The 288,358-nt window shown below is 35.1% G+C and overlaps 8 protein-coding genes across 19 annotated transcripts in view; 2 read left to right on the top strand and 6 right to left on the bottom strand.

The window, feature by feature from the left end:
- The window catches only part of LOC138694637 (monocarboxylate transporter 14-like), an 18,599-nt gene extending 16,322 nt beyond the window's left edge, over nt 1-2,277 (bottom strand). Inside the window, exon 1 of the mRNA XM_069818561.1 lies at nt 637-2,277. Within this exon, the coding sequence (XP_069674662.1) occupies nt 637-738 (102 nt within the window). The 5' untranslated portion in view covers nt 739-2,277. The remainder of the gene's footprint in view (nt 1-636) is intronic.
- Nucleotides 2,278-17,827: 15,550 nt separating this feature from the next.
- On the bottom strand, nt 17,828-42,640 carry LOC138694638 (uncharacterized). The gene is made up of 6 exons (XM_069818563.1): nt 42,407-42,640; nt 32,928-33,054; nt 28,420-29,512; nt 24,342-24,652; nt 22,273-22,461; nt 17,828-19,995 (listed from the first exon to the last, which is right to left on the bottom strand). Exons 1-6 carry the CDS (start codon nt 42,473-42,475, stop codon nt 19,850-19,852), a joined length of 1,935 nt encoding a protein of 644 aa, XP_069674664.1. The 5' UTR covers nt 42,476-42,640; the 3' UTR covers nt 17,828-19,849.
- A 16,467-nt stretch (nt 42,641-59,107) lies between these two features.
- LOC138694639 (clumping factor A-like) lies at nt 59,108-83,271 on the top strand. Of its 4 annotated transcripts, none has more exons than XM_069818564.1 (4): nt 59,108-59,308; nt 60,739-60,924; nt 67,692-67,857; nt 69,004-83,271. In XM_069818564.1, the coding sequence occupies exon 4, from the start codon at nt 69,520-69,522 to the stop codon at nt 74,803-74,805; it is 5,286 nt and encodes a 1,761-aa protein (XP_069674665.1). In that variant the 5' UTR covers nt 59,108-59,308; nt 60,739-60,924; nt 67,692-67,857; nt 69,004-69,519; the 3' UTR covers nt 74,806-83,271. The 4 variants fall into 4 exon arrangements, with proteins under 4 accessions (XP_069674665.1, XP_069674667.1, XP_069674668.1 ...); XM_069818565.1 differs by lacking the exon at nt 59,108-59,308 and adding an exon at nt 59,714-59,808; XM_069818566.1 differs by lacking the exon at nt 67,692-67,857.
- A 21,807-nt stretch (nt 83,272-105,078) lies between these two features.
- LOC138694640 (tetratricopeptide repeat protein 29) lies at nt 105,079-117,889 on the bottom strand. Its single transcript, XM_069818568.1, has 6 exons — nt 117,419-117,889; nt 116,795-117,022; nt 112,944-113,121; nt 109,815-109,938; nt 109,198-109,327; nt 105,079-105,437 (listed from the first exon to the last, which is right to left on the bottom strand). The coding sequence occupies exons 1-6, from the start codon at nt 117,558-117,560 to the stop codon at nt 105,283-105,285; spliced, it is 957 nt and encodes a 318-aa protein (XP_069674669.1). The 5' UTR covers nt 117,561-117,889; the 3' UTR covers nt 105,079-105,282.
- A 10,112-nt stretch (nt 117,890-128,001) lies between these two features.
- On the top strand, nt 128,002-151,249 carry LOC138695192 (titin homolog). The gene is made up of 6 exons (XM_069819650.1): nt 128,002-128,039; nt 131,026-131,350; nt 137,331-137,539; nt 139,752-139,896; nt 143,761-143,893; nt 145,734-151,249. Exons 1-6 carry the CDS (start codon nt 128,029-128,031, stop codon nt 151,247-151,249), a joined length of 6,339 nt encoding a protein of 2,112 aa, XP_069675751.1. The 5' UTR covers nt 128,002-128,028.
- A 5,415-nt stretch (nt 151,250-156,664) lies between these two features.
- LOC138694641 (inactive pancreatic lipase-related protein 1-like) lies at nt 156,665-180,338 on the bottom strand. Of its 9 annotated transcripts, none has more exons than XM_069818569.1 (11): nt 180,018-180,335; nt 175,115-175,266; nt 173,578-173,709; nt 171,106-171,252; nt 170,653-170,761; nt 169,974-170,090; nt 166,824-167,077; nt 166,581-166,710; nt 163,986-164,109; nt 160,570-160,755; nt 156,671-157,458 (listed from the first exon to the last, which is right to left on the bottom strand). In XM_069818569.1, the coding sequence occupies exons 2-11, from the start codon at nt 175,139-175,141 to the stop codon at nt 157,308-157,310; spliced, it is 1,377 nt and encodes a 458-aa protein (XP_069674670.1). In that variant the 5' UTR covers nt 175,142-175,266; nt 180,018-180,335; the 3' UTR covers nt 156,671-157,307. The 9 variants fall into 9 exon arrangements, with proteins under 9 accessions (XP_069674679.1, XP_069674676.1, XP_069674678.1 ...); XM_069818573.1 differs by lacking the exon at nt 180,018-180,335 and adding an exon at nt 176,629-176,925 and having other exon boundaries at nt 175,120-175,266; XM_069818570.1 differs by lacking the exon at nt 180,018-180,335 and adding an exon at nt 176,629-176,925.
- Nucleotides 180,339-181,828: 1,490 nt separating this feature from the next.
- LOC138695305 (protein cortex-like) lies at nt 181,829-223,469 on the bottom strand. Its single transcript, XM_069819732.1, has 9 exons — nt 223,305-223,469; nt 213,075-213,236; nt 206,272-206,488; nt 203,800-203,987; nt 198,561-198,682; nt 194,286-194,505; nt 191,766-191,976; nt 187,328-187,465; nt 181,829-182,717 (listed from the first exon to the last, which is right to left on the bottom strand). The coding sequence occupies exons 2-9, from the start codon at nt 213,225-213,227 to the stop codon at nt 182,470-182,472; spliced, it is 1,497 nt and encodes a 498-aa protein (XP_069675833.1). The 5' UTR covers nt 213,228-213,236; nt 223,305-223,469; the 3' UTR covers nt 181,829-182,469.
- A 31,450-nt stretch (nt 223,470-254,919) lies between these two features.
- Nucleotides 254,920-288,358, bottom strand: part of LOC138695193 (uncharacterized) — a 156,177-nt gene continuing 122,738 nt past the window's right edge. The window contains exons 8-15 of the mRNA XM_069819651.1: nt 281,097-281,230; nt 278,100-278,247; nt 272,796-272,940; nt 268,820-268,968; nt 261,986-262,105; nt 261,603-261,717; nt 259,498-259,789; nt 254,920-256,998 (exon numbers count right to left, since the gene is read on the bottom strand). Of these exons, the coding sequence (XP_069675752.1) occupies nt 255,243-256,998; nt 259,498-259,789; nt 261,603-261,717; nt 261,986-262,105; nt 268,820-268,968; nt 272,796-272,940; nt 278,100-278,247; nt 281,097-281,230 (2,859 nt within the window). The 3' untranslated portion in view covers nt 254,920-255,242. The remainder of the gene's footprint in view (nt 256,999-259,497; nt 259,790-261,602; nt 261,718-261,985; nt 262,106-268,819; nt 268,969-272,795; nt 272,941-278,099; nt 278,248-281,096; nt 281,231-288,358) is intronic.

A 288,358-nucleotide genomic window follows, 5' to 3' on the forward strand; every position in this document is an offset into this window, starting at 1 on the left:
ACAATTGTCAGTTTTGGTTTAATTATGTGAATCCTACTTGTAATCTAATACTAATATGTATTCTAATGTGTTTGTTTTTACTTTTACTGTGTACATTTTTTATTGAATTATCGGCTTCTGTTTTTGTGTGATTCGTATTTGATTCTAACAACATTAATATGTATTCCACTATGTTTATTTTTTTATTTTATGAGGTAAATTTTTTGTAACTACCTCTTTTGATCTCATTATGTATCTAAATCGTATCAGTATGTAATTACTTAAATCCGATCCAGTTGTATGTTCAAGTATGTTTGCTTACATCCTTAATCCTGGTCGAGTGTAAAAGAAGGCCTTACGGCCTTAACTCTACCAGGTTAAATAAAGCTATTATTATTATTATTATTATTATTATTATTATTATTATTATTATTATTATATTATTATTATTATTATTATTATTATTATTATTATTAATTGTAGCAGTAGTGGTATACAGTAAATATTTAGTATTGCTATAATAGTAGTAGCAGTAGTTGCAGTAATTAGAATAGTGATTTTACAGTGATATTTTGCTATTTGTTGTGGTAGTTTTCGTAGTGTAACAACGGTGTCAGTTTCGTAATAGTACTATAACATCACCACCGTCATACTTACATACATTATAGCAACCGCGAGTGCAATCATCCATCCCCAGCCACCTTCCGGAGCCTCTGTTTCATAGTTAATATCTTGTTTAATATTGTTTTTCCGTTCCATTTGTTATATATTTACGTAATAGATGTACCTCAAGTGTTCTATCCTAACTTAAAATAAAAATATTTCCAACTTAAAAAATTAACGATTACGTAAATGAATAAATTCTCCTCAAATGAAGAAAAATACCAGCACTGCATAGAGTCTGTAGCACTATGGCAAGCGCGTAAATTTGTTTCCAAAGTCTTTTGTTCTTTTGTTTACTCTCGATTTCCTTATCTTGAATGCACTGCATTACAAATAATCACTGAACATGAAATATTGTTACGTCCTCTTTTATCTAGCAAGAAATGAATAAAAAAATAAAAATCTTCAGTATTGTACAAACATTAATTGAAGAGTAGCATTATTTCACAAATAAAGATCGGTACAGAGAGAAAATGCTGTAAGAAATATTGCATCAAAACATGGAAATACTTCTTTTTCAAAAACTTGGCACCTTCTTAGTAAAATCATGCACATTCTTTGCATCGAGTTCTCTTTATTTCTTCAAATTAGAGTGTAGCATAAATTGTGAATGCATGTGGGCCACTCATTGTATTGGGCAGAAAATGGACTGCAGATTTTTTCTGTGCACCTCTCATTCAGGGAATAGCTGCTTCTTTTTCTTCCTCTACTCAATATAGAAAAACTGTATATAAGGCTGCGGTCACATTGGAGGCATGCTTGGGCAAATAAAATGCAAGCGCCCGCTTGGCCAAGCGTGCTTGAAGACGTGCGCTGGACGTGTGGACACACTGGGTGTAAGCACTTCCAGTCTAGGGTGGACTTTATTTTTCCTAATAGTACTTCATTCAATACTGGGAAGCAAGAGGAATAGTTACTTCATTACTACATTACATTACATTACTTCATTACATTAAGGACATAGATATGCACGTGCCCAAGAGACGGATGCAGGTATCAGATAGACTATAGCTATACTGGTACAGAAAATATTTCGAAATTGCTTAAAGAATGCAAAGACTTTACCAGGAGCGGATATTAACTCAGATCATGTCCTGCTGATAGACAAAATAGATATTCGCCTGAAGAAGATAAGAAGACAGACGACGAAATTGAACATGGGAAAACTGAAGAACGAAGAGGAAAGAGGAAAGAAGAAAATTGGTTTCAAGAGAAAGCCACTGCATTGGAGTCCACACCTGAGAATAGTAAAGAGTACGGGAGTCATCTAGAAAGCTGTATACAGATAACAGAAGAAGAAACAATTGGATATAAAGAAGATGTGATAATTAAAAAACTTTGAGTCACTGGAAAAATGTTGGAGAAGATGAACACAGAAGAAGGTAGAAGAAACTACAGGAAACTAAACAATGAACTAAGAAGAGAACAAAGAAAGACTGAATGAAAAAGAAATGCAAATAAACAGAGGATCGTGAGAGAAAAAGAAGATATTATGATTTGATGAGTGAGATAATGATTGCAAGAATATCATACACGACAAAAATGAAACAAGGAGAAAATTTATCCAAACTAAAACTAGAGCAAGTCAGAATTTATATAAAACTAAACGGAAAAATATAGAGTGAAGAAGAAAGAATGGATTAATCAGAAATTATTAATGCTGGAAGAAAATTTTTAGAATGAATGATGTTAGAAAATGAAAAAAATGCTAAGAATTTCAATAATTATAAATCTACTCTGTTAATATGTAAAGACTCTGAAAGATTAATTCAATCTGAGACATCTAAAGTCTGAGACAGATGGAGAGAGAATTTTATTAATGTTTTAAAGCAAATCAAATTGAATATGCTAACCAGACAACACAACTACTAAATTAAAGCAAGTCTTCGGTTTTAGAAGTAGAAGTCTGTCAAATAATAAACAAGTTAAAAACAAATAAAGCACCTGGACCTATCAATATCTCGCTAGAATTAATTAAGTTTGGTGAAAGAACATTAAAGCAGCAACTCTGCATACTAATTAAAGGAATTTGGAAAGAAGAAAAATTTCACATCAATGGAGAGAATGATTGATATATCCCATTAATAAGAAAGATGATAAATTAATGTGTTGAAATTAAAGACCCATCAATGTTTTCAATATAGCCTATAAAATCTTTGCTATATTATTAAATAAATGCTTATCGACATAGGCTAATACAGGACAAATTTGAAGACTATCAAATGGGCTTTCATGAGAATAGATTATTATTATTATTATTATTATTATTATTATTATTATTATTATTATTATCCTTCTATTAATCAAATTAAAGATCTGTGAATAGTAAACAAATATATTGTCCAAGTCCACTTTGTATTCATTATTATTATTATTATTATTATTATTATTATTATTATTATTATTATTATTATTATCATTATCATGACACATTACATTACATTATATACATACATACATACATACATACAAATGTTAAATGTTATGTTTTATTTAATGACGCTCGCAACTGCCGAGGTTATATCAGCGTCGTCGATGTGCCGGAATTTTGTCCCGCAGGAGTTCTTTTATATGCCAGTAAATTACTGACATGAGCCTGTCGCATTTAAGCACACTTAAATTCCATCGATCTAGCCCGGGATCGAACCCGCAACCTCGGGCATAGAAGGCCAGCGCTATACCAACTGCGCCAACCAGGTCGTTTACATACATACATACATACATACATACATACATACATACATACATACATACATACATACATACGCTACATGCATCCTGCAATAACTCCTATGTGCAAAATATAAAAATTTTCAGTAGAAAGAAAAAAACACATTTATTCATCCTATGGCAGCCGTACATAGGAGACTGTGAATTCTTACATTTTCGAAACAAAGAAATATAATTACATATAGGAGATTTTATTGATTGCTGCATCATTATTTAAGTTATTTAATAGAGAAAAAATCTGAAAATCGATAAATATGTCACATAGGAGTTATTGCAGGAACAGCGATGATACATTCTTTATTGGTTTACTCACACTGATTTATCTTCGGGAATCTGGAATTGGTCTTCACGTCTTCTCTTAGAAGTCTTCCAACGTTTGAGGCTCGAAACTGAGTTGCTGTTTCCTACCCGTGAGTGCTCCGAGACTGCGAGTGTGTGATTATGAGCATAATTAATTTTCAATGTATCGTCACTTAACGTATCATGGCCTAGAGAATCATCTTGCCTTCTATAGGCCTACTCATCTTTATCAGGACAAATTTCGTCTTTTACGGTGAATGTGGATGCATTTCTTTCACTATCATTTACTGTTGAGATGGCGTTAATATCTTCTGTTGAACTAAAGAAATTGTGAGTCGTTTTGTCAAAATTAAACGATGCAGGCAATTGTGTTTGTATATCTGAAGTAGTGGCATTCTCAATTAACTCATTTCTAATGTAGCCATCAGTATTTTTAGATGAATTTTGGTCTATTTCACCACATTCTACGCAGGAATTCTGGAGGACGCCTTCAACCATCTTCACCTTCATTGAATTCAAATTCACATTTGGAATTTCTCAAATTTCTACCATTTCTGCGTTATGCAACTTCCGCTCACAATCAACAGAATTCTCTGAACCACATTTCGGCTGATCTGGCACACACGTGGCTGATACTGTCTTCTTTCGTTTCATATATTTTCCTACAGGTTGAAGAAGCACTGCACTCAATAATGAATGAAGACTAATAGCAGAAACGATAAGTTGTGTTCCTGTGAAGCCATACTCTTCTAGAATTATTTCAAGACCCAATGGTGCTATCATGCTAAGAACGCCAATGACCACCTGTGTTACACCCATGACGAAAGTTCTCCGATGAACAAAATAACGATTGAAACTCGTGAGTGAAGCTGGAATTACAAGACCCATTCCAATGCCCTGTAGCACGACGTAAGAGACAATAAGTACGAAAGTAGATCTGGCGAACGCCTATATGAATCCTCCCGGAAACAAGAACACAGCTCCAACTATTCCAACTTGCCGACAGGAGTACTTTGTCAACACGTAGTCTGTCAGCACACCTGAAAAATTAACATACAATATTAACAATTAATATTTGAGGAGAAAAATTCGCTCCGGCGCCGGGGATCGAACCCGGGTCCTTAGTTCTACGTACCAAGCGCTCTGACCATTGAGCTACGCCGAATTCAATCCACAGCACCGGACCGAATCCTCCTCCTTCACTATTTCCCTTTGTGGCCTGACTCCAAGTTATATGTTGACGTAGATGTCCAATGTCAACTGCCATTATATTAGGAGCGCACTCAGCTGAGTGACTTGTTTGGCCGGTATTCCGCAGTTCAAGTGCACAGTAATCTGTACAGACATATGCACTACAGCTATGATAATATTATATTATAGATTTATTAATTTGTCCTACAGAATAATATCTGTAATATTGACAATTAATATTTGAGGAGAAAAATTCGCTTAATATTTGAGGAGAAATTCGCGAATTTTTCTCCTCAAATATTAATTGTCAGTATTACAGATATTATTCTGTAGGACAAATTAATAAACCTGTAATATAATAATATAGAATATTAAGGTTGTACACCCAATTAGGCGCAGTTCAAATACGAGCAAGCACACCGTTCGACACGGAAATTGGTCGCTGTTCAGAGACTGAAGTCCCACCTCTGAATAGATTGGGAATCATCGTATGAGCTGTGCTTACACCAACGAGTTAGAAACAGTCTATAGAGAGGTTAGCTTGGCTTGTACGGCGCTTTTTATTATTATTATTATTATTATTATTATTATTATTATTATTATTATTATTATTATTATTATCAGGGAAAGGATTTATATGTAAATACATATTTACTTATAAAGCTAATATAATTTATATTTTGCATTATCTTTATGTTTCACAATGTGTAGGGTTGAAAAATCCTACTTTTATTTTCCATATTTTTCCATATTTTAGAGTTTAGTACATATTTTCGTTAATTTCCATATATTTTCCATATTTCATATAAAACAGTCCATATTATATTAGGTTTAACAATAAAACAAAACAAAATTCCATTAACTTTTAAAAATACATTTCAACAATAGAGATTTAAACACATGTTCAGTAATCCCTTTAACATCAGAGTTATTTGAAAATTAGCAGTCCTATCAACAATGGGAAAGTAAGTTACAAAACTGTATTAATTTAATTTAAAATTTTTAACAGACTTCAGTTGTGCAGCTCAACAGTTAAATGCCAGTCAGAGTACACATAGGTTCAGTTTTGTAAATCATACTATAAAGACGGTAAATATGCCAAAAGTACGTCATTCAGTCAATTTAAAATCAAAACTAACAAGTTACATTTCAGAATTTAAAGAAGATGGTTTATCAACTGACAATAAAATATTATTTTGTAATTTGTGTCAGTGTGCAGTATCATCTACACAAAAGTTCCTGGTGCAACAACACATTACAACTAGTAAACATCAGGCCAACAAACAACTAAATTCCAAGCAGAGACAATTGTTTTTAACACAACCAACAACATCGAATGTAAGATCTGAGTTTAACATCGACCTGTGCCGTTCTCTCATCTCTGCTGATATTCCTCTCTACAAACTAAAGAATAAGGTCTTCAGGGAATTCCTTGAAAAATATACTCAACATACAATCCCGGATGAGTCAACACTTAGGAAGACGTATGCTCCATCCATCTACGATGAGACAATACAGAAGATAAGAGATGAAATTAAAGATAGTTCAATTTGGGTTTCCATTGATGAGACTCCCGACAAAGAAGGTAGACTTGTTGGTAATGTAGTTATCGGTTTGTTAAGTGAACAATATTCTGAACGAATTCTTTTACATTGTGATGTTCTAGAAAAGTGCAATAACAAAACTATAGTTAAACTGTTCAACGAAGCTATGGGTATCCTGTGGCCAAAGGGTATTATGTACGATAATGTGTTATTCTTTATTAGCGATGCTGCCCCTTATATGGTCAAAGCTGGACAAGCATTATCTGTTGTATATCCTAAATTGACTCATTTTACTTGTGTGGCGCATGCATTTCATCGTGTGGCAGAAGTGGTCAGAGACAATTTCCCTAAAGTAGATTTGTTGATTTCATCAGTGAAAAAAGTATTTCTCAAAGCTCCCAGTAGAGTTAACGTGTTGAAAGAAATGTACCCTGAAATTCCATTGCCACCAAAGCCAATTTTAACTAGATGGGGTACATGGCTAGAAGCAGTTGAATATTATGCCGAACATATAGACTCTATTAACAATGTTCTCCTTGCATTGGACTCTGAAGATGCAGTCTCAATTGATACTGCGAAAACAGTTACCTGTGTGTGAAGAATGACTTAGCTCACATTCAGCATACATTTTCATGCATCATAAAAACGCTCAAAAGTCTCCAAAATAGGCACCTTTCACTATCTGAAAGTTTTGAAATTATAAATAGTACTGTGGAACAACTGAATCGTGGTAGAGGTAAAGTTGCAGATGCAGTAAGAGCTAAGGTGGACACTGTACTTTCAAAAAACCCTGGATATGAAGAACTACAAAAGGTTGTTGCTGTGATGAGTGGTGAATCAACAGTGAAGATTAACTTGGACTTATCCCCAGCAGACATTGTGAAATTGAATTATGTACCAGTTACTTCTTGTGACGTCGAACGCTCTTTTAGTCAGTATAAATCTATCCTCAGAGACAATAGAAGAAGATTCACTTTTCAGCACTTGAAAGAAATGTTTGTAACCTATTGTTATGGTAACAGACAATAAAAATTGTGTTTTGTTGAAACTACATTGGAGGATAAGGTACGTCCATTATATTTTTTGTTTAGTTTGATTAAAATGTACCAATATTTAACGTACATAGTCATTTTTTTATAATTTTAAGTCCATATTTAATTCCATATTTTAGTAAAAATCCATATTTAATTCCATATTTTGGTAAAAATAACTACATATATATTTACATATTTCATATATTTTTAGTCCATATAAATCCGTTCCCTGATTATTATTATTATTATTATTATTATTATTATTATTATTATTATTATTATTATTATTATTATTATTAAAGGGGACATTTGAATTAAAGTGAAAATTATAATGGCAAGCAGAGTAATTATCTCATGCCTCCATATTAATTATTGTATCAGTGCACTCCATTTAAACTCCATGTGGTGTATAAAACAACGTTGTCCTATCTCGATTTGATTGATAAAGACAAAAAAGGTTAGTAATGTTTATTTCAATTTTAATTAAACTGAAGTTAAATTTTTAGGCATATTTTCGACAATCATTTAAAATGGAACCAACACATTAATTACCTTTGTAATAAATTACGTAAACTAATATATTATTTTGTTTTATTGAGGAATTACTTGTCAATAAGTTTATTACGCACAATATACTAAACATTATTTTAATCTGTAATTATGTACGGAATTACAGGATGGGGTAGCTTATTTAAAACCAATTTTAATCCACTTTATTTATTACAGAAGAAAATAATTAAAACATATCTTCATAAACCTATTATTGATTTTCCCACTCAAAAACTGTTTTTAGACTTTAAGGTTCTTAAAATAAGACAAATTTATTATATTGTATTAATAAAATTCATACATAAAAATTATATAACTTTGAATTGTATTCTCATAGTTTTGAAACAAAAAGTTATGAATTCTTTAAGATTGTTTGAACCAAAATGCAACATTGCTACAGTATTTAATCATAATAGTAATTTAGACCCAAGAATATAAAACACATTTATATTTAAATATCCTAATCTTGTCAATTCTAATAGTTCTAGTATTAATTTTAAAAAGTTATGTATGAATTTTATAAATAATTAAACATTTTAAGTTTAAGTTTATATAACTTATTCTTATTGTGTAGTAGACATAAAACAAATTGTATTATACAGGATGATTCAAAACTTATGTTACAGAAGAATACAGTAGGCAGAGAATATTAAAACATTTTTCATTAAGCAACCGAACCAGAATGGCGGTAACGTGTGATTAACACGATGGTCCCTCCCAACCTTTACAGCTGACTTTCGTAACCAGATTTCTCTACTTATCGTAGCTCCCTAAGTGCATAAATATGCTGGATGGGCACCGGTCCCATACACTAGCCAAAATTTCATGATAAAATGTCTTCCCCAATGAGGACTCGGACCAGCGCGAGTCCTAGGTGTTTTTAGATTAGCTATGATTTTAAACAGACATAGTCCTAATCGGTTTTCCAGCCAGCACGTTGGATGCCATACTGTACAGTCGACACTGAACGATACCGAAGACAGCACGAAATAATTTTGCAGAAAATACTGAAGATTATGTTCATACTTTCTGCAAACGTATCTTAACATTGGAAATAAACTTTTTATAACACAGAATCACATTATGGTTAAATTATAAAAGTACACTTGTTTTTCTTTCCCTTCAGACCTGTTCTAACAAAGGGCTCGAAACAAATATATATAAAGGTTCGTGCGAGCCCGCTACGAAACCTTATCATACGAAACCTCAAAATCACAACTACAAAGAATGTAAACAAAACTTATTTCTTTCCGTAAATCTATCCCATTAAGTGAAAATATCATTCGAGAACCAATAGAACTATATATCCTACGTATATGTCTCTCATTCCGAATGCTCAAGTTTTCCTCTTTGTGTCAGACTTATGGTTATGTTTAAATTTGCGTTGTGTATGCAATCTAAAACTCTAGAAGACCTAATTTAAAGTAATCTAATTTAATAATGAAGTTCTGAGTCTTAGAAATAACATTTTCTTAATATTAGATCCTTGTAAATTCATAACAAGTTATTACTTTAATATGAAACTTTTACAATTTTAGTACTTAGGAAATACATTAATTTAAGCAATTTATGAATCAGACAAATGTGCCGCTCGAAATATATGGCGTGTTTGTAGTAAAGCTCTGAGAACATATGGATTACCCACCAAGGAGAAATGAGAAGCCGGAATTGACACTGATGATAAGAGCACAGTCTACTATATACAGTCACGAAGCTTGGGGTGATTTTTTGCAAATCTCGCGGTAGTTGCTAGCCGCTTGGAGCGCCGTTTGTACTAGGAACAATAGACTGTGCCACAGCCATCGTGATCTAATACAGGCCGTAAGGCAGACCGTGTAACTCGCTTAACCCGATCACGAAGAGCGGCGTTTCAACCATATAAATTAGTTGGAATGCATAAACAGTAACATATGTTTCTCTAAAATGTAGTGTAATTCCATTAATAAAATTTAAAACAATGATTATTAGACACTTCAGACATAATTTACTTGCGAGTTAAGATGTAATATTATTTAAGGTGTGAAAATTACGTTGTTCGTATGTGTAATACCTGCCTTTATTTCGAGTAAATATTGCGAAATTCTTGTACATTCATTTATGCATAATTCAATAATTTTCAATTGCACCGGACGGTTATTTAGATATGTTGAAATTAAAGGTTATGTTTACTGTACCAGTTGCCCCTTTCTGTCTAAATTTAGTGATCTCCAATGCCTTGCCATTCATATGAAAATTATAGATTATGTTTACTATATTTAACTTATATTCCTAAATTCGCAATCATACATTATAATTAAGCATAATGTCATGTATGATACTCCGGACATTCAATTTGTCTGTATTTTAATACTAAAATTGAGTACTGAATTATTGTATTTATCTACTATTTAAGAGACGAAGTACCGTAACACAATTGTATGTACTCTAATTTCATAGGAGTGGTATGGTAAATGTTTTGTCTAAAATTAAGGAAGGTAGATGTGCTAAATTGAAATCCCAATATAAATTCTTTTTTTATTAAACCTCAAAATAGCTTCCATTCTGAACTTGAAATGTTGATACGAACAGATTATGTTAACATGTAAAATTCTCTCCACATTAAAATAACACAGTTTTGTAATTATTTCTGTAACATACTATGCAACAAGAAGTAAACGGAACTTTTAACACATTACACTAAATAAAGCTTAGCAATGATAAGCAATAAAGTTATAATATTTCACTGAGCTCCATACACTGAAATAGAGAACCCGAACAAACATTACGGCCTGGTCTAGATCGAAAAAGCATTGACTGTGCGGTATTTCGCATTTTTGTGAAAAGTTCGTTATCGGTTGTAATAACTGTAAATGGCTAAAATGCAATAATTTGAATAATAATATGGAACAAGGAGACGTTTGTAGTAATAGAAATTGTAAGAAAAATAGGTTAGAGTTATCCTTCCGAAAGATCCAGGAAGGTGAGTTTATAGAATATAATATATATTTTATGAAAATAATATATAAACCTTATGTATTTCATATTTCAATAGTGGAAGGATGGTGTTAATTTTTTCAAAAGAACGCGATATCGAAAGTACAATACATTTTATGGTCTGCTAGGGAAAGAGTCTGTGTTGAGGCGATAGTAGCGATCCTGGTGGTGAGCAACTATCTATGGATGCATATTTCAACTGTTTACGTTTGCATATTTAGTAAGTATCAAGCTTCGTGACTGTATATACTAGACTGTGATAAGAGTAAGTATTTGAGTCCCTTCTCCAAGAGATTCAAGAAGACTGTCAAATAGCAATCCGAAGAAGGCTAAGGGACTGATGGTAACAGTCTGAAAGCAAACAAACGCAAATTAATATCATAGAGTATTCTTCAAGATATGCGAGATATAGGGTGAACCGTAAGGAATGTCATTAATTTTAGGGGGTTATTCTTTGAGATATTTGAAACGAAAAAGTTGAATACAATTTTGCTAGTTTTTGCTTCCTTTCCGAGATAAAATTTGTTTTAAATGAAACATTTCATAGCTTGTTTTGAGAAAGCCATTGACTTAATTTCTAATTGGTCAGTCAATTTAAGTGAGCAGCGTATTATGTTCACTATTACACTTTTACTAGATCATACTACTTTTGAGCAATGAAACGGTAGGGAACGACGTGTTTCAACCAATCATGGTTGCTTATCCTACAATTTTTATCACTTCCGTAGCATTTGTTTTTTATCACCTCCCTAACATTTGTTTCTTTGTTTGCCAACATTGTACTTTCAATAAATGTAGATACCTTTTAAAATTATTCATGTTTATGTCACCATACTTAATTAAAAACTTTTCTATCACTTACCTTGTTTATATTATTTAGGTTATGTTATAGTTCCTGCTTTATGAGATTATGCATAGTCACGTATCAGATATTGTTTAATTTTAATATATGTTGATAATAACTGAAATGGAATGAAACTGTTTTAATAAAAATGTAACTGAATTAACAAAGCCTTCTTCACCAGTAACCGTCCATAGAGTTCAATGAAAATTGTGTAGTTGGTCCAACTTGTAACAAGTAACATCTCATCATAACACACTACTGTCATCTAGCGGAATATTCGTAAAGATGATATGGTACAATAATACATTTTCAAGACAGTTTAGTATTTCAGTATGTAAATTAATATTTTATTGTATTAGAGTACTTCATTTCTTCTAATCTTTGTATTGTTTCTTCTAATCATGTAGTAGTCAATTAAATCCCTTTCGAGTTTTTATTTTCTCTAGATAAATCAAACCTCTAGTGAGATTACTGTAGATAAATGAATGAAAGAATTTAGTTTTTTCGTTTAAATATGCAGAAATTTGATCCGAACTAATGCAACTTTTCGTCCTGAGAAGGAATTTTAAAAGGTTACATTTATTCGGATCAAATTTCTGCACATTTAAAAGACAAAACTAATTTTTTTCAATAATTTATTATCAAGATACAATTCTCTCTTACACTGACTGAGTGTATTGGGAATTAAATCAATAGCTTTCCCAAAACACGCTATAAAATATTTCATATAAAAAAATTTTATCTCGAAAAGGAAGTAAAAACGGGAAAAATTGTATTAAACTGTTTTGTTTGAAATAGCTCAAAGAATAACACCCTGAAATTAATGACATTACTTACTGTTCATTCTGTAGTGTTCTAAAACTTCATATATCGGTTCAACATGTGTATATGGAGGACTTTTCAGCAACTGTTCCGAAATTTTGGCAAAATTCTTTCCATTTCGGTAAATAAATAATTCACTAGTTATCGCGAAAGGGCAGTTGCCACACTGTAGTGCCAGGAAACTGTAAGAATGTTATCCGCGAGAACAGGCGATTAGCATGCGAGACTGTAGAGAGATGGTAGGAGGACAGGTCCCTTAGGTTTGACTCTCTCTCTCTCTCTCTCTACTCTAGTAATGGATGTACGAGTAGTGATTTTTACAATAGCATTTTAAGTATCATTATTTAAATGCTGGAGTTTTTTAAGGAAACAGCAATTAAAGTTGTAGAATCGTAGATTTACTAGAAAGTATCAAGAATATTAGCATTGTAAAAAAATTTTAGTTTCAATCTTATACTCACATACAGTAATGCAAGTCCGAAAGCTATCATCCAACCCCAACCACCATCCGGAGCCTCTGCTTCATATTAATATCATGTTTAATATCTCTATTTCGTTCCATTTTTATGCGTTTACACAATAAGTGTCCCCGACTATTTCTTTCTTCATACAAATACAAATATTTCTAACCCACAAATTCACGATCGCGTTAGTACAGAATCTCCTCAAATCAAGCAAAAAGCAGAACTGTAAAAGGCGCATGATATTATGGCATGAAAGTGAATTAATTTATACAATGCTTTGTTCCTTTCTTGTTTACTCTGTCAATTTGTCTTATCTTGGATGCATCGTATTACACATACAGTAATCCTGCACTTATCTAATTAAAAATGCATTTTAATCAAACTCAAGACACGTGCTGTAGCGTCGCATCACGCCTAGGATTCGCTTCACGGATTCCGAGCTGGTTCGAGTCCGCATTGAAAAGAAAATTTCTCTCGATATTTCGGCCAATGTATAGGACCAGTGCCTATCCAGCATCGTGATGAATTTGAGGAGCTACAATAAGTAGTGAAATCTGGTCCCGCGAGCCAGCTATAACGGCTGGAGGATCATCATGCTAACCACATAATACCTGGACGTGAGGCCTACAGCCGATGGCATGCCACTATCCTTCATGGGTTGCACCTCGGATCCAACTATCCATCTACCTATACTACATACCCATCCTAACAACCTATCCCTTCCGCCTATCCCATCCTCCTGTCCCGCCTGCCCATCCCATCCGCCTAACCCCCTACCCATACAAATCGCCTATACCCCCTGCCCATCCTATTCGCCTGTCCAGCCTGCCTATCCCATCCCCCTGTCCCACCTGTTTATCCTATCCTCCTATCCCGTCTGCCTATTCCATCCTCCTGTCCCGTCTATCCATCCCATCCGCCTGTCCATACCATCCGCCTAACCCCCTGCCCATCCAAATCGCCTGTACCACCTGCCCATCCTATCCGCCTGTCCAGCCTGCCTATCCCATCCCCCCTGTCCCACCTGTTTATCCCATCCGCCTATCCCGCCTGCCATCCCATCCGCCTAACCCCCTGCCCATCCAAATCGCCTGTACCACCTGCCCATCCTATCCGCCTGTCCAGCCTGCCTATCCCATCCCCCCTGTCCCACTTGTTTATCCCATCCGCCTATCCCGCCTGCCCATCCTATCCGCCTAACCCCCTGCCCATCCAAATCGCCTGTACCACCTGCCCATCCTATCCGCCTGTCCAGCCTGCCTATCCCATCCCCCCTGTCCCACCTGTTTATCCCATCCGCCTATCCCGCCTGCCCATCCCATCCGCCTGCCCATCCCATCCTCCTAACTCCCTGGCCATCCTATCCGCCTGTCCAGCCTGCCTATCCCATCCCCCCTGTCCCACCTGTTTATCCTATCCGCCTATCCCGCCTGCCTATTCCATCCCCCTGTTTCGCCTGCCCATCCCATCCGTCTATCCCGCCTACCCATCCCATCCGCCTATCCCACCTGCCCATCCCATCCGTCTATCCCGCCTGCCCATCCAAATCGCCTATCCCTTCTGCCTTTCCCATTCGCCTGTCCATCCCATCCGCCTACCCCGCCTGCCTATTCCATCCTCCTGTTCCGCCTACCCATCCCATCCACCTATCCCGCCTGCCATCCCATCCGTCTATCCCGTTTGCCCATCCCATCCGCCTATCCACCTGCCCATCTCATCCGTCTATCCCGTTTGCCCATCCCATCCGCCTATCCACCTGCCCATCTCATCCGTCTATCCCGTTTGCCCATCCCATCCGCCTATCCACCTGCCCATCCCATCCGCCTATCCACCTGCCCATCTCATCCGTCTATCCACCTTCGCATCTCATCTGCCCATCCCATCCGCCTATCCACCTGCCCATCTCATCCGTCTATCCCGCCTGCCCATCCAAATCGCCTATCCCTTCTGCTTTTCCCATTCGCCTGTCCATCCTATCCGCCTATCCCGTTTGCTCATCCCATCCGCCTATCCCGCCTGCCTATTCCATCCTCCTGTTCCGCCTGCCCATCCCATCCGCCTATCCCGCCTGCCCATCTCATCCCTCTATCCCGCCTGCCCATCCAAATCGCCTATCCCTTCTGCCTTTCCCATTCGCCTGTCTATCCTATCCGCCTATCCCGCCTGCCTATTCCATCCTCCTGTTCCGCCTGTCCATCCCATCCGCCTATCCCGCCTGTCCATCTCATCCGTCTATCCCGCCTGCCCATCCCATCCGCCTATCCCGCCTGTACATCTCATCCGCCTATCCCTCCTGTCCATCTCATCCGTCTATCCCGCCTGCTCATCCCATCCGCAGTGAAGAGTTTATAGACGTATAACTGGTTTGCTAGCGATGACGTTTCAGTGCGAAATTGACGAACGAAAATTTATAATTTGTTTCGTTAACTGAGTGAGTGAAAAATAATAGTATGCTTAGAGATTAAAGACGGATATATGGTTTACAGCAGCGGTCATCAGCACAGTGCACCCTCGGGCTAGCGTCTCTTACCCGCGGATAAGAGGTACCACTAGCTGGTATGCATACTCCCCCTCTCTTCTACACGAAGGTGCATGTTGCGATACACTCTTTAAACTTTACCCATTTCAACGAGTGCTGACGACCACTGGTTTACAGAGAATACTTACAGACTGCAATTATTCTCTGGCCTGCTATTTTCTACGGCGTTCACGGGCTGTTCAGTCTCCATGGGCACCACTGGGATCTGGTGACCATCTTGCCACGTCTGGTGTTGTGCAGTACCCTGATTCATTGTTTGAGCTAATGTAGACGGATGTGGCGACACGTCTTGTTCTACAGCCATAGAGTCCACGTAGCTCGCGTGCGCCGCCGCTCTCTTGCGCTCTTGTACTCCGCAGAAGTCTTGGATTTCTTTTATTCCTCTTGAGATGTCCTTTTCTTCTGTTGTGCTCATCTCCAGTTTTTCATTCTCCCAACATTGAATTCTGGGTTATTTTAAAAGTTAGATACATGATAACTAGTTTACACTTCAACTAATCCCAGAACAAAACTTAGTTTCAAATTATATTATGGAAAGAATAAATATTGAATAGCTTTTCTTTAAATAAAGAGTTGCAACAGCGCTTGGTTTCTTGTCCATTTCCGGTCAGTAGGCCTATATCTCAATTTGATTAAATAAATTTATAGCCTATGTGTAGGAATTAATCAGCCTAGGTATATTATATTAGTATTCTATAATTTCGGAATATAAACTATATTTTTCATAAATTGTCCTACTTGATTCACGTACAATATTATTCTTCTCTATGTTAATATTATATTACGTAATTTCATTGTAGCTGTAATTTTACAATTTAGGCTTTTTTCCATTCTGATATACTATAAACATAGTTGAGTTATGAGCTAGCAGATGGTATCAAAAACAAAAAATAAATAAAAAGTGACTTTGCTTGTTCTTTCCGTGGACCCTGATGTTGGTGACAAAGTGAAACTGAAATAATAAAATACAAGACGAGATGTTTAGTCGTGCATAATGAGGTCATGTACAAGGAAAATATGCCCATCTCAAGAATTTCTTCTTATTCATTTAGTTCAATAATTTCTGTATAATTTTGTACTTTTACATTTAAAAGAATACAAGCTACCCAGTAATGCAAATTGCAATTTTCTTTAATCTAACATGTAAAGGACGAAACGGACGCAAAAAGTCTGGGAATCCCTGCCCTACACACTGCCAAGGAGTTAGTTGTCATCTGCTAATTTAATTTTCCTGTTTCCTGACAGTCTAGCACAGGATAGACTTCCTTTTCTTTCTTTATGCCGGGTGTTAACGTTCTTCAGTTTTATCCAAATGTCTCCTTGGAGGAACATGCCAAAATAAGCAGACTCTTTACCATAGAGGTTGCCCTTGATGCACTATGGAATGTAGTCTACAGCGCATCAGTATTATGATTAATAGCGAATGATGGAATGGCGGTAGGGGAAACGGGAGTAACTAACGAACACCTACCACAATTCCACTGGAATTCGAACTCGGGCTATAAGCGTGGAAAACCGATGCTGTAGCTGTTCCGCTAATGGTGCGCCAACGGCACCGATTCCCAATAAGCAGCCCGCGAGCTGTATGTGGCCCGTCACAGGTTTAGTTCTAGTCCGCAGGGCAAACATTATTGAACAGAAAAATAAGCTTAATCTGTATCATGATGTAGTTATGCGAAATAAAGTTGTTTCCAAAAAATACGAAATTAGGTGGAAATTTTCGATATTTTTCCAAATACATTTTAATGGCACAAGTGACCTAGCAGATATTTTAATGTTCTTACAGATAAATATTATTTCTGAAGAATATCAGTATCATTCAGATACACCAATGTAGCTTAAAATTTGATATATATGATATCCAGTGTTCAGAAGAACTTGAAACTACTACTTACATTGTATGCTTCCTCAATATTTTTATCAACCTACTGTTGTGTTTAGATAGTTTGGTAGGTGTTATGCGCTAATATTTGAGTAGGGATAATCTAGAGTAAGTCAGTTTCTCAGCATATGCAGTGATGCAGGAAGGGTAGGAAGAGAACTACATGCTGACTTAAGTTATAGCTATGTTGAAAAACATTTGTCACGTACCTGCACTCCATGGATGATGACAGTTTTTCCACTCATTGCTATCTAAACACTCATACTTAACACAACGCATTCTTCTTTTTTTTACTCTCCCACTCACAATAAAGTAAACTACAATGTTTTTATTGGTTCCGTTCCGTTACGGTACTAATGTTTTTTTTTTTATATTATATACTTCCACAAGGAAAAGAAGTGAACTGACAAGAGCTGTGAAACAACTAATCCTTACACCCCTTTATTAGTATCAACTTGACTTGCCTGGTTTACTGCGCAGAATGTTATGACCGGCCAAGCTATCTAAAGCGATTATTACACTAGCAAATTTCTGTGTCACAGAATATGATAAAATTTTTGATCGAATATATATGATCAAATGTAAGATTTTGACTATATTACACTACGTCAAAGCTTTTATCATATCTTTCATCACAGTTCTAATAATGGATCCACAACAGTTCTATGCTTGTTGTAACTGTAAAATATGCAGTAATGGTTATTGCATTAATACTAAAGAAGAAATCAAAGAAAAAATATATTTCGTCGGCTTAAAGTGTAAACCTGCTAACCCACAAAAAGGAAATTTTACAGGGGAACAAAAAACTGAGTAAAAATTAACTCAAACTTTAGGACCAAATCCAAAGTACAGGTGGTGAAGTTTCAGAGTTAATTTATACTCAGTTTTTTTGTTTCCCCTGTAAAATTTCCTTTTTGTTAGTTAGCAGGTTTACACTCTAAGCCGACGATTTGGGTTAGAGATTGGGGTAGGGAGAAAAGATACAAAAGGAATCCATCAAACTCTACTGAGAGAACTTCAGTATCAAGATATGAAATCCTATATGTATTAAGTATTTAATAACGGATGATGAAACATTTCATGGGACTCGTAATGTGATATTAAAAGTTTTGTGGTTTTCACAGACCATGTGTACAGTAGACTCTCCTAAGTTCGACAAAACAGAATTGAAACTTCAGTCCAATACGGATAGGGGTATGGCAGGTGAAATGAATACAAATTCTTGTTGGTTATCCATCAACGAATACAGTACTGTACTTGTATTTCTTGCCCGCCCCGAGACTTGTGTATGCGCTTCTAGTATCACAGTGGGTTTCGACAGTTCCGTCTCACAAACAGCACAATTCTCAAATAGAAAAAGAAGAATTCATTAATTTAAAATCAGTGATTAAATATGGATGTTTTAATCAATAAAATATTCTGTTTTCCTTTAACAAAAGTATCACTACAAGACACAGAACAAATTCCCATTCAAATGGCAAACCCATTTCTTAGTGCCCGTAAATGGCCGTGTCTAATTCTCCTACGTAAGCAGTCGAACTATAGGATGTAGAACTTGATTTCTGTCGAACTTAAGAGCTTCCACTGTACTTAATGTCCGCAATTTTCTTTCTTCACAGATTTTATCAAAGGTATGATGATGACCGTAACTTTTATCACAGAACTATGTCACAGTTAAATGTGATCAAAGATGTTATATTATATTGTAAAAGATTTTATCATATATATATATTTTTCACGCTTTTGTAACACAGAAATTTGATAGTGTAATATGGGCCTACGCATTATGTGAATCAAGCTCTCTGACGTGAAACATATAACAATTACAGAAATATATTGTCAGTCACTTTCAAGATGCTTTGAAGCCTCTTCCACCCACAACATAGATAAAATCTTCAATGAACATCGCACATGTTTCTTCCATTAAGACGTTCTGGATTCAATTCAATATAAATACTTTTAAAATTATTTTTGCTACAAAGTTATTAAAAATGTATTTTTCTATTAATAGATATTGGATACCATGCAAAAAAACTTCCAATACTGTAAATAACACAAAACAAAAAGTTTTTTTCTGCAAACATTTGTATATTAAGTACTCATTTGTGTTCACTGGTTCGCGTCAAAACACAAAAAAATAAAATAAAATAAGTGGGCCTTCCAGAAAAATAATTGGAAACCGGTGGCCTACGGAATAAATGTGATAGCGTACGAATGGATTATTTGTATCACCGCGTTCGACACAATACCACAGCATACAAATCCGAACGAATGCGCAGCCAAACGTTACCACAGTCTGCCACTTGGTGTTGAGGTAACAAGTATGTTTAACAAATCATGCAGCTTCTTTTGCTTTGGATGACGCTCGACATCTGAGAATGGCAAGCTCCAACACCCACGGCAAGATACAGGTTGTGAAATGAATAGCGTTGATTGTGTTGATACAGATAGGATAGCTATTCGTAACATCACGCACCTTGCCTGAAATAAACAATTCAAAAACAGGTGTCAACGGATGACATAAGTTATACTTTCTCATTACATTACTAGGTAATAGCCTAATCTATAAACTGTTGTTTCCTAGGTATTGTGTTTTTCTTCTTTAAAGTGGATTTTTTTATTGTACGTATTCTTCTGAATCTTTTATAGTTACCTGGTTTTAATTAATAAAGATTTTTCTCTCTGTCAAGTAAAGGTTTGTCAGTTTATAGTATTTAAACGTCACTCTTTGCTATAAATTCACCAAACTGTCACTATCGAAGTTCTCTACCCGAATTAACCCCTGCTGACTGCTCTCAAGGATTTTTGAGAAGATTCTAGGCATCAAACTGAAGGGCAGAATTAGGAACGAAAACTTTGGAGGATGATAGACGATCTTCAAATCGCTTTTCTTTTGTTAATGCTCTGAATTCAAAGCTATGGTAATTCATACTTATATTATCTGAATGAATGAAGAGTGCAACAAATTTATGAAAATAAATATAAAGTGTCCCATTTAAGAATACAACTTTGTGTTTAAAAATTTCTGTAAAACGCTATATAATTATAAACTACTACAAAAGATATGCTTTGGTCAACCCTATGATGTAAACACAACCAATTTTAGATACACTAAAATACGCTAGTTATGAGTGTGTCCCAAAGGTTTTGGAACCATGAGCAGTATTTATGTATAGACGAACATTCCCTGCGATGTAACAATTCCAGAAAAAAAATGTCCCGCTTAATTTCATAAGTTCCAGATACAAAGCATTGTGTATGTGCAGTAAAGAGCGCCTATATGTATTATACTTGTGGACAGTCTTCCGAAACTTGTTGCCTACATCTAGATGGCTCCCTTCAAGACTCGGGCCAGTTTTTTTTCTAGAACTGTACATACAATAGACAAATAACATAGAAAGAGCTCCAATTCAATGTACATTTTCGAGACGCTATTGAAGCGATGTTAAACCGAAGCCAATGCACTGCAATTGTGGCAAAAACTTGAACTACATTTCATGTTGCACATCCCGATCGGTATTACAGGTATCCATTATACAAACAGTATTGTACTAATATTATTCCAATTACTCCTAAAAGGAGCGTAATTGTTTATCAATTTAAATTGAATGTTTAAATATATATGATTTTTGGTTAGACATATGAATATAATGGTTGAATATTAAACTGAAAACCACTGACAACATATTCCCTCCCCTACTCTATCTGTGCACATCAATGTGCTGTCTTCAATATTCAAGCGTTAACATATTTGCCAATATCTAATCGCTGACAAACTGAACAAGTATAGCTAATATAGCTACAGAGGTGTGAAAATTATTAGAATAATCTTACTTTTAAAGGTTTTTTAATAGTTCCTTCACAAATATTCATTGAATTGATGAATATTGGTATATAATATTACTATAAATGTAGGATATATTTACTACTAACAATGCCGGAAAGCATTGTTGTACATTGGTATTTTTCTTATTTTACAATTGTTATGGGAATTCAGAAATTATTATATTATGTTGGCGGAATTGGAAACATAAAAAATTAATTAAGAAATGCTTTAAACAAATTGTTCTTTGCGTTTACATTGTTGTGAAGGTTCAAATGAACGTATACATCTGTTTTGTGCATATAATTTTTTATGTTTCCAATTCCGCCAACATAATATAATAATTTCTGAATTCCCATAACAATTGTAAAATAAGAAAAATACCAATGTACAACAATGCTTTCCGGCATTGTTAGTAGTAAATATATCCTACATCAGTATAGTAATATATACCAATATTCATCAATTCAATTAATATTTGTGAAGGAACTATTGAAAAACCTTTAAAATTAAGATTATTCTAATAATTTTCACACCTCTGTACTTTGTCTCCGACTGAAATCATAAATCAACTACACAAAGAGACAAGTTTATAGTTCAATAAAGATGTAATAATAATAAGATTATGAACCTGACAAATCCTGTAATTAATGGGTATTCGTAATAGGCCTATTTACAGTATTAAAAATTGTGAAATGCAAAACTTATAATCAATTTCTTCCAATAATCCCCATGGTACACAGCTGCCACTCTCTGAACCGATGCGGTAAACTAAGGAAATTTTATGAGGACACATCTTCCATCATAAGTGTTAAACCCCACTTGCACATACCAACAAATGACATAACATAAAAATCTTAGCTTTGATTATGGTCGTCAGGAGAAGATTTCTAAAGTGCGATTCAATGTTAAGAAACTAACAAAAAGTTACTCACCTATAATTGGTCCACCCACAAGGATGGTAATACCTCCCATTACTGAACTTAATCCAAAAGCTGCAGGAAATCTCTTCAAGTCATATTCTGCCATGACTAGAAGGAGAAGAACGCGAACGAAACTCCTGTTGAAGCCAATGAAAGTCATTATAACTGCTAGAACAGTGAAGTCTTGGAAGGAAACCAAAACTGGAAGAAAGAGAAAACAGACTGTAACGCCATCGTTGCTAAATTTGTTTCCATTCTGAGGTCAAACTACATTTCAAGGAATTATTTCAGTTTACAAGATGCATGGAATCATATTAAATTCGTATGTTGCGAAAAAGTTCATAAAACGTAGTTCGCACAAAGAGTAAGAACCGACTAATTGTGAATAAATTAATTTTTTTTTTCAAAATTGAAACTTGCAAAATCAAAACAAAGATAGCAGCTGAAAGATGTAAGTTTATTTGCTATCTTGAGATTGGCTACTTGTGACAAACTTAGAATTCTGTGGCACCTTGAAAGTTACGGTACAGTAAATATGAAGTTTGTGATGACTGCAAGCCACTGATGTCTGAGAGGGCCCTCAATCGCATCCACAACCATGCGACGTCATGTGTATTGCTGGTTGCATTGTCTGGTATCATCGTGAGTACAATTCTGCCTATGTCTGATATACATGTACGTTATATAATTTATGATATCTCCTTCTCCGGACACCATTTTCTGCCACTGGCCCAAAAATGTCTTAGGATCCCTCTTTAATTTATGCCAAGTTGCCTCTCATCAGATTTCGATAACGTCCAAGTCTCAGTGCATATATTAATACTGGTCTTATTAATACTTTATACATCATGAATTTAGTTTTCCTGAACAGCAATTTGGACTTCAGATGTTTTCTGAGGCTATGATAACACTTTTTAGCAGACATTATCCACTTTTGAATTTCAGAGCTAACATCGTTCTTGGTATTAACTTCTGATTCAAGGTAGGTAAAGCTACGTACAACTTCAGGATTTTTTATAAATGTGGACTCATTAGAATATTATTTCTTGGTTACATGCATGTACGCAGTTTTCCCCTCACTAATCTGTAAATTAATCTTTCTTGCTGTTCTTTTTTTTTTCAAAACTTGTGAAAGCTTCTTTCATTGCTCTTGATGTTCTGCAATATGTCAATATCATATGCATATACCAAAATCTGGATTGATTTATATAGGATGGTTTCCTTGTGTTGATGCTGGCATCTCTAATAACTTTCTCCAGTGCTATGTTAAACAAAAGGTAGGATGATGAATCTCCTTGTCTAACTCCATTCTTGGTAATTACAGTACTTGACTTGAGTGTTTTTCATGGTAGCTTCCACTAAGGCAATCAGTTTCTTGGGGATCTCCAATTCTTCCATTCCAATATAAAGATTACTTCTGTCAATACTATCATAAGCTGATCTAAAATCAATAAAAAGATGGTGTGTATTAATTCTCAATTTTTTTTTTTTTTTTTTTACATTTTTCAAGTATTTGGCGTATCGTGGAAGATCTGATCAACATTAGATCTTCTTTGACGAAACCCGCATTGATTGTCACCAACAGCACTTTCCACGTACGGTATAAGCCTATTAAAGGTGATGTTGGAAAATATTTTATATGTATAGTAGCCTAGTAATGGTAATCTAATATTTTATTTAATGACACTTTCAACTATAGCGGTTATTCAGCGTCGAAATACCCAATGAATTTTTCCCGAAACCTTCTCTGAAGGACATGTTTTTATACAAGCTGTAAATGTAGGATGTGGTCCTTCCAACTTCAGTTCTCTGCTGGTCGAAGCTATGCTGAAGATTGTGATTATACCGTCTTTTAAAATCTATCATCCTCGGCCGAGCTTGCCCATCCCCATATCTCGGCATTGTTTGAGCGTTCCATAATATGGTCTCAGTCTTACCACAATTCATCTTAAGTCGTAAGTTTTATGAGAAAGATAATCATCATAATCGGTTATTCCAAAAGCGTATCCTCTAAGTGTAAGTACGGTTACATCATTTAAATTGTGTAGGACAATGAAATCATATTAATGCGATATACTTACATATCCTACCAATGACGGAGCCGATTGATCCTGCAAGCAGGAGTGACCGGCTGGTGATCTGAGGACAAAGCGCCCCAATGACGGTGATACACAGACGACCAGCAATGTCGCCAGCGTTGAGGATGAAGATGGAGAGAGCGGCGTCAGCATTGGAGTACCCGAGTGAGAGAAATATCAACGGAAATAGGGTAGCACTTATCATATCAGCGAAGAAAGCTACGGATATTCCAATAGCGATGTTAACAAACACAGGTTCCAAGAGAAGAGAAAGGTCCAGAGCGTTCACTACAGCGGAGAGGAACCTGGAACATCTGAAGTACGGAATAAAACACTTTCTTGCAACTATACTAATACAATAATTTTAATTCCTTACTTAATCTACATTATGAAATGCAGATGAAGAAGTACAACGATGATGAAATAAGAATTGGAAGTAAGTCTTATTTAAGACATTGAAGATGATCGATGGATGGATGGACGATGGATGGATGGATGGATGGATGGATGGATGGATGGATGGATGAAAGGCAAATCCGCAGTGTTGCCAACAGTATACTTTCCAACTAAAAACGAAGTCAGTAACAACAAAAATCATGCGTTAAAGAACTAGAATTTTTTTCTCAATTACCATCAAAATATCATTTTATATATACAGTAGATATATATATAATATATATAATTACATGCTTATATATATATATTAAAATAATTAAAGATATATTCTTAGTTCATCTAAAAATCAACGGTTAGTTAGTCACCATCTAGATACATCCACCATCAGCTTGAGCAGACAGAACTGTAGAAGTTGAAGCTGCAGTACAAGTTAGAGTTGATTATACGAGTAATTTATATGCCGGGCAGTTATTTCCATCTTTTAATTGTTACTGCACTGATTTTTTCTGCGTGAACCAGCACAAATTTACAAAATTGCAATCACTCTGTCTTTATTCATACCGTTTCTAAATTTTGTTCTGACATGGTTAACAAACTAAAAATCCTTTCGACTTGCGAATTGGACCAAGGAAAAATCAATCTCAACATTACAAAGTCTACTTCTTTAAGTAGATGTCTGTCACTGACATCAGGATATTTAAATACTTCACATAAAAAACTGAGAGAATTGTTATTTGAAGATCAACACAAAAAAAACTAGAATATTTCAAGTTGATTGCATTGAAAAAAAAAAAAAACAGATTTTCCACTAGCAACTAAATGGCTATTTTTTCAACTAAACTGCCATTAAAAAATATATAGTCTGAAAACAATCACGTTGACAACACTGCAAATCCACAAGCACATAACCATTTAGCCAATAAATTGCTGCGGCACACTCATTTAAGTACAGGGGTTTTTTTTTCCAGCCCATAAAGCTACACCAAGGGCCTCCCCCTTTAACTTCGTTTCCTAAGGAATCCTATCTAAGACTCTTTTATTGTCCTAAAAATCGATAGCCTCCAGGGCCAGGTTACGAACTTCAAAACTTCGAATCTACAGTCCGGTCCCTCTTATTTCCGGCAGCCAATCACGTTGCAAGTCGGCTACATTTAAAAGCGTGCGTCTTGTCATTCGCGTTATGCACTTCCTAGGGCTCGATAAATACTTAATATAATCGCCCGACATTTTCGTTCTTTCGTTGGCGTTCGCAGAAAGCACACGAGGACGTTATTTGCCGCTTAATTATTTTCTCAATTATAGTGCATTTGATTTATTATCATAGGAGCTACGACATGATAATGTTTAACTGTGCGGCAAATAGATTCCTCGTCTGGTAGTTCGGCAACGAGAGAACAAAAATGGCGAACGATACTATCTACCTAGACTTTATAGATCCTTCACTTCCAAAGGAATAAGCAAAGAGCAAAGAGGAGGAGTCACACAGGAAATAACAGCGACGCGACTGTAGTGACATGCATGGTAACCACTTGATGACCGAAGAAGATAATTTTTACTGTAATTATCATGTTGTGAAAGTATTGGGTTTCTACACCCTGCAAATTTTTGTGGAAATATTCCAGCGTTTCTGAGTTATGTCATAGGACGAGCCTTCAACTTGAAGAGACGCTCATTTTTCATAGTTAATTAACTTGCTTTTCATAGTCAGTTATTAAATCACTCTTCTATTATTATTATTATTATTATTATTATTATTATTATTATTATTATGCAATGTGCTTGTGGATCATATGCGGAGACTAAGAGAAAGGCAGAAAATAGGAAAGATTGGAGAATGCTGGATTTGCAATGAAAGACCTTCCCATGGGCAGAACACTTATTTAATTTAAGGATTTTGGCCCCTGCAAAAAGTAAGCAGATATACTAAAAGCGAGTTACTTATCAGTACTGACGGGCTGGGTCACACAGGTCAGGCCACACAATCATAACACCTAACACTTCCTTCTTATATTGTCGCGGTACACACAGCCTTAAAACACAATATTCTTCCACACGTCCCATTACTAACCACTACGTCTGTTGACTAAACAATGTCATGATATGTATACAGTGCGTCTTCGCCATCACGCCCGCGACGTTCGACCGACCGGCCGTGTACCTAGTGGGGGGGCCGCACTTCTGCCACTGGCCGGTCGGTCGTCGCGACGTGATGGCGAAGATGCACTGTAGTAGTAGTAGTAGTAGTAGTAGTAGTAGTAGTAGTAGTAGTAGTAGTAGTAGTAGTAGTAGTAGTAGTAGTACAGTGTGATACAGTATTTGTCTCTCCGCACCAAAGCGATCAATAGATTCGATGATATTGGCGCTATTCGCCAATGTTCGCCAGAAAAATCGCTAAAAAGAAAAATTAGCTATGTAGACTGGCATGCCTGCATCATCTGCAAGAAACAACACGTTTATTACACTGTCACTATATCCCAGTGTATGCTCTGAAAATTAATCCAGTTAATCTGAGAGGGAATTATTGTTATTCTTTTCAGGAAGTAAAAGATAAAAATGAATTAAAAATAATTACAAGAATTTCATTAAGAAATTAGGGGAGTGAACGAGAATATTTTAAACAATATTCCACTTGTGTAGAACAAGAGAATCGACATTTCAGTATCTATTATAAGGTAAATGTGTTGTAGTTTAATAACGCTGTTTAAATATTAATTCTGGCGGCAGCAACCGCAGTTTTCGCCGAGGAACCGCTCGCCATTACATCGGTATATCAAACGGCTAACAACTTGCTAAATATATTCGTTGTATGTATAATAAGAAAGTAGGTTATGTGTTGATCTTTATTTTACTGATTTTCTAATATAAGCATGTAATGACATCTCATGTCTTCTAAGGACTTCACAAGTTTTAACTTCTGCAAATTTTATGACTATCTTATGGCAAAGCGACACAACCATAAAGAGGAACATATTTTGTTCACATTCGTTAATTTTTCAGCTGTAACACAATATTCCACTTGTGTGAAACAAGAGGATCGACATTTCAGCATCTATTACAAGGTAAATGTGTTGTATTTAATAGCGCTGTTAAGATACTAACTTGTCCACACCTGTGGAGTAACGGTCAGCGCGTCTGGCCGTGAAACTAGGTGGCTCGGGTTCGAATCCTGGTCGGGGCAAGTTACCTGGTTGAGATTTTTTCCGGGGTTTTCCCTCAACCCAATACGAGCAAATGCTGGGTAACTTTCGGTGCTGGACCCCGGACTCATTATCACCTTCATTTCATTCAGACGCTAAATAATCTAGATGTTGATACAGCGTCGTAAAATAACCCAATAAAAAAAAAGATACTAACTCTGGCTGCAGCAACCGCAGTCGTTGCCGAGAACCCGCGTGCCGTTACATTGGTAAACCAAACCGCTATCAACTTTATATATATATATATATATATATATATATATATATATATATATATATATATTCGTTTTACAATAAGAAAGCAGGTAATGTGTTCATCTTTATTATAATGATTTTCTAATATAAGCATATAATGACACCTCATATCTTCCAAGGAATTCGCAGGTTTTAACTTCTACAAATTTTACGACTATCTTATGTCAAAGCGACACAATGATAAAAGAGGAACATATTTTGTTCACATTCGTTAATTTTTCAGATGTACTTACTTTATAGGTGATCCAGGCTCATCGTCACGTATTGGATCAAGCATCTTTTCACTCTTAGTTCTTCCTCTCTCATAGCTGCTGGTCCAGCTTCCAAGACTTGTGACTGTAGCTCGAGAATCGCTTATGGAAACCGGATTTCCAGTCCTAAAAGATCCTAAATCCGTTGATGCACAATCAGGGGTATAACATACTTTCAGACCATCTTCTCTTAACAAATGTTCTTCTGCAGATTCATCCTCTTGAGAATATTGATAACTGTAAGCTATATGATCAGTTTCGCTGTCAGTCACAATGATATGGGATGGTTTATTAACATCACTATCAAACATTTTTGTCCCCTCAAAGTTCTCTACTGGAATTCTCAGATTAACTCCCCTTTTGTAACTTAAGGAACTTTGATGATTTGTTTCTAAGATATTAAAAACTACAAATTCATTTCCAATCCCTAGCTTATCAATCATAATTGCGTCTGTTTCTCTTACAACGTTGTCACTCACTGTATCTCCCTTGTCACTGAATTCTTCTTGGTCACAGGAAGAATTCTGATCGTTTAATCCACGCTTCTCTTGTTTATAAAATGAGTTATTAGTATCTGATTTTACATGCACTTGTTTCATATCAGAATCAAGTGATTGCTTTTCGTATAAATAATCTTCAACTGCGTTTAATTTCTGCTTATCTTCTATGTTCCCTTTTCGGTACGTGCAATGCTTCTCTACAGGGTGTTGAACAACAGCACTATATAACGTATGAAGACTAAATGCTGTAATAACAGCCTGAGTCCCTCTGAAACCATACTCTTCAAAGAGTATTTCAAAAAGTAATGGAACGACCATACTACCTATTCCAATTACCAGCTGAGTTATACCCATGGCAAATGTTCGTCGTATTATGAAATAACGGTTGAAGCTGGTCATAATTGCAGGATTTAGCAAACCCAGTCCAGTGCCTTGTAAGACGCCGTACGAAATAATCAACACTGTCGTGGAATTAGCAAATACTGTTATAAAATTTCCTAAGAAGACGAAGATAGCACCAACTACTGCAACTTGTCTGCATGTGTAGTTTGTGAGAGAAAAGTTCGTTACCACACCTGAAAGGAAATACAATTAATTACATCCTTTTATAAATGGTGTAAGATTGCAAGTTTTGTGATTTTAGTTACCTGTATTATAATATAGAGATAGCAAAAGTCAATAATACTATCAAAATTTAATGATACCAAGTTCAAAAATTCCTGGAGCGTGGACAAATGACAACTGCCCATCGCTATGCAGACACTCTCGAGCATTTTAGACAAAACATAAAAAATACATCCAAATATTTTGACAAGAGTGATTTTATTCCATGATAATGCTCGAGCTCAAACTGTCAGATCAGCAAGGGACGAACTACAAAGGTTTCGCTAAAAAGACACTACCATATCTCCTTACAGTCCAGATTTATCTTTATGCGATTTCCATTTTTTTTTTTTTTAATTTTGATCAAAAGCCTGAAGGGAAACACATTTCCATCGTACGAAGCGGTACGAAGTGCAGCTAAACACTGGTTCACTTCAATGTCACAGCCGGGTTACATTTATACAATCTAATATACAGGGTATTTAAAAAATACGGGGCATAATTTCAGGTATGTATTTCCCACATTATGGCCTTCACAACATTGAAATTCACCGGAACGTTTTTCTTTCCACAGGTCGTTGCCGTCAAAGGAGACATTAAGAGGGCACTCTGACAGTTCATTCCGAGGCGAAGGTTACATTCAGTGTTGTGTAGGCGTTAGACTGTGCGACATGTATTCAAATCAAGAGCTGGCAGAGATACACTTCATGTACGGTAAGGCGGACGGCAATGCTGCGCTGGCTCGTCGTCTTTACCAGGAGAGGTACCCACAGCGACAATGTCCAGATCGGAAGACATTTGTACGTCTCCATTACCGTCTGTGCAAGTATGGAAAATTTAACTCTCCTGGTTTGGGAAGGGGACGACCAAGATCTACAACTCCAGAAGTACAGGAGGAGATTCTGGAGGCTGTGAACATGACTCTTTCTATCAGCACACGAAGGGTAGCGTTGCAAGTCAATGTTCCTCATACGACTGTCTGGAGACTGTTGAAAGAGTATCAATTGTATCCTTATCATTTACAACGTGTACAGGCCCTGTCACCAGCAGATTACCCTGCACAAGTTAGGTTCTGTCAGTGGTTCTTGCAGCAGTGTGGTGTAAATCCGAACTTTCCTGCCTTAGACTGTTCCATCTCATCACCAGGTGCGGTTCTCCCTCAACATGTGGGCCGGTATCATTGGTGATCGATTAGTTGGACCCCATGTACTTGTAAACAGACTTACGGGGCAGGCGTACACAAACTTCCTGGAAAACACCATACCTCATGTTTTAGAAGACACTCCACTGATCAATCGTCAACACATTCACTTCTTGCATGATGGCGCTCCTGCACACTTCAGTCGTACGGCTCGCCGGTACTTGGATCGAAGGTTTCCTGATCGATGGATAGGTAGAGGTGGCCCAATTGCTTGGCCTCCACGCTCATCTGATCTGAACCCTCTCGATTTCTACTTGTGGGGCCATTTAAAATCATTGGTTTATTCGTCTCCGGTGCCTGATTTGGAATCCCTTCGGAATCGAATTGTGGCATGTTCTGAGGACATACGCAATACTCCTGGAGTTTGGGATCGTGTTCGCAGGTCAATGAGACATCGATGTGAGGTCTGTATTCAAGCAGGAGGTGCACATTTTGTACATCTTCTGTAATGACAACGACCTGCGGAAAGAAAAACATTCCGGTGAATTTCAATGTTGTGAAGGCCATAACTCGGAAATGAAGCATTTCCGGACACATGTTGTAATGAACTATTTTGATTGTCTACATGTGGGAAATACATACCTGAAATTATGCCCCGTATTTTTGAAACACCCTGTATAATTTTACTTTGTACATGACATAATAATTGCATAGCATAATAAAATTATAATAATTACAACTTTCTAAAATTTGATACAACTTGATAGTATGATTAAGGCTTGTATTAACCAAAGGTAGAAATTATTCGATCTCTACCTTGGTCTTTCTAAATTTCTCCTACCGTGTGTAGATTATAACGTGTCATGTGTACAACGTTGTTCAATGTCCTGTGGGATACACTATTGATTTCGTACAAGCTTAGGCCTACTTCGCTTCACCAGGCTTCTGGATATTTAACTCGTATACTATTTACTTGTTATTTTTTATTTATTCACTTGTTTATTTTCTTACGTGTTTATTCGCATATCTATTTACTACCATGTTTGTTTATTTATTTACTTCTTTATTTTTCGATTTACTTCTTTATTTTTCGATTTACTTATTTATTTATTTACTTATTTATTTATTTATTTATTTATTTTCTTATTTATTTATTTATTCATTTAATTTCTGTTTCATTATTTACTTACTAGTTTATTTACTTATTTGCTAACTTGCTCGTTTGCGTATTAATTGACTTGCTCGTTTGCACATGTATTACCTTGCTCGTTTGCGTATTTATTGACTTGCTCGTATGCATATTTATTGACTTGCTCGTTTGCATATTTATTGACTTGCTCGTTTGCATATTTATTGACTTGCTCTTTTGCGTATTAATCGATATGCTCGTTTACACATTTATTGCCTTGCTCGTTTGCGTATTTACTGCCTTGCTCGTTCGCTTATTTATCGACTTGCTCGTTTGCTCATTTACTGAACTCGTTTGCTGATTCATCGACTTGCTCATTTGTTTATTCATTGACTTGCTCATTTGCTTATTCATCGACTTTCTAATTTGATTATTCATCGACTTGCTCATTTCCTTATTCATTGACTTCCACATTTGCTATTCATCGACTTGTTCATTTGTTTATTCATTTTCTTAATTATAGACTTGAACATTTGCTTATTAATGGACATGCTCATTTGCTTATTCATTAACTTCCTTATTTGTATATTTATAGATTTCCTCATTTACTTATTTATTGACTTCTTTATTTGTTTATTAATTAACTTATTTACTCACTAACTTACTCGCTCACTTACTTAATCCCTTACTCGCTCATTTATTGTTCGTTTCTTTGTTTCTTTAGTTGTCTTTATTTAAGTACTTATTTAATTGTTTATTTTTCAATAATTTATTCATTTAATGCCGTAATATAATATGATAAATGGTATTATTTTCAAGCGTTTTCCTTTCTATCTGCAACTTTTCGGGTTGTAATCTGTTGTTATCCCAGGCACTCTGTTGTATCATATTACTTGCTACATTCGAGTTCGTGCATAAATCGTTCAACTCTTAATTTTTCTGAATTGTCTTTCTACTTCTAATATTTTGCCATAGTTGTTCCAACTCTTATAAATCTCAGAACTCATCCGATCCTGTTTGGTAAAAACATCTCGCCGATCTATCAAAGCCCAGAAAGATCATACTGAATATTAACCTCTGAAGATGTACGGAAAATATCGGACTGTGTGGTGCTTACCAAGTAATAGACTGAAGCTGGTGAAAACACTGCCTATCAAAGTTAGTGTTTGAGTTCCTTCTCCAAGAGACTCCAGTAAATCATTCAGTAACAATCCAACACATCCAAATGGACCATAGACCACAATCTGTAGACATGCAAGAAACAGGTAAATAATACATTATAATAACACAGTCTAGTATATACAGTCACGAAGCTCAATACGTAGGAAATATACATCCATAGATAGTTGCTAACCACTAGGATCGCTACTATCGCCTCATAACAGACAATGCGAAGTAGTACCGGCACAGTCTATTGTTCCTAGAACCCTCACAACTCAAGCTTCGTGACTGTATGTACTAGACTGTGATAATAAAATGCTGGTATAAATAATTATGCTCATCGGTGCGCGGCACATCTGCTGTTAAATATCACTTTTCTTCGAAGAAAACGTGGAAGATTCTCCCGTAGCTCAGTCATTCAGTTCCTGGTTTTTCAATAGAAGAGAAGTGCTCAATTCTTAATAAATCTGGGAAAGATAAAGTGACAATACGAAATAGTAGCAAGGAAGAGAAATATAGGCAAAAGAAACTCCGGCACGTCTCTGATGTGTCAACATCAAGATGTCGACGTGCATGTGCTTATTATGCATTTACAAAAAATTAAAGCAGTAATTCTGTAAATATGCTACAATTAATAAAGAATATGCAGGAAAAATTGTCCTATATTACTCCCATGGGAAACATAGGGCTAAACCACACTACATGAAATAAAACAGTATCTAGCCGATCGAAATTGACTAGCCCTTGATAAACAGGTTAGAGCCTGTCACATGAACACACTATGCAGACGAAACTTTGCTTGTTCGAAGCAGGTAGAGACAGCTGGGAGTTGTTTCACATCTACTAGTTTGCAGCAGTCAAAATTCAGAAACTTCTTTCCAGCTGACTGTGCGATTTTTTTTTTTTGCAGTGTATATTGAAGATGAGTGAAATACTCCGTAGCAAGGAATCAAAAGTTGAAGCAAATGTCTTTTGTGCGAGATCGTGCGTATTTGCTTGGTTTCCGCACAAAACCAATCCGCGGTAAGTCTAAAATTCCACATTCAGTATTTCCAACCTAACACACATAACAATTTCCCTCTTCTTACCGCTTAAGTGACATATTGATTTTACTGCTTTAGGCTTTTAACATAGGCCTATTATTTTTAGAGACGTTCAATATAGTAATAATTATAAATTGGAAACTTACCACTGCAATTTCACCTAAATTGCACTGTTAATTATTGTTTTTAAATATTTGCAAAAATTAAGTAAATTCTAAATCATTACATAACTTTACCGTTTGTTTTAAGTTCGCATTTATAGACTGGGGGGAAAAAAAAGACAGACATATATCACGGCCTGCTGGAGTATAGTAAACAGAGAAAACATTTTAAAGCAACAATGTTGAAGATAGATATTTTTGTTTTGCAAATTTGCCGTCATTAAATAGAAACCAAGATGGAGATTTCATTGCAAATAATTAGAAATTCCTCTTTCAGGTATGTAATAAAACGATCTTCACACAAAATAATGTACGATACACGAGCGGTATGTTTTCTTTCAGTTCTCGAAAATTAAAAAAGCTCAACTACGTTTCGCTTTTTCAAACTTTTCCTCGAACATGAAAACTTCAACATACCGCTCTTGTAACGCATATTACTATTCTATATCAATTTATCATTTTATCATCAATTATCGATTCGTTATTTACATTCTTACTACCAGTTACAATTGAGCACTATTTTAAGTATAGTATGATTCAAAACCTGACAAAAATAATTACAAAAACTGAGAAATATCCTCTTTAATATACAGTGAGCGTACAAAGTCTTCATACACCAAAATATATTAACTAAATAGACTTATATGCGGAATTTAAGTAAAACAATTACTCTTTCCTATACACCTAATAAGCCGGGTGCACACAGAATCAGACGCGGCGCGACATTTTGTCTAATGGTACTTGTCTCCCATTGATTTCTTATAATGTGATGCACACAGAATCAGACGTGGCGCGACGGTCGCGAACAGACACGAGGAGACACGGAGACACAACATGACTGCTTGAAGTTCGTCGCGAGGACAGTCTGATGCAGTGTACTGCGCATGCGTTAGTAGTGGCTATGATTGCACGTTTTCACTATCTACAAATACTATTCTATTATTTGTTTCAGTATAGGAAAGATACGTTATGTACAATTTAATAGTTTTTGGATTTTCTTCAAACATATACACGTCATCCGCATAGACAAGCTGCTGATGTAACCCGCTCAATTCCAAACCCTTCCTGCTTTCCTGAACTTTCCTAATGACATATTCTAGAGCAAAGTTAAAAAGTAAAGGTGATAGTGCATCTCCTTGCTTTAGCCCACAGTGAATTGGAAAAGCATCCGAGAGAAACTGACCTATACGGGCTCTGCTGTTCGTTTCACCGAGACACATTTTAATTAATCGAACTAATTTCTTGGGAATAACAAATTCAATAAAAATATCATATAAAACTTCTCTCTTAATCGAGTCATATGCCTTTTTGAAATCTATTGAGGTAATGCCTGTTTCCTTCTTTCTACTATTGTACCATGCAACAATAATCAAACCACGGTTTCTTTTTCTTAATTTCATAATAACCTATGTTCTGCTCAGCTGCAATTTTTATATTATCTCGGCTATTTTCCCACATGCTATTAACATCTAACTCTTCCTCAACTTCGTCGGAACTTGATAAAGCGGCAAATCTATTTGAATTTTCGATAATGTTTGTTAGTTTCCTCGTCCTTTAATTTCGGAATATTGAATATTCTAATATTAACTTGTTGCTCTACTCTCGTGGCTACTGATAGTCTCTCTCTTAGTTCTCCAATTACCAAATAATGGACAGAATTACAGTCTGACATCATCTTATAACCAGTGTTTCTCAATTCTGTAGTCGCCTCTAAGCAATAGTTTGGTATCCCAACTTCATTCCCTAGTAATGAACGCCTGTAGTTTTTAAATATTAGCATTTTTGTTTGCAAAGAGAAATGTAGCCTATATTAAGAAAAATTAATTTTCAGAAGGTCCAAAATCAAAATGACTGGCTACTCAGCTAAAGAAAAGTAGTGAACATACCGGAAACGTAAAGAAAATAAAGAAGGTAAAAGGGAAACCAGAGAAACCGAATAAAAAAAATATAAAAAAAATCGGCGCAGAAAGATCAAGCCAGACGCCTCAGCTAGCTGCCTATTGAAGTGGATACGATACAGCGCAACCGGCTCAAATTGATGAAAATACATTCCGATGTAAACCAGAGAAATGTTTTTCCATCAGTGATATAGTACTAGCCTATATCCTATGTTTAAAAAACCCTCGTTTACAGTAAACAACTCTATTTTTATTATAAGCCCTAACATCATCAGTGCTTGACACCGAGACTACGGAAGACACGTGCAGTGATATTACTCTCAAGGGGATGTCACTTCTTTCTGTCTTATTTGATCCTTTGCAACGCGCATAGAAGACAGACATTACAGTCACCCATAAGAAGTGGCAACATTGTATTATTTAGAAGACTTAACACCAAGAGAGAGTAGTATAGCAGAAAGAGGTGCAGGTGCAATTTGAACAGTATATCCACCACTATAAAAATATCAAGAGGTATTGCACATGCTGTAGCATCGGTTGTCAAGCCTTGAAGGTGAAATCGGATATTGTTATGGTTTCGTTAGGCTTATCTTAAGCACGTCCTCTGTTGTTAATATCTAGAATTGGTTATTATAGGGCAATGGCTTCTTAAACGTGGCACAAACTATACCCATGGTATCGGTGTCACTCACAATTTGTACACCATACATAGACTACATATCGGACACAGTGATCCCACCATACAAGCGTTATTCTACGTAAAAATTTGAGGTACCATGACTCAACGCACCTTTCACTCCTCCCTCCCAAAATAAATACGCGTACATGGTCCACCTGACAACACAAAACTCAATTTCAGAACACACACACACTCTTTGACTCCACTTTACACCACACGAACACACCCTCACAGGAAATAAAACAAGAGGCGCCAAGACCAGCAACGACCAGTTCTGAAGATGACCCATAAAAGGTCGAAACATGTAAAGAAGGTATGTTAGAATTTAACACAAGAAAGTCTTATCATACATATTCCGAAGTGATACAGTGTTAAAAGTTGTGTAATCAAGATGTATATTTTTAAATGTGTTTGCATGTTACATATTTAGTGAGTAGCCTACTGTGAATAACAGTACTAAGTAGAATCTCTGTCTAACCGGAAGACAACTTACACATTTAAAAAAGTGTGTTTGAAGGAAGAAAACGAGTTTAAAGTTTAGAAAGAAAAAATACACACTGCTAAATCCTCACCGTGGTACATTATCAGACAAGGTCACCAGTCCCTTGGGGCTTGCAAACATTTTCATCAAGTACGGAAGAACACTTGGTCTGATAAGAGGATTTACACTTGCGCATGCTCTAGTTAGGTTGATTTCATTATTTACCGACTACTTGTAATAGCGGTTCAAGGTTCAAGTCTTCATGAACTTGGATATTGCCAACACTGTAGTCAGCAGTCACCATTGTAAATAATGCGAGAAACTTTATTTTGAACCTAAGTTTGCTCATAATGGTGTCCCCTGCAGTGGCTGAAATCCATTATTATCTGTGCATTTCGAACTGGCGGCTCATGGTCAAGTAATGGACTGCATTTGCCATGTGTGCTTACGCCAATCCTAGACCTTTCTTCTCAACTAAAGTTAGCTGGGACAGCCGGAATTACCAGTGCTTCAATTCACAGTTTTCGGCAGGGCCGTAGCATGCATGGATGCGGGTAATATGTCGCATCCCCTTAACTTTTCTGAACAAAAAATATATTTATCGTTATTTACCGTTACTTTATTTTGTGTGTATCGTGTTATACCTGTTACACATAATAAGATTACTTTTAAATTTTAAATGTCCCTGCTGCAGCAATGGAAATACATTACACGAAGCGACAAAAGCGTGCGCCCGTGCCAGTTTATTAACGGCGAGTTCTTACTCCCAAGAAATGTGACTGTGTATGTCGCATCGGTAGGAGTACGAGTATATCAGAGCGAAGCAATAGAGAGCGAAGCAACCAGAGTGCTGCATTGGAGTTAAATCGCTCGCTTGAACTCGGTCGAGTGTCGCACCCTCGAGTGAGATACGATCGGTCGTGATACGCTCGTAATAAATAGAAGCACAGTACAAGGTCATCTCACCGACATGTCTTATCTTGTATGGAAGGCGACAGAGAAGATACACATACGTTTTGCTCACACGGTAAATACAGCTTTATTTTCTGCGTTTAATGGAACGTTTAATAGAAACGTTTAATGGAACGTACCAAAACAGGAACATGAAGTTATAAATAAAATAGTATGAAAAACTTCGATATACAGCTATTATTGCTAATTAATAATTATTCAATATTTGATTTACCACATATATAATATGACAGGTTCATACAGAGTGTTCCGCCTATATACTGCGACAATGTAGAAACATTTTACAAAATATTATTGATATAGCAGTAGATTAATAACAATATTAGTACAGAGATAACGTCACAGAAAATATAATAAAACGAATAATCATGCTGCACAACTGTTACAGACGCAAAGATTGATACACTAATTATTATAGATTATTATTATTATTATTATTATTATTATTATTATTATTATTATTATTATTATTATTATTATTATTATTATTACTAGAAAACTTAATACAGTTCTTGCATTATCGTGATTGTGTTCTCCGTTTATAATAATTACATTTACATCCAATTACACCTATCAGATATGGCAAAAACAAAATCACTCCTGTGTGGAAAAAAAAAAACATTTACCTACATCATTTATATTACATTTTAAAGCAAGTTTTGTAGTTGTACTATGGAGAGGTTAGTTAAATACTGCAAAGTTTTGAAATGATAAACATCTATGATGTTACTACACAGTTCATCACTGTAACAAGAACGAATGTCTAACGCTCGGCTTATACCGTTCGAGGATTTATCGCTCGTGACAATTTTACCCATCATGCATGTGCGCTACCTATCGGATTATGCTATGAACTACTTGGCGCTCGAGCGAAAACGTCCGATGCAGACCTCTGAAGCAACGTTCAACTGCTGAGTGGAAGAACGTCACTGTGCTGAGGATGCGATGTAGATTACGCATAACCGTCCTGCGCCTACGAATGGAAAAATGTGACAGTGTCCGTCACATCAGTGAGCAATATGAAAACAGGCGAATGCTGAGTGGAAGAACGTCACTTATACCGTTATCAAGGGATGTGATCTAGGTTTCGCATTTGGCGACGCGCGTGTGCTTATATTCAATTTTCCTGTGTGTTTTATAACTTTTCTGCATGTCATATTTTGTTATTACTAAAAATAATACTTTTAACAATTATTCGTGAGAGCTGTGCTTTATTTATAGTGGCTTTTAAGTTAACCTACAACATTCTGTATAACTGTAGGCCCTAAATATGTAATTTTGCAATAACTTTCAAGCGACAGAATAACGTATGTGATTTAAGAATCGCATCTGCAGGTAAGTTTGCCGAATCTGAAACTTCTGTGTTGTTAATGACGATAAAACTGGTTGTAGGCGTATAGGGATGAGTAAACTTTTTTGCGTCTTTGTTTATTATATTCTCGTGAAAAATCTATGTGGAACGATACAGATTATAGTGATTTAAATAATATTTACAGATCCAGGAAATGATACAAGGACTCTGCAAGTCACAACATGTGGAAAAATAACTGCATTTCTTTGACAAACCCCTAAGTATTGAATTTGTTTTAAGTGATCAGAATACGCTTTCTACTGAAAAGCATAGCGAACTCGTTCGACAGGACAGAACAGAACAATTATTGGCCATTCTATACGGGTTTTGGAAAATTAGGTCTTGCATTAGAGGGCATGACGAGAGTAAATCCTCAAAGAATAAAGGCAATTTTTTTAACGAGATTGCAAGGCACGACAGTTTACTGAAAACATACTTAGAATACTGCACTATGTTTCGTTTCATTTCATCTTCAATTCAGAAATTTCAGAGTGACTTGATTATATTCAGGGGCGAAGTCATGGATAATAAGATTAGGAAAGAGGATTGTAAAGCACCGTTCGTAGCTTTAATTCTGGATGAGAGCTCTGACATAGATGAAATCGCATTTATCTTCAATTCTGCGATATATAACAGAAGATGGCGACATTGAAGGAGTTTAAAAAGGAACAGACGTCAGCATGTATAGTCTGCTAATGTTCTCCTTGAACATGCTTTCAAAGTCATTAACGATTTTGATTGCAATGATAAAGTTATTGCTCAGACCTACGATGGAGCGGACGTGATGGCGGGAGAACATAATGATTTACATGCAAAATTTCGCAGCCACTGTAAGTCAGCGATTCTTGTTTACGCTACGCGTACAAATTTATTAAACCTCGTCTTAACTCAGTGTGCCAATTTTATGAAACAAGTAAAAGTGATCTTCACTAAAAAAATTATTAATTGCGAGGAGTACAAGCAAGGACTGAGAAATTACTTTCAGGAATTTTGGGAACGCATGGATGATTTTGCTGCTGAAAATTATCCTCAATCTGAAAGATCACGACTGGATGCAATCCCTGGAGAAGATAAGAAAATTGTGTATAGGCGATTGTTCAATGAAATCTTGCATATTATCACAATCGATATTATTCAAAAGTTTTCTGAAAATTCCAAATTGAAACTTTTGAGTTGCTTGATCATACACAATTTACCACCTTTGCACATTCGCCCCCTGAAGAAATACTGTTAAATCTAAAAGAAAACTATGAAGCTTATTTTTATTTACTGTATTATCAACAATATAGTCGGTCTCGTTCTATGCACTTTCGTCTTTCGTGTTTTATGTAAACACGGCCAGGCTTCGGCTCGGTAATTATCCTTACAACTTATGCTACAAGGAAGTTATAAAGAAAATTGGAAAATTCAACTTAAACATTGATCAATAAGCGTCTATTTCCAGGAACGCAACTCCCACATATAACGAAAGCAGACTACTGTATTTTAATCATTTAAAAAATCGCATCCCTATGTCAAAATGTCACGCGACGCCACTGGTTTTCAGTTAGATGATTGGTGCATGGTTTGTACTTTTGTATGTTTGTATGTGACCTTGAGTACCCAGTTTGAAATCCACAGATAATAGCCTAGAAATCCATCCTCGCAGCCTATACTGAACACACGTACCTCCCTTCATGGACCAGATCAGGCCTGTTCAAGAGAGCTGATCCTAACCGGTCCGGGTGCAGAAAACACGTACCCAATAGACGGAAGCTCGAGGTTGAGTGCAGTGGCGGACTCAGGCACAAATCGTGTTTTACTCAGTGGCGTGGCTTTTATTTATATTTTCAAATAAATGCTTCTCATATAACAATTGTCAGTTTAAGTGTATATACAAGAATTTTTCTAAACATTTATTTAATAGGACTACTAATATCATATCTGAAGAATATGTGTCCTTGCATGTACCAAAATAAACAAAATAATAAGATTAGTTTAATTCAGAGATTACAGTATACTTAAAACACATGAAGATCATTTCTCTTGACTACAAAAATTTCATGAGATTACACTACGTTTGAGTCTGCGCTATGAGACATGAAATATCTGGACATACAGACTTACAAAATAGATATTAAAAATTGCCGGCACGCCAACAATGTCAGCACGACATAGACAATATGAGTTGTCAGACTTGATATTAATAATAATAATAATTATTATTATTATAATTATATTAATGAAATAATACAACTATTATTATTATTATTGTCATCATTATTATCATTATCATTATACATACGGTAGTTACTGATGCAATAATAATAGTAATTAATTATGTAAATACTGAAGAAAGGAAAAACATGAGTTAATAATATAAAATAAAGTACCGTATGCAAACTGCAATAATTATAAACAAATCTAATAAAATAAATATGTCAGCATTTTTACATACGTAGTTAGTGGGATGCGTACTCCTGAGACAATTCCACGTACCCCTGGGGGTACCCGTACGATAGATTGAATACCACCAATACAACTCGAAAAAATAGACGCGATTTAACTAATGCCGAAGTGCAGTGTACAAATTGTATGTAAAATGTACTCAAACAGCTGAAAATGGAACCTATATACTTCAATACGGAGAGATTATAAAAGGAAACAATTGAAAAACACATTGAAATGTGTGTGCTTGAACTATCTAAACTAAATTTAACACACAATTTAATAGGACGTAAAAATGGAAGCGATTAAAATAGATGGCAGGACACCTTAGATTATGACGATAATGCATTATTGCCAATTATAATATCGTTGTGACATCAGTTGTCAAAAGTAAATGTCTTTCAACATTTTCATAAAACTTACGTATACTACTGCCAGGCCAGAAGCTACCATCCATCCCCAACCACCTTCTGGAGCTTCTACTTTTTGCATTTTTATTTCATGAAAAGTCCCTTCTAATAATATTTTCTTCCTTGTTGCTACAAATTATTCGTTTGCAGCTTACACTTTCACAAGCAGAATTTCAATTTTGAAACAAAAACAACTGTGTAAATGACGACAGTAAGCCTCTATATTCAATGCCAAGCTTCTACTAGATGTCTCGTGGCTTACTCTCCATTCTTTCCTCTATTTGCATTTATTGTTTCTTATCGCAATTCAAATAAGATTCAAGACAAAATGAAGTATATTAGAGACACAATCAAGGTTACATTACCTACATATCAAAATGTTAAGACAAAAACAGTTTCAACACGACATGAGAATAATTGTGTATGGTTTTAAGATGCGGAAAAGAGTTAATTTGCCAGATAATATTGCTGTCGGTCACGATGTATGTAACAAATAAGCTGCAATTTTAATTATTCTTGAAAGATATGAAAGATTTATACCCGATTTTGTTTCAATGTCTGCTGCTATTACGATCTCCTAGTTTTTCTTTTTCTTATATTTTCTTTGGAAATAAACCTAAGAGAGCATCTGATCGATATCCCCTTAGAATGGAATGGAATTTCGGAAGGTGGGCACTACGATCCAGCACTGCGACCTTTCAAGACCTATTGCGCTAACCCTCAAGCTAGTAGCATTCCCAAACTCATGCCGGCTGACTATACTTAGGTTCCCTGCGTTCTCAAGTTTCCAGCAGGCAACCCCACTCGTCCCTAGGCCAGCCTCCTCCGTGCGTCGCCAGCTGGCGTTCGAAAACTGCTACTTAAAGATGACGAAATCGAGAAATGTTGACGAAATGATGTAGATATCTGGTCTGATACAGGAAATGGGAGAGCCTCAAGAAAAATCCAAACTGCGAGCTTGCCGGCCACATGTGTCACTATGAATTTTTCGATGAAATGAATCTCCAAATTTTATTTCCGTACCTGTACATCCGCAACACAATCCTTTACTCAAATCTTCAGGTACCTTCAGTGGACATCATCTTGCATTCTAATTATTCACAACTTCACAGACCCTTCATCAGTCACCCCAATAAACTACTTATATTCCAGCTCAAATGCAACCGCAAATTCCACAACGTAGATTGAAAAGGAAACATCATACATATATTTTGCTCTAATGTGAAACTCAAATGAGAAATTCTACTGTTTACGAGGACTTATTGCAATCACAGTACATATTTCTGATATATTCTTTATGTATCGTGTTATGTTAAACTATTTTCAAAACTGTATAGGCCTATGTCCTAATGAAACGATAAAGTTTTATATAAAGAAAACCTATCTTTGGACAAACGAGATAAATCTATTGTGGCTGACGACGGCTCTCACGTCACGCAAACACAGGGGATGCCTTATTGGGTACAAAGATGATAATGAAAGGTGAATTATGAAGATGTTGGTTAAATTAAATAACAATGGAAAATGGAAGAGCGCCGAGAAAAACCTTCACAATCTTGACTTTGTCCATCACCCAGATTTGAACTTGGGTCTGCGGTTGTCGTTAGCCAGGCCTCTACCAAATGAGCTACCAAGGAGAACAATTATGTTCCAGACCATTTTCCGGAATCCGATACCCCTAATAGCTATTTTCCATTTCCCGAATCCTTTTCCCTCCCTGAGTCCAATTTACCGAATGCCCAACAACCCGAATGCATAGGTACTTTTCCTCAATTTTTCCGAAATAAGGATGCCAGAGTAAAAGCTGGGCAATAAGAAATAGTTATAAACAAGTTTTGTTATCATTGCTTGGTAAAAAAAAAAAAAGTTCGGTTATTTATATGATCGAAATTTACTAGACTGATACGATACCAGAAATTATTTCTGCTGGTACTGTACCAGATCATTAAAATGTCTTCTCAGTGGGTATAGTACGTACTACAAAAGTAAAAGCGAACCTAGAGAAGTAAGCTTTATTGGGATTGCTAAAGACTACAGCATTAGTAGGTGATAGTCACCACACACATGCACCAAACAGAGAAACAGCTCAAGCGAAGATCGTTAAAGCTAATTTTAGAGAAGCAGTTCGTTAATACCCAAGACTAAATCCGGGTCAGTTGCTTAGAAATAAGTTACACGAAGTTCAATCAGGCGTTCTGAATGTTTTGCCAGACAGAGAAAATTTAAAAAATGAAATTAAGAGAGAAGCAAATATTCTAAATATTTACTAGCGAAGCTACATTGAATATATCCAAAAATTGTAATGTTTCATATTCGGGAGTATTAACATTCTAGAAGCCACAAGCGTAGCTCCGGCGATAGCGAGCTTGCTGCTCATCCGGAACTGCGCTCGGACGTGGGTTCGATTCCCGCTTGGGTTGATTACCTGGTTGAGTTATTTCAGAGGTTTTCCCCCAACCGTAAGGCGAATGTCGGGTAATCTGTGTCTAATCCTCGGCCTCATCTCGCTATATACCATTTCGCTGTCAACAATTCCATCGACGCTAAATAACCTAGTAGTTGATACAGCATCGTTAAATAACCAAGTAAAGAAATGTAAAAAACATTCTAGACAGCAGTATTGGAGATATTGTACGAGGCGCATCCAGAAAGTAAGTTTCCCGATTTTTTCCCCTTGAAAGTAAACGTAATTAGCCGTATCAATCGCGCATGCGTAACAGATCTATGACGTATCAATCATATACTAGCCGGACAGGTCCCGCCTGGTGCCAGTAGCGTGGCAGCAGTGGCCCGAAAGGGAAGCTCTTATTCCTCCTCCCGCCGCCTGCGAGGTTCGGTCGGTGATAAAGTTCTTTAATGCACAAAGCATTGCGCCAATTGAAATTCTTCGGCAGCTCTGTCAGGTCTATGGGCCGAACATCATGAGTGGTGCGTCGCTAGTGTAGGCAGTTTTCCGAAGGTCTTCAAAGTGTCCATGATGAAGAGCGCAGTGGGTGACCGTTCCTCATCAATGATGATCGTGTTGAGCTGGTGCGGCAGTGTATCATGGAGAACCGTCGGTTCACGATTACGGAGCTGAGCAGCCATTTTCCGCAGATATCGCGATCCTTGTTGCATGAGATTGTCACTAAGCACCTGCTGTTCAAAAAAGTGTGTGCCAGGTGAGTGCCGAAAAACCTGACACCCGAACACAAAATGCAACGTTTAGGAGCAGCACTGACATTTCTGCAACGTTATCACGATGACGGCGACGAGTTCCTCGACAGGATCGGCGACACGGGCGATGAGACTTGGATTTCGCACTTCACGCCGGAAACCAAACAGCAGTCAATGCATTGGCGGCATAGTGGATCTCCGGTCAGGACGAAATTCAAACAGATGCTATCGGTACGGAAAGTGATGTGCACGGTGTTCTGGGACAGGGAGGGCATTCTGCTCATTGACTTCTTTCCAAGAGGTGAAACAGTGAACGCTGACCGTTACTGTGAAACACTGCGAAAATTGCGATATGCCATTCAAAATAAGAGGCGTGGAATGCTTACTGCAGGTGTTGTGCTCCTCCATGACAATGCTCGTCCACATACGGCTCGGCGCACAGCAGCTGTTTTGACGGAATTTGGCTGGGAGTTGTTTCATCAACCACCCTACAGTCCTGATCTTGCTCCCAGCGATTTTCACGTTTTCTTGCACCTCAAGAAATTCCTGTCCTCCGGTGAGCGTTTTGGCAACGACGAAGAGCTGAAGACGTCTGTCACACGCTGGTTTCATTCACAGGCGGCAGAGTTCTACGACAGAGGGATACAAAAGTTGATCCCACGATACAAGTGTCTCAATTCTGATAGTGGCTATGTTGAAAAATAGCTGAAACATTGCTGTACCTGTTGCCAATAAATATTAAATGTTATGTTTTACTTAACGACGCTCGCAACTGCAGAGGTTATATCAGCGTCGCCGGATGTGCCGGAATTTTGTCCCGCAGGAGTTCTTTTACATGCCTATCGCATTTAAGCACACTTAAATGCCATCGACCTGGCACAGGATCGAACCCGCAACCTTGGGCATAGAAGGCCAGAGCTATACCAACTTGCCAACCAGGTGACTGTTGTTGCCAATAAATGTTTTCCTGAAAGTGTGTGTTTTTTTTTAATAGGGAAACTTACTTTCTGGGATTCTTTACTTACGAGGAAATGGTCATTCAGGGTAATGGATTCGGAATTTTGTACGGAGTCGTGAAACAAGTGAACAGCTTCAAATACTTGGAATTCACTCTAAGGCAGGGGTCGTCAGCACAGAGCACGCTGGGGCTAGCCTCCCTTACCCGCGGAAAACGCAGTGCACTATAGTGCTATCGTAGCTGCTAGCGCGTATGCTCTCTATCTCTCCCTGTTGCACGACGGTGCACAAGGGCTTGCACCGCGTACCCATTGCACATTTCAGCGAGTGCTGACGACCACTGCTCTAAGTAGTAACATGAACTGCTGAAAGGAAGTCAAAAGGAGGATAGCAATGGCAAAGGAAGCTTTTAATAGAAACAGAAACGTCTTCTGTGGACCACTGGAAAAAGAACTAAGAAACAAACTAGTGAAGTGCTGTGTGTAGAGTGTGGCATTGTATGGGGGCAGAAACATATGCATTACATTTAACTAAAATTATTGAACAATAAAAAAAACAAGTGCTTGAACTGTTTTTAAAATTATAATCCATTTAAATTCTTATCCTTTATTTATTTTTTTGTCACTTTTACAATGTTATATTCTTAACTTAGTATGATTATTATGTATAGGTTATGTACTGTTTTTTTTTTTCTTATTCTTTTTAAATTTTATGTGTAATTACAGTTAACAATTTAATCACAGTTATGATGATGATTATTATTATTATTATTATTATTATTATTATTATTATTATTATTATTTTATTAATTTTTTTTTCTTCTACCCGGTTTTCATTATTGATCGCACCCGACCTCAAGCATTTTGCATTCTTCAGGTTTGACCCAGTTACATTGTACTGTATTTGTGCAATGGTTTTTAATATGTATTTGATTATGAGATTGGTAATCAATTTCGAATTTTGAAGAATATTCATATACAAATATTACAATAGTATTGTAAAATATTTGTTATTGTATGTAATTTTTGCTTGCAATAAAAGTCTTGTTGTTTGCTTGTAAAAAAAAAGTAGTTTGTTGTTGTACACCAAAACAAACAGTACATATTGAAATATCACATGTTGCTTGTTTTTAGATCCTTCTTCATTTTCCAAAGGTCTCACATATTAGTTAACACACTGTATAGCAAAGTATGTATTCGTGATCGACAACGCGTCTTGTAGCAGAACAAAATTTAAAATATTACCAAAATTTAATAAAAAGGATGATATTCAAAATTAACTTCTGAAGAAGAAGAAGAAGAAGAAGAAGAAGAAGAAGAAGAAGAAGAAGAAGAAGAAGAAGAAGAAGAAGAAGAAGGCCACCTTTGTGATTCGATGTTGGAAAAAGTTTTATGATCCTCTTAAGACAATACTGTATATAAACTAGCGCAGAAATTCTCGATCTATGGGTCCGACCCACTGGCGGACCCCAAGGGGGCGCATTCAGTGTGTCGCACAAGGGGTACACAAAAATGTGTATAATAAAAATTTATATAATACAAATCGGTTTCTTTTCGATAATTTGTTTAAATTTATTTCCTTACATTTCGAATAGACTATAACTTTCCATACTCATCTCGATTCTTCAACAATTAGTACACTAATTAATCAGGCATGAATAATTATAATTATTTCTTTCTTTCATTCATAGGTATCATTAAGAGGTGAATATTCCGAACTTTCGGATGCGGCATTAAAGTTGCTCATGCCACACTCCACATCATAACTTATTTGTGTGAAACGGGAGGATTTGCTTTCATTCAAAGTATTTTGCTTTTGATTGAAATGAAAAGCAAGTACAGAAATAGACTTGATGGGCGCTCAGAATTACGACTAAAGTTAACCGCCACTGAGCCCAACTTACTCCAACTTATGCAAAAACGGTGGTGCAACCATCACACTAGTTCGGTGAACATAGAAAGTTTTGTGTTAAAATTCAGCATCCCGTTCATTAGAATAATTTAGTTCTTTTTAATAGCACATTTGTTTTCAATATGTATTAATTTAACTTGTGGGTCCGGTGAAGTTTCATATCCTTCGAGGTGGTCCCGACCTAAGAAACTTGAGAACCACTGAACTAAATAAGTTTTACTAATGATGCAGACTCTGGCACACAGTACGACATTAGGTACTCATTTGCCATAACATTAAGGGAGTAGTAAAATCAGAAGGCGACTGAAAATTTCCTGTAGAAGATCGTGTTGCGTGGCGAGATTAATTTTAAGCATCTTGGCACTACTGTGACTATGCAGTGTGCATTGAAAGCAGCTGCACGGCTCTAGTCTTCTCTCGTGATAAGCTGCTACGGTTCCACTATTCGTATTGGCATAATACAGGCATATCATTCTGACCGATACAAAGAAATTGAACGGACACATGTTCTCATCAAAGAGTACATGAGGAACTAGGAAAGTGGCGGGACTTCAGCCGCACGCTATGTATACAGCTGCCACCCTGACGATCATGAGCGAGGGCGGAGCATGTCTACAGTTCCAACACGCACGTACTCGCGACGCGGTCCAAATCTATCTGCGTCCTGGGGCCTGTTTCACAATGTTTACAAGCTTTGTAAATTGTAAACTTTGCTTGTAAATTGTAAACTTCTGTTTCACAATCTTTGTTTGTAATGTTGAACTTTACAAAGGAAATCAAATCTTTACAAATTAAATTTTGCTCACTTTACAAGTATTCTGTTTCACAATGAAGGGTAATTTTACAAACGTGTAAACTTTACTTCTAAATTAGCACATTTTTTACAATACCTCTGAGATGTGTAAAGTTTGATATTGCAGCAAATTATGAATAAATACAATAAAGAAATACTTATTGAATTAATTTTTGAGTAACTGGATTATATTAAGAATTAAACTAACGCAGTTTTGATGTTATTAAGGAGTTCTAATGACTCAGACGAAGATATTGAATTTAGGCCTAATCAAACGAAGACTTATACGTAAAATTATCCGGCCAAGAATTAATAACACGTTCGTATCATTGTATGAATTTAATGAAATGTTCCCGCGCTAGACTTCAGAATACCGCGTAAGTATTTATATACGAAGACTGTAATCAATAAATAATCGCACTTAAAAAAGAAGTTCCTTGCACCAAAAATAAATTAATTCAATAATGCAATAACGACACTACTTACGCGGTATTCTGAAGTCGTTTCGAGTCCCGTTTCGCTGGAATCTCTCCTAAAATATGGGACATCATATCCAACATCCAAAAGAGAAAAGTGATGCCCTAACCTCAAAGGGAGAATTGTATGTTGCATTGGTTGCATTGCTGTCAGTTCTGTGCGTTAGCAGATAAGCAAGGAATTTCTAAGATATCAGTGTGCAAAAGTGTCCACAGGGTAGTTGATGTTGTTAAGAGTTAAATTCGGGGCAGGTTTTTGATCACCAAAATGTTATTTACTATAGCACAGAATTTTTATGGTGCTGCTAGGATCACTATTATTTGTAAGGTTACGGATGCAACATTAATAAATACTGATGGATCAACACAAAAAATGAACCTGATTTTGTAGTTAGATATCGTAATTATTTTATCAATTACATATTTGTACGTGGAATAAATCTGTTATTTACTTATTTGACTGAATTTGGTGCTAACTTTGGTCATTTAAATAATAGATGTATTGGTATACTCGACCAATCACATCACATGAAATTCCATTTTCGCCAATATATAAAAATCTAAATACTTTTAATTTTCTTTAACAATACTTTATATTTTCTATTGGTGAAATATGAATCAGCAAGCTTAGAATAATCTATTTTAGTAAAAATATAAACATATGTACCCTATCGATAGTAGTAAAAATACAGCGACTTTAGCTCAGCTCACTTAGCAATTGTTGTAAACAGTCGTTGGCGATACTGTGTAACCAATAATGCGTATTTGTAAATTTCTTTAGCTGATTTTGTAAAGTTCGTCAAACTTTACAAACTAATAAGATAGCATTGTGAAACACAATTTACAATCAGTTGTAATCATTTACTTATTATTTGTAAATTGTTAATTTGTAATTTGTAAGGATTGTGAAACGGGCCCCTGTTCACATGTGTTATTTTACTGTCCAACTGGAATCTGACTGCTTATGCTTAAATGTTTTACCTGACTTCTTCGATGCGCTTTCATGATTCCATGCGTTTTACAATGAATGAATGAATAATGAATTATATATATATATATATATATATATATATATATATATAAATAAATAAATAAATAAATACGCTAAACGAACAAACAAATAAGTGAAGGAATAAGTAAATAAATAATTAAATAAGCAGATAAATGTGTAAATACTCATGTAAATAAATAAGTAAATAACCATATAAATAAGTAAGCAAGTAAATAAATAACTAATCGAGTAAATAAGTGAGCAAGTAAACAAGTTCGTAAGTTAGTACTTAAGTAAATGCATAAATCAATAAATAAATCTATTTTTCTAAATCTTTAAAAAAAAAGTCTTACAGTATTAATCAAGATTATCAATACCCTGTTGAAAGTAGTGGTGGGGTGTGATTTGAAGACCTGTGATTTTGTCGCCGGTTCCGACTATGACTATCGTTCGAAAATCACAGCTCCTAGAAATCGCAGTCTCCATCCAATATGACTCATAGTTATGATGGCGACTGTGGTTATACGACTAAACGAGACTATTACAATCGCCAAAAACCAGTCGAACACAAAAATCACAATGTGACAAAATCGTCATTATCTCTCACAGCGAGAGAAATCGCCATCTCCGCCTAATACGTGAGTCATAGCGATGATGGGATGATGGTGACTGTGATTATACAGGGTGATTCATGAGGATTTACTGCCACTTACGGAGTTTATTTCCGAAGACATTCTGAGCAAAAATTGTAATATAAACATTTGTCCTAATCTCTTTATTTTCAGAGTTATACTAATTCGAAGCTGTTCCTAAAATACCATTATTCTTTAGTTTTAAGAGCAAAAGAATATTATAGATAAAGAATGAACTATTCAGAAGTATCATTTCTTCAATTAGCTAGTATTCTAAAGCTAAAAATGTATTGTGAATTCCATAGTTGTTCCGTACAGATATATATATTTTTTTCGATTTTTAACTACAAAATTACATTTTTCTTACGCATTTATCACAACAATTGTTACAAATCACGCCACTCTTGTGAATTCTTTAAGAGTGTGCATTAGGATGCATGATTAAACTGTAAAGAATCAAGTTCCTGAAGTCGTATTACAGTATTTGTAACAATTGTTGTAATAAGTGCGTAAGAATGATGTAGGCCTAATTTTTAGTTAAAAATTGAAAAACAAAATCTGTACAAAGCAATTAACAACACATTTTTAGCTTCAGAACATTAATCAATTAAAGAAATGATACTTCTGAATAATTGATTCTCTTTATAATATTATTTTACCCTTAAAACTAAATAGAAAAGAAATTTTTCCTAACAACTTCAAATTAGTGTAACTCAGAAAATTGAGATTAGGACATGTACTGTATATATGACATTTTTTGTTCTGAATGTCTTCGGAAATAAGCTCCGCAAGTGGCGGTAAATACTGGTGAATCACCCTGTATAACTATACGTAGGCCTAACAATAACAATCTCCAATCAGTCGAACACAAAAATCACACTATGACAAATTCGCCATTATCTGTCACAGCGATTTTTCCAGAGCTGTCATTTCGGAGCTGTAACGGCAAAACGCTGTCATACTACACCAATAATTGAGAAACTATCGCAGGATCTAGTTATGCCTTGACACACAGTAATAATTAGGGGGCGGATGTTGATGACCTAAAAATCTACTTAAAATGATCATTAAAATGCCCTTAAACTAATGGAAAAATGACATTTAAATATTGATATTGATATTGATATTATTTATTAATAGTTCAAAAGTACATAAACTTAATCTTAAAACTGATACATTCACAAATAATGATAATACACAATATTTACACACTTTAATAACAAATTTTCTATCATATAATTATTCAACTTATGTGGTTTAACTTACACTTACTTCTGGTTTTAGTGCAAGTTTTCACCATATCGCATTTATTTTTTACACATTCAAAACTTGACATTTAAATATTACTGACCGTTCTCGCACCACAACTTCTTAAAAATTAGTCACCTTGTTTCAATGACTGCCCTGCAAATCTCGGAGAGAGGAGGCAACTTCCTGGAATTTGGCTAAGATAAAGCAAAAGAACATGCAACAGAATGAAAGTTGTAAGGGAAAACTATAGATTTTAATGAGGATTTACAATGTGTTTCAGTCATGGGTGGTCCACATCAGTGCCTTCATTTTCCATCTCCTCCTCCTTCCATGCTTCACTTTTGTTACCATATCTTCCAGATGAGGGAGTGTGAATGACAAAACAAATTGTGGGCGCAGTGTGCATTCTTGCAATCTTTGTGTTAAAAATACTGTCTACTACAGTAGACATCTCTTCCGAACCACGTTGAGGACACAACGTCCTGTCCAGGACATGATGTAATGTTCCTCCCTTTCAAACATAAATTCCAAAGGCACCCCGTACCGACAAAAGAACAGTAGCAGTCAAAGTCCTCACTTAAATAAGCTGCTGTCAAGCATTTTATATTACTTCCGTTGTGTGAAGTGAAGCCTTCAGTGGAATGAAGAATGGACTTTAGAGTCTGTTCCAACTATAGAACTCAAACTTCACTGTTATTCACTTATTAAGTAGGTAATTGCTACTGACCTATTTGGTTAGAAAATTATTTAACAGACCTATCGGTAAAGAAGAAAGTAAAATGCATTTCGAATGATCTAAAAAGTTCTTCAATTTTATTTGCAGATGATACAAGTGTAATTATTTCAAGCAAACAATACGATCATTTTATAAACACTTCTAATACAGTGCTGAATCTAATGAATGAATGGTTCCATGCAAATAAACTAGCACTTAATGTTGATAAAACCAGTGCAGTCAAATTTAGTACACACAATAGTGCTCAGGTTTCCTACAGTATTCGATTAAAGGGAACTCATCTCAAAGAATCTATAAGCACAAAGTTTCTTGGATTAGAATTGGATAATCACTTGAACTGGAAAACGCATATAGAATGTATTACTCGTAAATTGAGCTCTGCCTGTTATGCATTAAGATCCTTATCTACTATTGGTGATATAAACTTACTTAAAATGTCATAGCCTACTTTGCATATTTTCACTCTGTAATGAAATATGGATTAATATTCTGGGGTAACTCGTCTGAAGCTAAACACGTTTTTGTTTTACAAAAGAAAGCTATAAGAATAATGGCCGGTGTGCATAAAAGGACCTCATGTAAAAATATTTTCCGAAACTTAGAAATCTTGACTTTACCTTGTGAATACATTCTTTCCCTAATGATGCTGTATATTAAGAACCAAGATAAATTCAGTACTAATCAAGACATTCATCATTTTAATACAAGACATAAATCAGATCTTCATCTACCCTCTGTTAGTCTAAGCTGTTTTAAAAAAGGAGTTCGCTATTAATTTATAACAGTCTTCAATGCACTGCCTAATTATCTTAAAGATTTGAAGAACAACGAGAAAAGGTTCAGAAAAGAATTAACCAAATTTCTACATACTCATACCTTCTACACAATTGATGAATTGTTTATGCTTGTGAATTGAATTATTCTACTTAAATGACATGTACAATTTTATATAGCTCAACTAAAATATGTTTTTATATTGACTTAATCTGTTTACTATGTATTGTATTTTTTGTTTAGCATAACTGATGAATTGTATGTACTGTAAATTGAATAGTATACTGTATAGGTCAACTGATGAATTGTTTAAGCTTATAAATTGAATTAATCTACTTCATATGAATTGTATAGCTTAACGAAAATAAGTTTGTAAATTGAACTAATTTGATTGTATATGTTTGTATAGTTTGGCTGATGAATTGTATATGTTCTTAAAATGATTACTAGTCTGTGTAGCTCTACTGATGTATTGTATATAGACCTACTGTAAATTGAATGGTAATATGTATAGCTCAACTGATGAATTGTTTATGATTATAAATTGAATTAATCTACTTGATATTAATTGCACAAATTTGTATAGCTTAATGAAAGTATGCTACTTTGTATTGTATATATTTGTATAGATTTGGCCGATGAATTGTATATGCTTTAAATTGAATAGTAATCTATATAGCTCTACTGATAAATTGTTTGTGTTTGTAATTTGAAGTAGTTTGCATGATATGTATTATCAATTTCTGTATATCACAACTGGTTGAATTGTTTATGCCTTAAATTTAATTAAATTGTTTTGTATTATAATATAGCTCAACTTATGAATGATCGTTTGCGTTTGTAAATTTAATAATCTGATTGGCTATGTATTGTATACTTTTAGTAGAGCCATCGATGTTGCTCAGTCGATAGACTCGCTGGGCTGCTGATCCGGAGCTGCATTCGGGCTTGGGTTGGATCCCCCTTTGGACTTTGGTTTCTTCGGAGGTTTTCCCCAGCCGTGGGACTGAAGCCGGATGGTCTATGGCGAGTCCTTGGCATCAACCCCTTTGATTTGATTACCTGGTTGGGTTTTTCCGAGGTTTCCCCCACCGAAAAGGCAAATGCCGGGTAATATTTTGGCGAATCCTCGGACCTCATCTCATCTCACTACATCTCGCCAAAATGTAAAAAAAAAATGTAAAAAAATTGTACAAAATTGTAAAAATTGTAGAAAATTACTAAATTGTAAAACTATAAAAATTTGTAAAAATTGTAATTGTAATATTGTAAAATGTTGACATGTTCCACATCTTAAAGCTTCATTGCTCATGTAAGATCTATGGAATAAAATAAATGAATGAATGAATGAATGAATCTTCAAAGTATTAAAAATGACCAAATAAGCCGAAAAAATATATAAACGACGTATTAGTTAAAAAAACGTCAAAAAATGCAAAAAATGCAATATAAGAAATTACTTTTTTACGTCGATATTAACACAGGAAGGATTTCTATATTAATAGGCATCGTCCTAATGTGAAAAATAAGAAAATGACTTTTCATCAACATCCACCCCCTAGTAATAATCTTCTCGATTTATCAGACTCGCTATGTCCGTTGTGGCCTATAAACATGAACTCTAGAATGGCCTATAAGGAAGTCCGGACGAGACCGACCTTAGTAACGCGTATTCATACCAGCATTCACTGGCCCCTGGTTCAGAAAGCCAATCTAGTTGGAAAAAAAAAATATATACACACACACACACACAGTATATTTCTTAGACAAACATTGGGATGCTTACAGTATTATTTGGAATAGTTGAGTGTGCAGAAAGATCTCATCACCATTACTGGTGCTAACAGCCTGTTGTAGGTCTTGGCCGGTCCTACAGTGCGCCTATATTCGTTCCTACCTTCTGTCTGTCTTTTCCATCATTGTACTCCCAATACTTTCAAATCTTGTTTAACATTTCCTATCCAACCATCCAATGTTAGGCCGTCCAATTCTTCTTTTGTCATCTATTTTTGTTAAAGCAACTTTACGACAGATAAGGATCCATTTTCTTTTCTTTGTAAAAATGTCTCAACCAACTAATCCTTGACGTTTTAATTATTCAATCATTATAACCGCATATAGTTACGGCATTCTCTTATTCTCTTATTTCAAATTCTGCGCACCACTACTCCAATCTATTTGGCTTCTCGTTTTCAAAATTTATCCGCATATCATCAGCTAAGTACCAGATCTCATCATAACAATTTACTCATTATACCCTACCACAAGACATCTTTATATTCTTCTTCTTATACAGTTTCAGTTGCTAGAAATTGGAACTCGCTTCCGAGTGATGTAAGGGGTTGTTGGACAATAACTTCATTTAGGTAAAAATTACATAAATTCTTACTTAACAGATTAATTACTGTTTAATATTTGTTACTTATAATGAAATTAACATCTGTCCATTCTTATTATTATCATTAATTTCTCTAAATAGAATACAAAACCTCTAATGACAAAATTTCGTTACATTAATATTCTCATTATATAAATATATTTTAGATTGATATTTTTTCTCCCTATAATATAGTTCTAGTAAACTTATATTAAATTAATTCTCATCATTTTACTAGCTATCTCAAATTAACTGTAATTGATTGAATTAAATTAGCCTATAAATTAAATCAATACTTTATCTTATAGGTTTCTCTAAATTTAAATATACATGTACCAGTCGTTAAAACTTAACTGAAGAATAAGTACTGCTGGAGAATCTTTTAAGTGTAGTGTAAATATTCGTATTGTATTGATTAAGGCTGGTTGAGTGGAAGAGAAGGCCTTACGGCCTTAACTCTGCCAGCGAAAATAAAACATTCTCTCTGTCTGTCTGCACCGGTTACCAGGTTTACATTACAACGCCAAAATTGTTCCTTAATATTTTTATTTCAAATATTAAATTTTAAGCTTTTTTCTTGTGTGTTTGTTAAAGTCCAGCTTTTACAGCCATTGGAGAGAAGTTATTAATTTTGTCTGAATTCACCCCTAGGAAATGGTAGTTTATCTCAATGAGATTCGAAGCTTTAAACAACCATTCATTCATTCATTCTCTTATATTTTAATATCTATAAAATCGTTCTTCTACATTTACTTCTATTGTATAACATTTCATGAAAATCTCTTAAAATGAGAGAACTCGTCCTCTAGGAAGGAATAGTTTATCTTATCCAAACGCAATCACAGTTTGTCAATATAAAGAAAATGCTACATGTGATTTCTGTATAAAATGTTATAAAAACTTGTTAAATAGGGGTGAAGTTATTAATTTTGAATAATTCCTCTATCTAGGACGGGGTAGTTTAACTTTTCCACACGTATCAAAGTTCATCAATATAAATAAAATGCTACCAGTGATTTCTGTATAAAATTTTATAAAAATCTATTAGAAAGAAAAGTTATTAATTTTGTCAAATTCATCCCTAGGAAAGTGCAGTTTATCTAAACAACACGTAACTAAATATTGCCAATATAAATAAAATTCTACCTGTAATTTCTTTATAAAATATTATACAAATATATTAGATAGGAGAGAAGTTATTAATTTTTTCTAAATCACCGCTAGGAAAGGGCAGTTTCTCTCATCAAAACGTAACTAGATATTGTCAATATAAAGAAAATGCTAGCTGTGATTTCTGTGCAATTATTTTATAAAAATCTATTAGATAGGAGAGAAGTTACTAATTTTGTCTAAATCATCTCCTAGGAAGGGGTGGTTTATCTTAAATGTTATGTTTTATTTAACGACGCTCGCAACTGCCGAGGTTATATCAGCGTCGCCAGTGTGCCGGAATTTTGTCCTACAGGAGTTCTTTTACATGCCAGTAAATCTGATATGAGCCTGTCGCATTTAAGCACACTAAAATGCCATCGATCTGACTCGGGATCGAACCCGCAACCTCGGGCATAGAAGGCCAGCGCTATACCAACTGAGCCAACCAGGCCGACTGGTTTATCTTATCCCATCATAATCAGAGACTGTTAATATAAAGAAAATTCCATCCGCGACGTATGTATAAAACTGTTTAATAACCCGTTAGATAGATCAATTTTTTTTTCAGCTATATTTGCGTTTTGGACCTATGTGCAGCGATTGCGTACACGGAGGCATAGCAATCTGCAATGTCCGTATTGGGGTCCCTTCTGAAATCATTTCAGAAGGGACCCCCCAGTGAAATGAATCATTTTTCAGGAATTCCCATTAGCTATGTAACATGAATTAAACCCATGTAACTATGTTGATATATTTTATTTTTAATAGCCAAAAGAGCAACTCCTTCTGCCCTTATGACATGGGATATCATGGGATATAATACAGGGCACACTTGAACAATAAGAATTAACAACAATACATTCACATGGATAGACGCGTTTAACATTAAGTTAATTTTGTATTATTATTAAGACTCCTGAATTTGGCATACAACTTTAAACCATAACTTTATGTAATACGTTGCACAGTGTCCCACTCACTACCCATGGGGGTCTTCTCGGAGTTCCGCTTCTCCATATTAGACACATCATTCCAACTCACTCAATTTCGTCATAATTCCATAGGATTCCCCGTAACCGGCTGGCTGACGAGACGTAGAGGGGGCTGGCATAGGACGAATGGGGTTCCCTGCTCGAAACCTGGGTACGCAACGAACTTTAGTGTAGTCAGCCTGTGTGGGTTTGGGAATGCGCTTAGTTTGAGGGTTAGCGCAATAATCATCACAGTGCCGGGTCCCATTCCATTTCAAGAACAGTCATTGAAGGAAGTAGGCATAATCACATTCATCATTCGTATTTTCACTCACTTTAATTATTTTGTTTTTAAAAACGTGTTATACGCATGTCATTGAACCAAAGCCATCTTCAGTTACTGAAGAAGGCTCTACATTGAACCCATCAACAATGCTTTCCCGAAATCAAAGGATATTTTCTTAAAGCTAGGGAAAATTAACCGAATTTTAGGAAATATGAAGTCTTTCCTATTGGCAACACTGCTTAGTTTATAAATTGAGGGAATAGAGAAGAAGGTTGTGTTTGGCGTTTTTGTGAAACATTTACCAGGCAATTATAATTCTGTCTTCGCTTGATCTAGTTTCGGTGTTAATGGTATCCGAATCTATTTTCATGAAATAAAAAACAAGTTGAGGTAGTTCTGCGACTTGGATTTTTCGTGTATCGTGAAGTTGAGCAAGAGATCAACTATATTAGGTTAGAATTACCAGTATATTATTATTTATATTATGTGGTTATAAAAATTGGGTCATTTAAACAAAGAAGAAGGCTACTATTTTAAAGCGATAGTGCTTCTTGATGGGATAAGTTTATTTGTATTATACTTCTTATGAAGAAGGAAAATCTAAAATATAACAAATGCACGTAGATTTGTTGGAATGTTACCAGATTTGTTTCCCACATTGTACATGTCCATTCGTTTTATATAATATTCCTAACGTGTTGGCTTACCTTTCCTTTATGACCAAATTTGTGTTTAAACTACTTAAGTATACTACCGCGTATCACTATAGTTGTTCCGTTGACTAGTTTTGAATCCATTGGAAGATTTAAGATTAATCAGCATAGAGGAAAAACTGCCAAGGTCATTTCTAGCCAAGTGATCCAGTGAAAATTCCTTTACTATTACTCTTTGTTGTGATTAAGTACATGTAATTAGATAATTAGAAAGTGGATATTAAAAAAACAAATTTGGGGTATGGACCCTACCAAAATATCATTTTCTCAAGCCATGTGATTGAGATAATTTGCTTAAGAATATCTTATTCAGAAGTTGCTAGGCCAGCCTGTGTCACATAAGAACCATGCCATTGTAACTGGTGTTACATTAACATACACAGCTTAAGTACATCTAATTGAAACCTTATTTGGTTAAACGAGCGTTGAGCGGATTCGCCGATTTTGGAATAGACACTGACGCGGTTAGGTTAGGTTAGTTTAGGCTTTTATTATCCCGTCAAGATGAAGGTGAAAGCGATTGAGTGTGATTTTTTTGTTTTCTATGTTGGCAGTTCAAGTACGTCGGTGTCTATTCCAAAATCGGCGGAATCCGCTCAACGCTCGTTTCACCCCATATTCTACAGAAGAATTATCAGTAGACCAAAAGAGGCACTATTTATTCCTTCAATATTTGCGTACAATGAATAGTACATACAGTAAGTGGTTTTATTTCTGGCACCCAAGCAGGCGGCCCGGGTTCCAGTCCCAGTCATGAAAAATCCAGTGACACTTGTGGCAGACAAGGTCGCAGTTGGAGTTTTTTCGGGGTTCTTCCGTTTTTCCCCATATTAGGCATTTACATAATTCCATCTCCATTTCGTCGTCATTCCATAGCGTTCCCGATTGTCGGCTGGCAGTGTATGGAGGGGGCTCGCCTAGGAACGAAGGGGGTTGCCTGCTCCAAACCTGGGTACGCAGCAAAAACCTTAGCGTAAGTCAGCCAGTCTGGGTTTGGGAATGCGCCTAGCTTGAGGGTTATCAGAGTAGATCGTAACAGGTCGCAGTACTGGGCCAAAGTGCCCCCCCTCCTCTCATGAATTTTATTCTAATTCCATTCCATTCTTGCACCCAATACTTTTACAGAATAACCTAAAACTATTTGCCTTAATTTCAGAATTTGATTCCAGGTGAACAGTTCGGCTTCAGAACACATCATAGTATATCTCATCAGTCAGCAGCTTTATCGTATATGCCAACAGATTAACACCATTATCAACCAAGAACAGCATACAATCTGCGCCTTTCTTTTTATTAACAAAGTGTTTGATGCAGTTTTGATATATGATCTGCTGATGAAATTAATCACAATGAAGGTAGTACTATCAGATTCTTACATCCATATTTTAAATAGCTTCCTAATTAACTAAACAGGAATTTGAGTAAAAAAATAATCATTCCTTTTCTGCCAAGTAGAAGTAAATAATGAGTTAATGACAATTTCATTGTAATGTTTATTTAGAAACAAATTTTTTTCGAGTTTTACTTTATGCAAATGTAAGATTATGTTCATAATTAGCCAAAAAAAAATCCCTTGACTTACTATTATTGTATTTCTTAAAATTTAGTGTAGTCTTTATACAGGATGATTCGGAAAGTTAGTTCCGGTCATTTTTTTTTTCAGATAGAACGTTATTGAGGGAGCTTATATTACGTGGAAGTGAAAATGCACCTTTTAATTACTTTCCAACATAATTTCCATTTACATTCAGACATTTGTCGTACCGCTTCACAAGCTTCGAAATTCCCACTGTGTAAAAATCAGCCACCTGTGATTCTCGCCACCCATCAACACTCTCCTTGAGCTTCTCAGCCGTTTGAAACCACTTGGATCCAAGTCATTCTTCCTGTTTGAAAACAGATGGTAGTCACTTGGAGCCAAGTCAGGACTATAGGCTATGGTGGATGATGAAACACCTCCCACTGGAACTGTTACAGCATGTTTGAGTGCGTGCAGCAGTATGCGGCTGAGCATTGTCGTGGAACAAAAAAACCCCATAACTCAACATGCCACGTCGTTAGTTCCGAATTGCTCATCTCAGTTTGGTTAGTGTCTGACAATACACGCCAGAGCTTACTGTTGTGCCTCATTCCATGAAATCCACCAGCATGACATCTTTCTTGTCCCAAAAGACAGTTGCCATGAGCTTGGTTGAAAATGTTTGGAGACATTTTTGTGGTTTCGTAGCGGAGTTGATGTGACACCACACCATTGACTTTAATTTTGTTTCGACGTTCATGTACCGAGCTCACGTCTCATCTCCCAAGACAATCTGGTCGAAAAACCCGTCACCTTCACTCTCATAGCGCTGAAGGAATGTCAGTGCTGCTCCCATCCTCGTGGTTTTTTGGGCTTCAGACAAAACTTTCGGTACCCACCGAGCACAAAACTTGCGATAGCCTTACCTTTGTGTCATCACTTCGTACAGAATAGTCAGACTGATTTACGGAAAAAGCTTAGAGAGTTTCGAAATTGTGAAACGACGAGTTTGTTTGACCACATCATCCACTTTTGCAACACTTTCATCATTCATAACAGAGGGTCGGCCACTTCGTTCTTCATCATGGATGTTATTGCATACATCTAGGAATTCACGACACCAACATCAAACAGTACTGTCACTCATGTTCCCGTACACTGCAGTAATCTCACGAATTACAACTGCCATTAATTGTTTTACCCACAGGAACCATATTACTTCATGTACCTCATACTTGGCGAGAGCTCTCAATTACTGCACACATTTTAAATGCTTGTCTTGGTGGGAGAAACAGTCGAATGCAATCTCACATTGACACTGCTGGGAGCATACTGAACAAAGCTACATAGTGGAACAAAGATATGCTGCTACTGCCACTTCTGTGCATGACAGACGAGACCGAATCACCCTTCTATGATTAAATTATATTTCACAGTTGCCATTTACTTCAAATATAAAGTAAAATTAGTACAATTTTTAAAGGCCTTATGTTTCTATTTTTATAAAGAACTTCACTCTTCATTTCCATAGCTGGAGTAGTTAACAATAACTTCATTCAGGTGTTTGATTCTTATGTTATTATTAGCTTAAACTAAATACTCTTATTTACAGCAGTCTTAACATATTACTTAAATTTCATTTCAACATCATAATATTTTCATCTTCCTTGGATTTGAGGTTCTATCTGATATGTACTTCTATTATCAGACAGTACATCTCACTTGACGATGTGTGTGAGAAAAAGAACAATTGAGGGGCGTTTTCACAAAATTCGTTATCTACATTTTTTTCGATTTTGAGGTTTTAAACACAAATAGGTTCCCCAGTTTTTTTTTTCTTAAAACTACATGTTAATTACACTGTATAAATGCTGGAATATCTATGAGGAGCAATCATACCAGGTATATAATAACGCTCATAAAAGGAAGACTCACAAATAGTATTCAGGTTGCCCAGAAAAGGAAAAAGAAAAAACTGCTTCTCGTTATAAGTAGGTTTTCTTTGTGTGATTCGACTTTCCTGCAGTATAAAAAAATGATTAGCGATTTACACCTTTCTAATGATGTACTGAAGATCTATACATACAGGGGCGATTTCTCAGGGCATGCTATGCTTGCTGCGCAAGCCCAATATTTCCGTAGAATGTGTATTTCTCAAAATGAGATTACGTACATTAAAATTTATTTTGATTTTTGGAATACTGTATAGGCATAATATCATCTGCAGGTTGCACACTGCAAGTACCGCAACGCTTGTTCGTTTCTCAGAGCTACAGGAAAGACGTAGAAATAGCAAGAATATGATGCCCTCCATAGTCCGTCCTAGGCGCACATGCTTCTGTTATGTGTTGTTTGAAGTTCTGGTCCAAGAGCTACATGAACAACCATTTAACGTTACACAGAGCAGTATTGGCAGCAGCTTTTACTAGTGAATGTGCTGTGATCTGTGAGTGCAATGTAATTGTATGAGCAGAATGCATATGTTAGCTGCTGCATGTATTATTAATTCTTAAACATTAATTTCAAGTGTTGCAGTGGGTTCGGAATTGTGTGTTATTGAAACCTTATTATTAAATCCATTTTCCCGAAGGACTATTCAAGAGAAGACAGACATTATAGAGAATATGTGCGCTCATTCAGTGCAGCTCAATACAACAATATGCATTGGTTGGCAGGGTCGAAAAAACTAAATAAACTGTTTTGTTGGACATGTTTGTTATTATAATATTATTATATTGAACTTCGACATCTGATAAGCGAATATGATTCATGACTCATGATTTCATAATTATAAAATAAATTATTTATGTGGGTCTGATTATTTTTATTAATTATGAATTATATCCTCCCATCTTCCCAAATGAATAAAAGAGCAAGCCTAACTTTCATGACTAGCATTCGCCCCTGTATATATACATTATAAGCAAGGAACGTGTATTGTTTTTTCTAATGATGTACTGAAGATCTATACATACAGGGGCGATTTCTCAGGGCATGCTATGCTTGCTGCGCAAGCCCAATATTTCCGTAGAATGTGTATTTCTCATGAAAGTGTTCACAATTGATACCTCCATCTTATTTATAATTCATTGAGTTTCTTGTGTAAAATGCATGGTAAAATGGTTGGTACCAATGAATGTTCTCCTATTGAAAAATTTCTACCAATGAATTTAGCAGAACAAACTTATTTTTCAGTTAATTTATCATGTGAATAGATTGTAGAGAAACTGTAATATGGTGACCCGACTTTCAGCTAAGTTGTTCCCAGAGTTTAGTTATGAAAAGTTTGGTATTCGTGATATAAACAACAATATTGATAATTCAACATACCACAAACTATTAATGTAAAATTGTTCATCCAGATTAAGGAATAAGATGCTAAAACTGTCTGCTTACTTTCAAAACTTTGTTTCAGAAGTGATACATCATCTGCTGCAGTTCCCATTGAGAAATAAAGACATTGTTTTCCCAGATGCTATTTTATATTTATTCCAGCTTATGAGATTAATTTTGTACATTTTTTTTTTTATTTTAAAGTTCTCCAGAGACAAAAGTCACAAGGGCTTAGTTGTGGGGATGGAGGAACAACACATTTCTGTTGATACTACGGTCTTTGAATACTCTATCAGCTTCACTATTGTCGACTAACCTACTGTATTATATGTACTGTCACAAAATTCTGTTGGGAAGAAGCAAATGCACATTCGCCTTTCAACAAGTCAATAAGATTTCATTAATATAGAGCGAATCCCAGTGAACATTCTCGGCATTTCTGTAAGCCAACCAATGCAGTGCTACTACCACTGCTTGCAACTGCAAACTCACAGCACTTTACTAGATTCAAACTTCGTACTATGTTATATTTAATAACAATCGGTACTCACCCTCCTCACAGTAGCTTCTGGAAGTGTTGCCCATCTTGTGTAATACATACTCTTGGTTTCACAAGTAAAGAACCTTCGTTGCAGGGTTGGGTTCAGGAAGCCATAAATCTGACTGACACGCTCCCCCAATTAGTGAAACTGTGGACAAAGATACCGCCAGGAGACCGCCGAGAATGCTGTGTTGTGAATTTTCCATTTTTGAAAGAATCCAACCAGTTGCAAAAGAAAATACATTTAAAGAGTCCAGCCAAGAGCAAACGTGGCAACAGCTTCCCCTAACTGGCCTGTCAATCACTGTCATCTGTGCAGAAGTGGTGTGAGGCCAGGGTTCTTTACTTGTGGAGCCGAGAGTAGTTCACATCTCATCATTCTAGAACCTGTTTCATTAAACCTATTCACTAAATTTAGTATTATTTTTCTGTACAGAAATTTATGTCTTAAGTTTTCTCTTGTTCTGACACATGATTTCTTTTTCTGTAGGCCTGTTTACATTTTCCAACTGTGTACACATTCATGCACTGAATATACAACCATTGCAAAACACAATGCAACGTAAGAGAATAAACTGCGCTTAATAATTAGCTGACTTACTTCAGTCTTTACTGCCACTTTTCAAGGACAGAATGGCAAGCTAACACATGGAGCAGTCAGTCTACTAATCTGCAGTTTGCCCCACAGAAAACTGTAGACGTATATTTCCTGGTGACCCAGTTCCATATAGAAAAACAATACTAAATTTAGTGAATAGGTTTAATAAAACAGGTTCTGTAAGTAATGTGATGTGAATTATATATCACACAAGATTGACAACACTTTCAGCAGCTACTGTGAAGAGGGTGAGTACCAAATGTTATATTGATATCATAGTATGTAAGTTTTAATCCAACAAAGCTTTAAAGTGTGATAAAATCCTTAACACGACTTTCTCCAGGAGGGTTAGATAAGCTGTGAGTCCCATGTCGTAGAATGTAAAAGAACTCAGTCTACAAAATTTGTCAGTCATTTTTCTCCCATATTTAATTCTCATATTGAAAAACCTCAGCAGTTGGAAGCGTAGTTAATAAAAAACTTCCACCACAACTTTTCAATACTAATGTAACACTCATTACACTTCTTTGTATTGAAAATTATATTTTCATGTCACGGCCATCACAGTTGTCTAATGGCTAGAGTGCTGGACTTATCCTTCTCCTGTCCCCGCTGAGAAGGACAGACCCCTCTATGATGACTAGTCTTACTGGGCACTGACAGTAAACAAAATCAGCAACTACTTAATACAGGATGATCACAGATCACGATTGTCTGGCCAAACATCTAAACAGACTCGACATCCTATCTCTCACCATCTTGTGTTCTGTGCAACAGTCAGGACGAAATGGATAATGAACACTTGATATCCTGCTCTGCTGTTGCTTCAGAAAGTAGCTTAGTTCTAAAATACTGGAAAGTTTATCTGCTAATGGCTTTATTGCTAAATGCAGTGCAGAAACCAACCAACCAATGTTACTTTTCAATTAATGTACAGGTTTGGCCTAAAGTAGTTTTTGGTCAAACTTTTGTTAAAATTTGATTACTTGATATTTGCAGCAGATTTCCTTTACCTGGACAGACAAATAATGATGCTGGAAGTGTTACTTCATTATTTTCATTATCAAAGTTTCTTGAGAGTACATTTTGTCAATGATCACATACAGAATGATTAAAATCTAAGTTACCGGTACTGGCATTCTTACCGAGCCACAAGGCTGCTTTTTGATGGGCTGTGCCCTAAATATTTAAACTCTTCAACATGTTGTTTTTAGTTGGTTATTTAACAACACTGTATCAACTGCTAGGTTATTTAGCATCGATAGGACTTGTGATAGCGAGATGAGGGTGAGGATTCACTATAGATTACCTGACATTCGCGTTACAGTTGGGGAAACCTCGGAAATAACCCAATCAGGTAATCAGTCCAAGTGGGGAATCGAACCAATGCCCAAGCATAACTCCAGATCGACTGTCAAGTACCTCAGCCAAGTGAGCTATGCCGGTGGCAATAACATGTTCTTTGCAAGTTTCCCCCCTTCCCCCCAAATATTTATTATTTTAAATCTTATATTTTGTGTGCTACAGTAAGTTTTTTGATTGACATAGCTAGAATCTGTCTGACTATATTGATATCTGTAATTAAAATTCCAGTAATTATTTTTCCACCTTGTGAGGTTGTAAGCCTCACACTGACTAAGTCTAAAGATCTTCTTTGAAAACCATTAAAAATAAAACATCACAGAATATATAAAAATGCAATAAATTTTATTTAATATGTGTAGTGAGATTTAATAGTCTACTAGTTCATTAAGTATACCAAATAGAATGGAATTTGGGGATAATACAATGTAATACATAATAAGAACAATGGTTCATCTGATGTAATATATCCATGGTTTTTATATCCTAGCAGATCTCTTATCAATTTTATTTCTATATTTTGTGATACATAAATATCTTTCAGTGCATATACCTGCTTAGAACAGATGTTCAAAATATTTTGGGACTGTGCTGTGGTTTGCTTAACATTGAAGATTGTGCATATCTCAGAGGTTTCAAATTTTCAGTTTATCTCTTTTATTGCATTTGATTTTTCCTGTTATTGAAGAGAAATCTCTTGTTATAAATTTAAATTAATTTTAAATTGTCTCAGATTTCATAGTTTATTACTTTTCTTTTATTAATTTAGCTCGATTTGCAATCTTCAGTAGTACACACCAACCTGGAGCACTAGGATTGAAGATTCATCTGGAGTTCCCGTCATACCTATGAAGTGTGATCTGTCATGTGGCAGCAGAGCATAGTCTCCACCCATGTCACAGTATAATCATAGATATCATGTGATGTATAGCGAGGTATATAACTTTAATACAGATTTTCATAGATGTTGCTCACAATGGTCTTTTGTTGTTGTGATATAAGTGAACAGACCTTACCCAAGGAACTCCTCATAAGTGAATAGACCTTACCCAACAGACTTTACCCTAGAAACCCCTCATGAGTGAACAGACTTTATCAAATAAACTTCTTGTAAATTAACAGACCTTACCCAAGAACCTCCTCATAAGTGAACAGACCTTGCCCAACAAACCCCTCATAAGTGAACAAAGCTTACTCAAGAACAGAAACAATGCTGTATAAACTATGCAGTTACCTAACATCAATGGAATTAGCGATAGCAAGGTAGTATTGTGATGAAGATGAATTCAGTTCAAGAATTAGCCATGGAATTATGTATCATTCGCCTTACAGTTTGGGAAAACCTGGAAAAAAACTCTAGCTGGTAATTTACCTTGCTGGGATTCGAACCCACACTCCAGCAAAGTATCAATCACGTGTCAAGCCTACTCCTTTGAGACTATACCACTAATTCTTTCTTGATGCGCACCAAGTCCTGTTGTATCATGGAAGCCAACTCATTTTAGAACATTTCCAATCGATATGTTCATGTGTTTGAGCTAATCAGTTTTAGTCACTTGTTAATTTCCGTGCTGCATAAATAATTAGTGAAAATATGTTTATGTTCTTATTTGTATTTATGGAATTATGAAAGTTTTAATAAAACAAAAATAACATTATAAACTATTACATTTTTCCATGGAAAGTTACTGGCATTACTTCATTCTAGTAATGCAGTAAATTCTGAATAAATTACATTAAGTCTCAGTGAACGTTCCTGGTGTTTTCTGTTGGCCAACCACTGGCAATTCCCTCCCCCCTTCCCCACCATCCCATTCCTGCTGCTGTTTGCATCTGCAAACTCAAGCTTGACGTGATTAAACCTTATGTACAGACTAGAGCTGTACTATTGGCATCCTACAGACACTACAGTAGGCTAAATTTCACCAGGTTTAGCATGTCTTTGTAATTTGCCCATTTGCTAGGAAACAGACCACACGTAACTGAAAACTGGAGTATAACTCTTCTGAGTGGACCATTAATAAACAAACTGCGTAATTAAAAAAAAATTACATTTTAATTAAGTTTTTTTATGATTTCAGGCTACAGCATACAAATTCTGAGAGACAGATGTGATGTCTAATGCAAGAAAACTCATCACACACAATTCAGGATGAATTGTGATTGAAGCTAGTGTCATCCGTGTTTGTGTAAAATGAATTTATTCTCTACTTTCGAAATACCTTATCTATATTCCACATTGTAGTACAATGTAATATATCTATTATTTTCCTTCATTTATTTATGTAATATTATAAATAAGGAATCTTCCAGCTCACTGCAAAATTTTATCAGGGTTCTACTGAAAAAAACTTGACAGTTAAATGAAGTTTGTATATTATGTCTATTTTTAGGGAAGTGTAATTATTTTCCACTTTAATTAAGTGGTGGTAATCTTTATTGAAACTGAATATATATTTTTTTATCTATTAAATTGAACAAGTCCTGTTAGAGATTATATGTACATCTTAGAATTCTTTAAGTTTTCACACTTGTGAAATTGTGGCAGTAATGTAGTTCAGGCTGCATTAGTTTCTTAGAAGTACCTGCCTCCAAAAATGAAAATAAATATGGTGGGAATTAATAGTGGCTGTGTTAAAGTTGACAAGCGTCAAAAAAGGCGCCAGTCAACCAAAGGAAGTGTCTCAGGGTTAAAAAGAGCTAATGAAAATATTTTAGCTTTGAAGAAATGTTTTATCAAGTTGATTGATGTTAGGAAAATGAAAAATTACGAGGATCTCATCAGTAAAAAGAAATTTGGTTTTGACAATGAGGAAAACAAAACTCAGACGAGAAAGAGAAAAAGAAGTGCAGAAAATGAGTTAAAGCCACCAAAGTACTTCATAGAACATTCGAAAAATTCACAAAGAGACATTAAGACCAGAAGGAAACTGAACAATTTCACACAAAATGACAGTACCTTTAAAAATGTAACATATTCTTCCACTAAGTCAAATATCTCTGAAATTCGATATATTGACTCACCTGTTTCAGGAAAAAAGAAGAAAGCTAAAGAAGATTCAAACTTAACAAGACTTGTTGATTGTCACAGTAATGAGAATGATAGTCATTTACAGGCCAGTGAGATAAGTAGTAGATTGAAAGTTGTTGACAGATTAAACTTTAGAGTTTTGAATGAAAATCAGTTAAACAGGGGCAAAAAAGTTTCCTTGACAAAGAGAAACTCAAGAGTTGAAAAAAGGTCGAAAGATATCAGGGTATCTCCAATCAAAAGGTTAACAGAAACTGAACACAAAGATATTTATGTGAAACAGAGAAAAAGGAAACACAGTCCCGAAAGTCCAAGTAGATATAGAAAGCGACAGAAATCAGATTCAAAACCAAGATCATACAATAAGAATGGTAATAATAATATCAAAAATATACGAAGTTCCCCCAGCACTCCCAGTAACTCTAAAAAACGAGACACTAAAACACCTGTTGAAGCTAGGTCGAAAACAACAACAAAGGGACAAAAATTAGATTCGAAAGGAAAATCATACAATAAGAATGGTAATAGTAACATTACAATTTTGCGAAGTTCCCCAAGCTCGCCCAGTAGCTCTAAAAAACTAGATCCTAAAATACCTGCTGGAGCTAGGTCGAGAACAATAACAAAGGGACAGAAATTAGATTCGAAACGAAGATCATACAATAATAATATTAACAGTAACATTACAATTTTGCGAAGTTCCCCCGGCTCTGCTGGTAGCTCTAAAAAACTAGATCATAAAATACCTGCTAGACCTAGGTCGAGAACAGAAACAAATTTAAATTTGTGGAATCCCATTAAACATCAAGTTAATAAGAATTGCAGAAATTTGCAAGGCAACTACAAAAATAGTGAATTGAAAGTTAATATCGAGAGACTGGACTTAAACCTTCTAAATGAAAATCAGTCTTGTAGTGTCAAAAATGTTTATTCAGTGAAGAAACATTCTAGAGTAAAGACAGGGGTAAAACACTTCAGTAAAAAAATGTCAGAAGATGTAAAGACAGTGTTGCCGACAAGAAAATCAATACAAAATAGACATTATTTGCAACAAAGAAAAAGAAGAACTCCAAAAAGTCCACATACAGCTAAGAAGTGGCAGAAACTAGATTCTAAACCAAAGATGACATACGCTAAGAAAAATACTAAGCAGCAAAAAATACGTCCAATAACAGGTTCGAAAATAAGAAAAACAAAACAGTCAGTACCCAAAAGACTGAAGTCCACGAAACCAAGATTGAAAACAAATCATGTTAGAAATAAGAAACAACACACAGCAATACCAAAAAAGAGGCTACAAAAGATGACTTCAGTTTCCAAAAGAAATCGTTCTAGAGGACGAAAATCAAAATGTGATCCATATATCTGCTCAATATGTTTGATTAAATTTCAACGACAGATAGATGGAAAAGTTCATGAACTAACTCATTCTAAGAGAGTCCCGGTCCTTGTTTTGGTGCATTGTAGAGAATCCTGTTTTGAAGACTCAAAACCTTTCAGCACTGAAGGCGTAATGAAGAACCAAAACTTATTAGCAGATGAAAACTTTAATCCCTTACAGGTTATGCAGCAGAACTTAATACATCAGAATGAACTTCATCCCATTAATGGGGCAAATGCTGGTATTGATTCCAAAATGTTTAATCCTAAAGACAATTCAAATGAAAGTGAAATACATTACTCTTCTGTGAGTATTAATGATCCTACCAAGTCAGGTAAAATTTCACAGACAGAAACAGGCTACGTAGAGAAAGATAATAGTAACCACTCCTCTGCCCAAAATGTAGCAGCAAATACTGAAAGATGTGAAAGGGGACATAAATTAATTGAAAACAAGAAAAATTATAATCATACAGGAAGCAGCTTCACTTCTGAAATTTTGGATGGTGACGAGCAAAAACAATTTGAGAATACTACAAACAATAAAAATTATACTAGTAATGGACAAGACATTCAGAATTCGAGTGCTGAAATTCAATCTGAAAGTCCAAATAATGAATATAAGAGTCAGACTACTCTGAAACCAGATCACCAAGTACAAAAAGAGATAGATACTAATGCAGATATTACAAATGATAGCCAAGAAGCTTTGTCAGAAGGTTATCATGTTCAGAAAGAAAATCAGATAACACACACAGTTACAGATACAAGGGAAAATAGTAAAGCTATATCAAATGATATTGCAGAAGAAAATAAAAAGAAGCAGAATAAATCAAATAGTGTCACCATTGAGAGTCAAAATCAACTAGTCATGCCAGACAGTGTTGTCAGTACAAGTGAAAATCTGAAAACTTCAGCAAAATGCATAACAGAGGAAAGTGAACTTAAAGCTGTGTTGGGAAGCACTGAAGATGAACATGCAAAATCAAGAACAACAAATAGTACTGTAGTTGAGAATTACGGTAAGGAATCTACTCAGGGAGATATAAATGAAAACAAAGAATGGGAAAAACTGAAAAGTTTTACTAATGAAAGAAATCAAGGGTCTGTGTTTGATAATAATGCTGACACCAAATTGCAGAAAAATTCTCGGGAAGATGAACTAGATGAAGCTGTGAAATCTATACAACAAAATGTCATAGAACTAAATGCTTTAACAGAATGTTCTGCGGATAATACTGAAGAATGCAAGATCATGAATGAAAACTCTGTAGATAATATTGAAACTCAGATAAGAGCAGAAAAAAGAGACGAATGTATTGAAAATGAAGAGCTTATAATAAACAGAGCCAGTAGTGAAAGTAAAGATCAATGTATTATGAAAGCAGCAGAAATAGATGTTGCCTATAAAAATTCAGACAAAATTTTGCCAGAAAATGAAGATGCATATGCCAACCACAAAGATTTTGCAGAAAATAGAGATCAAGGAACAAAAATAGACAGTAATGAAACTAGAGATCAGGAGAATGTTTCCAAATGTACTGTGAGAGAAACAAAACATGAAGACATTAGTGTCAAGCACAAAGATTTCGTCGAAAATAAATATCAAGGAACAAAATTAGGCACTAATGACCAGGAAGGTGTTTCCAAATATGCAGAAGCAGAAAGTGAAGATGTACATATCAACCACAAAGATATTGCTGAAAATGACGATAAAGGAACAAAAATAGACAGTAATATAAATAAAGACCAGGAGTATGTTCCCAAACTTATTGAGACAGAAATTGTAGGCATCTGTGTCAACCATAAAGAGTTTACCGAAAATAAAAATACAGGAACAGAAATAGATACTAATCGTCAGGTGAATGTTTGTGAATGTGCTGCAACAAAAGTGGATAGTGAAGACATCTTTGCTGACCACAAAAATATAGCTGCAAATGATAAAGAAACAAAAATTAACATTGTTGAAAGTAAAGATCAGGAGGATGTTTCGAAATGTACTGCAACAGAAGCAGAAAGTGAAAACATCAGTGCTGACCAAAAAGATTTAGCTGAGAACGAAGATCAAGAAACAGACATGGATATTGATGAAAGTAAAGATCAGGAGGATGTTTCGAAATGTACTGCAACAGAAGCAGAAAGTGAAAACATCAGTGCTGATCAAAAAGATTTAGCTGAGAACGAAGATCAAGAAACAGACATGGATATTGATGAAAGTAAAGATCAGGAGGATGTTTCGAAATGTACTGCAACAGAAGCAGAAAGTGAAAACATCAGTGCTGACCAAAAAGATTTAGCTGAGAACGAAAATCAAGAAACGGACATTGATATTGATGAAAGTAAAGATCAGGAGGATGTTTCGAAATGTACTACAACAGAAGCAGAAAGTGAAAACATCGGTGCTGACCAAAAAGATTTAGCTGAGAACAAAGATCAAGAAACAGACATTGATATTGATGAAAGTAAAGATCAGAAGGATGTTTCCAAATGTACTGCAACAGAAGCAGAAAGTGAAAACATCTCTGCCAACCATAAAGATTTAGCTAAAAATGAAGATCAAGGGACAGAAGTTGATACTGATGAAAGCAAAGATCAGGGGGATGTGTCTAAATGCACTGCAACAGAAGCAGAAAGTGAAGACATCTGTGGCGACCACAAAAATTTAGCTGAAAATGAAAATCAAGAAACAAAAATCTATAATGATAAAAGTAAAAATCAGAGAGGTGTGTCCATGTGTACTACAGCAGAAGTAGAAATTGAAGGCATCTATGGTGACCACAAAGATTTAGCTGAAAATGATCAAGAAACAGAAGTTGACATTCATGAAAGTAAAGATCAAGGAGGTGTTTCCGAATGTACTTCAACAGAAGCAGAAAGTGGAGACATCTGTTGCGACCACAAAGATTTAGCTAAAAATGAAGATCAGGGAGATGTTTCCAAATGTACTGTAACAGAAGAAAAAGATATCTGTGCTGACCATGAAGACTTAGCTAAAAATGAAAATCAAGGAACACAAATTGACACTAATGAAAGTAAAGATCATGGGGATGTTTCCGTATGTACTTCAACAGAAGCAGAAAGTGAAGACATCTGTGGCAAATACAGAGATTTTGTTGAAAATGAAGATCAAGGAACAGAAGTTGACATTAATGAAAGTAGACATCAGGAGTATGTACCCAAACATAATGATACAGAAAGTGAAGACATATGTGTTGACCACAAAGATTCTGCCGAAAATAAAGATAAAACAACAGAAGTAGACAATGAATATCAGGAGGCTGTTTCCAAATGTACTGCAATTAATCATAATACTGATTGTGAATGTTTTGAAATTAAAGCTTCACAAACTACTTCAGCTAGTGTGAGTGGAGATTGCAAAACTTCAGAGAATAAAAACAATATAAAAAATTCGAACGAAGATTGTGTTGTAAACGAATGTGAAATTCAAATTGAAGGTCCAGATATTTTGTAAATATTTTTCAAAACAATTAAGATACCCCAATGACTACAGTCATTATAAATAGGATATATCGTCATCGTTCTGGCAGAAATCACCAAGTCCAAAATTGTTGTTTTGAGTTACAGCGATTTAAAAATTTAATTAAATTTTAAAAATCTGTTTTGCAATAATTTAACATATTTTTTCTTCTGATTACATCTGCTAGTTAATTTTATTGGCATAAATGTGAAGTTGTTGCCATGTAGGTACACATTATTTCTTAAAATATCCAAAATAATGGACTTAGTGACTTCTGCCTGAACGATGACGATATTAAAATTGAAGTTCAGATATCAAACCAAAATGGTGTTGACTAAATACTTTCCAGGTGCAAGGAAGGATAAAATATGAAGTATGTATTGAGCTTATGAAGGGGAAGTTATTGATGTAAGATACAAATTCTCTAAAAAAGTTCACATAGCAGTTGAAAATAACTTTCGTTATTCATTTAAAGGCCCCAGTAAATGACAGACTCAGTCAGAAGGGACATTTTTGAGATAAAGATTAAAACAAGGGTGGGATGGTGGTACTTGGCGATATTAGAGTGCTATAACTTTTCTTAAATCAGTTTCATAAGTAAGACCCTTATTATGCCCGTGAAATTTTTCTTCTTTATATATTTTTGTTTATATAACCACAAGTCTTCAAAATAATAATTTTGAGTTGCAAAATGAAACAGACTAGTACTCGAAAGATTAGAGAACCTTTTGTTTATTTCTTTAAAGATTCAGTACAGTATAATCAGATAACTTTTGTTGCATATTGTTAGGTTTATTATTTACAATTGCATATTGTAATGAGAAATATTCTTTAGTATTGATATTGTATTTCCATTTTTATTGTTAATATCAAGAAGTGCCTTTATCATTCCAACCCTGGTTAAAACTTAGTGAAAAAGTTTGTTACCTGTCGTGTTTGAAATAATGAAATACTTTTTCTTTAATTATAAATTAACTTGTATAAGTGACATTCAGATTGTTGAAGGCCAGAAACTTGTTGAAGTAATAGATTAATATACTGTCTTCTGTGAGAAACTTGTTTTGTGGAATGAATGGTTCTTTTCTAGTTTATACAATTAATGGTGTATTGCAATCTCAGTTCCTCAACTTTTGAAAATTGTTAATAAAAGGTATGTGTGAAAGAAAGGTATTTTTTCTTCCATATTTTGTATATAACAATACCTAATGTAGTCTAATACTGTTAAACATACTAGTGTGCATTCCATGCCAATAGCAAGAAATACACACAGAATGATACATAGTTTTGAAGTACAAAATACTTATATCCTTAATACAGAACTTCTGTAACAAGAAATATCTTCGAAATTTATATTTTCAATAGGATGAACATACGTAATTTAACCCTCTTAATCTGATGTCAGCTAAATATACACAAAAAAATATATCTATAAAAATTATTAAATAGTAGTAGTTGTAGTTTAATGCACAGACACTTAATGTTATTCATTGTTGGGCTTCCCAATATGATGCTCTTGTATCTGTTGTGATAGATGTCGTTTTTAACAATTCCTTGCACTAGAGAAGATATTCCTTGTTCATAATAATGTATAAATTATTACGTTAGATGTAATAGAGAGAATTTAATAATGAAAGTTTATATATATGCACTGCTTAGCAGTCTTAAAAATTTGTTACGGTATCCTTGATTCTTCTGGAATTATATTGGTATTTGTATGGGAATTTTCCCAATACTTTATTTTAATACTAATGCGAAAATGTTCTCTTATAGCTGCTTTCATTTTTATCTAGTGTGTAAATTACTGAATATGATTTCTAAATAAGATTTTTACAATTACCTCCTTAGAAAGGAAATGCAATTTAGAATAGAAGGATTAAGTTTGATTGTTGATTATAATGTAAGCAAAAAGTCTCTCTTTACTTTAATTATGTTGAATTGTTGCATCGTACTTATGCTATTAACTTCGACCCTCATTTTCTAAATTTATAATATGCTCACTATATTTCTTTTAAATGAAAAAATTAACCCATTGCCTGAAAGAACACACAAGTTTCTTCGTACTTACTGCAAGGGCAAAGGATATTTAAACACAAAGCATAAAAATGCATCACATTTCTAAAAGGATCAAATGCAGTAAAACTTCCTTTTGTGTTTTTCACACATTCGATTTTTTTTCTGAGGTCCCAGCAAAATTCCTATACTTTTCATGTTAATTTATTTATGATATACACTTTTCATTTATTCGTTTTTTTTTTTACACCTATATGATGGTATTTTAAACCCCAGAAAACGTGAAACGTCATTTATACATTCTAAATCAATTTGCTTATTATTAGGTTTGCCGTGAAAGTGTAGGAACACAAACCGGTATTACAATTTGAGGGCCTGGTTTATTCATTAGGACAGTGGTCATCAGCACTCGCTGAAATGGATTACAGGTAAGCAGTGCATGGTGATATGCACTTTAGTGCAGGAGGAAGCATACCCACTAGCAGCCACGAATGCACACTGGTGTTGTAAGAGACCTTCGGGTAAGAGACGCTAGCCCGAGAGTGCAGTGTTCTGATAACCGCTGCATTAGGAGAAAAAAAAAGCATGCAGTTCAAAATAACTTACTTTTCTATAAACTAATTGCATATTAAATGAAGGTCACACAAGACAAACAATATATGTACTATTTATGCCAATTTCGTAAAATTTTCAGGATTGGGATTTCAATTTGTAATTTATTGGTCAGCTTTAGCTCTAAGCATCTAAAGGTATGGTCACACATTGCTACTTTTGCAGTGATGCAGTACAAAAAAAACTGCGCAACTCTCGTACTGCGACGTGTGAACAATGGTGCAACCCGAAAAGTAGCAGCTGCCGAACCTCCTGCTCGCTACTTTTCCATGCTGCGTGCAGCTTAAAGGTAGCGACGTGTGAACAGGGTTCTCAGGGTTGCAGCCGCTGCATTTTTGATATCGGTTTTGTTGAAACTTTTGCTGCGGTTGCGACCAGTGTTGCCACCCAAATGTGCCAATGATACTTTTATTGTTTGGATGTATTTTAATGTTAGATGTGATGAAAATAAATTATTTGTAACAGTTATTAAATGCACAACACAGTTTGAGCATATTTGCTGACGATATAATTCACTTTTTTAATTTTCTATAGCGTAGTTTCAAACAGGAGGGTTGCCAACATTGATTAAGTAAATATGCTGTTGGTTATCATTTAAGTATATAGGCGTTTTTAAAAGCTTTAAAGTAAAAACAATGCCAATTTCTGAATACTAGTTAGGGCAGAAAAGCAAATAATAGATAAGTAAGCTTTCACATGAGTTTATTAATAATGCGAACATAACCACAAAAGTATATTAGAAGTCAACATGGAGATGGAAACCTGCAGCATGACTGCGGCTGCAAAAGTAGCGCCTGGTATGTGAACAGACTCGCAACCTCCAGATGCAACTTTTGCTGCACTGGGTTGCGCAGCACAAAAAGTAGCATGCAGCACGCTACTTTTGGCTTACATGTGAACACGACACGCAACTTTTGCAGCTGCAGTACAAAAGTTGCGCAACAAAAGTAGCGACGTGTGACCATACCGTACCTTAAGGTTTTCTACAAATCTTACATTTTTAAAGAACATGTGTTATGAATTTGAATATTGTATTGTTGTTGTCTGCCCGAAGACAAGTCTGAACCTCACAAGTAATACCACTTATGAGGCAACCAGGCCAGGAGATAATAGGGTAGGGTGGCCAGTTCCTTTCTCCTTCATTACAAACATTGCTGACTAGCTACATATTATACTAGTCAGACTTCAGATGCATACAAACAATTGTTCTTCCTCCGACACCTATGTACTGCCTGATAATAGATTTACGTATCAGCCAGAACCTCAACCAGAGGTGTACTTTTGTTTAAAACATTTTTTTCTATACCGAAATTCTGAAATGGTACAGGGTGTTTGAAACAAGACATATCCGATACAGATAAATAAATGCTAACTTTACATAATTTCATTAATTGCTCAAAATAACCCCAATAAATATCCAAACACATAGTAAATCTTTTCTAAAAATTTTCAGTTTCATTTATTTCAGTATTATGATTTCAAAGCCATCTCAACTCTCAAAATATAATATGTTGTTGTTGTTTGGTCAACTATCCGAAGACAGGTCTGAACCTCTCAAGTGATACCAAGAAGGCACCACTTATGAAGCAACTAAGCTAGGAGATTATGGGGTAGGAATATTATATTATAAACTAAAAAAAAAAAGTTGTAATTTTATTGTCTTTTGTGAAAATTTTACTAAATTGATTTAACTTGTTCTTTCTGTATAGTCTTCAAATTTCAAATGTTATTAAATGCCATTTCAGTTATATGTTTTTCCCCACTTACGTGTATTTTTTCTTCAGACCCCCATAAAAACAAGTGAAAAGAAGTTTTGCTGTACCTGCATCACTTAATATTTATTAAATCTTTTGCATAATAATAGTACACTACATACAATATTATTAGGGAATGTATATTAAAAAATGTATGTTTGTGTAATAAGACCCGAAACCATGTTCTACATCATAGATTTAAAACAAAAACACCAGTTCTGATGTCACTAAAATTGTTACGGCTTTGGTAAGACAAGACATTTCTTCAACATTCAGCACCTTTCTTCATTTAACTAACTAGCTCGCTGGCAAGATTTCATTGAGTAGATACATTCCATATCCATTCAGTCTATTCCTACACTAATTGAAAGCTTACAGTTCATCCTTCATAATCACTAGGAAGCCTGTAGTAAAGCAGTATAAATACCATTCTGTCAACGTGGGCATTGAGGAACATGCACATTTATACACACCTAAAAATATATCAGAAAAACATTTCATGCATGTAAAAGTATTCTGGGAGGAGGGGATACCACGGAAAAAACACCTCTTGCTAAGGGCACACCAACGTATCAAAGCTGCTTTTGTCGAATAGAAATTTGCAATACATTACTTTATCTAAAGGCAAAAATATTTCTTCTTATTGCAAGTTAGTCATACCAATGGTAAGGAAGATGAGAGATGTTGCATTGCTATTGTGCTACTGTTCAAAGAAATAATATATACATAAAGGAAATAGGAGTCTTTTGATGCAGCCATTTAATGGAAAAAGGAATTTTGTCCAGGAATTGAGAGAAGATAAAAAAAAAATTATAAAGATCGTTTATGACATTGTCACTCACTGGTATAAGAGGTTCTGCAATTGAGAGTTTGATGAATGAAAGATTGATTTCAAGTTCTGTTGCACTGTCTAGCATCTTGACAATATCACCTGTCCACCTGTTTGGCAAGGTCTTCCCATCAAGTGTCTCAGAAGTAATTCAACACTTGCTGGGTAGTTTCGGACATCCTTACCACTCCGTTCTCTTATAGTAGCCCATATCTCGAATATTTCGCAGAGTTTGGAATTTAGAGGGCAATAACACTTTACCACTTCCAAGTAGACTGCTCTCGTGTGTAAATGTCCACAGTTTGTTCTTTTTCTAGATGCCATTGTAGCACTTATCTCTGATTGAGGCTCTGGCTGATAATGTACATCTATTATCAGGCAGTACATCTCACTTGACGATATGTGTCAGAGGAAGAACAATTGTTTGTATGCATCTGAAGTCTGACTAGTGGAATATGTAGCTAATCGGCGATGTATGCAATGAAGGGGGAAAGGAACTGGCCACCCTACCCCATTATCACCTTGCCTAGTTGCCTCATAAGTAGTGCCTTGTTGGTATCACTTAATGAGGTTCAGACCTGTCTTTGGACAGTTGACTAAACAACAATTGTAGCACTGCCAGAAGTAATTTTTTTAAAATTATGGAAATTATTAAACATAAAATAAAATAAGAAAAATTGTATTATAAAACAAACTAGTACTTCGCAGTCAGCTTTATTGACTTTTAGGTAATTTCATTTTCTTTTTCGTAAGTTTTAAATAACAGTAAATCTAAATTATAAATGTTACGAAAAAAAAACTATTTTTCATGTAGTTATTTACCAAGCATGACCATATATATTGAAAAAGCCAAAAGAACAACTTTTTAGCACCCCACATTTTTAGAATTTGTAAGTTGAAAAAAATCGTCATGTCTCAGCAGGAAGAACATCATTGCTGCAACTGAGCACATTGGTTTAGACAGTAACATTTGAGATTCGCATTTGGGAGGTCCCGGGTTCAAACCCCATGGCTGACCAATCTGGGTTTTTTATGGTTTCACTCAGTCACAAAGGAGATTGAAAATTTACATTAATCACGAGCTCAATCACAAGCATCATAAACATTAATCAAAATCTGAAATCACTTACATGAGCACACAACAGAAACAGGAACTCAACAATAGTAACAGCGCCCTACTGATATACCCAAAGATTCTAAACACACAATATGACCACAGGTGTTAAAGTATGTATATAAACTTGACAAAAAAAAATAGAGATGTTTTCTAAGGTATCTGCCTAGGACTCGCGTTACGGAATGCACGCTAGTTCGAGTCTTCATGGGGGAAGAAATTTTCTCATGAAATTTCGGCCAGTGTATGGGACTGGTGCCCACTCAGCATCGTGATGCACTTGGGGAGCTACAATAGGTAGCAAAATCCGGTTGCGAATGCCAGCTATAACGGCTGGGGGGATCATCATACTAACCACATGATACCTCCAGTGTGGTTGTATGATCGTTCAACTCTGCTTCAGCATGTGGGCATGAGGCCAGCAGCAGGCTGGTCGGTCTAGGCCCTTTACGGGCTGTAGCGCCACGGATTATTATTATTTCTTTCTTATGGGGGATTGCAGGGCCCCTGTCCATGGGAGGCCTCAGGGCATTTGCTCTCCTCCCCCATTTAAATCCGACCCTGTGCATATGCAAATTATAAATTATAAAAGTCTGGATAATACCATCATAGTTGGACTAATAATGCGAAGAAAGAATTATTATGCAGATCATTTAAATTTCTAATGTCATTGAACAATCAACCACTGTTAATTTAGTATCTGTCATACATGTATATATGTTTCATTAAAGTAAATTACAGTTGTTTTCACTGTTCTGTATTGACAGATTTCTCTAAGTTTCTAAGATATCTCGCATATCAGCTAAAGTACTATTTCTAGCTCCTTCATCGAAAGTTTTCCTTTTCATTTCAAACCAATTTCTGACTAATTTCCTTAGAAACTTTATACTACACACAATCTAGAATTTCATTTTTGTGTAAAGCCACATTAAACTTCCCATTTGTGGGAAATTTTAAAAGCATAAAAGTAGTTGTTTTCCCTCTCACTTCATTCTCAATTTTGTGTGTACTAGCTCTAGATTTTCTGGAGTTGGAAAGCATATCCGTTCACTTTTGATCATAGACTCCTCGTCTATTCGCACAGTGATTTTCAATAAACCCTCTGAACTCCAGTTGCTTCACTGCCAGACTGTTATATCATATTGTAGGTTAAATGCTTCTATTTTGTATTTAAAATATTTTGCAATATAACCGTATCTTAAGCTTGTTTCCGCAATGGACAGACAGAAACATTCACAATTCATTTCCTCATGTCTAAACTGTACTTGTACATATGGTCTTTACAGTGTTACTACAGTGAAACTGATTCCCTCCATTATCTGTCTGCAGTTCAGAAATAGACGTTTGATTTTGCGCGGAGTAGAAAAAAAATTTTTTCTTTGTTTTTATTATTGATATTTCCCCTGTACTCGTCTACAACTGTTCATTTATAGAATGTTAATCTCAAAGTAATTTTAGTGTGAGTACGCACATTGTCCTGCCATTCAGTTAAATAAAAATGAAATTAACAACGATTTATAGATATGCCACAGTTCATGATCGCTATTAGGTCTATTTAGGTATACTATGTTGAATTTCATACAGCCATTTCTTCCAGGCATTTGCATATTTTTTTTGTTCTTAATATGTAACTCATACATTTGTGGCCTTCAAATCACTTTAAGTAGTGTTATATTTTGCATCATTTCCTGTTCATATTATTAACTTCACTGTGTATCTATTCTTGATAATAGTTTGTATAAAGAATAAACTTTCATCCTGTACTTTATATAAAGAGTAATCTTTACTTTTATTTCATGAAACATATTGAGTTTAAATACATGTGCAGTAAAAGTTGTCAAGACTCTATAGTGACAAATATTTAATGTTATGTATTTAAATTTTGTGTATCTGTGCATCTGTGACATGACTTATTTTGGGTCAAAATAATATGTACGAAACTTTTTTTTATTTGTATATAGATTTAATTAAATTATAACGACACTTACAGTACTTATTCTTGGAATCATTTTCATTAAACAGTTAATGTGAACATGGGCCCAATTTTAAGTAAGTAAGTTACTATAATAATTTGTATCTTAAAAAGTAGTAGTCATTATGTTTAACCTGAAATAAAAAAAAATACAAAATACCAAAGCAAACATACTATTTTATTACTTCAAATACCCAGCCTACATCCAAAATTATAAAAGAAGCTAGGGAAATACTAAAGCTCCTTAACAGACAAGGAAAATTGATAACGTTTCAATGGATTCCATCACATGTTGACATTTCCAGGAATGAAACAGCAGACCTACTTCAACCTCACTAGACACAAAAACAGTGAGAAGGCTAGTAACAAACCGAACCCATGACCTATTTCACGTAGAAGCATCGAAATTATCCCATGACAAAATTTGGAGAAATATTAAAGAAACATTGGCAGGTGAACAAAACCAAACCTAGAAAAGAAGCAACAACCTTCCAACTGAACACTGACAAGTGAGCATGACTGTCTAGCATCACATCTATATACAACATGAAAATTTATAACTCTGAACACTGCACCATCTGCAAGGACCAAAGCACTAAAATGAATGGAGAACATCTACTTCATTATATATTATTTTAATGTACCGAAGTACATATCGTCGTGTGAATGCAAAAACTAGGTAACTCGAAATTTGCGTTTTTTAGTTACCTCTTTTATAGCATAGCAAAAAATCGCACAAAATGTAATGCAAGAACTTGGTAACTGATCGAACGATACCAGCGACATCTGTTTTCCAATATAACAAATAGGTAAATGAAAACGAGATATATTCCTTAGTGCAATAATAAGTAAATAGGCAATGTCACAAAATACGAAAAATCAAGTTACCTAGTTCTTGCATTCACACGACGATATGATATTTCCATGCAGATATTCTAGGTCATTGTAAGATGAAAAATGAGTGGAACGGAGAAAAATTCTCTCTGGCACTGGGATTTGAACCCAGGTTTTCAGCTCTACATGCTAATCTTTATCCACTAAGCCACACCGGATTCCCATCCTGGTGTCGGATCGAATCCTCTCAGTTTAAGTTCCACCACGGCCGACTTGATGTCCCTTCGCTTTTTTGTATACGGCCTTGACAATAGTAATGTTTTCTTGAAATTGGATAATTTCTCAATTCCACCACGAGGCGCAGTCTGCCAAGCTCTGGTGTCCACAGAAGAAATACTGAATATGAATTAAAATAAATGATTAAAGAGTAATAATAACACTTATAAATAATAAATAAGAAAATAATAAGTGTTATTATGTTTAGTTCTGTTAATTATGGTAAAAGCGTGAGTTTAAAAGCAGGGAAGATAACACATAGTACCCTTTTCAGTTTAAGTAACATGATGACAGAGATGTAATTTTGTAGTTCATTCGCTGAGTAGCACCCCTAGCCTAAACTGCGATGTTTCTAAATAATCACTTAGGGTAAATATTTACCATAACTTGTACTAAGTTTTATAATTTCACTCACTGCACTGGTACATTCCACTTGATATTGCAGATTCAAGAATCATAGTTTCAAGATTTTGCGACTCAGTGGATTATAAGCCACATTCTTCGAAGGAACAAGCTTTTCAGTTAAAGCTGCTGCAATGTTATCTAGAAGTGGCCTAACAAATTTCACAGTAATGATATTAGCAAGTCATTTTTGGCCGTCTTCGTCACAAATTGGGCATTGCAAGACAGGGCATCTACACAGTAACGGCTCAATTTCCGAACACAAATTTTCTAATATATTCTTGTTTGGTATGAATGGTACTGCCCGTTCAACAAAATGATGAATGATTGATAACACTGAAACAAAGGAAGGTTTCGGATATCGCAGAGCTCCTAAATCTTGATTTGCAATAAGAATCATCAATGGAGAGCTATTAGTGTTTTCAGCTATACAATCTAAGCATGCCATGCAGGAGACCCTTTCTTCCACTATTCGTACTATATAGCCACCAATGTATGTCAAACTTGCTGTTTTCATTGTTGGTAATGGTATGTCTGTAAAAAAAATCCATTCCTGGTTTACAAAAAAATTGCAATAATAAATAATAAAAACCACAGAAAATTTTAATGAAACACTGTAACAATTACTAGTAAATCAAATGACTAATTGTCATTGAATATGCCTATAGCTTATCTGATTGGTTTAGTAGCTATTGCAGGATGTTTAAAACTGACTCAGGAATACTATATGGTGCAGCAGCGGTATCTGGCATATCTACTTCTTGAATAGGTCGTCCATCTGTGATGTCAGATGCATGGTACTCTACACTGCTAAAGTTTGACATGCACAAAATACCCGTTTTCAATATCTTTTGTAAACTGAAGTTCACTGCCCTTGCATCCAACATGTCATTTGATCCGGACATACGGCGCAATGTACTAAAGAGCGACTCAACAGGATCACTTGAAAATGCTCTAGTAAGAACATAATGGTACCCATTTTCTAAAAGATATTTAATGCAGAGAACAGTTGATTTTGTTGTCAACGTGATAGCTTCATATGTCTCATTAGTTAGGAAATCTTTTTCACGTGTGCTACTTGCACACTTCGTTGTATGGAGATAAGAAAGGAAATAATTTTCTAACCAGTCCAGATGATAATCATCCAAAGAGAAGAACTGTTGCTTATCATGATTTCTACTTTCCACATGATAATGTGTGTTGCTAATATCATGCATTGCGAACCACTTGATGATATTTTCCATAAAAGTCAATGTCGCATCAGAATCTTTGAATTTGTGGGCTTCAGGGTGTGAGCTTGCATTTTCTTTCAATGTTCTGATAGCAGCAATTACACATGGAGAAAATATCTCTTTTGCCCTTCGAACGTTCATTTTTTCAAATACAGTAGGCTCAACGTGTTTTTTCGTGAGATATCTGACAGGTTTCACTGTCTCATCTTTTTGGAGTTTGTGTAAAAATTTCACATATTTCCCTGAGATTGTTCCAGTACCATCAGACATTTCACGTTCCAGGAATTGGGTTCTGACATTTTTCAATATGTGGCACTGGTCAAAACTTAGAAATAACTTTCTGTTTCCATCACAAGGGTGTGTGGTCACGGATTTCAATAAACCACCTGAAAGATGCTTCATCATTGTAGTATTGCTTTTATGGTTGTCAGAAACAATTCTAATAACTATAAAACCACATTTCTCGACTTCACTAATCACTTGCGATGTTAATATATGTAACTCTTGCCCTGATAATTGTTTTGTGAAGAAAAATGCACATGGTATACGGTAGCTGGTTGAGAGCCCCCTTAAAACAAAACACAAGACTCGATTAGCCACTACTTCTTTCTTGGGAATATCAAGTATTTCATCCTCATTTCTTTGTGCTTCTGTTGTTTGCTTATAGCCAAAAAAAGTATCAAGCTTGCGATCGTATATTATCTTGGGGTTGATTGCAGCCTCGTCTACAATGAGTGATGAAAGCCACTCAACTACAGTGAGGTTTTTTGCCTCTAAGACCAACCTTTCTTTAATCAAAGGAGTGACACCAGACGAACAATCAGTAGGTCCAGAATATCTCGTGAGTGTTCTCTTAGAAGGCAGTTTAAAAAAACCTCTTGATCGTGTATGGGAATAAACTTTAGGAGATATGTATTGCAGTATTATGCATTCTCTGATTGTCTCACTATTCCACCTTGGTATTCTCTTTCGATGATTAAGCAGCTGATCTAGAATAAATTTTGCATGAATACTGCCTTCATCCGCCTCTTTCTTTACATTTTCCAGTTCCTTATGTAACGGATCTCTTTCAATTAGTTGGAGTTTTTCGGTTGTTTTCGTTATCTCATCTTGCTTCTCTTGTAACACCCGATTAAGTCGTGTAATTTTCACACGCAATCTGTTAATATTTCGTTTTAGCTCGTCAATGTTGACAGCGTCTGTTTGCGTGGCTTTATGGTCATTTTCAACTGGCAAGAAGGAAATGTCATTAACTGATGTTGAGCCACTCGGGACATCTTGTTCAAATAGTGAAAAACCAATATTACTAAAAGATTTGCGTTTATTTGGTGGAGGGAGATCAGTTTTAGTAATCGTTCATCTTGATCTTTTGATATTTGTCACTTTATACCTAGGATAATGATGGAATATTGTTGGCACAGCATTTGGTTTTAATAGTCTAAATTTTCCATTATTAGAATAATCTTCTTCCTTGAAATGTAAACTACAAACGACTGAAGATGGGGAGTTGCTGTTTGGAACGAAGTCTTGGCGTGAAATCACTTTAAGCCATTTTTCGCATCTTTCTCTATCACTCGGAAATTCGTGGAATGATATTGTTATTCGAAGTACACAATGGTACACAACAATTCGTCATTTTGAATCACATCACAATAAACTCACTTACCAGTAGAAAGAAGCACAATATTTTAGTATAATCGCACAAGAAACCATACACATATTCCTCAGCAAACCTTGGCAGCTAATGCCATCTGGCGGAAATTTCACATTTTCTCGATTACAGCTTTAACACAGGGATCAACATGAATTGTCAAGGCTGGTAAGGAAGGAGCAAAGCGAGCATCAAGTCGGCCGTGGTTCCACCTCTTGGGTTCCCTCTAGTGGCCGCCCTCTGCACAAAGTTATAGATGTAGCCTATGAACTTCATTGCCAAAAACTGGGTCCTAACCTCCAGAAGACGAAGAACCTCTCAAAACTGTACTGGAATGCCAGAAGGCTCATGGTTTGAATCCTATGTCTCGCCATTAGATAACAACAACAACAATATATTATTTTAAATCACAAGTATATGCTTACAATAGATCACATTGATGTTTCCTGTCCTCTTCCCTCTTTCTTTTTTTTTTCCTTTTCTTTCTGGTCGTACAGGATATAAATACCTACAAAGGAATTTTGATATTAATCGAGAAAAAATCGAATTTAAGATTTTCACAGAAACATAATTCCATCTATAAAATTCAATATTCAAGCAAACAAACATCTTCAACTCTATTAGACAATGCAGTTTTCAACATTCCTAATATGAAAAAACTGGTTTTGAGCATGCTTTTTGTCTGTGTACAGCAATTTCCCATGTACTATTGGACGTGTTTTGTTCATATTTTGTTTCTGCTGCAGTAGAGCATCGATTATCCGAAACAATTGGGGATAACTGATTTTTCAGATAACCGATCATTTACGAAAACAAATTGTACTGGTGTCATATGAGCAGTATGAAACAAACACTGATATTAAACACAAAACTGTACATACAGTATATATTTTGTATCACACGTCTTACAAATAACGCAGAGAACCGACTAGCTTAGTTTGACAATATATTATTTTAATGTACCGAAGTACCTATGATATTTCCATGCAGATATTCTGCGTCATCATACGATGAAAGAGTAATGGAATGGAGAAAAATTCTCTCCGGCGCCGAGATTTGAACCCGGGTTTTCAGCTCAATGTGCTGATGCTTTATTCACTAAGCCACACCGGATACCACCCCGGCGTCGGACAGAATCGTCTCAGATACTCTTTCATCGTATGATGACGTAGAATATCTGCATGAAAATATCATACGAGGTCTGTCTAAAAAGTATCCAACCTTTAATTTTCCCGAGCAAAGTAGTGATTCTAAGGCGGCGCCACTGTGCATGGAGGAAGGAGGAACCGTAATGTGCATGCTTGAATTTTTTCACCGCATTCGCTTGTGCCAGTCACTGGCTGGTGGTCGCCAAGTAAGGTGCTGTTCTAAGTGTTTGTCGGATTTAGTTTTCTCGCAAGATGACTGAATGAATTGAGCAAAGATACTGCATCAAATTTTGTCAAAAGCTCGGTGATTCTCAAAGTTAAACAATTCGTAAGATTCAGCAGGTGTTTGGGGAAGATGCGATGGGTGTAACACAAATTAAGGAGTGGTTCAACCAATTCAAAGATGGCCGCACATCAGCGGAGAGTGAGCAGCGTTCTGGCAGGCCCCAAACTGCTCGGAGTGCAGCTGTTGTTGAGAGGGTGCGAAATTTGGTGATGGTAGATCGTCGTTTGACCGTGCGGGAGATTGCCGAAGAGGTTGGAGTGAGTAAAGATTCTGCACATGCAATTTTGCGTGATGATTTGAACATGAACCGAGTGGCTGCGAAATTCGTGCCCAAGTTGTTGTCCCCGGAACAAAAAGACCTCCATCGTGACGTTGCACAGGACCTTCTGGACACCGCCTACACTGATCCTGGGTTTCTGAACACCGTGATAACTGGAGATGAGTCATGGGTGTACGGGTACGACCCAGAAACAAAAAGACAGTCGTCGCAATGGAAGCATCCCGAGTCTCCAAGGCCGAAGAAAGCGTGGCAGGTGCGAAGCAAAATCAAGGTGATGCTGACTGTTTTCTTTGATGTCCGTGGAATTGTGCATCACGAATACGCACCGGAAGGACAAACGGTGACAAAGGAGTACTATCACGATGTTCTCTGGCGACTCCGTGATGCAGTTCGGCGCAAAAGACCAGACATGTGGACAGCGAACAACTGGCACTTGCATCACGACAACGACCTCGCACATTCATCCCAATTGATCCACACTTCCTTGGCCAAACATGGAATTACAACCGTTCGCCAACCTCCCTACGCTCCAGACTTGGCTCCTTGCAACTTCTGGTTGTTTCCAAAATTGAAGACACCACTGAAAGGATCCCGTTTTGAGAGTAGAGAAGAGATAATGCGGAACGCGACGACGGAGCTGAACACCATTCCAAAAGAAGACTTCCATAGGTGTCTCCGGCAGTGGAGGGATCGGTGGGCTAAGTGTGTGCAAGCACAAGGGGCCTACTTTGAAGGGGATTAGGGTCCCAACCCCGTCAGGTATTTGAAATATTTTTTCTGGCTAAAGGTCGGATACTTTTTAGACAGGCCTCGTATGTACTTCGGTACATTAAAATAATATATATGATGTGCGTAAATCACTTCGTGATTTAATACGGCACTTGTTCCGTCGGATCCCGGCCAACTAGTCACTCATAATGAGTGCACCTCAGCACATGTGTGGGCTTCAGTCCTACGTTCATAGACTCTATGACGTAGTGCAGAGTGCGGCCACTAGAGGGAACCCAAGAGTTGGAACTTAAACTGAGACGATTGTGAGAATTATGAGACTGAGAATGTGAGAATTACTCTGCTATAAGAATTGAACATCTCTGTCAACACTTCATTCTTTTATCACAGCCTCAAGCCTGATGAAGATTAAGTAGGGACTAAAACCAGTGGCGGCTCCTGCATATTTCTTAAGAGGAGGAAAGAAGTTAACAGCGCAAAATGACACCTTCTTGAGAGAAACATGCTACAAATTAGCCTACATGCATACATGTAACACCAGGTAGTGTTAGGATTAGCCTTCTCTTTCGTATAGCAATTATCTGTTCTTGTAAACTGAGTTTCCTAAATTGTCCAAATATGTTTTCACTTCCATTCATTGGTGGATAATTGCACAAATTAACAATTACAAGGAAATTCACAAACTTGCAGCATTTTTAGCGCACACCACATCATCACACGTGTTGGTAGAGACTAGCTACTAACATATAACCAGAACCGTTTAACGGAAATGGGAATGAGAAATCTGTTAGGAAAGCGAGAATACTGCACCCACTCACATGGTCTGTGTTGCCACATGTACATTTTACAAGTTCAGTACTGTATCACATGCTTTTGAAGAATGTCAGTTCTTGTAAAGTCATACTACCATTATTGCTCAAAGCTGCAGGTGCCGATTAATTTTATTGTATTAAAAATAATGTAGTTTGGAGTACTTTCAATTTCAAATATATTTGTACAAAACTGATAACTTGGCTGTTGTCCTATCTAGTAGACAATGAATGGAAGTGAATTTCAGGGGTCAAAAAGATCTGCGATACTAACGTAGAACTACTTCTTCTTTGTTTTATATAAATCTAACTTCAACTTTCAGATATCCTCGAAAGTTTCAAACCGTGAGTAGTAGCTTATATAAAATGCAATGAATAATATATTTTGATTTATGATTTTAAAAAATGTTATATGGTGTCATAGCTTTGCGTTAAAACTGTTTTTATTGTGCCTCCTCCTAGATGTGTTGTAGTCTGGTTGAATGCAGCATCGTTAGATGGCAGCGATAGCGAGTTTGCGGTTTGCTGCAAGACCAGTTGGTTTCTATTTCCCACCCATGCACTGATTCAGAGGAGGATCTCCTCCCTAACTGTTCATGCGCTTGCTTTAAAACTCTGCTTCTTTCTCTGGCCGCTAGTGCGCTGTTGTCTATGTGTGTTAACTGCAGGAAAGGAGGAAAGGATTTGCTTTCCTCCACACAAACAATCTCGCATCATTCTCACAGTTTTCTAGAGGCACATGAGCGCGCGTCGTTTAAAACTTGATCAACCAATGTTTTCTTATAGCTGTGAACTTAAAAATTATCTAATCTTCTTCGAATTTCAAGGCATATATTTCATTTGATATTTACTTTCAAAAGAAGAAAAATGTGAGGAGGACGTTCCTCCCTTCCCTCCCCCGAGAAACCGCCACTGACTAAAACACATTGTCTTTTGACGCATAAATGAGTAGTTAACAGTGAGTTATAACAGAGACAATTTAGTATGGTATTCTCGTATGGATGTTTCCTCCTCAGACTGAATAAAATGAAATTTGAAAAATTGACACTTGGCACATTTAGAATGTTAAGTCTTCATTTCTGCAGAGCTCATATCTGAAAGTCACTACTTTACTGTATAACTCTATATAAAAATAGTTTTATTCATGCTGATCTTCTTAAGTATAATAGCCTACCAAATTATCTTAAAGAAATATCTGCACATCAAAAATTTAAGAAAGGTCTTTACAAAATTGTAATCAAAAACTGCTTTTACAATATGAACGAATTTATTGAAAATTGCATAACTCAATAGAAAAAGAACGCCTTACTTCAAAAATTTTACTTCCTCTTTTCCAGAGACTGACTTCGAGAATGGATGTCTTCTCATGAAGGACGCATTGACTCGAGATTATTGAATGAAGTGTGATTTGTCTTGTAAAGTATTACATTTGTTCTTGTGGTTGTTATTTGTTAAAGTTGAAGTTATTTATAATACTTACTTACAAATGGCTTTTAAGGAACCCGAAGGTTATTTATAATTAATGTTGAAATTTTGTATGTTGTATTTTAATTAATGTACTATGTTGTATCTTAGTAATTATGTGTTACTTTTGACATGTTCCATATCATGTAGGCCTATGTGATTAGTTGGACGCAATAAATAATATGAAATCTTTGGAAGATTATGCTGCTGATAATCAAGATTATAAAGATAGATCTAATATGCATAACCTATACAGTTACATGAAAAATGAGAAAGTTTGTCAGCATTCCCCAACATGGAAATTACTATGACAATTTTTCTGAGATTGTTTGTGACCAATACATCTGGGGAACTTTCATTTTCGAAGATAACATTAATAAAATATGAATTTAAAAATCGCATGGCACGACCACGTTTAAATAATTTAAGTTTGATGAGTATTGAACACGAAATGTTGGCGTAGATTGATTTTGAAGACACAATTCACAATTTTGCCTCATCAGAGTGCCAAAAAGTTCCTCTCTAGAGACTAACATTTAAGGGAACAGTGTTAATAAAGTGCCACTGTAATTGAAGTTCGTCCCTGTATTCCAACATCAAAGAGGTAAGTTGTTACCGGTAGTTGTTATTTATTAGTATCATTATCATTATTATTATTTTCGTTTTATTATTATTTTTATTATTTGCTTTTTACTCTTGGGACTAAACTATCTCTTTTTCCAGGGGCCCATACCATTTTTGATTCATCCCTGAAGCCAACAATAACCGATTATTTTACAATGATAGACATGCATAAATTCCAAGTGGAGCAAATAATATTGTGACAATCTGACTGAATCAGTAAAGTTCTGACACAACGATATTCGTCAGCGCTTGTTTCATAATCACTATTAATGTTATGGCAAAACAAATGTGAAATGGCATTGTTCTGGAGTAAGTATTGCAACAGCCATCAAAGGTTAGATGACTTTCTGTAGACGCTGAGTACATGGGTGCTCCGAGGCTTAAGCACCCAACAGATATACGAAAGGCATTCCATATTGAATTACACTTTATTTCTTTTTACAATCACCCAGAACTTCTATGCCTCGGCAGATACATCCACTTTCTCAATATAGACTCCATTAAGCTGTGCACACTTGCATGACCGATGTGACAACTTCTCTTAACCCTCTTGGAACCACGTTTTCGGAGTTTGTCGCACCCACATCAGGACAGCTGCTTTTACTTCCTGGAAGTCGGCGAAATGAAATCCGAGCAGAGGTTTCTTCAAAGCCCCGAATAGGTGGTAATCAGAAGGGACCAAGTCACGAGAATACGGTGGATGTGGTAGCACCTGGAACCCCATCTCAGCGATGGCAGTAGTGGTTGCCCAACTCGTGTGGGGATGAGCATTGTCATGTTGCAGGAACATACCTTTCGCCCATTTTCCTGGCAGTTTATTTTGAATTGCACGGCGCAAGCTCCGAAGGGTTGCCACGTACGCCATGGTGTTAATGATGGTCCCTGGTTCGAGCCAGTCAATGAGGATGATTCCATCATTGTCCCAAAAGACTGTGGCCACGCGTTTACCTACTGATGGTGCTGTTCTGAACTTCTTCGGCTTGGGGCTGCCTTTATGCTTCCACTGCATTGACTGAGCTTTAGTCTCTGGCTCATGGTAATGGAGCAAAGCCTCATCGCCAGTCACGAGTTTTGACATGAAGCCTTCTGGATTCTGACAGTTGAACTTTAGTTGCTAGCCACTAGGATCGCTACTATCGCCTCATCACAGACAATGCGAAATAGTATCTGCATAGTCTATTGTTCCCAGTGAGCTCAGAGCTCACTGATTGTTCCTAGTACTCTTAAATGCTAACCACTAGGAGCGCTGTATCGCGAGAAATGCAAAAAATCACTCAAGCTGCGTCACTGTATGATATTAGACTGTGGTCTTTCTACCACGTGCTTATTTTATGTGTTAGTGTTATAAAGTTATACATAAATTTGTAGCGCTGCTGTGAAATGTCGCAAAAGAAACTGACAACTTACGTGGTGACAATCCTTTGCGAAATTGGTGCGAACGATTCATCAGTTTTACGAGCAGGAGAAGAAATTTGTCCGTATATAAATGGGCGTCACTCCATTCCTGCAGGTAATGTAATGTAGTGGACATCAAAAACTTCAGGCCTTTCTAAGAGGGTAGTAATAAAGAACGGAGTTACATAATAATTACCATTTGAATTAACAGTACAGAATAGTAAACTCAGCCACCGGCGTAGTTCAGTCAGCTAAGGCGCTTGCCCGTCGATCCAGGGTTGCGCGCGAGCGCGGGTTCGATTCCCGCTTGGGCTGATTACCTAGTTTGGTTTTTTACGAGGTTTTCTCCAACCGTAAGGCAAATGTCAGGTAATCTATGGCGAATCCTCGGCCTCATCTCGCTATCACTAATTCCATCGACGCTAAATAATCCCGCAGTTGATACATCGTCGTTAAATAACCAAGTAAAAAAAAAACTTGTAAACTCTGCATAAATTAAGACAGCTGTTGTGTAGTGATCATAACGACAGCATCGCATCTCTCGCTACCAACATTACGCAAACCTGTCAGGTGCGAGGTTACAACGGCCTAGGTATAGTCAAAATATTTATCAATACGTAACTTACGGTATATGTTTGAATATTCAAAAAATCTCGCTTCGGATCATTTCGATGTAAATATTAATCTAAAATATTACGGTTTCAGGATTAACTTGTTTTTCCGCTATGAAGTAGAGGTGCAGTTATAGTGTTACCACTGTTATACTGTGACGTCATCTTACTACCCAAGGCTCTATTACTACCTCAAACCCCTGACCTTTCTTTCTCGTTGTATAACGGAAAATCATTCGCTCCTTCCCCAATCCCACCGAAACTGACTGAACATTCGTCTTTCGTATCCCCACCAAATCCAATACCTACTCTAGAGTCAAAAATATTTCTCTCTATTCTTACAAACTTACTGGAAGTTCCTCATATCTCAAGAATGTATTAAATTGGCCTAATAATATGGCACATTTTTGCAGAAAAAAAAACGAATATGAAAAGTTTATTCGCATCCCACGTGCTTCAGTTGAGTAAATTAATCACAAAATACACGCAACATTAGAATTTCTACCTGTATATATTTTCTTATCTGCTCTAATCTTTTATCCCGGAGTCATCAAGTCTGTCTCTACTTTCATTAGATCTAGAAGATATTTGAAATGAGGGGTGAGCATCTGGGACTTGAACCGGAGTCTGCAGTCATCGTTAAGCCAGCGTTCTGCCAAATGAGCTATTAATTTTGTCTAAGTGCACTCCCTATAATGGGGGGGGTGGCGGGGGTGAAGTCTCCTCTTACACGAAAGTAATCATTAGAGAGCGGAATTTAGGCAAAAACCTATTTTCTTCCTTGATACATACAGGCTTGAGATTTAATATTTACATTTTTCATGGAAATATGGGTATAAATAAAGGGGTTTTATAGTGCCTAAAAATGCCTATTTCGACGTTAGTGCCTATTTTTAAGTTTTTTTTTTTATTTTTGCATCATTTTTAGTAACTGTTTTTCTTAACATTCTGTACCGTTTACATTTCAAGACGGATAACAACAACTCCTTCCTAGCAGTGAATAACACAATAGACAAGTACATCTGGGCCACCTCTTCTCATTCTTACAATCTTTCAATCCTAAAATTCCATCTTTCAGTCGGCCTGGGTAGTGTAGTCGGTATAGCGCTGGCTTTCTGCGCTCGAGGTTGCGGGTTCGATCCCGGCCTAGGTCAATGGCATTTAAGTGTGCTTAAATGCGACAGATTCATGTCAGCAGATTTACTGACATGTAAAAGAAGAACTGCGGGATTATTATTATTATTATTATTATTATTATTATTATTATTATTATTATATCTTCCTCTGTCAGCAATTTAACACAAACTCGCCGGGGTTGTACCCGAATAAACATTCTCTTACATTCCAAACAGATAACAACCCCTTCCTTTTTTTCTCACCATTTGTAAGTACAGCAGTGAGCGACACAATAGCCACAATAGGTGCTGATCATCTACTGTGAAGCGAACTATAGAAATGTGATTGGTGAATGAAAAACACTCTTATATTAGTAACATTCTTTAACAAAAAAAAAACCTTTTTATTTTATAGAGCCTAAATAAAGGAGTTTAAGAACCTATTTTAGGTGCCTAAAATGCCACTTTCTAGGGCCTAAAATTCCGCTCTCTAGTAATCATTTTGTTTACAAAACAAACATGCTACGTGTATGGAATGGAATTTATGGGAGAGGGGCACTGTGACCCAGCACTGCGATCTGTTACGATCTATTGCACTAACCCTCAAGCTAGGCGCATTCCCAAACCCACACCCACACCAGCTGATTACAATAAGATTCGCTGCGTACCCAGGTTTCGAGCAGGCAACCCTTCTCGACCGTAAGCATGCTTCGTTTAACTGCCGTAAAAAATTTCATAAAAATCTGTTAGATAGGGAAAATGTTACCGGTATTAATTTTGTTTAAATGCACCCTCTATAATGGGATAGTTCTTCTTACACAAACGTAATTAAAGTTTGTAAACGAAATAAATATGCTACGTGTAACTACCGTATAAAGTTTAATAAAAATCTATTACGAGACATGTTATTAATTTTGTTTAAATACAACCCCTATAATGGGGTAGTTTCTCTTACACAAACGTAGGCTATAATCAAAGTTTGTATACAAAACAAATATGCTACCGGTACCTTTTATTACTGTACAAAGCTTAATTAAAATCTGTTAAATAGGAGAATGCTATTAACTTTGTCCAGAAACATTTGCGTACTGAACCACTGAGCGAATGTTACATCGTCTCTTTCGTGGGAATGTTGGATCAACACAAGACATAGAGGTAAGGTAAAATATTATATTATATCATATCAAATAGACAACAGAGGAAATTTAATTACTTACCTTACCTAGTCCAGAATCATTCCATTTTCCTCGGCGTGATGCGCGATGATACATCTTGACTGAAGATAAGCTTCTTTTTCATTTTCTACAATGAATTATTTTCGTCCTTAGAATACACGCACAAAGAAAATTCCGCACAAAATTGCAAGACATTAAAAAGTTACAATCCATATTTGAACTTCTAAGAAAGCGAATTCTGTATTAATACTCGCATTTCACCCTAACGAATACCGGACTGTCAGTGTTCACGTACGATTACTGTATGCGCTGCGTTTCATTCAACTGTTATACAAGGATGGATGATACTGGAACAGGAATAGACAACCAACAGTGGCCAGCTGATCATTCAGGTACATTTCGTCTGTCTAAAACGGCCCACAGGCGGAGCGACATGTTGTAGGATACTTATCAACTTAAAAAAAACATAATTTGAGACACGGCCTTAGCACTTTTAATGTCGGAATTTAGCATTTTTGGATGGAATATTTTTAATGGAAGGTTTGATAGTAGAAACTCAGTGTCATCCTTGTATTAACAGGTACAATTTCTAGATTTTCTAGTTTAAATGCTTGAAAACAATAAATACATAAAGGAACATAAAAAAAGTACAGTGAAATTGTGAACATTAAGAGTGTTTTTATCTTCTTCAATATCGGGTTCGATCTAAGAATAACAAAATAAAATATTTAAAACCTCAGTATAATTAGGTACGGAGGAAATAAATATTAAGTACCTACGCAGCATATTATTCTATTCTACACCATACTAACACAAGTTAGTGATACTGCATTTCCATAGGGAGAACTATGTCATTATAAAAGTAAAAAAAAAAAAAAGTAAATCCATGGCGCTACAGCCCATGAAGGGCCAAGACCGACCAGCCGGCTGCTGGACTCACGTCCACATGCCGAAGCAGAGGAGGACGATCATCCAACCAGTATGGAGGTATCGTGTGGTTAGCACGATGATCCCCCCCAGCCGTTATAGCTGGTTTGCGAAACCTGATTTTCGCTACCTATCATAGCTCCCCAAGTGCATCACGATGCTGGGTGGGCACCGGTCCCATACACTGGCCGAAATTTCATGAGGACTCGAACTAGCACGCATTCCGTAACGCGAGTCCTAGGCAATGCCTTAGACCGCGACACCACGGCGGGGGACTAAATAACGAAATATTTACATTAAAATATTACAACCTTACATTTACTCTCAACTCAGAGTCCTTGGCAGTTTAGGCCTACGTATTGTGGCGCATGGTGGGAGTCACAGTGGCGTTTCCAACTGCTCTTCTTGCATACGAGGTGTTTCCATAGCCTAGAGTTAGTATAATACTTAATCTATGGATGTTTCTTACAAACTAAACAACGTGCATCACCTCCATGTTCCTGAGTGAGAAACATTAAAGCCCATTCCCCCTTAAATTTGGTATATGATTAATTGTATGCTCGAAAAGCAATTTCTCTATAACTCAGTCTGTATACCAGGGCTGGGCATCGGGAGCAGAACTAGACTCTAAATGGGGATGCTCAATATTCATCCGTCACTGAATGAACGCTGTGCAGTGTTCGGCGGGGAAGAAAGGGGATGAAGAGAAATCATATGGCTCCCCGTGAGAGAGTAGAATCCGCTCTTGCTGCCCAGCCCTGCTGTATACCAACGAGTTATAAATATACAGTGGCGGCTCGTGGCTTTCTTGGATGGATGTTCACAAAAAAAAAAAGAGTAATGAACACACTGATATAGTCTATTCTCTTATAGCTGAGTCACACGTCAGAGATAAACCAGTTCTAATATGCATGTACCAAATCTACGCATATAAATCTAAATCAAAATTGAAACCATTAAACAAGAGTAGAGTAAAATTAATTCATAGGACTCACCTTCACTGCTGTTGTAGATAGTGTTGAAGATCTAGATTTATTTGTAGAGAAACTCCATGCGTCTAGTTTTGAGAGATCCAAACTTATCAATAACTTTATTATTGAAGTCTCTAATGTCATTAACAAGTTTTTTTCCACTGCCAACATAGCCAATGTACTTAATCAGTCTTCTGTCATGGTGCGGAGGAATGTTTTAATCCTCTTTTAATTTAACACATAATTTCACACACGTCCGTCTCCAAACTTCAAGTGTTACTGTTTCAACTTTCAATAAGCACCATTGCAGTTTGTCTTTTCCTTACTTTGCTGAACAAATGACGACAAAATCAGCACCTGCGCGTAACTGTATTTTGAAAAGAAAGAGTAAAGAGAGAAAACGAGGAAAGAGGGAGAAAGGAACACGATGCCAGGCCCAAGAGAGATGGAGTATCTCTGTTTCTGTGTCACTAGCACGTTAAGGCCTGTGTGAGCAGAGCTATTGTAACCATTGTACCAAACCAGAAAATATTCTCGCCTCAGGCTATTTCACCTTGCTAGAGAAAAATTGTGCGAGCTGCTGTCAACCTGTCCAATGGAGATTTAAAGACACACGACACACGAACGGGACATTCTCTCGAGATTAAAAATGTAGGAATGTCATTGCACATTGGAAAGTAATAGATGTTATAATATTAATACAGTAATATGTATTATTATTATTATTATTATTATTATTATTATTATTATTATTATTGGTTTTTAAGGTGTTCATGTGCTCCTGTGCTCATATAGAGGAACCGCCGCTGCTCACCGCCTGCCAATAGGTAGAGTTTGGAGAGGGACTGACCTGCATAGGCTCTCTCTACTTTAGAACTCACTAAATAATTTCGCCAAGATGCATTTTAAATAATGGTACATGTAACAACTTTTTAAAATTATGACAAGACTTCAATGTGTGCTAGCAAGAACAGAGGAAAAAAAAAAACTTTTAACCACACCTATGAATATGTAGCCAATCTCAAGTCTGTTGAATGGGAGAGGAAGTTTCATTTTTATTGTTTACTTTCGATTAAACAGTACCGGTAGTGTAAAATTATGATTTTGTTCTAGGTTAGGTACGGTAATGCAAGTAGTTTAAATAGCAGGGCAACTGGTCCTATTGGAAGTAACAGAAATGGCACCACCATAAACAGACAATATTGGAAATGACTACGTTTAATGTTGTTATTTTCTAATGCCAGGCATTTGACAATAAAGGCATTTGACCTCTTGCACTCCAATATTTTTCAAAGATATTGTCATAGTCAGCCACTGAAGCATAGATTTTGAGGTGTTCTGAATCCATTTCTTGGTTCGAGTTACACAATGGGCAGTTAGGGGACTGATATATTCCAATTCTATGCAGGTGTTTGGCCAAACAGTCATGTCCTATTGCCAATCTAAATGCAGCTACAGACGATTTGCGTGGTAAATCGGAAATTAACTATGGATTATGATGCAGAGTGTTCCATTTTTTCCCTTGAGAATGTGTTATCAAATTTTGTTTGTTGAAGTCTAAGTATGTAGATTTAATAAATCTTTTCACAGAGTAATACTAGATTTAGTAATGTAACAGATCTGTAAGTAGCAATGCTACCCTTCTTTAATGTAATGGTGGAAATGTATTGGAATTAACATATCTGCAGTGTCTGGGAAAAGTGGCATAAGTCAGTTTCCACAAACCTTTTTTGATAATTTATTGACAACTTACGGAACATCTGCTCACTTGGGAAAAGAGACATAGTACTTCTCCTATTACAATAATTCATACAGAAAAAAATCAAATCGACATAAACCAGTGTAAGATGTCAATAAATTATCAAAAAAGGTTTGTGGAAACTGACTTATGTCATTTTTCCTAGGCACTGCAGATATATTCCTCAATTTTAAATTCTAATCTTTAATTCTTTCCTTTTCTTAAATTTTTGTTGTTTCATTTTTTATTGTTCAGACATATTGATAGTATTTTGTTAGTTTAATTTTCTCTATTTATTGCCTAATTCAGGCAGGACCAACGAGGGTACAGAAGACTAGTACTGCAAGTCCCTAATAGGCTTATTGTGCCTTACCTCTCTTCCGCAGGAATGATGTCAAAGGCCAAACAGTCACATTCCCGTAGATACCATGATTAGACTAAGTGGTGCCATATGTAGATTCAGCTTGCACGTCTTTACAATTCTGATGGAATCCCACTTCAGTTCCTCCATCTCCCAAAAACGTACTACTCCTCTGACAGTTGCTATTTGTGCGTCAGTTATGGCACTACATCACACCTGCACAGTTTTGGTTAATGCTATTGTAATTAAGATAATAAATAGAGAGAGCGAAATGATGGAGAGAAATGGGTGAACCCCAAGAAAAATCCTCAGGAACTTCGGCTTTCTTCAACACGAATATGAGTCTGCTACCATAGGGATTCGAACTTAGGTCCACCAGTCATCATAAGCTCATTGAGCTACCAAGATGGCTTACGAGATCTATAGTTACTGTTAATAGATGGATGGATGGATGGATGGATGGATGGATGGATGGATGGATGGATGGATGGATGGATGGATGGATGGATGGATGGATGGATGGATGGATGGATGGATGGATGGATGGATGGATGGATGGATGGATGGATGGATAGATAGATAGATAGATAGATAGATAGATAGATAGATAGACAGACAGACAGACAGACAGACAGACAGACAGACAGATATTTATTAGCCTTAGGAAATACAATGATTTCATGGCATCGTCAGAGTGAATACATAATAAATATGCGGTTACATACATGTTATTCCGACATACAAGATGTCTACAATAATATACAAATAATATACAATCAACACATTCAGTAATGAAGTCAATTCTCCACAGTTTTCTTCAGACCATTACTTGTACAAGGTTCTTGGTTTCCTTACCTTCTTGGGCAGTCTCACCCCAGACATGAATCAGATAGAAAAGAAGAGCAGTAAACACAAAAGGAGATACTAACTACTGTAAGCTAAATTTGGAGTGCTAAACTAAGATACTCATTGACAGTAAAAGGCATGTGGAAAAGTAAAATATGTTTCACTGACTTTTTAAATCTAGCATAGTTAAGGGCTTTAGTTTCAACAGGGAGTTTGTTGTAAAGTCTTATCCCTGTATGTGATAAGCTATTGAGACTTTTGGATAACCTATGATGATTAAAATGTAAATTATTGCATGTTCTTGTGCTGTAGTTGTGATAATCAGAGTTTATTTTAAAACTATCATAATTTTGGTGGATGAAACAGACTGTTTCAAGAATGTAAATACAAGGTAGGGGCAAAATATCAAACTCTTTGAATATTTTTTTACTATCCGAGCGAATAGGTACTTTCTTTATAATTTTCAATATTCTCTTTTGCAGTCTAAACATTTGTGCAAGTTTTGATGACGACCCCCAGTTAATTATCCCATATGATAATACAGAGTGAACATAGCCAAAGTAAACCACTCTAAGTAGTTCCTTGGGAGTTATATTGGTTAGGACACGGAAAGCATAACACAAACGACTTAGTTTATCAGTTACGAACTGAATATGACTTTCCCACGTGAGGTTGGAATCAATCCATATCCCTAAAAATTTTGTACAATCGACGTCCTTTATTCCAGTATTATTAAGTAGTATTTCAATGGAGTCATGTAGTTGTTTCTGACTGAAATACATACAAACGGTTTTACTGACATTCAGTTTTAGTCTATTGCTAGCTTGAGGTTTCATTTATTTTCTCCTGTAAATTATTTTTATCAAGAGTATTGAAAACAATATTGGTGTCATCTGCAAAGAGAACGGTTTTAGCTTGTGTTATCCTTGAGGGAAGGTCGTTTATATACAAGAGAAATAGGATTGGGCCAAGTATGGAACCCTGGGGCACCCCGCTTTTCATGATAGTGGGATATGATTTCATTGAGCCTATTTCAACAAATTGTTGCCTTGCACTTAGGTAAGAAACAAACCAACTTTTAGCTAACCCCCTTATGCCAAACCATTGTAGTTTCTGGATCAGTATCATGTGGTCAACTGTGTCAAATGCTTTGCTCAGGTCCAGGAATAGCCCAACTGTTTGATTCTTGTTGTCTTTTGAATTTAGAATAAATTCCGTGAAAGTGAATATGGCGTTATTAATTCCTTTGCCTTTTTGAAATCCAAATTGAGCATTAGATAGTGCACCATTGCAATCTAAAAACCGAACTAATCTATTATACATAACTTTTTCAAGGATTTTGGAGAATGTAGATAATAGAGATATCGGCCTATAGTTGTTAATATTTTGTTTATCTCCCTTCTTAAATATAGGACATACTTTTGCGAGTTTGAATTGTTCGGGAAATTTACCACTAATTAAAGATGAATTGCAGATGTTTACTAGTGGAGCTACTAGTAGTACGGCACATTTCTTTACAATACCATCCGGAATGTCATCAGGTCCACAGGAAAGATTATTTTTTAGTTTTTTTATTATATCGAGAATTTCATCTGCAGTCACGGGAGATAGAAATATGGTGTTTACATTTCCTGTTCCATGTAAGGTTGTTTCCTGACTACCTGTTACCTGGTTATTAGGATTGTCTGCTACATTTGCAAAAAATTTATTAACAATTTCAGCTATTTCGAAGGAATTTTGAATTGTTTGACCATTATGTATTATTGAAAAGTCTTGATTTGAGACTTTGGTATTTTTACAAGTTTCTTTCTTTGCAACTTCCCATATAGCTTTACCTCTGTTCTGTGCTTTCATAATGAATTCTCCATTGAATTTCAGTTTAGCTGCATGTATAACTTTCTTTAATATGCTGGTATATCGTTTATAATGTAATTCAAGATCTGGGCTATTTGTAATTTGGCACAATTTACATAACTCCTTTTTCCTCCTACAAGAAGTTACAATCCCCTTCGTTATCCAATTTTTTGAATTGCTGAACTGCTTATTTGTAAGTGTACATTTTTTTAGTGGAAAAGCAACATCAAAATAATGACTTATTGAGTTTATAAATTCGTTTGTTTTCGCATCCACATCTGTTAAGTTGGTTACTTCAATCCAATTTTCTTTGCTTAGCAAACGTTTAAAATATTCAACGTTTTCATCATTAAAAGATCTTTTATACCTAATTGGCTTAATGCTATTTGGTTTAGGGTTTTCAAATGCATAAATATTTAAGAATACAGCATTGTGGTCTGCGATACCCATATCAATATTTCCTACTGAGAATGGATAAGAATCATGGTCAATAATTATTTGGTCTAGGCATGTTTTAGAATTAGAGGCTATTCTAGTTGGAGTGTCTATTGTTTCTATCAGATTATATGATCGAATTAGCGATCTGAATTCTGTTATGGTAGCATCACTATTTAAAAAATCTATGTTGAAGTCACCGCACAAAATTAATTGTTTCTTTTTGCTTTTTAGGTGATTTAAAAGAAGTTCAAACTTTTCTAAAAAGGTTTTTATACAGCCATCTGGGGACCTATAGACACATACTACAGTTAAATTATAATCCTGACCGCTAATTTCAGTCACAGCATGTTCGAATACTTTGTCTTGGTTTAGATAATACGTATTCTTTTTTTCTATATGTGATAAATGTTGTCTCACAAAAATAGCTGTTCCTCCATTTTTGTAAGTGTCCCGACAGAAGTAACTTGAAAGGTTGAAATCTGGAATATGACAGTATGTTATTTCCTTTGTGTTTAGCCAGTGCTCTGTACAGCATAAGATATCTAACTTCTTTAAATCATGGTTTATGATTATTTCTAATTGATACAGCTTATTTCTAATGCACTGAAAATTTTGATGCATTAATGTGACAGAGGCCATTTTGTTAGCATTATAAGAAGTCTTTTTATCAGCAAATGAGAAAGAGCTAAGTTTACATGCACTATTTAGGTCTGTGGTTCCAATCTCCGTGAGTGGCCCTGGTATAAAAAATCACGTAGATGGGCAGGCATCTTCACAAGTCGAGCCGAGGATCTAATACTGTATGAGTTTTAGTACACATACATTAAAAGTCAATTTATTTTAAAAGTTACAGAATAGTTTACAGTACATAATTTATAGGTCTGACATCATGAACAAAACAAAATTAATAAACGTAACTAATAGTATGCAGCCATAATATATTATCATAACGCTCTCTTTTCCAAGGCTCAAATGCAAGCTGGGTCTTGCATCTGGTTCGTCATGTAAGAAGGATTACGTTTCAAGTTCAGCAGATTTCTCTTCATCTTCGAACGAACTATCCTCAGACAACTGCCAGAAAGGTGTGTGGGCCATTTTCCAGCGTAAAATTTTTTTCTGTGCAAATTCACTGTATTCATATCCACACATCAGTATGTGATCAGCCAGCACTACAAACAGAAAAGAAATTGCATCCAAATATCTTGGATAATTCAGTTATCAAAAAGAAAAAATAATATTATATGCAGTACTTACTTACTGGCTTTTAAGGAACCCGGATGTTCATTGCTGCCCTCACATAAGCCCGCCATTGGTCCCTATCCTGAGCAAGATTAATCCATTCTCTATCATCATATCCCACCTCCCTCAAATCCATTTTAATATTATCTTCCCATCTACATCTCGGCCTCCCTAAAGGTCTTTTTCCCTCCGGCCTCCCAACTAACACTCTATATGCATTTCTGGATTCGCCCATACGTGCTACATGCCCTGCCCATCTCAAACGTCTGGATTTAATGTTCCTTATTATGTTGTTGTTTTCTAATGCCAGGCGTTTGACAATAAAGTCATTTGACCTCTTGCACTCCAATATTTTTCAAAGATATTATCATGACCAGCCACTGAAGCACAGATTTTGAGGTGTTCCGAATCCATTTCTTGGTTTAAGTTGCACAATGGACAGTTAGGGGACTGATATATTCCAATTCTATGCAGGTGTTTGGCCAAACAATCATGGCCTGTTGCCAATCTAAATGCAGCTACAGACGATTTTCGTGGTAAATCGGGAATTAACTGTGGATTTTGATGCAGAGAGTTCCATTTTTTCCAATGGGATTGTGTTATCAAATTTTGTTTGTTGAAGTCTAAGTATGTAGATTTAATAAATCTTTTCATAGAGTAATACGTAGATTTAATAACAGGTCTGTAAGTAGCAGTGCTGCCCTTCTTTGATAAAGCATCCGCATTCTCGTTTCCCAGGATTCCACAATGGGATGGTATCCATTGGAATACAATTCTTTTATTGAGTGATATTAATTGAGAGAGCATTTTAGTTATTTCTGCTGTTTGAGATGAAGGTGTGTGTTTAGAGATTATTGGTGGAATAGCTGCTTTGGAGTCTGACAATATAACTGCATTTTTAAATTTACTGATGTGGCATAGAAGATTCCTGAGACTTTCACTTATTGCAATGATTTCTCCATCAAAACTTGTTGTTCCATACCCAAGAGATCTATAAAGTGAGAAGAGACAGCACGTAACACCTGCACCGGCACCTTGTTCTCTGGAGATCAAGGATCCGTCAGTGTATAAATGAAGCCAGTTTTGTGGAGGGTATCTAATATTAATTGTCTCTAAAGACAATTGTTTTAGTATTTCAGTGTTTACTTCTGATTTCAGTATTTCTTCTGTTAAATTTAGATTATATTCCATATTTAATAGAGTTAAAGGGTTTGGTTTAATTTGTAGGTTTTCTTTTAAATTCGGGATATTGATTTTCTGTTTTAATTCTTGAACAATGGATATAAAACTTTTTTGAGTTTTCAATCTACAGAGAGGACTGTATGAATGCCAATTGTTTCCTGGTAATCTAATAAGTTTTTCATATTGAATCAGTGCTTTTTCTTCTATTGTCATTTTGATGCTGTTAATATTAGTGAGGAATCTCATAGAATCTATTGGAGTTGTTTTGATTCCACCAGTAATGAGTCTGAGAGCTTGGTTTTGAACATATTCTATTTCGTTTATGAAAGGTGAAGTAATTAAAATTTCTCCGCAGTATGTCAGCACTGGCTGTATAAACATTTTGTATGTAGTGTTCGAAGTATTCCTAGAGCATCCCCATTTCTTTCCTGCTAGTCTTTTTAGAAGGGAGAATCTTTTACGAGCTTTTTCAGAAATGTATTTCAAATGGTTGCTCCATGTTAACTTACTGTCGAAAATAACTCCAAGATATTTGGATTCATAAGTCCTAGGAAGGTGTTGGCCATTGTATTGGATATTGAATTCTCTTTCTTTTTTACCAAGTGAAAATATTTGGTAGTTACTTTTGCTTAAATTGAGTGTCATCAAATTTGATGTATTCCATTCATGTAGTTGATTTAGAGCATTAAGAGCAGAATTTTGAATTTTGTCTCTATGTCTGTAAGATCCGGAAGTCCACAAAACTATATCATCTGCAAATAGTGCTGTTTTCATGTTTGATTCCTCTAATAGGGAGGGTAAGTCATTTATATAAATATTGAATAAAGTTGTGCTGAGGACAGCGCCCTGAGGTAGACCTCGATATGTTTGTCTGTAACTAGAAAGTGAGTTATTGAATTTAGTGGCAATGAATTGTTGACTAAGGAATTCTGATATCTATCTGAACATATTGCTGGAGATACCTAATTTCTGGAGTTTTAGTAATAATTTATTTCTCCAAACAGAGTCATATGCTAGCTGAAAATCAATAAATATTGCCAAGGTATCTTCTTTCTTGTTAAAACTGTCTTTTATTTCTTGGCCGAGGCGTATGACTTGTTCATTGGTAGAGTGTAGTTGTCGAAAGCCGGCTTGTCTTGGTGTCTTCCTTATTATGTCAGGTGAAGAATACAAGGCGTGTAGTTCTGTGTTGTGTAACTTTCTCCATTCTCCTGTAACTTCATCCCTCTTAGCCCCAAATATTTTCCTAAGCGCCTTATTCTCAAACACCCTTAACTTATGTTCCTCTCTCAAAGTGAGAGTCCAAGTTTCACAACCATAAAGAACAACCGGTAATATAACTGTTTTATAAATTCTAACTTTCAGATTTTTTGACAGCAGACTGGATGATAAAAGCTTCTCAGCCGAATAATAACAGGCATTTCCCATATTTATTCTGTGTTTAATTTCCTCCTGAGTATCATTTATATTTGTTACTGTTGCTCCAAGATATTTGAAATAAATATTATATATTCAGGTGATATCACATTATGAACTTCCCATTCTGATATGCCAATCTACTGCTAGCAGTTGGTAAAATACACTGTGTCCACAAATTATTTGACGATTATATAATCCTGTATTTTTATTAATATTAAATAGACAAACGTGATATTTGAAAAGGGATATTTCAAGTTTCGTACTGCCAACTGAGTTTCGTTTGTTATTAAATTTAGTAGGAAATGTGTACATCAATGTTGGAGAAAATGGTTGCCCTGCTAATAGATCATAGATGGTATGTGCTCGAATATGCGCGATATAACATTGCTGTCACAGTTTGCCACGTGTTCCAATAGCAATTTGGACATCCTGGTTCTTCCGCATCAACAATCCGAAGGTAATATGAGCAATTTCGCGAGAGACAATGCATCTGTCTTCAAAGAAAAGGACGAGAGGAGGTCAAGTGTTACTGAAGAGATGATCATTAGAATACGTGAAAATTTGGAAGTGGGGAGGGGGGGGGGGCGTAAATATTGTCTTTAATGAAACCCCACAGGAAAAAATCACACATTATAAGTTCTGGTAAATGGAGTGCCATGTTGTCTGTTATAGACTGGCTCTCTTTACTGATTTCTGAGGGCTCTTCTGAAACTTGAAAAATTCTGGGGGTAGTGGCAGATACTTTTCTATATATTAATTTGGGGATAATGTTGGAACTACGATTACTAGGTGTACTCTTTCACTTGGATGTATCCATTTTTTTCAGACCTGAAAAATTGTCCAAACGAGTTTTTTTTTTATTAAAATGAAAAAATTTCTTTGAAAAACTTCTTTGACACTTCGTAATAAAATCCTATTCCTATTTGACAGAACATTTATTCAATGGTCTGTCTGATTATGAAGCACAAAATCTCAAGTGTCTACAATCTAACTGAGAAATTCAAAGAAATTAATTTAAAAACTAAAAAAAGTCTTACAAATCTTGAATACATCAATAACACTGATACCGGTACGCATTTTAAAACTTACCTGGCATAAATGTTTGTCCCATTGCAATTGCTGCCAAGACTCTTGTCAGTTCCATTTCATCCAATGTACCCATTTGATGAAATATGGAAAAGGAAGAGAGAAGATGATTTAGTGCTTCATCTGGAAGCTCCTATGTGACATGAAGTATCAGTATCAGTAATATTACTGAAACATTCTATTCTCTTAAAAGAAGGATAGATTTTAAAAATAATTTTTCACGACAAAGAAATGCTAATGCTAATGATTATGTTACAGCACAGAAAATGTTGACGTAATATTTAGTAAGATCAGGAACATATGAAGATCTGACAAGTGTGTGAGTTGCCCTTCTCCTATAAGGTGCATTCGGCTACCAAATCATTCACAGAATAGGAGTGGTGAGCACAATAAGCCTCGGGTCCCTCTGTAAGAGAGAGAGAGGGAGGGAGGGAGGGGGGAGGGAAAGGGAGAGGGGGTGGTTTGTGTGTGCGTGTGCGTGCGCGTGCGAGTAGAAAAAAGATTAGGTGTTGATACAAGAAACAGAAGAAGAATATAGAAGAATTAGTAGTTATAAATGGAATATAATTTTTACACCTACATTACTAATACGCAAATAAGCAAAAAAACTAATAACTCACCATAGTGAGATAATATTCTCCAAGATATCGTTCAGCTGCTCCTAGTTCATTTCTCAGACTGTTCAATTCCGCAACATCTTTAAAATTCTCCAGATGTTGTAAAGTTAAATCCGTATCTCCAAGTCTATGAAAGAAATAATAAAATACTCTTTCAAAATCAAAGACTGTAATGGATACCATTAACAAATTTGATTATAGTTTAATATAGAAGCTTCACTTTTGTTTCCTAAAATACACATGGAACAATACTAAAATTATTAAATCATAGTTTTATTTTTTTTTTATTATTATTTCAAACCAATCCGATACAGATTCCAAGGCGATCCAATATCAGGTTAGGTACTGGTACAGTAAATCAAATGGAAACCTCTTTAAGACAGAACAAACAAAATGACCTAACATTAATGAAGAAGAAAAAGAAGAAGAAACAATCTGTATATAGGAGTACTATTTAACTACTCAACATACCACTCAATAAACATACTATAATTTCAGCCAGTATAAACAAAAAAGAAGAAAAAATAACCTCAGAGTAATATTTTATCACTGTTGATAAAGTAATAATAAAGAAATTAATTTATGGTCTCACCGACTTGATAATCGAGAATTCATTTCCCAGTCAGTGAATTTCTATTAACATATGATGATGATCATCTCTTGTCCAATACCAGTATTGTTGAAAATGTAGAATATTTTGATTAACAGACATTAAAAGTAATGCAATATTTTCCTTCCTGCAATTAAATACTGTACATATTTGGATGAAAACCCCTTCGTGGTGACAGAAAGTGGTTTACCAGTCAAAGTAAAAGGGAGTTATGTAAATCTGGCTTTCAGTATAGCTCCTTGTGAAGCTGACTTGAATAATTTCAAGAAAAAAAAAATTGTTCTGGGGCCTAGTATCGAACGTGACTGTTCGTTAACAGAAAACCACAATTCAAGTCACACAGAGTTTGTGTGCACTCATGTTGGGCTTTGACATCTTGTCAAGCCCACTTGAGGTACAGGTAGATTTAAAGATATAAAGGGAAAAATTGAGCCGGGGTCTGGTACAGTTCCTGGGTAGCTCAGAACTGCAGTCTGCTCTCTCACCACAAGTGATAAGAGCTGTCATCACTAAAAAATTGTACTGTAACTAACACACATAAACATTGATGTATAATTTAGGAGTACCCCATAAGTTATAATGCTGATTTGGGAAGCAATTATAATTTCATAAACATCAGCTGCCTCTGTTTTCGTTTCCAATCATAAACATGTCTCTAGGGAGTGCATATTGTTTCTCAATGGCCAGGGTGCTCTTTTTCCCTTCAGAGTATAAGCACAGTCTACTATATACAGTCACGAAGCTTGGGATGATTTTTTGCCAACGAGTTGCATTTCTCGCGATAGTTGCTAGCCGCTTGGAGCGCTGTGAGTACTAGGAACAATAGACTGTGTCACTGCCATCGTGATCTAATACAGACCGTAAGGCAGACCATGTAACTCACTTAACCCAATCACGAAGGGCGGCATTTCAACCATATAAATTAATTGGAATGCATAAACAGTAACATATATTTCTCTAAAATGTAGTGTAATTGCATTAATAAACAATGATTAGGGAACACTTCAGACATAATTCCTTGCGAGTTAGGTGGAATATTATTTTTGGTGAGAAAATTACGTTGTTCATATCTGTAATACCTGCCTTTATTTCGATTAAATATTGCGAAATTCTTGTACATTCATTTATGCACGATTCAATAATTTTCAATTGCACCGCACGGATATTTAGATATGTTGAAATTATAGGTTATGTTTACTGTACCAGTTGCCCTTTCTGTCTAAATTTATTCATCTCCAATGCCTTGCCATTCATATGAAAATTATAGGTTATGTTTACTATATTTAACTTATATTCCTAAATTCCCAATCATACATTATAATTAAGCATAATGTCAGGTATGATACCCCAGACATTCAATTTGTCTGTATTTTAAAACTACAATTGTGTACTGAATTATTGTATTTATCTACTACCGGTACTTAAGAGACGAAGTAACACAATTGTACGTACACTAATTTCATAGGAGTGGTATGGTAAACGTTTTGTCTAAAATTAAGGAAGGTAGATGTGCTAAATTGAAATCACAATATAAATTCTTTTTTATTAAACCTCAAAATAGCTTCCATTCTAAACTTGAAATGTTGACGCGAACAGATTATGTTAACATGTAAAATTCTCTTCACATTAAAATAACACAGTTTTGTAATTATTTCTGCAACATATTATGCAACAAGAAGTAAACGGAACTTATGGACAAATTACACTAAATAAATCTTAGCAATGATACCGATAAGCAATAAAGTTATAATATTTCACTGAGCTCCACACACTGAAAAAGAAAACACGAACAAATATTACGGCCTGGTCTAGATCGAAAAAGCATTGACTGTGCCGTATTTCGCATTTTTGTGAAAAGCTATGTAAACTGTGAAATGTTCGTACATATTTTATGAAAAAAATATATAAACCTTATGTATTTCATATTTCAATAGTGGAAGGAAGGTGTTAATTTTTTCAAAAGATTACGATATCGAAAGTACAATACAATTTTTGGTCTGCTAGGGAAAAAGTCTGTGATGAGGCGATAGTAGCGATCCTGGTGGTGAGCAACTATCTATGGATGCATATTTCAACTGTCTGTTTGCATATTTAGTAAGTATTAAGCTTCGTGACTGGTGTAAGGCAGTGTTCCATGATAATCGTCAGTCATTTGTGATGGGCAATTTGAGGATGAATCTCATTGTGTATTGTAATTCTTTAGCAGTTGGTGAGACAGCATAATTTATACTGGTGATCACTACATATTGTTTACATTCACATAAAATAATTGAAACATAATTAATATGTTTCCTTTTTTTTTTTTTGTCACATATTTTCCCGATTTTTAGCACATAAAAAAATAAATATTTTCCCTATTGGTAATTACCAGTTTACATTTTGTTGTCGGCCATTAGATCTTCATTCTCTGATCCTATAAATAGGTGCATAAATGGCTTTATGAAAATGTATTTGTCAGTTATATTTCTCTTAACATTATTAATTGAATATTAATAAGGAGTATTAAAAATGCCGAGTCTTACGCCCTATAGCAGAAGGCCAACTCCAAGTGGGCATAGCACACATTTGTCATATCTTCACATGTCCCTGATCTTTCTAAATACTGCGTCAACGTCTCAACTGCTGTCACATAATCATTAGCATCAGCTTGGCAGCTACCAAGTTCAAGAAGGGCAGCCAATTCCAGCTCTGGGTGTCCAGCTGTTCGTAATATGCGAAGAAAACAAGTTTCATTAAGTTAAATGACACATACTTTCTCAGATTAAAATATCTATTACAATAAGTGAAGATTTATGAAATCATCCACGATCAAATTCCTACTCATACATATCACTTTCTTTTCCAATGTCACAAAATTTCCACTGTCTACAGTGGCGGCTGGTGAGGCATTCTGGTGGTGGTGCCAAAAATGAAAAAAGGTTGTACGCAAATTACCCTAGTGAAATTGATAATCGCAGTTCACGTTTGCATTATGTTAAATAAAACACATTAATTAAACCAGCTATTTTACCAGGTGTACAGATAATAATGCATCTAGTAACAGTTACAATAACATTTCCGAAACTAATAACGAAATTTACAGATACAGATAATCAAAACTTTCACAGTATTGTTAGTCAAATACAAATAACTTTTATCTCTAGTAAAATTACTGGCAAAAACACACGAGATAAACAGTGATATAGATAATAAACAAACACGTTTGCGCTGTATTTAACAGGCCGATGAATCCAATGCAGCGGCCTGAATAACACATGTTCATGTCCTGCACAGATCTCATGTATCTTTAACAGAAGCATCAATACTATAGCAACAGTGTAGCGATATTTAGTTGCCGCAAAATAAAACAAATATTACACAACATTAACAAACAGTTTTACATAATATGAAAAAATATTTATCTTTTTAAAATGAACAATGACTATCTCTGTGTTCAATATAGTTAAATGGATAATAATTTACACATTCAAATCCAAGTTATGTGCATTAGTTTTGAATTGGCAACATTATATTAACATTTGGCGCCGAACTTTAACTTGTGTTTTCGTGCAAGTCTGCAGTTGATGGTTCCCTTCCTAACGTCTCCAACAACCCTGCCATCTAGCAAAACTTCTGCATTACTGTACTCTAGCGGGTGGAATATTAACTACTGAGTCAAATTGAATTCGGCTCAAAGTCTGCCATAAGAAACGCATATAAACTAGAATCAGTAGCCTTTTGTACAGTGTTATATGGACAGTGTTATAGGCAGTGCCACACCGAAGTGGCTCCAACGTTCGGAAAAATGCTGCAAGAGTGCGTCCGGATCTGTGTGCGCGCTCGTTCAAATGAAATACGAATAAAATGTGTAGAAATAAACTATTACAACTGCTTTCTAGGATATTATTTTTTGTTTCTTTCATTGGTGGTGCCATGGCACACTGGCACTACCCCAAAAGCCACCCCTGACTGTCTAAGTTCTTTAACTTACTGTAATCTCCTGTTCAGGAATTTGTAACGCATAATAATAAAGAAGAGTTCTCCTACCCCAATCTCAAGCGCCATGCAAACTCTTAACCATAAGTTTACTGATGGAGCTCGCAAATGAAAATAATAATAAAAAATCGCTTTTCTGTAAATTGACTTACTGGTGCTATAAATATTATATCAACAATACTGATTAGTGGGGCAGTATAGGGTGTACCTTGAGTAAGAGTTCAGTGGGACGATATGTACGATAATAGATCCCAGTTATCTTGTAGTATGAATCTTCTAATTTGAAACTGTCTTCATACGAAAGCTGTTTGAAAAGTTCATAGCCTGATATAGAAATTAAATTAGGGTTATTCTGAAACAATCTTCATTTTTCAACATAATCCCCACTGAAATTCACACACTTGGTGCACAGGTGCTGCATTGCTGATGTATTGTATCCTCCTTATAAACATATTTCTCGAGGTCTGCAGAAAAGCCTTCTGCTGCTGTGATAACCTCTTCATTTGACGAAAATTTCTTCCCAGCCAAATGAATTTGAGCTTTGAGAAAAGCTAGAAGTCTGAGGATGCGACATCTGGTGAGTAGGGAGGTACGGCAAAAATTCGAACGGTAGTTTGTATAGTTTAGCAACAGTGATTGCAGATGTGTGAGCAGCTGCATTGTCGTGATGAAACAGCACTTTCTTTTTGGCCATATTCGGCATCTTCCCCGAATTTTCCCTTTCAATTGCTGAAGAAAATTTGAATAATATTCTCCGGTTATTTTTGTCCCCTTTGCCAGACAGTCAATCATGATTATCCTCTTAGAATCCCAGAACACGGAGCCATGACTTTCCCAGCCAACTGAACAGCTTTTGCTTTCTTTGGAGGAGGAGAATCACTGTGTTTCCATTGTTTTGACTGCTGTTTTGTCTCTGGTATATAGTAGTGGATGCTGGTTTCATCAGTGGTCACAAACCACCTCAAAAAATTGGACATATTTTTTTCGAATCGAGCCAGACAATCCCTCGAATTGACATCAGACGTGCTTTTGTTTCGGTGTTAACAAACATGGAACCCACCTTGCGGAGATCTTAGATATGCTCAAGACATTGATTAAGATGTGGCGCACTCGTTCAGTTGAGATATGCATAACCTCGCTAATTTTCCACAATTTCAGTCAAGTCATTCAACACCATATCGTGGACATTTCTACGATTTCTTCACTTGTTGAAATTTAGAAATCTTCTCACCATTCAGGAGATGCCACAAGGGACAAAAGTACTTAAGCATATAAATGTTTACAAGTTTATTGAACCACTGATTTTGTTTTGACAAGATAAGTATTATGAAAAAGTAAAGAGTGCCAATGAACTTAATTTCATTTCGAGTGTAGGTAATGCTTTAGCAGAGCAATTGATCCTTTCAATGCAGCTAAAGTTACAATCTGAATAATAGATGTAGGTATTTCAAGCCTCTTAAACACGTCTTTCATGAAGACAGTAGTGGTACCTCTTGTTCCAACCGGCGATTACTTCAAGCTGTTTTAGCCGATAGTTTTAGAGGTAATAGGGAATGATGAGATTGTAGATATTCTTTTTTTCCTTATCCACTTCTGCCAGGTGTTCCTATTCGTTTCGAAACGCACAGTGAGGTCAATTATAAAACCAGATTGCTCTCGACCATATTTAAACAGTACCGTCCATTTTTTCACAGTCGAAAACGCTGGAGCAGATTCCCCCAGTGTAGCATCCATGTCTGCTTTAATTTCTGTTGGACTCATTCCCTTTTTTACGAAATATTTAATGACAGCACGAAGCTCGATATTTTCCATTTTTTCCAATCTGTTTGGCGTACTAACTTCAATATTAAACTACAAAAAATGTAGTTAAAAAAAAATTATGATTTTTCGTGAACTAATGTAAAATGGTCACTAATAATGGCGGCATTGTTGACACTTATTCAATGTCATCTATTTGTCAGGCCTCGAACTTTTCAAACGCACCTCGTATGGTCACATAATTACAGTCGATGTCAGTTGCCATCATCACTATGAGACATATAGTGAATGGAGATTTCTAGGAGCTGTGATTTTCGAACTACAGTTGGAGCGAACAACAAATGTCACAGAGACAAAAATGACAGGTCTTCAAATCGCATCCCAGCATTGAGGCACCATAGCTAGCTTACAAAACCGGATTTCACTACTCACAGTATCTCCCCAAATTCACCACGATGCTTGGTGAACACCAGTCCTATACACTAGTTTAGATTTCATGAGAATTTCTTCTCCAATAAGGGTAGAGAAATAATACTGGTAGTAACTCACTTCTACTTTGGCATGCTTAAAATACAAATATATACTAATATATAAAGGTTTGCTATAAATTCTATTAGGAAAACCTTAATAGGTTCTTTACCTTCAACAGCTCGCCGTACTGCTAAATTGCAATACCGAATTGCTTGTTCTGGGAACTCTGAGCGTATTTCCTGTGATAAACTTAACAGTGTACTACTTAATAGGCAGCAAGTCTCTACGTATAAAGATTCCATGGGACGGCCCAATTCTTTCTCAGCATTCCACACATGGCCTCTAGATAACTCTCGTGCTTCTTGAAGTAATTCATATGCTTCCTTAGGTCTGTCCACTGTATAATTAAAAACAATATGAAGTCACATATTTTTTAATTTATGTCTGTGATTCGAGGAATGAAGTGAATAATTCTAAATGCTTATTATAACAGCAATAATGATTATGATTATGATGATGATAAGAAGAACATTAATAATAATAATAATAATAATAATAATAATAATAATAATAATAATAATAGCAGAATACATACAAAAGATATGAAAAGTACATCTCAGCTGGGAGAGATGGATGTGTAGGCCTACTAAGTGACACTATTATGATGTATAAAATTATTAACTTCACTATATGTTCTGTTGCAATAGCTCTTTTTCTAATTATTTTAATTCTGATGCAATCTTTACAATTTTGTGACATGTGCATTTAAAAAATATGAATTTAAAATACTCACACTGTTCAAGAAGCATCAGACCATAACAATATCTTATGATAGCTTCACGCCTTCCACCATCTGCACGATACCTGTGTCCAACTTCAACACATTTCAGGAACAGCTGTTCTGCTATCCACCACCAGTCTTCACTCCGGGTCATGAAGAAGATTGCCAGCTGAAGAAGTGCGTGGCTCTCAGCATCTAAATTTCCTGAAGTATTAGTAGAATTCGTTATTTATATAAAGAAATCTGTAGTCTGAATTTTTATTACACTGTCTACAATAAAACAATAACATGAACTCTGAACAAACCAGTGGTCTAATCCATGAGTTACCAAAGGTCTTCAATTGGATCGTGATATCTTGATTTGAAAATATATATAAAGAGTGAACGAAACGAAATGCCACCACAATTCAAGTATACCAAACGGATGCGAGCCCCTACATACTCTTGGATTTTTACGGCTCTGTTTACCCTCGCAATGCATTTTTTTTTACAATCCTTTCACGAAAAAAAAAACTTTGTTGAGAAAATGTATCCGAAAATTCAGTCGTCTATTTCCCGATTTTCTTGTACCAGATAAGATACCGGTAACAATATACACTCATAAAAAAAATTAACGAAACAGAATCGGTTCAAAATAAGAAGCCTTGATAGAATAAACGGGTCTTAAGAGGGAAAAAATTAGACGAAAAGCTTTCTGATTAGAACAAAGCCTTCGAAAATCTTTGTGCTGATTAACTCAGTAGGTAAGGGTGTCTAAAACCTCAGTTCAACACGTCACTAAATTGTTGAAGTTAGAACCATACAAATCCTGTGTCGTGCTTTTGTTCTATATACTTAAATGTCAGACATGAGTTGTTATTGTTAAAGTATAAGTCTACAAGTTACAAAAGAACTCTGGAAGTTTGCAATACCTATGTGGCATTAGGAGGTGGGGTGGCATCAGCAGGTAGAAGGTCGGGCTACACTACATTCACTTAGAGCTCATGTGGGATGCGGTATCAGTAGCCGTTCATTTGTAGTATGTAGTTCTGTTGTCGATTGAATAATGTTTCTTGCAAATATTTTGCAACATTATGAATTTAATGAATGCCCAAGCATCACTAACTTTTCAATGGTATGCCAGCAACACTGGGCTTATTAATCATTCTTACACCTGAACCAGTAGTGGCTCATGGCTTTTAGTCTTGGGTGCGCAGTGAACATTCTATCGCTTCGCATTCTTGAGTTACACTGCCTCGGCCACTGCAATGCCCGCCAATCTGTGCCTCAATTTCCCCTCCTCCCGGATATCACTAGATGACGTCAGCCACTCCAAATCAAGATTACATTGGATATATTGATCCTTCTGTCGATCGCCATTTACTTCATTGGGATATATCGTGTAGTTTAGAAATTATAGGTGTGACAAAACTCGCCTGGAAATTTGTTTTAAAACTTTACAAGGTACCGTACTTAATATAGGCTATAAATTTATATCTCTTGATCCCATTGTCATCCCAAACTCAAATTTGGAACATAGTTAATAAATTAAATGCTACAACAGAAAATTTGAAAGAAAATGAAGAGTATCATTTTCTCTATTCATTTTCAAAATTATGTTGCATGACCTTGAAAGGTTAAACCCATTTTTCAGGTCATGTCAGACATCGTTTCATAAGCTTTCCACATATCGGATTTATAAAATAAAATCATCTGCTCTTCAATAAGAATGACCACAAGGATCCAGAAAACAAATACATACATATATATATATATATATATATATATATATATATTGTAAACTTATATATATATATATATATATATATATATATATATATATATATATATATATATATATAAAAGTTTACAATGAAACAATGAAAATAGATACAATAAATTTCAAAAGAAAATTAAAGTGAAGGTGAAATCATATTATTTGAAATAGTGATGAAATTCTAAAGTTTGAATTGAGTCCTTTAGAATTTCTCAACATTGTAAAGTGTGAATCCCATTGATTTGAAAAGGTTATAGGTGTATTTGGAAGTGGTATGACGAACTCCAAAAAGAAGTCCGTGTACTGACCAACGATTAGTCATGATGTTATACTGTTTGCTAAAATAAGAATGCAAGGTTCATAGATGATTCCCTTTTCATCATCAGTAAATTTTGGCTCTTGCGCATCTCTTTCAAACCTGACAGTCGAGTCTGCTATTGTTCCTGTGTTCTTTTTTCTATCAACTGCATCTTTAATGGTTCTGAAAATGTAACACTTTTAAAACTAGTCAATGCATCAAATTTTGACATACCGGTACCAAAATTTCAAAGAATTATATCTTGAAAACCAGTCACTAAAAAAAATTTAAAACGACTACTTTCTATACACAATTACATCCTCTAAATGTGGAATCAGTTTTCTTAAAATCAAAGATACAAAAGTTGAGAATTGCATTTTTTTTGTAATGATTTGATGTGGAATGGTCCTTAATTGAAATTTAGGATAATTGTTATTTGTTTATAATGTAATGTAATAATATAATGTAACGTTGATAACAAGACCCAAGATCAGTGCAAATAATAATAATAATAATAATAATAATAATAATAATAATAATAATAATAATAATAATAATAATAACAGCAATTTATTTATTTTAAATACTAGCTTTCTTGTTTTGCTTTCTCTGCTGCTCCCAGGCCAATACGAATTTCTTCAAGATAAAAGAATTGATTCTTAAGGCGTGGTCTATTCCAAATATTTGTTTCGGGTCCTGCAGTTTCTCTTATGGAGTCATCCAAATCGAATAGTTTCTTAATGTAGTCTGCTGATTTAATGAGACCTTCTTCTTCCATTTCAATGGTTATTACTTCATGAAATGGCAGACGGTACCTTGAAAAGAGAGAAATGAAATGGATATAAGTATACCTGGTAAGCGTGAATTGTTACTTACTTACGGATTTTAAGGAACCTGGAGGTTCATTGTCACCCTCACATAAACCTGCCATCAGTCCTTATCCTGAGCAAGATTAATCCAGTCTCTACAATCAATAAATTATTATTATTGATTTATTATTATTTTACAAAAAATCTAAAACTTCTTTAATAGGAAAATTGATGCTGCAAATGAATCGATAATATAATCAGATTAAAATCTGTTTCACGAGCTGTCTCGTTTTCAGACTCAAAATAGGAAAGCTTCAAATACTTGGGATGTACTATAAGCAGTAACATTAACTGCTGCCAGGAAGTCAAAAGGAGAATAGCAATGGCAAAAGAAGCTTTTAATAGAAAAAGGAGCATCTCCTGCGGACCTCTGGAAAAAGAAATAAGGAAGAGACTAGTGAAGTGCTTTGTGTGGAGTGTGACACTGTATGGGGTAGAAACATGGACATTACGATGAAGTGAAGAGAAGCGAATAGAAACATTCGAAAAGTTATAGTAAAGAACGGAACATGTGAAGTGGACAGACAAGAAATGAAGCTGTATTGGAAAGAGTGGGCGAAGAAAGAATGATTCTGAAACTGATCAAAAAAAGGAAAAGGAATTGGTTGGGTCACTGGCTGAGAAGAAACTGTCTACTGAAGGATGCACTGGCAGGAATGGTGAACGAGAGAAGAGTTCGAGGCAAAAGAAGATATCAGATGATAGACGACATTAAGATATGTGGATCATATGCGGAGACAAAGAGGAAGGCAGAAAATAGGAAAGACAGGCGAATGCTGGGTTTGCAGTGAAAAACCTGTCCTTAGGTAGAACACTATGAAAGAATGAATATAGGGGTGTCATTTGACATTTCAAAGAGAGTGGGGGTGAGGGGGTGAAAACTAAAATACAACTAACACTGGTTTTAAGCTTCCTCCTCAATATCTAAATTGAGGTGTTTTTTTGTTCAAATTAAATTTAACTGAAATAAATAGTTATTTAGATTGAAAAGTTTTGTAAAGAAAGCCCGTTATGTGATTAGTATGCATAATTTATTATAGGACTTAAAATGATATTTGATACAGATTACATTCTCACCTTCGTATTTCTTTCCATGTCAGCACTGGAAGACCAGCTCTGATAGTTTTTTGATATAAGGAAATTTCTTTCTTTGTCGTTCCAGCTAATGGACGTCGTACTTGTTTACGACTCCATAATATATTATTCTGATTTGATGTTCCTGTATTACATGCTAATGCCATCTTCACGTTTTTTCACATCTAAGAAAGAAAGAAGAATCACATAAATAAGTGTAACTGATAGCTGTATAAACACAATTTGAAAGTTTATAACAAGTAATTTATTGTTGACATAAACCATTAATCCTCCTGCTTCCCAGTATAAGCCTACTGGATCCCGTGTCCTTTGCTTCTCTGAATTAATCTTTCTAAATTTGAAGATGTAATATTTGGGTTGTTTTATAGATGGTGCATGTTTTTAGTACTGTTGTTCCCAGTCTTTTAAAGTATCCCTTTAGACAGACGTGGCTTATGAGAAGTGTGAATGATTGTGTTTTCTCAGGACATGTTCGTGTATAGTGTTATATGTTTTCATATCTTTCTAGAAACAAAACATCTTCATTATGATTTTGAACCCATGTATTGTGGGTCCCTATCACCACAGCATGGTGCATCCTCAGGTTGTGGATAGAGGAGACGGCCTCCAGATATGGAGGGCAGCTGCGAATATAATGAATAAGCAGTCGTGGACAGCCGATAAGGGGTGGTCCTCCAGCTTGGGGGTTGGGCGAAGGGCTAACAACCCATCACAGTAAAAAACAGCTTGTTACGAAACCTTACAATCAGAAGGGAGAAGTATTATATAACATTCTTATTCAATTTCGTATTCCCAAGAAACTAGTTCGATTAATTAAAATGTGTCTCAATGAAACTTACAGCAGAGTCTGTATAGGCCAGCTTCTGTCTGATGCTTTTCCAATTAACTGCGGACTAAAGCAAGGAAATGCACTATCACCTTTACTTTTTAATTTCGCTCTAGAATATGTCATTAGGAAAGTCCAGGATAACACAGAGGGTTTGGAATTGAACGAGTTACATCAGCTGCTTGTCTATGTGGATGACATGAATATAATAGGAGAAAATCCACAAACGATTAGGGAAAATACGGAAATTAACCTTGAAGCAAGTAAAGCGATAGGTTTGGAAGTAAGTCCCGTAAAGACTAAGAATATGATTATATCTCATGACCAGAATATTCTACGAAATGGAAATATAAAAACTGGAGATTTAGGCTATCTTTCGAAGAGATGGAAAAATTCAAATGTCTTGGAGCAACAGTAACAAATATAAATGACACTCGGGAGGAAATTAAACGCAGAATAAATATGGGAAATACCTGTTATTATTCGGTTGAGAAGCTTTTGTCATCTAGCCTGCTGTCAAAAAATGTGAAAGTTAGAATTTATAAAACAGTTATATTACCGGTTGTTCTGTATGGTTGTGAAACTTGGACTCCCACTTTGAGAGAGGAACAGAGATTAAGGGTGTTTGAGAATAAAGCTCTTAGGAAAATATTTGGGGCTAAAAGGGATGAAGTTACAGGAGAATGGAGAAAGTTACACAACACAGAACTGCACGCATTGTATTCTTCACCTAACATAATTAGGAACTTAAAATCCAGACGTTTGAGATGAGCAGGGCATATAGCACGTAGGCTATGGGCGAATCCAAAAATGCATATAGAGTGTTAGTTGGGAGGCCGGAGGGAAAAATATCTTTGGGGAGGCCAAGACGTAGATGGGAGGATAATATTAAAATGGATTTGAGGGAGGTGGGATATGATGATAGAGACTGGATTAATCTTGCATAGGATAAGGACTGATGGCGGGCTTATGTGAGGGCGGCAATGAACCTGCGGGTTCCTTAAAAGCCATTTGTAAGTAAGTAATGATTTTGAACTTTTTCTTTCTTTCTTCCTTCAGATCTTTCAGTCTTCTGTCTATTACTGTATACTGCTACAGTATGTCAAATACTGTGATACTGTGCCGACTATAGTACCATACCTTTCTTGACTAGAAAGTAAGTTTTTTCTTTTCCTCATAGACCAATATTATGATTGAAACAATTATGACCAATTAACAACAGCAAAGAGCAATGATGGCTGAATACTCCATGAATGTCATTACATAGGAAGGTTTAATAAAATTTTGTATTCTATACTTTGTGTGGTCTAGTGGCTAGAGCACTGGATTTACAATCCTATGGATCTGGGTTCGATCTTCTGCATATGCTCAATTTATAACTTGTGTTGGACAAGCCTGTAATCCAGGTAATAAAGGGGTTTCCTCTGGAAGCTCTGGTTCTTCTGTGGCATCCCAACCTATCACCATCATCTCATCACGGGTGTAGCGTAGAACAGCCTCCTATGGCACACACTGAGCAACAACTCTGTCGGTAAATTGGTCTACATATTGGCTTCATATGGGTGAATGACGAACAGTCAAATACCCGCCATTAGCAAAAAAAAAAAAAAAAAAAAATACTTCGAACACTTTGAAATTAAATCCTTTTGTAGGCAATATTTAGTTATAGGATAAATCTTTACACAACCTTTGCTACCCGCAGCTTGCCATTATTGAAAAAAAAAATGTATTGCAGTCAAAATATTTACTAATGGCTTGAGCAGAGAATTTTGCATTTACTTTCTTGCACTGGTTCATTCATTCATTTATTCAGAGTTTTCTGCCGAGGGCAGGTGTTCCACTGAAAAACCCAGCATCCTCCAGTCTTTTCTATTTTCTGTCTTCCTCTTAGTCTTCGCATAATATGATCCATATATCTTAATGTCGTCTATCATCTGACATCTTCTTTTGCCCAGAATTCTTCTCCCGTTTCAGTGCATCCTTCAGAAGACAGTTTCTTCTCAACCAGTGACTCAGCCAATTTCTTTTCCTCTTCCTGATCAGTTTCAGCACAATTCTTTCTTCACAGCTTCATTTCTTATTCTGTCTGTCCATTTTACATGCTCCATCCTTCTTTATATCCATCCACATTTCAAATGCTTCTAGTCGTTTCTCTTCACTTCGTCGTAATGTCCATATTTCTTGCACTGGTTATGATATTCATATTATGATCTTCAAGATCATTGTATTATGATTTTGCTAAGATAATTTTCATCAAGCGGTGACCTAAGATTACTTGAAGTCACACAACTATCAATCACTTTAACGTTCCACGCAATCATAGAGATTCTACGAATCCCCTTCCATTTTTTTAACATACGAGTTCTGGAAGGAGAAGGAGAATTTTCGTGGAGCTTAAACCATTACGTAAATTAAAATTCTACAATGGCATACCAGTAGATTAACATCATGTAAGAGGTACAGTATGCTGTATTTTTAATTTAATATAAGTGTAAGCAGCGCATAGTAAACTTACCCCCGGTTCACACGAGCGGAATATCTGCGGAATGGCAGCCGCGCGGCGGCTGCACCATTTTCTATGGCACACTAATTTAAATGTAGCAGTTCACACAGGACGGACAGTATGCGGCAGCGGAACGTCTCCGCATGCCAGTTGCATCGCCCATAGCAGAACAGATGCCGCACGGTGGCCGCAAGTTTGCTATGGGCTATTGAATTATATTGTATCAATCACACGAGCAGAAGCGGCTGTTTGGCGACGAGTGTCCAGACGACATATCTTGGCTTTTATGAGAGCAGGACTCGGTACTTTAGGCATGCTTTGGCCCTTTGTGTGTCTATAGGCCTATATGCGACGATTGTCCAAATCTGACAGGTGACCTGAGTGACATTCGTGAATCTGATGCTGACAGGTGGGCCATCCTGTCCCTAATAGAGCTAGGTCACATTTCACGGACAAGTAGTCTGGTAAGTCTCAGGGGCCGGAGTCCCAAGCCCTTCCTGTCATCGTCGGCTGACAGATAGGGTCCTATCTGAGCCCCAAACCCTTCCTATATCAGCATCGGAAATCCGTAAGCCCTTTTACTATTGCAGATGATAGATGAGGGGAAAGTGGAGAGTGTTGGTGGAATGATAGAGGGAAACGGGAATATCCCGAGAAAAACCCACTGTAACGTCTGCTTGAGCCACAGTCGACATATCACACGTGTATTGTAGTACTTGTTGTTGCAATTTTTTTAAACTTGTAGTGGTGCATTGCACATTGTGATTGTATTTGATGAGTGATAAAGATGTAGAGAAAGTTGACGTTGAGGTGATCGAGAATGAGAAAAGGCTATATATATATATATATATATATATATATATATATATATATATATATATTAATTTTATTGGGTTATTTTACGACGCTGTATCAACATCTAGGTTGCTATATATTTAGGATATTCAAAATGAAGAGTACAAGGACACAAACAAAAAATGCTCAGCATGGTATGAAATTTGTTGTGTACTTTATCTCACTTTCATGTAGCATTCTGACGCAGAAAGGAAATGTATTAATATATAGTCCTTGTCAAATATTTCTCGCATAAGCCTATACAATAATACATAAATTATTTTAATTTATGACATTTACCTTTTACTTCATTAATTTCTCTATGTACTTTTTAATAAAAAGTGATAACACTGATAACATTTCAGTTTCTGAAAATGAAAAAAAAAAACAAAAAAAAAAACGGTAACCTTAACATATTTCACTCCAGTAAACTCTATTTATTATTGATAATTCCTTCTAATCCCCTTCTACTAAAGTACCGGTAATATACGTAAAGATATATTTTTTCTCCAAAGTGAATACGAAATTAAATACACTTATTACTTATTCATTTCAACAATTAAATGCATACAACTATTGGCATTAATTTGTCATAAATGTTATAGAAAGCATTCTATTGGAGGTACAGCCAGTCTTACGTTAATATATTCTTTCTGAAGGCATTTTTCAGAGTATGATACAATAAAATTCATCGAAGCTGGGAAATGTCATTTTGAAGTTAATTAAAATAAACTAATTCCTCCTTACGCAACTAGTTAAACAACACATGAAAAAGTTCCTTGTAATAAAGGACTGTTGACTATTGGATGTACTCAATGTCATCTTTACTTTTCTTATCCATAATTGTATTTCGAAGTACATTTGTAGGCCTACTGCACGGTGATGAACATCTATGGCGACTGTCCACCTCAAATCCTTCCGTCCGTCTTTTATCCGCTCGTGTGGCCTCAGAATGGTGCGGCCGCCGCGCGACTGCCGTTCCGCAGACATTCCGCTCGTGTGAAAGTCTTTGAATCTCTCTTCCGCAAGAGAAAGAGAGAAAAAATCGGGATAGGCTGTAGATATCGGAGAGACACCCGCAAGTTTTATTCGTGACTACGTCGCTCATAGAATTTCTGTTAAGGTATACATCAGTGACAACGCCTTTTAACGTCGATATCAGGCACAACAGACGCAGAAAGATTGTACCGTACTCGCTCGCGCATGCATGTCTTGTCCGTTCTGGCTCTCGGCTTTAAGACGTGACCTTTACTCTCTGCAACGTTGAGCATTACTTTTAGGCACACCAATCGATTCGTCTCGATGTCCTGTATCATCCTGATGTTTTTTCATCGATTTCGTCTTGGCTTTTTGAGCCACATTCTTCGACATTTTGAAATTCTGTCGCCAAATTTCACTTTACACCGTACCATTCGCTTGTTTTAAGTAAATATCACTGTACAACAATTTGTTATGCCTTAAAGAACCCTTCATTCCCTTTCAAATAACACCTCGATCATCGAAATAGGCTTACCTCCACTCAGTCTGAAATCACAGCGAAATTAAAAACAGCGCTGCAATCGGCGCCATTTTGTTTTCCTTTGCTGCGTTGTGATGACGTCATGCCAATGTGATTGTAATGTTATCTCGTGTAATTATAATGTCCTCTCTACACGATTGCATATAAATATGTCACTTATCTCTAGCTTGAGAAATAAGCGTAAGTTAAATCGCGGAGTAGCCTATCGAAAAGTGTCGCGTGTCGTTTTCATACTTCGGACCAAAAGAATACGCGTAGACTATTCATATAAAAAACTATCAACATTTTCAGAGAAAAGTGTTAATATTGTCGCACACGTTTACTACCACATTAGAAAATAGATTAAGAAAATCGGATGATCTGAGAATTTGATTAATTAATTAGGAAACTTACAATAACCGTGCAAATTTTAGCAATACAAGATTGGTAGCCTACAAATTATGATAGGCCTACAATAAGCTACAAAAAGATTATTCTCAACAACATTGTAGTGGAATGTATAAACTAATAAAAGCAACCAATCAAAGGAATTTTTACAATAGACATACAAAATTAGCCTAAAGGTTGGGACTTTTTTTTTCCATAATCCACAACCCGAATTTTAAAATACCGGTAGCAAAAATCTTTAAGAAACATAATCTCCAAATGTAAAATGGAACTATACTCTAAACCAAAACAGAAACACAGATTCGTAATATAAATCACCTTTTATTAATTACATATTCACAAACCTGACGTTAAAGTTAGTGCTAATTGATCAATATGACGTACAAAAATAAACGGAGAAGAAGAAGATTATTAATTAATGTGAAATAACATGAGTTAATGAGTTATACTTTAGGAGGCCATGAGTTCCCATCGTTACTGTTTACTGCACAATGTTTTTAAGTGACCTTATCCGCCATGGAACAACAACACTGAGATGAGCAAACGGTATGCATTAATATTCTGTAATTGATATAAATCTATTAGTTATTTTTATTTGATTTTATAGTATATACAATTCTAACGAGGTTTTATAAAATTTCCGTGCATAATTACATTTTTCTAAGTGCATAAAATTAATTTATTTGAAATACAAATAGATACAATCTTAATAATTATTTCAGAAAGCGTATGACGTTCTAAATTCTGTGCCTTGTTCAAGTTATAGAGATGTGATATGCAATTACAAAAGGAATATGACGAAAGTAAAGCATAGGCCTAAATATTTTGATTTCAATATGAATGAGTATTAAATATTTAGGATACCAGTGCGATCTAAATCTAGATTAGCTTATCTGTCTGACACAGAGCTGCATTTAACTGTAGGCCTTTAGTCTACAGAATTAAAGTGATAACTTCTACTCTGTATCCTGTACTCTGTCTAAAGAAGTTTCATTTTAGTTAGTTAGTAGGCCTAGTAGTAGTAATAGTCAGAAATTAATAATAAAATAATAATAATATATATAGCCTATATATTATTATTATTATTATTATTATTATTATTATTATTAGCAGTAATAAGTTATCATTTAAAAATCTATCGCATAATCTTATGTGAGAAAGAAAGAAAGAAAGACTGATTTAATTAAATCGTCGTTTTGCGTTTTTTTTTTTCAAATAATAAACCAATGAATATGCCTACAGCATAATTTTTTTATTGTAAAATGTTTATATGTCGTGTGCATTATTCGGGAATAAATCGATTCATAGAAACCGAATATGAGGAAAATAATGTCTAATAGATGAGTAGAAGTCTACACACAAAAACATCATCAGAAAAAAGCACTTTTCCGGTACTAGGGATGTTGGAAATTTTATATCTGTAAAAATATCTAAATCTGCTCGATATCCTACCACACTAGAGACGGGAGAATAAACGTACTTAAATCAATGAAAATTTTAACATACTCCTCTAGAGACACGATGTGATCACTGCGAAAGATATATGGGCCTACTTATTAGGTAACAGTTCCGTAAAATAGGCTATATAACCAGGGGCGGCCCGTCCATATGTGCTACAGTGCTACAGCACAATGATAATTTTGGCTCAAATAATGTATTTGTAATACCACCATAGTATTTGATCTGTCATTTGACAATTTCCCGTGGTTATGTTAATGACGCGTTATAAAGTGTTTAGTCTTCGTGCCTTCTTTGGTGCCTCAGGGGGTTCGTTGTGCTACTCAAAGCTCCGCATGAAAAATGTAGACAGTTATGCGCATGTGCGAAGCTGAAATCACTGCTCTGATTGGCTATTTTTACGCGGGAAAGTGCTGTAGTCAGCTTCAGCACAACACAGCTTGGAGATTGCAAAAGTAAAGCGTAACGAAAGAATGCTTGTTTGTGGAAGAATTCGGAACTATGTACAATGTGTATATTATATATATATATATATATATATATATATATATATATATATATATATATATATTAGACTGTGGCTATACTATACTGAACAAAAGAGTGTTCCAGATACAAGTTGGATTTCTATACGGAAAACTTGACTTCCGAAATATAGATGGCTGTTCAATTGTCACAATACATAGTATCCAACAATTTACAGGATCCATTCTATGAAGTATCGAAGTTGTTAAATATTTCGGTTACAACACCAATGACCACTGCTGAGCCAGAAATATGTTTTTCTTCCTTGAAACGCGTAAAAACGTTTTTAAGGAACACTATGTCCCAGGATCGTCTCACTGCTCTTGCAATACTGTCAATAGAAAAGAGTATGATGTCCAAGATGGAGGGGTTTAACACCAAATGACAAGTTCTGCAGTACGAAAGAACGTCGTATGGACTTCATATTTCATCACTAGACGAGACTCCAAATTAAGATAAATACATAAGTGTAGGCCTCTACAGTAGGCCGATATAGAGATTGTAGCACACTCATTATTTTGACCACCAGCCGCTACTGTATATAACACTCCATATTGGATTTAGCAACGCAACATATTCAGCATGACCTCTACCTTCACCCCTCTGAGCGCGAGTCCGTAAGTACTCGGTCAGTTTTGGCCTACTCTTATAGCCTAAATAAAAGCAATTAACGATGGGTATCTCAGTCATAACCTCATAAATTACCAGATGAAACTATGAAGTACAGTAATTAAATACCTAATGAAAATACGATTATGGTGCAGACAGCATCTGTTTTTTTTTAATAATAATTCATTTCTTTTAATGTTTTCCTAGTTGCAGTTGTATTTAAATAATTAAAATATGTTCTTTTTTTTGTCCAAGGAGCATACATTTTGATGCAAGGATAATTCCTTTTACATGTTTCATAATTAGCCTCCTATTGTAGCCCAATAATTAAAATTCGATCATTTTGTCCAGGGAGCACCCATTTTTGGTGCAAGGATTATTCGTTTAACACGTTTCTAAATTAGTCTTGAAAACATTCTTTAATGAATCACTCCAAACCAATGTGAATATACAATATGGCGTGGATTGTGTACGAAGATAATCTTTTGTGCTGGCCACACTGTGCATCACTGTTTACCGAAATAGAAACAAATGAAAATTAACATGGCACAAACATTATTTTAAGAAATACAGGAAACAAATGTGTAAGCAGTTCTAAGTGAGCAATAAAGATGTGACCTTACGAAATAATTAATAGGCCTACTTCATATGTGCCACATGTTTATTTGTAAAGTTATTCCATATTTCTCTTTCATTTGATCTGAAATAACGCAATGAAAATCAGACATCAGTCCCGTTTGTGATGTGAGAGGATATCAAAATTTCAATCTGTTTTTGCAACATCCCATTGTTTTATCTTTATTAATTCTTCGTGTAATCATAAGAACTTAAAAAGTGACACTAATTTAAATTACCCGTGCTTTTTGTTGTCTTTAACAAATGGTTAATATTCATTTTTTTGAAAAGCAACTAATGGTTTGTTTATTTTTCGCAAAAATAGTAAAGATGGACGAAAAACAGGGCGAAACATCTTCCTGTTTAATGCGTCCTCATGCCGATCTCAAGAAGACAAACAACCCAACACTTCTAACACATCCAGTAACACTTCAAGTACTACCAGCTCAGGTACTAGCAGTGGGTCGACGAAATCGAGACTGTGGCGTTGCTTGGGATTATGCTTCGGTTCTCACAAGAGCTCCACTGGATTTGACGTTACAGTTAAGGAAGATAAATTGAAAAAACATAACAATATTCTGACACGTACCAGGCAATCTAGTAAAAAATCCAGAAGTGGTAAAGAGAAAATAGCCTGGGTAAAAAAGAAGGTAGGTATCTCTTCTACCGTACTTGATTTTTATTTGATAGTGTTAGGCCTAGATGTAGCTATTAACAATATTAACATGCCTGATTTATGCATGTCTTGTGTTATTTGGAATGGTTCTACACAAAAGAGGGCTACCGTTCGGTATTTAGAAGATCCTGCCAGATTTCAGTGACCACCACCACCACCACCACCACCACCACCTTCGAGGTTGAGCCATTTTGGTCCGTTCTGCCTCCAAGTTGCAGTTATTATTGGTCACTCCATCTCATCTTAGGTTGTCCTACATTTCTGCATCAAAGTGGAGTATATTGTAGTACACGATGCTGTTGTTGCCTTTAGTTACCGTGTACAAACGAATACATTTTTGACCAACTGACAGCGTCGTGTAGGAAGATCTGAAATGTACGCTCTATGGAAATGTAAGCCTACCTAAAGTGTTGTGCGTTTCTCATTGATAGATTTCGGTACGTTTTCATTATTGCATAAAACTCTACCTGAGTGCGCTCTCAATGCTCTCTCGGTCACCAGAGTTTGTCGTAGAGATCCTGAAACACCCTGTATAATTATTAGGAATAATTAAGACTGTTAATATCTATATTTAATAATACAGGATATATGAGAATGAACGGTGGAGTTTATATGAAGTACTCGTATATATTAGGCCTATGCTTAACGGATTGAAAATGCCTTTATTTAGTTTAGTAACTCAAAAATATTACGTTCATGTGTCGTTGTCATTAATAAAGTTACGTTGTTAAAATTTATAGGTATGTCGAAATAAGTGTATTTAAAAATCCGTTGAATGAATGCGACAGTCCTGTGATGGATTGAATCCTCAGAAGCAGTGACGTCGCCAGGATCAGAGCAAGGGGGGTGCGGATGGGGTGCGAGATTTAAAAATGGGGTGCGAGCTGTAAAAATGTGGTACATAAAAGATCCAAAATGTTCTCTCATGCACTTGCGCGCATACTATACATCTGTTTATCAATATTATTATTATTATTATTATTATTATTATTATTATTATTATTATTATTATTATTGTTCATCACATCCATAACGATACACTAAGGGACGTAGTTTTTTCACATCCAAGAAATTGTTTGTTTGTTTTTGTTCTTCAAAATAGCTTATGCCTAGTATTTTTTTAATAAATTGCCCTTTGGGGTGCGGAAAGGGGTGCTCCGATTTTTTACGGGGTGTTTGCGCACCCTTTGGCACCCCCCTAGCGACGTCCCTGCTCAGAAGTCCATTGCACTCGTCAGTCAACAATAAAATTAGATCTCCCAAAATCGACTGTGTGTTCGGAAGAGATTGAAGTTACTTCCCAATAAAATTCAACTGTTGCATTCAATCAAACCACAAAAAGTGCTTAGAAATATTTTCGCTCTTATATTATAAAGAATGATGAATCAGGATTTCTAGAAAACATCCTCTTCTCAGATGAGGCAACATTCCATATCGGTGGTTGTGTAAATAGACATAATTGCCGCATTTAGAACCCTCAAAATTCACACGTCACACGAACACACACATTCGAGATTTTCCTAAGGTCAACTTTTGGTTCGGATTAATGTACAATAAGATGTTGGGTCCTTTTTCTTCGTTGAAACCAACATCAATCACACTGCGTTTATGGACATGCTAAAGAACTTGGTTTCTTCACTCCAGCAAATGGAAGACGCTGGATTGCAGATCATCTTTCAACAAGACAAGAACCGCTTCATTTGTTTAATAACGTGCAATAAATAATGTTGAATGAGCGATATCCAGAGCCGTGGACTGGCAGAAATGCGCTCATCTCGTGGCCCGCAAGAAGTCCTGATCTTACCTCAGTAGCAAAATTCTGACTGCTTACGGATATTTGGCCAAACACTTGAATAAAATAGGAATTTACACGAATCCAAATTGTCCTCTATGCAACAAAGAAGAAGAAATGACTGAAGATCATCTATAAACCTGTGAAGTTCTACCTGATGGATCCAGAGGCGGCTCCTCAGGGCAGGCAGGGTAGGCTAAGCCTACCCCAACACATTTGGAAAACCTTATATAATTATATACTCTTGTCTGGCTTCTTAGAAATTCTTCAATTAAATATGAACGGGATTTTTCGAGGGTTAGTTGGACGTTGCTTACTACTAGCAGTTCGATTTATCCCACTGGCAGATCACAATGCGTCTGAAGGTAGGCAGTAGCGAAGTTAGCCGACCTTCCACGTAACTTCAAATCTGGGCATGAAGTAAGCATTAAAAGAGATCGCTATTCTAAATGCTTTCTTAGCGCATGCGTTCAATGCTTAAGCCAGAGCGCTTGAATTCTGCCTACCCTAACGAGAACCCACGAGCATTATCGAACACCTACGATTTGCGAAATTTCTGTTTGAAAGTTTCACAAGTTGGAACGTAGTCTGTTACGAGTACAATAACAGTTTTTAAACAATGTGTTTTAAAATATGTGTTTTTTTAAACAGTGTATTTTAGAAAATGTGATTTTTGCAAGTACGTACTATATATTAATGTTCTGTATATTTAGTGATTTATAGTTAATGTAAGTGATAACAATAATATTATATTATAATGACTGATATAATAAGTGAACTGTTACATTGTCCATTTTCGCGTCGTAATGACATTGAAAAGAGAAGTATTTTGGACCCACTCCTGCATTAAGCTCTATTGTTCATAAAGTCAGAAAATTTAATCCTTCATGGTATGAAACACTCTATGAAATGGAAATATAAAAATTGGAGATTTATCCTTCGAAGAGGTGGAAAAATTCAAATATCTTGGAGCAACAGTAACAAATATAAACGATAATCGGGAGAAAATTAAACGTAGAATAAATATGGGAAATGCGTGTTATTATTCAGTTGAGAAGCTTTTGTCATCTAGTCTGCTGTCAAAAAATCTGAAAGTTAGAATTTATAAAACAGTTATATTACCGGTTGTTCTGCATGGTTGTGAAACTTGGACTCTTACTTTGAGAGAGGAACATAGGTTAAGGTGTTTGAGAATAAGGTTCTTAGGAAAATATTTGGGGCTAAGAAGGATGAAGTTACAGGAGAATGGAGAAAGTTATACAACACAGAACTGCATGCATTGTATTCTTCACCTCACATAATTAGGAGCATTAGATTCAAACGTTTGAAATGGGCAGGGCATGTAGCACGTATGGGCAAATCCAGAAATGCATATAGAGTGTTAGTTGGGAGGCCGGAGGGAAAAAGACCTTTGGGAAGGCAGAGACGTAGATGGGAGGATAATATTAAAATGGATTTGAGAGAGGTGGGATATGATGATAGAGACTGGATTAATCTTGCTCAGGATAGGGACCGATGGCGGGCGGCAATGAACTTGCGGGTTCCTTATAAGCCATTTGTAAGTAAGTATGGTATAAAACACAAATGGCTAAGAGGAAGTGAAGTTGAAGCTAAGCTGTACTGTTGGCCATGTTTGTTATTGTCATCTAAAGAAGGTACTTGGAATCAGATAATATCTGTAACTCGGTAAATCTAAAGAGACTTCAAAAGAATTTGAATCCAATTTCGGAAATTTTGTCTGAACAACAAGGGTTGCAAGACAACAGTATAACAATAAACTAGAAAAAACCGACAAATTATGAGACGGTTGACTGATGTAACAGTATTGTTATGTAAGCAACAGTCAAGTTTTCGGGGTGCATGATAAAAGCGAGCTTTCACTGAATCGCGGGAATTACATAGAAATGCTCTGTAAATTTTGCCTGCCCTGGACATTTGACTACGAGCCGCCACTGGATGGATCCACCACAGAGAAATATTGGAGAGCAAGAGCGGTAATGGCTTCGTTGCCAAATCCCAGCATTAGATAACAATAACAACAATAACGACGACCACAACAACAACAGGTTTCCTTCTCGGGGTTTATGTCAGAAATGAGGTTTACAGTGAAAACATTCTTAATCGGAAAGAATCAATCAATTGCAAGTGTTTTACTCCGGACGTTCTTGGCAGGCAGTGGACTAAAATTAAATCTTTTTGAGTTATCGAATTAAATTAAATACTTTCCACCCGTTGAGTCTAAGGTCTACATATAAGAGGCCTACATATCAAGAGGAGTAGAATTTCTACTCCTCTTGCTACATATGTACTACACAATAAGCGTATGACTCCCCACCATTCAATCTCGAATAATGTAAAGCTGAGATGAGTTGTTATGGCACCAACCTGCGCGAAGTTTTAAATTCCCGGCCAGCAGGGTAGAGGAGTGGGGGTTGTTTGGGTTACGGTTCTCAAGTTCAGAGCGGCAGGCATATCTGTTTCATCTCTTTCTAAAAACATTCGTCTTACCTTAGTGTCACCACTTCCCTACTCAAAAGTCCGAAGGTGCCTAATGGAATTACGCCCGCTATTCCATCTTTATATTTTTATTCTCCGTCCGAATCAGACGACTGATCTGTGCTGGAATCAGATGTCCCTAAGTTTATGGAAATGTTCTCCAAAATACTGTCCATCACGTGCTCACTTTCAATGTAATTGTTCTCTACTTTCTTTACATGATCATATACTGATATCCATTCTTGGAAGAAGCGATTACAGAGTCGGCCTCTGCTTATGCGTAGCCTAGAAATCATAGATGAGTCTTCTTATGACTTGCTCATCAAAACTGTCTACAGCTGCAACAATCCTCTTCTTCGGCTGTGATTTTTCCGGACTGGAGAAAGAATCAGCTGTTCCTGCCTCAATATTTTTCCCTTCTTTCCTGATTCTTGAGAAGGTTCGCTTTGAAATACCAGTAGCAGCCAGTACTCTTGCACACACGCTTTTCAATGGAATTAGTATTCCATTTACAGCCTCTTCTGATATGAATTTCCATACAGTTTATGCTATTTCATGTCCTTGACTATGAACTACTCTATGATTTCACACCTTAGATAATGCCATAATGACGACGCTCAGAAGGACAATGTTTTCAGTATTAGCAATAGCTGTAGTAGCAGAACGATCTGAACACTCGGAATGCTAGTAACCAACTAACCCTACACCCCTCCAGTTGAGTGTGAGGGCGAGTCCAAGCAAACGAACTAAAATGCGTCCCTCGCGCTGGTGCCATAACTTCTCGTCCAGGCTCTACTATTAATTATTTAAATTATTAGAAATTCACTGCCTGTGGTGCACTCTGGACAATCCCTGAAGAACTAAGAAGTGATCTACGCTTGTTGCCACTAGTGACATCTATGAGCCACACTCTCAGAATAGAGGTTGAATAACGGCAAGTTGAGAGTCTTGCCATTGCATAAAAATAAAAGTTAGAAAATTACGTTTAAGAACTTCACAAATTCATGTATTAAATACACGAACGCAGCAGCATCTAGTTATAGGGCAGAATGATATAGACACTTCACAAAGGCCGTAATAAGCAGCTATCAAACAAGGATTGTTTATGGCGACGTCACCACTGAAAACACGTAATCCAAACACACAGATGGGAAAGGAGGTAGGTGAATCAGTTTGTTATTGTTTTTTTCCTTGGACTGTACGTATTAGAATATGGCATCGGTGTCGTTCTGTGTTAAATTCCGTGTTGTTAACGTCCTGCAACATGAAACCCTTTAGAAACTGTCTAGCTGACGCGGACTCTTCTTAATGTAAGTACATTGTTGTAAAAATCTCGCATGCATTCGATGATTTCTGTTATGTTGTTGATTTAAAATAATTATCTGCTATGTCACGTCATGACACTGATCCACAAGTGTCAATGCACGCCTCATTTTCTAACTCAAACATAGAACTAATTAGCAATTGAGGCGCGCAAGTACATATGTTGTGTTATGTTTGTTGACGTACGGAGTCTTCTTGTATGGAATGAGGATTAATTTATGAATGAAAAATTGTATAGAGTAGATGCTATATTATTGTTGACACTGCCAACAAAATTATAATAATATTTTCCCACTGGTACATTAAAGTTTTGCTGTACGAACATTACCATTTCTTTTGACAGAAAATGGTTGCAGAAAAGTGGAGCGCAGATCTATCAGTGACAGACCTTGCTGTGGACATAGACTTGCCGATATATACCAACTATCCAGATAGTGTGACCACCGTTTGGAAATCAGATTCTTGGGAAAGTGACGAGAAGCTTCCATTGTTGACAAGTACTGGTAACGCATCTTCATGGCAGCCAAAAGTGAAGATTACGCACACAACAAGGTAATCTAGACATACTTTGAAATTACATTTACAGATGACCCAAGTTCTCGAAAAATCGATTTAAAATATTCGGTGGTAGGCCTACTAACATAATTCTCAACTGCGATAAAGTGATGGTAGTGATGTTTAGTAGGCGCATCAGATCTTTGACTATTTGCGTCCTTAAGTAAAAAGTTCTTTAAAATGAAACACACTTTTAACAATAGTTTAAGTAAAATATGAACACAAGGTAGAAAGGTTGTCAAATTAAAATGGGGTAAACGAGGATGAAAGATAAAATCAGTAACGACTGACGGGAATGCCGAGTTATAAAAAAATAAAAACGTTAAAACGATAACATTTTAGATTGAAAATCATGTCTTTAATGGAAACGCGTGCTTAACCTATGGTACTTGAAATGACACTTCATGAAGCATCTGAAATTATTTCTACAGGGCCTATGACATCTCAGACATCCCTTCTGGTAACCACTACTGAAGAGGTCTCAGTAATATAAATAAATTAATTTTTTTAAACACTGTTTTACTTAAAAAAATCCTACTCATGTTTGTGTTCGAAATATGATTGCAATGTTCTACTTTGTGTTGTAACAAACTTCGTATTACTAATTTTTTTAACATCATACAATATTGCAAATGAATTCAGCGATAACTTCAAATAGAATTCGTTCCTATTAGATAAATCAGAAAAGGATTACATTCTAAACATATTACATATATTTTTTCCACACTATGTTCTACTCAAAGACGTTCTAGTTATATCGCGGGTGCTCGTGTAAAGGGGGTTAAGTTGATTTGGCTAAACTGGAATAAGTACAGATTTGAACTATCCACAATTACTTTTCTCTTGTGTTAAAGGGGTTAAGTAATTCTTCCATCTATGTTGCAGTTACAGTGCTCCATATTTTGTGACAGAAGGGTTTTGTTCAGTACCAAAGGAGAGAAGTTTACATACCTTGCAATTTGACTTAACCCCCTTTACATGAGCACCCGCGATATATCGTTCTACTATCACTAATTCGGTATTATCACTAGCCTTACAAGTCATGAAGATTTCTCGCTACTGCGAAAATAATATTCAGCCTATACCGATCTTTACTAAAGTCCTTTTTGTCATCTATGCCTAGCAGTTTTACATCTTTTCATTTTTCAGTGTATCTCACTAGGATTCTTCCTTTCTGTATTTTCTTTCTGAGACTTTCTTCTTCATTTCTTGTTCGGGCGATTCAAGTGTCCGATCCATTTGATTCTTCCTTATTTATTTTAGACGCCATATCTAACTGTTTATATAATTCTGATAATTACCAATTTCCTGCTAAAAAGAGTCCTTTCTGGGCCCAAATTCTTTTTAACTTTTTCATTTCAAGTACCGGTATCTCCCATTTTGCAAAGGTTTCGTATATACATACCAAACATATACATTCTTTTTAAATAATTCATTAATCGACCAAAGCATTTAGCGCTATATAGAGACCATTTATAAATAAAAAGGTACATTGAGATAAATTTAAAATAAAGTTACTTTAATCCTCAACACAGCAACAAAAAGAAATCACGGACTTGTAAATAACTTACAAGTTCTAAAAATAATACATTAATCCTCCCTACCCCGAGAATAAACATTTTATCATAGAATTCCTGAATGTTTCACTGTCTGCTGTCCACACCTGTGGAGTAACGGTCAGCGCGTCTGGCTGCGAAACCAGGTGGCCCGGGTTCGAATCCCGGTTGGGGCAAGTTACATGGTTGAGGTTTTTTCCGGGGTTTTTCCTCAACCCAATACGAGCAAATGCTGAGCAACTTTCGGACTCATTTCACCGGCATTATCACCTTCATTTCATTCAGACGCTAAATAACCTAGATGTTGATACAGCGTCGTAAAATAACCCAATAAAATAAGAATAAAATTCACTGTCTGCTATTAGTAAGTTACATGTAATTACCATACATAACATTGTAATAATATATTACGTAGAAAGTTAGCTTTTTTGCTTTACTCCCACTCAAAAGTATGGGTACCGATACCATACTCATTTAAAAAACAACTCCCTTTGGCTCTTCTGCAAATTATGATAAAGAACTAAATGGTTTTTGTCTACCGAAGTGGAACACAAGCCCTTTCAACTCGCCGCCAGATGCCACATTGGTAGTACATACTCATACGTATTAAATAAATAACTTTGTTTATTGATTTTTTTTTTAATTTCTCACAGCAAACACTCAAATTTAATGGAACAAAGTGTGTGTGAAAAGACGGATTCGATGACAGTACTTACTGGAGGAGTAAATATCCCAACTGTCAGAGGCCTGGTACTTACAAATTCAATACATAACTACGCTGAAGAAAGCAAGGAAAAGGTAAGTACGCATATGTTGGCAGTCTTATACACTATAACTTTAAATTAATATATAACGTTGCAATAGTTTCGAATAATTTAGTATTTTCTTCCCGTAAGGTGAGATGAAAATGCTCGTCCTTAGCACTTTTACTTAAATCGCTTTGCTGTGCTACTATGTTATAAAAGTTGGAATTTATGATAGCAAACTTGAACTTGACAAGATGAATCATAAAATTGGCCATGAGATAATCTGGTATCTTCCTAATAGTTGGAAAAACCTCGGAAAAAACCAACCAGGTAATCAGCCCAAGTGGGAATCAAACACACGCACGAGTGCAACCTCAGTTCACGATTCAAACTTACCGTCTGAGCTACGAGTATAAAATTGGTTGTTTGGTTAGGTATTGTTTGTTGTTAACTTATTTCATAATAATTAAACCAGTGTTTCTCAATCTTTTTCATGACAGGTTCCTCTTTTCCTCATATTGCACTAGCCAGAGTAGCCCCTTGGCCTAAATAGTTTGTTAGAATGTAGAATCAATAATTCTGAACCATCTAAACTAATGTTTGTGGAAATTGCAACACCAAGAAGGATACATGTGACTGAAATGAAATTGATACCACAGATTAGGTACATGACAATACACAAATAATTGCAATTACAGAACTGTACCTGGTCTGTGACTGTGAGATTTCAGTATGGTGTGAAGCCTCCATGGACACCAATCAGAGCCTCTAAGCACCGTGGCATGGGAACAAGGAGAGCCTGGATATGTTCCCGGAGAATCTTCGTCCATGCAGTTTGTATGCGAGTCCACAAAGCATCAAGAGTGGGTGCTGGAGGACCATGACGAATAAGTTCCCGACCAACTATATCCCAGACATGTTCGATGGGCGACGTGTCTGGCGAACGTGCAGGCCAGGGAAGCAGTGATACCCGTCGTTCTTCGAAGAAGGCTTGCAAAATCCTCGCCACATGTGGCCGGGCATTGTCCTGCTCAAATATGGTATGTGGAGTAAGCTGAAGGAGAAGCAGTTCCTCGAGCTCTAAAACCTCCCTAATGTAATGGTTCAGATTGCTCTGAATACGTAGGAGGCGAGATCGCATATTGTATCCAAGGCGCCTCAAACCATCACACTAGGCATCTGTCTGCTATGCTGTTCAACAATGCAGGCTCTCGGATTGCGTTCACCAAGGTAGCGCCCAACACGTATGCGGCCATCATTTTAGGACAAGTTGAAGAGGGACTCGTCCGAAAACACTACATTTTGCCACTTAGCACGCCAGTGACGGCGTTCACGTGCTCATTGCAGTCTGAGGCGTTGGTGGTTTCTGGACAATGGAAGCCGATGAAATGGCATGTGAGCCACTAGTCCAGTCCTCAAAAGACAGTGACGAACCATTGACGCAGGCAAGTCCACACCCGTTACAGTACTCCAACGTCGACTCAACACTGTAGATGAAGCTGTACGGTCCGTCACAGTCATGCAAACAAGATGGCGGTCATCCCATACTGTTGTCACATTACGTGGTCCAGTACCCACTCGTCTCTGCATATGACCCTCTTCTATCCACTGGTTCCACACACGCAACACTGTCGTAGCAGCATGCCCTATATGAGCCGAAATGTCACGAATGACAAACCTGCTTCCTGGAGACCACCATTCTGCCCCGTTCGAACTCACTCACATGCTGATATTGCTCCCTTCCACGTGAACGAGGCATACCTGCACTAGCTTTCACGTTTCCATTTCGTTTGGAAGCTCTGCACTGACTGAGCAAGACATAACACTGATCTTACTGGTGACACAAGAGATGTCACTGTTGGACCTATGTGTACGCCATCTCCCTGGAAACATACCGTAATCAATTTTATTGATGGTACACAGTTCTACATATCTCTCGAGTTTGGAATCGTTCGAGCCATTCTTTCTGGGTGTTACGCTTTTCACAAACAGTAGTGTAGATAGCTGGAATGCACATGCGCTCACACACTCACTCCCTCTGCATCTCCCCCCACTCTCTCTCTCTAGGCTCAACAGATGTAGAACGTGGACTCACAATAAATTTTCCTAATTTCAGAATATTTTTAAATTTTTATGGCATAGTACACTACATGTTACTGCACTGAAAGATGGTTCTATTCTAATATCATACACATTTTGAGCATAACCTAAATGTAATTTAATGGGACTTGTACGTGACACATAGAAAAATCATTATAAATTATAAATAAATTTTACATAAATAAATATAACACACTGAATATAAATTTTAATAATACCACCACATTTTTAAGTTTTTCTTTGCCAGTCAAGTCAATAACAGGAAACCATCTTTCAGCAATGGACATACTAGGTCTATTCATAACTTTTTCCTGAAAATGTGTACTTTTATCATGACGTTAATTTCTTTAATTGTGAATATTTTTGAATACATATCATCAATACATATGTTATCAACAAGAGAAAGTGATCTAGCTAAATTTAAGAAAATTAAAAAATCAGGTGAATTTCTCAGGTACCATATCACTTTAGAGAGAACATTTTCATTGGTAAAATCAAGCTACTTATTTATGTAACTTGCATAAGCTTTGTACATGTAATATTTTGCAGACATAATATTATTGGCACTTGCATTACATACTGGTAGCCTATTTCAGTGCTGGAGCACTTGGTATCCAAAAAAATAATTAGTCATTCTTTGTTGAAGACGACCTTTCATATTCTTCATTACTTAATAAATGATACTTTTTAAATAAATTTTGTTCTAAAGAACTGTTTTTTTAAACATGTACATTAAATATTGATAAAAGACTTATATAGTTAGCATAGATACATATTGTGGGTCCCTATCACCACGGCATGGTGCATCCTCAGGTTGTGGAAAGAGGAGACGGCCTCCAGATATGGAGGGTAGCTGTGAATATATTGAATAAGCAGTCACGGACAGCCGATAAGGGATGGTCCTCCATCTTGGAGGTTGGGAGAAGGGCTAACAACCCATCACTGTAAAAAACAGCTCAAAATAAGCCTCAGAATGGGAAAGATTCTCTGGCATGATCACAGCAAAGAAATAAGGTTACCTATGAGATTTGGTACTTCACTGCAGGCTAAAGCAAGGAGATGCACTATCACCTTTACTTTTTAACTTTGCTCTAGAATATGCCAGTTAGGAAAGTCCATGATAACAGAGAGGGTTTGCAATTGAATGGGTTACATCAGCTCCTTGTTTATGTGGATAACGTAACTACATTAGGAGAAAATCCTCAAACTATTAGGGAAAATACAGGAATTTTACTTGAAGCAAGTAAAGAGGTGAGGTTACGAAGATAACTCTCCAGTGTCAAAAGTTTTAATTGCTAAGTTGCTAAGATCTCCGAAAGGAAAGAAAGGAAAGTTTGTCTTTGATGAAGATTTTTGTAAGCAAGAGGTGGTTTTCTTATGTCTCATTTCATATCTACTTTAATATATATTTGGACAGCTGTCAAAAAAAAAGTGACCGCACTCGTGAACAGCGAATAACACTGTAATTATAACTATAGACATCAGGAAACGTGGTCCAACAACATGTAACATAGCAGTCTCGAATTGTAGCTGAGATACCCGAAGGGAACTTAGTTTGTAGAGAGTGGCCACTTTTTCTTTTGACAGCTGTACATAAATATTACTCGTACTAGTACTTATGTATTTGTTTTGACGTGTCCTATATCATTGTATATGATCTACTGGACGAATAAATCCATCTACCCACCCATCGAGCCATTCATCCATCCATCCATCCATCCATGTCTGCAACTTTTTATGCATTTGCAGTTGAACTATGATTTTTTATAAGAATTCTAATAATTGTTTCTATCATATATGTATCTCTTATTAATAGGAAGAATTACAAGGGAGCTCACCATATCAAAATAAACTTTCCATTGAAGATAATCAACCGGATACTAAGAAACTTCCGAAGTCAGTATTACTGAAGAATAGTGAGCTGTTGGTGCAAGCTGTAGAGGTAGCAGGTGAGACCTGCTGCTTGTCCATCGACAGAATCATCGGGAATGTTCACTGGAACTCAATGTATTTTTACGTAGCATAATGAGTTTTCTATTGTAAACATTGCATTAAGGGCAAAATTATTATATAATCGCATAATAATACATTTGACAACACTGGTTACATTTAACTTAAGATTACCAGACGTCACCATTTCCCAGGGACAGTCCCCGAATTTTACTTTTTGTCGCCGAACAAAATTCATGTCTGGAATGTTCCCGAATTTAATAATTTATACCTAGATATCCCCGGAGTTTAAGTGTTAATTATTATAATTTTATGAAAATGCTGTTAAATGTTGCTGTGCCTTTACTATTCATTCATACCTGTGGAATGTATATTGCTGAGATATCTTTCAGAAGGAGAAAAATTTGAAGAGAAATTTCATTATTTTTCCTCCAATGTAGATATAGTTGGCCTGGGTGAAATAATTTATTTTATGGAATTTCTTGCTTGAAGAAATATGTGACTTCAGAGAAAATAACAAAGTGGAATGAAAAAATGCTACTTTTACTCAAAATGGAGTAAAATTTTTTAAGTTTTTTCCGAGAAAATTATTTTGTATGTGCAAATTCAGAAGTTTATCGAAGCATCTCTCCATCTTTCTGGAAATAATGTTCAGTGAAGACAATTTTTCTTCTATGAAAATTTTATGGAGATCCAAAAAATCCAGAATAAGTTTAGAAACTGTTCGAGCCATGCTTGCTATTTTAATCAACTTCAATATAACCTGTCATGAATTTGATGCAAAACTGGGATCTAGAGAAGACCAGCTTAAAAAAATTCACTCTGCTGAAAATACTAGCAGTTTAAGTAGTAGTTAAGTAGAATGAACATTTTTTATTTATAAACGGAATGGATATTTTAATTCTTCAAAGGTGTGTAAAAACAATAGGCATATAAGTGAATGGCAAACTAACAGCAATATTAAAGTACGGTAGTTTTTTTTTCATGTATCGATATTTGTCCCTTATTTCTCATGAAAAACAAAAAACTGAATAGAGTACAGTGGACTATAGTGGACTTTATGTTGTCAGCAAACAGCTGGATACATTAAGGAGATTGATTGATATCTGTCCCTGGAAATTGTGAAAAGAATCTGGTAACCTTAACCTAATTCATGCTTAACACTTCATCCCATTCACTCAGTTCTGCGAAGTGTAAGTCCAACATAGTCCTAATGCGCAATGGCTGCCCATAAAGAGCACAGACACCACTCGAGTGGGGAGGCCGAATTCTGTTAAATGATATATATATTATTTAGACAGTAATATTTTCAACAAGTTTCAAGAAGTAGGCTACTGTTGGAGAATTAAGACAGAAATAGAGCTGCTATAAATATGTTTCAGTTAGAATAGTACTATACAACAATTAATTATGCTATACTCCTACACTAACTTAGTTTATATCTGCATATATTTTTTTAAAATATATTTTTAATATTTTCACACAAGTATGTCTGCATTTATTTTTAAAATTACATTTTTTTACCGATTGCAATACCGTTTATTATTAAACATATTTATAAATAGTGTTTTCTTTTCATGCTCAATTTCAGTAACAAACAAGACTGTCAGATTTGTAATAAAATCTCCTTTGCTTGTTCTCTTAATAGGCCTACTGTATTTAAATTATATAATTTCAACATTTATTATTTCATTAAAATATTTACGAGGGAGGAAGGCCCAGAGAAATGTTTGTGGGCGTTTCACAATTCCTATGGGTGGCCTCGTAGTGTGTTACCATTTTGTGCATGAACATTGTTACTTCTCTAGTAGGTATCATGTTCTAATATTCGATTTCTAGATATAACTGATGCTCTCAGAGGAACAGCTGAGCAGCGGCAGCAGCAAGATGTCAGTGAAACGCAAGTTGCACAACAGAGAGCTGACGAACAAAACTATCAGAGTAAAGGAGAAATGTCATTTCTCCAAGAAGCAGGAAGAATGGATATAACTTTGCTACAACTTCCGGAAAAATTAAATGACACTGAAGAAAAACAACAAGATTCAAATGGATTTAACAAATGTGATAAAATTTCATCTGGGTATGTATTTGTAGTAGATAATTCAGGTATTATATTAAAGAAAAAAAGTGACTGGAAAGTGTCAATGAATGATGCTAACCAATACAATTGGAACAATGTGCAAGAAGTGCAGAACACAGAAAAATTAAATGACACTGAAGAAAAACAACAAGGTTCAAATGGAATTAACAAATATGATAAAATTGCATCTGGGTATATATTTGTAGTAGATAATTCAGGTATTATATTAAAGAAAAAAATTGACTGGAAAGTGTCAATGAATGATGCTAACCAATACGATTGGAACAAAGTGCAAGAAGTGCAGCACACAGAAAAATTAAATGACACTGAAGAAAAACAACAAGATTCAAATGGAATTAACAAATATGATAAAATTGCATCTGGGTATGTATTTGTAGTAGATAAGTCAGGTATTATATTAAAGAAAAAAAGTGACTGGAAAGTGTCAATGAATGATGCTAACCAATACAATTGGAACAAAGTGCAAGAAGTGCAGCACACAGAAAAATTAAATGACACTGAAGAAAAACAACATGATTCAAATGGAATCAACAAATGTGATAAAATTGCATCTGGGTATATATTTGTAGCAGATAATTCAGGTATTATATTAAAGAAAAAAATTGACTGGAAAGTGTCAATGCATGATGCTAATCAATACAGTCGGAACAAAGTGCAACAAGTGCAGCAGACACAACATTTTTTCCAAACTATTCAGACAGATATTAAAAAGGAAAAAGGACCTAAAGGAAGTAATGGAAGTAAAAAACACGGTTCTACTGAATGTTCGCCAGTGGGTAATGTACACTCAGCTACGATTGCTGAAGTCCAGGAAAAAGATACAGAAGTCATAGAGATTAGGGAAAAAAATTATAAGGGTAAAAAATGCCCACAGTCCCTGGAAACATTTACACCTCCAGGAAAACGAGAATATAAGCACAAAGAAAGGAAAAAGTTAGAAGAAATTCGAGATTATGATCTTACAAAAGTAAAATTTATTTTTGAGAAATCAAAAAAATGTAATGAATTTTTAAGTTTGGAACAAGTTTTAATAAAAGATAAGTTTGCCTCAGATAGCTCCAAACATCCACGCAGTACTTCAGACTGCACAGCTTCACCAGACGACACAAGAACAGATGAACAGCAAAAACATGTACAAGGGATTTTATATTTTGCAAATGAACAAGCTGAAAGTGTAAAGTTATCACCAACTGAAAAATTAGACCTGCATAGTCTTGTTAAAAATATGGAAAATAATGAAGATATAAAGTGTGGTATAGCAGAAATCGAGAAAACGAGAGCTCAGACTTATGTTGAAGAATTAAAACTGCCAAATTCGCCAACATTTTCTAAAGTGACAAATTTGAGTAGCACTTCCAAATTAAATTTACAAGATAAAATAAATGTTCCTTCTGTGTCATGTCAAAAAGATGAAACAGAAATCTCAAATAATATTTGTCAAGCTATTTCATCTCAAACTAATACTACCAGGGATGAATTTGGTAAAATAATACCCACACATCAACGAGTAGAAAGTAAAAATGGAGAGTTAAGAAACCAGGAACAAGATTTAGAAAATGTGGAAGACCTTTTGAAAGAAAAAGGAGAAAAAGATAGCTTAGAAGATAAGACAGTGTCAGTAATACATGCTAATGCACAACTGAGTAAATTATCCAAAGCTCTATCCATAATTCAACAAGTAATATCTGTAAATAGTCCAATATTTTGCAAACCTCATCAACTTATTACGCAAGCATTTAAAAATGAAAAGAAAAGTAACAAAGACGAAAACTATATTCCTTTCCCTAAATCTACTGGTACTAGTACCGAATCTACACAATCTAATACACTACAGCTAAGAGCACCATCTCATACGAAAGGTATAAAAGTTAATAGCAAAGAGCATAAAACAGACACTAATACAAAAGTAAAGAAACCTGCACCACAAATTACTTCAAATACAGAAGAGGTATATCCGCTTAATGAAGACAAAGATAATGAGAAAGCAACTGTTAGCAAAACTGAGCCTCAGATTAAAAATATAGATCAAGTTTCGAAGACAGAGGCACCATTGCCTAAAGCTGTTAGTGGCACACATAAAAGAAACCTTTCATCAAGAGAGTCACATTTAATTGCAGTTGAAGACGAACATAGTGTGAGCAACACGAAATCTCATATTAAAGACAAAAATATAATTATTGCGAAGGAAGGAGTATCTACCGATATATCTGTCTGTGTAAGGAATGCATATGACAGAAAACTTACGCCGAAAATGTCGCATTCCAGTAAGGTTAAAGACGACATAAATAAAGTAATTGTCAACAGAACTGAGTTACGTGTTAAAGGCAAAGATGTAGGTGAGAAAGCAGGAGCAGTAGGCATACCTATTTCTAAATCAATTAAAGAATTTCACGGAAGTGCTTCCAGGAAGGTGAAAAATGCTGAACACAAAGTAATCAAGAATAAAACTTTGTCTAATATTAAGGATGAAGATCTCATTAAGAAAACTGGGGTATCTGTGTTTAAATCCCTTAAAGAAACTCGGTACAATATTAAGGACATACAGGCAGACCTATTTAAGGAGGCTGGAGTGGCTTTATCTAAATCCATTAAAAAAGAAATTTATGATAGTAAACTTTTACCAAAGGCATCACATCACAGAATGGTTAAAGCTGGTGGAAAGAAAGTAAATGTCGACAAGACAGAGTTTACTATTAAAGACTTAGATAGCATTAAGAAGTCATTAACTCTAAAAGTGCCGGAACAAATGAACTTGCAAACAGAATCAAGTACTACTAACTCAGAAATTAAGTTGACATCTTCAAGATATGCTGCTAGGAAAAAAGTACTTGATAAGGAAAAGCAAGGTATTTCGAAACAAAAATTTAAAGAGTTGGAGAAAAAAACAGGAGCTCCGATAGAAAGACTAAACAGAAACTTACTTCCTATATTTGATGTGGATGGACAGAAAAATGGCAGTCAACAGAGAGAAGTTACAATGCAAAGAGATGGCTCATCACAAAAACTTTCTGTAATTCCTGAAATAGAAACGCTGGATTTCAGTGACATCAAAATTATGAATCTTCAAATGAGTGTTCCGAAAAATAATATTATACCTAAAGAGAATATAAGTGCTTTGAAAAGCAAAGAAACTAGTGAACAAAATTTTAATAATTTATACGAAGCACTTTTAATGGAAGTAAATCAGAGGGACATTAAGGATGCTGAAACGAAGGGTGAAATTCCTTCAATTAAAACATGGCGATTAGAACTAAGTGATAAACTTCTGAAGAATAAACAGACGCAAGACACTGAAACTACAATATCATCCAATGAAGATATAAAATGTGGCTCCGTACTTGCTCAAATACCATACACAACAATGGTCACTTTCAAAGAAACAGACCCGAGCTTTCATGGAATAGAAACAAAAGCTACAAGCAGTCACTTACCTTATATAATCCCAAATTTCATTACCGAAGGAAACAAAACAATTCCTAAAACTCAATCAATTTACAACAAAGAACTCCAGGGACACACTCACAGGTACGAAAACGAAGACGAAAATATATCTGAAGATCAAAGTGCCAGAGTACAATTAGAAAATAAAAACTTCATTCAACTGGACAAAATAATTAAACAAAAAGAAATTAGAAAGATTCAAAATGGTAGCCGAGGTAAGTTCAATGTTGAGGAAATTAAATCTTCCATTGATTATGCTGAAAACAATACTAATTCTGAAAATACTGAACATTTGATACCACAGACCATTGAAAAGGAAACAATCTCTGGAATTCCAAGTTTAAAAGCACAAGATAAAGCTGATGAACAAGTCTTGCGATTAAAAGAGATGTCTGTTGTATATAATGTTACAGTTTCCGAACCTGTAAATAAAAAGGAGATTCGAGAGATTAAACAGAAAAATGTAGAAGGTATGGGTACTCGAAAGAGCAGTGATACAAAAACTGAAGCAGAAAATAATCAGCAATTTGCTGAGGATTATGGCGACAAATCACAGAAACCTATGAAGCTATCACCATCCCTGAATTTGAATGATATGTCACAGGTACTCCATGTTAACATAAGTAGCAATAAAAAGACAGTATCTCCATTTTTCTCGAAAACTTACATTGTTCACAGTGCTGCTTTTACAGAAAATATGTTGCAAATAGAAGAAAAATATTCACAAAATGAAGTGCTTGAACAAACAAAAGACATGGGAAACAAACAAATAGAAGTCGATTCTCCAGGTAATGAAGATCAATACGAGAATCAACAAAGTGTCAATGGTAAGAAAGAAGAGAAAGAGCAAGGAGAATTTATGAATAACGAATCTGCAGATCAAAAGGAAGAAGATCCACAAGATGACGAAAATGAAGAAGATCAAAATGAGAATCAGCACAGTGACAGTGCTAATCAAGAAGAGAATAATGAAGGTGAAGTTGAGAATAATGATTCCTCAGATAAAAAGCAAGATGATCCACCAGATGACGGAAATGAACAAGATCAAAATGAGAATCAGCAAAATGACAGTGGTAATCAAGAAGAGAATAATGAAGAAGGAGAAGCTGGGAATTACGATTCTGCAGATCAAAAGAAAGATGATCCATCAGGTGATGAAAATGAACAATCACCTTCAGACGAGTCTGGCGGTGGTAGTAATGAGCAAGAAGAAGATGGAGCTGGCAATAATGATGAACAAAGAGGGGAAGCAGGAAAAGAAGACAGTGGAGGGGAGAATGAGGAAGGTGATAAGCCGAATGATGATGAAGGAGAAGGAACAGGTGGTGATGAAAAAGAAGATGAACAGAAAGAAGAGGAACCAAAGGCCGAAGAAGAAGAGAAAGAGGAAATTGAAGAGAAAGACGAAGAAAGTAAAGAAGGTGGTGATGAAGAAAAAGATAAGAAAGAAGAGGAACCAAAGGCCGAAGCACAAAAGGGAGAGGAAACTGGAGAGAAAGACGAAGAGAGTGAAGGTTATTGTAAAACATTCAGCTTCCCTATTTTCTTACTCTTATTAGGTCCAACTATTGATGATGTTATACTCGATACTGTAAACTTAGTTGCCAATATAATACAAGGAAGTGAACTCCAAAATGATAATGGCGGGCAAGAAAATCAACAACAGCCCACAAAAGAAGGTGATGGTCCTAATGATAGTCCTAATAATGATGTCAAGGACAGTCCTAATGATGATGCCGAGGACAGTCCTAATGATGATGCCAAGGACAATCCTAATGATGATCCTCATGAAATGGAAGAAGAAAAATCATGACACCAAACCTGCAAGCATAGATAACTGATATAGATCTTTAATCGAGTCATGTGAAAGGAGACTACGACAACATCATATTATAAGGCATACCACTATAATGACATATATACCACGGAGGATATTTTTTAAGGTCATTTACTGTTATAAACATATTCCACATACATGCCAATTAATCTCTCAGTATATTTTATAATAATTTTTTTAAAATAATTATGATATTCAAATTAAATTTTATTATTTATTGATTAAAATTGTGAAAATATACTATTTATAATGAAATAAAAAATATTATTTTAATAGTGGTATCATTCTATTCATTCATTCTATACTCGGGAGGAAATTAAACACAGAATAAATATGGGAAATGCCTGTTATTATTCGGTTGAGAAACTTTTATCATCCAGTCTGCTGTCGAAAAATCTGAAAGTTAGAATTTATAAAACAGTTATATTACTGGTTGTTCTGTATGGTTGTGAAACTTGGACTCTCACTTTGAGAGAGGAACACAGACTATGGGTGTTTGAGAATAAGATTCTTAGGAAAATATTTGGGGCTAAGAAGGATGAAGTTACAGGAGAATGGAAAAAGTTACACAACACAGAACTGCACGCATTGTATTCTTCACCTGACATAATTAGGAACATTAAATCCAGACGTTTGAGATGGGCAGGGCATTTAGCACGTATGGGCGAATCCAGAAATGCATATAGAGTGTTAGTTGGAAGGCCGGAGGGAAAAAGACCTTTAGGGAGGCCGAGACGTAGATGGGAAGATAATATTAAAATGGATTTGAGGGAGGTGGGATATAATGATAGAGAATGGATTAATTTTGCTCAGGATAGGGACCGATGGCGGGCTTATGTGAGGGTGGCAATGAACCTCTGGGTTCCTTAAAAGCCAGTAAATAAGTATCATTCTATTCAATTATCTGTGTTATAAGTCAGAGCTGTCCAAATTTTGCGCGCCTGGCATACAGCCTTTGCGAAGCTGAGCACCGGCAGGCACAGTAGTGTGCCGTTCTGTCACAAAGTGACGACTCATACAGTGTCTCTCTTGTAGTGGAAATGGGAGACAGTCTTCCAATGTTTGTGGGTGCTCTTTTGTGATGCAATCTAGATGTTGATACAAATAAAAATGGAGAGGAGGAAATCAAGTCTCGAATATAAGTATAAAAAAAATAACAAAGTGTTGTAGAGCTGTTTATTTGAAACAAGATAATACATTACCGGGCACTTAGAATGTTTTTGTTCTGCCCGTGGTTTGCAAAGGAAAGAGTCCTGTGAGTCGTTTGTTGAAGATTTGAAAGAATAGTTGGAATTGCTGACTGGGAAGAATCATGAACGAATTGTTAGAATCGATTCGTAATGTCTGATTGAATTATTGGAATCGACTTCTGAAAAAGAATCATGTTGCCCGACTCTATGCCACACAGACCAAGGCACGAGGCTGGACAATGCTATAGTATAACAGGACCCAGTGTTTGAGGTGAAGCGGTACAACCTTATTTCAAATAATGCGCACACCCCAATATTTCTTCGCTAAATTCAGGAAAAAATATGCGCTGAGGGTTCGTCGCGTATATACGGCATTTAAATTAATCACACCACTAAATGACACATCAATAACATATTCCCAAAGTATTCAGGCCACATTTCCCCTACATTATAAAATAATGCGTGTAAGTGTAGCCAATACCTGAAAACACACTTATTGTACAATGAAGTTACAGTGACTGTATGAATAATAATAATAATAATAATAATAATAATAATAATAATAATAATAATAGTAATGACAATAAAAATGTAATCATGATGAATGTGAAATTTACCTGCTGAAGTCTTCACGAATGGCACGTATTGCTGACACATACCCTTGAAACCATGCACCATCTTGTACAGATTCTGACCAACCAAAGCAAATTGTCTTTGAAGTATGTTCAACATTGATTCCTGAATATTGTAAAACCAGAAATAAAGTGCATTAAGGGTACGTGATAGAATATATTTCAGAAGAAAGATAAGAATTCTTTTTTAAGTGAAGCATCTATTTCCTTTCCCAGTGCTCAGACATTGGGATGTATTAAATGTGAATAAATTACATTTACCTAAATCTTACAGGTAGAACGTGTGTCGCGTTCTACTTGCCACAGGTACAACCTTATCCCCACTTGTGCTTGGATTGAGGTTCTGTGAGTGCACTATGCACTCCACAGCGACACAGCCGATGGCACACATGCATTGTGCAGTGTTTAGCAGTCCTTCCTTAAATGTTTCTTAATTATTATAAAAATGTAATGAATGAAATAAATTATTACATAACTCACCATCACTGTCGACATTCACTGTATCTCCCTCCAGTTTCCAACCAGTTTCCATATAGGCATTCAGGCACCTGAAGGAATTTTGTCACACATACTGCAATACGTCTGCATGGACCAAAGATATTTCTTGAAGAGTGTTTTCTTTCAGCTTACCAGGAGTAGAAAATTGTTGCTGTAAAACTATTGTTTTAGATTCTACCACAAGAAGAAATCACAAAGACTTCTATCCAGATAGTTTGGAGACAGACCACACAATCAATGATTAATTACTGTTCTCAAAAGAACTCCCGAACTTATTTGTCGATAAGTTTTCAGTATGAGATATCATTTTGCATAAAATATGCATGTAATTTATGTGACTGATTGGACAGAACAAGTAGGCCTACATTATTAAGAAGTAAAATTTGGATTGACAATAATTCAATTCGTGTGGAATGTCATAGGATATGTTAGAAATACATGTTTATCCGTGAAAATATCAGTTCATGTAAGAAATACGAGATTTATAAATTCTATATTTACGATCTCTCTAATATAAAAAGAGACCCGACTCGAAAACTACAAAACTAACGTACTTGCTCAGTGGTGATTGCTAGAGAGGGGTTTCGAAATGTTGCCTTCCTTGTGAAATAGTTCAAACATTTCTTTTGTCTTCGTTTTGTCGATGATTTACTTCAGTTGCATTTATTGGCATTCTAAATTTTTTATTTGTAGTTTCTATTTTTCGTAACTGGGTTCTTCCTCACAAACAGCCACTATCATTTTTGATATATGGAAGCAAGGAAGATAGCATTAGATAATTCGATCAACAAAGACTGACAGCAGCAGAGCTGAGGTACACGGCAGATACATTAAAATATAATTTATACAGTACCTATTATTCACTTCTAAACCATGCATGGAAATGTTATGAATGCAACAAACTGTAAAATTCATTAACAATTAGAGATTGAAATCGAAGTAGGCTACCAATATTAAGAATAGTTTAGAAAGATCCAAGAAATGACAGAGAGAGACTACAACATCATATGATAATATGATATCTAAGAGGGCCATTTATATGGGGGAACAAACACCACTTGAGTGGCCCAGATGCCAGAGAAGCCCGGAAAGGTTTTTAGATTTTTTGGAGGTAGGGGGAGGAAGACAAATAATCACATAACTTTTCTTTTACATGAAAGAAGAATTCTATTAAATCATATATTATTGAACAAGTTTTAAAAAGTAAGCTACTATTGAAAATAGCCTACTTCTATGGAGCTTCTATGAAAGTGATGTTTGAGTTAGGATACTAATGTGCAACAATTAATTAGGGTACATTACACTGACTTAATTATATCTGCATATTAAGTTTTCTTAAATATATTTTTAATATTTTCACTGAAGTAGGTACGACTGTACAGTAACAAATATAAATGATGCTCGGGAGGAAATTAAACACAGAATAAATATGGGAAATGCCTGTTATTATTCGGTTGAGAAGCTTTCATCATCCAGTCTGCTGTCAAAAAATCTGAAAGTTAGAATTTATAAAACAGTTATATTACCGCTTGTTCTGTATGGTTGTGAAACTTGGACTCTCACTTTGAGAGAGGAAGAGAGATTAAGTGTGTTTGAGAATAAGGTTCTTAGGAAAATATTTGGGGCTATGAGGGATGAAGTTACAGGAGAATGGAGAAAGTTACACAACACAGAACTGCACATACTGAATTCTTCACCTGACATAATTAGGAACATCAAATCCAGATGTTTGAGATGGGCAGGGCATGTAGCACGTATGGGCGAATCCAAATGCATATAGAGTGTTAGTTGGGAGACCGGAGGGAAAAAGACCTTTAGGGAGGCCGAGACGTAGATGGGAGGATAATATTAAAATGGATTTGAGGGGGGTGGGATATGATGATAGAGACTGGATTAATCTTTCTCAGGATAGGAATCAGTGGCAGGCTTATGTGAGGGCGGCAGTGAACCTCCAGGCTCCTTAAAAGCCAGTAGGTACGACTGTAATTCTTACATCTCATTTTGTTACTGATTTAAAACTGATTTTTAAACATGTTTATAAATTGAGAGTTTTTTAAATTCTCTTTCCCAGATAATATTTCAATTTCATGAATATGAAAGTTACCAAACATTGGAATAAAATTGCCTTAGTTTGTTGTCTTAGTACTGTATTTAAATTATAGAATTTCAGCATTCATTAAAATATTGGCGAGGAAGGAGGACCACAACTCCTATGGGCGGTCCTGTATCTAAGATATGGGTGTGATTATGGTGGTGATGTATAACGAAGTTGTTCTGAAATCTTGAGGTTAAAATGTGATTCACTAATCTTTTGCTTTAAATTCTTTATCTGAATGTACAAACTGAAGTATTTGATCAATGCTGTATAAGACGTACCAGTATATAGCGAAATATACATTTTACTTTCACTTACGTGTATATAATATTTTTATTTTGCGTTAATTTCAATACATAGGAAAATATCTTGTATATTCAGTTCTCTTCCAATTGACAGACTTTCGTCGAATCTTGACAAATAGTTACCGGTATAATAAACATACAATATATATAAAACACAGTTGTATGAACACTTTACACTGTGTGTTCATACAACTGTGTTTTATATATATTGTATGTTTATTATCTAACCCATGAACACTGTTTAATTGACCTTACATGTGTGAGTTAAAGTTACCGGTATATTATAAGAGTACTGTAAAGCATGAAGGCACTTGGGCGGACTTGGAGGTAGAGTACCATGTTTTCTTGACCTCGTCACTAGAATGAGGTGATGTAGTCGGCACCATGCGCTGGCTGCCTTTTTGCCCCCAGGAAAGACCTGATATAGTACTGGTACTCAATTTGGTAGCAGGCTAAGTGAAGTTTGACAACAAGAAAATCTCTTCATCACCTGGAATCAAACCCAGGACCTTGCAGCCCGTAGCCAGTTGCTCTACCAACTGAGCTACAACAAGATTACTGTATATCGATTAAATCAAGTATTATTAAAATCAAATAATTATTTCATTTTTTTTATATTTTGTAAATATTACCGGTATGTAATTTAAATAAATCCTAGTTATGAATAATAATAATAATAATAATAATAATAATAATAATAATAATAATAATAATAATACTAATAATAATAATAATCATCATCCGTGGTGCTACAGCCCATGAAGGGCCTAGACCGACCAGCCGGCTGCTGGCCTCACGTCCACATGCTGAAGCAGAGGTGGACGATCATCCAACCAGAATGAAGGTATCGTGTGGTTAGCACGATGATCCCCCTAGCCGTTATAGCTGGTATTTGCAACTGGATTTCGCTACCTATCTTAGCTCCCCAAGTGCATCACGATGCTGAGTGGGCACTGGTCCCATACACTGGTCGAAATTTCATGAGAAAATTTCTTCCCCCATGAGGAATCGAACCAGCGCGCATTCTATAATGCGAGTCCTAGGCGGGATGCCTTAGACTGCGACACCACGGCGCAGGACAGTTATGAATTAATGATCGGATATTACGAAAGTAGTGCAGACAGAGAAATTAATAAGAATAAATCATATCGTAATGTTGCTAATATTAAATTAATCAAAATATAAATCTAATTGAACTAGACAACATACTGTATAGGCCTAAATATGTTTATTAAACACGTAACTATTACAAAAATCTAAAGATTATTCAAACACTTTCCTATTTGGAATGGTAATAGATTGATTATACGTTGTCTAACTTGAAGTGGTGTTCTCTGTGGGCATAGAATGTAAGCTAAGATCTGTCATTGATTGTGGACCACAGTTTACAAACACTTGCGGCTGGCCTGATCTGACTTGAACGAAAGGTCGACCATCACAGCTGCAAAATCTGAAGGTGTCATTCCTGAAAAAAAGAAAATATTATTACCGGTATATAATTGTGCGAAATAAAATATATTATTATTATTATTATTATTATTATTATTATTATTATTATTATTATTATTATTATTATTCAAACTGCAGACAAACAACAAAGTTATTAACCTAATCTACTTCTAACTTCCCACTGATGGCTACGTAAGAGTCTTTTTTTTTTTTTAATGGTGGTTCTTGTTCATAAATTCCTGTTGATCACAAAGTGTACATACAGGGCTTGGTTTGATGCTGATGCGAAGGAGATGGTAAGCCAGACAGTCGTGATCTGTTGTTAAGCGGAATACTGCAACAGCTACACTTCTCAGAGAATCTGGGGTATTTCTAATGGCTTCTTTTCACTCTTTACCTAAAGTCCTTTCTAGAAGTTTTCAGAGATGTTTGTGATGATCTTATGGATGAACCTCTTTGCTTTTAAAATGATACTGGTTTGTTGTTTAGCTGCACAATTTTGGAACCCTTCTTGGCTAGAAAATCTGAGTTCTCACCTCCTTTTATTCAATAGGTCTAGGGATTCGCTTTACAATAATTAACTTTTTTTTGGCAAGCATTTAAGTCTCAGGCTGCAGTGCAAGCCTTCGGGTCCCTCCTCCATACAAGAGAAAAAAATCCACCACAACTTTCTTAGATCAATGCCAGTCACCACCAAAATGCACGCAAGGAAAGCAGAAGAAATAATTTATAATATCACATCCATAAATCTATTTGCTTTTTGCATAAACTTTCGACGTTGACACATTTTAGCACCTTTATGATGAAGAAAGTGGATTTTGTATGAAGTGCTTATCTTATTCATAATTGTTTCTTATACCAAATGACCTGGAAATGTACAAAAACTTGCCCAGACATGTTCAAACATTTTTAACAAGAGCCAGAACAGGTCACATTGTCACTCAATTGTACCTACACCGATTTCACATTTCTGATAATCCTACTTGTCTGTGGTGTAATAATCATGATGAAGATCTGGAACACATTCTTATATACTGTTCACCCATAAACTACAAAAGAAGTAAATTAAAATCATCAGTACCAGTTGCGGAAGACACAGCCCTGCAGTATATATTGACTACACCCCAACTCTGGCTACTAGCAACAGGCATCTATAATGAACACCGATCAAAATACCCCTCATTTCTCGTGAAAAACAACGACTGAATAGACTACAGTGGACTATAGTGGACTTTATGTTGTCAGCAAACAGCTGGATACATTAAGAAGATTGATTGATTGGTAATTGTTTCTTATCAACACAGCAGAATTACATGCGTATGATGCTAGATACCGTTGTGTTTTGCTTACTCTCTTTTGAATAATGTATTTTCAGGCAAGAAAGTTGTAATTATTTTTTGTCCTGGCATGAAAGATATATTATCTATTGAGTGCTGCTATCTTGAATCGAGTTGTCAACTGAATGGTATGGATAAGCCCTTTCCCCTTGCCCCTTTGCACCCCCATGAAGCACCATGAAGTGGCTTACAAAACACTTCTGCGCATGCTCTTACAGAGTCGGCTGGCAGCTGGCTCGAATGACAAAGATTATAATGTTCAGCTATACATCACTGTATGAGTGGTCGAATGGCATTGTTCTCTCTGATCCGGCGCTGTACTTCAAATTGGTACGTTGTACTTAAATCACTCTATGGAAAAGCCGTATTTTTATAAAATTTGTGCTCTAGCACTGTGAATGTACAGTTAAAAAAAATGTAAGTTACCGGTAATTACATTAAATTTTATTTAGGCAGTGCCATGGCACGAGGGCACTATCCCTAAAGCCTCCTCTGCTTAAGACATATCAGTATGATTGTACATCACTTGGCGTAATACAGTATAATAATATAATAAGCAAGCATCTGTGCAAAATTTGAATCAAGTTGGACTTGTAGTAACAAATTTCACGAAAACTCTTGTACGTTTGGAAGAATTCAGGTACTGGTACCGACTAACATTTCCAAACACACAAATTTCTGAAAACACTTCCCTCTCGCACTACTTTAATTATAAGTTATAACCAGTGGCGGCTTGTGAACTTGGGATTGGGGGGCGTTGCAGTAGATTTTGGTATATACAAATTTCACTTCAATCTTCTCCGCAAGGGAAAGTTGAGAAAAATTAATATTCTGTAATTCACACACACTCATGCTTGCACATTTGCACTGGTTAAGTTACGGTACTAAGATGTCACACCAAAGCAACACTCGGATATACTGATCGTCAACAATTTTCTAAAACTGGAAAGAGGTCTCTTTCGTATTTTACATGCTATATCAAAAGGATTCTACTCGCGCAAACATTTTGAGTTAAGGAGACTGGATATATAATAATAAGGCAAAAGAGGATATTAATTTCGTTATATTTACTCGATAAGATTCTGCAACAATAAATATGTGAAGAGAAAATAAAAATGTTGTCATTAAGTTCCAAGGGAATAGAGAATCCATTTGACGTAGCATTACAATAGCTGTGTGGGAGGGGAGGAAAAATCTTCCCTTGTAGCCTGGCTCTGCAAGCCACTGCAGCGAAATATGGGTTTTAAACAGCGGCAGTTTCCCTCTGCTTCCCTTCACCTCTCTACCCCCTGACCATGCAAGAGACACACTCTATGAGCTGTCCCACCCTGCAGATCCCAGGACGACTTTGAATGCAGTGTCAATTCCAATACAGTCGATGCGCAAAAATATTATGCATCAGATAATAGTACATATTTCTGGCCAGATGAAATATAAAGCAATTTACTTAAGAAAAGCTATAAAAAATTATTCTACAAATTAAAATTAAAATTATTTTTATTTTCTTGACAAAGCAGGAAGTACTGCAGCTCCGCAGCTCTTATGGGCGAGCCGCCCCTGGTTATAACTATTTGCTCTTGAAACAACAGACACAACATTTGTGTTTCAACATTCTATCAAATTCATTGTTTCATCTTGTAGCTCATAGATTGTTTGTAAACCGATGATGATGATGATGAAACTCAAATACAAACATAAATGACAACTACTTTTCAAATGGGCACTCTTCTTATAAGATCATTAAAAACAAATTTATCAGTTTGTTAAGCGATGTCAATTTTAAACCTTACGTTATTGGATAATCTCCAAGACTTGTTACGTAGATACTCGAGACGTTAATGTTTGGAATAACGTTCTGAACCACGCCTTTATCTACTGCGTCCCATGTAACTTCACAGCTGTCAATCCATGTAATTTTGGGCGCCGAATGATATGCTAGGAAATGCTTCAGTTTTCCTTGTTCAAACTTCTGTGGCCTTCAATAAAATAGAAATAAAATTAAATTACTCTTCCATATTGTTTCTATACAGAATGATTCATAAATACATCCAATAGTCTCAAAGTTACTCACTAAGAATTTAGGAATATTAAACTTGGAGTCACCTAGGGATTAATTTTAGTCCATTATTGTTTCTGATTTATGTTAACGCTTAGCGTCAATCATAAATAATTTATCCAAAGTAATTTTATTTGTAGATGATACAAGTGTGATTATCTCAAGTAGGCCTAAACAATATGACACTATAAACATTTCTAACACAATATTAAGTACAAGGATCATACTGAAAGTCATGAGCAACCCATTGCTATAATTCCAATTCTAACATTGTAACAAAAACGACTGCATGATCGTAATCTACAGACTTTACACTATGTATTGACATAGCTTCTATCACGTGAGCACAGACAATGTTTGCAAAATAGGCGACAACGATGTCTTGTTTCGATAGCGTGTTGTCATTGAATTCCTTGTTAAAGAGGAAAAATCTGCTGCTGAAATTCACCTCAGATTTCAGCGTGCATACGGAGATGTGTGCATGGGCGCCAGCTTGTTAGGAGATGGGTGAAACATTTCAAAGAGGGGAACATGAGCATCCAAGATAAGCCTCGTAGCGGTCGCTTTCGAACTGTGTTCGCTGAACACAACAAGGAAAGAGTTGATGACTTCTGGATGAATTTCTTGAACCTGGACAGATCATTAATACTGTCTGCTGTATCCAGACACTTCTGAAGCACCGTCTTGTATTGTGCGAGAAACGATCTGGGAATAGGATCATCTGTAGCATGTTGGCTCTCATTGCTCGTGTCACCATGGAGAAAATCAGTACATTTAGGTGAGAAACCCTTTCGCGTTCTCTCTACAGTCCGACTTGGCAACCTCCGGCTACCATCTTTTCGGTTTTGTAAAGGAACAGCTGCAAGGCCAACACTACGAGATGCTGAAGGACATCCAGAAAGCATTGCATCATTGTCTTTGGGAAGCTGGAATGGGCTTCTCCCGCAAGGAATTTTTCAAACTTACAGAACGGTGGGAAAAATGTGTGCAAATAAATGGGGACTATGTTGAAAAGTGACAGAAAAGTCTGTAGGTTTGTCTAAAAAATAAAAATTAAGATTTATAACATTGGGCTGCTCATGACTTTCAGTACGACCCTCGTATAATTAAATATTGATTTAATGCAAATAAACTAGCACTTAAATACTATTAAGTTATTTAGATTAAATAAATAGCTTCTGAATTCAGAAGATGTTGGAAATAACATCGAAACTAGTAAATCAGATAAAATAACGCCATAATTTAAATATTAACACAGTGAAGAATCAAGACGATTTCACTTGATGTTGATAAAACCAGTGTAATCAAATTTAGTACATGTAATACTGTACCAGTCAGTTTTCGTACAATATTAGATTAAATTGAATTGGTATCAAAGAATCTGTCAGCACAGAGTTTCTTGGTTTGGAATTTTATTGATTAACAACTTGGAATGTTAAAAACACATAACAAAATTCTTTCATACCCATCCTTCTAATCAAATAATGAACTGTTTATACTTGTCAATTAACTAATCTACTTTGTACCGGTATTAATAATTACAAACAAGTGTTACATCATTTTTGTATAATTTTCTACTTATTCCACATCTCATGCTACAATGCTGATATAAGATCTATGAAGTACAATAAATGAACTAGAAATATATCTTTTAGAGCAAATGAATACTATCGAAGTTATTTAATATAGCGAGACAGGTATCCAGCTTCAATTAGACTCATTGGGAAGTAGTGTATCATGTACAGGAGAAAGATACTGATATAAAATTAAACAAATTACAGTAGATGTATAGACCTAGTATAATAAGACAAATTTCCGAAACTAAATAAGACGAAATATTAAAAGATGTATAAAATAATTAACACTTCAATTTTTACATTCAAAGTAACAACTGAATGTCGAAAATAAAACTGCTAAATTTAGACAGCAAGGAAAGATTCCTATAGGTACTTTCTTAGTTCTTACTTGTCATGCCTTAGAGACTGAGTGAAAAGTGAAAAAATGAATAAACTATTGAAATATTGAACCTGGCAGAAAAAAATGAAACATAAAAATATTCAAATACAGAGCATTCGCTTACATAATGTAAATCGACCGGGCAACATGCAACTGGAATAAGACCTTGCAACACATGTTTAACTATCTCCCACACACTGGGCGTTTTATTATTACTGAGCTTACCTTGATTGTAAGAGATATTGGAAATGATGTCCTTTTGCTGCTACGTATCTTTCACTCTCTTAAGGATTTAAGAATTTTAGTGGCTTCATATGCTGTGGCTTTAGACCAGTTTCTTGCGAGCTGGAGAAATTTCTGTGAGGTGTGTACGAATTTTTCCCCTATTTCATTCAGTTTTTCCTCAGTAAGTACACGGCATGGTCTTTTGCTACATTTGTTCAATATTGAATCCGTTTCTCTAATTTTTTTTAACAAGGTTGCATATGGTGTTGCTACATGGAATGGTAACAATAGGAATTTTTTTTTTCAAATCGTCTTTTTACCTTTACACAATCATTCTTTCTCAGATAAGTCTCTACCATGAAAATCCTTTGGTCTAATGTAAATTTCTGTGGCACCTTGTGAGCAAGCTAATCTAAACATTTCACTACCATAATCAGAAGAATAACACGCAATCTAACATAAACACAACCACTCCTAAATCTAAACAGTTGTCTAAAACAATCAAAAGAATAACACACAATCTATATAGTCAACACAACCACTCCTAAATCTAAACATTTCACTAATACAATCAGAAGAATAATACGCAATCTAATGTCAACACAACCACTTCTACAGATAGATGTATAACTGGACTGGTGAGTGTGCGAGAGGTGGTTTGCCATATGTTGAATGATCTTTGTGTCAGTTGACCTACCAGTACATTATGTAAGTGATTGCTCTGTAGTATGAATACATTTTAAGAACAGAAGAACAACGTCTACCAAAACAGCTGATACCAGGTTCACTGTAAATATGGAGGTCACAGGGGAGTAAGATAATTTTCTCTGATATGAAAACAGGATAAGAGACCTAATTCATATCGAAGAAGAAGACCAATTTGACTGTTAAATATGAATTTAAAGGTGCATTATGAATCGTGACCAATGATAGATTAAAAATGTAAAGTAGAGTTAAAAATATATTTACCATGGAACAATGAAGTTTAAATCAATACGCCTCTCTGCTTCCTCTAGCAACATTCTAATGCTACCCATTATTTCTTCGCTATGGGTTTCATTTGTTAACTCCATTATTATATTGTATGGATACACTGTTAGAGAAAAAGGTAACAATATTAAATCAGCTGTAATGAGAAGGTTGGTTAGAAATTAAAGTTTAAATACAGTGCATTAAACGAAATTAAACGGGCTATAGTAACTGAAACAGAGTAGACTGATTTCATTTAAATGTGATTAGATTTTAACTCAAGTCAAAAATTAAATTTAGAGTACAGCAAATCTATTAGGATACCTAAAGATCATCTCACTGAACAGCTGGAAACATTTGTCCGCAGTTGTTCTTGAGTCCTAGCCAATGTTCCCAATATTTCTGTTGACGGATCAGCAGCAAGGGTCTCCCCCCACCCCTCCGCTACTGCCAATGTTTTCATCTGCGAGCTCGTGGCACTTTGCATTATATTAACAACATTCAATATTCTCCCTCCTCACAGTAGCTGCTGGAAGTGTTGTCCCCTTGCGTGATACATTATTTTTTTTTAATTTAGGCCTATAAACTATTTATTTATTTTTTCTTTACTTTTTTTAAATAACATATCAAACATAAAATGATACATGAAAGTACCCGAAAGAACAAAGCTCGTGTTTGGGGACAGTTCTGCTTTGATAAAATAACACGAGTATTACTGTACACAAAAGACAATAGGCTTCATTTTGCCAGATTTCGCAGGTAGCCTATGCACTATATTTAGGACAACGACAAGCTCTGGTTCTCCAATAACTTCCGAAATATTTTCAACAATCTTAGGAACAGATTCCGGAATCTCTGGAACACTAGCAGATTGTCCCTATTCGTATACTGTTGTAGTTCATTTATTTGTTTCCATAAATGTTCGTTCTTATTGTTTAGATCTCGCACCTTACTCTGTTATTTTCAAATCATCTTTTGCCTTAGTTAGATTTTTTTATTTTAGTAGGTTATTTTACGATGCTTTATTAACAGCTTAGGTTATTTAGCATCTGAATGAGATGAAGATGATAATGCCGGTGAAATGAGTCCGGGGTCCAACACCGAAAGTTACCCAGCATTTGCTCATATTGGGTTGAGGGAAAATCCCGGAAAAAACCTCAAGCAGGTAACTTGCCCCGATCGGGAATCGAACCCAGGCCACCTGGTTTCGCGGCTAGACGCGCTAACTGTTACTCCACAGGTGTGGACTCTTAGATAGATCTTCATAGAATGTGTCAAAACTTGTTTGACATGAACAGGACTGATTGTTGTAATTTCTGATTTTATAGAAGATTTGAACTCACCAAACATTTGTTTTAGAGTACAGATTACTTTGCTGTTCTCTCTCAGTTCATTTCCACTTTCACTTCCCAATTTACAGTTGCCAGTATTTCTTGTTCTGCCCATTGTAAAAGATTTTACTGGTATACTAGGAGCAGCACAAGAAAACACATCCACACTCAACTGAATTTACATTAGGGCCTACTTCATTTACAGAACATGTTTCATTAAACCTACTAACTAAATTTAGTATTGTTTTTCTACACGGAACTGAGCACTCAGGAAACTTACGTCTAAAATTTTCTCTTGTTCTACCACGCGACTTCTTTATCCTTATGTACGTTTTAAAAATGTCTACACGTTCACGCTCTGAATATGTAACTATTCCAAAACACAACACAAGGTAAGAAACTGAACATTTTCTGTCAAGGACTACAGAATGGCAAGCTAATTTCGGGAGATGAAAATTCACCAATTATGCAGCTTTTACATGGTTATCTGTCTCTCTTTCCCTCGTTCCGTCTCTCTTGGCACGTAGATAAAAAAAAAGAGTTAATGCCTGAAGGATAACATAAATACCAGCTATAGTGATGAAACAAACTAAACATTAGGGGATTCATCAGCCATGCAGATAAGGAGAGACGAACTCATGAGAATAGTCGAATCAGCTTATTCAGTGGTTAATCATAAAATAGGGATGTCCAATTTGAAAACGTAACAGGAAAAATAAATTGTGTGGCAGAACAAGGTAAAACTTTAAATGTAGGCTACAGTAAATTTCCTGGCCACCCAGTTCCATGTAGAAAAACAATACTAAATTTAGTGAATAGGTTTACCATAATGGAATAGGTTCTGTAAATGCAGTGATGTGAATTATATATCATACAAGATGGGTAACACTTTCAGTAGCTCCTGTAAGGAGGATGAGTACCGAATGTTATTAATGTAAGAGAGTGCGTAAGTTTTAATCCAGTGAAGCGCCATTAATTCACAGAAGCAACCAAAGGCAGTAGTGAGGGAGCGGGGACCTATATCTGGTCAGCCAACAAAAATACCAGGAACATTTGCTGAAATTCACTGTATTATGCAACAAATTAAAATACAATTACCGGTATTTAATTTTTAAGGAATATTTACTTTAAAATTAACTTTAACAATAAGAGATAATCATTGTTGAAATTATGAATAAAATAATCGTTAAATCAATTATCACTTAATCTTCATTCCAAAATATAGGCCTATGCTACAGTTTCAGAATTGTTACTGTTCACTTACAGCAAAATGGAGATGAAGAGTTAGTCTTAAAAAACAATTTTATTCCATGTTCAGTTTTTGGATATAGCTTGTTATTGATATCCATTGGTACGCAGTCGACTGAATTGGGTCCACATGTTGTGCATTCTCCCTGAAGAAAGGTAAGACATTTGTTAGAATTCAATTTCCAGAGTAAGGAGGATGATAATGATGACGATGATGGTGATGATGATGCTAATGATAAGTAAGAAAAATTTTACCAACATTTACGAAAGCTTCTTTAGAAGGGCAGCGAATACCAAGAAATTGGCAGTCTTTGAATTTCATGGCATCCACAATATACTTGATTGCTCTTCTATGGCTGCATCCTGGAAGGATCTGACCCGGAGGTAAGGAATCTGCTGTTAATTGCAAGAAATGAGGATAATATGTTGACTCTTCACAGCCAGGTTGTGAATATCCTTCATTAGGGTAGAAGTTAAAATGGCCAATGGGGTCAGATATACCTTGTCCAGTTTCTGAAATCACAAAATATTTCACAGAAAAGAAACATAAAAAATCTGAAGTTGTTATAATCTTGAAAATGAAGCGTAATTTTATATAACAATATTTCTGCTGACAAATCATTATTTTATGAAAACTGCTCACTAGTTTGGAAGAACATATTTTAATGCTAGTTGACATCAAGTTCATTCACTAAATTAGGCAACATACGAAAGTTACTGAATGCTACACAAGTATTATCTTTGAGCTCCACAAAAAATCATTGAAAAATTTTATTGAGAGCAGTCTTTTGTCATTCAGCTACTACAAATGTAGTAGTAGCAGTAGTATTAGCGGTACTATTTCAGAACACATACTCCACTTACTGTAGAGTCAATGAGACCAATTACATATTCACTTACTGCCATAAATTAAAAATCTCTCTCTACTTACTACAGTCACAGAAGAAAGAACTGGCTGATGAGCAGCAAAACTCGTAATGTTACTTATGCCAGTTTTATTGTGATTATCATAGTACAGAGTTTCTGATAGGGACACTATTGACTTCCCCTTCTAGCTGTTGTGCTACGAGAGACTGGCTTTCGGAATGGTTTTCTTTACATTCTACAGTAAGTTATACTGTATGTGTATAATTGCAACGTTTGTTGTGTTTTAATCGACATACAAAAAGTTATTTTGCCATTTATTATTTGCAATTGCGGGTACGAGGAATGTTGTTAATGTTATTTTCATCCCTCTGTTCATCTCTCTCCATTCTACAGACATGTTATGTTTATGATTTATGACTACTGTATATTTCGTGTTTTTTCTAGAGTCCTAGACACGTTACCCTTTCCATCCCCAACAGAGTTTGTCTATAAATAGCCACAACCACTTTGAAAATCATCATTAGTATTTCAGTTCGATAGCTATGGACGTCAAAGCCAAAGTAATTGCATTGATTGAGGAAGGCAGATTTAACACAGTGCAAGCTGGAGAACGCTATGGAGTTGCAACTAACACAGCATCCAGGTAATGGACGGAGTAGCCTATTAAGAGTGAGAATACATAACTCGTAAACCTGGTAGCAGAAGACTCAAGGCACTTCATTTTACACTTCTAAAATGCTTGTGGCCGACAAGGGATTTCCTGCTTCCAACAGAATGGCTCGTAAAGGACTCAATAGTGCCAATATTGTGCCGAGAAGAGCAGCAGTGAAGGAAGTTCTGACTGAAGACCATCGAATTGATCGTGTCGCATTTTGCCAAATGCATTACAACTATCCTTGGCAAGAGGTCATCTTTTTGGATGAGAAGGTGTTTATGAACCACAGCACAGGGCCAGTGCAAGTATATCGATCGAAACAATCCAAGAGATCTGACCCTGAATATGTGGTCCAGAGGCAATGCAATGGTTGTCCATGTTGGTGTGAGGATGGATTTCTCGTTATGATTGCAGTGCGCTATGGAGGATTCATGGGTATATGAATGGGCATTAGTACACCAAAATACTGAAAATGTATTGTTACCTAATGTTCGTATGTTTCAGCCCGAAAACAAAATAAAATTCCAACATGGCTTGTCTTTGGTACACACATGTGTCGCTGTGCAGTGGTGGTTCAACATTCACAGGGATGATGTCGAAGAGGTTCCATAGGTGCCAAGAAGTTCTGACTTAAATCCCATAGAAAATGTGTGGGCAGAAGTGCAACTCAGTGTTAATGAGCAACTACAGAGTCGGCATCGTAGGAATGCAGATGAATTGTGGGATCTCGTTGCAGATGCTTGGAATGATGTTGCATCGTCAGATATATCCACAGCCTTCTTAATTCTTTAAGTAGAAGAATGGATGCAGTGATCAATGCCAATGGTTTCTGGACAGGCTATTAAGTCCAGAAGGAAATGGTTGTATATTGCTAGAGCTACATAGGAAGAAGAGCATTTTAATTTATGATAACAAGAACATTCAGTATTAATTATTTTACTTTAGGAATGCATATTTTCCTTTATTTTCAGAACAAAGTAAATACTGTAGGTATAAAAATAGAATAAATAAGTTCTAGTAAACCACTAGAACCATTTATATAATCAAATGTTTTCCTAAACAAAAAATATTTCTAACTAACAAATCTATTTTTGTTTCTCTTCCCTCATTATTATTAATTGTTTATCTAAATTAATTTTTATTTATTTTTTTTATTTAAATTTATCTGAATGTTCACTTATATAATTTGTATTGAATTACCTTAATCAATTTATATTTATTCTACTTTATATGACTGTTCACTTCTATGCCATCTTAGAAATAAGTTCCTATGTATTGCATCTATTTCAATTTTGTTTACTCTTCGTCATATTGGCAGTCTGTTTTGTCAAGGAGATATTAAAATAAAAATAAACCATAAATAAACGAAGTATGTCTATAGAGTAAAGAGAGACTAACAGAGGAGATGATAATGAAATCAGTAACATTTCTTATACCTGCAATGGTAAAAACAATGAAATAACAAATTTCTGTATGCCGACAAGAACACAGAGTTTCAACCTTATAGAATGTGACAGAAACAGTCCGAAAGCCTCTCCCTCCAAACCCAGCAACTTCGAGAGAAAGTAAACAGTATCCCTCTTAGACACTCTGTAATCACAACACAACCGCCATAAGTAACATTACGAGTTTCACTGCTCATCGGCCAGTTTTTTTTTCCCCCGTGACTATACATCTCTTTCTGCTCTTAACTTCATTGCTGAGACGTACATTAAAGTATGATTGTGAAAGATTTTCCTTGTGTTATTCTAATATTTGTGTTTTCATGACAGAGTTGATGTCAGAATGGTTACTTGCTGATAAATATTTAAGACATTTAGGAAGAAAATTCGTAGGTGTTGTTGTAGCATATTATTTTAAATATCCCGAAATTAAATTATTACTTACCACCTATTGTTTCGACAGTATCAGTATGAATAACTTCTACGATGTTTGCATCGCTAGCATCCAATCTTGCACATGGTGGCATACCCTTATAATATGGGCCGTTTGGATCCAATGCTGCTAGTATGCCAAGAAAAATAATTTAAAAATTTATATTAGAATGTAAAAGATATAATATTGTGTCTTATATCTTATACTCTGTTCACTATTCCTTTTTATTATTTTTGTCTTATATTTAAATCTCTTGGTAAGTCTTACAAGAATCACTTGAATAGAATGCAAATATTATTAAATATCCGTACTGGTAATACAATCGATCAAGTTTGAGAAATGTTCCTGAAGATCCGCAAATATGAAATTATTTTCACTCTGGATCCATGAACATAATACAGGGAGTACTGTAGCATTCCACTAGCAGTAGCTATTCAAATATTGCAATGATCAAGAAATGTTTGACTTTTCTTTTTTGTATGGTTAGAAACGATTTTTATTTAATTAATACGAATAATTTCGTTTGGTTTCTTCGAGTCATCTTAATTTTTAAATATAAAAAATAGACATCAAAATTTGAAAAACATTTTGTTACATTGGTTGCTTGTTCACCAATTACATAAAATGAAGTACCGGTAGAAACAGAGTTTCAGATATATTAAAAAATATCTTAATTGTCATTATTGCATACCTGTGATCTTCCCAATGCCAGGTATACAACCTCCAACATAGCCAGCAATATGTGCACCCATTCCATGTCCTATTAGATGTATGTCATTTACATCAACTGAATAATTTCGCTGAAATAAATACAATGACAAGAGATTAATATATTTAATGCAAATTGAGTGGATTTTCTCACCAAAGAAATGAGTTTCAATCCAAACAATGTCGACGAGTCAGTTCAAAAGGGAAACAAATCAAAATTTAAAGTTTAAGGAACCTGCACTTTAAACCTTCATGTTGCTGTGAAAAATCGAAGGATCACTGAAATTACTTCAAATTCTGTTAATGATATTCATGTACCGGTATACTATAAATTTCAAATTAGAGTGCGTTAGTTAGAAAAAATCTTGTGAACTATAAATATGTAACTAGTTAAACTGTTTATTGCTTGAAATACCAGTACTTATTTATAACTCACTTGTAGAATTTTAATGACACGCACTATTTCTAATGCCACTACTCGGGCATTAGAAGCGGCCTGTGGGTAAGGAGGTCTAGCTCCAGCCTCCCAATCTACTGCAAAAATATTCCAGTCACCATCGATCAACAATCTTGTTACCATTTGCTGGAGTAAGGAAAGAAATGAAATTTAATATTACTTATATTTTGATTGTCTTATTTTATTATTTTATTTATTGCAATTATTTTTGCTAATATATGACAAGAACATACAATAGTTAATAGTTTACATTTCAGTCATTAAGCAATTACAAAAATTGCAATGAATAGACACTGTCCTATATATAGGCCTACAATAAATAAAACATATACATTATATTATAAAAAAAATAGATTAAAACTTTACTATTTTGAATTTAAAATATTAATTTATGTTATAAAATGGATGAGCAATTAGGTAATTATGCAACTTACACTTAAAAATAATCATATTTAATCTTTTTGCACTATAGTCGACGTTATTAAATAATTTTAATTCAATTACATTAGAAGTATTTTGAGATTTGCTTAACCTAAAATATGATAGGCTTAATTGTATCAAGCAATGATTGACTTCTGGTGTTATATGTATGAATTTTATTTCTAACCATATGGTTACTGTCATGATTCATTATATTTAATAGGCACTAAAAATATACATAGATTAATTACTACTCTTAGAATCTTATATTTAATAAAAATTGGTTTTCAATGTGCTTTAAAAGGTGATTTGGATATTACCAGTACCTATTATTCTAATAGCTTTTTTTTTTGTAACAACAAAACATCATTAATATTGCTACTGTTACCCCATAATAAGCACATAGGACATAGGTAATAAACAGGTACAGCACGTTTTAGATTCTTAAGCGAATACAGTATATAACTCTAAACAATATAATGCACACATCAATTATACAGTGATACTGTTTTGTTTAGCCACGCAGTTTTCATTTCCCCATCGCCAACCGCTAAGAGCTTATCTGTGGCCAAGCAGCCACCTGGTACTGAAACATTTATTATAGGAATTTGTACTTACCCAGCTCAAAGTAGGTGTTGAAAATGTTCCACACCAACTGCTACACACTGTTGACACCTTCTTATGAAATTGTTAATTACCGGTACCTTAAGAAGTTCTGCTTCACTGATTGATTCCATTTCAGCTCTTATATAGTCTTTAAGCTCATTTATTGTATGCGGGTTTTTCGCATAAACCTTATTTTTAAGTGTCCCCTATAGATAGAAATCGCATAGTGTTAAATCTGGACTTCGTGGGCCCATAAATTTTTACTGATAATTCTCCCTCCGAAAATTCGACGCAATTCTCTCATGGATTCTTCGGCAGTATGAGCAGTGGCGGAGTCTTGTTGGAAATATACTGAGGAACGTTCTCCATAAGTCAGTTCACCTACAATAGGTCAAGGATCTCATTCACGTAACGCTCACTGGTAATTGTGCCCTGAGTGAAAATAGGCCCAATAATTCTGTATCTGTTCATTGCATACCACACGCCTATTTTTTCACCATACAAATGTGTTTCGAGTACAAGATTGGGTTTCTACTTACTAAGACCGATGATTTTGTGAGGATACGTCTCCATTTAAATGAAAATAGGCTTCATCAGAATAGCTATATACTTGTAAAAGCTGAAATCGAGTCAATCAGTGAAGCAGAACTTCTTAAAGTAATTAACAATTTCATAAGAAGATGTCAGCAGTGTGTAGCAGTTAGTTGAGGACGTTTTCAATATCTACTTTGAGCTGGGTAAGTACAAATTCTTATACTAAATGTTTCAGTGCCAGCAGACTGGGTGAGCGCTTGCCTGCAGATAAGCTTCTAGTGGCTGGTGATGGGAAAATGAAAACTGTGAGGCTAAACAAAACAGTGTCACTGTATGTGGGGTCAAGGTCAATTTTTTATTCATCTTTATACCTAACACTGATTTCATTAACATTAATTTATTAAATTTTACATGACCATTCTCATAATTCAACTTACAGTTACTGGTATATGTTTTTTTCTAATGCCACCAGGTTGTCTTTCGACATTTCTGGCCTTCTCTCCTGGCAGTGGCTTAGGTGTAACCCACTTTTGAGGTTGGGGTGTCTAAAAGGCGGAGTAACATTACCCCAATGATATGTTAGGACAATCATGGTTAGGATTATCTAAACTTAACCTAAATTCCACACCATGGACGAATAATTTCCTTTAAGAAAAAATTCCTGTGCTATAACCGGAAATCGAACTTGGGAACTCATGAACTGTAACCAGAAACTCTGACCAGTAGACCATGAGGCTGGCCATACTGTATGTAACTGAAAGTTACTGATAGCCAATACAAGTTGAAATATGAAAATGAAAGTAAATTTAACAAACTATAGTAGGCCTACCATACTGGCGTATTCTATTTAAACTAATTAACATCAGGTTTTCCTGATGATACAATAAATACCTTGATCCAGCCTGCATACCCACTGCTAGTGAAATCGTGAATTATGAATTTTGTGTTGTGTTCACAAGAGAAACCAAATTGCTCAATAAGTTTTATATTAGAAGGTATTACAACTCCTTCTGGAATTTCTTCCTACAAGAAAACAGAATGTAAGTAGTCATTAGAAAAAATTAGAAAATCAATTACTATTTTTATGTTCAAAACATAATTACTTTAATGCTTTAGTTACCGGTACTGTATATAAGGTTGTCATTTCTCCGAGTAATATTTTACATATTTAGCATTAACTGTATAGGCAGCACAATTTTATTAGAAGAACTTTCAGATGAAAGTGCAAGGAAATATAAAAAATTCTTGGGTTATGTAAATTTAATTACTATTTCTGTAGTGTTTAGAACAGGATTTATGACAATGTATGCAATTAACGTAGGTACTGGTACAAGATATTACCAGTATGGTATTATAAATTGGTTACATTAACTTTTGAATTTATCCCAAAATCGAGATATTGTCTTAATGGTCTTGAACTGAATGTTAATTTGTTATCTTCATTTTACGATGTTTGGTGACGTATACACGTCCGTTGATGTGACATATTAATGAATTTAAATACTATTATAGTCACAATCATGCCTTGGTATGAAAGAAAAATTTCACAACCCCGAGCGGGAATCGAACCTGCGACTTCCTGTACTCCGGTCAGGCACTCTACCACTGAGCTATCGAGTTCGTCTCACGTGAAATTTTTCTTTCATACCATGGCATGATTGTGACTATAACAGTATTTAAATTCGTTAATTTGTTATTGAGAAGGCAGAAAATTGTTGAAAGGGTTGTAAATGTACACTTTATCCAAACTAATTTTAGAGAATATTACTGGGTAACGTCTACAAAAACCATGATGATCGCTACATGAATATGTAAATCTTGTACCTACCAGTACAGATTATATACAAACCCTTTAACTGAAGAATTTGATGTTAAATAATCACTACTATAGGGGCTAAAACAAAACGTAGAAACGTTCAATGTTTTATATTTTTCTGAACCTAATGTCTAACATAATTAGAGACATTAAATCCAGATGTTTGAGATGAGCAGGGCATGTAGCATAACATGTATGGGTGACTCTAGGAGTGTTAGTTGGAAGACCTGAGGAAAAAAGACCTTTGGGGAGGCCAAGACGTAAATGGGAGGATAACATTAAAATAGAGTTGAGGGCAGTGGAATATGGTGGTAGGGACTGGATTAATCTTGTTCAGAATAGGGACCAATGTCGGGTTATGTGAGCGCGGCAATGAATCTCCAGGTTCCTTAAAAGCCATTTATAAGTAAGTAAACCTGTGATGTAGTAAATATTTTAGATACCTACTAAGTTATTGTAAAAATGCCATAATTTCAAATAAAGAAGTATCTATCTGGTTGTGTGAAAGGTAAAAAAAAAAAAAAACAGAAGAGAGAAAAAAAATGTAAGATGCATTTATGATACAAAATTCTAGTAACCTTGAAACAACTACAGGTATTGGTTTATAGGTACCTTACTTGTTCTATTTCCAGCATACATTATGAACTGAGTCTTCACTGTATGTCTAACTGAAGGTTTAGGATTTGTTGGTCTATTTACAGTATCGTACCAATCTTTAGTTGTTTTCAAACATCCGAGTTCACCATAACAAGTTACGGTATCATCTGTAAAAAATGAACAAGTTAAAACACACAAGGTAAATTACTGTTTACTGCTACAGCAATGGTGAATTTAGCTCCTGAGAGCCTCGACTGAATTCCATTCTATTTTCTCGTCAGCATAACACCTACTCTTTCATATGACAAAATAATAGAAAGGACAAACATGCATGCATCCATTACCATGTGTAATATGATGTTGAAACTTTGTCTTGTTCTTTATACACTATGATCAGTTGATGACTAAATCAAAATATTATAAAAATGTTACATGTATATTTAAAATGTGAAATAATGTCGGCAAATGTAGGATCTTTGCACTGAAAAAGAAAAACATCTATCACCTCCATTAAATTATATTTTCTATAAAGAATGGATTTTAATTTCATCACCATCATTCGTGTTGTGACTAATAAGAAATCTATGCGTCTGATATTGAGTTCATAATGTATGTTTGAGAAGAAATTGCCTACTGAAGGATGCACTGGAAGGAATGGTGAATAGGAGAAGAGTTCGGGGCAGAAGAAGATATCAGATGATAGATGACATTAAGATATGTGGATCATATGCGGAGACTAAGAGAAAACCAGAAAATAGAAAAGATTGAAGAATGCTGGGTTTGTAGTGAAAGAGCTGCCCATGGGCAGAACACTTATGTATGTGTGTAATGTATGGTATTACTAAACAATTCCGTCTTCACAAACTGTTTTGCAGTTATTAATTTGGAAAACACTGAAATCAGCTTTCAAAGCATCTTTATTTCTTCACCAAAATCTACTCAAAAGTTTCCTCAACTTGTCTGATTCTGGTAACATGGTCAGTTCATTTGAATTATCGTAGTACTTAAATTTTGGCTTAACTTTAACACATCGTGACACAATAATATGTTATGAATATTTTGATGCTGTTGATATGAATGTCATACAAAACAATCATAATCATACTTGAAATTTCATATCTTCGTTTCCTGTACGTCAATCCTTTGGCTAAAAATAACAATGTCACAGTTAGGACTACAGCACATCTTAAATACATATTACATAGTCTATTATAAGATTAGACACAGTACGTTTTTGAAATAAAACTTCAGATAGAATTAAAACTCTTTGACGTATCCTTGGTTATTTATTATATAGTTACGAGATATTTCATTGTTTAACTAAACACAATGTATTATTTGCCAAAATAAGTAGCCTATGTTTAACTTAAATACATCACCTTTTTTTAAAAATTGTAACACTTTTAACGTCTGAACTAGAAATTTTTATACCTTAAATAATAATCTGCAACATTTTTCAATCGCAATTATTTTGACATACAATTAAAATTATGCATCTCTACTGAATTCAATTAATTGCTATGACAGACCTTGAAATGACAATAGTAGGTCTACTCGTTATGAACTTCATAGAACACGTAGAGGACAATATAGGCCTAACAGTGTGATGTGTTTAATAAATCAGTAAATAGTTCTGAATCATTGGTAAATTTCCATCTTAACCAGTATGCACATAATCGTATGTGCACATCCAGTAAAATAAATGGAACGCCTTTTCTTTATTTTCAACATTCTTTCAATAACGTATGCTTTATTCTGCTCCAACTTTGATTTCCATGAAGTGTAGTTTACTGCAACCATCTTTGCTTTTAAAGAACTACAATCATATCCTCGCATACGAGTATGCAATTCGATTGTAACCTTGAAGGTTGAACACAGATTGGTGCCTTTGGCAGTGCAGGAGGGAGCAGGTGTGCGACGAATAATGTCCCAGAAACGTATCGTCGTTACTCTGCGATTGGCAAGGGCAAGATTTAAGTCAATGACCTAAAAACAATTTAGCATACATCATCGGAAATAATTATTTAAATTAATAGCAATAAATTATATTTATGAATGGTAGGTAAATAATAACTACAGGATATAATTTAAGTAACTTTAGTGTTATTTCTGTATTTATTTTCGACACATAACTTACCAGTATGCGTTCAGTATTTTTTTACTGGGTTATTTTATGACGCTGTATCAACATCTAGGTTATTTAGCGTCTGAATGATATGAAGGTGATAATGCCAGTGAAATGAGTCCGGGGTCCAGCACCGAAAGTTATCTCCTATTGGGTTGAGGAAAAACCCCGGAAAAAACCTCAACCAGGTAACTTGACCCGACCGGGATTCGAACCTGGGCCACCTGGTTTCGCAGCCAGACGCGCTGACCGTTACTCCACAGGTGTGGACGCGTTCAGTATTAAAACCGATTTATAACATCTAAGCAACCATACCAAGCTGACATAAACTGCTGTATTTCGAAAGTCCACTTTTTATTATACCTAATAAAAATTCAAATAAGTAGTTTAAAAAGCACAACAATTAATCCATTAAATTTTGGTAAATGGGACATAAATATATCTTATAAGACTTCTTATGAACAATTCTTATGTTTTACAAATTTTGTGGCATAGCCTATAGTTAAATATCTGAAATTGCAACTAATGTGGCCGTATTTCCCGAATTCAGTGGGATTAAGTCAAAAATGTCTAGCTTGTCCCAATGTGCAGTCCTTACATCGGAATGCCTTTCTTCTCCAAGCTGTAGACATTTGTTTTAAAATGATCAGAAACAAGAAATTACTGTGAAATGGAACCTATTTTGTTATCGGTAGTTACATCAATGTTTTACATTCTACTTTTTTTAACAATATGCTACCCTCATATGGAATGGCACGTCAGAGTATTAAACCACAGTCCCAGCAAGGTAGACCTACGGGATTTCAATAATAAAATGTGAACATGAATTATGTGCATGAAATGTTTCTCACTGTGATATACAGGGTGAAAGTGAAATAACCTTGCAGATTGAAAAGGACTATAGGGTACATACACTGAAATGAATAAAAAAACCTATATTATGTGTGTGATTAATACACAATTAAAAAATTAAGTCTGGCAACATCGCCGCGAACACACGCTTCTCGTGATACAGATGTAAGAGGTCAACGAACTCGGTGTGTCTCGCTAGATGAGCTGTTCTCTGACGCTGTGTTGCAACCAACTCGCATCGTGCAGAGACTTTAATTTAGAGGTTTTTAAATTAAAGTTACGTGAAAACTGGCTACAATATTAAATACGCCAGAAGGATAAATTATTCTTTATTAGTTTTCCTATCGATATGGAAAAAAATCACGATCCTACTCGCAATAGTTACCGAATAAGAGGTTGTTAAACATTTGAGAAAAAAAAACTTTTTTTCGCCAGTATGATATTATAGTTTTTTGTTACATACAACATGAGCCATTCGCTCTGAAAATCTGCAAGGCTGTTTCACTTCCATCCTGTTTAAATTATGAATTAGCCGTTTGTCAATTCAAAATATGAATATCTAGACATCTATTTATATAGGCTACATACTAAAGTTCTCAACTATTGTATTAGCGAATGCATATTGTATAACACTAGTATTTATGCTACGGATAGAAAGATTTTCATGTTCCACATTAAGTAGATCTGGTTAAAAATGGTGTTGCAGTAAATCAGTACTTAAGCAAATAGCTTCGTTTGTTTTAAATTTGTGGTAAAAAGTTATAGCTCACTTTTTTAAAACTGCATCCGTGTAATATCACGTCGTCTGTATTCTTCCGTAATAGTTTTAAGAACGTTTTCTTTCTCAAGTTGTGATTTACGCCTATTAATTCTTCTTGCCGTTCAGTTTGATATACTGTACATGTTATTTTGAATACTACTCGTAATTAAAACATCAATAAAATTAAAAATATTGGAATGAGCGGAGTAGAACTTTGAATTCAACTTTGAATGGAAAGATTCACAGCAGTTAGTCGTACCGCAAATAGAATCCGAAAATTCAGCCCAAAATTTTAGGTGGAAAACTCGAGGACGATGATATATAAGTCTCCAACACATAATCATAAAAATCATCAACTTGTGGGAGCCTCTTCGGGCGCGAATTTCTTATCTTTGCAGGTAACATCCGAAAATATTTGGGAGCCAATTCGGATGACTTATTTTTATCTGAGAACCAATTCGGAAATACCAACACGAACATTTACATATATTCATCCTAGTACACGACATAACTCTCCGCATAGACATCATGTACAACGTGGACCGCCGAAGTGGTGTGCAACTAGAAAAATGAATCACAGTTCCGCCATCTATCCACAATATGCGGAACCTGAATCACGTAAAGTGAAATGGTTAGGCATTGCTACATACATATTTTATCGGCGTTGTCATAACGGGTAACATAATTACCAAAGGGGAATAGGCCTAATGGCTAATCAAATTCTAGTTTCATAAAGTTCCATTTCATTTTCAGGATAGTAGTGGAAGAGTTACAATATATATATATCTTCCGATCGGGAAGTGAGGATTTGCAGAAGATGAAGTATCACGAACAAATTGTTAAAGAAACTCTTAGGCTGTACCCTAGTGTCTCAGGCTTTTTATTCGTCCACCTTCCCCTTGTTCACGCAATAACTAGACGTGGATACGGAAATAAGTAAGATAAATGTAGTTATTGTATTAAAATTAAGTTCTTATTGTTGTGAAATTAACGGTAAAGTTGTAACATAATATTTTTCCGATTTTGATGTTTGAAGAGTTAGAATTTAAAGCTCGCTATCCTATTGGAATGAATGGAATATTACAGACTCGCATATTGATCTTCCACAGATGTCAAGTTGGCATTTCAAACAAATCATGACCTATAGAAACAGATTACAGCTATAGATATGCAAATCTTACCTTTTACTCGCTTTTCGTATTCGTCCACCTTCCCCTTGTTCACGCAATAACTTAAAAGGACTGTGTTCGTTTCTCCGCTTCAGCCAGACAGCAAACTCATGCTTGTACCCACGCTGTGGAACTGACGTATTCGCAGACCCAGGCATAGCCGTGTTCGTTTATACCGTGTTTGAGAAAGTTTGTTTACCTCTCGAGCGCTTCGACTGTGTTCATATATGTAGGCCTATATCTATTCACTTCGTTTCTTGGAGTTGAGGCAGGGCTATGCTGTGCCCGCTACTGTCCGATTTGACTTCTTATACTGTTCTCCAACCAGGAGATCAACCGTGAAAGGAATGTGCTTACTATTGCGTCATCCAGCTGCTACAAATTTCAGAAGAAATCCACTTTACTCCACCCCAAATGATCCTGGAACTCTATCCTGTCTACTGGGTGTTCAGTTCAAAATGTGTCTTGGCTCGCTGTATGCCGTCATGTGGCTAGTCGATGAGCCTAGAGAATTAAATCTTCCTACACTTCCGCAGCTCAGGTGTATAACCTAAGAGTCAGAGAAGATGGCTAGCAAGTACGGCGTTCATTCTGAAGAGTACGTACCGATAAGTACGGTAACGCCGGTAGTGGCAGGAATGTGAACTGTTTGGAAATACGTACTGTCGGGATATGGGGAGAGGGTTAAGACGATTACTTACGTATTTGTTGACATTAACTTCGACGGTCAACATGGACACGGAGCATTTGATTTGTGTTGTGGAATGTTGCCGTACGCAACCGATGATAAATACCCTGCGTACGACTTGCCGGCGCAAAACACAGTTCGAAAGAGGTTATGGTAGCACACAGACCGTACAGACCGCCATCTGTTGTTACGACGTTCAAGTTATACCGTACACGTTCTCAAGTTCAGATTGAAGAACGCCTTAAATAATAGACAACTTCTCTAACATATCAGCTGAAACTCGCTTCAAATCGGTGACCCAACAACAGTGACGTCATGACACACTTTGAAATGAACACTCAGTACAACTTTGCACAGGGATTCCAAGCTCCCTGATGGATTAACCTTGGTCCCATGAAGCAGAGAAAAATCGCTAATGTGTGATAAGACATGCATGGATATCTTAGCTCCATCTCACTTGCCAACTTCTAAAATCGCAAGCTCTGCAGGAGAATCTGCCGTACGCAGTAGGCTAAACGTCATAAATACGTACATCTAGTAGACAATTACATCTTCATTGTCTTTGCTGTCGAAACAATAGGCTCATGGTGTAAAGAAGCAAAAGATCTGGTTTCCGAAATTGGTAGAAGTTTGGTGACTGTTACTGGAGACCCTCGCTGCACCAATTATCTACGGCAAAAAAAAAAAAAAAAAAAAAAAAAAATAGGAATAGCCATCCAACGTGGAAACGCAGCCAGCATTTTGGGAACCTTGCCAGATTACAATTTTCTGGATGAATTTTTTTTTTTATTTGAATATCTGCTGTGATTGCAGTTTTCTTTTCCTAACATACTCGTAATTAAAGAAAATTAGGAGTCGCAATGATATTTTGTATTTACACACATTTAAACTGAAATTATACATCTATTCAGGGACTTGGATGCCAATCAGACATTTTCAGAAAATATAGTGAACTTACCAAGAGCCAATTGCAATTTAATTTTCATCAGTTAGTTGATCTCGAGTATCTGGCTCAAATTCATTGCGCCAGTGAAAGGGAAGAGAAACAGTAGATCCAATAAATAATGAGTACTTTTATATGGAAAAATAAGAAGACACAGAAGTACCAAATTATTTAACAACGTTTTATGTGATATAAAACAAGCTTTATTTTAGTATTTCATCATTATTATTGCACAAAATTTTTAACATCAATATAAAATTAATTTGGAATTGTTTCTATTGATATTCAATAATCTCATTTCTCACAGATTATACTTGTCCTTATTTCAGTTAGGTATTCATGCTTATGAAGAGTAATATAAAACAAAGAGTGGACTAGTTGTCATAATATGCTGCATTATTTCTGGCACAAAACTACTAATAAAATATTTGTTTTTACATTAAACAGTCAACAAACACTATCTGCCAGAAATAATTAATTTAAATAGAATTAAGACATTACTTACCACATAGTTACTTCAAGACCACAACAATTCAAAACAATTGATATTAAAAAGTATCTCAATCAATTTTTAACAGCGCTTCGGCTCAAATTTAAACATTTCAGTTGACCCCAAAGTAAGGAGCCATGTTTTATTAAATTAATTTAAAACAAGTCACTGTTCCCAGCAAAGTTAATGTTAAAACATGATTCATATTATTATAATTACGCACGTGTGAACATGTGCTCAAATTTGAATACTTAATGATAGAAAATATATTATATATTCACATTTTTACATATTAATTTAACATATCCAAAGAATAAAAACGTTATTGTAAATGTTTCTACTTCTACCGAATAATACAACCAAAAGTGTTATGTATATTGTAAAACTGATTTTTCATGTATGGGCACTTAACTTTGTCACTGTGCTTTATCTTCTTTGATGCATTACATTCACTCTCTTCAGTCTTCCTTTTATTCATTATGAAACTGAAAGGATCCATTGGCTTAAGAAGTTTCGAAATATCTTCCTCTTTTGCTGAAGATGGTCCAAGAAAATAGTAGATTCTAAGCGTCTCATCAGAACCAGCTACAGCTGTGTATAATATTAAATCAGTAATTATACTTCAATTTCCGGCGTTTGAATAATTTGATTATTCATGTTCTATTAACTAAGCTCCATCATTCGTCTAACATTCACGTGTGACGTTCTTACACTCAGTCACTCATGCTAAACTATTAGATTACTTTGGGTTAGGTTTTTTTACTTTGTTATTTAACGACGCTGTATTATTATTATTATTATTATTATTATTATTATTATTATTATTATTATTATTATAGCGTAGGGTTATTTAGCGTCGATGGAATTTATGATAGCGAGATGGTATTTGACGAAATGAGGCCGAGAATTCGCTATACATTACCCGACATTCGTCTTACGGTTGGGGAAAACCTCGGAAAAAGTCCAACCAGGTAATCAGCCCAAGCGGGAATAAAAGCCACGCCCGAGCGCAACTTCGGATCAGCAGGCAAACGCACTATCGCCTGAGCTACGTCGGTGGCATTAGGTTTATTTATATGTGTAGATAATAGGGTACGGAGCGTACGGGATTGGCAACACAAGAATGTGGGCTGCTTCGCGCATAAAATTTAAAGTGAAAATGAGGCACTGCCTCGATCTTTTGAACTAGGTCAATATTATACAGAGAACATCTTAACTGTCCCGGAGAGTTGGAATTTCCCAGTAGCGGCCACAGATTGACTGCCTGCCGCTATGCATGCACCCTCTTTTAGCCTGGCGGGCAAGCAATATACAGTTATTTGTACTTACCTACTTCATATTTTATGCTCAAAATGTCCCCCGTTGACTGCTACACATTGCTGACACCTTCCTATAAAATTATTATCAACTTTCACAAGTTCAGCAGCACTGATTGACTCCACTTCAGCTCTTCTGTAGTCTTTTACGATCATTTATTGAATCTGTTTCTTTGAATTTTTTAGCTAGGGGTTTTTTTATGGTTTCCACACAAGGTACGGGTCTGTTTGGAAATTTCTGTCGGAACTTGCGTCACATTTTTGCACAAGATTTTCTGTATTATAAATATATACACGCTCACGTAATGAAAATGGCATTAGAACTAACACTTCATATACTAATCACTAACGTCACACAAATAATTAAGCACAGCTCAGAAACTAAAGAGCATTGGACTCATTCATCCACCCCGTATGGCAGCCAACTGAGATCGTCAACCGGGAACTGCGTTACAAGGTCATCTGAGACAGAGTCCGTGACATCCACGGACTCTGGTCTGAGAGCGGGAAGCGAAAACTCTCCGGGACAGTTAAAAGATATTCCCTATACCTGTAGATTATTATTTAGCACGAAAAAAAGAGTATTACATATACAATAGATTATACACTAAACATATGATATGTGGTCTATAGTTTATAATTATAGTCTTCCCTTTATTATCCTGTCTATTATTTCAGCTACACGAATGCCTTCATTGTCTAATATTTACTCCAAAATATACCTACACATTCTTCGCATCCAAATATTTCCTAATCCATAATTTAATATTAAATCCTCATTTTTCTCGTTAATTGCCAAATATTTAGTTTTGCTTCAATTACACTGAAAACCAATTTAGCATATTCTGGAATCTTGACTCCATTTTCTAGTCAAATATTCCTGACCATTATAATTTACTGTCATCAGCAGTTGATCATCTGCAAATTGTAAGACATATGAGGTACAGTACTACCAATATCAATTTTTGCTCACTTAAAAAATAAAATAAAATATAATAATAATAATAATAATAATAATAATAATAATAATAATAATAATAATAATAATAATAAAACTGGATCTGCTATGTTCAACATTGAACTTTACGGGTCAACTCTTAAAACACACGAATGATAGTACATACATCTGTTAGTGCAATAGAATACCAAAACTAAGTTATTTCAGACGTGACAAGCAAATATGAATACAAACACAGGAAACTCATAACTTTCACAAGTTCTCTACGCGCATCATTTTCAAGTCTTGATTGTCGCAATGCTTTGAGTTTTGACGAACGCGCAAACCATCAACATGCAGCATACCGAATATAAATTTCCTGTCAAACTAATTTTCTGATAATACTCCTAACATAAATAATAATAATCGGTACACATTGTGACGAGATTAGTGAGAGTTAGATGAGGGAATAGCAAAATGACAATCTTGTCACAGTCCTCGGCTATCCTTCCTCTAACTCACACAACCTTATTACAGCCCTTGGCCTCCTTCCAATTAGCTCTCTCCTCATCTAACTCACTCTAACCTTGTCACATTCCTTCGCTTCCTGTCGCATTTCTAGCCCCACATTTAACTCTCAAACCTCGTCACAGTTCTCGACCTTCTGCAACTTAGCTATCCCCTCATTTAACCCACTTTAATCTTGTCACAATCCTCGACCTCCCGTCACTCGGGTATCTAATATAACCAAGGCTAACATTGTCGAAGTCCTCGGTCCCCTGTTACAGTCCTTTGCCTCATTTTATTTAACTAGCCCCTCACTTAATCCACTATAACCCTGTCGCAGTCCTCGGCCTTCTGTCATTCAGCTATCTCCTCTTCTAATCCACTCTAACCTTGGCACAGTCCTCGGCCTCCTGTCATTCAGCTATCTCCTCTTCTAATCCACTCTAACCTTGGCACAGTCCTCGGCCTCCTGTCATTCAGCTATCTCCTCTTCTAATCCACTCTAACCTTGACACAGTCCTCGGCCTCCTGTCATTCAGCTATCTCCTCTTCTAATCCACTCTAACCTTGGCACAGTCCTCGGCCTCCTGTCATTCAGCTATCTCCTCTTCTAATCCACTCTAACCTTGGCACAGTCCTCGGCCTCCTGTCATTCAGCTATCTCCTCTTCTAATCCACTCTAACCTTGGCACAGTCCTCGGCCTCCTGTCATTCAGCTATCTCCTCTTCTAATCCACTCTAACCTTGGCACAGTCCTCGGCCTCCTGTCATTCAGCTATCTCCTCTTCTAATCCACTCTAACCTTGGCACAGTCCTCGGCCTCCTGTCATTCAGCTATCTCCTCTTCTAATCCACTCTAACCTTGGCACAGTCCTCGGCCTCCTGTCATTCAGCTATCTCCTCTTCTAATCCACTCTAACCTTGGCACAGTCCTCGGCCTCCTGTCATTCAGCTATCTCCTCTTCTAATCCACTCTAACCTTGGCACAGTCCTCGGCATCCTGTCATTCAGCTATCTCCTCTTCTAATCCACTCTAACCTTGGCACAGTCCTCGGCCTCCTGTCATTCAGCTATCTCCTCTTCTAATCCACCCTAACCTTGGCACAGTCCTCGGACTTCTGTTATTTAGCTATCTCCTCTTCTAATCCACTGTAACCTTGGCACAGTCCTCGGACTTCTGTTATTTAGCTATCTCCTCTCCTGATCCACTAACCTCGGCACAGTCCTCGGCCTTCTGTCATTTAGCTATCTCCTCTTCTAATCCACTCTAACCTTGACACAGTCCTCGGCCTCCTGTCATTTAGCTATCTCCTCTTCTAATCCACTCTAACCTTGACACAGTCCTCGGCCTCCTGTCATTTAGCTATCTCCTCTTCTAATCCACTCTAACCTTGGCACAGTCCTCGGCCTTCTGTCATTTAGCTATCTTCTCTTCTAATCCACTCTAACCTTGGCACAGTCCTAGGCCTCCTGTCATTTAGCTATCTCCTCTTCTAATCCATCCTAACCTTGGCACAGTCCTCGGCCTCCTGTCATTTAGCTATCTCCTCTTCTAATCCACTCTAACCTTGGCACAGTCCTCGGACTTCTGTTATTTAGCTATCTCCTCTCCTGATCCACTAACCTCGGCACAGTCCTCGGCCTTCTGTCATTTAGCTATCTCCTCTTCTAATTCACTTCAATCTTGGCACAGTCCTAAGATTGTGGAGGTCTAAGCCTCTTGCCAAATACCTATCTCCTCATCAATCCCTCTGACCTTGTCACAGTTCTTGGCCTCCTGTCACATAGCTATCCCCTCATTTACTGCATTCTAATATTGTCACAGTCCTCGGTCTCCTAGCAATTTATTCATCGAACTCACTGTAACCTTGTCACAGTCCTAACTGTTGTATTGTTTACTCTAAATGTATGTTTACTCAGTAACCATAAGAGCAGATTTAATTCACTTGGTAGTTTAATATTAATAATATTTTGATTTATTGTAAGCGGTATTGTGAAACTAATTTATAAATACTGCACATATGAAGTAACGTCTGTAATTTATCAGAAGTGTCCATCGGGAGAAAGACCAGTGGGGGCAACTGCTCTTATTGGGAAATCAGTTTTGTTTACTTTTTAATATATTATACAGATTTTTTTAAACTTTGTTTCGCGACTATAAACTGTACAATGTACCTTTTCTATGTGCGTTGGGCTCATTGCAACATATCGACGTACACATAATATAGGAGGTTATTCTTAAATATGAATTTAGGTATCGAGGAAATACTTTTTATCTTTACTGAGAAGAAAATCTGCGGGCCCTTCTGGAAAGGACACACATGAAAATTCTCATCAGAATCTCAATTTTTATCTGTAACAGGAGCTAGAAAACAACTCTTCCGTAAAGGCAAACTTTATGCAACAAAATATCGTTCTCAAATTCTATAAGAATTTCTTACCAAATTCCTTGCCGTCTTTACTCCACACCAAATGGTACAAAGCGCCACCTTGGAATTCTATCCTGTCTACAACTTTGACCAGGGATTCCAACACCAAAATCACAGACAGTCCATGCACTTCTGAATCATTGTGTGAAGCTGAAACACAGATATAAAACAAAATCTTCTATTCCATTAGTGCAACTAAATTAATTTATTGTGATTTTAATGCATTTAACATTGAACAAATTTATAAATATATTCTGTTAAAATTTTATCACAACAATCGTAATAAGTTTATATTACAGGCACACAATCATGACAAGAGGAAATAATAATTCAATATTAATAGAATTTAAATGTTTCACATCTGCTGGTCTAAAGTATAGCATTAATTTTGGTCCTCGGTTGTGTAATTCTGTAGTTAAATTGCACCCAGAACTTCTAAAATGTAGACTAACCCACTAAAATATAACAAGAAAATTAAAAATGTGTTTAATATCTTCAATTTGATTAAATAAATTTGTAGCCTATGTGTATGAATTAATCAGTCTATATTATATTTGTGTTCTATGATTTCGGAATACAAGTTTTTCATAAATTGTCCTACTTGATTCACGTACTATATTATTCTTCTCCATGTTAATATTATGTAATTTCATTGTAGCTTTAATTTTACTTTTAATTCCTATTTTATTTTATTTATACAGGGTGAGTCGTAATTATATACCATAAAGTAGTGGAGAGTGTCATATACATCAAAACACATTTTGTCATATAAACGTATAGGCGATTGTTATCAAGATATGGCAACATTGAGTTATTTCAAAACTAGTCTACCAATTACCCGTGGATAAAATCGGAACTAACAGTCGGTATTGTTTTGTACGGAACGCAGAATGTTTTCTTCAGCAGCAGCAGTTCTGCGACTTCGCGGTCTACCGGCATTGTTCATCACAGGTGCAAAGCGACCGGTTTCCCTCAGGCGACGTTCCACTACTGCAAATGTTTTTGGAGTTGGGTGTCGTTGGGTAGGAAAACGTTCAGCGTAGATGCGAGCAGCAGCAGCGGCAGAATTATTTCTTATTTCATCGTAAATCAAGATCATATAGATCATTTCACTGTTTGTGTATGGTTCCCCCATTCTGTTTCCAAATTGAGAGACCTTTGTTTACTTTAATAGACATTAAGTTGTTTCTGTATCAGTTAGATATGCTGTTGATAATTTTTACTCTAGACTTTCTATGTTGACCAGCAATCTCGCTGAGAGGATTTTTACATGCTTTCAAGCCTCAAAATCGAAATCGCCGGACTGATGTAAACAATGACGACCCTCGCATGTTACGGAATGTAAATAAAATATTGAAGACCGAAAATATACTAAAATACGCAACATGAAATGTCCAAGACATAACTTACAAAGATAAATCAATTAGATCAGCGTCCGTCATTACGAAACGGAATGACGTCAGGGCAATCATTGACTATGCGGACATCGTGGGCAGTGCAGCGAGCCATCGGTAGATACTGTAGCGGTGGGGATTCAATTGCAGTTATGAAAATAAGTAAATTTCGTCACAGATGTAATTCATCTGACTACAATCTACAAAGTTTCCCTAGTTCATGAACTGTCCAGCTCATAGTGTATAATATTGTGCGATTAGTATGCAAGAAAGGAGAAAACAATCCGTAAAATATCATTACAGAAGATCAGTAAATATTTTCATTAATGCTTAATTAATTAAAGTCTGTTTCATTTCAAGTAACTTACTGCGTTAATATAATTTAATGAAAGACGGAGTAGAATTGAAGGGTTCAGAGCCATAGTGAGCCAAGCGCCATTTATTAAAAACGGAGAAAGCAAGGGTTAAAGTTACTTGAATACCATAGTTTAATGAAGATTAACATATTATTTAGTTTTAATGTGTATACTTTATGTTACTTGATATATGTTTCCATTGAATTATGGTAGTAACTTCATTTTAACCCTTGTTTTCTATGGTTTTAGTAAATGGCGCTTGGCCCACTATGGTTCTGAACTCTTCAATTCACTATAACAGAGTTCAATAATATCGGTAGAGGGATGGGCTTTCAAGTGTCATGTTTGAAACTTATTCTGTTACATATTTTGCAACGAAGCACACATGTATAAATGCATTACTAACTAAAGTTTTGTTATACTATATTTTATAACACAACAAAATTAAAGGGAAAAGTAGAAATCTGAAATTCAGTATTTAGTTAGCTTTCATCTCATCTCAACCTATCAATTAATTTGTATCATACACGAAAATACCAGTATTAGGCATTCACATTACTGTACAGACGTGGACAAATTATTAACAAAATTGGCGATTTTTATGATAATTCTGTTTACAAAATTTGATTTTTCAATTTAGATTACAGTTGACAATTTTGCATATTTCTATCATTACAATAGACAGAAATATGCAAAAATGTCAACTGTAGTTTAAATTGGAGAGTTAAATTTTGTAAAAATATATAATAAAATAAAAATCTACAATTTTCTTAATAATTTGTAAATTAGCAAAAATGTCAACTGGAGTCTAAATTGAAGAGTCAAATTTTGTAAAACTATAAAATAAAAATCTTTAGTTTTGCTAATAATTTGGAAATATCCAAAATGTCAACTGTATTCCAAATTGAAGAATCGAATTTTGTAAAAATATATAATAAAAACCTTCAGTTTTGCTTATAATTTGTAAATATGCAAAAATATCAAATGTAGTCCAAATTGAAGAGTTAAATTTTCTAAAAATATACAATACAAATCTTAAATTTTGCTAATAATTTGGAAATACGCAAAAATGTCAACTGTAGTCTAAATTGAAGAATCATATTTTGTAAAAATATATAATAAAAATCTTCAATTTTGCTAATAATTTGTCCACGTCTGTAAGTTCAATTTGATCAATATGAGAAAGAATTATTATAAAAAGGAACTGCCACTGCAAACCTCCGACAGTCTTTTCGTCATAGCTCTGCCCCCTAAAGCGAAACAAGAGTGCAGCGGGCGGCAGGGCAAGCTGAGGTGACGTCACAGGGCATCAAGTTGTTGATCACTGAATTAGATATTTTGTAAAAAAAAAAAAAATAGCAGCCGCAGCAATTTCTTAAACTAATATCAATAACAATAAGAATAACAGTAATAATAACAATAGCAATACTAATAATGATATTCATTTACTTGAACAACGCAGAGATATTATCACAGTCCAGTATATACAGTCGCGAAGCTCCACAGCCGTGGGACTGAAGCCGGATGGTTTATGGCGAGTCCTTGGCATCAACCCCCTTTGATTAGATTACCCCCCTTTGATTTGATTACCTGGTTGGGTTTTTCCGAGGTTTTCCCCAACCAAAATGCAAATGCCGGGTAATATTTTGGCGAATCCTCGGACCTCACCTCATCTCACTACATCTCGCCAAAATATTGTAAAAATTGCACAAAATTGTAAAAATTTTAGAAAATTACTAAATTGTAAAACTATAAAAATTTGTAAAAATTGTAATTGTAATATTGTAAAATTTTGACTTGTTCCACAGCTTAAAGCTTCATTGCTCATGTAAGTTCTATGGAATGAATGAATGAATGAATGAATGAATGAATGAATGAATGAATGAATGAATGAATGAATGAATGAATGAATGAATGAATGAATTAATGAATGAATACGTAGTAAATATACAAACATTAGATAGTTGCTCGCCACTAGGATCGCTAATATCGCCTCATTACAGGCAATGCAAAATAGTACCGTCAAGTCTATTGTTTCTAGCACCCTCAAAACTCAAGCTTCGTGACTGTATATAGTAGACTGTGATATTATCAAAATCGAATAAAAAGCACTGGTCAAAATATTATCCTGTCTTCTACCGTAAGCACAAAGAGGACTACAATGCAGACAGGCTACATTACAAAATTTACGTAAAGTAGCAGATAACTTGTCAAAGAAATCGTAGCGTTGTTTCTGATGTATATTCGTCACCTCTTTCGTCACCATCATCATTAATTTCGACGGCGATGACAAAATAGCATTTTAAAGCGATTAATTGCTGAAGAATTAGGTTATAAAACTTCAATACTTGGTTCAACAATATTAATTAGGTAACAGTAAAGGCTGATTCACAAACCGGGAACGGAAACGATAACTAGAACGAGAACGGAAATAATGTTAAAATAAATGTATTTAAATGTGAGCATTCACAATAGTTAATTGTGAATCCTCACATTTAAATACATTTATTTTAACATTATTTCCGTTCTCGTTCTCAATAGTTAATTGTGAATGCTCACATTTAAATACATTTATTTTAACATTATTTCCGTTCTCGTTCTCTCTGTCGTTTCCGTTCCCTGTTTATTGTGAACCAGCCTTAACCAAGGAAAAGTTTGATCTCTTAGTATCACAAGAAGTTAATGAAACGTGACTATTACCAGCACTAGTAGGCCTATTACTTCGAATCCATATGCCTGCTACTAATTCTCCAGTAAGTGAACTCCATTCCAAAGTGCATATAGAAGCTGAAGGGCCTAAATTCTTGTAAGCTTCTTCCTCCTGTTTATTAACATTCCACAGACTGATATCTCCACTCATGCTCCCTCCAATTACTAAATATGACGACTGCCATGGGTGCCATGCCATTGCCTGGAATGCATTTCAATTTTAATATAACGCAGATATTTTCAAGTAAAATCTATAGACTGAATCAAAACAATACAACCTATATACACATATACATAAATGTATAAAATACACATACAGGATAATTCAACAAAACTATTAGAATTCTATTTCGTGAAAAATATTTACAAGAGACAAATGAGATACGTAGGACTTAATATCAACTACAGCACGATTATTTAGTCCTGACAGTCGCCGACAATGTGCGCCTGGGTCAGGCGAGTCTATTAAGTTACGCCAAGGGGTGTTTGGGTTAGCTAATCGCTTGCATTCAGAGCGATCAGATGTCACGCGTACGGTGGAGCGGTGTGTTTCCAGTACAGTTAAGCTGTACTGCATTTCTTTACTTATTGCTCGCTCTTATCTCTACTCCGGAACTCTCTCCACTATTATTACTTCCTCTCTTTCGCGTCGTGAGCTGTCAGAACTAAATAATCGGTCTGTACGTGTACTGTAATGATAGGCGATACACTATCGATAGTATCGAAAAATGGGAAGATCATTCATAATATTGTAAGGGTTTCAAACTGGAGCTTGGCAACAGAATTTTTCAGCGATTCAATCAGACATTACGAATCATTTGTAACGATTCATTCACAGTTTGTTCAGAACTCATCCCAGTTTATGATTCCAAATTCTATTGAACGAAAGACTCGCATGATTTTTCATTTTGTAATCATAGGTAGAATAAAAGCATTCTATTATATCTCGCACTGATGGCAGAATAGGCCCGGGAAGGATATAGTCCCTGTTATATGATAGTGGAGACATTGGATTATCTCTTTCTGATTGACTGGAACCAGTTTTCATGACCTCCATTAATCTACAAAATTATGGAAGATAGTTACCCTCAATTATAATTTATAAACTCAACCTTACTATCAAGTACAATTTTTAAATTAAATCCCTATTTAACTATTAGGCCTACGCAAATTTTTCAGGCACGCATTCATTATTTGTTATACTTAAGTAAGAAAATCCAGTATTATGTTTCCACTTACCCGTTCCTTTCATCATACACAATTCACAAACAACTAAGTAATTTGGTGAGAAAGTATCTGTATTAACTGGAAACTTCAGTTCCCTCGAAATGACTGTTATTCAAAACTGAAAACTTAATCAATGAAAGGCGAAACGTCTTCATCCCAACAAAGTGGAAATGCTTATTTTAATGGGAAACTTGGGGCAACGGTCACATGTTAAAAAACAGATGGCTGATGTTGGGACTTTAAGGACAGATAACAATATTGTGTGTTATTGGTATGTAATTCAGATTCAATTCAGTATATACAGTATTATTATTAAATTAATAGTTCAGTGCTCGTTTAGACATAAATTCAGATATATATTCATTTGATAACCAATTAACAAAAAAAAAATTGTAATGACTATCGATAGGACTATCGATAATAGGAACAACAGTCGAGAGTACTGTCGTAAATGACTATCGTCCATCTCTATAGTGCACAGTAAACATGTTATCTACGGTTTTTCATTGTTACTTCAGATGAAGACGGCCTATCGAAGACAGAATGAAAACCTGGACATAAAACAGACATTCACAAGTCAGAAAACACGGACACAGAACATTCATAAGAGTAAAAACACAGACAAAACAATTAATAATAAAAATGAAAACACGGACGTAATACATTCATAAGAGTGTAAAAACACGGAAACAAAACACTCATAAGACAGTGAGAACGCGGACATTCATGACTGAGTGAAAGCGCGGGCAAAAAATTCATAAAACAAAGTGAAAACAACGACATAGGTCAGACATTCACAAGTCATAGTGCAAACACGGGCACAAAAAATTCATAACAGGGTGAAAACACGGGTACAAGACAGGCATTATTGAGAAAGAGAAAGAGTGAAAAAGAAAGACTCAAAACAGATATTCATAAATCTGAGCTAAAACACGAACACAAGTTGTTCAGAAGGGAGAGTGAAAACACGAACGCAAGATGTTCACAAGGAAGAGTGAAAACACGGACACAAGATATTCACAAGGGAGAGTGAAAACACGGACACAAAATATTCACAAGAGTGTGTGAAAACACTAACTGAAAACATAGTGTTCACAAACACACACACACACACACACACATACACACATACACACAGACACGTCAGAAATAGGCACAGACACTAGGAAGATTTGGAACAAACGAAATTCAGAGAATGTTATAGAAGATAAAAAGAAAACTGAACACGAAGACAAGTGTTATCAGTAGGCTGTATTATAAATAATTGTGAATGTTTTTACTTACTCTAATTGGGTCACCCGGACTCAAAATTTCCATTCCTGGTGTCAAATCTGGCCAACACCAAAGTCTTACGACTTCGTCTTCACCGGAAGATGCAAGAAAGCGGCCATCAGGAGAGTTCCGTAGTATAAATATCTGTCCGTCATGAGCACGGGAAACTAGGATACTGTCCTTACGAGTGAATGGTAAAGAAAATAATGTCAAATTTCCTTTCGAACACGCACTGCAATATGAAACAAAAGCAGTTTACTGCTAGGTTGCAACATTACTTTTATTTGGGTGAACCACTTACAAGATCTCAAAGACGTGTAGTGAAAAGTGAAGAGTTTCTCGTCTCTTATAGTGAACAACTCGTGTACTTACAGTATAATTTCTATATCTTCTGTAAATGACGATTTTCTTAAGTACCAATAGGGGATGATTCAAGAGGTTGTGCTCAAACTGAAGGAGCTTATAGGGATACTGAAATATAATACCTTCCGAATAGGAACATTGTTCTCCAAAGTAATAGGCTATTCAGTCAGTACAAGCCCGTAATGTACGATTTATAGTGCAGATGTAATTATACTTTGCGCCTTACCTCATGCCACAAAATTTGAATGGTGAGATTTACAACTTTTTGCAACAAATTACTCCAGACCTGTTAGAAAATGTGCCTCTTATAGTGCATCCGCACATGTGGATGCAACAGGACGGAACACCAGCTCGCTTTCTTTGTTGTACGAAACTTTCTAACTTCACATATCCTAGGCGTTGGATCAAAGATGAGGTCCTATTGCATGGCCAGCCCGCTACCCTGATTTCATGCTTCTTGAGTATATCAAATGGAGGCCTATCAAAAGTCTCGCTTGTGTGCGAGACACCGGTAAACGTACGAAATGGAACGAGCGAAGATCTTCATATACAGAGCGTTCGAGTCAAGACGTTCACTCATTACCGGTGGTTGCTCGGCCTCCGCTTGCTATACAGGTCGCTAGTCTCTCGCCGAACGGTCACCGTAATTTGCGGCAGAATAAAATTCATATTACTGAAATAAAAGGCTTACCTTATTGTAGTAATTGCTGAAAATGGTGACCTTCGGCATTCAAGCATGCTTAACATCGCTTCAGCACATTCCCGGATTCTTTCCGTAGTTCATTTTCACTTATGTGATGCACTACACGGGTTTTGTACGGTTTTAACTTCAACAATTTAGTGGCGTTGAACTGAGATTTTTAACACTCCTATTCCTGGGCTAATCTATGTAAAGATTTGTAAAGGCTTCGTTCTAATCGAAAATTTATTTCATCTGTTTCCTTAGTTAAGGCCCGTTTATTCACTCTACGTTTCTTATTTTGAACCGAGCCTGTCTCATTAAATTTCTTTACGAGTCTGTAGGCCTATATTGTTTTCTTATTTGGCACACGACAATCGGGAAAACGACATCTGAATTTAGCCTACTGAAACACGTTCTCCACGCATATTTCACGAAAGTCTTGCATGTAAAAATGCGTTGATCTATACTGTACAGCACAACACAAACGCGCGCAACAGATACGCACAGAATATTGACTTAAGAGCCGTGGGAATCTGCCGTAACTAGCGAAACATAACGCTGGGACTCACATCACTCCCGCCCGCCAACCAGTTTTCATGTTAGCGGGGGAAATCTTGGCTCGAACGCTCTGTATTTGGGATTTACTGTAAGTAGTAACATGAGCGACGGATTTTTGGCCCAGTCCAAGATGAGAAAGGATGGAGAATAAGATATAATTCTGAGTTATATCAGTTATATAAAGATACGGAAGTATCCAGATTTATTAAATATAGAAGATTACAGTGGGCAGGACATGTAGTGAGAATGGATGAGAAGTGGATAGCAAGAAGGTCCTTCACCCAACAAATGTATGGGAAAAGAATAGTTGGAAAGCCCAGGAAAAGATGGGAGGATGAAGTCAGAAAGGACGCCGTGAATATTATAGGGATAAGGGCATGGAAAACGAAGGCCAGAGATAGAGAATATTGGAAGAGACGCATTGAGGAGGCCAAGGCTCAAATTGGGCTGTAGCAGCATGAGCAGGAACTCAAAGGTGGATAGCAATGACAGAGAAAGCTTTTAATAGAAATAAAGGAGCATCCTTCGCGGATCTCTGGGAAAAAACAAAGGAAGAGAGTAGTGAACTGCTTTGTGTGAAGTGTGGCACTGCATGGGGCAAAAAGCATGGACATAAACGAGTAGAAGAATTTGAAATGTGAGTATGGAAAAGAATGGAGCGTGTCAAATGGACAGACAGAATAAGAAATGAAACTGTGCTAGGAAAAGTTAGTGAAGAAAGAATAATTCTCGAGTTTATTAGAAAAAGAAAAATAAATTGGCTGCGTCAATTTTTAGTAGGTTTTTTACAACGCTTTATTAACATTTTAGGTTACTTAGCGTCTGGATGAGATGAAGGTGATAATGCCGGTGAAAATGAGTCCAGGGTGCAGCACCGAAAGTTACCCAGCATTTGCTCATATTGGGTTGAGGGAAACCCCCGCAAAAACCTCAACAAGGTAACTTCCTCGACCGGGAATCGAACCCGGACCACCTGGTTTCGCGGCCAGACGCGCTAACAGTTACTCTACAGGTGTGGATGGCTGCGTCAATGATTAAGAAGAAACTGCCTACTGAAGTTTACACTGGAAGAAAACGTTCGGGGCAGAAGAACATATCAGATGATGGGCAACATTAAGATATATTATGGATCGTATGCGGAGACGACGAGGAAGGCGGAAAAGAGGGAAGATAGGAGAATGACGAGTTTGCAGTGAAGAACCCATTCTTGGACAGAAAACTACGAATGAATGAATGAATGAATGAATGAATAGTATAATAAAAGATAGTCTATAAATAAAGTTATGCATATAGGTACAGCAATGGTACGTCTATTTGTTGCAGCTGTTAAGCTATTTCCAATCTTTATCTATACTAATAATAAATCTGTAGTCGAAATTTTTCTGGTAATTTTCGATTTTCCGAAAATAATTGGTCCTAACATATATAATTAACCACCCTGAAACCGAAAATCGCATTTTTGAAATTTTGTTTGTATGTCTGTCTGTATGTTTGTTACCTTTTCACGCGATAATGGCTGAACCGATTTATATGAAAATTGGAATATGAATTAAGTTCGTTGTAACTTAGATTTTAGGCTATATGGCATTAAAAATACTTTATTTAAAAGGGGGGTTATAAGGGGGCCTGAATTAAATAAATCGAAATATCTCGCTTATTATTGATTTTTATGAAAAATGTTACATAACAAAAGTTTCTTCAAAAATGATTTTCGATAAGTTTTATTCTTTACAAAATTTTGATAGGACTGATATTTAATGAGATAAATGAGTTTTAAAATTAAAATAACGCCATCTAAGACGGTGCAATGAATTAAGAACAAATGACTTCGTCTATAAGGGGCCTTGGACAACAATAATCGAAACAGGGGCCTTAGACATCAACAATCGAAAGCTATTAAACATAGCCTACAGTGAATGTTTCTGTGTTTGTATGAAGTAATATCAGAAGCTAAATTAACCGATTTGTATAATTAATTATTATTTCACCATTGGGAAGTGTAGTTTCTCTAGATGGACATAATGCTATAATGTTATTACAGTAACGTCTGAGTAAATCGAGGACAGGTAAGATTAAAATAGCTTCTTATGCACAGAAAATTTGATAGGCTATTTTGTACATTCGTTTTCTTTATTTCTTAAAATAATATTTATGTACACTCATTTTAATCTCAGAGAATTAATGAACAACGAGAGTGTATTGATTTAGTATGCAGTAATAGTACGTTAGCTTAGCAATCCATTATTTTATAATTCAAATTTTAACTATGCTCAATTGAATCGTGTTAAAATACATAAAATATATATGCAATAAATGCAATGCAAAAAAAAATTGGGTAATGAGCGAAGCAGATTATCTTCAGCTGTTGTAATAGTTGTTCCCTGGATCAAACGTCCTATTTTAATTATGCAATTACTTTATATTTATTTCTAACAGGTGCAGCGGAGCGCACGGGTACGGCTAGTATACAATAATAATTGGAGAACGAAACTTAACAGCGTATCAATGCCGTAAATGAATTAAATGTGCAGAAAGTTTGGTTAAAATCTATCTACAAATACACATACAGAAGTATTCCCAAACAAAGAAGTTAACACTCAGAAATAGATAATTTCTATTTTGTTAATCTTCTCTAAATGTGCTCGTACATTCGTGTGCATATCGTACAACAACTCTTTCCTTACCTCACATATTCTGTGTTGTTAGGATGCCAAGCCAAGGCATTAATAATGCAGGGAGAAATCTCATTTGCAAAACAATCACACACAGTTTCTTGCAGTCGTTTCCATTTTTTAACATTCCATATCTGCAAAAGAATTTTCAAAAAAATTAATAAATACATTACAAGTAACCATACTCGTACCTGACTAAAAGTTACTAGTAAGTACCAACACTTCAACGGCTCTGAATGTATGGGGGAGTTGAGGCCAAATATAACCATGAAAATCGCCGTTTGGATGAGACGCTAAAAATATTAAGACCACTACATACTTCACTAAAAATGGTTGTCAGTTTCATTAAATAATTAAAGTAAAATTATATTAACAATATAGTGCATGGCTACAGTGCATTTATTTTGCTTGGGCTCGCTATTATACGGATTACGGAGGCGCCAGTTACGTAAGCCGAGCCACGTTTGACGCATGAGCCTTATTTTGAGACAGGAGTCTAAGATTTATTACCGAGTGAAGAATTCATCTATCCAGCGATGAAAGAGTAGTGGAACGGAGAAAAATTCTTTCCGGCACCGGGATATGAACCCGGGTTTTCAGCTCTACGTGCTGATGGTTTATCCACTAAGCCACACCGGATTCCCATCCCGGTGTCGGATCGGATCCTCTCAGTTTAAGTTCCACCTCTTGGTTTCCTTCTAGTGGATGCCCTTTGCACTACGTCATAGATGTCTATTGTGTTAAATTGTATTGTGTATTCTTATTGTATTGTGTATATAATTGTATTATTTATTGTATTGTAATTTTATTGTGTAATATATTGTGTATACCACTGCTACCGGGTCCTTGCCCACTTGCAGTGTAAAAAAAACACACACACACACACACACACACACACACACACACACACACACACACACACACACACACACACACACACACACACACACACACACACACACACACACACACACACACACACACACACACACACACACACACACACACACACACACACACACACACACACACACACACACACACACACACACACACACACACACACACACACACACACACACACACACACACACACACACACACACACACACACACACACACACACACACACACACACACACACACACACACACACACACACACACACACACACACACACACACACACACACACACACACACACACACACACACACACACACACACACACACACACACACACACACACACACACACACACACACACACACACACACACACACACACACACACACACACACACACACACACACACACACACACACACACACACACACACACACACACACACACACACACACACACACACACACACACACACACACACACACACACACACACACACACACACACACACACACACACACACACACACACACACACACACACACACACACACACACACACACACACACACACACACACACACACACACACACACACACACACACACACACACACACACACACACACACACACACACACACACACACACACACACACACACACACACACACACACACACACACACACACACACACACACACACACACACACACACACACACACACACACACACACACACACACACACACACACACACACACACACACACACACACACACACACACACACACACACACACACACACACACACACACACACACACACACACACACACACACACACACACACACACACACACACACACACACACACACACACACACACACACACACACACACACACACACACACACACACACACACACACACACACACACACACACACACACACACACACACACACACACACACACACACACACACACACACACACACACACACACACACACACACACACACACACACACACACACACACACACACACACACACACACACACACACACACACACACACACACACACACACACACACACACACACACACACACACACACACACACACACACACACACACACACACACACACACACACACACACACACACACACACACACACACACACACACACACACACACACACACACACACACACACACACACACACACACACACACACACACACACACACACACACACACACACACACACACACACACACACACACACACACACACACACACACACACACACACACACACACACACACACACACACACACACACACACACACACACACACACACACACACACACACACACACACACACACACACACACACACACACACACACACACACACACACACACACACACACACACTCTTTTTCAAGGTTCATTATTTAAATTCCATAAATTTACGTTTCCGTAGGTGATGATAGGAGAAAAGTTTTCGAAAATCTAAAACGGATTAGGTGCAAAGAAATCTCAAAGAAACTACCGACAGGAAATCTAGCATAATTGTAAACCTTGAAACGAGATAACGCATTATAAAAACAATGCATTTATTGCAATCCTTTTTTAAAATTACATGCCGCCACTGATGGACCTTTGACGGCTAGAGAATGTAAATAACTCTACGCGGAAGTCAACCATCCCCAATAGAAGTGGAGTAAGGCTGACGTCATATTTCCCCTACTTAGGCCTACGAGTTCTGCAGGCCTGTCTTATATCAACAATTAGCGCGGGGTGTATTCTGAAAACAAAACATGCTCCGAGCTGTTATCGCGATGTATGGGCGCGTATATTCGTCCAAGAACGCTTACGAATGATTAAGTGAATCATTCGTGGAAAAATATAGCGAGTGGTGCATAGCTTCAATATCAAACCTTTTGTTTGGGACGAAAATTAATTAGATCCCAGTTATGTTGTCCTTTTAGTTAATCTTTTGACTTGCAGTTGTCTGGACTCTGGAGCTGTCACATATACGTAGGTACATCTGTCGTCATCGCTGTGAATGACAGAGACTGCGATTTCTCGGAGCTGTGATTTTGGAACTGTAGTCACATTCGGAACCAATGATAAACCTATCACAGTGACTATCACAAGTCTTCAAATCACAGTCTACCACTACAACAGATCGCTCTGTGGGTCGCGTGTGGGCGTTGCTTAATGCCTCTTATAGGTCTACTGACCTTCCAGAAAGAGAACTGTATTAATTATATCATTTAAAGCTGAATTGACATGATCCTGTGTAACTACTACTGTAGTAGATCTGGAGTAGAGCACAGACAATATGGGGCCACAGTGTAAAATATAGAGTTTAAATAAAACTTATTTAAAACAATAGAACGAAAAAGATCGAATGAGTTTACCTAGTACATGGAAGCCCTGTACTGTCTGCGCATCAGCTTTTCGATCCTACTCGGAATATGATGGATGTCTTCAAGTGCAACAAGGAAAGCGCTAGGTTTCGCTGAAAATTTAATATGTCTACTACCACTACATATTATAAATAAGTCTAAACTCACCCCGCTATTAACGACTGGCAATTTCTGAAATTAATGTTGTAACGAAACTCCACAGCTCGCAGGTTCGCTGATCTGGTGCGCGAACAGCACAGATACCGGGACCAATCTGCGCGCGTAGCGTACGTCACAGCTTTGTCACAACTGCATACCCCACTATCAGGATTGCCTGAAGTGAAAACTTTGGTTGCTGTCTATCCGGGTGGAAGGCAAAGTTTGTTTCAGAACACTACCTGCTCGCAGCTCTCTTGCCTCAATCCACTCCTCACCCAAGCATTGTACGGTCGTGCAACGGTCGCCGAGCGCAGAGATTAGTCCCTGTATCTTTAGTTCTATCGATAGTTACTCGTCCACTAATGATCTCAGACACAACGACATGCGGCCTTCCTAATTGGTGGTAATAAAGGTTAGGCTTGATAATTGGGTCGACTTCAGTTTGAAATTAGATACGCATGTTGAAGAAATTGTTATGACGACTTTGATAAAAGAAAGCAAGTTTTGCTGAAATCCTCAACGACATTATCAGCCAGAATCCTGACCTTATTCACCGATGAAAAATACTTTCTGTCTAAACGTTAATGTAAATCGTAACAACTAACACTACTGGATATCAGAGAACCCACTTTGTATAGCAGAACGCCATACACAACTTTCACAAAAGTAAATATTTGTACTGGTCTAATCAGTGGTAGAATTGGGTTTATACCTTCTGCAGAATGAAGTAGTTCTGGCTAGTGGTATTTTATTTCATGGAAAACGAAAAGCATTTAAAACTGTATCATTTCATTTGAAGGGCTGTGGTCTCTTGACATTTACCATATCAAAATATCTTGGTAGGAAATCTTAATCTGTAAGTGCATACCTTCGGTATAGTCTGACAAGTTCTGCATTAAACATCTTGCTTCTTTTTTTAATCAATTTTTCAAGCATACTGCATATATCTCTACAAAATGGATATTTAAAACGAGAGTAGGGAATTTAAATAATTTATATACGAGTCCATTCGATTAAAGACTATATCTTATTTCAGCAAGATGGATCACTGCACATTATTATGTTACTTGAAACAAGAATTTCCAGGACGCTGGATTGTCAGAAGAGGAAATACTGAATGATCCCTAAGACTATTTCTTGTGGGGGTATTTGAAATGGAGGATCTCTCAGGGCAACCGCGATACCTAGAAGAGTTAAAAGGAAGAATGAGGAACGAGATGCAACAGATCAACCAAACAGTGTTGCTGAAAACAGATTTATACTTTGGCAGTGATTAAAGGCCATTTATAATACATTCTGTGAACTGATATTAATATGTGTCGCAATTACGACATTGTTATATTGATTTTAATCGCTTTTCTTTATTTACATTCTATGCTTTCTGTAGTTAAATTTCAATGGTGCACATCCATTTTAAGCCACCAATGTGTTTTTGTTATAAAAAGGCTTTGTATTTCGTACATTTTGAGACACGAAGAATCTAAAAATGAAAAAAAGGAAGTGCCCGATGCTATTAAAAACAGATTCCTTGATACATTATTTTGAAATGATGAACATAGTTCTTGAAAACATGTTCAAACTATTCGTAACTATAGAAACATTGTTTGGCCGTAAAATAATAAAAAAGCAGCCCTATGTAGACCTAGTGTTCCATACTTTTTACACACCTAATATAGGGTGTCTCGTTCGTGATCTGCACTGTCATGATTTCATTTCTGAAAAAAAAAGTTATAGTTATTTTCTTCTAATGAGTACCGTAACTGCTTACCTGTACAGTCGAGACACTTCCTCCTATAGCTAAATTTTCTCCATTTAAATCCCATTTAACAGAGGTGCAGCATCCAATAGAAATAAATGTCAGCTCATCACGACTTTTTCCAGGAGCATAGACATACACAGAATTAAGCAACACAGCTGCAAGGGATCTTGATGGTCCCCAGTCTACCAAGTTGAAACCTGCATCAGCAAACATATGTTATAATAATTTATAACATAAGAAAATTTGTATAAAGAACAAAGAGTATTTTAAGCATATTTATATGATTACAAGTTCATTGAACCACCATTGATTTTGTTTTGAAAAATCGAACTGCTACAAATACAGAGTTGCAAACACATTTTTAGATTAATAGAAACATAGGTACCAGAAAATAATTAAATGGCAACGTAAAATAAGAGTGCCAATTCTAACAAGCAGAAATGACAATATATATTACACTAGGTACGGTAATCAATTAGGAGTATTTCTAAATTACACAGAAAAATATTAATTTACAGGTGAAAATACATAGGCCTAGATCATTCCGAAACAACGGAAGTAGCGACAAATGTTTCTACAATTCATAAAAATAACTAAAAATGAACGAGCGCAACAAAGAAGTTACATTCAATGGTTACACCTTTGTGCACTCATAAATGACGAAACAAAAATTACAAGGTGTGAGAATAAGGAAAAAGGGAAAAGTGAAAAAAGATTGCAGAAATAAGAAAAAAGCAAAGAGAGAAAAAGAGGAAAAAAAGAGGAAAAAGAAGAAAAAACAAAGAGAAAAAGGAAAAAGCAAGAAGGAAGAAAAGGAAAGAGCAAAGAGCAAAAGGAGCAAAACGCAAAGAGAGGAAAGGAAAAGGAGAAAAATCTGTAAAACGGAAAGCAAAAAGACAGAAAGAAAAACTGAAAGAGACTAAGTAAAGCGCAAACAGAGAAAGAAAACGGAAAGAGAAACAAAAGAAGGAGGAAAAAGAAAAGAGAGAAAAGAAAGCAGGAATAGAGCAAAGACACCAAAAGGGAGAAAAGAAAGCAAACGGGGGGAAAAGAAAGGTAATGAGCGTGAAAAAGAATGAACGCAAGAAAGAGACAGAATGAATTTTATTTTTATTTTAGTAGGTTATTTTACTACGCTTTATCAACATCTCAGGTTACTTAGAGTCTGAATGAGATGGTGATAATGCCGGTGAAATGAGTCCGGGGTCCAGCACCGAAAGTTACCCAGCATTTGCTCATATTGGGTTGAGGGAAAACCCCGGAAAACCCCTCAACCAGGTAACTTGCCCCGATCGGGAATCGAACCCGGGCACCTGGTTTCGCGACGACAGAATGAAAAAAAAAAGAAAAAGAAGGAATGATGAAAAGAACGAAAGAAGGAAAGATGAAAAGAACGAAAGAACAAAAGAAGGAAAGATGAAAAGAACGAAAGAACAAAAGGAGAGAACGAAACGACGAAAGAACAAGAGACGAAAAGAACGAAACGACGAAAGAACAAGAGACGAAAAGAACGAAAAAGGACAGAACAAAAGAAAAGAGCGAAAAAAGGAAAGAATAAAGAAGACAAGAACGAAAAACGGAAAGAAGGAAAGAATGGGAGAAAGAGAGGATGAATGAGAGAAAGAATGGAAGAAAGAAAGGTTGAAAGAGAGAAAGGATGAATGAAAGAATGAAAGAAAGAAAGGATGAAAGAAAGAAAGATAGAAAGAGAGAAAGAAAGAAAGGATGAAAGAAAGAAAGAAAGAATGGAAGAAAGAAAGGACGAATCCTGGGAGAAAGAAAGAATGAATGGGAGAAAAAGGATGAAAGAGAGAAAGAAAGGAAGAATGAGGGAAAGAAAGGATGAATGAGGGAAAGAAAGGATGAATGAGAGAAAGAAAGGATGAATGAGAGAAAGAAAGGATGAATGAGAGAAAGAAAGGATGGATGGGAGAAAGGATAAATGAGGGAAAGAAAGGATGAATGAGAGAAAGAAAGGATGAATGGGAGAAAGAAAGGATGGATGGGAGAAAGGATAAATGAGGGAAAGAAAGGATGAATGAGAGAAAGGATAAATGAGGGAAAGAAAGGATGAATGAGGGAAAGAAAGGATGAATGAGAGAAAGAAAGGATGAATGAGAGAAAGAAAGGTTGAATGAGAGAAAGAAAGGATGGATGGGAAAAAGGATAAATGAGAGAAAGAAATTATGAATGGAAGAATACATAGAATGATTGAAAGAATGAAATGTCGAAGTCAATAAAATAGAATAATGGATTAAAAAATGAATGATAGGAAGAAGGAAAGCTATGAAGAAAACGGAAGGGAAACTGATGTAATGAATGGAGAAAATAAAGATGATGCAAAAACTCCAAGATAGAAAGCAGGGAAACGAAATATTGGTAACAAAATGTATGCAGTCAGAGGCTAGCAAATAAACCATTCTACTTGGGAATAACGCTGTATAATTTGATTGTTCAAGAAATACTTTGATGAATACATACGGTTGTCGTATTCAAAATCAGGTAAATCTAGCAAGTGATGTGGTTCTCGAAACAGAGGTCGTTTTCGACTTCTAACAGGCCAGTGATTCGTCGGTGGTGTTCGAACTGTCCGTGGAGAAGAATGCGAGAATCTAAGCAAGCGAGATCGTGGACTGGCAAGGTTCAATGCAGACAACAGATGCTTGCTATAAACATATCTGTAAATTCTGAACAAGTCCTGAAATAAAAAGCACGAACTGTACCTGAATAAAATCATGTAATTAATATTTCGTTCAGGATAGGTAGCCTGGCATTCAACATAATTTCATGTAAATTTAAATACAGCCAGTAACACTTAATTCTAAAATCATTCACCACTAACAGCAGCAATAGAAAGTCAGTAATGAAACTAACAGCATTAGTTGGTAGGCGTGGTAGATACACTAGTAGTAATAGTAATGATAGTAAGTGTAATTAATGAGCAGTAATAGCAACAATATTAATAAAATAAGGATAGCGACAGTAATAATAGTAGTGGTAACAGTAATACTGCTGTAGTAGACCTCGTAGTAGTAGTGGTGGTGATTGTAGGAGCAGCAGCAACGATTTTGTTGTTCAGTCAGCAGTCCGAAGACTGCTTGGAATCTCATTTAGAGATATCAATAAAGCATCGCTCATTAGGAAACTGTCAGGATAGTGGGGTAGGGTGGCTAGTTCCTTTCCCCCTCAATTGCATAGTCGCCCTCGGTAGCACAGTTGGTATAGCGCTGGCTTTCTATGCTCGAGGTTGCGGGTTCGATCCCGGCAGAGGTAGATGGCATTTAAGTGTGCTTAAATGCGACAGGCTCATGTCAGTAGATTTATTGGCATGTAAAAGAATTCCTGCGGGACAAAAATTCTGGCACACAGGCGACGCTGATATAACTTCTGCAGTTGCGAGATTCGTTAAATAAACCATATCATATCCATTGCATATATAGCTGACTAATAACCAGGGAAAGGATTTATATGTAAATACATATTTACTTATAAAGCTAATATAATTTATATTTTGCATTATCTTTATGTTTCACAATGTGTAGGGTTGAAAAATCCTACTTTTATTTTCCATATTTTTCCATATTTTAGAGTTTAGTACATATTTTCGTTAATTTCCATATATTTTCCATATTTCATATAAAACAGTCCATATTATATTAGGTTTAACAATAAAACAAAACAAAATTCCATTAACTTTTAAAAATACATTTCAACAATAGAGATTTAAACACATGTTCAGTAATCCCTTTAACATCAGAGTTATTTGAAAATTAGCAGTCCTATCAACAATGGGAAAGTAAGTTACAAAACTGTATTAATTTAATTTAAAATTTTTAACAGACTTCAGTTGTGCAGCTCAACAGTTAAATGCCAGTCAGAGTACACATAGGTTCAGTTTTGTAAATCATACTATAAAGACGGTAAATATGCCAAAAGTACGTCATTCAGTCAATTTAAAATCAAAACTAACAAGTTACATTTCAGAATTTAAAGAAGATGGTTTATCAACTGACAATAAAATATTATTTTGTAATTTGTGTCAGTGTGCAGTATCGTCTACACAAAAGTTCCTGGTGCAACAACACATTACAACTAGTAAACATCAGGCCAACAAACAACTAAATTCCAAGCAGAGACAATTGTTTTTAACACAACCAACAACATCGAATGTAAGATCTGAGTTTAACATCGACCTGTGCCGTTCTCTCATCTCTGCTGATATTCCTCTCTACAAACTAAAGAATAAGGTCTTCAGGGAATTCCTTGAAAAATATACTCAACATACAATCCCGGATGAGTCAACACTTAGGAAGACGTATGCTCCATCCATCTACGATGAGACAATACAGAAGATAAGAGATGAAATTAAAGATAGTTCAATTTGGGTTTCCATTGATGAGACTCCCGACAAAGAAGGTAGACTTGTTGGTAATGTAGTTATCGGTTTGTTAAGTGAACAATATTCTGAACGAATTCTTTTACATTGTGATGTTCTAGAAAAGTGCAATAACAAAACTATAGTTAAACTGTTCAACGAAGCTATGGGTATCCTGTGGCCAAAGGGTATTATGTACGATAATGTGTTATTCTTTATTAGCGATGCTGCCCCTTATATGGTCAAAGCTGGACAAGCATTATCTGTTGTATATCCTAAATTGACTCATTTTACTTGTGTGGCGCATGCATTTCATCGTGTGGCAGAAGTGGTCAGAGACAATTTCCCTAAAGTAGATTTGTTGATTTCATCAGTGAAAAAAGTATTTCTCAAAGCTCCCAGTAGAGTTAACGTGTTGAAAGAAATGTACCCTGAAATTCCATTGCCACCAAAGCCAATTTTAACTAGATGGGGTACATGGCTAGAAGCAGTTGAATATTATGCCGAACATATAGACTCTATTAACAATGTTCTCCTTGCATTGGACTCTGAAGATGCAGTCTCAATTGATACTGCGAAAACAGTTACCTGTGACATAAGTGTGAAGAATGACTTAGCTCACATTCAGCATACATTTTCATGCATCATAAAAACGCTCAAAAGTCTCCAAAATAGGCACCTTTCACTATCTGAAAGTTTTGAAATTATAAATAGTACTGTGGAACAACTGAATCGTGGTAGAGGTAAAGTTGCAGATGCAGTAAGAGCTAAGGTGGACACTGTACTTTCAAAAAACCCTGGATATGAAGAACTACAAAAGGTTGTTGCTGTGATGAGTGGTGAATCAACAGTGAAGATTAACTTGGACTTATCCCCAGCAGACATTGTGAAATTGAATTATGTACCAGTTACTTCTTGTGACGTCGAACGCTCTTTTAGTCAGTATAAATCTATCCTCAGAGACAATAGAAGAAGATTCACTTTTCAGCACTTGAAAGAAATGTTTGTAACCTATTGTTATGGTAACAGACAATAAAAATTGTGTTTTGTTGAAACTACATTGGAAGATAAGGTACGTCCATTATATTTTTTGTTTAGTTTGATTAAAATGTACCAATATTTAACGTACATAGTCATTTTTTTATAATTTTAAGTCCATATTTAATTCCATATTTTGGTAAAAATCCATATTTAATTCCATATTTTGGTAAAAATAACTACATATATATTTACATATTTCATATATTTTTAGTCCATATAAATCCGTTCCCTGCTAATAACATATTTCACTAATCAAACTTAAGATTTATTTATTTATTTTATTTTATTGGGATATTTTACGACGCTGTATCAACATTTTATTTTTTATTTTTTTTATTTTATTTATTTATTTCAAATATACAGAATAAAGAAATATAATTACAAAACAAACAAAGAGAAATACAAATAAAATAATACAAGCAATATAAAAAGAAGATACAGTAGTATTAACAAAATTTGAGACCGAATGAGCAGCGCTCGTGCTCGGTCGCAGTTCAGATATAATATTAAAATAAAAAATAATAATAATATAAATATATAAGTAAAATAAAATAGGAACTAAAATATAATTACAGCGGCAATGGAATTATATAATATAATATTAACACTATAGAAGAATAATATCGCACGTGAAAAGTAGGACTAATATATATTTCAAAATTACAGAATACAAATATAATATAGGTTGATTAATTCATACACATAGGCTATAAATTTATATAATCAAATTGAAGATATTAACACGTTTCTAATTTTCTTGTTATATGTTAGTGGGTTACATGTTAGAAGTTCTGGGTGTAATTTAGTTAAAGCATTGTACAACCGAGGGCCAAAATTTATGCTATGCTTTAGACCAGCAGATGTGAGACATTTAGGTTCTACTAATGTTGAATTAATATTTCGTCTTGTGTCATAATTGTGTGTCTGTAATACAAACTTATTACGATTTTTATGATAAAATTTCAACAGCGTATACTTATAAATTTGTTCAATATTAAATACATTAAATTCAGAATAAATTAATTTAGTTGGATAATCGAAACGTTTCTTCAAAAAAATTTTAATTATTCGTTTTTGTAGTAAATTTAACGGACTAAGATTAATTTTTGTACTTCCACCCCAAACAATTATACCATATTGAATGATAGACTGAATAATGGCCAAATAAATATTTCGTAGAACTCTAATAGGTAAGTAGCATCGAAGATTAACGAATTTATAAATTGTTTTACGAAGCCTCTTACAAAGATAAGTAATGTGATGAGGCCATTTTAAATTCTGATCAATAATGATACCCAGATATTTGACATACGTGGCTTCTTTCAAAGGTGGACATTTACAACTTTTGGGATCTAAACAATTTTCACTGTGTATTATTAGTCTATATTTATCGCTAAATTTTAAATTTTGAACACTGGCACCTGTTAACGAAAAAGGAACTAAAGTTGATTTAGATATATTTAAAGAAAGGAAGTTGGAATTAAGCCATGTTTTAACAATTTTAGCACCTATATTAGCATTTCTATATGCTTCCTGCCAAGAAAAACCACTGGAAATAACTACTGTATCATCCGCATATGAATATATAGATCCATTAAATTTTTCTAAATTTATATTTAGCAGATCATTAACATATAATAGAAATAAAATAGGTCCCAAAATTCTTCCTTGCGGTACACCTATATCAATATATTTGTATTCACTAAATTGATCTTCAATTTTGGTCATTTGCCTTCTGTTACTAAAATATGATTGGAATAATTTTAAAACTATACCTCTAACTCCAATAGTATGTAGTTTGTCCAAAAGTAAATTATGATTGATAGTGTCAAAAGCTTTCCGTAGATAATCCCAATGATTGAATCTTTCTCCATCATGACTGCCCGAGATGAAATCTGCAGCCCATTATATTAGTTTGGGGCAATTTCTAGTGAATTGCTGTCTCAAAGTCAACGGATATAATATCTGGATTGGTGTTAAACTATTTGCAAGCTTCCTTATGTGACTCATATGTTTTGTTTGGGAACAAAAAAAATGCCAATGGGAAATAGTTTTTTTTGTTGAACAGATTAGAGCAGCTCTTGAAGGTTCCATCTATAAGTGAAGTCCTCTAATCTTTCAGAAAATTTAAATTGCTTTGGCATGAGAAATCCACAATATTCTTTTCAGAGTCGTTCACAAATAAAAAAAATATATCCCCCAGTTTGTGTTTAAAACATTTTTCGCCAGTGTGTCATGTAATTCTGGTAAGTTATTGGGTAACTTCGGAGTGACGTTAATATTTTTCTTTGTTCGGACAAAGTCATCTGTTGTGTCAATATCACCATTAGCTAACTCGAGGCGTATAAGTTTGGAGAGGGGTGCTCACATAAATTTTCTTTAGCCTTTCTCTTCACAATATTACTGACTCTCTGCCGGTTTAATATACCAGAGTCATCATTTCATGATTATGATCTAATTGCGAATCGACAATGCAATTTAAAGAATTTAATTTTACAAAACACTTACATGTTGTCCTCGTACAGTTTTATCCATCAACGCTATCGACGACACACTTATGGAAACAGAATTTATAACCGTCTATCACCAACAGCTTCTTGCCCTTCTCACTTATTATATCAAACTCAATCGCACTGCCTACTTGCAAGCCTGACTGCGCGGGGGTGAAGTAGCGCCGCCAGCCGGAAGTGAGCGGAATCAACACCGATGATATTGTTCGGCGAACTTACCGAAAGCGGGAATCAAGTCGTTCACTATTCGACAGCAGGGGGACGCAAAACGGCAACAGCGGCTGAGAGCTCAGCATTTGCTCTTAATGGGTTGAGGGAAAACCCCGAAAAATCCCCAACCAGGTAATTTGTCCCAACCAGGATTTGAACCCGGGCTCGCTCGTTTCACGGCCGGGCATGCTAACAGTTACTGCGCAGCGGTGGATGCAATTGTATCTACAGCTCAGTCACTAAATAAGATGACCCACAGCTGTACAATTGATATTATTGTGGCTAGCTATGTGTGGAAAAGTAGCTACAAAATTATATACAAGTTTTCTCAAGAGCTTGGACGGAAATTTGGTCCGAGAATGCATAAAAATGTTGACGAGGTGTGCCAATCTCTCGGAAACATAATTGTTGACGAAAGTGAAAGTGGTAAAATGGAAAAGACATATCTCGCCAGGTTTCTTTCTCAAGTTTTGGCTGTCGATATTGAAGACAACTCACTTTTACTATTATACTCATGAGATGGTCACAAAGACGGAAAGATTCTTCACGAAGCAATTCCTCATAAAATCACTAAAGATTATACAGCCAAAGACAACCTGCTACTTCCAGTCTCTGGATGTGTATATAACAGTTGACAAAATAGATAAAAGTTCAGTCTGGCATAAATAACTGTGGCGATTCAAGGCTGCTTGACATTCGAGAGTTGATCACTCCCGATATCTTGAAAGTTCGCTTAAGTAGTCAACGACCGTAGGTACTACTGTCGTGCGTGTTGTCGGCTTTGCGGGCGCAGTTACTCTTGCTTTCTCGATCGTTGTTCAACTCTAGTTCAGACCCGGAGGCATCTCTTGTGAGATAAACAAAATATACTCCAGCAAGCCGATAAAAATCAGAGAAAGTGATAAAGTTAAGCTTAATTAAAATACAGCTTTAAAACACACTTTGGTTCCGCGGACTCCGCGTTATGCCATGCTGTCAGAACTGAACCGATGTCTCAGAAAGCACTGAGTAGCAAACAAATACGTAACACCAAAACACAGGCTATATTCAATTAAAAAATAAGAGTTATCCTAATTTTTAGTCTGGGACCCTCTGTACACAATTAAGCATCTCACAGAATTTAGGAGATACGTAATTAATAATATTACCTGATCCAGCAATTCTTCGTCTTCTTGGTTTTCAGCCAATGCTGGGTTTAAATGAAAACTCTTTTTGTTAGACAGATGCCTTGGAGAAATGAACCTATCACCAATCTGAGGAATGGTAGCCGTGTAGTGTGGACCAGTGAACTGCAAGAACATCTCTTAGACCTATTGAAAAACAACGACATTTAATATGACCAAATTAAAATGTTATGTACAGTAGTGGCAAAAAAAAAAACCAGACCGACCCTTGTAGCTGATTTCAGAGTCTTGTTCACTCCAGAGCACGACAGACTGGTAACTAAGACTTTCGTGGTTCGAATCCTGCCTGGGAAAGAAACTTTTTTTGTTCCTCATTCAAATTTATTCCCAATACTTTTAGATTGCAGCGATATTTTACTACTTAATTAACTTATTATTCCCAGAACATGAATTTTACCAGCAATAGAAAAGTATTGGGAATAAATTTGAATAAGGAACACAAAAAAGTTTCCTTCCCAGGCAGGATTCGAACCACATGGATGTAACACTGCAAGAAACATGCCCCCGAAAATACCTTTATTAAATGATCATATTTCGATATAATATATCACGGTCAAGCTATAACGGGGGGAGGAGGTAAATGATGTCCCCCATAACCCCGTTATATGGGAATTCTATGATTTTGCTTTGCCCTGCCAAGGAAACGATTCTCTCTCCGCCTATAGTTACATTTCTTCGGATTAAATTTCTGCACATTTGAAGAACAAAACTAAAATTATTTCAATCATTTAATATCATAATACACTGCTCTCTTAAACTGACCGAGCATATTGGGAATGAAATCAGTGGCGGTTTCTCAAAACATGTTACGAAATATTTCACAAAAAATAATTTTTATTTCGAAAAGGAAGAAAAAACGAGCAAAATTGTATTACACTTTTTTGTATATAAAAATAACCCCCTGAAATTATTGACATTACTTATGATTCAATCTGTATAATGAGAAATTCTATACGGCGACATCAAAACGAAGACAGACGACTGCAATGACGACGGCCATGAAGAAAACTACGACAGCATGACGTCGACTTAAATAACAAAAAAATCTATACGATGATAAATGTAAATCAACTTAATGGTTGGAAACTGACAATATATATAATTACAAAGGAAACACAGTACCAAGAACAACTCTAACTACAGTAAGGCCGGGAGCCACTAGCCACCGTCACCAGTGGCTGCCACAAGCTGCAGAGACTCAGCGCAGACACAACGTTCGTAGTGCCTGTCCGGTAGAGTTGGGTCGATTCGTGAACGAATCGTTCATTCGAACGACTAATAATAAAGAATCGTAAGAATCGATTCGTGGTATCAACGAATCGTCGTTCAAAAGAATAGTAACGAATTGACATGGTATCGTAACCCACGATTCTATTTCCTTGTTTGATGTAACCTGTCAACGGACATTTCTGAACCGTGCCGAATACTCCCGAGCGAGAGTGAAATCAAAATACTGCATTTGTTAAGTATGGAAAATAATGAACATAAACCTGAAATTTGCATAGTTAAATAGAGACGTAATGCAAAAAATGTACTTCGTAATAAGGTTCAGTTCATAAATTATAATTTAGAAACATTATCTTGGGTAATTTTATAGACTAATGGAGGTCATGCTGAATGGTTCCAGCCAATGAGCAAGAGACAATCATTTGTCTCGCCTCTTATGCCATCTATGCGAGAGATGTAGAACGTTTTTGTTTTACGCGTGGTTTGCAAAGGAAAGTGTCCTGTAAGTCGTCCGTTGACGAATCGTTGGAATCGCAGAGTAGGAAGAATCGTGAACGAATCGTTAGAATCGATTCGTAATGTATGATTGAATCGTTGGAATCGACTTCTGAAAAAGAATCGTGTTGCCCAACTCTACTGTCCGGACCACACACTACGGTAGTGGCCATGTCCCACTGCTTGTGGCTGCCTTCGACCACAGTTTATCCCGCGAAAAAGCAATCACTCGCGTCCGCCACACCATTCCTAGCTCCCTTCTTCTTCTTCTTCTTCTTCTTCTTCTTCTTCTTCTTCTTCTTCTTCTTCTTCTTCTTCTTCTTCTCCTCCTCCTCCTCCTCCTTCTTCTCCTCCTCCTTCTTCCATAGCACTACAGCCCTGGGTGGGCTTTGGCTTCTCTCACAATAGATTTGGAATGAATGGGGCCGTCTATTGCATATCTTACAATGTAGTATTAATATGTTACATTTTATTGATGAACGTTTTCGGCATATTTATGCCATCTTCAGATCTTAAAACTGTCTTTATACATACTTAATATTATGCCACATTGATTAAATGCAATACATAACTAACAAACAACGAAATCATAATTACCGTAATTATGATTTCGTTGTTAGTTATGAATTGCATTTAATCAATGTGGCATAATATTATGTATAATGACAACTTGTAAGATCTGAAGATGGCATAAATATGCCGAAAACGTTAATCAATAAAATGTAACATATTAATACTACATTGTAAGATAAGCAATAGACGGCCCCATTCATTCCAAACCTATTGTATTTCTGCTTATCGGTTAAAACTACCAACAAAATGAAAATTCTCTCACAATCCTCGACAATCACTTCTCTGCTGCGCCATTTCTTTCCATCTTCTAATTCCCATACTCCTCAAATCCATTTCCACGTCTTGAAACCATCGTCTCCTTGGCCTTCCTTTCTTTCCGATTTCTATTATTTCATTGTTAAACAGGTATTTTGGTATCCTATCATTCTGCAACCTTTCTACATGATCCAGCCAACCAGCCTCAAGGATTTACAATGCATCACCAGATCCTCTCTTTTTAGACCTAATACTCCATATTCCACTCTTACATATTAGTCCATATATACTCCTGATTATTTTTCTTTCAAATCTTAGTAGAGCATTTACTGTATATCATCTTTATTCAATGTCCAGGATTCAGCTGAGTATCCTACAACAGGTCAAATCAGGTTTTATACAATCCCTTCTCACCACCTCACATAATAATTCACTGAATGTTGTCAAACTCATTCGAAAATACTTTAAAAAATTATCTTCGTTGTCTAACTCCTCGAAAGGGGTAACGAAATGGCTATGTTCTCTGCGAGTTCTCAATATTGGATGTACCAAAAAACTGTGCTGACTTTGTCTACGTTCCCGTATTATTAGTACTGCGACCATTGCTTCCATATCATATCTGAGTCTATTTTGCTACTGATGGGGCAGTTGGAGAAAGTGTCTACATAAAGTGGTCGTGTTTAGTCACAGGTGGTAGTCACCAGTGGCGGTGGCTTCCAGTGGTCATGTTTTGCCACAAGTGGCTATTGGCTCCGTTTGCGCCCGGCCTAAGTTTACACATACAGTGGAGCCTCAATTTGTAGGCAGTTCGATTTCACTATTTCAGGTTCTTATTGTATATCGTAATTTTTACCAACAGAGACTCGAGGCAATTTCGTAAATTAGATTCTAAGAATGTAACAAACATGTATATTTTAAAATAAATAAATTTATTGCGGTTGAATTTAAACATCTGATAAATAAATGAACGATTATTAGGAAAATTTTCAAACTTTTGTGATATCTTTTTGATGGAAGAATTTTGCACTCTAGGGAATTAAAAAAATACTCATAAATAAAATAAAGTTAATTATTGCTTGTAATACCGCATAAAATATACTTCCTTTATGTATCACAGTGTATACTGAGCCTTTTGAGAGAGCAAAGAGAGCATAATCTGTCCATTGTTTATAGTTGGTCTTTTTACTGTTTTTCTATTTTCAAGAACTGAACTGGAAACAGTATCAAAATCACTGTTGCCAGTAATAGCCTACTCTTTGGTATGGACAGTTCTACAGCTAAACTTCCCACACTTTCAACCTTCTTCAGACTCTCTATCACAGCGAACATAGTTTTCATCGAGTACGAATTTCTTTTTTCTTTTGAGCATGATTGCGCTCAATACGAAACACCCGACCATTACCAAGAGACAACTGTACACTTCGTTCACTCACTCCCCACTCCCTAATGCCTTATAAGTAGGGCTTGGATTTTGAAGACTTAAAAGTTAGTATTGCAACGTAGTATAGTTCAAGCTAAGAAAACATTCCCTCTATCTCAGGTAGAATCTTCGTTATCACTAGGTACTTTGTTACGCCTGGTGAACATTGGCTCCGAAATCTATTCACAATTTTTCGACAATAAACGTGAACAAAAGTAAGATTACAGTACCCTCCCCACAGGTAACACAATCTGTGGCGCGGTTTACACAAGAAACCATTCTTTTCATTTGAAATACCATGTGTTGAGGAAAGACTCTGAATTCCAAAGAAGTGTAAACCAGACGCTTACCTTACATATTCTAACACAACTAATTATATATACTCACTGTCATTTTTAACTTTTAGGTCTTCAAAATCCGAAGCTCTACTTATAAGGATAAACGAGACATTTTCTCTGCCTACTCAGGTGTCGAGCAGGCAACCCCCCCCCCCCTTCGTTTCTAGGCCAGCCCCCTCCGTGCGTCGGGGAATGCTATGGAATGATGACGAAATGGAAAAATGGTGACGGAATGATGTAAATACCTAATATGAGGAAAACGAGAGAAACCCAAACTGTGACTCTGTCCGCCACAAGTATCACTATGGATTTTTCAATAAAAAATCCCAGAGCTGACCAGGACTCGAACCCGAGCCGTCTGACCACTCAATCATCGCAAGGGTTAACCACGTGCTTAGTACTCTGTACTGTTCGTAGTGCACAACTGTTAAAAAATAAATGGTGCCTCCTTTTAATATAATTCTTGTGTAGAATTACCAAGGAATTTTTTTAAAGAGATTTTGACTACATCTTGAGCTCTTGCTTAGTTCTTTGAGACGTTTCGTTCTTTTCAGATTCTTTTATAATCATCAGCACAAAGTGAAACAACACTACAGCAGTTTATATGCCATTAATAACATAGTATATATACACTGAATATACGATACGCTATGTGATCTGTAGTGTAATCTTGAATACAAGTGCACATCGATATACGTAATAGCTTCAGTGAACCACGCAGTCTTCCCGCATGCACAGGTACTGTGTGTCTACAGTACATTGTTTAATAATAATAATAATAATAATAATAATAATAATAATAATAATAATAATAATAATAATAATAATGGTTTATTTAACCTGGCAGAGTTAAGGCCATACGGCCTTCTCTAACACTCAACCAGTGTACCTGTGTGTGTAAGTCAGTGAACAACAGGAATACCACTTGGATTTAATAACAATAACGAAGTATATAGGCTATTTAAAGGCAGATTATATATAATAAAAGATAATTTTTGCTAGTGATAGACGGAACTAAAAAAAATAATCAGGAGCTAGCCTCTTTATTTTCAGAACCGGTTTTGTTAACATTATGTGTGAGTCTAGTGACAGCGGTGACCAAAACTCGAGCTGCAGTGATTACATGCGACAGACAGCCTATGAAGTAAGGAGACGGAGGAAAGGCACTTTGCATAAAAACTACAACCAGTGGTGGTTCCTGTACTAACATCTTGATCAATCCCGCGGATAAAAATCTCAAGCTTTGCTGTATCAGTAATGTCACTGCTGTCATCAAGAGCCAGTGAATAATATAAGATTTTTTTCTTTTTTTTTTTAACCCTCCTCTTGAATACAGTTAGGAATTTTCTAAATTCTTCTCTCGTTATTTGGTGAGAAATTCGTACTTTTTCAAAATTAAAAACTTCTTATGGACATGTTATTTAAGCTATTTTAATCATTACACTTTTGAGAAATTCTGTTCTATTAAAAGGCTTTAGAGCACGAGATATTCAAATTCTTACATTTATTTATCTCGTCTTTCTCTTCCTGGCTATGATTTAAGACATATCAATTTCTGGCATTCAATAGTTCGTTGGCACATAATATTGAATCAGTTTTTCTACCCAGTACAATATTAATATTAAATGAATAACTAATAAATAGTTATCTTCATCTAAAGATTAAGAAGATTAAAACTGAGATAAAACCTAATAATTTTATCCTTCTAGGGAGAAGATCTAAAAATATAAATATTGATGCACGTACAGAAGAATTATAGAAACACATATTTAGTTGTCAGTAATAATAATAATAATAATAATAATAATAATAAATCTGTAGCCGAAATTTTTCTGGTAATTTTCGATTTTCCAAAAATAATTGGTCCTAACATATATAATTAACCACCCTGAAACCGAAAATCGCTTTTTTGAAATTTATTGTTTGTATGTCTGTCTGTCTGTCTGTCTGTATGTTTGTTACCTTTTCACGCGATAATGGCTGAACGGATTTCGATGAAAATTGGAATATAAATTAAGTTCGTCGTAACTTAGATTATAGGCTATATGGCATTCAAAATACATTATTTAAAAGGGGGGTTATAAGGGGGCCTGAATTAAATAAATCGAAATATCTCGTTTATTATTGATTTTTATGAAAAATGTTACATAACAAACATTTCTTTAAAAATCATTTCCGATAAGTTTTATTCTTTGAAAAATTTTGATAGAACTGATATTTAATGAGATAAATGAATTTTAAAATTAAAATAACTGCCATCTAAGGCCGTGTAATGAAATATATAAATGACTTCGTCTATAAGGGGCCTTGGTCAACAAAAATCGAAAGCTATGAAAGATAGCCTACAGAAAATGTTTCTGTGTTTGTATGAAGCAATATCGGAAGCTAAATTAACCGATTTGTATAATTAATTATTATTTCACCATTGGAAAGTGTAGTTTCTCTGTATGGACATAATGCTATAATGTTATTACAGTAACTTCTGAGTGAATTGAGGACAGGTAAGATTAAAATAGCTTCTTATGCACAGAAAACTCGATAGGTTATTCTGTATATTCATTTCCTGTATTTCTTATAATAATGTTTATGAACAAATTCATTTTTATCTCAGAGAATTAACGAACGAGAGTGTATTGATTTAGTATGCAGTAATAGTATAGCTTAGCAATCCATTATTTTATAATTCAAATTTTAACTATGCTCAATTGAATCGTGTTAAAATACATAAAATACATATGCAATAAATGCAATGCAAAAAATTTGGGTAATGAGCCAAGGAGATTATGTTGCGCTGTTGTAAAAGTTGTTCCTCCTGAGATTCAAGAGCGCCCACAACAAATTAAAAACTTTCTAATTCGAGTACATCCGTTATCAACACACTTTTTCATAATATAATATAATATAATATAATATAATATAATATAATATAATATAATATAATATAATATAATATAATATAATATAATATAATATAATATAAACATAATAATAAATCTGTAGCCAAAAATTTTCTGTTAATTTTCGCTTTTCCAAAAATAATTGGTAATAACAATTAAGAAACATGTTAAAGGAATTGTCATTGCACCAAATTAGTGATCTCTGGATCAAAATGATCGCATTGTAATATTTTAAATACAATTTAAATTAAGTAACATATTAAACGATTTATCCTTCTATCAAACACGAATGTTCCCTGGATCAAATGTCCTATTTTAATTATGTAATTACTTTATATTTATTTCTAACGGGTGCAGCGGAGCGCACGGGTACAGCTAGTAAATAAATAAATAAATACATTATTATTATTATTATTATTATTATTATTATTATTATTATTATTATTATTATTATTATTATTATGACTATGTGCTGTACGAGTCTCTACAATTTACAACAAATGACTATAAACATTTTAAGCGTTTCAAATAAAAATGTTTTCATTTTTTCTGATAAAATACATTTTCTTCTTTCCTAAAGAGTGCTCGCTACCAATTTCTTCTATTGCAGCACTCATTTTCAACCGCCTAGCTTTGTTTTGTTTACGTATGAATGAACAGCAGATCTGAAGTAGCGTTGGATGACGTCAAGCTATACTCTATACATACTGCACCTACAGTGTTGCGAGTTGCTTGAAAACCCAGGTTCGAGTCCCGGTGCCGGAGAGAATTGTTCTCTGTTCTAGCCATCCTTCATCATAAGCTAATCACAATTCCCGCACCGGAGAACTTAGAAAAATTTAAGTTGAAAGTTTCAGTGTCACGTGCTATAAAAAAAGGCATCTTCTCTCACTACAGTATTAATTTAGCACCAATTAGTAAAATTAAATCCTTGCATTCAATGCATATTAAACTATTAACTACATAGGCGTAACAACTTTCTTACATTTCAAATACACAATGAAGTTTCAGGCCTAAATTTTCTTAACATGTTATATAGGCTAATCTTTAAAACAAATGATCACTACGTAACTAGTTTCAAATCCTGTGAAATTTTTAAAGAGCTCTTTATACACAATTACTTAATTCAACCGGGAAAGTAAATTACATCCGCTCTTAAATGTAATAGTCAGATAAGCAATATTTAATCATTTATTTAAGATTTGTTTTAAGACTAGTTTACTAAATTGATGTTCTCTTCATATGTTAAACAGTGATTATATTTAAATATATCTAAATAATTGTATTTCACTTTATAAATGATAGTTCTAAGTAATTAACTCTTTTGTAGATTTAGATTTATTTGTATTGTCATCAAAATTGATCTTAGTTACGGTGTACCACCACATTTACGTTTACGGGAAGTAATTAACTTAACATTTTATAATGTTTTCAAATAAACTGGTAACTTAGATAAATTTCAATAATAATATTTCACAACGTATTATGATGATGATGATGATTATTATTATTATTATTATTATTATTATTATTATTATTATTATTATTATATTACTATTACTACCATTACTACCATTATTATTATTATTATTATTGTTGTTGTTGTTGTTGTTGTTAGCTCAGTCGGCAGACTCGCTGGGCTGCTGATCCGGAGCTGCGCTCGAGCTTGGGTTGGATCCCCATTTGATCTGATTGCTTGGTTAGTTTTTTCTAGGTTTCCCCCAACTGTTGGGCGGATACCGGGTCTTCTATGGCGAGTCCTAGGTCTCACCTCACTTCATCTTGCCAAAAAATTGTAATCTTGTAAAATTTTGACTTGTTCCACATCTTAAAGCTTCAATGCTAATGCAAGGTTTATTGAATACAATAAATAAAATGAAATGAAATGAAATTGGCCAATCTTCGCTATCTTCCTATAGGCTTACCACACACGGAACTGAAGTTTAATTTGCGTTTTGTTATTGTTAGAGGGGTTAAATGAGGGGATAGCTAAGTGGTATGAGACCAAGGTATGCGAGAAAATTAGTGGGTTAGTTGAGAGGATAGGTAAGTGATGTAATTTTTTTTAGGTGGTTATTTAATGAGTTAATGACGCTGTATCAACTACTAGGTTATATAGCGTCGATGGGATTGGTGATAGCGAGATGATATTTGGCGAGACGAGGCCGAGGATTCCCCATAGATTGCCTGGCATTCACCTTACGGTTGGAGAAAACCTCGGAAAAAACCTAACCAGGTAATCAGCCCAAGCGCGGATCGAACCCGCGCCCGAGCGTAACTTCAGACCGGCAGGCAAGCGCCTTAACCGATTGAGCCACGCCGATGGCCAAGTGACGTGAATCCGAGGAATGTGAGAAGGTTTCAATCTCCCATATGCAATTTTGGGAGATATCGAAGTTTCACATTATAATTATAATTATAATTCATTATTATTGTATTATTATTATTATTATTATTATTATTATTTGTATTAATTATTGTAGACCTGATTGAGTGGAAGAGAAGCCTCAAAGGCCTTAATATTGTACAGGTAAAATAAAATTTATTTGATGCATACCACCTGGTTACCCTAACTTGCTTCATTTAGATAGCCAACAACAGATTTTCTTCAAGAAAATTGCTTCACATGTCATCACAACGAGTTAGATATGGTGTATTTTCACAACTAATTAATAGATGTCATTATGTTAATTGTTTTTAGAACCGCTAAATAAGAGACTCACTTATTCTAAAGCATAAACATAAGTATAATTCAGAAGCTCTGCAATAAAAAAAACTAACTTGTAAGTTAAATTGTGTATACCTTTATCTCAGCAATTCAAAATTCATAATCACAATCAAATTAAATATTCCGAATGTTGGTTTCAGATTAATTTATATACCGGTACTCGTATATTGTTTATTAGAAACTTACAGAACTCTGAGAAGTTTATATCAATTTATATTGTTCTAGAAACCTAATGTCTTACAAAATATTTAAAATGCTTACCTGAATATTGCAGTTTATTATTTAGAGTAAGCGAAGTTGTGATATTTCTTCGATATCTTGCATATATACCTAAGACACGCGGATCATTCCAGGATGAACACAACTTAGGAGTCTGCCTCCACAGCAAAAAACAGACTGAGCGCACGAAGCATCGCTGTAACCAATTACGAGTTTCATACGTCCTTACTGTAAGCAAGTACACCAACCTTTGATAGAGGACTCTGGACAGATTTGGCCTATGATAAAGGGAAAGGGGGGGATGTTAGCCAGAATATACCTTCCGATGTTTTATTAAAATATGTAAGGTCTGCAAGTACACTGTGTTTCAGATTGAAGAATACTACATGAAAATGTAGTATCTAGACTCTTCGTCAACATTTAATTGCATATTCGATGCGGAGTATACAGAGTGATACACGAGGATTTACCGTCTCTTACGGAGCTTATTTCCGAAGACATTCTGAGGAAAAAATGTCATTATAAACACTTGTCCTAATCTCAATGTTTTCAGAATTACACTAATTTGAAGTTGTTTGTCAAATACCATTATTCTTGAATTTTAAGGGTAAAAGAATATTACAGATAAAGAATGAACTATTCAGGAGTATCATTTCTTTAATTAGCTGGTATTGTGAAACTAAAAATAGTTGTGAATTCCATAGTTGCTTCGTACAGAACTTTTTTTCGGTTTTTAACTACAAAATTACATTTTCTTACGCATTTATCACAACAATTGTTACAAACCACTCCACTCTTAGAAATTCTCTAGGACTATACATTAGAATGCATAATTAAACTGTAAAGCATCAAGTTCCTAAAGTCGTATGATTTGTAACAATTTTTGTGATAAGTGCATAAGAATGATGTCATTTTTTGTTAAAAATTGAAAAATGAAATCTGTCCAAAGCATTTAAGAACACATTTTAAGCTTCAGAACACCAGAAAATTAAAGAAATTACACTTCTGAATAGTTCATTCTCCATTTGTAATATTTTTTTACCCGTAAAACTAAAGAAAAAAAAAGATGTTTTACTAACAACTTCAAATTAATGTAACTATGAAAATATTGCGATTAGTACAAATGTTTATATGATATTTTTTGCTCAGAATGTCTTCGGAAATAACCTCCGTAAGGGACGGTAAATCCACGTGACTCACTCTGTAGGTATAACTGTAGTCTACATAAATGTATTTTGAGTACAACTTACATCTGGAATATACCGTACAAATGATTTTAGGTAGGCAGGTCTGTTTCTCGCAAAAGGGCATTGAAGTCAAGACATCCCCTGGAAAGTATAAATTCCTCAACTTTGATATTCGTCAACTCATTGCTTCACCACTGTTATCAAGTACTACTGTATAACTATTTTGGTACGATTTAATGTAATAAACTATCCAGGGAGAGTTAATTTGTAAGCAGATTTTAACACTGTAACATAACATAAAGTTTTATTTTCCTCCGTGATTTAACAACGCTGTATCAACTGCGCGGTCATTGCCGTCGGTAGAATTGATGATCGCAAGATGAGTTAAAGCAGGCGTGTCCAAAGCAATAGCGAGCGCCGAATCACTGCTGAATGCAGCCCACAAGACTTCATTCTACGTTTGAGGAATGGAGCTGGAGAGGTAGCTGATATAAATCACAAAGTGTTGCAGTGGTGGATTACTTCATTTTACTGTTACCGATGGCTATTTATTTATCGAATTATCAACAGTAATCTCACTAGACGTTTTGATTTATCAACAGTAATCTCACTAGAGGTTTTGATTTATCTAGAGAAAATCAAAACTCGAGTGGGATTTAATTGACTATTACACGATTAGAAGAAAGTAGCCTATATAAAGATTATAAGTAACAAAGTACTCCAGTACAATAAAATATTAATTGACTTACGAAAATAAACCTGTCTTCAAATGTATTATTGCACCATTACGCTAGATGGCAGTTACTAGTCAAGTAGACGGTTACTAGTCAAGAAGGCTTTGTTGATTCAGTTTCGTTTTTATTAAAATGCAACATTCCACTTCAGTTATCCGAATCCCAGTAATCAACGTCACTTGACAGACGATTTTCAATAAATCTCAGTATTAAACAATCCATAATATCATATAGCAGAAGCTATAACATAACCTAAATAATATACACAAGTGTTAGAAAAGTTTTAATTAACGACGATGACATAAAAAATAAACATGAATAATTTTAAAAGGGATAATTATTGAATGTACAATTTTCAAATTGGAATGTGGTTGGTGGTTCAATTGATGATGTTATATTGGACATGTGCGTAATAGAAGTGGAACTCGTTGATTTAGGCCTACATGGTGTATTCAACTTATTCAGGATTTCCGAATGAATAATTTTAAAAGGAATAATTATTGAATGCACAATTTTCAAATTTGAATGTGGTTGGTGGTTCAATTGATGATGTTATATTGGACGTGTGCGTAATAGAAGTGGAACTCGTTGATTTAGGCCTACATGGTGTATTCAACCTATTCAGGATTTCCGAATGGTGCTCTTCATTTATTTGTAAATAGGATTTCAGAAGATGCATAGGTATGATCAGTGATTTTTATTAATTCTTGTTCTTGAATGCCAATGCGAGTCATATTTGAAACTGCTGTGCATCGACTGGCGTGGTTTGTAATTTTATATATATATATATATTTTTTTGACGTCCAGACCAACGCAGTTTCAAATGTTGGCAAACAAAGAAACAAATGCTAGGGACGCGATAAAATTAAACAAATGCTAGGGACGCGATAAAATTGTGCGATAAGCAGCCATGATTGGTTGAAATACGTCCTTTCGTACCGTTTTATTGGTCAAAAGTAGTATGACGTAGTAAGAGTGTAATAGTCAACATAAATAATAAATCATCATCCGTGGCGCCACAGCCCTTGAAGGGCCAGGCCGACCAGCCGGCTAATGGCCTCACGTTCACATGCCGAAGCAGAGATACAGTAGACGATCATCCAACCACAATGGAGATGTCGAGTGGTTAGCACGATGATCTACCCAGCCGTTATAGCTGGCTTTCGCAACAGGATTTCGCTACCTATCGTAGCTCCACAAGTGCATCATGGTGCCGGGTGAGCACCGGTTCCATACATAAATAATATATATTTACACAAAATTATTCCATGAAAATATTTCCCTACAGTTACTTTTTAAAATATAACAACCAACAAGTCTGCAAATGAATATAAACATGTTACTCTCTTCAGTAAACCGACGATGTGGCAGATGGGGATTAGAACTTGGAGGAGATGGACCCAGGACAGAATTGAATGGGCTTCCGTTGATCAGCAAGCTCTGGTTCCCCAAAGACTATAAAAAGGGAGAGGGAGAGGGAGAGGGAGAAGGAGAGAGAGAATAAAACAGTGTACCCAAATCACATCTGGTGCCACTTACGAACATGCGCAAAACACCACTGTGCCGTCCACACATCGCGAAAACTAACTAATTTAATAATTTTATATAAAATCATGAGTACAAGAAGAAAGACACAACAGGAGACTTTATTAGCAATAAGGCTTTATTTTCCAATATCAGATTTAAATTTCATGCTGATTAAAACTCATTGTTCACTTTTGTCAATTAGAATTACATAATACAAATACACTGCTACCGATCTAATTAAATTAAAAAGAGCGAATACACTCGTATCTTCCATTGTTGCTGGTGTGCTGTATTAGTTTTGTTTTCAGTACCGCGTTCACTGAAAGCAGACAGGTTTACTACTCCCATGTTCACCCACCAGTGGGTCGCGACCCATAATTTGAGAAACGCTGAGTTAGACAATAATAATAATAATAATAATAATAATAATAATAATAATAATAATAATAATAATAATAGTGTGAATCTACACTTTCTCCAACATTATGGATTATTATTTTATTCTTATATGTAGCACATTGAACATTAATGAATATCATCATGTAGGCCTACAGGTAGACTATTAGGCCTCCTATGGCCTGTTGCGTCTTTTTCAAAATTTATCTCGCTCTTTCCAGCGATCTTCTTCCTCTTGGCTCATACTGTAGAGTTAATTTTGTAATCCGTGTTTCGTGCATATGTCCTGTATCTTGTACCGGTATCTATTTAACTTGGTAATTTTTTTCGTTCCAATAAGCTTTCCATTTTAATATTAATTTATTATGTCTTCATTTTCTTTATTGTCCATGGTGTGTAACTCTCAACATCAGTGGCGCCAAATTATATGGGCCCGTGGGGCCTGATCCCAACTAATAATTTGTCGTCTAATTAATTTATCATCATCATCATCATCATCATCATCATCATCATCATCATCATCATCATCATTTCCTTTTCCATTCTTTCCTGGCTTAGTTACCTCATGAGTGACGCCTTACTGGTGTCATTTATGAGGTACAGTACAAACTGGTCTTCAGACAATTAACTAAATAATAACATGATATGTGATGGTTGCTTATTGAAATCAGTAAATTACAGTAAGTAAAATTTCAATACCGGTAAGTAAAAATGCATTGTTGGTGTGCACTTTATTCATCTCTCCTAAGGATAGTGCTGAAAAGTTACATTTAGAAGATGTTTGTGACGAATTTTTAGGGAGAAACACATTTGCATCACTCCGTGCTACGTAATAGTGAGTCCACTTTCATATTATCAATTTATAGTTAGAAAGAATTCAAGTCCCCAATTTAAAATGTTTATATAAATAATTGTAACATTCTATTTAATTACTAAAAATCGATAATTTTGTGCAGAACAGCTACGCACAAGATAATGCGGAGGTTTTTTTGTATACTATAGTTACTAGTATGAAGGAACAAATTGGTATTTACATAAAGTCCAAAAGACTGTTACCTACAAGTAAATGGAGAATAGCCCCTGGACCTTAGCTATACTAACTACACACATTACAAAATCGTTCTTAGATCTCCATTTAGTTATTTTGATTAACAGACATCAAAATATGTAAAAAAAAAAAATTGTAGGCCTAACTTGAAACTTTAGAATGAGAACCTGTTAGTGTGATTCACCGACATTTTTTTTTTCTCTTAGCTATATATCTATGACTAAGAAGTGATACTTCATATCTACAAAAATGGTCATTTAGTTTAACCATATTATTATTTAAAATAACTACGTTAATATTATGTTCACAAAATTTGACATTTAACTAATATTTTGTCTTTGAATAGAAAATCTTGCAAAGCAGAAATATACATAAAATGTTTGTTTATTTTGAGATAAATTAATTTTTAAAACAGGTTTTTTTGATTCACCTGCAAATTCACAGATACGTGTTATCACTTTTTATCCATCGATATGTAGGAATGGAATATGCAATTACATAAAATTCGTGCTCCATTGATTACTATTTTAGCTCTTCTGAGGCCTTGATGATGATGATGATGATGATGATGATGATGATGATCATCATCATCATCATCATCATCATGATGACGACGACGATCATATATTTTCGCAGTGTCCAGCTCTCATTGCCATAAAGGAATACTGGTAAAACCATTACTTTGTGCAACTTCAATAATGCAATGCGGTATGAAATCAGGGAACTGACCCTGGCTTGCGGAATAAATAACCCTCTCTATTGGGATTAGTATATAGAGGAGCAATTACCATTAGCTCTTGGATGGCAGCCCTGTCATGATCTTGCTCTATGAAAGGCTGGTCAAATTTTCCTAACAGACACTCTTCGAAATAAAGTCTGCCACAGTGAAAAGAAAGGCAAGGCAGATTAAAATAAATAGTTGGGGAAACGATGTGAGTGATTTTAATAAACATAATTCAAAATATTATCACTTACAGAAACTTGGCAGACTTTATTTCTACTATTGAAATTAATATGCTTTTATGTTATGGTATTGTAACAAAATATTTGAAAACTCTACGACTGAACCATCGCCTCTTATCATTATTACTTGTATTTATTATTCTAATATGTTCTGAGGATATAATGAACGGTACCTAGGATTCATTCCTTAAATAACAACACATATTATTATAACTCTCATTATCTTATATTCATTATATTTTTAAAAGTTTTTCGAATCAACAATTAATAAGTTACAAATTTGCTTTGCTAAAATTTCTATGTACACTATATACAATTATTCTTTAAAACAGGAACATGTAACATATTATTAATAGTATTATTCTGAAAAGTCAACAATAAGGAGAGAGAAATAGGAAAGCCCTAAATTCTGCAAAATTAAGTTGTTAGCAATTGTCACAGTATTCAATTTTTTTAATGGGAAGAACAAAATTTCGTTCCAACCATATTTATATCTATTCATATTTTATAATTTAATAAGATGTAAATGTCAAATTAGGTACTAATTCTTTAGGCCACGTTCCCTTTCTTTTTTAGTGCCGATATCTAGAAAGCATAGAAGATCTACTTCCCTGCTTTCTGTATGCCTTTATATCGTGTATACAACACATTAGTTTTTCGAATAAAATATAGTATTTTAAGTATTATTCTGTTACGATGTGTCATATGACGATTATTCTTTTATGCTTGGTAAAATGTAGTGTACCTACACATTATTTCGTTAAATATTATATAATGCGTTTTAGGATATGCTATGAAGTATTCCATATTACTGTGAAATAAAGAAAACTTCATAATTAAATTTGAAAATATATATTAGCAAAAGAAGAAAGGAAAACAAAGAAATTAATATTGAATACCTAAGTTTATATTATATTTAGAATCCGCCATTTTTAACTAGTTATTACTAATAAAATAATAAAGAGAATAAGTTGTAGTCAAAAGACTTATGTAATTCTAATATCTATATATAGAGATATTATTTCTACACCGTTCTATTATCAAATACACTAGAGATATTATTCTGTAAATGAAGTGTATAGTATATCTAACTATTATTACCAGTACCTTAAAGACGAATAAAAATGACGACTGGATTACGCTAGACAATGTACCTGAGTTATAAAATAATCTCCATGACAATTACTAACAACTTTTACGTTAGTATAGGACTAAACATTTCTGCATCAGAGAGACACACTGCACATGGCTACTCCTACTTCATAAATAACAATACAGCATTTTATTAACATTATTGAAATATCTTATCATTTTAAGAGTCTGGTCACTTGTATATCTAGAAATGAAGAACCTTCAAACAGAAAAAAATACTTCCAACAGAAATGGTTAATTACAATATATTGACTCATCATAATATGTGGTGTATTACTTATAATCTATTGCATATTAAGTTTTAACAATAAAAATGATAGTACACGACATAGATGTAGCTTGCTCCAAATGTAATACTGATGCAGTAAAAAAGGGCACAAATAAATGTGCAACTTAAAATATTTTAGAATGAAAATAAACTAATTTATAGTAATATTGTTAAATCAATAAATAAAAGTAATACTGTAATTCTTCTACATACCTATTTTTATTTATTGAATGGTCATAAGCAATACTGTCAGTAACCAAAATGTAATACTGTATTGTGTGTACCTAATATCAGTTACAACTATCGCTAAAGTTCTTTACCAACCATTAGCATTTTCAATCGAAAAACATAATACTTTAATAATTGACTGCTGACCCGATGCCGAGCAATTGGTACTTCACTTAACTTGACCTTGACTGCAGCAGTGTAGTTGCAGATTTCCTGTGATAACAAAGAATTAAAAACGAATTTTGTAAAGAGATTTTCTGAAACCTGTTTCCCTACTAACGTACAATGTATAAAAGAATTCATGAAAGTACTATTTTATTTGAATGATACATAGCCAATTTAAAGGCTTAAGTATTAGTGTATCAATAAATTTTGCTTTTCATTATAATTTTGAATTTCCACTCTAATGAACTTCATCTCAAAATACTTTATGTAATAAATGACATAACGTAACCATTAAAGTTAAAAATGAGCTGAGAAACTGGTGTTACATGATAGGTACAAAAAAAAATTTCTCAAACTTATGCTGTATTATCTTGTTGTAAAGACAGAAAGTAATCATCCTACATATATTGTCATATTGCATATATTTCATATTTTGGAACTCTGAAATTATATTTTAGTTTAGGTGTTCTGAGTTCTTCTTGTTCTTCTGGGTTATAATGAAAGCATAATTTCGAATCATTTTACCACTTGTATTCATAAAATAAAATATCATTAAACGACTTAGTGAGTGTAACACAGGAAGAAAGTAAACAAAGCACAAATATTCGTAATGCTCATGAAAGCCAAGCTCAATCTAATTTTCTTATTTCATTACACATAGACTAATAATTATAATAATACTCATACTTGCACTAAATTGTTTCTAAGGAGAAAAGATTCACGATTGCAAGAGACTAGGTGATCATGAAGAACATTACTACAAAAACAAATGTGCATATAAAATCCTCCAAACATTAATCCTAGGTAATCTAATTCATGGCTTACCATTTCATTTGCGAGATAAATACATTAGAAAAAAATAAAGAAAGCAAGACTAATCTATGTCATCTGTTACTATCTTATCTTTGACAAACTTCAAACTTTCTCCTTTATCATAATTTGGTAACAGTTTTATATTTAATAACCATTTGATGATTATGTTCCATTTCTAGCCCTCTTCCCCAATGATGAATCATACTACTATACATGAGTCAGAGATAGTCATTGATAATATTTATTTGTTTCTGTATTATATTTTGATCTTTATACTTAATTTGTTTTTCACTATATCAACCGATGCAAATATTAAGCATGTATAATGTATATATTCAAGTTAACACACTACATTATATCACATGACAAGAAAAATATGTCCCCGCACTCCAAATCACAAACATTTTCAATTGCGAAAATATCTATAATTATTTATTGATACAGGCTTCATAAATTGTACCAATCAACCTTTCTGATAGTTTCACACGTCATACCCACACAAATGTTAAAATTATACATAAAAAGTGAAAACTAATATTTCTAAGCCTACTTATACTTACAGAAGGCCGTAAATAATCGATAAGTAAGTTACATTTTACAGCAGGATTATAAATACAAAGAGTACTGCAGATACATACATTGGTTACCGAATTCTAAATTAATATTATTTAGCGGCCTTTTCATATTTTAATATTATTTAAATTCATTTTGTAAGACTATCTCCGCTCATCAATTAAAATGTATACCAATAATAATAGAAGAAAAGATTAAAATACCTGAATCTCATTTCAAAATTATTCCAAGACAATAGCAGGTATAATTGAAAATCAAATCTGACAGTAATAATAAAGTGCTGTGCTAGCGAAACCATTCATTATATTATTGACCTGAATCACTTTATCTACACAGATTCGATTATAAATTATACCTAGTACCGGTACCCATTGACTGTAAATAGGGTATGGAATGGAATGAGTATAGAAACAACAAAAATATCCTAATTAAACATAACATATAATAATAATCTTGTGATAATATCTTTGATAAAAGAAATAGTCGCCAATACATAACATCAGCCTGATTGACTATAATTTACATGGAAATTATGAAGATACTTTTGGGCCATTCTGTATTTCTGACATGAAGAATGTTTTGATTGAAATATACCGGTATGACAATAAGAACGGACTTCTTGTCCCTATTTATGTAAGATATGCCTTTCTTGACCCAATCAGCAGTATTTGTATTTGTTCTTGAACATCAAACAGTGTTCTTGTGATATTTGTTCCCTAAAAGTTAATTTTGCTCTCCTTTTATTAAATCCTTAAAAATGATATCGTGTTTCACAATGTTCAGACATAATCAATCTATTCTCATAATTATTGTCACAAACATCTCGTACTTCAATAAGCAAAAACGAAACAAATGTTTTCCCTTATTTCATGGTATGAGACATTATAACATAATGATATACCGTACATGAATTATTTCTGTGACAAATATAGACAGAGATGATTAGTTAGTCTCATGTCTGGAAAAAGGGAAAGATTTTATCAGAAACTGAAGCGAAAGAGGCCACACTCCAGAGTTTTCTCTGTAGGTAGCGGCTAATGGCAAGAAGTTACCGCATTTACTCGAAAATAAGACCCTAATTTTTACTAGATTTTTGTCTTTAAATTTGGGAGGGTCTTATATTTGTATTGGATCTTAAAACTGAGTAGGTACTATATAGAAACGTGAAAATGTAATTTGAGAACTTACATTAAGTAAAGATTATTGTATTGTACTAACACAGACTAAATCTGAAGATATTTAGATGTTTAAACTTACATAATTATGTGTATAGTGGTTATTTAATAAAACAAATTACAAAATTGATTTTGTTAAGCAGTATCTGAATCGCACAAGGCATTTGAAAGCACTATGCCACTCAAGCACAAAACTATGGGCAGTTTCTGATTTTGTGAGCTGTAATACTGAAAGGCATGATAAATGGAACGGCCAGCTTCCACACTCCTGCGATTTCATTGTTTTCGCTAAAAGTTACTGAAAGAGGGTGAAGTCTGTCCTTGGGCTGAACCTAACGGTATTCCACGTACCATTCTGTATTGACTTAGGGATCTATAGTATTCTCTTAACAACGATTTTTTTTTTAAAAAACTTACAGCTTGTCTCACTTAGAATTATATTACCGGTATTTTCTTATGGGTCTAATATTTGCATACAAAATATTTTTATAAAACAATACTTAAAAAAAATTAGGAATGTCTTATAATCGATGAGATCTTATTTGCGAGTAAATACGGTAATATTGGTACTGGTTAATTATTTAGATTTCAGTATGACAGTTTACGAATGCTAAATATGAGTTAAAGAGATTTCTATGTGAACACTTGGAGAAAAAATTAGGTTCACACATTTGCCAACATTTAAACGTACAGAAGCACAAAAAGTTTATGCTATAACTAGATGTAATTTTTACTGTCTTATAGCGGATCATTTACAAATATTTTAAGGTATCTGACATAACTTTCATATAGGCTACATAGTTTTTTTTATCCACTATCAAATACTTTGTGGAAAAAATCTTAAATTTATATACGTCTACAGTAAGACTCACTAGCGTCATGCATTACAGGTGCTATATTCGGTTTAAGTTTGTCGAGTTTGGCGAAGTTCGATATTCACTGATGTTCGCTCTGCAGAAGGCGACCTGTCATGTTTGTTTGGCCTTGTTATGAAAATATCTGCTCTCCTCCACTCCTACCTCTTCATGTTTTAACCGAATAATATCTTGGTTGCCTCTCTAATGTTCTAACACTGCAGGTCACTAGTACTCACATCTTGAAAATAAATTATGTTAAAGAGCCTACAATTTTTAAGAACTCAAGTAGCACCTTAAAAGTGGATTATTATTATTATTATAATAATGATGTGCAAATTGAAAGTATTCTTGTAGAAATTATGAATATTAATTACAGTAATTTTTTATAACCAAATTTGTAATTCAACTAATTACAGAAAAATTATTATAGTGCTCAAAAAATTACTGCATATTTCTTCATAAGTTTGCAATAAAGTTATGCAAAACAATTTTTTGAACATGTACAGTACCGGTAGTCTATTTTAAAGATTATCTTATTAAGAAGTACCAGTAACAAAAAAATCATGCTTCTTACGTAATTCGATTTTAAGGTGTGTGCACCGAAACCCATATATACGAGTTTAAAAATAGTTTTTCACATAATATGTAATGACTAAAGGGAAAGCTATGCATTTAAAAGTTATGTCTCATAACTTAAAATATCCATAAATGACCCATTATAAGACTGCAAAATTACATAAAATTATGGCTATAACATTTTGTACAGTGCGCCGAGTTAGCTCTGTGGTAACACATCTGCCTCCAGACTAGCCGGCCCAGGTTCAATTCCCAGTGGGGTCAGAGATTTTCGTGTAAAATTTCTACCTCGGGACTAGGAGAAGTGGTGGTGTACAATTCACTCTAGTACACGACATAACTCTCCACTGATACACATCATGCACAGCGTGGCCTGCCGAAGTAGTGTGCAACTTGAAAATGGGTCACGGTTCTGCCATCTATCTTCAATATACGGAACCCGAATCACGTAAGTGAAGTGGGTAGGCATTAGTTACACACACATACAAAATTTATGCATCCATAGTTTAAATATTAGCAAATTAATAATGATTTTTCTGTGCATTCTTGTATAACCCCCTTAACTAATTCTTAATAAATAAATGTTAAGTTAATTAACTTCAAGCAGAATCCCTGATGTTAGCGAATACATAACTGTGACGCAGACAAACAAGGTACCTAGCAGTTGTTTCTGGAGACAGTAGTTTAATTTAATATTATTGAAGTTACATAAATTGAATGTTGTGAAACATGACACTGTAAAATAATAATAGAAGAGCAAAACACTGAATTATGAAATGATAATGATGATGATAATGATAATGAAGGAGGTGGTGGTGATGACGACGATGATGCTGGTGGTGATGATAGTGATGGTGGTGGTGATACTGGTGGTGGTGATAGGCCTATAATGGCTTAACATACATATGACACAATTGTAAGTGCTGCTTTTAAATTGATAGGAATCGAGATATCAGTGTTAGATATTCTATTCAAGAAGGCATTGACATAATATATATTGTTCTACTATCAAATAAAAGAAGAGTTTTACACATACTCCTAACATATACATTATAAATAGTAGGACTGATAAAAATTAATCAGTAATGCTATAAGAGCGACCCACTGGCAAGAGGATAACATTCCTTCATATCCGTATACGTTTTCATGGCAATAAAAAAGATGTCTTTATGTTTCTTTCATATTTCTAAATAAGATAGGATTTTGTTAAAAAATATGATACCGTAATTAACTGAATGCTATTTGAACAAGTATGGCTGTAGGAAAGTGAAAAATCATGAAATCAGTAAGGTAATAGTAAAAATTCCGAACTATTGTATCTTCTATACCTACTTAAAAATATCAACATAGCTGCTGTGGAGAATGTTTTAACCTTGTACTGTATATAAACATGCCTTTACTTTAAAATAATAATAGTTTATTAATTTAATAAAGAAAACAATTTTTTGTTCATTATTCAATTCTTGCAATACTAGAACACTAGTATAAAAATATCCATCTCATTTTTTTATTGAAGTAATGACTATATAAATTAATTTATTCAACTTGTCAGAGAAATTATGATAATGACATAACATTTATACTAGCCATTATCTCAATAAAAGATATAGAAGATTGACAAATCTTGCATTTCCATCTTTCATCTATTCGAATAACGTAACTGATTAAATTTCTAACTTCTTTTCTGTGATATATGTGTTAAAAGTGTATATAGAAACGTGAAGAATAAAGTAAGTTAAGAATTACAGGAATGTGAAATAAACTTATGATATATGTTACTGTGATAAAAGAGTTCCAAAATATTTACCTCAAACATTTCATTACAGTTTAAATTAGTAGTAAAAGTTAATTTACGTCAGAATCATTGTGAAAATAAATTACTGTATGTAAATTTTAAAATCATATTCTTCTATTGCACAAAGACAAGATAAACATAAATTGGCTTTTCAAAATATGACTGTAAATTGTAAAAGTTGTCCTAAGGAAACAGTAATGTGTAAGTTTCAATAAATAATTTGGAAAAATTTATTATATAAATCCAGTGGTGAGGCATGACATATTTGCGAAAATTTTACAATTAGAACTAAGAATTAAATACACACACAATGCGTTCAGTTCAGAAGAGGACCGCACATTGCAGACTGCATAACATACAGTAACTATGTGTACCAGTACAGGTATATTTTGTTTGTAGTAATAATATAATATATTCCTGCGTCATATGTAGGCCTATACGTCATAATTAGTAACCTAGCAACAATCAATTGTTGTGAACAAATGCATTAAAACTGAGGAATATAATTTCCAACATAATTATGCTGTAGCTGTCTATGTGATGGGTCCTCTTTTAAAGCGAACTCTCTATTATATATAGCAAATTAATATGGTACATATCATTCGATAGTCAAACCCTCCAAGTATCTAGTTCTAAGTTTCGGAAAACGTATTTTATATTTCTATTGCCATAGGAGACATTGTCTGGAAAACGGTAACTCAATAACATTAATCGTTTTGCATTCTGCAACTCGCAAAAACAAAATTCATTAACAAAGGCCTCCCAGATCACCACACTTGATACCAATGACTTCTTTCTTTGGAGTACCGATATGCAGTTTATATGCGACCTCTAACCCGTGACTTTAAAGAAATAAGACAATGGATCATTGCTGCGATTGCATCTATGAACAAAGATCTGTTGGAGTATAGCGATAATTTGACTATCATGTTGACATATGCCATGTAATAAAGGGTTCTCAAATTGTGGGTTTATAACATGGCGTTAAAAACTTTGAGAGTTTCGTAAACAAATTATATGCATAAAAGTATTGTATTATTAATACTTATAAAAGTGTTACTATAATTGCATGATGTATTTCATCTAGGATGAGGAAATTCGTAAGCAGATTGAGGGTATAATGCGGCTACCAGAATATACTTAGAATGCTTTTCTGAGAGAAGAAAAACTTACAGTGATTTCCCAGAGAGAAAGACAGAGAGAGAGAAGTGAAGAGAGGGTGAGTAGGGGAAGAGAGAGGAAGGGAGGGGGACAGAGGGGTAGATAGAAACAGACAAAGAGACAGGCAGAAACATTGCTTTCACAGTTTCCACTTGCACCTCACCACTGGGACACATGGTTAACTAAGCTTTTACTGCATTAAACAAAATAAGAAGAAAAAACTACATTAAATTCTACTTGAACATAAAACTTCCAGTGCCAGAGTATGACTTCCAATTATCACATTCTACTGCAGGATATACTTTTCTAAATAAGCATACATATTTTTTATCTTAAGAGGACTGTGATAAAACTCTCTTCTAAATCTTGTGAAAACCCAATTTACTATATGGCTTAAGCCAATATGCAGCACCTACCATGACAGACAATTACAATATGTGGTGTTTCTGATGGCAAATGGACTGAAAGAACTGTTCCTTTAATAGCAGATAAAAAATTGTTTTTATCAACACATTTCACTTCAATTATAATGTAATTACAAATATGAAATTTAAGATATGATGTACTAGTTTTACATGGGAACTTTCGATATTTTCGACTTACAAAGAGAGAATATCTGAAGAAATAGAAAATTAAATAGGAAACATCTTTTATTGCAGAAAGGCTTGTATAATAATGAATTTATTAGTAATAATTATACTATTGTAGAATGAGGTAAACATGACTAGAAGGAAAACAACACTATGATAAGTATATTAACTACATTTTCAAAATGACTAATTAATTAGTTTTGAAGGGTTCACAGTCGATTTTAAAATACGAACCATTAAATACTTGCAATATAATGAAATATCTTTGTTTTTTAGATGAACATTAAGAAAAATTTATTATGTTTCAAAATTTCTCTTTAACATTGTAAGATAATGTTTATTATGTATACCTATCTAAACAATTTTATTTATTTTCAATACCGGTACCATAAAAAACGGTAGTTGAAATAATTTAATTTATCCATTTCTATAGTAGACATTTGCAAAAGTATGAAAACTGCACAAAAGACAGATTTTTCTTATACAATTGTACTTTCTCATAATTCGTATATGGAGTAATGGTCAGCACGTCTGGCCGCGAAACCAGGTGGCCCGGGTTCGAATCCCGGTCGGGGCAAGTTACCTGGTTGAGGTTTTTTCCGGGGTTTTCCCTCAACCCAATACGAGCAAATGCTGGGTAACTTTCGGTGCTGGACCCCGGACTCATTTCACCGGCATTATCACCTTCATTTCATTCAGACGCTAAATAACCTGAGATGTTGATACAGCGTCGTAAAATAACCCAATAAAAAAAAATAAATAAAAATAATTCGTATAATGAGATGATGTTGCAAAATTTTATTTTAAAATGTTCACCGATATACATTTTTTTTCAGCGTTTTTGATATCATAAAGGTGATTTTTGGCATACCGGCCTTTTATACAGCTATAATGAATACTCCTAAAAATCTGGTGTATGTATATAATTTGATTGTATGATCTAAGAAAGATGAATTTGGTATACAGAGTGTCCAACAAGTCCCACATCATAGGGTAAATTATAATATGTGCTCAATATGAGCGCCTTCAAGTTCATGACATGTCTGGAGGTGAAACTTCGTGCTATTGAGAATGCGGTGTAACATATCAGTGGTGGTTTCATGACACTTTTCCTTGATCCGTGTTCGTAAATGTTGCAGTTCATGAATTTTCACTTCGTACACCTTTTCCTTCAGATAATCCCATAAGGCAAAGTCAAGGGGTTTAAGTCTGGCTACCTTGGAGACCATTCTATAGGTCCTCTGCATCCTATCCAAAGATTATGGAAGTTCTCGTCGAGCCAACTCCACATACTACAAAATTTTATGGTATCGTCTATGATGCGGCACTTGTCAGACACTCTGTAGATTATGATTATCCCATTTATTGTATTTAAAATAAGAGAATTGTTACCATGCAGGTGTCATGGTGTTATCTGATGAAAACAACATGTTGATTAAGAATACAACTGGTACAAACTAAACTGCTTAATTGTTATTCAACTTAGATTTAGCTACGTGTCGAGTCATCTGTAAAATTCTAACACGTTTATCACTGAAATTATAAAATATTATATACAATCATTAAATTATATATTATGTTAATATTGCCACACTGCGATCTCACTGAAATGATAAAATGTTGGGCTACATTTTGAAATATATATGACACTAACTATAATAAAATAGGGCAAACTTAACCAGGTAAGTTTTCAATTTTTTGGGAGCGTATATGAATTATTCAAAAGATCACACGCTGCACTTATCTTGTACAGACTTATATACGTATATAGATTTAAACAGAAACACATTGACCTACTTTTTTATATTACTAAAAATAAAGTTTCCAATAATATTTGATAAGAGGTCAAGTTTACCTCATTTTGGTACTTTTGAACGTGTTCTGTCATTACAAATGAAACACCATACTATAAGAAAATACTCTGAGAAAGATTTAAACATTTCATTTGTTACGACAAAATAAAATAAAGCAACACAAGAGAAAATTTACTTTAGGCTTACTTATTAATTGTGAAGTTAATTGTAACTTTTAATATTGTGGTAATATTTTCAAGAATTACATGCTCTTTTTAACTATTTTTGTACCTATTTTGTGGTGGCTAAAAATTCCCCTGAGAAGAAGTATGAGCAACGTAGGAAAATATAGTTTGAAATACGTCTTCCATTATTGGTTCAAAACCATCTCAGTATGTTCTCATCTTCACCACTTCTTACTATGCTATATAAATATGCTTAACTTTTGTTAATTTTCATCATTATTGTTTTATTTTTATTGTTCAACTTGTAAATTAACGCACAACAATACATAGAGACAATGAAATTAAAAATATACATTTTAAGAATTCGCATCAACATAAAAATAAACACCTGAAATAATAAATTATAACGATTTTATATGAACTTGTTTTTAGGGTCGTCATATTTTAAAATATATTTTATATTGGATCAAGATTTCTTTTGCGACAATTCTTTCAATCCACTTTGAGTAACCATATTCAGGTATCAATATTATTAGCCATTATGAAAGTGTGAACATGCAATAATACACAATGTTAGACAATCATTTTTAATTTATTCAGAACCTACTAGAGAAAAGACACTAGAATAAATTAGATACCATGTGCATAAATGCATTAGGTTAGCACCAAGAGATAAAGTGTTGGGGAAAATTATTTTCTGCTATATGTTATTTAATTTGGCTAATTTTATATCAGACTTTGCACTAATTAATATTTGGATTAAAGTTTAAAAGAGCACACGCTACATTACATTCTACATGAAGCACTTTTTACTGTAAAAAATGTATCATCAGGCTTATTTTTCAAAACCTACCAACATACAAAAGTTTATAAATTATGAGCAATCCTATGCTTAAGTACAATAAGCCTACCATGGTGTACTAAAATTGTATTTTACCAGAAACTCAAAGCAAAGGAACTGGTTTATTTAATGCTTCAAAGAATTCCTACTCTAAATGAATATGATCATTACTTTTCTGTAAATACAGTACCAGTAAAGCATTTTATCAATTGTTGAATTAACTCAGATTCACTTGGAAACATATTGTTTCTTCAAAATATACCTAATACTGACATCCCTTTTCTAAGAATTCTTGTTAATGACGTAATATAATTTTATTTATGTGCTCTAAAGACGTTTTTAACAATATTGTGGTAGTCTGTTAATACATGGAGCTATTACATCGGTAAAATAAATAATAACTAAAAAGAACAAAAGATGTCATTATTTTAAACAAAGTAAGTGAAGGAAATATAACTCAAAAATCATTCTGTAGTCAAGTACCCGAAATTACAAAAAAAAAAAAATAAATAAATAAATAAATAAAAAAAATAAAAAATAATAATTCTGTATGAAGAGAACAGTGAAATGCTGGAAGATCTAAGAAGTGCTAAGAGAATTCTGAAGTCGGAATGGCCGAATTGCTTACAACATGAAATCGAAATGGTCATCTTACAATATCTATCCTCTTTAGAATAATTGTTAGTTTTACGTACACACTGAAACAAGCTCAGAAACAAATGTGAAAATATTTAGATAAATCAACTGGTGAAGTGCCTTGAAGTGCAACCGATAATTTGTATCTGATGTTTGTGATACGAATCACGGACAACTACTAGGTTACCAGTAACTGATGCTCTCACTACCGGTACTTACCGGTATAGTAAATTATTGTTTCAAAATCAGTTTCGAAGACATAATAATAATGAGTGAAAACATTCATACAGAAACACAACTTCACTTGCCTTTATACATTCTATACCTCTTAAATAAATAAATAAGCATTCTTGTTGGTAGACTTTAAAAATTGCCTACGTACATAAAAGAGACTAATGATATATTATTGAGGCATGTAGATATCACACTTCAAATATCTGTCAGTGCTTGGACACACAATATGATCTGAGGCAATGCCATGGAACATTTATTCATCTCTTTTAGGTCTCAACTACGATAAGAGGAAAAATATTGTAGGTAACTGGCTAGACAGAAATATCAACACCATTAGTTATTACAATACTCACATGTTTTTGAATTGTGTTATATTGTATAACTAGTAACTAGCAGGAGAAGTCATACATGACACAAAAAAGAAAAGGAAACAGAGGAATCCAGAGCCTTAATCTATCAGCAAATACAACATTTGGACTTTGAACATTATATATCATAACAGGAACATACCAAGTTAGAAGATTTGAAAATTTACGTTTGTGAACTCATCAACTGCACAATTTTTGCCATTGACAAGGGAGGAAAGAGTGATGAAAATGGTAAAAAAAAAAAAGGAAGGAAATAGATTTTAAAACACCAGTTTAAGTATGGTAATCAGAAATATTATATATCACAGATTTTTAAAATTGGATTAATTGGATTATTATTTTAAAATATTTCATAAAGTGGCTATGAAAGCAAGAACCCCCATAACTTCCCATAGTTGTAGAGTGTAAAGCAAATGAAAGAATTATGGTGCGTAATTCCATAATTCCCTTCGTAGATTCAGTGTATCTGATAAGATTCAATATTATTTGAACACAAATTAAATTTTACTAGTTGCACAATTAATCTGATTTGCATTATTGTGAATGTTGCAAGTTAAATATTTCGCGCTATTAATAAAAGGTTAAGACAATATTACATAAGTAATTTATATAATTACAATTTTACAGTTTCTTGACATGGCTTTGGTCCCTTTTTGCCACTATTTCCTATTTAAAACTTTCATGTCAATTGCATCGAGTTTAAATGTTTCTGTGATCACTGAATTATAAGCAATTTTCCCCTAAACCCAGTCAAGTGAATCTATAAGAAATATTTACAGAAACTAAGAATAAATTAAATTATTTTGTTTAAATTATCCAATATGCCAGTAGAAGATATTCATTTCTTGTTTTCGTAAAAACTGACAACATTTTGAAAGGCATTCTTGCACATTTGTCTTTGATGGAATTTCACTTTGGTCTGTGCAAAAACATATGTTGTAATGTAAATGTATGGATTCGTGGCTAAAATTTCTTTGCTAAACGTAATCTTTCAAACATAGGCTACTCTATTGTTTGTAATGTTACATGTAAGTAATACAAATCAGGTCACATTTTTTACTGAAGTACACAGACGGGTCAAAAAAGTGAATCATTTAATTTTTTAAGAACTATAATGATTTTATAGCTTATGCTTTATATTTCCTACATTCTGACAAGGGTATATTGTAAAATGAAGTAAACATGTATCTTGTGCACTTCAATCTCATCATCAAAATGCTTTTTGTTTGCAGTTTATTTCAAAGTTCTAAAGTGTTGTAATTTATGAACAATTTCAAGTAATGCATTTCATTTAGTTATTAAGGCAATGGTTTACATTACCACATGACTATAGGCCTACCATTGAAACTGTCACTGTGCGCGTATCTTGCCCTAATATTGTGTGTCACTAACCCTACTGGTGATGTCCTCATTCATCACGCCATGCTGATCACCTGGTCCTGCAACATTTCCCGAGGGAAACAATGCTGCCTGCATTTCATTCAGGATGTCGAAATTGCGACGTCGGATACTTTGTCCGACCATATCCAACAGGTGTGCAATAGGATTTAAGTTTGGGCTACGTGCTGGCCAGTTCACTGTTGATATCACAATGTTGTGAAAGTAGTCCGTCATGCAGTGAGCAGTATGGGAGTTGGTGCTGTCATGCATAAGGATAGAATTTTCGCCAGTAAAGGGAGCGAAGGGGATTACATCGTCTGCTAACACTTCCACTATGTATCGGTATGTATTCAGAGTGCCTCTGTCAACGAAAAAAGGTTCCATTTGGACCCCAAAATTGATATCACCCCGTATCATGACACAGCCATATCCAAATACCATTTTTTCGAAGAAATATCGCTTCCCACGCTTTTTATATACCCTCTCTCTGCCATCTGGTGGAAGGAAGCAAAAACACGACTCATCCATGAATAGTGCCATTGACCATTGGCCCACAGTCCAATTCTGGTTCTGATGCACAAACTGCTCGGTACTGGGAGTGAGCTATGGAAGAATTGCAGGTCTTCTTGAGATCATATTGGCTTCCCGGAGTTGTCTAACATTTCTCTCAGTCACAGTGACATTCCTCATTGTTTTAAGACTACTTCTGATCTGAACCGCATTTGTGTAGAGATACTGCAAGACATGAAGAATCAGAAATCTAGTAGAAAAGTTTTCCGGGCTATGAGGCCGTGGTCTGTTGGTTGTGAGACCAAACGTTTCGTTCACTGCTGCGGTGAACATCTTCAGTGGTGTCTATTGCTGGTGCGGCTGGTTCTACTGCGTGTGCCGATTACAGTCTGCGCTGGCTGCATCGTTGTATATATAGTGCGGGAGGGGGGGGGGGCTTGCACTATATATACAACGATGCAGCCAGTGCAGACTGTAATCGGCACACGCAGTAGAACCAGCCGCACCAGCAATAGACACCACTGAAGATGTTCACCGCAGCAGTGAACGAAACGTTTGGTCTCACAACCAACAGACCACGGCCTCATAGCCCGGAAAACTTTTCTACTATTGACGCCGGCCGTGAAAGCCTACACTCCAATATAATCAGAAATCTGTTATCCCTGGTGGACGTAGACTTACAACGGCCTGATTTCGGTCGTCTGAGATATATACCTAGTTCACAGAATTGCCATAGAGCACACTGAATGCTTCCAAAAGACGCATCGATATCATTTATCACAAAATGAATGATTCATCCACCCTCAACCAATGCTATAGCTCTCGCAATGTCTTCTCGAATAAGAGACATCTTAAAAAATTGAAAACAGAAACTGAAGAAAAATGTTGACTTATGACAGAAAATGTGCCACAAATTAATAATTCATCAATAGGGATCACTGCACTATTGTGAAACTTAAAAGATTTCATTGCTGTTCCACAACGCACAACGTCTGGCACTTCAGGGCAGAAAATGGTTCATGAAGTGGCATTTTATGACATCTTAACATCATATTCATCTTCAAAAATGTTGAAAACATCTTTCCTTAATCATAAAAACCTATTCAGTTTAATAATACTCTCGAAATTGGTGGTTTGTTGACGATGATTCGGTTTTTACGAAGTGATACCCTTTTTTTGCCAGTCAGTATATTATTAACTTTTTAATAATTACAAACTGAGAAATCGAAGATTGTGATATCTAAAATTAGAAGTATAAGGCCAGATCTACATCTTAGAATTTCGATTTTCTAACAGCAACACATTTTGACAGTATAGTGTAAGCTACATAGTGGACCTGTGATTTTATTTCATTATGGAAACACTTTTGGGTTACCATAATTTTGTCACTTATATTCTTTATAATGTTGGAAATAAGTTAAAATCTAAAGTACCGGTACGTTTCTTGTATGTTGAATGTGATGGTGATCAAAATTAGTGCATATCTTTAATACTGGTATACTGGCATTATATAATTACATGCATACTGGAAATCTACCAATTAAAAACACGGTATGTAAATCTTTTCTCAATATGGTACACTTTTAATCACTTTTATTTCATCTTTATATTATGATGAACTATCTTTATGATAGATTTAAGTTCTCAAAATTCCACAGATTATGATGCATAGATCTCATCTAATATACATTATAATGGTACTAAGTAAAAACCATTTTCTTTCCATCAGCAAGGTTACCTATGTCGCTTATATATTCTTTACATGCCCAAATGAAACTGACACAAAATGGGGACAAGAGACAATTTTCTTCTACATAGCCTACAGTAAAGAATACAATAATACATCAACACTAAAATGTAAAATGTAAATGTAGTCCTACCGAAAGTTTAAAGCAAAAGAGACCATGACATTTTATTAAATAAAGATGTAGCAATGAAGTATGTAATTCATAATTTCTTATACCGGTACTGTAATTATGTTAATGATTTATATACTGATAGCACAATGTCTTCATTAATTACGGAATCCATCGAGCGATTCAAAGGAAATACTAATACAGTTTAGCTAAATAAAGATTTAAGAGTAAAATAATTTTATGATTCTGTTTTTTTTTTTTTTTTTTTGCAGGTTAAGGAATTACACATGTAGTAATCACAGATTACTTGGTACATCCTCCTTTATATAGCTGCAGCATTTGCAATTTCATATGGCGCAACTGTACTTGTAGCATCACGTTACAAAGTTGTTAAAAAATTAACTTCGTGTAATATATTTTAAAATGTTTTCAGTAGGCTATATTATGGCTATTATATTCCTTCTCTTTCTCCATACCATCAAACCAGTTGTAAGACAACATTTTTGGCAGTGTTTCCTCTACACAATAACTGAATACTGAACAGGCACAAATTTCTAAGTTAAATCTATTTAAGAAACATTTTATATTACGAACTAACAGAGTAGTGATTTTTAAACTGCTGCTATGCGAGTGTGAAATGCTTGTGGAAAAGTGCTCCTATTAACATTTAAGATAAGGTCTAAAAGCAATGATTATGTTACTAAAGTCTAAGTCTTTACTTTTACTTCTTTTACCTAAATAAGACTGTAGTACGTTAAAATTTTTATTTAATCGCGTTTTATAGTATATAGAAACTGTGTCGATATGAAGATTGGTTTTAGACCCTTAAGTGCATGTACAGATTCGATTCTGGGAAAAACAAAATTATATTTTTTTTATATTTTCATAACTCGAACTTACATTACTTCCCGCGAAATGAGTGCTAGGAGTATCTTTAATGTACTTCTAGTAGAAAAGTTATGAATAAATGAAATCTGTTTTTCCTTCCTAAGCACTTTCAACATATTATTTTAACTATTATAGGTTGTTAAAATCATGTAACAATAACAATTCTTTTTGCAACTTTAGATAAAATAAAAATTATAAGTAGGTTATACATTCTCTTCATTAAGTACCTATATTTTACGGTTTCTGCAATGATCAAAAAGATTTTATAGTCAAAGAGAAATACCGGTAATTTTGAATTGGTTTTAAGGAAGAGACAGAAGAAGAAGAAGAAGAAGAAGAAGAAGAAGAAGAAGCTGAAGAAGAATGAGGAGGAGGAGGAGGAGAAGAAGAAGAAGAAGAAGAAGAAGAAGAAGAAGAAGAAGAAGAAGAAGAAACTTGAGCACATTTGCTTAGGAGGAGGGAATAGGAGAATGTTTTCAGAATTTAATACTGTACCGATAGTTGCATTGTAACAAAAGTAACATTGTCATTGCAATAAAATTACAATATTTTAATAATCTATTTTCAAAATAACTATAAGTAGGTAAACTTGTTTGACTTGTATAATTGAATTGGTGTATTAAATTCTCATTTATTTTAATTTTAAAAGGAGATAATTGAAACTTTTTAAGAAATACAGAAATGTTTCTCATACTGCTAGTGTAATTATATTAATTATTAATAAAACACTTTGAGAGAAAAGTTTAATTTCGTAGATTCTATCTCCAAAATAATTGATTGTTATTTTATGAGAAAGGTTATGAAAATGCTACAACATACGGTATAGCATTAAATACAAAAAAAAAAAAAAAAAAAAGTATATTTACAAAGTCTGAAGTATGAAGTAATCGTTAAAAATTCATTACCTATAGAGAGAATTGAGAACGAAACCAAGCTTACAAAGTTATAAATTTAATTCTTCTCATTAAATATATTTCACGTTTCCTGCAATAGTCAAAGAGATTTTATAAATAAAGACAAAGTAGGTATTGAGAAATAATTAAATTAATTACTTTTAATATAGCTAAAATAGGAAGAATTAAGAAAGAAAAGAGAAGTAAAGGATATTCAATTTTCGCCCATTTATTTTGTTTATTTAATTTTGCTTATTTAAAATTAACATCTACAATATTATTAAAGTTTTGGAAATTTCAATGCAGTAATTTTCTGTATTATTATTGTTATTATTATTATTATTATTATTATTATTATTATTATTCCATTTTATAATTGTAAATACATTCCCATATAAAGGAAACAATTTTCTGAGAATAAATGCCTAAACAAGAAACTGTATTATGTTTCTGAGACATTATCTGTAGAATATTTCCTTCTGCACAAAGAGTGAATAAATGTGTTATACATGTGTCAGGTTTCAAAATAGTAGTGTACTTCATTGACGATCTCTTGAGAAAATGAACTTAACTGGTAATATAGTTATTATTTTAATTATGGTACAGTAGATGGGGCAATAACACTGATTTTATGAACATTATTTTAAGAGATACTCTAATTAAAGAGCATTTAAAATAAACACTTCTTTTCATGAAAACGTTCAAGACAGAACCTCTTAAGAAAGATAGGAAGTTAAAAATATATTTTAAACAGAGCAAATACTATCATCCACTTCATATCTAGGGAAGCAAGAAATTTATGTAGGCCTACTTTGTGCAATTCAAAGTTTTACTGGTCATGTTTTACGAAAACCATAACTTCCAACTTATTGATCATTTGGAATATGGTCTATATGCAATTGGAATTTACTGTGCGAAAACTGAATGGTACATGTAATTTTCAGACTGGTTTCTGAAGGAGGTTTGAAGACACACTTAATTGATGGTGTCTGAGTGTGTTCGTGTGTGAACAGTTTTCACTAATAATTTCTATAGACACAAAAAGATTTTAACTAAACTGAAGGACATCAACATTGAAAATAATATTCATAAATCTAAAGACTGAGCCCAGAATAAATTTTAAAACTCTACTGAAAATTCTGTATCAAAGAAAGGATAAAAATAGTATTTTATTTTTCAGAAAATAGTATTCCAGACCCAATTAATGGAAATTTCAGAAATTATTGGTGGATATCATACTATACCAGTGGAATACTACGTTTGGAAATCAGCTCTTTTTAATCAGTTGTCAGAAAATTATTGAAGTGCGATGAAACCATATTTCATAGAAATAATTACTGTACCATAACTTCTCGTCACTGCTCATTCTATCTATGAAACTGAAATATAGCTATATTTGATAAATAAGCGATTTATTATGTACCAGTACGTATATGCATAATCTTACTTTTAAATACGTACATATTAATCTCTTATTTTCAAAAGCATCTTGCACAAAACCAATTTAACACAGTCAAGAGACATATTGATATTACTCTTATTAATAATTTAATTTTAATAATTTATTTATTTAATCTGGCAGAGCTAAGGTCAGTAGGCCTTCTATTAGAACCATAGTAGGAGTTCTATATTGGTTAGGTAAGTGAGCCGAAGATGAGAAACAAATACAATTACACCAATCCATCATTTTTCGGAAATCTGCCTTCAATTTAAGTCAGGACTTCTTGTTGGGACAAAGTTGCTGTTTCGTAAATAAAGTACGATGCTTACATAAGTTGTGGTGTATATAATTACGTTAATAATTATGACTTTTAAAATATTTTATAATTCTGGTACTAAGAATTAAAAAAGATATCATTAAAACCTACCTGGTGCGTGAATTTTGTGCTATGTTAAAATATACAGATTTCGGTAAGTGATGATATCTATATCATTTTGGTACCGTATATAGTATCAATAAATAAACTGAAATGCAACCTAAAATGATGTGGTACTTAAGATTTTTAGTACAACATTTATACATGATGTGATTTTTTTACATTTATGCCTAAATCTACACATCTTGTGACTCATTAAAGGCAATGTGAATAATGAGAGTTAAGCCTGTAATTCTATGTATCGTGGTACCGGTATATGAAAACCAAAAGTGATCTCTGGCATAAAGTTTCGTTTCAATGAATAAAAGTAATTATTTCTTACTTATTATTAGTAACATTTCTTTATGTTGCTTTTCTATTGCTATTTTAAAACATGTACTGTAAATAAAAACATATTTGTCAGTATTAAACATAATCATAAATATAGTATGTTTTAATAATCCTGACAGTCTAAATATGGTATGGTCAACTTACATGGTATACATTTGCTTATGTAGATCCTAAAATAACATTTAATTCTGTGTCATTGGAAAGAGTGCCATTTTTCTTTAAAACATAAATACTTAATGAAGTACCTACCAGTACAGAATAAAAATGATAACATTATCAAATATAAGATTATGAAAATTGCTAATTTATAATTCTGCAATCTAGGGCAATAAAATCAAAACGCAATTTATGAATTTAATCTTTCAGGAACATAAGAAAAATAAACATGCACTGGTATATGAAGGACAATAGCTTTTACATAATACAATTAAATTAATAATTATAAAAGTACTATTACGAATGTTTCATATCAATATCATAAATAATTTATTTTCGGAATATGTATTATATTACTTTCTTGTGTTAAATTCTATCGTACCTGGTTTACATGTTTCGACCTATTATGGGTCATCCTCAGAACTGGTCGTTGTTGGTCTTGGCGCCTCTTGTTTTGTTTCCTGTGAGAATGTGTTCGTGTGGTGTAATGTGCAGTCAAAGAGTGTGTGTGTTCTGAAATTATTGAGTTGTGTATTGAGAATTTCATTGGGGTGTGTTTTTGTGTGTATATATATTTCATATTGTTCTAGTGTGTTTAGTTTTTGGCTTTTTGGTTGGATGTGTAGTATTTCCATGTCTGTGTTGATGTCTCTGTAGGTGTGGTTAGCATTTGTGATGTGTTCTGCATATGTGGAGGTGTTTTGTAATTTTGCTATAGCTGTGATGTGTTCTTTGTAACGTGTTTGAAATGATCTGCCTGTCTGTCCTATGTAGAAGTTGTTGCAAGTGTTACATTTGAGTTTGTACCTGTATATGCCTGTGTGGTTGTATTTGTTTGTTTGTTTGTTTGTGTGTTGAGATGTTTTTGTAGAGTGTTACTGTATTTGTTCTGAATGCGATGTTGTAATTCAATTTCTTTAATGAGGTTGCAATCTTGTGTGTGTTTTTGTTTTCATATGTTAGTGTGATGTATTTTTGTGTTCTTGTGCTTGTGTTGTATTCTTATGTTTTTGTCATTATGTTTTGTCTTACGTATTATGTTGTCTATTATGTTAGGGTTGTATCCGTTTTCTTGTGCTATGTATTTGATTGTGTTTAGCTCTTTGTTGTAATCCTGTTGGTTCATTGGTATATTGAGTAGTTTGTGTACCATTGTTCGGAATGCAGCTTGTTTGTATTGTGTTGGGTGGTTGGATGTGTTGTGTATGTGTATTGTTGTTGTTGTTGTTGTGGGTTTTCTGTATACTTTGAATGTGTGTTTTTTGTCTACTTTTATTATTGTGTTTGTGATGAGGATGACCATAATAGGTCGAAACATGTAAACCAGGTACGATAGAATTTAACACAAGAAAGTAATATAATACATATTCCGAAGTGATACAGTGTTAAAAGTTGTGTAATCAAGATGTATAATAATTTATTATAGAAGTTGTTTATACTGTAGATACAGTGGTTTATAAAACCTCAATTCGAACGTCATTCCAATGAAATTATAAGTCAATAATAGAGGAGAAAAATTTATTGGTAAACTATAAATGCTAATGGATAAAAATTAAAAAAAATTATCCTAAAGAAAAAAGTAAATAAGCCCAGTACAGCTTACTATTAAGACATAACATGTATATGTTACAAGAAAGGAAAACCTAAACTACATTACCAAAAATGTAACTATAATTTCTTTTTGATTTCATAATAACTTAATAACAATTTAAAATGATAGTTTTTAAATTTTGAAAGGTACATACTGGTAATCTGACTGTATGTTACCAGTAGTAAATAATTTGAATTAGTATTATTTTTAAAGCATATATATTTTTTTGTATTTTATATCGGACTATATTATAGTAAGAAAGGTCACTTGACTTTGGAGCTAACTTCAAGCGCAATTTCTCATATATTTCATTCACAGGTATTTATAATTTCAAGGCCATATGATAAAGGCAAATTGCTATAAAAAAAAAGTAAAAATTTGAATTTGTCATTTTATTTGTGTAACATCTAATGCTAACAAAAATGTCATATTTCATTAAAAATTTATATGCAACTTAGAATTACATGGAGTAATAATTAAGAAGAAGAAATCTGAGGAAATATTTAAATAAATTAATAGGTACCAGTACCGCAAATGGATCTTTAGTAAATTTGGAAAAAACAATATCCTTCATAAAAACTTGAAATTACTGGCTTACCTAATGAAGCGTTGATCTAACAGTGGTTCATTTTTGGTTATAATTTAATTTTTAAATCATTGCATGCACTATTTCAATTCTATGTTTGAACATTACTTTTCCTTAAATATTTCGGCATATCTGTCTTTAATTCCGAAAAGCAACACAAATTTCTGACATGTTACATCAGGGGAATTAAAATCGAGAAATAATAAATAACATATCAAAAGTTATAAATTTCAGATAATTAACACTAAAAGAGTTTGTATCCTTTTAAATTTTCAATAAAAAGGAAAATTCTTAAAAAATTCCACAGGATTTGAGGAAATGTATTCCTGGCTTAAGCTTCTTTCCCTCCATTGGCAATCACATCAAGGATAAGAAATGCAAAGAGTGTTGTAAAATGTACCTATGTTGGTAATCTTCAACATTTGGATTTTTATGTCAAACATATTATTTCATCATGTAAACTTCATCGACAAAATTTTGCAGGAAATCCCACACAATGCTCTAGAATATTATGCCGATTAATGGATAATGTTTTGCAACTCGGCCTGTGTTAGGTAAAATTGACCAATTTACATTTTATTTGCAGACAGATCATCACTATAGACGAGAGTTAAAATGTCCAAAATTAATTTTGAAACATTTCGATTAACTCTTTTTTTAATATGAAAGTAATTTAATAAATATGCTGATGGTGTAAACCAAAATTATATATTAACCTTTTGAAACTTTTAGACAAAAAATATACACCTTTCCGTTATTCCTAAAAGTTTGATAGTAAATAAGTCACACTTTTTATTGCTAGACTTTGTCATAAAAATTTATTTGAATGCTATTACCATAACTTACGGATGAAGTTCATACTCAGTATTATACCATTAGAATTATAATAACACTATGATGTATTTTAAAGGAAGCAAATTCAGAAAAACATAAAAAAATAATTTTATATGTTATCTTTACATGATTTACAGAGAATTTTTTCTGCCGTTATCATACTTTGTTTTACATTTTAATATTTATTTTCTGCATTCAAAGATATTCTCCAATTATGAGATGAAAATAAGGGTTTGCTTTAGAAGCAAAATCGGATTATGATGCAACAATTGCAGTCATCTTGCATCATCTATGGTGAAAAGTTATAGTACCAAGGAATCCATGCTATACATATTTCTAATCAATGTGTTGAAAGACTGCAGGTATATTTTTTAGTTACATGCTTCGGGATGTACTATGTGCAGTTATAACAATAATTTATTTAAATTTATAATTAATTATAGATGCGTGGGTATAAGAAAACTATGAACTAGGTGTTACTACAGTTATGTAAAATACTATTAAGATCATGATTTTTCTAACAGTTAATGTTTTTGATACTAATAGTAGGTCTACCAAAAGACAAAATGAAACTGCGAAAGAAAAAAAAAACAGTAGCAAAGGTTATGTTATTGAAGTAATGCTAGGTATATGTTTTCTTATTTTGTTGCAGATATCAAAAGCCTAACGCAGAAAAGATAATACACACAAAAGGAAGAGGTTATAATGTTGTTACGTAATTTCACACAATTACACGGATGTTTTACCTCTTGTACAAAATAAACATACAATATTTACAATACTCACAACTGTTGCAAATATTTTCGCATGCAACATGCATGAGTGGAAGACCCAGTAAATTGCCAAGATCATCTTTGGTGTCCAAGTACCATGTAGATTTTTATTAATTTAATTTTTTTGGAAATATAGTCCACCTTCTTTAGGCAGAAACCATCACTTACCTCACATCAAATTTATATTCATTTTAGGGAATAATTATTATGGCAGTCTTACATAACTTTTCTTTACTGGTGTTGAGTACTTTTTTTTTTAATTGGACATACATTGTATCCTAATGGCCCAAATTTATCATGCAATAAATTACAGCATCTCACTCTTGGGCCTATTTAAATAAATTCCTCTACAAACAGTACTTAATTTTTAATTTCTAAATGCTATATTATAATGGAATTTACTAAAATTAGCTATCAATTATCTCTATCTTTTAACTTATATATTTTCTTTTTAATCTATTTCTCTGCCAAACAAAAAAGGAACAATTGATATATTTAAATGATATATATGTGTATACCCAAATATTGTAGAGGTTTCTTTGGGATTATTTTAGTTATCACTACAGTGTCTATGACATGAACCCTTGAAAACATGAGATGTGGGGACAAACATGCACTAAAATTTCGAAACATGCAATTATAATTGAATAAATTCAAAGAAATCTACTTCCTTCTTGAGATAAATATATGTTTTTCGTTTGTTTACACACTTACTGTAGGTTTTCACAGTCTACTTTAAAGGTATAGCACCAAATGCAGCAGTAAAAGTGAAGAAAATCCATCACTTCTCATGCTTTCACAGGCTCTGGTACAAAACACAGATTTACTTTACAAAACACTTCCCTACGCGGAAGTAAACATTTATTGCTGTCCCTCTTCAGTCATCTGCGGACAGTTTAATGAAAAATTCGCTTTTTTAAACTATATACCTGCTTGGGAATGTCACTTCCCTGTCAGGGATGTTGGCATATAAAGGGGGACACAACCCTCCATTTCATTCATCCAACTAGAGACAAATTATCACTCCTTTAAGGCTTTTCTTCAGGGAGGATCTGTTACTTCTTTAGCCCGAATGGCCCTTAATAAATGGCTTCTGAGTTCAGATTCTGAACTGCGCCATAGAGCTACAAGTTCTTCTTTATTTAAACGGTCCAATGGAGATTCGCCATTACTACCATTTCGTGGTTGGCAAAATGGCGGAGGTGGTGGAGGAGGAATGTCATCGAATACTTCGTCACATTCGTGCGATGATTCTCTGCGGCGGCGATGATGTCTGTTGTGTCGCTGGCGATTGGGACTTATAGCTGATGATACGTCGGGAATTGATGATGAAGTTGCTAGAGAGGATTGATCTTGCGAAGGTAAATCTGATCTAACGGGATGACTTTGGTGTCTTCTTCTCACTGGACTCCTAGATGAGGATGATGATGAAGAATTCTCGTGTCTTTGCACTGGGACGAGAAATTCTTTGGTTGAAGACTGGGAGGAAGATGTTGGTGATACTATCTGATGCTGTGGAGTGTATACAGTTTCTAAACGTGGTTGATGACTTTGTCGTCGCCTGAATTGTTGTCGTTTTAAAGAACTGTACGGACTGGGAGAAGACCCTGAAACGTTTATTTGTTCTTGTGAAGATACTGGCTCACGGCTCCTTGGAGCTGTCTTAATATTCACGGAGTGATCTGAAGTCTTCTCGGGAGTTGAATCACAACAGGTGACGTTCACTTCAATTATAGACTCGTACGGCAATGTAAAATCAGATCGTTTTAGTTTCTGGTGATGCACAATCGTTCCTTCATGTTCAGGTGCTGGCTTTATTTCGTCTTCTTGCGAGACACCTCTACTGTTTTCGAGACTACGGCTCCTCCCAGAGGTAGAATTGAGATCGTTATGCTGGATCACATCGACCTGGATTTCGGTTGGACTGGGTGTTCTTAACCTAGGCCTGCTTTGCACAGCTTCCTTAGCATTTGTATCTGAACGCACTCTGTCTCTGTATTTTGGAATTGTAGAAACATTAGATATCCCCTCTGAGGGACTAGGAAAATTTAAATTTATCATAGAAGGAATCGGACTCCTTGAGCGAGATCTAGATAGTCTCCGAGACCCAGAACTGACATCTGTACTGCTTAAGCTTCCTAACCTAAAACCAATTGTATTTAATCTTTCCTGAACAGAACTTACCTCTAATCGACGTACACCTATCTCATGCTTTTTCGAGGAACTTACATTTGTGTTGCTAGAACTTCCCAATCTTGGAATAGTATTTAAATTAGAACCACTAGCACGTGCTTCTGGCAACCTTACATCGAGATGCGATCTTCCTTGCTGGAATCTCAGATCTAAAGTACTTAATTTATCTTGCTTTGCACTCACATCCAGATTGCTAAATCTTCTAGAATTTATATCAGGCGGACTGCTACAGCCACCGGAATCTTTACTGAGACGTCTTCCCACGGCATTTGAAGGACATTCTAACCTCGATCTTAATGGACTGAAGATCATGTCGGAGCTGAACCTCCTGCGGCTGTTGGGGCTATTGGACTTGGACTTCCTACTGCCACCTGGACTAAATATATCTTTATAGAACTTCCTAGCTTCTAGTGCTCGTGGGCTTCTTGCTTTCCCTATTTTTCTCGGAGAAGTCTTTTGAGTGGGACTTTTCAATCCTATTAATGGACTCAAGATATTTCTGCTGGACCTGCGATCTGGTTTCAGAAGAGCAGCTGATGGTTGTGGCTCTGTGTCAGGACCTTCCTCCTGGAGAGCCGTTTGGTCACGCTCCTCTTGTTGAACTCTGTAAAATATTAGATCTTAGATGAAGTTTTATTAAAGCAATCTTCATAACTGTAACAAATTTCAGATTCCTGCTATATGCCTAGTAAGTTTTTGTTCTCACCCACCTCCAAGCAAGGAAATTTTTAAATGCAAATGTAATTTCGGATCTAACAACCACGAATATTATCAAGGCTATGAAATATTATAACAATGAAAACGCTTATTACTCATTATAAAACCTAACTCTTTGCAGTGTGATGCCACTTTTTACGTGATAATAATAAAGGAAATAAATAGAAAATTATTCAATTCAATGTAACAAAACACTCAAAAAAGATTTTCTTTTAGATAATAATAATAATAATAATAATAATAATAATAATAATAATAATAATAATAATAATAATAATAATAATAGTAATAAACAAGTACCGGTATGCAGGTGTTGGTCCAAATGCATTATTACAGCATGGAATAGAATTAAGAATGAGTCAATTATGAAGGACTTAAAAAAATGTGTGTTTCTAATAACATGGATTACAGAGAGGATGGAATTCTGAGGGAGAGTTACCAGTCTGAAGAGGATTGAGTTTCAGTTAAGATGATGGCAAAGATAAAAAGAAGAAGACGACTGAGAGTGATAATAATCAGAAGAGGATGTTGTTAAAAACTGGAACTGAGAACTTTAAAACAGGTTTACACTTAATAGCTTTTTTTTTTCGTTTCTATAACATTTTTAAATTATCTGTATTAATATTTATTAACTACGAATGGGTTTTCATCTAGTAACAGTTATAGATAACAAAAAAGATATACAAAATAAAAAAGATAAATAAACGAAAAAGAAAAAAATAAAGTAAACAAATAAATACATCTAAGAATAAAAATACGCTACAAATCTAAACACCTATCAATACCTACCTACAAATCTAAATATTTAACAAATTTAAATAGAAAACTTTGCTGTCGTGGCCCATATATTAAGGTGTTTGTCTGGTATGACTGAGAAAGACCATAAAAATTTCAGCCAGGATTGCCGGTCTCGGGAGATCGAACCCCAGACCTCCCAAGGCACTCGGTCTCCAGGATTATCACGCTTGGTAGATCTTAATACATATGTACATAAATCAGATTCAAAATATTAGCCATACATGTATAAATTGTATTATAATAATATACCAGGTGAATCTTTTCATCCTGCGGATTGAGAAATTGTGCAGTACCGGCATTTTACAGACTATACCATAAACACAGTCCCCTGCGTCATATAACTTCCGGCCGAATTGACTGCTACGTACCGCTCGGCATGACATGACCTGGTGTTTCACTAGTGCAGGTATGTATGCGCTGGCCTTTAGCGGTGAAGGTTTTACATTCAAGAACTGACACCCATGTAGTTTTTATTTAGGGTAATTTAACGGATAATTTGGCATGGAAGAGATTAATGATAGTTCTTCTGCTACATGTTTTAATGTAATTAGTTTAATTATGTAAATTTCAATTAAATCACAAATTGTTATTAGAATCTGTTTTATTGATCATAAGAAATAAATGCAAATAACATTGCATTAATGAGAAATGACAAACATAGCATTAAATGATATTTTACTCTTTGTAGATATTCTGATATACAGAAGAAAAATAAGAAACATTTCCGAGGCTCTACAAATGCAGCCATGAAGACATATAATCACACTAGATATGACAAACATAAGGCATCCTACTGGAATATCACACAGATAAACTCTTACTTAAGTTTACCTGTTTCCTCCATATAGTTGTAATAGATGTTCGAACTGGCCACCCTGCTGGCAGATGCATGTTCGGAGTCTAACCATCATCGCCAGCCTAACCCGTTGCAACATGGCCGATGATGTCACGGCAAGCTAAGATGATGCGTACCCTGAGCTGTTGAGGAGTCATTGGCCGCTCCTGGTACACGATATTTTTAAGGTAGCCAAAGAAGAAGAAGGGGGTTAGATCAGGTGAGCGTGCTGCCCGGTCTATTGGTCAATACCATCTGATCCACTCCTCTGCTCTGGATAGATGTCATTTAGATGATCTGTTATGCGATGGGCCGAATGAGGTGGTGCACCATCTTGTTGGTACCACATAGTTATTCGGGTCTGTAATGGTTCCTCAGCCAGTAGAATGGGCAGCTCGTGTTGTAGAAAGTGAACGTAGCGAGCTCCAGTGAGTTGGCCATAAAAAAATGGTCCTATTAGATGGTCACCAAGTATACGAGCTCAAACGTTGAAGCCCCATCAGATCTGGAAGGCCGCCTCTCGCATCCAATGTGGGTTTACAGTGTTGTGGCGATTTACTTGGCCTATGTTGTGGAATACTGTTTTATTTGTGATTAACAAAATTGCTAAAAAGTTCGGATCTTGATGAGTTTGTCATATGACCCACCTAGCAAACGCCACTCTCCGTTCATGATCCGCCATCAATAGCTCCTGGATGAAACTTTGCATTATGTAGTATTCTCCACGTGGAAGATTGGCTGATATTGAAATGCCTGTGAATATCCTTCGTACCATAATGCTGAATGACGTAGTCAGTCACATGATCCGTCATTGCTTGGTGATCTCTTTGTGGATGAGGTGTCTTGTGTACCGTTCCTGTCTCTAGAAGGAGGTTCGCAACTCGTACAATCATGTAATCTGTAGGAATTCGTCTCTCTGGAAACCTCTGTTGGTATACATGACGTGCCTGTGTTGCATTCTGCTGTGCCTCCATGTATACTAAATGCATGTCCAGACACTCTCTATTGGTAAATATCTTGCCACTCTGAGCACGAGTGGCTGGAACTACCTATTTACAGGCAAATTCAATGTCTAGAATGTTCTACGCATTCGGACAGAAAACATGCTTTTCTAGAACTTTCTCGAAACACAGGTAGATTATGAAAAAAAAGTATTTATCCAGAGCTGTGATTTGAATCCGAACCTGCACCAGGACAATCCAGCATGTTAACCATTGCGCTATCACAGCACATTAACACAGGTCAACATCGAATTCTGATCGGATGGGCTGGTGAATGCGATGTGAGTACCTGCATTTCGCATTGTCCGTAAAATGCAGGTTTGCCTAGTTACCAATCCGCAGGATGAGAAGATTCACCCTATATATATTTTCATTCTTGGATACATTCTTTTAATACTTATATAATCACGGATAAACGTTACTGAACAAGTAATAACTGCAAATCAAGCTTTCAGGTATAACTCCCTGTAAAGTTGATTTGAATAATTTAACCTTTGGTTAAACATACCAATGCTCTATCAACTGAGCTACCCGGGAACTTTACCAGACACCGAACCAATTTTTCCCTCTATATCCACAGACCTCAAAGTGTGGATTATACCTGAAAGCTTGATTTGCATAATACACGTCACTGTTCGAGAACAGAAAACCACAATTTATGTCACACAGAGTTAGTGTGCACTCAATGTTGGTTGCTTGATGGTTGTCAGCCCACTTTGAAGTCTGTGGATATAGAGGGAAAAACTGGATTTGTATCTGGTAGAGTTCCAGGTTAGCTCAGTTGGTAGAGTATTGGTACATTTAACCAAAGGTCCCGGGTTCGATGCCCGGCCCCGGAACAATTTTTCCCTCGAAATTATTCAAGTAATAACTGCTTCATTATGTTAATATTATAAATTCAGAGAATGACGCAAACCACGTCGAAATTAGTCAGTCAGGTGATTTACTATCAGAGTTTATAATATTAACACACTGAAGCAGTTATTACTTGTTCAATAACGTTTATTAGTGATTATAATTATTTGTATTTTTCCACACAAGACAGGCATGTCAAACTCAAAATCCCGACTGGGCCAAATAATCTGGGTGTAAGATCATGTGGGCTACAAAGAAAAGAAATACTCCTGTAATGTTATCTGTAATGTATTAGCAATATTTATTTATAGAAATACATATAGAGGAAAAACAATTGCTTGTATACATCTGAAGTCTAAATAGTGTAATATGTAACTAGCCAGCGATGTATGCATTGGAGGGGGAAAGGAACTAACCACCCTAATCAATTATCTCCTGACTTAGTTGCCTCATGAGTGATGCCTTATTGGTATCACTTATGAAGTTCAAACCTGTCTTCGGACAGCTGACTAAACAACATAGGCCTATGTTTGCTAATAATAAAAAACAACAATAACACAGATTAATGTTTTCTTCTGGATATCTGACAACTCTTCTGTCACGAAACAACTCGTAATTCAAAATCGCTACACTACGCGCCATTTTCACGTTTAATTTACGAACACCCTGAGTGTTTTCCTATAATAAGTTGGGACTGCATAGATATGAGTCAGAGGCCACATGCTGGTCGTGGGCCTCGAGTTTGACACACCTGATATAGAATATCTGAATACTTCACGTCGTATTATATTCGAGCTCGATTTTGTTTTTTGTATATACAATGACGTAAGGAATACATGGAATCAAATACGGATTTTAAGGTGACATCTAGAATAATTCAGAATGTACCGGTATTAGACTTAATGCTAAATAGTAGCACATATATTTTTTTTTTTATATGCCATCGCTGTAATTGTCTAGATAGACTATGCAAAAATAGGGAATTAATTTTATGTAACATACCTTCTGGAAATAACATTCTTATAAATTCAGTGAAAACAGCATACCTCCGGATTTCCTGAATCATCTCGAAAAACTGCGCTTTACTTTTCCTTCTGCGACGTTGTTCATGTTCCTTCTGAAACAATGGGTACCATATCACAGACTGATATTATAATGTGATTTAAAATACATTTCATGGAATATGCCAAGTAACATTAATTTAATTAATACAGTTTATTATTTGTTTTATATTTTATATTTATTTCCATTAAATGTATAAATATTTAGATGGGTGAGCTCTTACATTTAATTTTATAATTATCTTTTTATAAGAACATGCACATCCTTTTTTGGAGAACTGTTTATCTTGCTGCATAGAAGTGAATAGTGAATACTTTACGTACCCTCTTTACACTTTTCTGGAAAAGGCTTGTTATCTGACCCTGCCTAATTGTGTGCACCAATTCTCTTGCAGCATGATGAGGCGATACCAGCTCAACACAGTTGATAAACCGATATAATTTCTGAAACAAAACAATTCCAACTATTACAATAACAAAATGTGCTAGAAATTATTCGTGGAAAGTAGGAATCGGACTTCCAGGTTTTAGCTCATTATTTTCCTCGGTTCTTAATTCTAGAATATCAACGCAATTTTCCGTTTCACGTTACCTGGAGTCAAATATTTGATTCCCATGAAATATAAATTGGTTAAATGATAATTTCGATCTGAAAGGGCTAAACTGGTATGTATTTTGAAATAAATAAGAAAAATGAAAATTTTCTCGAATTCAGTAAACGGACATTTTGAAAATATATTCTGCAATACTAAAATGTGAATCTTTTCATAAGTAACATAACTGTTAAGTCAGCTATATTTAAATTAAAGCAATATATTTGTATATTGTGTTGCTTTGGCATTGTTTTACATGCTGAAAAGGATTCGAACACTCAGGCCGTACATATTCCATTGTTGCACAAAATTGTGAACCAACAGCTAAAGAAATACAATAAAGTTTTATAAAGCTATGGCAATACTCATATTTATTTATAGTTCAGAAATTTGGACTTTAATTATAAAAAATAACAAAAACAAACATTGACACAACACAGATGAGATTTAAAAAAAAAAGTAATAACTTATGCTACAAAAGAAAGGACCAGATGACAAATACAAAAATGAGAAAGAAACTAAATATCATCAGTTTAAGTCATAAAGTAATCATCCATTACAGTTATGACTACAAAGAATACATAAACAGGTTAGAAGATGTTCAGATAACAAAGAAGATCCTTTTATACCACCCAAAATGAGAAAGAGATGTAGGGAACCACAATTCTGATGGACATAGTAGTTTCAGGTTTTCCAAAATGACGGAACAGGCCAGAATTGGCCTAATCCATAAAGAAAAAGAAGAAGTTAATGATGACATGAAAATGCTACAAGCGTAGCCTGTGCTTCTAGATTAGGGAAGGTTCTTCTAGGTAACCTTGAATTTGCAAAGATGAAAGACATGTGTATTTCATAGAGAAACTCGGTGAAGACTAGTGCAAACAATGAATTATGACGTTGTGACATCTTGTGTTGTGGAAGGAAATTAGCTCTGCCTGACAGAATCTGCTGAGAATCACAAAAAGATTCAACAGAAAGCCAGTAACTTACTGTTTACCTTCAAATTAGAGAAAACATCCATCCACTGATTTCAAATTTAGGACACTATGATCCTCAAAACATTCAAGTACAAAATATCTAAACAAATTTTAAGAACAACTCAAGATCAATAAAAACATCTGGTATCATGACTACTTCATTGGATTACAGTGAAGTGATATCATATCGTGATCTTCTCATCTGAGTGTACTTCACAGGGTAAGTGAGAGCTCGAAACTGTGTCCTACCATCACTGAAGAGAGTGACATAATATCCTGAGAAACAAGAGAAAATGTTTTACCCCAGTTTCAATTGTGCCTAATCATTTACAACAACGAATTAAAAATATAAATTCTTTTTAAGTTTAGTTTTTATAGTTTATGCTAGTTTATGAACTTTTATTAAAGCATATTTTTCTAATACAATATTATGAAAGATTAATATTGTGCTTTAAGAACATAAAAGAACTACTTCCATTATCAAAAATCCTAAAACAATATTTGTAAAAAAAATATTGACGTGAAGCCATTTGCACCTTTGCCTACTTTTTGACAATTAAGATAAAAAAACCATGTACTGAGGCTGGGACACTCATTAGATTGGATTATGTCAGCTCTGTATAATAGAAAGACATATGAGTATAGAAGTAGGCAGAATGGATGAATTGATATTAGAGGAGAAAAATTCGCTCTGGCGCCGGGGATCGAACCCAGGTTCTTGGTTCTACGTACCAAGCACTGTAACCATTGAACTACGCCGAAGTTCAATCCACAGCATCAGATCGAATCCCTCTCCTCCAGTGTTTTTCCCTTTGTGGCTTGACTCCCAAGTTCGACATGTATGTTGACATTTATATTAAGTCAACTGCCACAAAGGGAAAAACACTGGAGGAGAGGGATTCGATCCAGTGCTGTGGATTGAACTTCGGCGTAGCTCAATGGTTAGAGCGCTTCGTACTTAGAACCAAAGACCCGGGTTCGATCCCTGGCACCGGAGCGAATTTTTCTCCTCTAATATTAATAGTTACCATAACAGATGTATTCTGTAGGACCAAAAAATTAATCTTTACGTAGGATGGATGAAGATGAAGGTGATAATGATGGCAAAATGAACCCAGGATTCCAACCAGGATTCGATCTCAGACGCGCTAGTTTCACAGTCAGGCATGCTGACTACTACTTAAAAGTAGTTGACTTCATAAAACATATAAAAATCAGGAAACAAACACAAATTAAAATGAACATTTTGATTTTATACTGATTTGGGTTAAGATGTAACCAAATTTCTATATTCATATCTTCTACACAACTGATGAATTGTTTATACTTGTAAATTGAATTAATATACTTGCTATATATTGTACAATTTTGTATAGTTCAACTAAAATATGGCTGTAAATCGAATTTATCTGGTTACTATGCACTGCATATTTTTATATAGCTCAAGTGATGAATTGTATATATGCTTGTAAGTTGATATGTACATTATTGTATAGCTCAACTGATGAATTGAAGGGGTGAGAATGAGATAGTCCAAGGCCACATTTTAACAAAATTCTTTTTTTGTGCGAGTTCATTTCTTACACATATGGGAAAGCTACTAGTAAAATATTATAAAAATTATTCAACAAATGACGTAAGTATGTCGAAGAAAATTATGATAGTGCACCTTATAGCACTGGACTCTAAACCTTCAATATGCACCCCTGTAAAATTTTGTCTGTGTGGCTTAGGAATATATCGTTCTCACCCCTTCAATTGTTTATGCTTGCAAATTGAATTAATCTGTATGATATCGATATGTATTATCTACTTTTGTTTACCTCACCAGATTGAATTGTTTACGTTTTTAAATTGAATTAATTTATTTGCTATGTATTATATTTTTTTAGAGCTCAACTGTTGAATAATTGTTTAGGTTTGTAAACTGAATCATTTGCTTGCTATGTACTTATATTTTCGGTAGAGCCACCAGTGTAGCTCAGTCGGCAAACTCGCTTGCCTGCTGATCCAGAGCTATGCTTGGGCTTGAGTTAGATTCCCACCTGGTCGATTACCTGTTGGGTTTTTTCAGAGGTTTTCCTCAACCGTAAGGCAAATACCAGGTAATCTATGGCGAATCCTCGGCATCACTCCATCTCGCCAAACAATTGTAGGGCCTACAGGTAACTCTTTATTTGTTCCACATCTTAAAGCTTCAGTACTAATATAAGTTCGGAAAACGTATTGTGTGTCTTTCACATGCTAAATTTTTACATTACCTCGTTAACATGTTTCAATCTGCCTTGGCGCCTTTTGTTTGTGTTTCCTGTGGGGTGTGTTTGTGTAGTGTAATGTGGAGTCAAAAAGTGTGTGTTCTGAAATTGAGTTGTGTGTTGAGAATTTCATTTGGATGTGTTTTTGTATGTCTGTATATTTCGTATTGTTCTAGTGTGTTTAGTATCTAGCTTTTTGGTTGGATGTGTAGAATTTCCATGTCTGTGTTGATGTCTCTGTAGGCGTGGTTAGCTTTTTTTTATTGGGTTGTTTTACGACGCTGTATCAACATCTCAGGTTATTTAGCGTCTGAATGAAATGAAGTGATAATGTCGGTGAAATGAGTCCGGGGTCCAGCACCGAAAGTTATCCAGCATTTGCTCGTATTGGGTTGAGGGAAAACCCCGGAAAAAACCTCAACCAGGTAACTTGCCCCGACTGGGAATCAAACCCAGGCCACCTGGTTTCGCGGCCAGACGTGCTGACCGTTACTCCACAGGTGTGGACTGTGTGGTTAACATTTGTGATGTGTTCTGCATATGTGGAAGTGTTTTGTAATTTTGTTATGGCTATGATGGGTTCTTTGTAACGTGTTTGAAATGATCTGCCTGTCTGTCCTATGTAGAAGTTGTTACAGGTGTTACATTTGAGTTCGTATATGCCTGTGTGGTTGTATTTGTTTGTTTGTGTTGTTTGTGTGTTGAGATGTTTTTATAGAGTATTATTTGTTCTGTGAAAGACACACAATACGTTTTCCGAAGTGATATAGTGTTAAAAGTTATGTAATCAAGATGTACTAATATAAGACGTATGGAATACAATAAATTAAATGAAATGAAATGTAGGCATTGTGCATTTGAACTGTGTGTTCAAATACAATGTTCCCAACGTTTTAGAACTTACTGTTTTCATCTTCAGGGCCAGGCTGCTGTCTCCTGAAGTCTTGCAGTCTTTTCCAAAGTGTAGATCACAAAAAAGAGATGGCCATGGCCGAAAGAAAGGGGAATATCTTATTCTTACTAGTTCATCTGTCAAGGACAGCCTGGTAGAAGAAGTCCATGCCATAGAATCAAAAAGGCCAAAATAGGAAAACTGCTAGGCTGGAACTGGACTATGGTAGCTATGTTTTTTACACACAGGGAATTGGCCTGACAAAAGTTTTAAACTGGTTGGATTAGCAGTCTAATGACAGGTAGTAGCAGGGAGATACAAATAATCCCTATATGTCATTGGCCTGCTAATCCGACCAGTTTAAAACTCTTGGTGGGATGATTTCTTCTGTATAAAAGACATGCTATAGGCCTAGTCATCCAATGAAAGTAAACAGGTGTTGTTAGGTGACTATGACTCTTCTTGGATTGAAGACTGTGAAGAAGAAGAAGAAGAAGAAGAAGAAGAAGAAGAAGAAGAAGATGATGATGATGATGATGATTCCTTCAAAATTGAAGTTTGTGACTTCATCATTGCTATACCTGCTTTGGTTATCTTGTCTCAGTAGCAATAAAACCAAGTCCCTTCAACTGAGGATGGAGATTATAGAAGGGTTGTAAATTTTGAGGATCCTTTTCAAAACCTTGTTATTGTACAGGCTACTGGTACTCAGTTTCTTGAAAGACAAGCTCAGTGACGGAACTACAGAGTACGAAGAGGGATATTTTGTTATTTTATTTTGTGCTACAGAATGTAACAACTAGTCCCTTCCGCCACTGGATGGATGGATGGCATCGCTCCACTCTCCCATCGCCATAACAACACAGACAAAGTAAGACATATCTTCTTTCTCTCTCTTTTCATAGTGAGACAAGATTCATCACACAGGCTTTAAAACTCATAGAGTGAGAAAAGAGTTTGGTTGCAACTGCAACTTTGTAGCAGTTGTGAAGGAATCGCTTTGTAGTTGTGTTCAAGTGACATTCTATAAGTGATATTTGCTGTCAATCCGAGTTTAGATTACCAATGAAAGTGGCTTTATTGCCACTGCTGGTTTGAGGGCATGGTTTACTTCAATCTTGACCTGTATGAATGCAGCCTTTGCCAGAACTGGTTTTTAGCTAAATATTTGATAAATTAATACGACTAGGTTATATTTCAATCATATACCGGTATTCGTATTTTTCATAAAATGTTGTGTTAGAGTCCTTGCAATTTGTTTTAAAGTTAGGTAATAATAAATTCATATCCATTGATTTCACAATCCAGTCTACTTAACTTCACCAGTTAGGTTAACTGGCCATTTTGGAAATGAGTTAATTATTTCATATTTCACAAAAATTGTAAATACTATGGAGTCATTGCTCCCCACATTGTGTGGACAACACTTTTCAAACTTTACATGAAATTTAATGTAAATAAGTTTAATTATATGCAAAATTTGAGACCAATTTGAAAAAAGTGGTCCAGTTAACCTAATCCTCCTTACTGCGGAATTCAGGATGGTTTTTGTTTCTAGGAGTGTTTCGTTTGCATACTATAGCAACAGTCATATTGATTGCATCTCGGTGCAGAAGAAATTGTATTTTAAAAATAAATTACCCTTGGAACAAAACATTTTTCTCTTACACTAAAAGGTGTTCCTTGTACCAAAAGTATATACAATGCAGAACAATCAGTACTCTCAACAAATAAGCTACCTTTTTCAAAGACTATAAGTAAAATTAAACAAAGCACGTGCATTATTAGGTACCAGTACCGGTAACCATGGACCAAAACAAAATTTATTACACTGAAAAATAAGAACTACCAGATGAGTTATGTTGATTTGAAAACTCTTAACTCAAAAAGACAGTTAAAGGGGGCGCGACTCAAGTCCTGCCATATTTAAAATGTCCTTTAAATTCCATTACAAGGTTCTAACATGTGAAAATTATAGGATTCATTATTCATTGTTTTCTGCCCAGGGCAGGTCTATCACTGCAAACCCAGCATTCTCCAATCTTCCCTATTTTTTTCCTTCCTCTTTGTCTCTACATACGATCCGTATATATTAATGTCGTCTATCATCTGATACTGGTATCTTCTTCTCCCATTCACCATTCCTTCCAGTTCATCCTTTGGCAGATTGTTTCTTCTCAGCCGGTGACTCAACCAATTTCTTTTCCTCTTCCTGATCAGTTTCAGTATCATTCTTTCTTCAACCACACTTTCAAACACAGCTTCATTTCTAGCCTATAGGGTATACATTCGGATTCCTGACAAAATTCTCTATTAGAGAAAAATAACAAATAAAACGGTATTTTTTTTGTCTATTTCACGTCCAGGTGCTCTTAAAGAGACCCAATTTATCAGTCACTATTTCAACAAGGTTAATGAAAGAAAGTTATTTCAGAACTTACTTGACTGAAGAACATGATATTTCTACTTCTCCAGATAGTTCCTTTGGGCTGATGTCGAAGTATAGGGAGAGTATACCGATAAAACAAGTGTTCAAAGATTAGGATGAGACAACCTAGTACCATGCCTAATCCAAGAAGTATAAACACACCTGTAAACAAGAGAAAACTCATCAGTTTCTACCTTACTCAAAACATTACCAATAATGTAACTTAAGTAATCTCGTAAATATACCCTAAATATTCTGACTTTCACTACTTTATGAAAATTTTCATACCAATCAGAGTATCTACAATATATTTTAAGTTACGGTATTATTTTTCAATATTTCATTTTTGTACCGGTATCATTTTATGAGTGATGTCTTTGGTATGAGGCACATTTACAAAGTAATTATTTATTTCGCATATAGATGTCCGAGTCATGCTCTGTCCCACTTAAGTAAAAACTACAGGCGTCATTTCGGTAGGATTTGCTTACTGTGAGTTGAGCTAGGATGCATCAATCACGTTTCAGATGATTGATCAGCCTGCCAATTGTGAAATATGGTTAGTAATAAAAAATTTTAATGCAAGAGATGATTATTCACCAGATACCGGTATTCATGAGCAGATTTGTGAAGTTTATGAACGAAACATATCAGTAATATATTATGGGATGGTGAGGAAGTGGGTCAGTAAGTCCTATGAAAGGATAATCACGTAAATGCATGTCCTCTTAATGTACATTAAGCTGTTTCACTCATTACATTGACAACTTGTGGGTCAGCCTCCATACAGTTCAGACCTGGCGATTTTCGCATCTTCCTGTGTGTAAATTGGTGGACAGAGGCTGGAGAACAATGATGAGACTAAATTTCAGAACGACTTATGATACAGACAGCAATCATCTATGATGAGGATACGTGAAAATTGGTGCCTTGATATGACAAGTGCTTGAATCTGAGGAGTGATTACACTGAGAAGTATATTATAAGATATATATATATATATATTTTTTTTTTATATTTAAATATAATTTTTAAATAAAAAAAAAAATAAAAAAAAAAATATATATATATATATATATATATACATAATAGAAATGAATAACAATGTATTGAGCTACGAATTTTTATATATTCAAATGGTAATTATTTTCTGAATGCACTTAGTTTTCCAAAGCACGGACTATAAGATATACAACAAGAAATAAGCAATCAAATCTAACCACTGTATTTGTAATTATACTTTCTCACTGAAATTAGCTAAGTTGTTTCTTGTTTAAATTTCTTGGATAACCACCACGTTCTGAATGCAAATCAAATGCTAAACATTGCTACAATCCTATGCTGCTCATTCTCAAAATGGAGGTTAATTCATGTAGGATGTGGGGATTATTTTAGAATTTAAATTTAATAAAACATTGATATAAAATAAGAAAAGAGCAGGAATAGTACACAAATGCTTGGGAAAATAGTTATTAAAGTTGGCAGACATATTCTAGGCTCTAACAATCAGGTATCACACTATACAAAATGTCTGCTTTTGTCCTCATAATAATTCAGCTTCTTACTGGTCTGAAAGTGATGGAGTGAAATAGGAAAAGTTTAAGATCCAATTTGCAATATGAACACGAGCATCTCCTTTTACTGCTGACAACTTGAAGCTCTTGTCAGCTGATCTTTTGGAAGTACTATAGACATACTTACTCATGGCTTTTAAGGAACCCGGAGGTTCATTGCCTCCCTCACATAAGCCCGTCATCGGTCCCTATCCTCAGCAAGATTAATCCAGTCTCTACAACCATATCCTACCTGTTTCAAATCCATATTAATATTATCCTCCCATCTACGTCTCGGCCTCCTTAAAAGTCTTTTTCCCTCCGGCCTCCCAACTAACACTCTATATATATTTCCGGATTCGCCCATATGTCTACATGCCTTGCCCATCTCAAACATCTGAATTTAATGTTCCTAATTATGTCAGGTGAAGAATACAATGCGTGCAGTTCTGCATTGTGTAACTTTCTCCATTCTCCTGTAACTTCATCACTCTTAGCCCCAATAGGCATACAAAAAAAAAAAAAAACTATTTCCTAAGATGTGGTGTCTTTCGAGTGGGACAATTGGAAAATCTAGGGCGAAGGGGGAAAAAAAAAATGTTAAAAAGAAAAAATATATATGCCCAGTGCATAAGCGGAACTTTGTTCATAAGTGCATAAGTTCCGCTTATCCACTGGGCATGACTGTCTAGCTCAACACCTCCATCGTTTTGGCTTACTACAGACCCAAAATGTACCTTGTGTGATCTACAAGAAGATATGAACAGAGACCACTTACTTCACTGTCCAAACTTAACCAAAGTGAAAGAGTGTGACTGATACTGGGAGCCGAGGAACTTACTGAGACAATGAAGGACATATTCTTCTGCTTTTGCATTTTATGTCTTATTTTTCTTATTTTATTTTTTTATATTAAAGTTGTGTTTAGGTCAAAGATGTAAATCTCAGTACCTGTCATTGGAAAATAAATAAATAAATAGATAGATAGATAGATAGATAGATAGATAGATAGATAGATAGATAGATAGATAGATAGATAGATGGATGGATGGATGGATGGGTGGGTGGGTGGGTGGGTGGGTGGGTGGGTGGGTGGGTGGGTGGGTGGGTGGGTGGGTGGGTGGGTGGGTGGGTGGGTGGGTGGGTGGGTGGGTGGGTGGGTGGGTGGGTGGGTGGGTGGGTGGGTGGGTGGGTGGGTGGGTGGATGGATGGATGGATGGATGGATGGATGGATGGATGGATGGATGGATGGATGGATGGATGGATGGATGGATGGATGGATAGATAGATAGATAGATAGATAGATAGATAGATAGATAGATAGATAGATAGATAGATAGATAGATAGATAGATAGATAGATAGATAGATAGATAGATAGATAGATAGATAGATAGATAGATAGATAGATAGATAGATAGATAGATAGATAGATAGATAGATAGATAGATAGATAGATAGATAGATAGATAGATAGATAGATAGATAGATAGATAGATAGATAGATAGATAGATAGATAGATAGATAGATAGATAGATAGATAGATAGATAGATAGATAGATAGATAGATAGATAGATAGATAGATAGATAGATAGATAGATAGATAGATAGATAGATAGATAGATAGATAGATAGATAGATAGATAGATAGATAGATAGATAGATAGATAGATAGATAGATAGATAGATAGATAAATAAATAAATAAATAAATACCAGTATGTTTGAGAGTACAGTTAATTCGTGATCATCTGAAAGTAGGTTGTCTACTTTGCAGCTAAACCGGAACAATAAAAAATAATACCGTATTAATAAAAATTTCATTGCCAACAATGTTTAATTGTCTTGCAGTAATGATTTCATTGCTCAATGTTCCGCCAGTGAGAAAGCACGTCCATAATTAGTCGCTTCCGTCACAGTATCAATTAAAGAAAAGTGTTTTGCTTTGAAATTACAAAATACATTTACAGATTATATTTCCAAATCTGAAGTTGAGTAAAGTTTGTTTTTGAAGCTGTTAATCTGTAATTCATTAACTATTGTTTTTGTGCATTTGTGTGGCAGAGATGTGTGTATATGTGTGTTGGTAATACAGATAATAAAATGTTACAATAACTCTAGATTATATATTTCACTTGTTAAAATTAATAAAAAATGTACATTTCTGAGTATTCTGCTGTAAAAGCCTAAAAATATATATACCGGTAGTCAAAATTAAACAAATGTGGAGGTTGCGAACAAAAGCGGTCATTTTAAAAATAATATTACTTAAAATATAGGGAATTGGAATGGCATGTCGATACATAAAGCATTAACATAGGAAATAAACTTAACTCTACTCTTCTGTAATGTAAGCTTATTCAAATTAACGAAACTTTACCTACCCTGATTTACCAAACAGAGGTTCAAACATGAAATTCAAATAATCTCTCTGACCTGCGACAGCTGCTACTCCTAGAGGTCGTGGCTGAGCCATGTCTGTAGCAAGTTTGAAGCAAGGGAGAGCACCATACCACTTCTCTTGAAGGATGTCCATGTAACCGTTGCTTGAATATTTAGCGATTACTGCTGAAATACTGTCCTGTCAGAGAAAACGTCAACAAAACACAAAGTCCTTAGAACTACAAAGTTTATATAGATAGTCTGAAAGAAATTAATTATTAATTGTGCACAATTTATTTTGAACTTCTTTCGATATTTAACTTATTAAATGAAAACACTACACTGGAAAGGACTGCTATAACAAATCATAGTCATAAATACAATTTTGTAGATAATCTTAGTAGGGCCTAGTATTAATTATTTAAATATCATGAAATGGGAGATATAGAATGTATATTTTTAAATATAGGAAAATAGTACGGTATAGGTTTGAGAAATTTATTCTTTTAAATTTAACTTGATTTGCTTTTCACTTAAATTTCCCACAAAAATGTTGCTGATGCACATGAGTAATGCCATTCAAGAAAATGTGACTAAAATAAAAGTAAATACTGGTATGACACTTTTTATTGTGTCCTTAATTAAATAATTATTTATACTTACATTTGAAATATTAAACATTTCCTGTGGCAAGTGTTCATAACAATTTCTTCTTGTGAATAAATACAGTATTTGTATATAGATATGAGTATAAAAATAAGCAGTATTGTATCTTTTATATAGGCCTAATTTGATGCATATAACATGGCGAAAATGATCACAAAATAAAATATATTGCATGCATGATAATATGTATTATGCAGATTGATTTACTCACACTTTTCGTAATAAGATGTAATATTTTTAGTTTGAAATGAAAATTTATACACATATAAGCCTACTTTGAACTTCATAAAACAGTAAAACAGTTCTCTTTCATATATAACATGAAAATGATCGCCTCTGACATCCAAACACTTTACCATCCAACATTCCAAATTTCTGAAAACATGCTTTGTAAAGCATGCAATTAATAACGTTGGACGTGCTTGTAACTGACATGTTAAAACCTAGTCTTAATTTCTGAAACTTGTATGATTTAAACATGATTTTCAATGTGTTTTTTAAAACTGTAATAATTGTATTGTTTTTGTATGTTAAATTTTTTGATCATGTAATTAATGACTACAACCTCTTGGCGTCTAGCTTCTTAGAACTGAAACTTTGCAGAGCCTTCTTTCTGTACATGCAGTGGCATACCAACAGATAGAGAGAAAGGGGTAAAGCATAAATTGAATTACAGAGTTAAATGATGCAAGTTACCAAACTCATGCAGATGGCATAGCAGAATATATTTAACAGAAATCTCTATAAAACTTCCTTATGTGTCGCACTTTTTTAATGTAGGTACTGGTAATAAAATATTATATTAGTAGGCTACATAGTAGCTATTGACCAGGTCATGACTTCCATCTTAGACTTTGGTAATCGTGGCATCAGCAACAAACGTTTATTGTGCAGGAAGTCGAATCTGTGGAAAATGTTCTTCAAAAACTTGATGTGCTGTTCTCATAATACAACTCACCTCTAAAATTGAAGTGAATATTACAAAGTTCGTGAACAAAAAAATCCACCAACTCTGTCCATATCTGTCGTTTTTTTAATTGGTTATTTTACTACGCTTTTTCAATTGCTATGTTTATCTAGTGTCAGAGTGAAATGAAAGTAATAATGCCAGCAAAATGAGTCCAGGGTCCAGGGGTCCAGCACCGAAAGTTACCCAGCATTTGCTCTTGTTGGGATGAGGGAAAACCCCAGAAAAACCTCAAGCAGTTAACTTGTCCCAACCAGGACTTGAATCCAGGCTCGCTCATTTCATGGTCAGGAATGCTAACATTACTGCACAGTGATGGATCATATCTGTTTTCTAATTGCTAGTGACTTATCAACTGGTTCTCTCGAACACTGGTTTATACTATGTGTAAATGACTTTGCTCAGGTAAGTTTCTGAGCCCTGCACAGTTATTCACTTAAAAAAAAAAAACATAGGACTTTAAAAGATTTTTATCTGGACAAACTATAACCAGTACAATTAAAAGAAAACAGTATTACACAGTTATTTTTTGTTCAGTGGACTGTGCTCTTCAACCTGTGTAAGTTTGACTTCTTTTAATGTACCAGTACCATAATTGACACTCTGTATTAAGGTGACCAATTTCTGATCACAAAAATATGGGAGACTTGGTCGTGACAAATTTTAAAGCAATTTTTTGGGAGTGTGAAGCCTAGGCTCATTGAAGGAATGGTTTATATTTTTCATACAAAACTATCAGTTTAACAGAAATTCAACAAATGGTTTTATTAATTGAATTTTAAAAATAAATAAATCATCAGATGACTAACAGCAAATAATGGTCTCTTAAAGCAATTTATGGTAATTTAGCAACTATTTCTGATAAGAAAAGTTAGTTAAATAATAATATTTTCTTGTCAAGATAAAATTATTCACATTTAGTTCACAATTTTGAGTACCGGTACAATAATATTTAAAAATCAACAACTGACCAAATTTATATGTTAAGACAAATTATTTAGAAAACTTATGAACAAAATATTGAAACTCATCACTTATTTATTGATTTCTCAACAGCATACGATAGCATTTATAGAGCTGAACTTTTTAATGCGATGATGGAGTAGAAAATCCCTAAGAAGCTCGTAAGGCTAGTTAAAGCCTGTATGGATGACAGTCAGTGTCAAATAAAACTTCAGTCTGACCTATCAGAATTATTTAAAATAACAAATGATTTAAGACAGGGTGACTCACTGGCCTACCTTTTATTTGATACTGCCCTTGAAAAAATATTAAGGGATACCGATATACAAACTAGAAGCATAATACTCTACAAATCATCTCAGATATTAGCTTATGCCGACGATATAGATATCATTGGCAGATCAGAGAAAAATATCATGAGAACCTTAACATTTATGGTTCTAGAAACAACAGCTAGTAAAATGGGGCTGAAAATAAATGAAAAAAAAAAAAACAACACTAAATATATGATTACCAATATTGGTAACATAAAACAAAATAGAGACCTAACACAAATAACGCACATAAATATTAATCAATACAAATATCAGAGGGTTTCTAATTTTGTATATTTTGACTCCTTAATTAATGATACCAACTCAGTGAAGAAATTGAAAGAAGAATTCAAAATGCCAATAAAGCATATTTTGGATTATTGAGGCATTTTAAGTCAAGGATTCTTACAAGGGAAACGAAATGTAATCTCTATAAAACCTTCGTTAAACCAGTTCTAATATATGGCAGTGAAACATGGACCCTATCCAAGTATGATATGTCAAGACTGAGATCATTTGAAACTAAGATATTAAGGAAAATATACGGCCCAATACATGATAAAGAAGAATGGCATATAAGGTATAATTTTGAGCTTCACCAACTATATAAGTCTCCTGATGTGGTTACAACAATTAAAGTGTCAAAATTACAGTGGACAGGACATGTACAAAGAATGACGGAACACGAGATACCCAAGAAAGTTACGGAAAATAAATTTGAGGGAAGAAGATGCGTGGGACAGCCGAAACTGCGGTGGATGGATGGAGTTTTGGAAGACTTGAGAAGGTTAAGAAACAAAGGATGGTGGTTGGTTGCCAGAGATAGAGAAGCCTGGAAGAGGATTCTAAGGGAAGCCGAGGCCCATAATGGGCTGTTGTGCTGCTGCTAATGATTAATATTTAAAAATACATTGTTTCCCAGTTTTAACGTGTTTATATTTGTCAACCATATACTTCAAAACTTTTAATTTTTATCCTGCTTTGAAAATTGAAAAAAAAAAAAAAAAAAAAAAAACCTTTACGATATGTGCATACAGTAACAGCAGAGATTACAAAATGACCAGAACAAAATTGTATTGACTGGTACCTACTAAACCACCGATATTAATGTCAGTTTATATCTAAATAATTTGACGGGTATTATTATTATTATTATTATTATTATTATTATTATTATTATTATTATTATTGTTAGACTACATTAAAAGATTGGCAATCGTGATTAATAAAGAAAAATACTAGAGGATTAGGAGACCAATATAGGAGCTGGGAGAATCTCAAAATATTAAGGCTGGTCCACAATAAACCGGGAACGGAAACGAGAACGAGAACGAAAATATTCTTAAAATAAATGTATTTAAATGTGAGCATTCACAATTAACGAGAAGCTTGCTGGAGTCTGGTAACGGGAACGTGAAAATTAATTGCGAATGCTCACATTTAAATACATTTATTTTAAGAATATTTCCGTTCTTGTTCTCGTTGTCGTTTCCGTTCCCGGTTTAGCTCAAATATGGGAGTTCCCGGAAAATACGGGAAAGTTGGTCACCCTACTCTGTACTGTATTAATATAACAAATGTCTTTTGATAGCCTTACGTAAACGTTCATACTAGACTTTTTCACAAAAGGAATGGGATATCCATTCATCCATAATTAACAAATACCGTACTGTATGTAGATATAAATTCTATCAATGATCCTGAATAATACCTTAGTTTACTGAACATAAGTTAAATAACTAACTATATTGGGTGATACTGAATTAATTTCTTTATTTTTTCGTTTAATAAAATCGTTTTCACAATGCCACCAAACAATACTCATTTAACAATGGACGCTAAAACTTGATTTATATTCGAACTTGTGCTATGTAGGCTAGTTGCCAAATGTGGCAACGAACTCTGTCAGAAATTAAGACTTACAAGAATCAATCCAAATCACGCGCCACTACACACTGCCTTCTGTAATGATGTCAGCCTATCTCAGTTAAATTATTCAAAGAGAAAACTGAATTATCTGCAGTGTATTACTGATAAAGTACAGTACATTTAATTGCAGCTGTACTTATGTATGAATTAGTTTTCAATATCATCTATTTCTAAGGATTGACCCCATCGAATGGTTCTATCCCCATTCATGTGAGTATTTACAAATAACCAGATTTCGCAGCCAAGTGGGCAGAATGGGGTCAGGCCACTGCTTGAGATAACATAGAATAAACATGAGACAAAGGTCAGACACTCAATGCAGTACATTGCCACTTCCCTGACAAAAGAAAGACATAGTCCACTAGGTTGATAAAAAATCAACGACTTGAGGCTTAGTGATGGGTAAGAATTATTATTTGTAACTGTATTACAGGTTGATAAGAAATTAACACACATGACCTACATAGAGACATTCCATTTAAAATGAAATTTAATTATTTAACAGTTATTATTAGTTACCTTCAGTGGAAAGCCCTTTGTCATTCCTACAGCATATGTGTCTTCATTGATGGCATCGCCAATCTTCTGTAACTTGCAGCCGTGATCGGTGGCTCGAAAGTAATCCAAAATTGGTGTATCAGCGATTAAAATATCCAATGACCCATTCCTACAGAAAAAAATAAAAGTTACAATGAAATAGTTGCTTCTATCGTGATTTTTAAGAAGAAAAAGATAAAAAAGAATTCGTTTAATAATTTATTTGGAAAACATGCTTAATAAATTAAAACAAACTGTTCGTCTACATTCTAGTCTACATATTTGTGTATAACAAAAACTTCACTTCTCCTTTCATTTCTAGTAATAGCCTCGTTTCTATTCTAATAAATACATTTTTACAGGAACTATTATGTTAGAAAAACATAAAATGGCGATCCCATCAGTTTGCTTAATTAGTAGTCCTGCTAATAGCTTCTTGTTATTTTTTTAATATAGTGTTTACTTACATACATTAATGTTGAAGCTTACACACTGAAAATAAATATAATTCTTTTTCCATCCTGTCTCGTAGTTAAATCCTAAAAAGGAGGACATCAGAGTGATACATAAATTAGTTCAAGTACTTAGTTAGCTATTGTTTAAATTTGGAATTTGCCACAATAAATCTGTACTTACAGTTAAATTGTAAAGAAATATGGTAAATTAAGTATAGACCTGTATATTTTCGTGAAAAATCATGCTGTTTCTTGCCTTTAACTTTTATGAAACTGGTTAAAAAAAAAAAAATCTGGTAAATGATAAATACAGGAACGCCATTTCATAGCACTGTAAAATCACTCAGATAACATAGAAAATGAAATGTAACAGCTATAGTGATCTAAGGTAATGTGTACTTAAATTATTTCACCACAAATTTGGTCCATGTAAAATACCGTAATGTGGGGCTATTCCAAAAGGTTTTCTATTTATCTTTTTGTTATTGCAAAACTAGTTTTGTTCTGAGTATTTCGTTTTCAGTAATTTGAAGTAGGTTGGTCTTAAGATGCTACTCATCAAAATATTTCGTTTTTTAGCCTTCATATTATTTGAAAAAATAAATAAAAGGCACATTTCAGAAAAGTCCCGTGGTTGGGGCTATTCTGAAACTACATTGTTTTAAATATGGAATGTTTGTAGATGCAACCAGGGACTATTCTGAAATGATTTTCTCATAGATCATTTTATTCTGATTAATTTGATATACCGGTACAACAACTCAGTGTTGTCTGCTTGCAGTAGGCTTAATATTGAAATCAAAAGAAAGGTCATTTTACAAAAGTTATTATTTTTTTTTTTACAAAAATGTGTTTACAAATATACAAAACTTGGAGTTAAACAGATGTATTGGTACATAAAAATATAATAAATATAATAGTTTTTAACTTTGCTTGAACTAACTGTATACTTGTTTACAGTCACTGCAAATTAGGCACTTCAACATCAGAAACAAATTAATTTAATCTCCTCGCAGTGCAAACTCTGGATCAGGTAATATTTTGATGACATCATCCCTATAAACTGTGTCAATATCATCAGCTTGAGGGAACTAACTTATATATGGAACAAAGGCCTAGTCACATATAAGCATGTAGTTGAAAAAAAAACTAACTGACAACAAGTTACAATAGGTTTCACTGTTATAAGTTTATACCATGCGTAAGCCTAGAATATGAAACTAAAATCGGGGAGATATCTGTAGTAGAATAAATTTACGCAATTGAAACTTCTATTTGCATTATTTTATGACTTTTTATTATAACATTCCATTTTAAAAACCTACTATTTTTTTTAGAAATGTTTATCGAATTCAATTACATTTTTTATTATTGTGTTAAATGTAGGCCTACTGATATGACATATTTCTGGCCCTTAAATGTGTTTGTACCCATCATCTTGTAATTGATAATTTCGGTTGTATATCTGAAGACTGACAATTTTTGTAGAGGCATATATCAAAGAACAATAAGCTTAATGTAAGGTAATGTTGTCAATTGTTATATATAAATTTAGTTACCGGTAGTATTCATTTTGTTTAGTTGCTTGGATAAGTTTCTCTAGCATCATTATAGTTCAGGAAATTAATATATTTTAGAATTTACATAATAGTTTCTTCATAGAAGTCCTCTCCTTTGGATGTTGCGAAACTTCTATTTTTATTTAGAGTGTAAAAATACATTCTGTAACTGTACAAGAATATTTTGAATCAGAAAAGCAAGCTGTTGATATTTTTTAGGTTTCTTTCTCTGAATTGTATTATTATTCTGTAATATATTAGGAAATTCTCATAAATTGTTAATCAAATCAATATCTGTGATCAGTGTGTTACAATTTTCATCTAGATATTAGCCTAATTTTGATAATCTTGACTCTCAATTCTAAACTCTAAGGAGTATTTGTGATCATTTTGTTTTATGTTTAGTGTTGTAATAGAATAATTTTCATTTTGGCACTATAATTTCACACGTGTAACTTGACAATGCCATTAGCTTTTGCTATAACGACAGCTAATAAATACTATACTATACTATACTATACTCTGCATAACATGACATAATGTAGGTACATTACAGAAGATTAAAAAAAAATCGGTATTGATATACAGATACACACATGTACAGAGTGTCCCAGAAAATCTGTCCATTTCTTCAAGTTATATTGTAGTATACTCGCATGACTCACATGACATTGTGAATGCATTTTCAAGGAATATCAGGGAGATGAAAGTTATATTCAATTAAACTTTTTTTTTAATGTTAAAAGTCGTTAAACTAGTATTACTACCCATCCCTCATGACGTAATTTGGGTTACGTATTCGTATAATGCTGACGGAAATTCTGGGACACCTGTATATGTGTATTTAACAATTTATTAGGAAGATAGTGAAATATTAAGAGAAACAACAGATGCATGTTTTCGATTTACATAGCCCATTAGTGCATTTTTATGACAGTATGTTTAGAAGACATGAAATTACTTACTTGAGATGTTGAATTCCATCTTCCACATCTCTTACTGTATATTTCTGCATATGTTCCCATAGGTGTTGATTGGCTCGATGAACATAATAATCAGCTGCTGATGCTCTCGGTGCTCCCACTCGCTGACTCAGCAACTGTTGGAAAACCCATTTCGACAGTATTAATATAAATAACAACTTACAGCTTAATTTGTTTTTGTGTCAGAATAATTGTGTATGCGTGTCTATTGTTTTGAATGTATAAATTTGTTGGTAGCAGCTAAAAACATTCTTCTACTATTTCTTTTCCTTAATGCGTACTGGAGTTATGTAAATGGTAGCTCTTAATATGTACTGGAGCTAAATGATAGCTGTGAGAAGTATAGTATGAAAATAAATGCAAACAAAATGAAGGTCATGGTTATCGGAAGAATTCTAAATGAGCAGTGAAACAAGTGGACAGCATCAAATAGTAGATACTGTGAGTAGCAACATGGGCTGCTATCAGGAAGTGAGGATGAGGAGAAGGATAGCAAAGGCGAAGGAAGCTTTTAAAAGAAAAAGGAGCATCTTCTGCAGATCTCTGGGAAAATAACTGAGGAAGAGACTAGTGAGGTGCTTTGTGTGGAGTATGGCATTGTATGGGGCAGAAACATGGATATTACAACTAGAAGCTCTTGAAATGTAGATATAGAAAAGAATGGAGCATGTGAAATGGACAGACAGAATAAAAATGAAGCTGTGCTAGAATGAATAGGTGAAGAAAAAATGAAGAGTCCACTGCAAGAATGATGGGTGTCACCTTCTTGTCGAAAATAAACCAAGACTGTCAATGCATAGTTAAAGACATATAGAATGTACATAGAGAGTTATATGGCATTAACACTGATAGTCATTGTCCAGTAATGATTGGAAAATTACAGTTAAGCTTTGAGCGCTAAGCATTTCAAACTTTCAATTGCTTCTCCTGAAAAATGTATCCCAAATGACATCCATCATTCTTGCAGTGGACTCTTCAAATAATGATGAAACTGATCAGGAAGAAAAAATAAATTGGCTGGGTTACTGGCTAAGAAGAAACTGCCTACTGAAGAATGCAGTGGAAGCAATGGTGAACGGGAGAAAAGTTCGGAGTAAAAGAAGATATTCTATAACAGTCACCATTAAGCTAGGCTTATATGGATCGTATGTGGAGACTAAGGGGAAGGTGGAAAAGAGATAAGATTGAAGAATGCTAGGTTTGCAGTGAAAGATCTGCTCTTGGACAAAAGAACTACGAATGAATATATACATACTGTACACGTCATACATACATACATACATACATACATAGAAACGAGTACATACATATATGTATACGAGTACATGTTAGAATAATGTTTTTCCTACAATCATTACATTTCTTTTATAGAGATTCATCAAAGATTCTCCTCTGTCATTTCTTTTTCCCAATCCATTTTTCCAACTGTTTTTCCATCTTGTCCTTCTCCTACAACTGCGTTCCTGTGCTCCCTTCTTCTCCTTCTCAACTTCTTCTATCTTGTCATAGCTTTCTTCCACATGTTTCGTCTGATAATCCACTATGTGGCATATAAATTTGCACTAGCACTAAGTCTATTTTATACCCTAGTAGTCTACCCATTATCATCCGCACTGATATCACTTTATCTTGCACTCGTGGTCCCAGTAATACTGTACACCAACACCACGATTACAATTTTCACCATTTGAATAAAACAACCTAAATTCATCACTCACCAACTCACCACTATTTACCCACCTAACTTCTGATATTCCAATCACATCCACTGTGTTTCTTCTTATTTCTTCCTTCAAGTTTTCCAACTTACCTGCTTGCAGAAGAGTCTTCACATTCCACGTTCCAATCCTCAATCTTCTTTCCTTCTCCCTGGTGAGTTACTTTATAATGTGTTCTTCTCCAGTATCCCCCTCCCGGGCTTCCGAATGGGGGATAGTTTACGTCCGAGATCTTTTACCGTGGAAATACACATCATGTCATGTTTGTAATTTTTATTGGGAAAAATAAATGCGGTATCTTCCCATTGCTTTCCGCACACCACTCTCTCTTTCGCATCTTAAAAGATCCCAGTGGGCCCCAGCGTAGAGGTGAGGAGAGTGGATGTGACTCATTAGGCCCTCCGGACTTCACCGAAATTCACCGCAAGGGTTAAATATCAATACAATATTTAGTATATATTTCCGTGAAGATCTATAGATTGATGTTTGGAACATCGCATTGCTTTTTCTATACGCTCAAAAATAGGTGTAATATAGTAGTAATACTACCAGAAGTAGTAGTATTTGCAGTAATGGCAGGAACATCAGTTGTAATAGTATAGTCAAGTAAATAAGGGATGTTGACTGTCCAGTAAGTTCAAACTGTTACAAAGGCATTTTGCTTTATTCTTCCCTCTACTTGGCTTTCGATTCTGAAACTTTCAACGGTCCATAATAGTCTTACTGACCCGCTAGGAAAGCCGGAATTCTCTATTCTCCCTAGTGACACGGGAGTATGACGGGTTGCTTATATAATGCTGCAGGCGTCCTCAAGAGGACGTTCTCTTCTCCGTTCCAGTAACACAAGGTCTGAGCTCGAAGATTAAACGGACAGACATTTCGAGTAGAGCACGACTGCAATACAGAGAGAAAGAGAATTCTAAATAATACAAAACCGCCATCACACGATCGATTTATGCCTTTTACTTCTAATTACGTAAAGTAAATGAGATAAAGTAATAATGAAACAGATTAAAGTCGACCTGAGTGGCGCAGTCGAAAGGGTGCTGGCCTTCTGTGTCCGAGGTTGCGGGTTCGATGACATTTAAGAGTGCTTAAGAGATTCTAAAAACACCCGAGAGAAACAGTTCGCGAGCCTCTAACAGGAAAAAAGCTTCAAACTACAGAGGTAACAAAATTGTAAAATCATTGTTTCAAAGCAGAAAGCCAGAGAACATTAAAATAAAAGAAGCCTCCATCTAAACCAAACATCCAACAGCAGAATCCTACAAAGAGAATACCATACATAAAATTAATATTATCCTAATTCAATACGGCTCAACGCTTGGTCGCACTGAGTTGCTTGTCTTGCATCTTGATTATAATAATAATTATATCCATGAACAGGCTTAAGATAAGATGTGCAATTCCTGAGTTATTGATTGATGTCAGCTTGTCAGTGAAGATAATACATCAATATTACTTTCTTTGCTTACGTTGTACTTTATAAAGTAAATATACTCGTATTAAAACAATTATAGGCTATTTTGTGAGGAGGAAAAAAGTTATCCCTGGCAGAGATGTTAATATGAATTTATGAGAGGGTGATAACTTTCCAACAGGGGGGAAATCTTCTCATCCCCCCTCCATTAATTCGCACCCTGCCTAGTGGTACCCAAAACTTTCACAAGGAAAGCTGGTACTGTTTTATTTGTAAGGCGGATATAATCTGAGATAAGATTTTGTGTGAAACTTGCCGCAGATATGTGAATGAACATTATGTTGGGATCATAAAACTACAGAAAATTCTGCATTTTGAGTGTCCAGAATGTGAAAATGATTGAGTTCAGATATATTTTTAAAAGTTTTGTATTATGCATATTGTAAAGGCCATTTTCTCAATAACTTACAGTTTTCTTTGTTATATTAAATAAAATATATTTTAAATCAATCGTTTGTTCCATTAATTGGACAATTTGTCAACTTCGTTTAGTTCTAAAATTTTGAAAATTTAGATCTGGCGTTATTTGGAACTCCTGTTCATAATAAGGCTTTTTATCCCCTTATTGAATTATCGAAATTTTTAATAACAAATAACACAATTTAAGTTAACCTACGAGTGTGTTTTTTTAATTCCTCATGAATTAATTTCTAATTGTGTTAAATTTGACAAAGATTCACTGACAAACATTCATTATTGATTTAATACGCCTATAGTATATAATCAAAAGTAGCGATACTCAGTCTAGCGAAATTTTTGAAACTATTCTCGTCACTTCTCAGTTTTTGCATGAGCCAATTTAGATCACTGATACACCCAAAACTAGTTTATTCTGCTCTTCTTCTTCCAAAAGGGTGATAATGCACCACAAAAGTACATCGCCCTCATCCATTGCCATTTTCTAGGCTGGGGCAGTTTTCCGAACCCACACAACCAGCAGATCAGTTGTCGCGATCAGACAGTGTTAAGCTGTCGCCAATTGAATTGAATTGAATTGAAAGTGGAGAATTGGGAGGACAAATTTAAAAGGTACGCAAAACGCGTCCTTGCAAGGGGTTCGGGGCTGTAAGAAACTAAATATGTGAGCTCAAAGCCTGTTTGCCACTAGTCTCACTCCGTGCTACGCTGATCCACTGAAGGAGTTCCAGAAAATTTTGAAGGGGAAAAACCGAAAATGGACGTAACTCTTAGGTACCACATACGCGAGGGGACGGAAATGTGATCAAGTGATCACAGGACGGGACGAGGTGGAAATGGCTGGTGTAAATCTGCACATTGAAATAAACTGTATCATATCGCAGTGCAGGAAGAGTCGAGAAGACTCGTTTGTTTGCCGTTAGGATGGCAGGTGTTATCTTGCACATTGAAAGGGGCTTAGCCATTTCGCAGTGCAAGTGGAGTCGTGAAGACTCTGTCATCTGTTGTTCGATGACAAGGCAGATGAAGGCCGTCAGAAGAAGCGCCGTGAATTCTGAATCTGCAATTTGAAAGGTTCCCTGTCCTTTCGGATTGCGACTAAATGAGTGTCCTCGCACATTTAATAGGCAATTTACAGGTTCTGAACTAGGGCATTACGTCGTTTGCTAGAAAAGGGGGAATATATGGGGAAGGGCATATAGGTCCGTGGCCCATTTCTTTTAGGGCTCATTCCGACATTTGTCTTACGCCTTAGGAAAACCACGGAATAACTTAGGCAGGATGAGTTGTCTCATATAAGAGACTAGCCAATTTGGCTATTACGTAGGAGGCGATTGATTGTCTTGAGCCTTGTTTAATCGTCTCAATTTAGAGACCAGCCATTTGGCTTTATGGTGACTCAATTACGAAGAGATAGGCAGGGAGAGATGTAATTATTAATTAATTTAGAGTAATTAAAGGGGTCATGGGGATATGAGTGCAGGTCCGTGGCCCATTTCTTTTAGGGCTCATCCCGACATTTGCTTTAGCGCCTTAGGAAAACCACGGAAAAACCTTAGGCAGGATGAGTTGAAGCTGTCGCCAGGCGTTGTGAGACATTATATAGCAAAACGTCGCGTCGCGTCTAATTCTGTGTGCACCCGGTCTAGAGACAGAAAACAGTCCGTAAAATGAACTACGAGGGCTGTTTTCTTTCAACCTCCGATTGTGTCGGTAAACAGCCAATCGAGACAAGGATGCTTTGAGGGCGATTGTGCATCTCCTCCGCTATAACCTCTGCCACTTTCAACGTCATTACGCCATTTTGAGCTGAGTTGCAGGCACGTAAACATGGCTGCTACGATTGATTCTCCCGCCAAGTGCGAGTTGCGTAGAGTAATTCGGTATTTTCAAGCAGAAGGGAATAGTGCAGCGAAAATTTATCGAAGAATGAACCGAATATACGGCGAAAACTTTATGAGTTATGGTGTTGTGCGTGAATGGTATAGGAAATTTAAAGAAGGCCGAACCAATGCTCACGATGAAGAGGGACAAGGACTCAAGTCTATCGCAACAAAAGACATTGTTCAAGGAGTTGACCAGATGGTTCGAGAAAAACGGAGGTTTACCTTAAGTGAGTTGTGTGTGGAATTTCCTGAAATTTCAAGATCATCTGTTTACTCGATCGTAACAGAACGCCTATGCTACAAAAAAAATGTACGCTCGATGAGTTCCAAAGATGCTGTCTGATGACTACAGAGGTCGCCGAATGGCACCAGCGCTGATGTTCCTCACCCGTTATGAGGCTGAAGGTGAAGCTTTTTTGAAATAAATTGTGACTGGAGATGAGACTTGAATTCAATATGTCAACTCCGAAACAAAATAACAGTCATAACAATGGATGTACTCAAACTCGCCAAACCAACCGAAAATGTTCAAACAAACCTTTAACAATAGGAAGGTTATGGCTACCGTATTTTTGGACCAAAAAGGTGTATTGCTTGTTGAGTTTATGGAACCGGGGGCTATGATCAATGCAGTTGTTTATTGTCAGACTTTACGACGACTACGGAGAGCCATTCAAAACAAAAGAAGAGGCATGCTGACTTCTGAGTTCTTCTGATTCATGACAACGACCGTCCTCACAGTGCTGATATAACTCAACTGCTTCTTCAGCAATTTCGATGGGAAGTGTTTGTACATCCGACCTAGCGCCGAGCAACTTCCATCTCTTCCCTGAAATGAAAAAGTGGCTAGGAGGGCAGAGGTTCCAGACTAATGAGGAGCTTCAAAACAACGTTAAGCCCATCTCAACTGACTGCTGGCAACATTCTATGAAGAGGGGATTGGAAAGTTCGTCACAGATATGATAAATGCCTCAACCTTCACAGTAGTTATGTCGAAAACTAACCATGTTTGTACATAACTTTTGGTAATAAATTAATTTTGTTATTTATACTCTTCTTTTTTATGGACCATCGGAGGTTGAAAAAAAAAACAACCCTCGTATTATAGGAATCAATCCCATAAATTTCTCATGATAAGAATTAAATTTTATTGAATTTGTCGTAATCACAACACATTATTCAAGTGTCTGTCTTTGTAAAATTGATATCATAAATACATTCTATAAATATAAGGCCATGGCGTGCCAATATTAATAAATATTGAAAATGAGATTAAATTTTAGTTTACTACTACTTTTATAAATCACTTTACGGACTGAGTACCAAAAAATATTGTATGTAACAAGTACGTGGAACCTTCATCGCCCTTGTATGATATTACGGGCTGGCTTACGCCTCATCCATAAACATCAATACTTGTCCGTAAAGATACGTTTCACGCATTATTTACATAAATAAGTATTTAATTGTAAGTCTTTTCTTTGTAATGGGTTTATGTTGAAGTTATAAATGAATGATTACATGAATTTCATTATTGCTACTGTATTGGTTGTCATGGAGAGCGTGATTTAAAAAAAATGTTAATTCACTGCTGTGAGTTAAAAACTTTTACTTTACTGCTGTGATTAAAGCCAATGTTTAGTTTGCTAAGGACGGTGAAATGAAGGGCAGTTTAAATAGATTCGTGGATAACATCCTAGATCATATATATGTAACAGATAGGTCGGCCTTATAGGCTTTGAC

Source organism: Periplaneta americana, chromosome 2, assembly GCF_040183065.1.
Source record: "Periplaneta americana isolate PAMFEO1 chromosome 2, P.americana_PAMFEO1_priV1, whole genome shotgun sequence".
In the NCBI taxonomy this organism is placed as follows: domain Eukaryota; kingdom Metazoa; phylum Arthropoda; class Insecta; order Blattodea; family Blattidae; genus Periplaneta; species Periplaneta americana.

Excerpts from the sequence above, each read along its gene's own strand:
- LOC138694638 (XM_069818563.1), bottom strand. The coding sequence starts at position 42,475 with ATGCAAAAAGTAGAAGCTCCAGAAGGTGGTTGGGGATGGATGGTAGCT. Across the intron at positions 29,513-32,927 it reads CAGCTTCAGTCTATTACTTG|GTGTGGTAACGAACTTTTCT; the intron begins GTAAGCACCACA and ends ATTTCCTTTCAG. Across the intron at positions 24,653-28,419 it reads GAGCCTGGATCACCTATAAA|ATGTTCCAGGTTCCTCTCCG; the intron begins GTAAGTACATCT and ends TCCGTACTTCAG.
- LOC138694639 (XM_069818564.1), top strand. The coding sequence starts at position 69,520 with ATGAAAATAAATATGGTGGGAATTAATAGTGGCTGTGTTAAAGTTGAC.
- LOC138694640 (XM_069818568.1), bottom strand. The coding sequence starts at position 117,560 with ATGACCCGGAGTGAAGACTGGTGGTGGATAGCAGAACAGCTGTTCCTG. Across the intron at positions 117,023-117,418 it reads TCTGATGCTTCTTGAACAGT|TGGACAGACCTAAGGAAGCA; the intron begins GTGAGTATTTTA and ends TTAATTATACAG. Across the intron at positions 109,939-112,943 it reads TTGGCCTTCTGCTATAGGGC|ACTTGGAGATACGGATTTAA; the intron begins GTAAGACTCGGC and ends TTTCTTTCATAG.
- LOC138695192 (XM_069819650.1), top strand. Across the intron at positions 131,351-137,330 it reads TAGCCTGGGTAAAAAAGAAG|AAAATGGTTGCAGAAAAGTG; the intron begins GTAGGTATCTCT and ends TTCTTTTGACAG. Across the intron at positions 143,894-145,733 it reads GCAAGCTGTAGAGGTAGCAG|ATATAACTGATGCTCTCAGA; the intron begins GTGAGACCTGCT and ends TTCGATTTCTAG.
- LOC138694641 (XM_069818569.1), bottom strand. The coding sequence starts at position 175,141 with ATGTATGCTGGAAATAGAACAAGTAAG. Across the intron at positions 167,078-169,973 it reads TACTGTCGAAACAATAGGTG|AAACTGGACAAGGTATATCT; the intron begins GTAAGTAATAAT and ends TTGTGATTTCAG. Across the intron at positions 160,756-163,985 it reads TTAAACTTCATTGTTCCATG|GCCACAGAAGTTTGAACAAG; the intron begins GTAAATATATTT and ends ATTTTATTGAAG.
- LOC138695305 (XM_069819732.1), bottom strand. The coding sequence starts at position 213,227 with ATGTTCTTGCAGTTCACTGGTCCACACTACACGGCTACCATTCCTCAG. Across the intron at positions 191,977-194,285 it reads GTCCGGGTGACCCAATTAGA|GCAATGGCATGGCACCCATG; the intron begins GTAAGTAAAAAC and ends AATGCATTCCAG. Across the intron at positions 187,466-191,765 it reads TAATAGGCCTACTAGTGCTG|CTTCACACAATGATTCAGAA; the intron begins GTAATAGTCACG and ends TCTGTGTTTCAG.